The sequence below is a fragment of the Oncorhynchus clarkii genome, chromosome 24 (assembly GCF_045791955.1).
Source record: "Oncorhynchus clarkii lewisi isolate Uvic-CL-2024 chromosome 24, UVic_Ocla_1.0, whole genome shotgun sequence".
NCBI classification, from domain to species: domain Eukaryota; kingdom Metazoa; phylum Chordata; class Actinopteri; order Salmoniformes; family Salmonidae; genus Oncorhynchus; species Oncorhynchus clarkii.
Genome location: NC_092170.1, coordinates 15,576,149 through 15,836,638, shown reverse-complemented (window position 1 = coordinate 15,836,638; position 260,490 = coordinate 15,576,149). Strand labels below are relative to the sequence as shown.

The window sequence follows — 260,490 nt, the reverse complement described above, 5'->3', positions numbered from 1 at the left end:
GAAGAAGTTTGGAACCACCAAGACTCTTCCTAGAGCTGGCTGGCCAGCCAAACTGAGCCATCGGGGGAGAAGGGCCTTGGTCAGAGAGGTGACCAAGAACCAGATGGTCACTCTGGCAGAGCTCCTCTGTAGAGATGGGAGAGCTTTCCAGAAGGACAACAGTCTCTGCAGCACTCCACCAATCAGGCCTTTATAGTAGAGTAGTCAGCGGGAAGCCACTCCTCAGTAAAAGGCACATGACAGCCCACTTGGAGTATACCAAGAGGCACCTAAAGGACTCTGACCATGAGAAAATCCTTGACGAAAACCTGCTCAGGACCTCAGACTGGGGCGAAGGTTTACCTTCCAACAGGACAACGACCCTAAGCACACAGCCAAGACAACGTTGTAGTGGCTTCGGGACAAGTCTCTGAATGTCCTTGAGTGGCCCAGCCAGAGACTGGACTTGAAGCCGATCGAACATCTCTGGAGAGACCTCAAAATAGCTGTGCAGCGACGCTCCCCATCCAACCTGACAGAGCTTGAGAGGATCTGCAGAGAGGAATAGGAGAAACTCCCCAAATACAGGTGTGCCAAGCTTGTAGCGTCATACCCAAGACGGTTTAAGGCTGTAATCGCTGCCAAAGGTGCTTCAACAAAGTACTGAGTAAAGGGTCTGAGTACTTATGTAAAGGTGATATTTCAGTTTTTTTTGTAATATTTTTGCAAAAATGTCTAACTTGTTTTTGCTTTGTCATCATGGGTAGTGTGTACATTGAGGGGGGGAATAACAACGTGGAATAATCATAGGATGTCACCTTTCCAAAAAGTCAGTTCGCCAGTGCTGAAGATCATAAAAATGGTCTGTCCTCGGTTTCAACACTCACTACTGAGTTACAAACTGCCTGTGGAAGCAACAACGGCCCAAGAACTGTTCGTCAAGAGCTTCATGTAATGGGTTTCCATGGACGAGCAGCTACACTGAAGCTTAAGATCACCATGCCCAATGCCAAGCGTCGGTTGGAATGGTGTAAAGCTTGCAGCCATTGTACTCTGGAGCTGTGGAAACATGTTCACTGGAGTGATGAATCACGCTTCACCATCTGCCAGTCCGACAGATTAATTGGGGTTTGGTGGATGGCAGAAGAACGCTACCTTCCCTATTACATAGTGCCAAATGTAAAGTTTGGTGGAGGAGGAATAATGATCTGGGGCTGTTTTTCATGATTCGGGCTAGGCCCCTTAGTTCCAGTGAAGTGAAATCTTAACGCTACAGTATGCAATGACATTCTAGACAGTGGTGTAAAGTACTTAAGTAGATACTTTAAAGTATTTTTTACTTAAGTTGTTTTTTGGGGTGTCTGTACTTTACTATTTATATTTTTGACAACTTTTACTTTACTACATTTCTTAACAAAATAATGTACTTTTTACTCCACACATTTTCCCTGGCACCTAAAGTACTTTATATTTTGAATGCTTGGCAATACAGGAAAATGGTCCAAATCACAATTATCAAGATAACATCCCTGATCATCTCTATTGCCTCTGATCCTCTGGACTCATTAAACAGATGCTTAATTTGTAAATTATGTATGTATGTTGGAGTGTGCCCCTGGCTTTCTGTAAATTAAAACATGTTAAATGGTTTGCTTAGTATAAGGAATATGAGATTACTTATACTTTTAATTTTGATGCTTAAGTATATTTTAGCAAATACCAAATACTGACTTTTACTCAAGTAGTATTTTACTGGGTGTTTCACTTTTACCTGTCATTTTCTATTATGGAATCTTTACTTTTACTCAAGTATGACAATTGGATACATTTTCCACCACTGATTCTCAACGATTCTGTGCTTCCAGCTTTGTTACAACAGTTTGGGGAAGGACCTTTCCTGTTTCAGCATGACAAAGCGAGGTCAATACAGAAATGGTTTATGGAGATCAGTGTGGAAGAACTTGACTGGCCTGCACAGAGCCCTGACCTCAACCCCATTGAACACCTTTGGGCTCAATTGGAACGGAGACGGCAAGCCAGACCTAATTGCCCATCATCAGCGCCCAACCTCAATAATGTTCTTGTGGCTGAAAGGAAACAAGTCCCTGCAGCAATGTTCCAACATCTAGTAGAAAGCCTCCCCAGAACAGTGGAGGCTGTTATATAAGCAAATGGGAACCAACTCCATAGTAATGCCCATGATTTTGGAATTATATTTTCGACTAGCAGGTGTCCACATACCTTCGGTGTCCACAACATAAGTAGTTGTTGTTTTTAACTTTTCGCGCGGCTAGTAGGAAGAGGAAAATCATCACTTCCTCGTACACCCCCCGACCTGTAGTTGGCGGTAATGTTGTCTTGCCGTCGCTGTTCCTTCTTTTCTCCGTCACTAGTTTTCACAGCGTCATAACCCTCGCCTATTTCTACAATGTATCTATTTGAAACCCTAACTCTGAGCTATAAAGAACCCGAACCTAAAAAATAAGACCAATAAGCGCTTACATTTTTTATTACAAGCCATATTTACTTTGTCGCAACTTATTTTCTTGGCGGGGATGCGTAGTTGTTACCACTGAGGTATAATAAGAACGGTGACGTTGGCTACCTGCTAGCTAGCAGTGGGAGCTGGGTCGAGTAAATGCTACCGAGCAAGCTAATGGCACTAACGTTTCAGGGGAATGTCTACTAAATAAATATTCGGACTCGTTAACTCTTCAGGCTATCGATAGCTATATCGTCTTTTGTCTTGCCTGCACAGACATCTAGCTATCCGTGTCTGTTCAGATAGTTAAATAGGCAGTTTTGGGAAACGAAGTTAGCCAGCCAGGTCACAGAAGTGCAGTGTTGTGGACCGACCCAAAAGAGAGTTTTCTCTGCCGTCCTCCATCGGTTTCCGAGGATGGTTCTGCTAAGGAGTGTCCCCCCACCCACCGAGGGAGTCCGGCATGAACAAGGCGAGACGACGGCGGTGTTGGACGGGAAGGGTCTCGGCACAGGGACTCTCTACGTTGCTGAAACGTATGTGACGCTCGGTGTGGTGGCTAGTTAGCCAGTTGACATTTGTTAGTTAGCATGCTAGCTAATTTCTAAAGTCCTAAAATCAGGAAGTTTCAAGACTTACATGTTTCCTTAGTGTTTTTGCTTTGAAAATATACACTTAACATGTATTTTTTTATAAACTTCAACTTGAGCACCTTGAACTTGAATTTTGCATCATGTTAGCTAACTAGTCAATGACTTGACGTGGATCTCAGTTATATTTAATTGATTAATCACTTCTCCTTGCCTCACATCCTTCCTCCTTGTCTCCTTCTCAAAGCACATTGGCCGGGAAGATCTGAGGTTCCTCCGTTTTGAGGAGGCAAGGAGGGAGGACAAGATGAATCAAGGAAATACAATGAGTTTCCACCATATAATAGTCATCAAATGTTATTGGTCACATGCATGTGTTTAGAATATGTTATTTCGGGTGTAGTGAAATGCTTGTGTTTCTAGCACTGACAGTGCAGTAATATCTAACAATTTCACAACATATACCCAATACACACACATCTAAGTAAAATAATGATATTAAGAATGTATAAGTATATGGACGAGTAATGTCAGAGCAGCATTGACTAAGATTAAGTAGAATAGTATAGAGTATATCCATATGAGATGAGTTATGCAAGATATGTAACATTGTTTAAGTGATTAGTGTTCCATTGAAGTGGCCAGTGATTTCAAGTCTGTATATAGGCAACAGCCTCTGTGCTAGTGATGGCCATTTAACAGTCTGATGGCCTTGAGATAGACGCTGTTTTTCAGTCTCTCGGTCCCAGCTTTGATGCACCTGTACTGCCCTCACCTTCTGGAATGTAGTGGGGTGAACAGGCAGTGGCTCAGGTGGTTGTTGTCCTTGATAACCTTTTTTTTGGCCTTCCTGTGACATTGGGTGCTGTAGGTGTCCTGGAGGGCAGGTAGTTTGCAACCGGTGATGCGTTGGGCAGACCGCACCACCCTCTGGGCAGGTAGTTTGAGGGTTTTAGGTGCCAAGCCAAATTTCTTCAGCCTCCTGAGGTTGAAGAGGTGCTGTTGCGCTTTCTTCACCACACTATCTGTGTGGGTGGACCATTTCAGTTTGTCAGTGATGTGTATGCCGAGGAACTTGAAGCTTTCCACCTCCCCTGCGGTCCTGTTAATGTGGATAGGGGGGGGTGCTGTTTCCTGAAGTCCACGATAATCTCATTTTTGTTGACGCTGAGTGAGAATTTTGCTTTCCTGTGTTTTCCAGGCGGTTGTCGTGGTTTGACGGGTCAGGGATGGGCTTCTCTCTGGAGTACCCCACTATCAGCCTTCACGCCATCTCACGAGACCTCAGCGCCTACCCACAGGAACATCTATACGTCATGGTCAATGCAAAACTCAACGGTGAGAAACACACCTGTCCATCAGTGTCAATATCAAACTCGCAGTGAAATGCAAACTTGTGATCGAGTAAGAAGATCCTAAAGTGTGTGTCTGTGTTTTCCCCAGATGAGATGCAGGAAAATGCCCATGATGATGAGGAGGATGAGGAAGACGAGTGTGAGGGGATCACAGAGATCCGCTTCGTCCCTAGCGACAAGGCAGCATGTAAGTGTGAGGGGAGAGGGATGTCTAGTTGTGCAGGGCTAAATTTAAGTCAATGCATCTTTATTAAGCAGGTCACAGATAATAACATATTCTACATATAATGTAACCAGTGCTGTACAATAGCCAATAACAAGGATGTCTTAAGCTTTTGTCTCTCCAGTTTTTTGACATGCAGCTCTAGTTTGGAATCGCTATGCCAGCTAGGATTTCCCTAATGTGTGTGTGTGTGTGTCCAGTGGAGTCTATGTTTTCAGCGATGTGTGAGTGTCAGGCCCTGCACCCAGACCCAGATGACGAAGACTCCAACGGGGATTTTGACGGAGATGAGTACGATGTGGAGGAGGCAGGTGTGTAACTCACTCATTTATACAAGCATACAGACACACTTTAACAGTTCATGAACTCACATAGATGGAGTAATCAAGAAGATAATATTAACATTGTATCTCCACCTTCTTTCTCCCTTCAACGGAAAAGAGGCAGGTAAGAAGCCTAACAACTATGCACTCACCCTACCAGCTGCTACTACTACTACTACACACACAGGTACACACGCACTCACTGGTGGTATTCTCTCTCTGTCCCCCAGAGCATGGTCAGGGTGATATCCCGTCATTCTGTACATATGAGGAGGGTGTGTCGGGGCTGAGGGCTGAAGGCCAGGCCACTCTACAGAGACTGGAGGGCATGTTAGCTCAGTCTGTCGCAAACACCTTTCACATGGCTGGGGTCCGCACTGATGAGACCAATGGAGAGTTTGACGGTGGGTCACACACGTACAAGAATAGGTCACACACATAGTCAAACACAGGATACAAGGGTAGGTCACACACACACACTGAAATAGTATAACCCCACAGGCAAAGTTTCATGAACGGGATGTAAATAATACACAGCGGAGGTTCTTGAAACTGACTTTCTCAGCTCTGCTTGTTAGATGTGGTGTGTATTGTAATAACCACGAGATTTATTTAACTAGGCAAGTCCGTTAAGAACAAATTCTTATTTACAATGACGGCCTACACCGGCCAAACCCGGACGACGCTAGGCCAATTTAGTGCCGCCCTATGGAACTCCCAATCACGGCCAGTTGAGATACAGCCTGGATGGCAGTTGAGGACAGAGTGACAATGATCCTGCTCTACATAGTCACTACATAACAGCAAGTACATAACAAAGAGAACATAACATAATACAATAAAAGATGCATGCAAAAACATTGATATAGGTTATAAAAATATTACCAGGCTAGCTACTTGGTCTTAGAATATCCTGACTGGCTTGAATGGAACAAGCTTCTCTGTCATGAGGGAGCTTAGCCATGGAGCCTTCCAGAAGTTAAAATAAGAGCATTGAAGTCAGCCTGATACTGGCAACTAATAAGCCAGTACAGTTAGTCCTTCTCTGGAGCACCGGATGGTTCTCCAACTCCAGCCTGTCGCTGACTTATCACTACAAAAGAGTGAAAACACTCAATTTCTGTGGCTGTGTTTCTCTGAGAAGGATACATCTGCTAGAATCTCTTCCCTCTGTCACACACTCTTCTTACACTTCTATCTTTTCTCTCTTGTACCATCTCTCTCCCTCCATCTCTTCCCTATTTGGTACCTACTTTTTGATTTTCTGTGGTAGCTCTTTCTCCTTGTTGTTGACATGGTACCTGTTCCCACGTTTCTCTAAGAGCCATCTGAGCTCTGACCCGGCCGACTGAATGTGTTCTTCTATAGTGGTCCCCCTACCGGCTAGCCATTCTCCTCTGGAGAACAGAATCATGGTGCGACTCCACTCCTCCTCCCAGCACTCTAGGTGCTTCTCCCCAGCCACTTTGTGTCTCCTGGCGAAGGGCAACCCCAGAGGGTAGACCAATGGGAAGGCAAGCGGTCCAACCCCCCTCGGCCAGGGTCACACGCCCCTTCAGTTGACCTTTAACCTTGTCTGAGGTGTCCTCAGCAGGGACACGCATCCAGCTCTGCGTGCTGATCACATTCACCAGAGTACCGTATTAGTTAATTTCATGATACATGAACCCCCCCTAGTAGTGCTGTCTAGTCCCAGGAGGCTGTTGCCACTGGAGCTCTTCTCCCCTGATTGCTCAGTTTAACCAGGCGGCCAGCTCTAGGAAAAGTTTTGGCGGTTCCAAACTTCTTCAATGCTGCAGAAATGTTTTGGTACCCTTCCCCAGATCTGTGCCTCGGCACAATCCTGTCTCGGAGCTCTACAGACGATTGCTTTGACCTCGTGGCTTGGTTTTTGCCCTGACATGCACTGTCAACTGTGGGACCTCATATAGACAGGTGTGTGCCTTTCAAATCATGTCCAATCAGTTGAAGTTACAGGTGGACTCCCAAGTTGTAGAAACATCTCCATGATGATCAATGGAAACAGGATGCTATTTCGAGTCTCATAGCAAAGGGTCTGAATTCTTATGTAAATAAGTTATTTTTTTAATACATTTGCTAAAATGTCTTAACCTGTTTTTGTTTTGTGTATTGTGTGTAGATTGATTACTGGTATGTCAGTCAATTTTAGAACAAAAATTGTGCCGAATACAACAGGAGTAGACCTTATCGTGAAATGCTTACTTACAAGCCTTTAACCAACAATCCAGTTTTAAGAAAAAGAAGAGTTAAAAAATGGCTGGAGTCTGGCAATTTTTATGACCTTCCTCTGATTCAACCTGGTATAAAGGTTGTATCCCTTTTCCTGGGTGACAGGAAGCTTGTCCCCAGTGATGTACTGGTCCGTATGCACTACCCACTGTAGCGCCATGCGGTCAGAGGCCGAGCAGTTGCAATACCAGGCGGTGATGCAACCAGCAACCATGCTCTCGGTGGTGCAGCTGTAGGACCTTTTGACGATCTGAGGACCCATGCCAAAACTTTTCAGTCTCCTGAGGGGGAATGGGCATTTTCGTACCCTCTTCACGACTGTCTTGGTGTGTTTGGACCATGTTAGCTTGTTGGTGATGTGGACACCAAGGAACTTGAAGCGTTCAACCTGCTCCACTACAGCCCTGTTGGTGAGAATGGAGGTGTGCTCGGCCCTCTTTTTCCTGTAGTCCACAATCATCTCCTTTGTCTTGATCAAGTTAAGGGAGAGGTTGTCCTGGCACTACAGTTCCAGGTCTCTGACCTCCTCCCTATAGGCTGTCTCATCGTTGTCGGTGATCAAGCCTATCGCGTTGTGTTGTCGGCAAACTTAATAATGGTGTTGGAATCGTGCTTGGCCATGCAGTCATGGAGGGGACAAAGCACGCACCCCTGAGGGGCCCCTGTGTTGAGGATCAGCATGGCAGATATATTGTTGCCTACCCTTACCACTGGGAGCGGCCTGTCATGAAGTCAAGGATCCGGTTGCAGAGGGAGGTGTTTAGTCCCAGGGTCCTTAGCCTAATGATGACCTTTGAGGGCACTATGGTGCTGAATGCTGGGCTGTAGTCAATGAACAGCATTCTCACATGGACCTTTTGTCCATGTGGGAAAGGGCAGTGTTGAGTGCAATAGAGATTGCGTCATCTGTTGGGGCTGTATGCAAATTGGAGTGGATTTAGGGTTTCTGGGATAATGGTGTTGTGAGCCATTACCAGCCTTTCAAAGTACTTCATGGCTACTGATGTGAGTGCTACAGCTCTATCGTTTAGCTCAGTGCAGATGTTGCCTGTAATCCATGGCTTCTGGTTGGGGTATGTAGGGACGGTCACTGTGGGTTTTTGCTTATGAGTGGGAATCAGAAGAATATAATTAAGTCCATAGCATCAATGCCTTCCTCTTGCAGGAACTGCTGACACACTCCAGCCACATGAGGTCTTGCATTCGGAGGAACCCAGGGCCAACCGCACCAGCATATGGTCTCACAAGGGGTCTGAGAATCTTATCTCGGTACCTAATGGCAGTCAAGCTACCTCTGGCGAGCACATGGAGGGCTGTGCGGCCCCCCAAAGAAATGCCACCCCACACCATGACTGACCCACCGCCAAACCGGTCATGCTGGAGGATGTTGCAGGCAGCAGAACGTTCTCCACGGCGTCTCCAGACTGTCACGTGCTCAGTGTGAACCTGCTTTCATCTGTAAAGAGCACAGGGCGCCAGTGGCGAATTTGCCAATCTTGGTGTTCTCTGGCAAATGCCAAACGTCCTGCACGGTGTTGGGCTGTAAGCACAACCCCCACCTGTGGACGTCGGGCCCTCATACCACCCTCATGGAGTCTGTTTCTGACCGTTTGAGCAGACACATGCACATTTTTGCAGGGTTCTGGCAGTGCTCCTCCTGCTCCATGTTGTCGTTCAGCCATGACTCTGTGAAACATAAGATATTACAGTTTTTAATGTCCCGTTGGTAGGGTGGTCTTGAACGGAGCTCATCCAGTTTATTCTCCAATGATTGCACGTTGGCCAATAGGACGGATGGTAGAGGCGGGTTACCCACTCGCCGACGAATTATCACAAGAGACATGGACAATTTTTTCAGAATGGCATGAATTCCCCGTTATCAGGGTACTCATGTCAACATGTTTGCTTTCAGAGCATATTTGATCCCAAATTAAAAGGGGGAGAGATACCTCGGTGTCTTCTCTTCTTTGAGCCTGGTCGGGTATCTGGAGTAAATTCTTCGCGTCCGACTCATTAAAGAAAAAATCTTTGTCCAGTTCAAGGTGCGTAATCGCTGTTCTGATATCCAGAAGCTATTTTCAGTCATAAGAGGTGGCAGAAACATATGTACAGATTAAGTTACAAACAATGCAAAAAAACATTCAAAATAGCACAATTGGTTAGGAGCCCGTAAAACGGCAACCATCTCCTCTGGCGCTAAAGCTGTAACGTAACAAAATGTAGAAAAAGTCAAGGGGTCTGAATACTTTAGGAATGCGCTGTAACTTAACATAGTAAGTAAATATAACTCAGTATAGTAAATCAATCTGGCCAGGTTTGTTTGACACACACTGCTGGAATTTCCAGTATGAATGTCTTTTCCTGTGTGACTTTGTCACATGTACTTTGTCTTCCAAGGCATTCAGAGCCCCTATCTCTATCTTGAAAGGGAAAAAAAAAACACTTTCACTTTCTTTTTCTCACTCTGACCAGCGGGTATATAGTTCAGAGCATAGCCCACACCCGTTATGAACACATGAGCATGAAGAAAGCTGCATGTGTTTCATGATAATCAGTATATTGGCTGTTCTAGTCATTGTATTTCTATGTCTGTCTTTGCAGATGGGGTGGAGGTGGATGCAGGGTCGACGGTGGCTGGACAGTTTGAAGATGCAGACATAGACCACTAGTAAAAACATATCATAATACTACGTTATAATTATCAGTATGTTAGTGTGATGTTTTGTGTGATCACCTTTAAATCCACATCCTGCTGTCAACTTTATGGACCTGCTTTACCATACTGTAGCTAAGTCTCTCACTGTCTTTTTTGCTCCGTCTTCTTCTCTCAGATGGATCTCAGCCAGTCAAAGCACTTGTGGTACATTGTGGGATAGGAGAATACAACGTCTCCACTTCCTGTCCCCAAGGCATCATTTTCCACACACATATATATTCCTCTCGTGTTTTGTACCTGAAGACCAGTTGTACTGAGTTTTCCCCAACAGGGAGCAGTGTTGTCTTTGTATGAAATCTCTTCAATAAATAAATAGTTTTTGTATGAATAACAGTGTGTTTGTGTTATGTACACATAACATAACACGTAACATAGGCGCTACGCTGAGGTGTCAGCAAATGTTTTAATATTGAAGTCTGTTTTATTATGCTGAACAAAAATATAAACGCAACATGCAAAGTGTTGGTCCATGTTTCAGGAGCTGAAATAAAAGATCCCAGAAATGTTCCATATGCACAAATTTGTTAACATCCCTTTGTCAAGATAACCCATCTACCTGACAGGTGTGGCATATCAAGAAGCTGATTAAACAGCATGATCATTATACAGATGCACCTTGTGATGGGGACAAAGGCCACTCTAAAATGTGATGTTTTGTCACACAACTCCATGCTGAGGGAGTATGCAATTTGAGTGCTGACTGCAGGAACGTCCACCAGTGATTTTGTGTTCATTTCTCTATCAATTTGGCAGTATGTCCAACCGGCCTCACAACCGCAGACCACATGTAACCACACCAGCCCAAGACCTTCACCTGTGGGATAGTCTGGGGGGGGGGGGGGCTATGTCCTCCCAATCCCACCTATGGCTGCTCCCTTGCCCAGTTGTGAAATTCATAGATTAGGGCCTAATAAATGCATTTGAATTGACTGATTTCCTTATGAACTGTAACTCAGCAAATTATTTTAAATTGTTGCATGTTGTGTTTGTTTTTGTTCATTATAGATAGGAGAGTGTGCTGAAATTGCTTTGGGCCGGATTCGAAACGGTAAGCTGTAAATGAGCACCAGAGACAGTAGCCTAGACCGCTAGACCAGTGGTTCCCAAACTGCGGGGCGAGGGTCTCAGTCTGGCTTTAAACTTACTCTTGAAATGTATAATAGAATGCACAAGGAGCAGTTTCAAAAATGGGTAGTGTATCAGTTCAGGGGCTGCATATATGTGGGAAATGTTAGGACGATTCTATGGGCCTGTGAATGACAGGGGCCCTAAACAAGTATTATAACATTCGGTAAAAAATTTTTCAACATTAAATTATTAACCTATCATCATTAATATATTTTTTATTTACAATGTACTAATAAAACTAACGGTTTCTTTTCTTGTTTTTGGCAAAAAAGTAAAAATCCAGAGAGCCTCTACCCCCAAACCAGGCGCGAACGGTACTTGCTAGCAGTGAATTGCGAGTGAGGAGTGCCAGTGGAGCATAATGTTTCAGCTTCCTAAAGAAAAATCTGGTTTCCATAAACGAAAAAGACAGGAGAGAGAAAAGGAAGGGCGACAGTATGTCACCCAATTGTTCACAAAGGAAGGTGGGTGTAGTCTGTGAGTGGTGGAAATTAACCTGGTAGCGTAGTCCGTAGTGAAATAGGCTACTTTTGATCCCCTAACATTAGTGAGTTAATATTTTCAATGTGTTAATATCTTCAAAATGTTTACATTTCGAGACTCTTTCAGCCGAGATTTAATCAATGCAGGCAAACTTTTAGCAAGCTATTCATACTAAATCAGTTCTCCCTGCCCCTGCCTGGTGCCAGGCCCAACAGATGCAGCTTCAGGCTCAGTAGCCCTGTCACCCCATCCCCATACCCCTGAACCAGCCCTGTCTCCTCATCCCCATACCCCTGAACCAGCCCTACTCCCAACTGAAGGAGGTGAGCAGCATTGTGTTCAATGACATGTCAGTTAGCATAATTGCAGGTACTGCAATTCATTGAGGACAGGAATGTGATTCTCCAGTCAGGAAACATCTCACTTGACACAGAGGCAGCCAATATCAGAGCCTTAAAGGAAGAGATGTGGGCTCTTAGAGATGAATGGGAGTCTCTCCTGTCTGAGGCAACACTGATTGCTACGCAAATGGATGTTGCACCTCAATTGAGCAAGGAACACAGCCGCCAGAGGAGATTCCATGATGAGACCTCTCAAGAGGAGACGGCTCAGGACAGTGCAGCAGTTTTGGAACACTGTTTTTTACTGCTATTGACAACATAAGTGACTTGGACACTTGGTTCCACACCACTGCAAAAATTGTAGAATCATTTTCTGCTGTTCTGAAAGTTGGACAGATTCGTGAGGATAAAGTCCCTTCTGTGTGCCAACCACTGATCATGAAGTATTCCAGAGATCTTACACCTGAGTTTCAACATGAAGTAAGACACCTGAACACTGTATATGCTGCCACTTTCCCCTCTAACTTGTCTCCTCTTGGTCTCCCGAATGCAATTTGTAAGATGCAGCTGCAAAGCATTTTTGGAGAAGTGTGCATTGCTTTATGCATATTTTGCACACTGCCTATTACTATTGCTGGTGGCGAGAGAGCTTTCAGTAAGCTAAAAACTATTTGAGGTCCACTATGTCCCAGGACAGGCTTTGCAGTCTTGCCACTCTGTCCATTGAAAGTCAATTAGCTAGAAAGCTGGATATCAGAGACTTGATCAGTGACTTTGCCAGCAAAAAGGCTCGGCGCTGGGCTCTTGGTGAGTAACGCTGAGCAAGGCCCAGTGATAACTCTTAAATGGCATGGCTATGGATATTGGATCACTACACACATGATGCCCACAGGCTGAGAACAGACTGAAAACAGTTCAAAAATATGCTTCTGATTTTATTATTTTGTTTGTTATCATTCTATAGATGATCATGTTAATTCATTTTAATTGAAGAGATTAATGTATATTTAAGTTATATTTGAACTTTTATTATTTTGTTTGTTATCATTCTATAGATGATAATGTTAATTTATTTTTAATTGAAGAGGTTAATGTATATTTAAGTTATATTTATTTTAAGTTATTCATTAATGTTAAGAGAATTCTCCATTCAAGAATTGTACCATTAAAATTACATTTTGACTGTAAAAGATGATGGCCTTCAGCACATTTCTTATAGAGGGTATCAGTCTTGCATCAAATTGTGAATTCCACTGTATGCAGAATGTTGCATGCATATCTGCACAGTCTTATATTTTCACAGCTCACTGTCAGTAAATATCGGACTACAAGAGAGTTGTAAGCCTGCAAAGCTAGAGTTATTTAAAGCTTTGAATGGGTCGATTGGGTTCTGGAGGTGTGTGGTTACAGCAATTGCGCAGGGTTGGTGTGGCCTGTGGTGATGTGGCCCAATGTGATATCTTTTCATGGGGCCCAAAATCTCTGGCGGCACCTCTGCATCAGTTCCTTTTTTTAATGTAGATTTTTTTTAGCCCATAGATATTGTTGTAATTGTTGTGAAAAGTTTGGGACCACTGCACTAGACCACCCGTGGCCACAGAAACCAAGGTTTCTTATTTGCTATGCTCAAGCTATTAGGCAGCGCGAGCAGAGCGAGAGCCAATTAAAACTATTGGCCTTGGGAGCAAGCTGTGTCAATCATAAAAATTGAGCCAGAGCGTAATTTTACGCTGAGCAGCGCAAGCCTCTCACAGAGTGTTTACGTCCATGTTTCATTTAAATAAATAGGAGCAACTCTTGATCTGCAAAAGTTCTGTGTCTGGTGTAGCAGGCCACCGGAGCTACACTCACTCACAGCTTAAGGATTGGAAAAGCAACTCAACTCTGACCATTTTAACTGTTCATTTCACCAACTTAAATCATCAAAACTATTGTCAGAGCACCTTTTTTTATCATTCACCTAGGTCTGACCCAGTTTGCGAACATTTAAATTACATTTTTGTCATTTAGCAGACTCTTATCCAGAGTGACTTACAGTGCATTCATTTTAAGATGGCTAGGTGAGACAACCACATATCACAGTAATAGCAAGGATGTTTTTCCTCAAAGTAGCTTTCAGCCAAGACACAGCTACTAAGGGGAGAAAAGTAAAGTGCGAGTGTTAGTTCACAAAAGGCTTTTGTGTGTGTGTGTGTGTGTGGTGGTGGGGGGGGGGGGGGGGGCGAAGAGATGGATACTGTGGACTTTTTTAAGATACTCTTTGAAGAGGTAGGTTTTCAGATGTTTTTGGAGATGGGCAGGGACTCAGCTGTTCTAGCTGGTTCCACCATTGGGGTGCCAGGACAGAGGAGAGCTTGGACTGGGCTGAGGGGAGCTTCCCTCCCATAGGGGTCAAGAGACCAGAGGTGGCAGAACAGAGTGCTCGGGTTGGGGTGTAGGGTTTGTGCATAGCCTGAAGGTAGATTGGAGGGGCAGTTCCTCCTGCTATTCCGTAGGCAAGTACCATGGTCTTGTAGTAGATGTGAGCTTTGACTGGAAGCCAGTGGAGTGTGTGGACTGCGGAGGAGCGGGGTGACTTGGAAAGGTTGACAATACTCCTCAAGTTGGCCATAGGCATATCTATTGAAGAACTGTACATAAAATACTATCTCAAATAGTTTTAAATATGCTACTAACACTACTAACTACAGAATTTTTTTTTTTTTACATCAATCCAGAGGAAGACAGCTCATAAAAATGTCTGGATTAGAGTAAATGAAATGGTACCATTACGTTCCAGACCAATTTTTAAATGCCACCAGCCACCACTGCACAAATCATACTAGATTATAAAACATCTCAATATTTAGTTTTTTTTTTTGTTTGAATGTGCTTAGTTTTAAAGAGGTCACTATGCATCAGGGTTCTTCGGTTCGTAGGGATTGATGGTGGGTCCAGGGCCGTAGACACCAAACAGAAGAAAACTAACCAAAAAGGGGAGGAACTACCTGAACTTGACTAATAAAAAACGTGTTTTTGTAGTTAAATGTATTCTGTTACAAAACGGGTTTTGCTACATGTGCACTAATGAAAATGACCCAGGGTCATTTCCTCTTGTTAGCCAGAAGGGGGCGGTAGGGAGCAGCTCTACCAGACAACATCTGATCAAACAACAGGACCGAACACATCATACCTGCAGGGTGGGGGTGGGGTGGGGGGGGTTAGAAAAGAGGAGGGAAGAAGAGAGTGGGAGTAATGTCAGAAAAACAGAAAAGAAAGTGGACCACCTGTGTGTGTGTGTGTGTGTGTGTGCGTACCTAATAGAGGAGCCAGCCAGTAGACCAGGCAATAATCCAGAAAGGAGTGCCCACTGCAGGAGAACTGGGTGGAGAGGGCCAACGCAGGGTTAAACACAGCCCCCGTCATCTTGCCACCTGCAACACAAACACACAAAGGCTTAAACACTGCTCCTATCACTGACACCTGCAACAATAACACACACACAGGGTTAAACACCGTAACCCACCTGCATAGGTCAAGGTAGCGGTGAGTGCTGCTATGGCATGTACCCGGTACCTCTGGTCCATAGTGTGTGTGTGTGTGAAGGCGGTTTGCATGGCAAAGGCCCCTGCCAGCTCCACAGCTGCAGCGGTGACCAGAGGGCCGGGGAGCACCAGGCTGGTGTGTGTGTCTGTGTGGATGGGGCTAATGCATTGGAAGCCCTGGAGTGTGTGTCTCAGGTGCAGGTCAGAGAGACCGAGGGCCCACAGCCCCTGTAGCATGGTGCGAGCCACGCTTGCTGCCATGAACTGGCACACCATCCTCAGCACACCGCTCCTGAATACAATAGAGTAGAATAGAATATGTATCCATATAATACATATCCATTATAGAAAGACGGCAATAGAATGTAATTATGCATAGAATAGAATATGTACCCATAGAATTTAACAGAATATACACTACCGTTCAGCTAACACAACGTGCCATTGGAACACAGGAGTGATGGTTGCTGATAATGGGCCTCTGTTTCCTATTTAGATATTCCATTAAAAATCTGCTGTTTCCAGCTACAATAGTCATCTACAACATTAACAATGTTTACACTGTATTTCTGATCAAATTAGATGTTATTTTAATGGACAATTTATTTTATTTTCTTTCAAAAACAAGGACATTTTTAAGTAACACCAAACTTGTGAACGGTAGTGTACATTTTACTTAGTATTGGATGAAAAATCTATTATATTCTATCTATTATAAAGAATATACTAAAATAGGTATCCATTACATATTCAACAATATATATATATATATAATATATATATACAAATATATAATATATCATGTATCCATTACATATAATCAACAATAGTATCCTTTAGAAGGCCAGCATCCCGGAGTCGCCTCTTCACTGTTGACGTTGAGACTGGTGTTTTGCTGGTACTATTTAATGAAGCTGCCAGTTGAGGACTTGTGAGGCGTCTGTTTCTCAAACTAGACACTCTAATGTACTTGTCTCCTTGCTCAGTTGTGCACCGGGGCCTCCAACTCCTCTTTCTATTCTGGTTTGAGACAGTTTGCGCTGTTCTGTGAAGGGAGTAGTACACAGCGTTGTACGAGATCTTCAGTTTCTTGGCAATTTCTCGCCTGGAATAACCTTCATTTCTCAGAACAAGAATAGACTGACGAGTTTCAGAAGAAAGTCCTTTGTTTCTGGCCATTTTGAGCCTGTAATCGAACCCACAAATGCTGATTCTCCAGATACTCAACTAGTCTAAAGAAGGCCAGTTATATTGCTTCTTTAATCAGGACAACAGTTTTGAGCTGTGCTAACGTAATTGCAAAAGGGTTTTCTAATGATCAATTAGCCTTTTAAAATGCTAAACTTGGATTAGCTAACACAATGTGCCATTGGAACACAGGAGTGATGGTTGCTGATAATGGGCCTAGACAATGTCTACACTGTATTTCTGATCAATTTGATGTTATTTTAATGGACAAAAATATTGCTTTTCTTTAAAAAAACAAGGACATTTCTAAGTGACACCAAACTTTTGAACGGTAGTGTACATTTTACATAGAATATAATAATTTTTCATACAAAAATCTCTATTATAAGGAATAGACTAAAATAGGTATCCATTACATATAATTAACAATAGAATAGATCATGTATCCATTACATAGAGACAACAATATAATAGATAATGTGTCCATTACATAGAATCAACAATAGAGTAGATAATGTATCCATTACATGGAGACAATTATAGAATAGATAATGTATCCATTAGATAGAGACAACAATAGAATACAGTAGAATAGAATAGAATAGAACCTGGCAGTGAGGCGTCCCCGGTAGGTGTATTCCAGCGTGCTACAGGGGTTCCCCAGGGCTCCATGGAAGGTGAGGCCATGGACCACAGATACCAGATATGTGAGGCTGAGACAGAACTGAGGCTGCAGACGGCCCACCTCCCCCAATAGACGCAGCTCTAGGTTGCAGATACACAGCTGCAGCGTAGAGACCAGCTCCACTGCGTAAACAGCAGACAGACACAGCCCTCTGGGAGCTAGTAGCTTGGTTAAGATTCTCCTGCTCAGCTCACACAGCAGCACAAAGACCGCTAGCAGACACAGAGACACCACAACGCCTGACATCTCTATCTGCAGATATCTGCCTCTCTCCTCAGTCTCGGTCTCTCCGCCTCTCTCTCTTTATGTGTCTTCTCGCGTGCTCCTCTGGATCTGTTTTCTTACGGCTGCAGCAGGCTACCGTGTGCGCGCGCGTGTGTGTGATCAGAGATGCGCTCTGCTGTAGATGATGATGAGCTTGAGCTCATTTGGTGCGCAAGTGGCTAACTCCCTCCCTCCTCTTCGTCTCTCTGGCTCCCTGCTCTCCTCTATGTCTCTCCCTACACTGCGCTGCTACCTCCATGCCCATTGCTGCTATAACGTGGCCAGGCTGTGTGGTGTGATCCCCCCACCCACCACCAGAGAGAACAGTAGTTATACAGATTCAATGATGTCATACCATATACATGTAATGTATGGCCCAAATGGCCCCCTATTCCCTAGATCCCTATATAGTGCACTTATTTTGACCAGAGCCCTATGGGCCCTGGTTAAAAGTAGTGCACAACAAAGAGAATAGAATGCTTTTTGAGACAGGCCTATGTCTATGCCCATCACCCTCACTCAATTACACACACGTTTTCTCTCATCCTTTCCTTATATCCTCTCCTTCAGAAGATTCAGTGATTAGTCTGATGACAAATGATGCTGATAAATCTAAATAAGGCTAATGTAAAATCCAGCCCAGTGATTGACCTTTGCACCTGTCAAGTCTGTAGCCTACAGATGAATAAAGTGGGCACAAGGAGAGAAGGACACAAGGAGAGAACACAAGGATAGGAAGCGATATACATATACTGTTGAGATGCAGCCCCGAAAAGTAATCGGGAAACTCATGGTGAGACCCACCTCACCTCCCAGTGAAACAAACAGCCAGACAGACCAATAAGCACACGACTGAGCTTCAGCCTGACCGCTGGCATTCTATAAACGAGTATAGTGGGCGGGCGTTGCTATGTAGCAGGGTGGTGTGTATCTAACAATAGCCAGGGATTGGCAGAGCCTGGGCAGAGCGATAGAAGAAGGGTTTGGCAAATTGGGCAGAAAGAAAAAACTGAAGCGACTTGAGCGAATGCATGTGTGTGAGTGCTGGCAAAGAGATCGGATCGCCATCAGGAATTTTTCAAAAAGACACGACGAGAGGTGAGTTTCTCCTATTCCTTTATCCACAGACAGAATCGGGCATGACAGTCTTTTTAGTTTTACCTTCCTTTACCGGTACATTACAGGACTGTTACCACCAGGCAGACAGGAGGAGCGTGCTCACTGCGCTACAGTCTAACGGAAAGGGAACGTACATACAGTAGCTATATCAGTGGATGGACTTGGGGCCGCGACACAGATTTATCGTTACACTGATGTTGCCCCTGGGAGAAAGGAACGGGGTGCTTTATGTGTGTGGCGGTGGAGCTCCTGTGTATATGTGCGTGTATATGTGTGTGTGTGTGCGCGCGCGGACCAGTTGTCTGTCGCTTCAGGGCCGAACGGTATGAATGAAACATTTGGGAATATACAGTTATCATTTGAATGAAATAAACTCCGTGTGTTGATCGCCTGGATGAAAATTGGCAAAAAATGTCATGGTTAAACTGTTCTGATCTCATGTATAGTCTAGGCTAGATATTACAGAGTGTATCCATTTTAATGCAGACATTTTCATTTATTTAATGTCTTTAGGAGAAAGATGTGAAACGAATCATTATGCGTCATGGGGAAACCTTCCGATCCTTCCGGTGTCCCTACCCCATTGAAGTTGTCATTTCAAATGGTTAGGTTTGGGTATGGTAAAGCTAGGGGTTAAGATTAGGGTTTGGGGTAGGGACGTCCCAAGGATCCCGTATAGCACTTACGGGGGAGAGAGACAGACAGACAGACACACACATACACACAGACAGAGAATAGAGAGACAGAGAGGGGAGAAAAGAGCGAGGGAGGGAGAGACCGACAAGCTGAAAGAGAAAAATACTAGAAGAAACAGAAAGAGAGGGTAGGCTAGATAAGTGTAGCTGTAGCTGCCTGATTAGTGACAGTGCTCCACAGCTTTCACTCAGTTTGACTCGGCACTTTGAATAAATGACACATCAGGAATAACAGGCTAACCAAGAAGACTAGGCTAATCTGGGTTGGGGAAACAACACAGTTTGCATCCCAAATGGCACCCTTTTTCCTATATGGTGGTCAAAAGTAGTGCACAATATAGGGAATAGTGTTTTTATTTGGTATGTAGCCCCATCTTAGTGCCGTCTCTCTCATCATTGGTCTTGTCTTAATTCTGTTAATGTGCCTGAGTCAACATTGACCTTCGTGCCCCATAAAGGTTTAATGGCATCAATATGTAGAGGAATAAGTGAGATGTGATTGGCTGGCTGGAGGAAAGTGGGATGGGTGCATGTTATGTACAAGTGTAAAACAGTGTAATAATATTATTATTATTAGCCTCATCAATGTGATATGAAGAGATGTTGGAGGATGTGGGGGTGTAAAGGGGGTAAGAACATGGGTGTGGTCTCCTGGCTGCATTGTCTCTCACCTGTCAGGTATTTATACCCGACAGACTGTTTAGGGTTGGACACTTTAGCCAGGCCAAGGTTTAATTGTGTGTGTGTTTGTGTGTGTGTTCTCTCTCTGACACACACAGAGGGAGGGAGTATTTCCATCATTTGTTTCTACCCTGAGCTCTCTCCTTCTAGTGTAGTACTGTAGAGAACAGAATACTGGCATCAGAGCTAACCTGTCCACTGAAGCAAGAATAATACTATCAACCATAAATATCTCTCTCTCTCTCTCTCTCTCTCTCTCTCTCTCTCTCTCTCTCTCTCTCTCTCTCTCTCTCTCTCTCTCTCTCTCTCTCTCTCTCTCTCTCTCCTCTTCCCCTCTTCTGTTGTAAGTGTTATCCTTTTCTCTCACTTTACTCATCCTACACCTTCTTCCTTCTCTCTCTTTCCCTCTCCACACACACACACACACACACACACACACACACACACACACACACACACACACACACACACACACACACACACACACACACACACACAGTGACAGGTAGTGCTGCATTAGCATTTAAATAACCTTTAAATTCCCATCCTGCTGCTGACCTTATGGACCTGTAGTTAAGTCCTCTTTCTCTCTTTTTGTCTTGCTTAGAGTGTGACTGCGTGAACAGCTGCAGTAGGAATCTCACCTCCTCTCTATATTAATTTAGCTGTTTTCTCTACCTCAGATGACCTCCATTGATAACCATTATCATCTCAAATACACACACACACACACACACACACCCTGCTGTTTTGCCATCTGGTCGGCTGGCGGTGTGGTGAAATGTCTGAGGAGTCTGATAGTTTGGTGTTAAAGGGAAAGTTTGGGTGTTAAATAGATAGGTTGTGTTCCCCTGCTCAGACATTGCTGATGCATGCTAGATCTTACAAAACCTGGATAGGTATTTTACGTATCAGCTAACCATGTATGTTATAGTCTATGACATGGCATGCAACCATTGGTTGATGCATGCAATGTCTGAGCAGCGGAACACAAACTGTCTGGGGTAGGATAGTTTGGGTGTGAGTTTAGTGTTAAAGGAATAGTGTTTTGTTAAACCAAATCAAATGTTATTTGTCACATGCACCGAATACAACAGGTTTCCCCTTACAGTGAAATGCTTACTTACAAGCCCTTAACCCACAATGCAATTTTTAGAAAACTAGATAAGTAAAAAATAAAATTAACAAATAATTAAAGAGCAGCAGTAAAATAACAGTAGCGAGGCTATATACAGGGGGTACTGGTACAGAGCTAATGTGCGGGGGCACTGGGTCGGATAGAGTTAAAGTGACTATGTCCCCTACCCAATGGGATAGTTTGGGTGTTAGTTTAGTGTTAAAGGGATAGTGTTTTGTTCAATGGATAGTTTGGTGGCAAAAAGGTAGTTTGCTATAGTCAGAATATGGAAGAAGTCCTTATTTGATCTCTCTTTGGCTATCATGCTAGCTGGCTAACTGGTTAGCTGGCTACACCTATGTATTGAAAGACTAGCCAGCAGGTTAGTAGCAGGGTAAAGTGTCTCTGAGAGTTGCTTGCTATTTTACACCCCTCTCTCTCTTTCTCTCTCTCTCTCTCTCTCTCTCTCTCTCTCTCTCTCTCTCTCTCAGGAGATCTGCTAACAATCACAGACAGCTCTGCAGCTAGCAATACTCAATGTGCATACAATGCATTTATAAAACCATAACAGTGGTTGGAGTTTAAATATTTACCATTTGAATAGTTAAGGGCCTCCTGCTACCATGCTGAACTTTTGTTCTCTAGTTAGGCTAGATACGTTTTTACACACACACACACACACACACACACACACACACACACACACACACACACACACACACACACACACACACACACACACACACACACACACACACACACACACACACACACACACACACACACTTGTCTAGTTATATCATTCCTTTTCTTGGGGGTGGAGCAGCTCTGGGCTCCCAGCAGGCTTTGCAACATGCATTATTTATGGTGATTGGGTTGGTGGGCAGGGCCAGACAGCTGGTGGGCAGAGACCCTCATACCTGTATGGTTGTGTGTGTGTGTGTGTGTGTGTGTGTGTGTGTCTGTTCCAGTTCTGTGTTTAATAGTTATCATATGAGGAGTGAGTAGTTCAGTGGTGAGGTCACTGACCAGCCCTCTCCCTGTAGTTTACTCTGGACAGGCACAGAGAGGGGGAGAAGGAGAGAGAGATTATGTGTTGGGTACTTAGACTAGTCAGTGGCTCACAGCTCTCATTCAATTCTCTCTCTCTCACACACCCTTCCCTTTTTTCTCAGAGAAACAGGGTGAGAGAGGGCAAGGGGTAGAGGGGGTAAAATAGAGGGATCAGCTTCAAACACTTTTTAGTGAATAATGGAGCTCCTAGTATTCCTCAGGACTGGCATTGTTCTCTTTCTCTCTGCTTCGCTCCCTTGCTTTCTACTCCTCTATCCATCTCACCCCCTTCCCTCTTCAATGCGTGCACGTGCGCACACACACACACACACACACACACATCTTCAGAGGTAAAGGAGAACGCAGTCAGTGTGAGCGTCTCTCTAGGCACGGTTAAACGAACAGACAGCAGATGTAAAGAGAGCGATGCAAAGGGAGACAGAGAGAAAGAAGATGGATCTTTTTCTTCTTTGTGATTCAAAACAATCGCCTGGTGGAACTCATGATGATGTCATGGTGATGGAGTGTCAAGGAGGAGAGGAGAAGGGGGAGCCACAGTAGAATGTTGGGATGCACCCCACCCTAAGAATCTGCTGGCGACTAGATTCCTGTGATATCTCTAGGCACCCATGGAGAGCCGCGACACACACATACACACACAGTGCATTGATGAAAGGTGAGGAAGGCTAGTCATACATTTGAACACACACACACACACACTAGGATATGCCCTATGAGCACACTGGGAATCTTGACTGTTGTCATCATCAATTCCGAAACACACACACACAGCCAGAGTAGAGTGTATGTTAAAGTGTATTTGAAAGCCTTCTCAGGTCGACATTTTTAAGACGCCAACATACACTGATTTATCAACACTGGCTGCTGTGTGTGTGTTTTTCTCTTAAGCTGACATTAAGCTCACTTAGAGTTATTAGGAGGACAGACCTCTCACAGTGCCGGGCTGCAAAGCATCTTTGGATTGTAAGCACTTAATGTCCTCCAGTGAAAGAAAGAATGAAGGAAATATACACTACCGTTCAAAAGTTTGGGGTCACTTAGAAATGTCCTTGTTTTTGAACACACACTGGACAGACAAACTCTGCCTAGAAGGCCAGCATCCTGCAGTCGCCTCTTCACTGTTGACGTTGAGACTGGTGTTTTGCAGGTAATGTTTAATGAAGCTGCCCGGTTGAGGACTTGTGAGGCATCTGTTTCTCAAACTAGACACTCTAATGCACTTGTCCTCTTGCTCAGTTGTGCACCGGGGCCTCCCACTCCTCTTTCTATTCTGGTTAGAGCCAGTTTGTGCTGTTATGTGAAGGGAGTTGTACACAGCGTTGTACGAGATCTTCAGTTTCTTGGCAATTTCTCGCATGGAATAGCCTTCATTTCTCAGAATAAGAATATACTGACGAGTTTCAGAAGAAAGTTATTTTTTTCTGGACAGATGCATATCTTCATTCCCGGTTATGTGAAATCCGTAGATTAGGGCCTAATTAACTTTAATTTACTGATTTCCTCATATGAACTGTAACTCTGTAAAATCTTTTAAATTGTTGCATTTTTATTTTTGTTCAGTATAGTTTGTTGGTCATGGTGATGTAGTAGGTCGTCATGGTGATATTGGTGATGTCATCAGTCGGTCATGGATGAGAGAGTGTTGTTGATTTTCTCTGTTTGGCTTCATTTCCTGCTCTTAGGCGTGAGAGAACACTGCAGTATCATAGACCAGCTGGTACACACACACACACAGGGGGTATGTCTCTTGGAATCAATTATCATCCGTTCTGCATGGTGGAGTGCCTGTAGTGAGACGAGGTGATGTGTGTGTGTGTGTGTGTGTGTGTGTGTGTGTGTGTGTGTGTGTGTGTGTGTGAGAGAGAGAGGGGGATGGAAATAGAAGGAGCGAGAGCAGGAGCTCTCAGGTTTTGGTCTGTGTGAGTTTGGTCATTTGAATTGTGTGTGAATAGAGTGAGAGTCTTCCTGTCACTGTCCATCCATCAACACCGTAACCCCAGGCAACGAGAGGGGGAAGGACAGGGAGCCAGGGCAGTACCACAACCTCTTTTTTTCTCTTTACCTTCTCTCTCACTGTCTCTCTCTCAATATCTCGCTGTCTCTCACTGCATGTCCAGTTCAGGCTTGGCTTGTTCCTCACTCATGCAAAAATGTACCCCCCCCCTCTCCCCCTCCACAGCCAGCCAGCAGGCGCTATGCTATGCTGCTCTCTCTCTCTCTAATTGTGTGTTTGGCCATGTCCTCTCTGCCATCTGCTCGGGCCTGTTGTGGGACTCCTGGGAGTGGGACACACACACACCTTCAAGTTCTCTTTATGAACCCATCTATTTTCAAATAATAAGCACTCTGTCCTCATACATAATATTCATACAGTCATTATTATAATAATCATGTATTTGTATAGTGCTTTTCAATACAAGTAACAAAGTGCTTTACATCATAAAATTATCAAATGAAAGTACTAACAAATAAACAAAGACAAGAGGAAGGACAATAGAAGAAATGGCACATTTAAGCATATATTAAAGTCCTACATTAAGATCATCTTTATAAAAGTGTGTCTTCAGCAGGGATTAAAAAACAGGCAGTGAATCTGCAAGCCTGAAATCCTCTGGCAGACCATTCCAAAGTCTAGGGGCCCTAATGGCAAATGCTCAGTCTCCTTTAGTTTTCAACCTAGACTTTCAAATGGTCAACAGTGTCCTGCCAGAGGATCTCAGGCTGATATATAGGATGGGGGCTAAACCGAGTCTAGCCTTAAACATGATTAATAGTGTTAAAATCTATTCTAAAAGTGACTGGTAGCCAGAGAAGCTGACATGGTTACATTTTCTGGTGCCAGTTAAAAGCCGAGCGAGCATTTTGAAATAACTGTAGACAATGGAGTGATTGATTGACAAAGAGTGTATACAAAGAGTTACAATAAAAGCATGTATAACTTTCTCCAGATCAGTGACCTAGCTATATTTCCTAGATGATAAAAGCATGATTATGTTGTGATTACGTTGATATCTTTTCATGACAATGATTATAATTCTGATCTTTGTTTGGGAATTTAAATAAACCAAGAAGCTAATGTATCAGAGAGAACAGTCTGCTCTCATCTACTTGAAAGACTGAAACCTGGTGTGTGTGTGTTTAAAATATGGTAAAATATGCATTGGAAGTCTCTCTCTCTCTCTCTGCCCTAGGGGCTGGCTCATTAACATGGTGGGACAGGAATACTATTTGATCTTTTTCTCGCTTTCTTGCTTCCTTTCTTAATTTTTTTCTCTTGATATTGTTCTTTCTTTTGTTGAAAAAAATGTCATCTCACACAAACACACACAAAACGATGAGCGTAGGCTCGATCTGTCTAGTCATTAGCTCCACCATGGGGGGGGGGGTCTCTGTCTCCTCAACTCCCCAGGGATAGTGAGGTCTTCTGGGCTTGGTGTATTGAGGCCTCCCCTCTCTTCCCCTGCTGGCTGTGGAGGTTTAGCTAATTCAGCTGATCAGCAGGGAGGAACACCAACAGGCTAACCCACTGTCTCTGTCAGACAACAAAACAATATGTGTGTGTTTTGTACTTTTTAAAATTGGTCACAAAAAAAAAAAATTCAGACAGGGGTGAGACAGGGTTGTAATCTGAGTCCAACCCTGTTTGATATCTATAGCGTCAGCTCAGTCAGTGGAAAGCACCAGAGATGCATCTCAAATGGCACCCTATTCCCTACATAGCATACTACTTTTGACTAGAGCTCTATGGGTCCTGGTCAAAAGTTGTGCACTGTAAAGGGAATAGGGTGCCATTTGGGACGTAGCTCAAGATGTACCTTCTTATTAGTCTTCTGCTCAGTGTGTGTGGGTGTGTTAGTAGGGTGATGTGTGATGACAGGGTTGTGTGTATAAACTAAAATGTGAGACCTCCCTTGTGTCTGCTCGCCAGAGGAGGATTTGAATGGGGAGAAGGGGGAAGGTGAGACGGGGGAGGATGTGTTTGATGTCTGAAGGAGGGAGGGAAGATGGAAAGAAGGGAGGAGGTGACAAAGGTGCTCTAGAATTACAGAACCATATCAAGTACAGTATGTGTGTGTGATCCACCTTGTGGCCAGCTGCTCTCTTAGTCACCAGAGCTGTGAATGTGAAGAGGTGTGTGATTGTAGACTGTGTGCATTTTGTTTATACATCTGTTTAGTGTTTGTGTGACAAATATACTGTAGTTCCACACTTTCATGACGTGTGTGTGTGAGCCACAAACCCCACCTCCTACCCCATGACTCGTTCTGACATCACAGACTGTGACCTCATTATGACTGGAAGGCAGCAGAACAGAACTCAAGTCCAAACACACACACTCTCACATTCTTTCACACATACAACCCCCCCCCCCCTTGCAGTTAAAGGAGGACTGAGGAGACAGAAGCTGGAGCCAAGATCAGAGTTCCAGCCTGATAGACAGACATACCTGGGTAAGGCCAGACAGAACCTAGCCACTGCTAATGTAACACAGGCGTCACTGTGCCTGTATAGAAGTGTACTGTAGCTTCCTTCACTGTCCCAGTCCTCTTACTGAGCTCTAACAAGTGGTTCGCAAACGAGAGACCGCCCGCTTGACAACTGCTTAGCCAGCTACACCACGAAGAGCTAGCAATTCAGCGACAGGAAGGGAGCCATTTCAAGCTGTGGCATTGCGGTATACGATATTAACTCTGTTACACTAACCCTGAGGTATGATGAGGTCAGTGTACCAGATGATTACAAATCAGATGTAAATGTCACATTATTTACCATGTGGAAGTTGGTTCATTCCTGCATTGAGACGACATGAACTTTGTTATTCTCCTGTACAGTGGATTAAAGTGAGCTAAAATAAATCAATCTGCTTTTTTCGTTTAGTGCTCCAACTTTCTACCTCAAATTAGTCCTTTTGGACGTTTTTCTTGGTAAGCTCTTGTCTTGACATGAACTCTGTAAAACTGTCCTGTGTGTGTGTATCTGACCTAGATAGTTGTTCTCTTTGGTAGACTGTGTCCACCAGAGCATTCCCTATAGCAGGTTAGCTTACATCCCCCATGTGAATGACTTTGTGTGAGTGAGAATCTGTGTGTGTGTGCCATTTTTAGATGTTTGTGGTACAACCAGTCATTAGCTTGTTCCTTTCTCTCCTCAGTTCAATGGCTCTTAGAATTAGTTTGTGAGCAGAGGCAGCAGGGTTGTGTGTGTGTCTTTCTCTTCCTGGATTGTGACTCAGTGGTCAGTGTTTGCAGCGTGCACGCACACACTCTGTTTCCGGGAAACTGGCCTGTAAATGATATGTGTGTTTCCGGATCAAACAGAATACCAGCTTGTCAACTATGGACTAGTAGCTCTACTACCTGTGTCATGTTAGCTGATAGGCTAGTTGACTAATGCTCTCTCAGCTGATGGGCTAGTGGAATAATGTTCTGTCAGCTAATTGGCTAGAGTACTAATGTTCTGTCAGCTGACAGGCTAGTGGACTGGTGTTGTCAGCTGATTGGCTAAATATTTAGTCAGTTGATTGGCTAGTGGACTAATGTCATGTTAGTTGATAGGCTGGTAGACTGGTAATGTTCTGTGACCTAATGTTGATTGGTTGTTCCAGGAGCAGCCGGCGTGTAATTGGTGAAGATGTCTGATAATGGGGACATTGAGGACAAGCCCCCAGCCCCGCCCATGAGGAACACCAGCACTCTGATTGGCTCCTGCAGCAAAGATCCCGCCCCCCATGGCTCCAAGCCCCTCCCCCCCAACCCAGAGGATAGGAAGAAGAAAGATCGCTCCATCAGATCCATCCTGACAGGAGGAGGAGACAAGAGTGAGTCCTGTGTGTGCACTCGCACAACGAAGGGAGGTAACCAGGGGGAAGACAGACATCCAAATCCCCCAGGATCCCTTGCGGTAGCTTGCATGGTTAGCCTTCCCATGAGCCTCTCCTCTCTCCCTTTCTCTCCTAATTTTATCTCTCTCTTTATCTCTCTCATAGCCAACAAGAAGAAGGAGCGTCCAGAGATCTCTCTGCCTTCTGATTTTGAACACACCATCCATGTGGGCTTCGATGCGGTCACTGGAGAGTTCACAGTGAGTCCATGTGCTCTACATCTATGCTCTACTAGGGTCTGTCTACGTGCTTGAGATCTAGGGTCTGTATCTAGTAGGGTGTTTAACAATGATTCAGCTGATCAACTATGGCCTGTGTAGAATAGTGGAGGATCCTCAGAGGAGGATGGTGAGGACCATCCTCCTCCGTGAATGTCATACATTTTTTTTAATAAAAAACAAATTTAACACACCTGCTCCCCATTCACACCTGAGACCTTGTAACACTAACGAGTCACATGACACCGGGGAGGGAAAATGGCTAATTGGGCCCAATTTGGACATTTTCACTTAGGGGTGTACTCACTTTTGTTGTCAGCGGTTTATACATTAATGGCTGTGTTGAGTTATTTTGAGGGGACAGCAAATTTACACTGTTATACAAGCTGTACACTCACTACTTTACATTATAGCAAAGTGTCATTTCTTCAGTGTTGTCACATGAAAAGATATACTCAAATACAGTGCCTTGCGAAAGTATTCGGCCCCCTTGAACTTTGCGACCTTTTGCCACATTTCAGGCTTCAAACATAAAGATATAAAACTGTATTTTTTTGTGAAGAATCAACAACAAGTGGGACACAATCATGAAGTGGAACGACATTTATTGGATATTTCAAACTTTTTTAACAAATCAAAAACGTAAAAATTGGGCGTGCAAAATTATTCAGCCCCGTTAAGTTAATACTTTGTAGCGCCACCTTTTGCTGCGATTACAGCTGTAAGTCGCTTGGGGTATGTCTCTATCAGTTTTGCACATCGAGAGACTGAAAGAGACTTTTTCCCATTCCTCCTTGCAAAACAGCTCGAGCTCAGTGAGGTTGGATGGAGAGCATTTGTGAACAGCAGTTTTCAGTTCTTTCCACAGATTTTCGATTGGATTCAGGTCTGGACTTTGACTTGGCCATTCTAACACCTGGATATGTTTATTTTTGAACCATTCCATTGTAGATTTTGCTTTATGTTTTGGATCATTGTCTTGTTGGAAGACAAATCTCCGTCCCAGTCTCAGGTCTTTTGCAGACTCCATCAGGTTTTCTTCCAGAATGGTCCTGTATTTGGCTCCATCCATCTTCCCATCAATTTTAACCATCTTCCCTGTCCCTGCTGAAGAAAAGCAGGCCCAAACCATGATGCTGCCACCACCATGTTTGACAGTGGGGATGGTGTGTTCAGCTGTGTTGCTTTTACGCCAAACATAACGTTTTGCATTGTTGCCAAAAAGTTCAATTTTTGTTTCATCTGACCAGAGCACCTTCTTCCACATGTTTGGTGTGTCTCCCAGGTGGCTTGTGGCAAACTTTAAACAACACTTTTTATGGATATCTTTAAGAAATGGCTTTCTTCTTGCCACTCTTCCATAAAGGCCAGATTTGTGCAATATACGACTGATTGTTGTCCTATGGACAGAGTCTCCCACCTCAGCTGTAGATCTCTGCAGTTCATCCAGAGTGATCATGGGCCTCTTGGCTGCATCTCTGATCAGTCTTCTCCTTGTATGAGCTGAAAGTTTAGAGGGACGGCCAGGTCTTGGTAGATTTGCAGTGGTCTGATACTCCTTCCATTTCAATATTATCGTTTGCACAGTGCTCCTTGGGATGTTTACAGCTTGGGAAATCTTTTTGTATCCAAATCCGGCTTTAAACTTCTTCACAACAGTATATCGGACCTGCCTGGTGTGTTCCTTGTTCTTCATGATGCTCTCTGCGCTTTTGACGGACCTCTGAGACTATCACAGTGCAGGTGCATTTATACGGAGACTTGATTACACACAGGTGGATTGTATTTATCATCATTAGTCATTTAGGTCAACATTGGATCATTCAGAGATCCTCACTGAACTTCTGGAGAGAGTTTGCTGCATTGAAAGTAAAGGGGCTGAATAATTTTGCACGCCCAATTTTTCAGTTTTTGATTGGTTAAAAAAGTTTGAAATATCCAATAAATGTCGTTCCACTTCATGATTGTGTCCCACTTGTTGTTGATTCTTCACAAAAAAATACAGTTTTATATCTTTATGTTTGAAGCCTGAAATGTGGCAAAAGGTCGCAAAGTTCAAGGGGGCCGAATACTTTCGCAAGCCACTGTATTTACAAAAATGTGAGGGGTGTACTCACTTTTGTGATATACTATATACACTGCTCAAAAAAATAAAGGGAACACTAAAATAACACATCCTAGATCTGAATGAATTAAATATTCTTAATAAATACTTTTTTCTTTACATAGTTGAATGTGCTGACAACAAAATCACACAAAAATGATCAATGGAAATCAAATGTATCAACCCATGGAGGTCTGGATTTGGAGTCACACTCAAAATTAAAGTGGAAAACCACACTACAGGCTGATCCAACTTTGATGTAATGTCCTTAAAACAAGTCAAAATGAGCCTCAGTAGTGTGTGTGTGGCCTCCACGTGCCTGTATGACCTCCCTACAACGCCTGGGCATGCTCCTGATGAGGTGGCGGATGGTCTCCTGAGGGATCTCCTCCCAGACCTGGACTAAAGCATCCGCCAACTCCTGGACAGTCTGTGGTGCAACTGGATGGAGCGAGACATGATGTCCCAGATGTGCTCAATTGGATTCAGGTCTGGAGAACGGGCGGGCCAGTCCATAGCATCAATGCCTTCCTCTTGCAGGAACTGCTGACACACTCCAGTCACACTACTGAGCCTCATTTTGACTTGTTTTAAGGACAAAGTTGGATCAGCCTGTAGTGTGGTTTTCCACTTTAATTTTGAGTGTGACTCCAAATCCAGACCCCCATGGGTTGATAAATTTGATTTCCATTGATAATTTTTGTGTGATTTTGTTGTCAGCACATTCAACTATGTAAAGAAAAAAGTAATTAATAAGAATATTTCATTCATTCAGATCTAGGATGTGTTATTTTAGTGTTCCCTTTATTTTTTTGAGCAGTGTATATATACACAGTGAGGGAAAAAAGTATTTGATCCCCTGCTGATTTTGTACGTTTGCCCACTGACAAAGAAATGATCAGTCTAATTTTGCAGAGGGGTCAAATACTTATTTCCCTCATTAAAATGCAAATCAATTTATAACATTTTTGACATGTGTTTTTCTGGATTTTTGTTGTTGTTATTCTCTCTCACTGTTCAAATAAACCTTCCATTACAATTATAGACTCATCATTTCTTTGTCAGTGGGAAAACGTACAAAATCAGCAGGGGATCAAATACTTTTTTCCCTCACTGTGTACATATTAATATATTAATGCACTACTTTTGACTAGAGTCCTATGGGCCCTTGTCACAATGTGTGCACTTTATAGGGAATATGGAACCATTTCAGACGCATCCTCTCTATTTCATTATTACCCTCAATGCCTCTTGCTCCCTCTCTGTCTGTCATAGGGGGAGATCTTAGGAGGAATGGAGCGAGTGAGTAGAGGGAAGCAGAGTGGGGGATGATACTGTAGGATGGAGATATGACCCAGTTCTCTGACCACTGCAGACACGACATCTCTCTCTTGTTACTAACATTGTGTGTGTAGGGCATGCCGGAGCAATGGGCTCGGTTGCTCCAGACCTCTAACATCACCAAGCTGGAACAGAAGAAGAATCCTCAGGCTGTCCTTGATGTTCTCAAATTCTATGACTCCAAGGAGACCAACAACAGCCAGAAATACATGAGCTTTACAGGTACACACACTAGCATGTATACACACACACACATTCAGATGTTAACACACACTATTTGTCAGAACACACACACCATTTGTCTTGTTTTCTCCTCCTTTATCCTGTTTTCCTTCTCCTCTACAGACAAGAGTTCAGACAACTACAGCTGTTCCAACACTGTCGTAAGTCTCCTGACACACCCTATTTAATTATACATTTTTTATTTAACCTTTATTTAACTAGTCAAGTCAGTTAAGAACAAATTCTTATTTACAATGACGGCCTACCCCAGCCAAACCCGGACGACGCTGGGCCAATTCTGTGCTGCCCTATGGGACTCCCAATCATGGCCGGATGTGATACAGCCTGGATTCGAACCAGGGACTGTTGTGACAGCACTGAGATACAGTGCCTTAGACTGCTGCGCCACCTGGGAGCCCCTAATCATATATAGTGCACAACTTTTGATCAGGGCCCATCACCACAATTCTGTCTAGAGCCCTATGAGCCATGGTAGGGCACTATATAAGGAATAGGGTGCATTTTGATAGGAACATATCTCAACTATCAATGTGTGTTTAGAGCATCTGCCATAGATGAAGAATGGCAAAAAGGAGGGATAGAGAAAAATGGGATAAACAGAGAGAATGAGAGGTGGAGATAAGAGATGGTGGAAGAGAGAGCAGAGGACAAAATGGAGAGGTGTGCCAATCAACAGTCCTTGAGATGCATTCCCTGGCTCGACTTCTCCCTCTCTCTTTACCTCTCCATCCCTCATTCTCTCCCTTTGTCTGCACTGTCTGGGAATCAATATATTTTCCTCCATTCACCTTCTCTATCTGCCTGGCTGTCAGTCAGAAGGAGAAGAAAGGGGGAGATGGAGAAGGAGTGAGTATTAACAACAGGAAAAGAAAGTGAGCTAACTGAAAGTGATGTCACATCCTCTTCAGAGCTCCAAGGCTGTGTCAGAGACGCCTGCCATAGCAACCGTATCTGAGGACGAGGAAGATGAGGCCACGCCCCCTCCTGTTGTCGCTCCCCGACCAGAACACACCAAATCAGTAAGACACACGCCACACACATACACTCAGCCCCCTGGCTCCAGACAAGGTAAATAAAGTCACACTATCCTTGTGCTGCTCCTCACTAACAGACTCAGCATTGTGTGTGTGTGTGTGTGTGTGTGTGTGTGTGTGTGTGTGTGTGTGTGTGTGTGTGTGTGTGTGTGTGTGTGTGTGTGTGTGTGTGTGTGTGTGTGTGTGTGTGTGTGTGTGTGTGTGTGTGTGTGTGTGTGTGTGTGTGTGTGTGTGACGATCATGGGCGGCAGCAGGGGGCTGAATTTAGATACTAAACTCACACTGCCTCTCTGTTCACTCTGTTGTCACAGAAAACACACACACACACACACACACCAGAGAAATCCCCTAGAGAAGTCTGTTCTCTGATTGGCTGAGAGGGGTCTTTTCTTTCGGTCCGAACTGAAGTGGCGTCTCAGACAGGGCTACTGCCATGGCGCCACTGTTGCCACGGTGATTTAGCAGCTTAGCGCACCTGACTGGGACACACAGACACAGTAAAATAAGGAACAGTAACTGTAACTGAGTTGGTTTGGTGGACCACCAATTGCATAAGCTATAGCTCAGAAGGCTAACATTGTCCTTCTCTCCCTTCTTTCACACTCTCCCTTCTTTCACCCTCCCTCCCTCCCTCTCTCCTTCCCTCCTCCTCTCTTTCTCAGATATACACTCGTTCTGTGATAGATCCCCTCCCAGCTCCTCCCACCAGAGACGTTGCCACGTCGCCTATCTCCCCCCCACCTCCGGAGGGCGCCACCTCCGCCATCACACCCCCCACTAGCCCCACCCCTAGTCCTGCTCCTGGCCCCTCCCTGCCACGCCCCGCAGACAAAACACGCAAGAAGAAGATGTCTGATGAAGAGATACTGGAGAAACTGCGTAAGTAACGCATGCACAGACACACACAGCTAGTCTGAAAGTTGCAATAGAAGTAAACTGCACTGGCTGCTGGTTTCAGATCCCTTGTACTATCTCCTGTCATTGTTCCGTAAGATATTCTGTAGTGATGAATGGTGTGTGTACTCTGTAATCCATTGGGTGAGGTGTGTGTGTGTGTGTGTATAACTAGTTCAACTATATCATCCTATGATGCTCCATGCCTCAGATGTACTCAGGTCTCCCTCTACTGGTAAGAAACAATACTGTCACTCAGACATCCTCCTACCCTCCTACCCTCCCGTCCAACCCTGGCATCTGATTGGTCCTCTTCTCTCTCTACTGTCCAATCTCCTGGAGTTACTGAGTGATGCTGTTAAATTGAGCATCTGACAGTCTCACCTCCAACTGTGGACCTAACAAGATGTTCTGTCTGTTACTGTCTCTTTTTCTCTCTCTCCTCCTCTCCCTCTCTCACCATCTGTCTGAGTCCGACCAGCATGTCTTTGACCTGACCCTGACAGCCGTGGTCCTACAGTGTTTTTTTTTATTTTTTTTTTAACTCAGTTTATTAAGTTTTGAACATACACACATACAGACAAGACAAAGCAATATAAATAATATACTCAACTAGAAAAAAAATAAAATACAAATAAAAAAATAGCTTTAAAGATACCATACTTTAGACAAGTTAAACACACCGGGCAGAAGGCTACAGAGGTTAAAGGGCAATCTATAGTACAGGGACAGGGCTAACATCTCACCATTGTTCCTGTAAACAGTCAAGGGATAAGGGTGGAGAAATTCAACCACTCACAGAGAGTCATGGCCACAGACCGACCATCCACTGGACAAAAAAAAAGTTTACAATGCTTTAAAATAAAAAATAAAAAATTATTATTCATGTAGGCGTGAACAAAATGTAAAAATAACTGGGAAAAACAAGCTCACACTTCAGTCTCTGCCTGGGCAAGATGAACAAGGCATCTGCGGACCACAATCAATAAGCACATGGATCTTAGTCCCCCCCCAGCAAAAACACAGAGAGAGACTCCCCCAACCCTTAAGTCACAGACTTATTTTAGTATTAATTGGAATGCCATCAGAGGATGGACTGTTTAAAGTAAGACCGGAATGGAGACCAAGCCTCATCAAACAGTTTGGGGTTCCCACGTGAATTGAATTTAATTTTTTCTAGTTTCAGAGAGCACAACACATCCCTCACCCAATATTTATAAGATGGGGGAGCTGCCATCTTCCAGTTCTGTAGTATTAGCCGTCTAGCTAAAAGAGTTGTATAAGCAACAGTGTCCGACTGGATTCTTGATAGGGGGGTACCCATGGGCAGTACTCCAAAAAGGGCTGTAAGGGGAGACGGATCTATAACAGTGTCATATATATCAGAGAAACATTTAAATATTAATTCCCAGAAACCTGACAGTTTATGACAGCCCCAAAACATATGCAACAGTGTGGCTGGTTCCACCTTACATCTGACACAGGTAGGATCAAAATCAGAGAATATTCTTCCAAGTTTGGCCCCCGACCAGTGGATACGGTGAACCACCTTGAATTGAATGAGGCTGTGTCTAGTGCTAAAAGAGGACGAGTGCACCCCTACAGTGGTTTTAAAGTGAAATCTCTGAGAGTCTCTGTACTGTAATGGTCCCACTTCTGCCTCTATGCCTCTTCTCTGTTTCCCTGTCTGTCTGTCTCTCTCTGACTCTTCACTCTGTCTTTCTGTCTTTCTGTTTCATTTATCAAATCAAATCAAATGTATTTATATAGCCCATCGTACATCAGCTGATATCTCAAAGTGCTGTACAGAAACCCAGCCTAAAACCCCAAACAGCAAGCAATGCAGGTGTAGAAGCACGGTGGCTAGGAAAAACTCCCTAGAAAGGCCAAAACCTAGGAAGAAACCTGGAGAGGAACCAGGCTATTTATTAACCTCACTTCTTTCCCTTCCTCCCTCCTCTCAGGGAGTATAGTCAGTGTGGGAGACCCCAAGAAGAAATACACGCGCTTCGAGAAGATCGGACAGGGGTGAGTCTACACTACACACACACACACACACACACACACACACACACACACACACACACACACACACACACACACTTCACTTCTTCACTTCACTTCTTCATTTTGAAATGAAAGAAGTCTCTCTCCCCTCCTCTCTTTCCTTCTCCCTCCAGTGCGTCAGGTACGGTATATACAGCCATAGACATCGCTACAGGCCAGGAGGTGGCCATTAAACAGATGAACCTGCAGCAGCAGCCGAAGAAGGAGCTCATCATCAACGAGATCCTGGTCATGAGGGAAAACAAGAACCCCAACATTGTTAACTACCTGGACAGGTGAGACACACACACACATCGTTTACTAGACAGGTGAGACACGCTTACAAACACACACACTCCTAAACGCACACATTGACATGTAAACACACATATTAGTTGTGAGGACTAGATATCTTCATCTTGTCTTTCGGCTTCTTCTTTTCTTCTATCTTCCCCTTACCATTGACGAACTGGTACAGTGGTGATATTTGATGTTACCATGGTAACATGGGTGTGGTTGTTGTGTTTCTGTAGTTACCTGGTGGGGGAGGAACTATGGGTTGTGATGGAGTATCTGGCTGGAGGTTCTCTGACTGACGTTGTCACGGAAACATGTATGGACGAGGCTCAGATCGCTGCTGTGTGTCGGGAGGTCAGTGCTGCTGTGTGTGTGTGTGTACATGGCTTGTCGGCCTGCTTTCTAATTCAGAAAGTGATGCTTTAAGCACTTTTGTACATCTCTCTCTCCAGTGTCTGCAGGCCTTGGAGTTCCTCCATTCTAACCAGGTGATCCATCGCGACATCAAGAGTGACAACATCCTTCTGGGAATAGACGGATCAGTGAAACTCAGTATGTAACACACTTAGGGTTGGAGATGGGGGCATTAATGTGCAGTGTCTCCATTTGACCAGCAGAGGGAGCTCATAGTCTGTGTTCTAATGCAGCACTACCACTGTGCCATTGCATATTTAGTCTTATATAGTGCATTAGAGTGCAATGTCCTATTCTAACATGTGTGTTCTCTCTCTCCTCTCTAGCTGACTTTGGGTTCTGTGCCCAGATCACTCCAGAGCAGAGTAAGAGGAGCACCATGGTGGGGACTCCCTATTGGATGGCTCCAGAGGTGGTGACCAGGAAGGCTTACGGTCCTAAAGTTGACATCTGGTCTCTAGGCATCATGGCTATAGAGATGGTGGAGGGAGAACCCCCTTACCTCAATGAAAACCCACTCAGGGTAAGAGGTAGAGAGAGAGCGAATGTGTGTGTGTGTGTCTCTCTGTCTTTGTGTGTCTAAAACGGCCCCTGTCTGTCCTGTCCTATCTCCTAGGCGTTGTATCTGATTGCGACCAACGGGACTCCAGAGCTTCAGAACCCAGAGAAACTGTCCTCAGTCTTCAGAGACTTCCTCACCTGTTGCCTGGAAATGGATGTGGAGAAGCGAGGGAGCGCTAATGACCTACTACAGGTAGAGAGAGAGAGAGAGAGAGAGAGAGAGAGAGATAGAGAGAGAGAGAGAGAGAGAGAGAGAGAGGAGCATAAGGTTGGTTTCTGCATCAAACCACATGACTAGTTTTACCACTAAATAAACTAAACCTATCTTTCCTCTCCTCGTTTTCCTCTCTTCTCTCCTCTCCTCCTCCTCCACAGCACCAGTTCCTGAAGGTGGCCAAGCCTTTATCCAGTCTGACTCCTCTCATCCTGGCAGCCAAAGAAGCAGCCAAGGCTAACCGCTAACCTGCTAGATGCTAGCACAATGGATCCCCCCCCCCCCCCCCCCTCTCGCCTATGGACCCAGACAAGGGGTGTTTCAGGGTGTCCCATCCCCCTCAAACCCTTGACCTATCATGGTGACTGTGGGAAGGACGCTCTTACTGATGTCATTGCTGGTACAAATACACTGATCGGATTGGAGAAAAGTTCCAGGCCCAAAGACTCATGGGAATTGTAGTTTCAGCAGGAAAGTGTCTGAACTCTCAACAGACAGTGGCTCTGGACTGGATCTGATCTGACCTTTGAACTGTTTGTTTGTTTATGTCTGACTGTTATTTTCATGTGTTTAGGTGTTTTGTTTTGGGGATAAGTGATTGGTTGATTACAGTGTAATGAAGAGACGCAAAGTGGTACTGTTATTGTCTAAGTCCCAAACGGCACCATAGACCCTAAATAGTGCACTACTTTTGTCAAAAATAGGGTGCCATTTGGGACAGTCTTTCAGTCTGATCAAACGTTGGAATGTCAAACGTATCTCCTTATCTCTTCTCCTCTCTCGCTCTCCCTCTTTCTCTCTCTCTGTCTGGCTGACTGAGATGACACGCATGACACCTTTTTTATGGAATGTCTAAAATCATAATAATAATAATACAAATGGTGATGATGATGATGGTACATGAAGGATGCCTATGTATGATACAGTATAGAAGAACATATCTAAATCCTATTTTTCCAGTACAATCGGTATGGTACAATGTTGGACTGGTACTAGTCCCAAACTTCTGAAGAGAGTATGTACATTACATGTGAAAAAACGGCATAAAAACCCAACTAAAACAACCAGAAAAATATTGTCTGCTTTCTTTGTTTAGCAACGTGTTTTTCTTTATTCAGATGGAGTTGAAGAATACCAAGGTACCAATAAGAAGTATACTTTCTACCAGGAGGTTTGTTCTGTTTTTAAAACGTAGTGTTAACTACCCTCGGCCTTAAACTGTCTCACTTGTGGAAGAGTTCTAGCAGACAGTTGGACAGCCTCTAGTCTCTAGTGCTCTGCACGCTCCTCTAGTGCTCTGCACGCTCCTCTAGTGCTCTACACGCTCCTCTAGTGCTCTGCACGCTCCTCTGGTGCTCTGCACGCTCCTCTAGTGCTCTGCACGCTCCTCTGGTGCTCTGCACGCTCCTCTAGTGCTCTACACGCTCCTCTAGTGCTCTACACGCTCCTCTAGTGCTCTGCACGCTCCTCTGGTGCTCTGCACGCTCCTCTGGTGCTCTGCACGCTCCTCTGGTGCTCTGCACGCTCCTCTGGTGCTCTGCACGCTCCTCTAGTGCTCTGCACGCTCCTCTTGTGCTCTGCACGCTCCTCTAGTGCTCTGCACGCTCCTCTAGTGCTCTGCACGCTCCTCTAGTGCTCTGCACGCTCCTCTGGTGCTCTGCACGCTCCTCTGGTGCTCTACACGCTCCTCTGGTGCTCTACACGCTCCTCTAGTGCTCTGCACGCTCCTCTGGTGCTCTGCACGCTCCTCTAGTGCTCTGCACGCTCCTCTGGTGCTCTGCACGCTCCTCTGGTGCTCTGCACGCTCCTGCGGCTGTGAGAAGAGGCTAGACAACCTTCAAATCTTTTCAGTTCCCCAGAATAATATAGTCCACCTGAGGTTAGACCGGTTTAGAACTGGGATAGACTGTGTTGAACTGGTTCAGACCAGTTCAGATAAGGGTGCCGATAGTTATTGAAGTCTTCTCTTTCCTGTGTATTATAGACATAATTATGATGCTTAGGTCTGTTTATATAAAGTGTTATTGTAAGTGTTTCTCCTCCTCTGGGTGGGGTTCTTATCTGAATGGGAAATAAGACTCAAGACACTGATTCAACTGGTAATTACTGTTGCCACAGTCTTAATCTGCCTGGCTAGACAAAGGGTATGTGTGCGTGCGTCTGTGTCGCAACCCACCAGCTCTTTATTTCTAGCCCTTTTTTCCCTCTCGCTGCCTCGTTTATCTGTCTCTGTCTATTCCTCGATCTCTGGGAGAATCTCAATTGCATACTCCTTGCATCCTCACTCATTGCCTCCTACTCAAAATCCATTGGATGAAAAAGCCAGAGGTTTAACCCCTCTGGCCTTCTCCATCACCCATGTACTATTGTCATTACATGAATGTGTTACAGATTACAAAGAGCTTCACTGCCCAAGATTAGAGGTGCACCCACACACTTTAGCCTAGGCTACTAAATAATAATAAACTAGACTATAACACTTTAAAATCGGTGTGGTTAAATCCGTTATGTTGCATCCCTCTAGCCTGAGCTTCAAACAACAACCTTTTCATTCGCTGCCAAAGAACGAGCGTAATAGTTTCAGCCTATTTGGATCATTATTCCTTACTGTGTAATTATAGATGCATGTGCTGTTGGCAACAGGTGGGAGCGGCCGTCTCTCTCTCTCTCTCTCTCTCTCTCTCTCTCTCTCTCTCTCTCTCTCTCTCTCTCTCTCTCTCTCTCTCTCTCTCTCTCTCTCTCTCTCTCTCTCTCTCTCTCTCTCTCTCTCTCTCTCTCTCTCTCTAAGGTTCTTTCTCTGGAGCGAGACAGACGCGGCTGTTATTATACCACCAGGAGGCTGCGGCAACACAGATCGCGTGCTTTTTTTTCTAAACGGATAAACAGACAGATAAAATAATAACATAATAACAACGGACGAGTAGCTGTTATAATCACCGTCCGGTAAGTCTGGAATATATTGTTGCCTGGTGGTAATAGGATTATTGTTTTATTATTAGTTAACGAGTCCCATGTATAAAGGCAGATCATCCTCTCTTGCGCTATAGACAACCTACTGCAACACTGTCACGGTAAAACAGTAGTTTACTGGGCTATTCTACAAATAGATAAATAAAACGATGACTGACTATTCGTTAGTATTCATGAATAGGCTGTAGGTTGACCATTGAACACTCTGATCATAACAGTTGATTGAATGAAGATTGATAGATTGCGTTTGCTGCTGTGTAGAGCCGTCATTGTCTCCGGAGTGACCGACCGTTAAATTGACCGGGAGATTTCTAGATTTACCAGATCTAACGGTCTGTTTGTTTCAGGGTCCGCTCTTTTTTGATTCTGTTGGGTATGTGACAGCCCGAGAATATGTGGGTACATAGCATAGCCTACATATATCTCTCTCGCGCTCCCTCTCGTCCCTCCCTCTGTCCACGAATAGCCTGGTTGCTGTATTAGGTTAGATATTGCATTGGTGCTGTGATAGGTCAACTGCTTCTGGGATTGGTGCTGGTGTATTGGGTTGAAGATTTGTATCCGTGCCTGGTGTATTGGTGCTCAGCTTGGATGGGAGGCCTATTGGTGCTGGTGTATAGCTTGGTGATGATGATGGGGTGATGCTGGGAGAGAATGAATGAACAACGGAGACAACAGAGAGTCACTGTTAAGTTTAACACTGTTTATTTATAGACACACACATACTGTCTGTAGCCCTTGCCTAAGGTCATTGTTAAGCCTACTGTACAGGGCAGATGGTGTATAGTAGGCCATATAACAATAAGAATGGGTAGAACGGGAATCTCCTTTCAACGTCAGGCATTGTGAGTGTATGAGTTTACCAGTCATTGACAAGGTCAGGGGTTCCATGTCTGTTCTACTCAGTCTAATTCTACGGTTTAGGCTACTCTCCAAAGTACAGAATCATTCTACTTCTACTAGTCAACTGGCATTAATGATACATTAATACAAACATCGAAACATCATCCACTGTATCCATGCAGATGATGAGCAAAACATCACATCTTCCTTCATATCTCTTTTCTCACTCTCTCTGTCCTTTCTGGGTTAGTGGTTTTGTTGGTCCAGTTCTCTCAGGGTTTTATTGACCTTGCATCCTATAGCTGCTGGTACAACACCAGCCCATCCTACCATATACAGTATGTCTGACTGTTTGTTGCTGTTTGTTTCCTGCTGTGTTTCTACGGGGTTTGTGTGTGTAATGAGTGAGCTGTAAGAATTTCCTCTTGTAGGACAATAAACCTCAATCTAATCTTTACCTGGACCTCAGATCAGCTTAGTCACGGTCTCTTTCTCTCCTTTTTACATCAAATCATTTTTTTTTAATTTTACCATAGAGAGCATTAATCCATTGACCCGGTATGGCACCTTCACGATTTGCCTAAATGTACCTGTTTGGGTAGCCTACCTGATTGGTTGATTGTTTGTCTGATAGGTAGTAGGCCTTCAGCTCTCCTATATTTACCCTCATCTCTTTCCCTAGTCTTAATATCTTCTATCCTATCCACTCTAACCGGAAGACAAGTACTCCCTCTCTCCCTTCCTCCTTTCCCCACCCCTCTTTCTCTAACTACCTTCAGGTCTTAGGTCAGTGTACAGGATGGAGTGTTAGATCAGTGGAGACAGTGTATAGTGTTGTAGATGGGGTGTTAGATTAGTGGAGACAGTGCAGAGTGCTGTAGATGGGGTGTTAGGTCAGTGGAGACAGTGTAGAGTGCTGTAGATGGGGTGTTAGATCAGTGGAGACAGTGTAGAGTGCTGTAGATGGAATAGTAGATCAGTGGAGACAGTGTAGAGTGCTGTAGATGGGGTGTTAGGTCAGTGTAGACAGTGTAGAGTGCTGTAGATGGGGTGTTAGATCAGTGGAGACAGTGTAGAGTGCTGTAGATGGAATATTAGATCAGTGGAGACAGTGTAGAGTGCTGTAGATGGAATATTAGATCAGTGGAGACAGTATAGAGTGCTGTAGATGGAATATTAGATCAGTGGAGACAGTGTAGAGTGCTGTAGATAGAAGATTAGATCAGTGGAGACAGTGTAGAGTGCTGTAGATGGGGTGTTAGATCAGTGGAGACAGTGTAGAGTGCTGTAGATGGGGTGTTAGATCAGTGGAGACAGTGTAGAGTGCTGTAGATGGAATATTAGATCAGTGGAGACAGTGTAGAGTGCTGTAGATGGGGTGTTAGGTCAGTGTAGACAGTGTAGAGTGCTGTAGATGGAATATTAGATCAGTGGAGACAGTGTAGAGTGCTGCAGATGGGGTGTTAGATCAGTGGAGACAGTGTAGAGTGCTGTAGATGGGGTGTTAGATCAGTGGAGACAGTGTAGAGTGCTGTAGATGGGGTGTTAGATCAGTGGAGACAGTGTAGAGTGCTGTAGATGGAACATTAGATCAGTGGAGACAGTGTAGAGTGCTGTAGATGGGGTGTTAGATCAGTGGAGACAGTGTTGATTGCTGTAGATAGAACATTAGATCAGTGGAGACAGTGTAGAGTGCTGTAGATGGGGTGTTAGGTCAGTGGAGACAGTGTAGAGTGCTGTAGATGGGGTGTTAGATCAGTGGAGACAGTGTAGAGTGCTGTAGATGGAATATTAGATCAGTGGAGACAGTGTAGAGTGCTGTAGATGGAATATTAGATCAGTGGAGACAGTGTAGAGTGCTGTAGATGGAATAGTAGATCAGTGGAGACAGTGTAGAGTGCTGTAGATCGGGTGTTAGATCAGTGGAGACAGTGTAGAGTGCTGTAGATGGGGTGTTAGATCAGTGGAGACAGTGTAGAGTGCTGTAGATTGAATATTAGATCAGTGGAGACAGTGTAGAGTGCTGTAGATAGAACATTAGATCAGTGGAGACAGTGTAGAGTGCTGTAGATGGGGTGTTAGGTCAGTGGAGACAGTGTAGAGTGCTGTAGATGGGGTGTTAGATCAGTGGAGACAGTGTAGAGTGCTGTAGATGGAATATTAGATCATTGGAGACAGTGTAGAGTGCTGTATATGGAATATTAGATCAGTGGAGACAGTGTAGAGTGCTGTAGATGGAATATTAGATCAGTGGAGACAGTGTAGAGTGCTGTAGACGGGGTGTTAGATCAGTGGAGACAGTGTAGAGTGCTGTAGATGGAATATTAGATCAGTGGAAACAGTGTAGAGTGCTGTAGATGGAATATTAGATCAGTGGAGACAGTGTAGAGTGCTGTAGATGGGGTGTTAGATCAGTGGAGACAGTGTAGAGTGCTGTAGATGAGGTGTTAGATCAGTGGAGACAGTGTAGAGTGCTGTAGATGGAACATTAGATCAGTGGAGACAGTGTAGAGTGCTGTAGATGGAATATTAGATCAGTGGAGACAGTGTAGAGTGCTGTAGATAGAACATTAGATCAGTGGAGAAAGTGTAGAGTGCTGCAAATGGGGTGTTAGATCAGTGGAGACAGTATAGAGTGCTGTAGATGGAATATTAGATCAGTGGAGACAGTGTAGAGTGCTGTAGATGGAATATTAGATCAGTGGAGACAGTATAGAGTGCTGTAGATAAAATATTAGATCAGTGGAGACAGTGTAGAGTGCTGTAGATAGAACATTAGATCAGTGGAGACAGTGTAGAGTGCTGTAGATGGGGTGTTAGATCAGTGGAGACAGTGTAGAGTGCTGTAGATGTTTGCTCGGTGACCTGGTTTTAAGTAGACTAGATACAGTATGTTAGTGTTTAAAAAGGAGCTGGATGCAGCTCAGTGTTGATGGATGGAGCTCAGTGTTGATGGATGGAGCTCAGGGCTGGAGAAGGGAGGCCATTTTGGATGTGTCCAAAGATACAGTAGGGCCTAGATTCAAATCGGACCATGGGAGATCGTGATAGCTATTGACATTTAAAGGTAATTCATTTCCAGTTGAGCCAGCATATGCAGCTTGTACTGTGAATGCGGTTTTCCAAACGCGGATACGTAGCCTTTAAAAGGTTCATAGCTGAAAGGGGCAATTGGATTGAATCTAGCCCTAGGTCTACTAGCTTTCCTCTGGTAAATCCTGGTCTGTTGGTAAACTTATGAATTGCCTGCATCATCTACTAAAGTCTCTCTAAGCTTATGTTTTGGGTTGTGATGGGGTACAACAGTTGAATTAAACTCATAAGGCATTTATAAATTCTTCAAGAAATAAATGGTTAAATATCATACCTTTTCCAAAGATGTATGTAGAAATTACAGATTGCCCCTTTAAGCGCCCATCTCTCTCTCTCTCTCTCTCTCTCTCTCTCTCTCTCTCTCTCTCTCTCTCTCTCTCTCTCTCTCTCTCTCTCTCTCTCTCTCTCTCTCTCTCTCTCTCTCTCTCTCTCTCTCTCTCTCTCTCTCTCTCTCTCTCTCTCTCTCTCTCTCTCTCTCTCTCTCTCTCTCTCTCTCTCTCTCTCTCTCTCTCTCTCTCTCTCTCTCTCTCTCTCTCTCTCTCTCTCTCCACAGCTCTCCTCCAATACCGAATATACTACTGGGACTAAAGAAAGAAACATTCCATCTTTCCTGTTCCGTCTGTCTCTCTCTCCTTCCCTTCCTTTCTGTCTCTCTTCCCCTCTCTCCCCCTCCTTTCCTTCTCTCTCTGTGATGAGGGGCTGTGGCTGAGGCTGTGGGTGAGGGTCTGTGTCCAGTCTGAAGCTGGGGAAGCTAAAGGTGGTGCGGCGGCAGCTGCTGCAGAGGTAAACTACTAGTGTGTGTGTTGTCTTGTGTAGAAGATTCCATTCTAAATGATAGATGATACAGTACTATAGTATAACCTGTCGTTAACAGGTATAATAGTATTGTTATAGAATTCTAGTGTGTTGTTCTCAGGTGATATTATAGTATTATTGTAGTATATTCTTGTATATTGCGTTATATTTTAGTATTATTGTAGTATATTCTTGTATATTGCATTATATTGTAGTATTATTGTGCTTTTATCTAGGTATGAGCACCAGCCGTTTGTGTCATGTCTGGCTGGTCTATACGGCTGTCAATGGAGACGCTACCAGAGGGCCAAGTCACAGCCCGGGGAGAGCTGCTGCAGCAGGGTAGGGTACACACACACACACACACACACACACACACACACACACACAGACACGTGCACAGATAGGGCTCAACCAGTGTCCTCTCATGAAAAAGTGTCCTTGCAGCCTACATGTGGATGTAGCCTACTTTTTCGTTCTGTTGTCGAAATTTGAACTGTAACATCAAAATAGCTAATTTCATAAACTCTTGAATCTGAGAAAATACCCCCTTCCCTGCGCGCTCTTGTCTGACTTGCATGCAGTGACCACTGTGCGCCAGGTGGGAAATGGAGCAATTCGACTGCTTGTTAGTAAGAGGCAGATGTTAGCAGCAGAACAAACTCAAATCAAGTAACAACTGTTTTGTTTTGACAGCTTAGCTAACTAGCTAGCTAGCATATTTACATCATCATCATCATCTTTTCCCAATGTCAATCATTCTCTCTCTGCTGACATACTGCAGTGTGTTTGTCATTTTACTGAACTATGTCTTTACAGGAAAAAGTACACTCTTTCTCCAGGTGGAGTGTGGGAGAGTGGTTTTCCTGGTCCTGACCTTCCTCCTCTCTCCCCTCCAGGTGGAGTGTGGGAGTGTGGTTTTCCTGGTCCTGACCTTCCTCCTCTCTCTCCTCCAGGTGGAGTGTGGGAGCGTGGTTTTCCTGGTCCTGACCTTCCTTATCTCTCTCCTCCAGGTGGAGTGTGGGAGCGTGGTTTTCCTGGTCCTGACCTTCCTCCTCTCCTCTCTGTTCCTCTACTTCTGGAGCCAGGCTCACAACGATTACAATGACTTTGACTGGTGGGTCACACACACACATACATACACCAGCGCACGACACACAAACACACACACACACACACACACACACACACACACACACACACACACACACACACACACACACACACACACACACACACACACTGATTGTACTAAACTCAGCAAAAAAAGAAACGTCCCTTCTCACTGTCAACTGTGTTTATTTTCAGCAAACCTAACATATGTAAAAATGTATATGAACATAACAAGATTCAACAACTGAGACATAAACTGAACAAGTTCCACAGACATGTGACTAACCGAAATGGAATAATGTGTCCCTGAACAAAGGGGGGGCTCAAAATCAAAATAACAGTCAGTATCTGGTGTGGCCACCAGCTGCATTAAGTACTGCAGTGCATCTCCTCCTCATTGACTGCACCAGATTTGCCAGTTCTTGCTGTGGGATGTTACCTCACTCTTCCACCAAGGCTCCTGCAAGTTCCCGGACATTTCTGGGGGGAATGGCTCTAGCCCTCACCCTCCGATGCAACAGGTCACAGACGTGCTCAATGGGATTGAGATCCGAGCTCTTCGCTGGCCATAGCAGAACACTGACATTCCTGTCTTGCAGGAAATCACGCACAGAATGAGCAGTATGGCTGGTGGCATTGCCATGCTGGAGGGTCATGCCAGGATGGGCCTGCAGGAAGGGTACCACATGAGGGAGGAGGATGTCTTCCCTGTAACGCACAGTGTTGAGATTGCCTGCAACAACAAGATCAGTTTGATGATGCTGTGACACACCGCCCCAGACCATGACGGACCCTCCACCTCCAAATTGATCCCGCTCCAGAGTACAGTCCTCGGTGTAATGCTCATTCCTTCAACGATAAACGCAAATCCGACCATCACCCCTGGTGAGACAAAACCACGACTCGTCAGTGAAGAGCACTTTTTGCCAGTCCTGTCTGGTCCAGCGACAGTGTGTTTTTGCCCATAGGCGACGTTGTTGCCGGTGATGTCTGGTGAGGACCTGCCTTACAACAGGCCTACAAGCCCTCAGTCCAGCCTCTCTCAGCCTATTGTGGACTATTGTGGACAGTGTGAGCACTGATGGAGGGATTGTGTGTTCCTGGTGTAACTCTGGCAGTTGTTGCCATCCTGTACCTGTCCTACAGGTGTGATGTTCGGATGTACTGATCCTGTGCAGGTGTTGTTACACGTGGTCTGCCACTGCGAGGACGATAAGGCGTCTCACAGTACGGACATTGCAATTTATTGGCCATATCTGCAGTCCTCATGCCTCCTTGCAGCATGCCTACGTTCACGCAGATGAGCAGGGACCCTGGGAATATTTCTTTTAGTGTTTTTCAGAGTCAGTAGAAAGGCCTCTTTAGTGTCCTAAGTTTTCATAACTGTGACCTTAATTACCTAGCGCCTGTAAGCTGTTAGTGTCTTAATGGCCGTTCCACATGTTCGTTAATTATTTATCGTTCATTGAACAAGCATGGGAAATATCTGGGAAGTTATTTGGATTGAGTTTATATGTTTGCATTGCAGGTTTAAATTTGAGACTCTGGGATTCTGGTTCCCCTGGTCTCTGGTGCTGCTGGTTGTTGCTGCTGCTCTGTTCACCTACATCTCTCTCCTGCTGGTGAGAACTAGTACTACTACTATAAATACTGCTATACTTATACTACTGATATTACTGTACTATTACTACTACTATACTACTACTGCTGCTCATTTAACCTACATCTCTCTGCTACTGGTGAGAACTAGTAATACTACTATACTTATATTACTACTATTACTATAATATTATTACTACTATACTATTGCTGTTGCTAGTGACAACTATAGTACTATCACTATACTACTACTGCTGCTCTCTTCAGTGCTACTACATTACTATACAACTGTACTACTCCTGCTCTCTTCAGTGCTACTACATTACTATACAACAGTACTACTGCTGCTCTCTTCAATACTACAACATTACTATACAGCTGTGCTACTCCTGCTCTCTTCAGTACTACAACATTACTATACAACTGTACTACTCCTGCTCTCTTCAGTACTACTACATTACTATAAACCTGTACTACCCCTTCTCTCTTCAGTACTACTACATTACTATAAACCTGTACTACCCCAGTGCTACTACATTACTATACAACAGTACTACTACATTACTATAAACCTGTACTACCTATACAACTGTACTACTCTGCTCTCTTCAGTACTACTACATTACTATAAACCTGTACTACCCCTTCTCTCTTCAGTACTACTACATTACTATAAACCTGTACTACCCCTTCTCTCTTCAGTACTACTACATTACTATACAACAGTACTACTGCTGCTCTGTTAATCTAAGTCTCTCTGTTATTGTCTTGCAGGTACTAGCAGTGTGTTTATTGTCTGAGGGACAGAGGTTGTACCTTCACTGGAGTCACAAGGTATCTCCTATCATCCATGTAGTACAGCACACATTCAACATCTGTGAAGCAGCACAGACTGATCAGGATGACCCATGTTGATTAGTCCTTTGTTATTTTTCTGTGTTAGATGGGGATCGTGGTGACCATGGCGTTCTCTGTCAGTGCCACGGCCGTTCTCTCTGAGGTGTGGAGTAAAGAGTGGAAGACCCTTCTCCTCTCCCTGCAGGTTGGCCAGTCTAGCTGTCACAGACCAATCACATCAAGTGACCCAAAGCAACAATGTGAAATGTGTATGTTCAGTTGTCTGCATTGTGATATGAACCTTTCTCTCCCTCCCTTTCTCTATCCCCCTCCTGATTGGCTAGGTCACAGCCCCCTTTCTTCAGGTAGGCGGGGTTTTATTGATGACTCTCCTGTCCTGGCCAATTGCGCTGCACTTTTTTCGTATGAACAAGAGAGGTAAGTGCTCCGATTGGCTGCTGTAAAATAAGTCCAGGTTCTGGTCGTGTTTCAAAGCCTGGACAGGTATCAGCTAATCACATCTACATGTACAGTATGTTATAGCAACCTAGTGGCCAACTGCACGGTCAATGATGTTGCATGCAACCATTGATTGATGTATGCAACGTCTGAGCAGAGGAAGGCAACCTCTATTGACTGAGACTGAGTAGGAACTTTTCAGAGTTATAAAAGCCTGCATAGACACTGGCGTTACGCACACTGTCCTTCACCCTCTCTCTGTCTCTTTGTCTTTCCACCTCTCGCTCTCTCTTGTTCTTCTGTCATCTCCATGGTCACTGTTCTGAGTCGTCGTGGTGACGTTAAGCTGTAGGTGCACTAGCTGACTCATGTCTGGCCTCTCTGTGGAGGATAATGACACACACATACACCTAGAGCCCTGTCAGGTGTACAGTAGTCTGATTAAAGGGGCAATCTGCAGTTCACACAATAACAAAGCACCTACCCGCCACCTATTTTGGTAAACATCTAAAGGATGGGGCTGGAGAAATGTAACCACTCTCATTACATTCATAGACCAAGCGTTTATAAATTCATGAGGCATTTATAAATTCTTCAAGCAATCAATGGGTAAAAAATATATGGATCTAGAAATCACAGATTTCCCATTTAAGCTCTGATTTCATCATTAAGACTTGTATAACTCTAAAATTAGAACACTGGACCTGCTAGACTTGTTCCAGTATGAGGTTGTTTTGAAATATATTCTCTCTCTCTCTCTCTGTCAAGTGCATCAAGTGTGTCTGTTGGGTGTGTACATGAGTGCATTGTTCAGTCTGTACCTGGTTCCTCTGGCCATGTATTCTCCCTGCATCAGAGAAGCTGGAACCCTGGGGCCAAAACCAACACTCCTCGGACACAGAGGAGCTCCCATGGTAGGACCAACCTATCATACATCTATCATCACAGCTTCATACTACTCAATGATTCAGTAGCACCCAGAGCAGCATGGTATGACCAATCACACTATCATACACTGTCAAGATCAATATTATCCCTAGATATCAGTACTACCACTTGCAGTAAACAGTAAGATGACACAGAGAAGCTCCCACGGTACAACCATGGCACAACCAGTCACATTATCAACATGATCCCTATCTATCAATAACTTCATTATCAATATTATATCTATCAATTACATCATTATCACTATTATAACTATCAATAACTTCAATATCAATATTATCACGATCTTTCAATAACATCATTATCAATATTATAAATATATATCAATAACATCACTATCTATAAATACTACGACATACAATATACAGGAAAAATCCAGTCAAATAACTTTTAACTCAGAGGCTCTGGCCTCATGTTACGTTAGAGAGTCAGTTAGAGAGAGTTCCTGATTAAAATAAAGTCTGACACTGGAAAATGTACTTGGCACTGTGTTGTTGATGTGTGTGTGTGTGTGTGTGTGTGTGTGTGTGTGTGTGTGTGTGTGTGTGTGTGTGTGTGTGTGTGTGTGTGTGTGTGTGTGTATGTGTGTATGTGTTTGTTCTCGTGCATGTCTGACCTCTAACAGCTTGCCCCAGAGAATACTCTAATGTCTTTTGAGAGGGCAGTGGAGGCTGGAGTGGACGGGTTTGAGACTGACGTCACTATAAGGTACACACCACTCTATCAGTCTGTCTGTCTTGTCTGTCTTGGATTGTTTGTCCGTTTGTCTGTCTATCTTGTCTTGACTGTCTTGTCTGTCTGTCCCCTTCTGATCCGTGTAATAGCCCTGTGTCCTGGCTAGCCTTGACCCATATCCTGCCCTGTCCTGTCCTGGCTCGCCTTGTAATAATCCTAGAGATCAGACATTAGCGTTAGCATCCTTCCACTCCTCCCAGTTAATGTGATTGCATCCTAGCTAATCCAGTTAGCGGTTAATACTCCTGTCCAGGCCTGCTAGCCTATGTGTCTTTTAGCATTAGCATGTAGCATGCAGCCCTGGGTTCAAATACTATTTCTAATAATATCAGATACTTTAGCTGGGTTTGAGAGAAAGAGAAGGGGCCAGGGTGTAATGGAGTTTGCCTGGTGTAATGGAACCAATAGAATAGTTGAAAAACTGCAAACCTGGCCCATCAGGCACTCCAGGCAGGCTAAAGCAAACGCTCAAAGTATTTGAAAGATTTCAAATAGTATTTGAGCCCAGGCCTGGTAGTAGGACTATAGCTAGCAGACCTAGTGTAGCTTCACCTGAGACCTGCCACATGTTTGTCTTGACCATGTGAACGCCAGGACAATAATCTTCCCCCTCTCTCCCCTCCCCTCCCTCTCTCCTAGTGCTGATGGCGTTCCGTTTGTGATGCATGACCTCACCCTGCAGAGGACCACTAACGTAGAGGAGGTGTTTCCTAACAGAACACATACACCTGCTGCCCTATTCACCTGGTCTGATGTACAGCAGCTCAACGCTGGGGCCTGGTTCCTCTCTGTAAGGACACACACACACACAGTAGCTGACTTTAGCACCATGGGTTAGTTAGTAACTGTATTAAAGACCTCTTTTAACCATCACACTCTCTCTCTCCACCCCCTTCCCAGTGGGATCCGTTTGGCACGGTGTTCTCTCTGTCACCAGAGCAGCGAGAGCTAGCTGCCAATCAGATGGTTCCCTCCCTGGATGAAGTTCTGGACGTAGCTAATCGGACGGGCAGGACAGTGCTGTTTGACCTGAGACAACCTCCTCCTGGACACCCTTACAGAGACAACTACCTCAACATCACCCTGGACCTCATACACACACACATCAACTCCAGCCAGGCACGTGTGTGGATGGGGGGGTCACCGTGGTAGTTCCTACCTTTGACTCAAAGGACCATGTTAGAAAGGCCTGCTGCCATTCAATGGTGTCTCCCTGCTCTTATAAGGTGCAGTCTTTTTTAATACTGTGTGTGTGTGTGTGTGTGTGCGCGTGCGTGCGTGCGTGTGTGTGTGTGTGTGTGTGTAGGTGCTGTGGCTGCCATCAGATCAGAGAGGGGAGATACAGCAGGTGGATCCAGAGCTGCAACAGACAGCCGGACAGACTGCCTCTATTCAGGAACTACAGGACAACCACATCACTACCCTCAACCTGCATTACAGCACCATGTCTCTGCAACACGTCAGGTACACACCCACACACACATGATGTACTAGAAAATGTCTCTCTGCTCACACACTATGTATGTATGTGGGTTTTGTGTGTGTTTCAGTAAGTACAGGTCGGTGAACATCAGTGTGAACCTGTATGTAGTGAACCAGCCGTGGCTCTACTCTCTGGCCTGGTGCAATGGAGCATCCTCTGTTACCACCAACAACATGCTGCTGAGAGATATACACACACCTCTGCTCCTTGTGGTGAGACACACACACACCGCTGCTCCTTGTGGTGAGACACACACACCGCTGCTCCTTGTGGTGAGACACACACACACCGCTGCTCCTTGTGGTGAGACACACACACCACAGGAAGTGGAGGACAGGCTCATAGTAATGGCTGGAACGGAATAAATAGAATGGTATCCAACTCATTAAGCACACACACTGCTGCTCCTTGTGGTGAGACACACACACACACACCGCTGCTCCTTGTGGTGAGACACACACACCACAGGAAGTGGAGGACAGGCTCATAGTAATGGCTGGAACGGAATAAATAGAATGGTATCCAACTCATTATTATGAGCCGTCCTCCCCTCAGCAGCCTCCTGTGACACACACACACATTTACTCCTTATGGTGATACACACATATCGCTATTCGTCACACACACACACACACACACACACACACACACACACACACACACACACACACACACACACACACACACACACACACACACACACACACACACACACACACACACACACACACACACACACACACACACACATCGCTTCTCCATATGGTGATAAACACAAACACACACTAATGTCTTCACGTGTTTCCCTACAGACTCCAGAGCAGTATAGTGTGATATGGGTTCTGACTGACCTGCTCTCTGCTGTTCTTATCGTCTGTGTCTTCATATTCCACTGGTGAGTTCACACGTTTCTGCATACATGTCAAAAGTGTGTGACTGAGGCGATTACAAAATATAATGGGTTAGTTAGATAAAGGTATGTCTGTAAGGTGAAAGTGTGTGTGTGTGTGTGTGTCCTCCCTGTCCTACAGGTGGCGTGAGCGAGGCCTACACTTCTGGTCAGGCAGTCGACAGACACACGAGACCGGGCCTTATAGCAAGTTCAGGACTGGTAAGGACAACAACAATGTCATACTGTACATCACTATGGCCCTCTCCCACTGGACTAATCTTCTACTTGTGTGGAACACACAGGCGCACCAACATTTTAATCTCTTGCATAAACTGTACAGTCTATGAGCTGGAATAGCTGGTAGTTTCTTACATTCAATTCAAATTCTAAACCTCAAGTTTATTGGACTCATAATATTAAAAAGCCTGTTTCATCAGAGGCAGTATGTTAGTGCATTTTTAACGCAGTGTACATCCGTGCACCTCGGGGATGATTTGAGCTTTTACTCGGAATACCGGTGAACCATACATTATTCTGTGTTCCGTCTGTGCCTCAGATCCTGTGGAGTCAGGGTGGGGTCGATGGAATCCCTTCCACTCAGAGTCTCCTACTAGAGCCCTCATCTCTCTCCCTCTGGACCTCAACCCATGAACTCAACTCATGAACCAATGAACCTCCCATGAACCATTCCCAAACCCCAAATCTTTGGACTTCAACCCACACATGAACCCTGCACCAACCCCTCACCTGAACTTCAACTACCACACCCCTGACCTCTAACCCTTAACCTTTGCCCAGCAGAGCTCAGCGACGTCTGGTCCATCTCCAGTGGGAATGTCCGAACGGAACTACGGACCCCCAGTACCCTCCACACCATCACAGAGGAGTAACACACATGCACACAGACACTCACTCAGTCACGCACACACAAAGTGTGACCGCACAAGAATGAGCATAGGGAAATGGAAAGGAAAACAAGAGAAGAGGATGAACTGAATGTGTAAAAAGAGGAAGAGGGCTGATGTAATGTGAAAGATAAGCCAGTATTTTGATAATCCTGATTAAGACTGTTGTTCCTTTGTCCTCACTTGACCAGCTCATTCACACCCCCTCTGGTGACCACTGGAACTGCAGAACTGAATTGCTGAAATATGAAATATACACTGAACAACAAATATAAACGCAACATGTAAAGTGTTAGTCCCATATTTCATGAGCTGAAATAAAAAATCCCTGAAATTTTCTATATGCACAAAAAGCTTATTTCATCCCTGTTAGTGAGCATTTCCTCACTTACCAAGATAATCCATCCACCTGACAGGTGTGGCATATCAAGAAGCTGATTTAACAGCTTCTTGAGGTGCACCTTGTGCTGTGGACAATAAAAGGCCACTTTAAAATGTGCAGTTTTGTCACACAACACAATGCCACATATGTCTCAAGTTTTGAGGGAGCGTGCAATTGGCATGCTGACTGCAGGAATGTCCACCAGAAAATTGAATGTACATTTTTCTATCATAAACGCACGTGGTCTGCGGCCTCACAACCGCAGACCACGTGAAACCACATCAGCCCAGGACCTCCACAACCACAGACCACGTGAAACCACGTCAGCCCAGGATTTCCACATCTGGCTTCTTCACCGGCGAGATCATCTGAGATGGGTTTGGAGTGAGGGGTGGTGAGGAGTATTTGTCTGTAATAACAAATTCTGATTGACTGGGCCTGGCTACCAAGTGGGTGGGCCTATGCCATCCAAGGCCCACCCATGGTTGCACCCCTGCACAGTCATATGAAATCCATAGATTAGGCCCTAAATCATTTATTTCACTTGAATGATTTCCTTAAATTAACTGTAACTCAGTAAAATCTTTGAAATTGTTGCATGTTGCGTTTATATTTTGGTTCAGTATGTTGTTTTTTTATTCTCATAACTGTTAAGACATCAGCTGCATTAGAGGAATGTATTAAATAGGGTCTTATATTTCCTGTGTGACTGAGTGGATGCAGGTGAACACTGACTGTACTGTGGTTTTAGTTTGATAAGGTTTTTTGATAAGGAGTTGCTATGTATATTTGAATGTATGACCAAGCAATAGCCTAGGGTTTTAGCATGGCAGTGAATACAGCATCTGCTTCTGCTAACACACATATCTATGTATCATGAGATCTACTCCTAAATCTGAATGGTTTATTTTGAGGTTGTAGAAGCTGTGTATGACTTTCAGGTGTTGTGTGGAAAGTTGCTGGTTTCAGGTGTTAGTCTGTGGGTTGGTTGGTTGGTAATGGCTCTGTGGACAGTGTTGAGCAGGAGACAGGAGATCTACGTGCCATAGGAGACACAATGTCCACAGGCCAGGTTGGTTGGTAATGGCTCTGTGGACAGTGTTGAGCAGGAGACAGGAGATCTACGTGCCATAGGAGACACTATGTCCACAAGCCACTGGCCAGCCATACAGAGGAGAGGAGAGCGATTTTATGGGCTACTACAAAACTTTTGTTATTATCTGAAGCCTTCTAGAACTCTCCAAGAGATTCTGGAACTATCCCAGGGCAGTCTAGAACTGTCCCAATACATTCTCACAAGCCATTCTATAACTCTCCAAGACAGAAAATACATGTTGACAATCTGTATGTTCACAGTAAACCAACTAACAACAGAGCAGTTGATATCCTGATGACCAGAGAGTAAAATAATGATCTTCTGCCATTGGTGGAATTGCACTCCGCCTTGCTTGCATTAGAGACCGCTAGGCTATACAAATACCATGCTATCAGGAATTGAAACCTATATTTGTTCCCAACAATGATTCAAAGGTATCAAACACTCCGAATGTAATTGTTGTTAAATAGCAAAAGGGTACATAGTATTTCTGGTTGTTTTCTGTATAACAGGACGACCGTTTTGTTTTAATGTATATGAGCCTTCTCTATGTTATGTTACTATTTTCTGACTGTAAATGGTATTACCTGATATTAAAAATCTTTAAAGGATTGAGTTGGTTGTATTCATTGATTAACTAATTTGATTCCATGTCCACAGTATAACGCTACTTCTGTTACTCCAGTTGAAAAAGAGACATCGGCCACAGTCTGCATCCAATCATCTTTATTGTTTTTATAAAAACAGACACCTCAGCCAAGATTCAATCTGAGTCTGAGGGTTCTAATCTACAATGCAGTTTTTTTGGTACTTTTTACCCCTTTTTCGTGATATCCAATTGGTAGTTACAGTCTTGTCCCATTGCTGCAACTGCCGTAGACTCGGGAGAGGCGAAGGTCGAGAGCCATGCATCCTCCGAAACACAGTGTTGACACACTGCTCACTTAACCTGGAAGCCAGCCGCACCAATGTGTCGGAGGAAACACTGTACGGCTGGCGACCGAAGTCAACGTGCATGTGCCTGGCCCGCCACAAGGAGGCGCTAGAGTGCGATGGGACAAGGACATCCCGGGTGGCCAAACCCTACCCTAACCCGGACGATGCTGGGGCAAATGGGTCTCCTAGTCGCGGCCGGTTGCGACAGAGCCTGGGTTCGAACCTGGGTCTGTAGTGACGCCTCTAGCACTGCGATGCAATACCTTAGACCGCTGGCTGTGCCACTCTGGAGGCAACAATGCAGCTTTTAAAGGCAACGTTACCTCAGCATGGAGATCGTATTCAAGGTAACTACTGCAGGTGTCAGCTGCATTGGAAATTCCCTTTAAATGTCTAGCACACTACATTATGGTTTCCGATTTAATCCTGGCCCTCATTCGGGGTGCAAGAGGAGAGGCGAGGCAAAGAAAACTAGACTAATGGCATCTCTGACAGTAGCTCCACCGTCATCATGTCTTTTGTCCAGACAGTAGAGCAACACAGCTGCTTTAGTAATGCTGTAGTAATATCACCCAGACAGACTGGGAATACTGTGCATCCTAAATGGCACCTTATTTCCTAAACAGTGCATTACTTATGCCCAGAGCCTTGTTTTTTTTTTTACTAGAGCCCTATATATGGAATAGAATGCCATTTGGGACACACTGTTGTGAACCATACGGTGAGCTAAATAGTTACAATTTACCCAGAACTCTGTGTTGTTAATGTAAACTAGTACCTGCAGAATATAGACGGATTCCTCATACAAACCATATGTTCACTACATGGACAGATATCTTACACAATGTAAATATAAAATAAGTACCATAAATCTTAAACAAAACTTAACCTGTTGTGACTAGGGGGCAGTATTTTCATTTTTGGCAAAATAACGTTCCCAAAGTAAATGGGATATTTTGTCAGGACAAGATGCTAGAATATGCATATAATTGACATCTTAGGATAGAAAACACTCTAAAGTTTCCCCCAAAAAATATTGTCTGTGAGTATAACAGAACTGATATTGCAGGCGAAAGCCTGAGAAAAATCCAATCTGGAAGTGACTCATGTTTTGAAAGCTCTGCGTTCCAATGCGTCCCTATTGAGCAGTGAATGGGCTATCAACCAGATTACTTTTTCTACGTATTCCCCAAGGTGTCTACAGCATTGTGACGTAGTTTTAAGCCTTTATGTTGAAGAATACCCGTAAGCGGATACATTGCGCAAGTGGTCACCTGATGGCTCTCAGAGTGATTCTTGCGTAATACAGAGGTAGCCATTTTTCCTCTCGCTCCTACTGAAAAACCAATTGTCCCGGTGGATATATTATCGAATAGATATTTGAAAAACACCTTGAGGATTGATTATAAACAACGTTTGCCATGTTTCTGTCAATATTATGGAGCTAATTTGGAATATTTTTCGATGTTTTCGTGACCGCAATTTCCGGTCGATTTCTCAGCCAAACGGAGCTATTTCGCCTACAAAAATAATATTTTTGGAAAAAAGGAACATTTGCTATCTAACTGGGAGTCTCGTGAGTGAAAACATCCGAAGCTCATCAAAGGTAAACGATTTAATTTGATTGCTTTTCTGATTTTCGTGACCAAGTTGCCTACTGCTAGCTGGACATAATGCTATGGTAGGCTATCGATAAACTTACACAAATGCTTGTCTTGCTTTGGCTGTAAAGCATATTTTCAAAATCTGAGATGACAGGGTGATTAACAAAAGGCTATATCAATATATTTCACTTGTGATTTCATGAATAGGAATATTTTCTAGTAATATGTATGTCCGTTGCGTTATGCTAATTAGTGTCAGATAATGACAACGATCCCGGACACGGGATGGGAGTTACAACAAGTTCAACAGACAGGTTAGTTAGTGATGGCGAAAAGGAGGTGTTGGTAGTGATGTCAAGCTCCTCTGTGCAGAACAGGAGAAACAGACAGTAACATCAGCATCCTGTCTGAACAACTAACACAGGGTGTGTCCCAAATTACACCCTATTCCCTTTATAGTGCATTACTTTTGACAAGAGCACTACGTAGGAAATAGGGTACCATTGGGATGCAGGGTATAGAACTCTTCATGCAGAACTCAGAATCATCCATGGATCAGTTGTTTTCCAGCTGAGTCAGGTCTGGACCTGATTCTACAAAGGATTGTAGGGAGCTTTGCATCCCTGGTTCTAGTGAGTATGACAAAGGCCATTGGTGAGTTAAACACTAGTCTCATAGAGCTACAGTACATAATAGATCTGCCAAATACCAACAGATAATGATCCTTTCTGGTCAACACTAAATGTTAAAACTCCACAGCAGGCAAGTCCACCTGAGGGTTACAGCACAGACAGACCTCTCAGCTAAAACCTAATTATACCATGCGCAAGTAGGAAACGCAATAACATAATTAGCTGTGCAAAATGGCGATCTTGCGTTGTTGTGTTGAGTTACAACTTCCGAGGCTGCTGGTTTGCATATTTTTTCAACTCAAGTACGCAGAACAGTAGGTGTGATCTTACTTGACGTGGTTGTCTGTGAGTTGCTTGAGTATCTGACAGAATAACTCATCTTTTAGAGGTTCGGCCTTCAGGGCTCCTTCAAAGATCTGGTCCGTCAGCCCGTTGACCGAACGCGTTAGCTTAGGCGGGTAGTCCCCCATATACTTCATCATAGGTTGCACGGTCAAGGAGTTTACATATCACACAAATATCACAGGTGGGATCTGAACCTTCGTCTCCTGGGAAACCAACATCTTAACCATTAGACCAAGAGGAAATTCCATCTCTGGCCGAGGTGGATTTTAAGTTGCAGGCACGTTTACCTAATCACAAGATCGTGAGTCTGAATCACACACACTACAGATGGTGTGTGTTAGCTAGTAGCCAGTAAAGGATATCTATGAAGGCCATGCAAGCATCCTGTGACAGGTCTTCATGGCTGAGGACCTTCTTCAGTAGGGGCTGTTTGATAGACTCTCTGGTGCAGCTCCACATTGAGGCCTTCCCTCTGTTCTTAGTAGTCATCACCCTGCTCAGAGTGTGTTTGGGAGGAGGTGTGGAGAGAGAGAGAGAAAGAGAGAGAGAGGGGGGAGAAAGTGTGTGTGTGTGTGTGTGTGTGTGTGTGTGTGTGTGTGTGCGTGCGTGCGTGCGTGCGTGCGTGCGTGCGTGCGTGTGTGCCTGTTTCCACGGGGCGGCAGGAAGTCTAGTGGTTAACGCGCTGGGCCAGTAACCGAAAGGTTGGTGGATCGAATCCCCGAGCTGCCAAGGTCAAAATATGTCGTTCTGCCCCTAAACAAGGCAGTTAACCCACTTTTCCTAGGCTGTCATTGCAAATAAGAATTTGTTCTGAACTGACTTGCCTAGTTAAATAAAGGTTGAAAAAATAAATAAATGCATAGGTGCTTGCGTGTCTACCTGAAGTGGTCATAGCTGAACTCTTCCAGTGTGTAAGGTTTAACCCTCTCCTCTCCAGTTTCCTGGAGAACCAGCTGAGACAACCGCTTAATGACAGGCGCTTCACCACCTGTCAGAAAACACATCATCAACACTGGACATTCTATCTGATCTACATACTCTCTGGGTCCCAAATGGCACCCTATCCCTATATAGTGTACCACTTTTTACCATGGAGTAGGGTGTAGGGAATAGGGTGCCATTTGGGACGTTAACAAAGTGCCCAGACGCTAAGGGAAATGTCATCATTTCTAGAATGCTCAAATCTCCAAAACCTCCTCCTCTCTCTTACCTCCTCAGTGATCTTGGACTTCTTCTTCAGGGTGAGGGACACTAGTTTGTGTCGGACACTGTTCTTCTTGTTGCTGTCTGAATGATGGGTCTTAAGGAGAGGGGTTACAGCAGGATACAGTTTATAAATCAGCTAGGAAACATCTTTGAGGAAGCACGACTGTACTGTACTACCCAGAGCAACTCTACAGGTGTATCAGACCATGAGGGTGCAACTCAGTTATCATCTAACCTAATGAGATTATAGCTAAGTGTTATTATCAAATACTTCCCCCCTCTTCTTCTTTTAATGATTTAGCAGATGCTCTTATTCAGAGCGACTTACTGTTGGTGCATTCATCTTAAGATAGCTAGGTGAGACAACCACATATCACATTCTTAGTAAGTACTTTTTCCTCACAGCACAGTAAAACATTTCCTCTGACCTCCCCCTGCTCCTCTCACCTCCCCCTCCCCCTCCCCCTCCCCCTGCAAGGCTTGTAGTTATCTCTCTCTCCCCTCCCTCCTCTCACCTCTCCTTCCCCCTACAGGGCTTGTACTTCTCTCTCTCTCCCCTCCCTCCTCCCACCTCTCCTTCCCCCTGCAGGGCTTGTAGTTCCCTCCCTCCCTCCCTCTCCTCCTGCAGGGCCTGTAGTTCACTCTCTTTCCCCTCCCCCCTCTCACCTCTCCCTCCCCCTGCAGGGCCTGTAGTTCTCGCCCTCCCTCCCTCCCTCCCTCCCTCTCCTCCTGCAGGGCCTGTAGTTCTCGCTCTCCCCTCCCTCCCTCCCTCCCTCCCTCCCTCTCCTCCTGCAGGGCCTGTAGTTCTCGCTCTCCCTCCCTCCCTCCCTCTCCTCCTGCAGGGCCTGTAGTTCTCTATTGCCCCTCCCCCCTCCTCTCACCTCCCCCTGCAGAGCCTGTAGTTCTCTCTCTCTCCCATCCCTCCCTCCTCTCACCTCTTCTTCCCCCTGCAAGGCCTGTAGTTCACTTTCTTTCCCCTCCCCCTCCTCTCATCTCTCCCTCCCCATGCAGAGCCTGTAGTTCTCTATTTCTCTCCCCCTCCTCTCACCTCTCCCTCCCCATGCAGAGCCTGTAGTTCTCTATTTCTCTCCCCCTCCTCTCACCTCTCCCTCCCCCCGCAGAGCCTGTAGTTCTCTATTTCTCTCCCCCCTCCTCTCACCTCTCCCTCCACCTTCAGAGCCTATAGTTCTCTATTTCTCTCCCCCCTCCTCTCACCTCTCCCCCCACCTTCAGAGCCTGTAGTTCTCTATTTCTCTCCCCCCTCCTCTCACCTCTCCCTCCACCTTCAGAGCCTGTAGTTCTCTCTTTCCCCTCCCCCTCCTCTCACCTCTCCCTCCCCATGCAGAGCCTGTAGTTCTCTCTTTCCCCTCCCCCCTCCTCTTCCCTCTCCCTCCACCTTCAGAGCCTGTAGTTCTCTATTTCTCTCCTCCCTCCTCTCACCTCTCCCTCCACCTTCAGAGCCTGTAGTTCTCTCTTTCCCCTCCCCCTCCTCTCACCTCTCCCTCCCCATGCAGAGCCTGTAGTTCTCTCTTTCCCCTCCCCCCTCCTCTTCCCTCTCCCTCCCCCCTCAGAGCCTGTAGTTCTCTCTTTCCCCTCCCCCCTCCTCTCCCCTCTCCCTCCCCCTGCAGAGCCTGTAGTTCTCTCTTTCCCCTCCCCCCTCCTCTTCCCTCTCCCTCCCCCCTCAGAGCCTGTAGTTCTCTCTTTCCCCTCCCCCCTCCTCTCTTTGTTTGAGCGGCCGTCGGCCATAGGTGTGTGTGGTGGTGCCCTGGAATTAGTTGGCAGCGAATTTGGCAAACGTATACTCTGACAGGTCATCCTCCTCATCCTCAGGGAGAGGAAGAACAGCGTCTAAATCCTCCTCCTAAAGCTCCTTCTGGGCACGCTCCAAGTCCTACAAACAGATGCATGTACGCGCAAACACACACATTTAAGCACACACACAGACACACAGTGAACGTTTTGAATGTAGCCCAGAGCAGATTGTGTTAACTGTAGCAGTGTTTGTCTGTCTGTCCACCAGGTGGCGACCTTCTCACCTAGAACCCAGCTGGTGGTGCTCCCTCCTGGCCAGGGAAGGAGTTTGTTGTTCCCAGAAAGCCGAACATCTTATCCACCATGTCAGAGTCGTTCACCGGCTCATGTTTGGCATTCTCCATCTGCTCCACCATCTCCTTCTTCTTCCGCACCTCCTCCCTCTCTCTCTTCTCCCTCTCCGTGTCCTCCTTCGCTAGCTGAGCCAGTCTCAGCTTCTACCTACAGAAGACTGTGTGTGTGTGTGTGTGTGTGTCTGTGTGTGTGTCTGTGTGTGTCTGTGTGTGTCTGTGTGTGTGTGTGTGTGTGTGTGTGTGTGTGTGTGTGTGTGTGTGTGTGTGTGTGTGTATGCCCCCTCAGATTTGTCCTAAAAACAGTTGTTATTTTTCTGTAATACTACTAGCCAGCTAGTCATTTTATGATGGAGTCATTTCAGGCCATCAAGTTAGAGTAGCTATCTTATCTAAGTATCTTAGCTGGCATGCCTGCTGGCAAGGTTGGTAGACTTTAGAAAAGCTAGCAATAACTAAATGTACTCAATATTTTACCCAGATTTTAGCAGAGATGCAGATAATTAATTCATTTAATTCAGAACCACCAGTCAGGGGGATACAGACAGCTCAAGAGGTATGCTTAGATATGCAGAAAAATAGACATATTTCTTTACATAGAATTAAGCATAATGATTATGGCTCTAGATTGCAGGGCCTGGCCCCCCTACGGACCATCCCTAGCCATCCTCATGTACTTTGTGCCCCCTCTGATTTTTGGGGTGCATGACGCCTGTATGTGTGTGTGGTCCAGACCTTTGCCTTCTTAGCGCTCATCTGGTTCCTCAGTTTCTCCTCCTCAGCCAGACGCAGCTTCTCTGCCTCCAACCTCCTCCGATACTGAGAGAGAGAGAGAGAGAGAGAGGGAGGAAACAGAGGGAGAGAGAGAGGGAGGAAACAGAGGGAGAGAGAGAGGGCGGAAACAGAGGGAGAGAGAGAATGAGAAAAAAGAGTGCAAGAGAAAGTGAGAGAAAAGGTTAGGATGAGAGAGTGAGAGAGAGAAAGGTTTAGGATGAGAGTGAGAGAGAGAAAAGGTTAGGATGAGAGAGTGAGTGAGTGAGAGAGAGAAAGGGTTAGGATGAGAGAGTGAGTGAGTGAGTGAGTGAGTGAGAGAGAGAAAGGGTTAGGATGAGAGAGTGAGTGAGTGAGAGAGAGAAAGGGTTAGGATGAGAGAGTGAGAGAAAGGGTTAGGATGAGAGAGTGAGAGAAAGGGTTAGGATGAGAGAGTGAGCGGGACTGAGGCTTTCTTTCAGTCTGCACTGCGTGTGTCTGTCTCTTTCTCACCTCTCCCTTCAGTCTCTTGTAGAGGCGTCATGCAATCATGCCCCATGTGTGAGCCTGGATGGTGATGACGGCCCATAGGCAGTGTCTGAAGGCCCTTCTGACCAGACAGCCTCTACACCTGGCCTGCAGACCAATCACTCTCTGTCTGGCCACGTGGTACATTATGTACAGCCGCCTGGAGTGATACAACGACTGCAGTCTGGTGAACCCTGCCCGCATCTAGGAGGGGAGGGGAGAAGAAGGAGGGGAGGAGGGGGAGGAGGAGAGGACATGGAGGAGAAATTGTAATTTGATTAATGATACAAGGAACAGTTCAAGTGATCAAGTTTTTAAAACTCACAGCTCCATAGTTCTTGCGACAGTGGTATCCTCGCCACGTCTTCTGGATCATCATGGCTGACTTCCTCATCTTCAGGAAGTTGGACCTGTTGAGACCAAGTGACACCATTGTTAACTCAAAGCTCGTTGCTATGACTAGTCTCAACTAGTTGCTTTGCCAACAGTCTAAACTGGTTGTTAGGACTACAGTCTCACCAGGTTGCTATACTAACAGCCTCACCGGGTTGCTATGACTACGGCCTCACCTGTCCTTGTAGCCTCGATTATTCCTCCTCTTTTCTTCTTTTACCTTCAGAGGAGTGTCAGGTTGGCCCATATTATCACCCGGCAAGTAGCCAACCAGAGACCAAGGTAGACGTAAATATGTGTGCATGCACATATGATACGCAGACACACAGATACAAACACACACACAGATACAAACACACACACAGATACAAACACACACACAGATACAAACACACACACACAGATACAAACACACACACAGATACAAACACACACAGATACAAACACACACACACAGATACAAACACACACACAGATACAAACACACACAGACACACAGACACACACACAGTTCAACTTATTCAACATAGTAGTGTCTGTACCCTGAGACAGAGAGTGGGGGGGTGGGGGGGGGGGGGGGGGTGGATGAGAGGGATGGGTTAGGGAGATATGATCTAACTAAGTACCCTGGGAACTGACAGAGTAGGTCTACACAAATATATTTGTTCTCTCTCTATTATACTGTATCTGTGTTTCCCTCTCTCTTCTTCCTTCTACGTTAGGGAACAACAGATGTAGCATCTTAATTTGACCCAGTTTGCTACAGCAGGAAAATAGTCCTGCAGCAACAGGAAATGTGAATTATTATGTGGATTATAAATATTTTTAATTTTTTTTATATTTCTTTATTATTTTTCTTCTTCACAATTTTGTGGTGTCCAATTGGTAGTTACAGTCTTGTCTCATCGCTGCAACTCCCGTATGGACTCGGGAGAGGAAAAGGTTGAGAGCTGCGTGTACTCCCGAAACACAACCCAACCAAGCCGCACTGCTTCTTGACACAATGCCCACTTAACCCGGAAGCCAGCCGCTCCAATGTGTCGGAGGGAACACTGGCGACTGTGTCAGCATACACTGCACCCGGCCCGCAACAGGAGTCGCTAGTGTGCGATGAACGACACCCCATGGGTCTCCCGGTTGCGGCCGGCTGCAACACCAGCAGCGCCACTCGGGTGGCCATGTGCATTATAATTAATGGCCATTCTTGTAGCTGTTGATACATTTTTCGTAAGGGAAAATCAGGTCTGAAATTTCTATGTGGAAATTATAAACTTCAGAAGCCTTTTTAAAACTCAAATACAACACAAATTTGATATTTCCTACATTGCAGTTATGTTCCCTGCAACAGGGTGATCAAATGAAGATCCTACATCTGTATGTGTACCGTATCTATCTATAATGCAGTTACATTGGGGAAATTGCTCTCCGTGTCTATGAGGTTTATGATGATCAAGGGTTTGATAGCGATCATGTTTCTTGTCCCTCTCTCGCCCACCCCCTATCCTCCTCTACCTCAAGGTTATACTATCATCAATACCTTGGGGAACTTGCTCTCCTCGTCTATGAGGCTGATGATGTTCATGGATTTGATAGCGATCATGTCCAGGGCATCCTGGTTGTCTGTGAACTCGATGTGTTGCCAGTTGATGTGTTCCAGGTTGTACTTCTCCTGCTCCAGCTTGAACACATGCCTCACAAAGAACTGCTGCAGGTTCTCATTGGCAAAGTTAATGCACAGCTGCTCAAAACTGTTGATAGGGAGAGACACATACACACACATTTCTGGTATTTTATTAGGATCCCCATTAGCTGTTGCAAAAGCAGCAGCTACTCTTCCTGGGTTCCACACTAAACATGAAACATGACATAATACAGAACATTAATAGACAAGAACAGTTCAAGGACAGAACGACATACATTTTTTAAAAAGGCACACGTAGCCTACATATCAATACATACACAAACTATCAAATAGGTCAAATAGAGGAGAGGCGTTGTACAGTGAGGTGTTGCTTCATCTGTTTTTTGGAACCAGGTTTGCTGTTTATTTGAGCAATATAAGATGGAACAGAGTTCCATGCAATAATGGCTCTATATAATACTGTACGGTTTCTTGAATTTGTTCTGGATTTGGGGACTGTGAAAAGACCCCTGGTGGCATGTCTGGTGGGGTAAGTGTGTGTGTCAGAGCTGTGTGTAAATTGACTATGCAAACAATTTGGGATTTTTCAACACATGAATGTTTCTTATATGAACACAGGGCAGGAAACCGACACAAGTAGTCCTATGGAGTGTCTGAGGGCTTTGGGCTCGTGGGACGGAGGCTTGTAGATCGCTACATTGATCTTCTCTACAATCCACACAAACAGACGACCGTAGATCCCCTACACACACAATGCACGCACACACACAATATACATATGCTAGAGAGTGTTTGAAAAAGTGTGTCACACACCAGAGAGCATGTTAATGTGTGTGTGTGTGTGTGTGGGTTACCTTGACGAATGCGTCTCGTACGTCCAGTGCCTGCTCTATACTGAGGGGAGTGGAGACTGTTTCTCCTCTAGTGTTCAGAGTCCTACTGGTCAGACAGTTCATCAGGTCTTTACAGTCCACCTACACACACACACACACGCATGCGTGAACGCAAATAAGCTGGCAGGCGGTCGCATGCACACGTACACACAAGTACACACACACACACACACACACACAGCAACATTAAGTCAGAAAACACACTTCTTTCACACCATCAACCAATGTCAACAACAGTCCAAGTGTGTGTGTTTCACCAGTTTGCCACTAGGAGGTGCTCACTGCCGTGTTATTCACTAAGCACTGTTAGCTCTCTCTCCCCTCCCTCCCTCCTCCTCCGCTCTCCCTCCCTCCCACCCTCCTCCTCCGCTCTCCCTCCCTCCCTCCGTCTTTCCCTCCACCTCCCACTCTCCCTCCCTCCACCTCCCTCTCTCCCTCCTTCTCCGCTCTCCCTCCCTCCTCCTCCTCCGCTCTCCCTCCCTCCTCCTCCTCCGCTCTATCTCCCTCCCTCCTCCTCCTCCTCCCTCCCTCCACCTCCCTCCCTGTCTTTCCCCTCACCTCCCTCTCCCTCGCTCCCTCCTCCTCCGCTCTCCCTCCCTCCTTCTCCTCCGCTCTCTCTCCCTCCCTCCTCCTCCTCCTCCCTCCACCTCCCTCCCTGTCTTTCCCCTCACCTCCCTCTCCCTCCCTCCCGCAGTGGTCTAGGACTCACCTGTAGTTCTCCAGCAGCTGTGACATAACTAGTTCAGTTTACTTCTGTACAACCACTCAGTGGACAGGGTAGGTGTGTGTATGGACGGTAGGTTTATGGGTACAGTGTGTGTGTGTGTGTGTGTGTGTGTTACCTCCAGCAGATCACCTCACAGGCATCCAGGTTGTCATAAGTACGAGCTAGGGGTCAGAGGTAGGTGACAGTGAAGTCAGTATGATGTCATTCAAATATGTATGTCTGTGTGTGTATGTGTGTACCTATTACCTTCATAACGCAGGTTCCCCATATGTAGTATAGAGGCCAATAGTTTGGAGATCATCCAATTCTCAGTGTGAACATCAACACCTTCATGGCTGATTGGATGTTTGAATACTCCTTCATATCATCACGACCATCACACACAGTACACTTCCCCTGGAGGAGAGGAGAACTTTAGTTTAATTATATTTTCTCACTACTGTTAAAATAGCGTTGTTAAAGTGTGAGCTAAGGTAGCTGTAGTCTGTGGCTTTCCCTAGTCCCAGTTTCTTCTTCTGGTCTGAAGGCATGCCCTCCAACATACAGTAGAATATATGGTAGTTCCTCTCATCATGAACCTGCAGAGAGAGGGGGGGAAGAGATGACACGATAGTGACCAAAGTAACACAGCTAGTAGACTGTATCACAGGATATAGGACAGTTGCTTACTTCAGCTAGCTAACACTTCCTGTTCCAAAACGTTTTGCTTTGTTTTGCTATGGTGTGCACTAATGAATCCAACCCTGTCTGCAGACCCTATAACCCCGCCCCCTGAATCCATACCTGTCTGCAGACTCTATAACCCCGCCCCCTAAATCCAACCCTGTCTGCAGACTCGTGACTTCTCCAGCAGGTACTGTTCTATCTTGGCCCCCTCTATGGCTCCTCTCTTGTTGAAGTGGATGTCGATGTATTTCCCGAAGCGGCTAGAGTTATCATTACGGATCGTCTTAGCGTTACCAAACGCTGCGGACAGACAACACAAAGCCCTCAACACTCAGGACTAGAACTACTACAGGGTTTATTATTGTGATCGTGTGTGTGTGTGTGTGTCCTACCCTTGTCACGAACCGGCTCAAAGCTCGTAACAAAAGGGAGACAACATGGAGATAAGGAGTAACAAAACATATATTTATTAAATAAAGTAAACTATGTACAATACACAATGGTGTGTTGAATCAGTAGTGTAAGTGAGTGTTTTGCATGCATGAATGTGATAATGCAGGGTGTTGAAAGGTGCCAAAGCAAACAACCAAAAGCCCCCAAGATACACAACAAAATCTGTAAAGGTGTCTGCATGGAGAGAGTCTCCTCCATGAATGGGGAAGTGGTGTATTTATCCTGGGAGACACCGGGCCCAGGTGTTTTCCATGTAGCTGACGACCCTCCCAACTCCGCCCACCGGCATCCTAATAAGGAAACAAGAACAACGAGAATATGTCAGACAGAGTGGGAGGGTTGTCACACCCTCCAGTATAGGATTAGCCTCCAGGACCTGTTGTTCTATCCAGGAGTGTTGTCCACTGATGGCTGCTAGGACCTGGAGGATCAGCTTGGTGCTCTCGGTCTTCCCTGCTCCAAAACACACACATCAAATTAGATCCGACTTGGTGCTCTCACACGCTTCTAAGAACACACACACACCCAGACACACACACACCCCTCTCCCTCTCACACACCAGATGATGCAGCACTGGTCTCTGTTGTTCCTCTGCATGTTGAAGTAACAGTTATCTGCGATGGCAAAGATGTGTGGAGGCATCTCTCCTATCTTCTTATTGGTGTACAGGCGGATCTGGTCTGCTGTGTAGATGGGCAGCACCTGGTAGGGGTTTACTGCCACCAGGATAGAGCCTGTATACGTCTGGAGGGGACGGGGGTAGAGGGAAAAGGGCAAGGTAGGACACCAAATTAAAATTCCTAGAAATGAAAAGTGAAGAGGGGTCATGCTGTGCAGTGCAGTGCCGCAGTAGAGATGAGATGCACGTTAGTACATCAACTCTGCACTCTGTGATCAGTTTAAATGGACAGACACACGGGCACATTACAGCAGGACAGTAGTACTTTATAGTTGGCCGTTCTCATTCACCTGCCACATGAAAATGAGGGGCGGATGAAGTCTGTGTGTGTTGGGAGCAGAGGTGACGTGGGGTTCATCTCTCAGAGGGTGCAGTCAGTGACAACTGAGTATCAGTAACGGTCACTGGAGCCCGGACAGCCATGAGTAAAACTAGTAGCTCATACGTACACTAACACATGCACTCATACACCCACACATCCAGACAGACACACACACTGGGGGGGAGTTTCTCAGGCAGCCATGCATCATGCCCCTGTACTTACTCTCCCACCACAGTTAGTCTACAGAAAGGAAGGAGGAGAGAAAATGAGAAAGAGAGAGATGAGGAGGGACAAGGAGTGAGGGAGGAAGAAGGGAGAGAAACAGAGGAAATCAAGGCAAAAGCTCAGGTTGAGAGAGAGAGAGAGAGAGAGAGAGAGAGAGAGAGAGAGAGAGATATATATATAATCCTTTCCCTTCGTTCTCTGAACGACGCCGGTCATTGATCACCTGAGTGTGGGCTTCTGAGAAACAGTCTGTCTGTAGTTTGATTTTGAACACAGGTAAAACTGTTTTGAGGCGAATGTTTCATTTTGCAAGAGGAGTCAGAGGCTTTGTAAATAGTGCTTGCACAGAGAGAAAATGCATTGCTTCACATATAAAAGACACAGTGTATACTGTATACACACACTAACAGGGTGCATATTTCTCAGGCTGTTCTGAAAGACACATTGATCAGTGTTCCTCACACCACACACACAGTCACACTCTCTCTCACGCTACACAGCATGGTTGATAGTGGACACCAGACAGGTAGACACGCAGTGTTTCAGCTATATATTACAGTATACATTCAACTGAAACCAGTCAACAGGTTTAAGAGAAAGAAACAGATAAGTATAGAACTAGTAAAATCATCCCTTAAATAGTGAGAATGTTATGGATAACTGTGATATGATTTTAAACATGATCTACATGGCACTGTAGTCACTGGAGGTAATACAATATGATACAGTAATATGGGTTATACACAGTGTCTGTGAGAAAGAAAGGAATGAAGGAGTTGAGTGTAGAGTCCAATGTAAGAATGGCAGTATTGGTGTGAAACTGTATCTTAAATCACTCTTCTCCTCCAGTGAATCTAGTCTGTCTGTCCGTCTACTAGTATTGGCAGTAGCGATTTTAACATGTCAATCTTGGTGGGGCAAACAACAAAAATGTTCAGATGCCAGCGAAGCCACTACACAACATTACATGTATTTTATTTAACTAGGCAAGTCAGTTAAGAACAAATTATTATTTACAGTGACAGCCTACCCCGGCCCGGACGACTCTGGACCAATTGTGCGCTGCCCTATGGGACTCACCAATCCCGGCCGGATGTGATACAGCCTGGAATCGAACCAGGGTATGTACTGACGCCTTGAGCACTGAGATGCAGTGCCTTAAACCGCTGCGCCACCCGGGAGCCTCTATAACAGCGACAAATGGTGCCCACAAATTTTAGAGTCTACATAAAGAGTGGAGCTCTTTAAATGTGGTTCCTACTGATTCCTTGTGGATTTGTGTAACTGGATAAGAACAGCATTCTCCTTCAATAATAAGGAATGTCAACATGAGTTTTGAACCATACACAAACATTATTATATTTATGTTCAGTAAATGTATGGTGCTTGTTCTTATATAATTAACACTTAGCTCTAAGTATAAGCAAGTGCAAGCAAATGAGCTGTGATGAGGATGGCCAATTCGTTCAGCTATTTCAAAAAGGACAGCGACAGAAATTCAGACAGATGTTGAGGCCTTAACTTTACTCTTCTTTAAGTCACCAGAGAGAGAGAGAGAGAGAGAGAGAGAGAGAGAGAGAGAGAGAGAGAGAGAGAGAGAGAGAGAGAGAGAGAGAGAGAGAGAGAGAGAGAGAGAGAGAGAGAGAGAGAGAGAGAGAGAGAGAGAGAGTGAGAGAGAGACAGAGAGAGAGAGAGAGAGAGAGAGAGAGAGAGAGAGAGAGAAAGAGAGAGAGAGAGAGAGAGAGAGAGCGAGAGCGAGAGCGAGAGAGAGAGAGACTCAGCGGTTAGCCTACCATTTGAAGTATTTCATTAGGTCTATGTGGTCTAAAAAGGAAGGACAATACAATCACGAGGATCCACTTTTATAGACAATATACAGACGCACTGACAAGACAACCCTCCCACTATGAACTGGAATGGGTCTATTACTCAACTTTTTGTGGAACAAAAATATTAGAATGGAAGAGACTGTCACTGGAATACATGGTTATGATGAGGGGATACTAAAATATAATGATGTTGGGTCTGAAACTTACCACCCTCCTTGTGGAGAAAAGTTTTGACCCCCACATTTCTTTGCCTAAATAAATACAAATAAGTAAATAGGCAGCTCCAGCGTCATGATTGGTTCAGTGTTCTGTCACTCATGGAGACACTACGTCACAGCCAAGTCTAAGGGGAGAGCTAGAACATTCTAGCCTCTTGGGTGCTGCCATAGAGTTACATTAGTGCCCATCCAAGAAGGCTCAAGGTCATTGGTCACAGATAAAATGTTGTCAAATCGTGTTATATACAGTAGCTTAGATTGGACTGATCATGTCAACATCATACTTTTAAAATCTTAGCTAGAAAGCTAGACAAGCAGTCATCATCATGAATCAAGTCGACAATCTACTGGCAAATCCTTTTTAATCCTTGTCATATGAAAATAAATAATGAAGAGAAATTATAGATAAAACGTATCGGTGCTCATCGGCCATTGGACATAAACTTTACACAAGAAGTTGGAAATCGCTAATTCAACAATGAGTGGTTTGGAAGGAATCAGTGACAGTGGCTAACGTTAACTGCAAGCATTGCAAAGCAATCACTAGCCTGCTGTTCAGTGGAGTGGCTGTGTGGTCCCAAATCTGGAATTAAGGGGCTCTTTCCAAGTTTAAAATTATAAACATAAAAAATTGGCCATGTTGTCAATGAAGCAATTATTATTTTTTTATTTTTAATTTCACCTTTATTTAACCAGGTAGGCAAGTTGAGAACAAGTTCTCATTTACAATTGCGACCTGGCCAAGATAAAGCAAAGCAGTTCGACAGATACAACGACACAGAGTTACACATGGAGTAAAACAAACATACAGTCAATAATACAGTATAAACAAGTCTATATACGATGTGAGCAAATGAGGTGAGATAAGGGAGGTAAAGGCAAAAAAAGGCCATGGTGGCAAAGTAAATACAATATAGCAAGTAAAACACTGGAATGGTAGATTTGCAGTGGAAGAATGTGCAAAGTAGAAATAAAAATAATGGGGTGCAAAGGAGCAAAATAAATAAATAAATAAAATAAATACAGTAGGGAAAGAGGTAGTTGTTTGGGCGAAATTATAGGTGGGCTATGTACAGGTGCAGTAATCTGTGAGCTGCTCTGACAGTTGGTGCTTAAAGCTAGTGAGGGATATAAGTGTTTCCAGTTTCAGAGATGTTTGTAGTTCGTTCCAGTCATTGGCAGCAGAGAACTGGAAGGAGAGGCGGCCAAAGAAATAATTGGTTTTGGGGGTGACTAGAGAGATATACCTGCTGGAGCGTGTGCTACAGGTGGGAGATGCTATGGTGACCTATGCTAAGCATGACTTGTGCCGCGCTCAAAACAACTGTTAACTCGGAGCTGCGAAAACTTGACTTCAGTGAGTTCAAGACAACTGGGAAGTCGGGGATAAATGAGCTCCGGCTGGGGAAATACATTTTGAACGGTCATCAAACTCGGAATTGTAAATCTGGCCTCTTTCTAGAGCTACGACCTGAAGATCAATGACGTCACATTTCTCTAAAACAGGCTATAGGCTAGATGTGCACAACCAAGTCCGAACATCAGGCTAAATTAACAGGGGCACATAAGCAGACAATGAAAGCTGTTAAAATATTCAAAGATGAGATTTCTCTAGAACAGGCTACATGTACACCAAGTCAGAACAGTAGGCTACGTTCCCTAGGGGGAAAGGGACCACATTATTAGGGTGAGACACATGGGCTACTAACTGTTTACTACACAACACACACTTGGTATTACTTTCTTAGCTACAGTATACATATCTCCCTGGCATATTACATCACTTATGCAGCAGCATACTAGACATATTTATGGACTCACCATTGTTGTGCTGTGCTCACTTGAACAGGAAGTTGGCATGGCGGTCCTTGTCATCAAAGTCTGGCATTGTCTGGATGAAGTGATGCTGGATTGACAGCATGGCCAATGCTTTTAACATTTTCTGGCCCATGGAGTTGCATGTGATGGTTTTATCCTTTAAGGGTGGAAAAGTTTCTCTCTGACTCTGCGGTTGTCATTGGAGTGGTGATGATGATTTTGAGAAGAGAGACAAGGCCTCCTGCAGGTTGTTCTCGTAGAGTGATTTCAATAAAGAAAGTGCTGTCTTTCCAGTGTGCAGCTCAGGATGCCGGTAGACAGTGAACAGTTCCCTTTTCAACTTCTCCTGGTTACGGTTAGGCCATAGCTTGGTAGCACACTGGAGTTCTACAGTCGGAAAACAATCCTTCAGTAGTGTTCGGACACCACGTACATTACCACTCATCACAGCTGCCCTGTCGTAGGTTTGTGCAACCAGTTTCTCCTTGACATTCAGTGGTGCTAGGACTTGATGGAGAGGCCAACACCAGTTTTGTCCTTCACCTCTGTAAAAACCTCTCACACACTCTGTTGTCTGGTAACATGTAGCACAGCACTATTACCATCTGTGACTTACAGGAGTTGTCAGTGGTCTCATCTACCTGTACATATGCAAAAGCAGTCTCCTTAGTTATAGCTTCTCTGTACACTTCATACATACAATCCAAATGTTTGTTTAAAAATGGGTTGGTCGTCATAATGCCTTTGTAGCCTGTATTCTCCTTCACACATGGTCTCAAAAATACACCTGAAAACGCCTGGGTTCAAGGAGTCGGCCGACTCGTCATGGCCTCGCAGTGCTGTCCCACAATTGCCACAATTGAATACATGCTATAATTCTGTCAAGCACGTACCTATTCTCCTCCGTTTATTGGTTGTGAAGGTTGATGGCTCGTCTATATGTCTAGCTGAGCCACAACGTTTGATTTCCCCAGTAATCCCAGTTTAACAGCGTTATATGTGATGCACAATTCTCATGTATTAATCATGTATTAATCCCATCCCAGACCACACACCCTCTCCACTGAAAAGCAGGCAGGGGAAGCAAAATAATGCTTGCAGTTCGCCACTGCTTCCTTCCAAACCACTCATTGTTGAATTTGCGATTTCTGATTTGAGTAATTTTTATGTCCAAAGGCCAATGAGCACCGAGACATTTTATCTCTAATTTCTCTTCATATGACAAAGACTGAAAAGCATATGCCAGTAGATTGTCGACTTGATTCATGATGATGACTGCAGGCTTGCTGACTAAGAATTTTTAAATATGATGTTGACATGATCAGTCCAATAAACGCTACTGTACATATGTGATTTGATGTCATTTTATATGTGGCCAATGACCTTTAGCCTTCTTGGATGGGAACTTTTATTGTAACTCTATGGCAGCACCCAAGGGACTTGAGATTTTGAGCTCTCCCTGTAGATTTTGCAGTGATGTAGTGTTCCCATGAGTGACAGAACACTGAGCCAATCACAGCGCAACTAGAGAATATTACCAACCCCAACGCTTTGTGTTTCTGCTGGCTGCCCCACCACCACAGAAAGAACTGATCTCGACTAAAACACCTACATTTTGGGGCTGCCTTACTCAAGAAAGCAAAAAAGAGACCATGTTTGTTATACAGCTTTATTAACTCATTATTAGATGTATTTATTTTTTTGTTACATTGTTTGCAAACTAATATGTGACACGTATGAATGAATGACAAAATAACATGCTAAACAGGTGAGGCTCAAATGTCCTGAATGATGTGTCGCTACTGAGTATTTGGCCTCCCACTGGAAAATCAATGTGATACAAAGTAGAGCAAGACAGAAATCTCATTTTTTTTAAAGTTGAATTATGAAGTTAACAAAAATAAGTGTCTTATTGAAAGACTAGAAATGTCAGTAGCCGCTCTCAGCACCCAGATTCAACTCAGTTTCTTGAGAGAGACTAGTACAAAGCTGACTGAAATGTAAAACATGGGAATAAATGTAAACAGGACAACATATACTGCTGAAATACTGGACATGCATTTATATATCAGTAATGGCACAAGTTAAAGTGGTTATAAAATGAGAAAGAAGAACTAGGAGATTATCTGTCCTCTGTTGCCCCTATCTGGTTGGAGTTAGTACTACACCCAGTAAAAACAACACTATATCGTCTGGAAGGCTAACTTTGGTCCCTCAACAGATATGTTTTATGGCAAATTAATATATTTTTATGGCTTCTCTCTCCTATTGGACGGAGGGAGTAAGGCACTGATTGATAGATTGGTTGACGGTTAGTCAGATGTTAGTGAGAATGTTGCTGGTCACCATGGAGACGGTGAGCGTACCCGGGAGGTCATTGTCTTGGTGATTACCCTTGTCCCTCAGGTGGACGGTAACCTGCTGGGGGTCGCCGGGGTCAGAGGTCAAACTGACCTGACCCAGGAAGGAATCCATCAACACGTTGTTGTTATACACCTGGGGGATGAATAAAGTTGTATTGAATTTAATTGAGAGAACGGTTACATACAGAAACAACCCAAATTGTAATGGTCACCAACTCCTCTTTAAGCCACAGGAGCACACACACACACAGAACTCAACACCCAGCCCAGTCTCCTTACCTCTATCAGTATAGGCTGGTTAGTTTTCTTCCTGTAGAATAGAGCCTTGGTGTCAAAGGTTGGGCTGCGGGTGTCTTTATAGACCGGAGAACAAACCTTCTCCCCCTCACAACGAATGATGACATATGGATCTGATGCTGCAACACACACACACACACACACACACACACACACACACACACACACACACACACACACACACACACACACACACACACACACACACACACACACACACACACACACACACACAGTGAATAGGAGAAAAAGACCAGACCAGGAAAGAAAACGGACAGAGAAGTGAGAGAAGGTTTGTATACCTCCATCAGAGTCTTGTCCAGCCAGTCCATCTGCTCTGTGGACATGGATCTGAGTGACCAGGGAAGGGAAACCACACAGTCCTGACCAACACGTCTGGGCTGGCTCATCAAGGGTTAACTCTCTATGAGGGGGGGGGGGGGTGAGGAGAGTGAGTGATAGAATGTGTACGAGTGAGTGTGTACGCTTGTGTGTGTGTGTACCTGCAGTCGGCGGGGACGTCAGTGAAGATGCGTAACAGGAAGTCTCCTTCCAGAGCGGGGTCAAAGGTCGTGGGTATGACAACGTAACGACCCTCCATCAAGACACAGCGTAGGAACACACACCTGGAGTTGATGTACACACTCCCACACACCTTCTGCTGCCGAGTGTGCATACGGTACTGCCTGTTTAACTCCACCTACACATTAATACACACATTAATAACACTTACACACACACACACACACACACAATGAGGTGATGAACACACGCACACACACCTCTCACCCGGTGTATCTCGAAGCCTATAGCCAGGTTTTCTCCCTTCCCCTCTTTAGGTCTGGCCCTTCTGTCTGTCTGCTGTAGACATACCAGCACCTCATCCTCTGGCTTCTTCACGTTGAACACATACTGCAAGGAGAGACACACATACCCTATACATTAATACACACATAGATAAACACACACAAATGCCCCCCTCCATCCTCACCCCTACCTGTGGGTTCTGTAGGAAGGTGTGTTTGTTGTTGGTGCAGCCCCCGGCGCGGTTGCTGAGCGGGTCGTCATGGTTCCGCCAGGCGCCCTTTAGAGAGCCCTCCTCCCAGGTCTTGTGGAGAGACAGGTAGGAAGTGTTGATCAGACGACACATGATCAAATCACTGAAGTACTGACAGAAGTCATCAAATGTCATCCTGGAGGGGTGAGGAATGGGGGGAGAAAGGGAAGTCATCAAGCTTCATCATCCTATGGCCATCCATTTTCTCAGCCGTGTGGAGGAAAGGCTAGGGGTCATATGTCAAGGGTTAGAACTCACCAGAATTCTCCATCATCCTGCACCGTCATTCCGATCTTCTCTCTTTCACTCTTACTCACCTTCCCCCACTCCTCTGAGCTGAAAGAGAGAGAGAGAGAGAGAAGTTCTCTATCGCTCAGTGTTTGTCTGAAGGGTGTGCTGTGTAGAGTGAAAGAATGCTAACAGAACTGACAGAGTAGGAATTCAAGGTTCTGAGACATGGACAGCAAACATGCAGTTTTCCCCAGACCTTTTGGTGCTGAGATCCTCTATGGAATTTTCCTACAATACAGGATATAAATTAAACAAACATTCTAACAGGAATGAACCATCCATCTGTGCTACAGGTCTCTGTTTCCCTGTTGGCCTACGCTACCTCTCTCCACCAGCAGAGGGAGTGAGTCGTGAACAGGAATACACACACACACCCCGCCCGCCCAACCACGCAGGGGCGTTCCTCCAAGTATTTAAAAAAAATATTGTTGGGTTTTGAGAAAATGAAATATACTTATTAATGTCACTGAGGGAGTGCTGAGGTTTAGAGGATCTACACCAGAAGGGTTATAGGAGGAAGGTATATAGTGGGTGCAACAAAGCTTGGAATGTGTTGAGTGCAGGGAAGTGATTACATGTGGCAGGCATTGATAAGGGGAGAGAGCCATGGATTAGTGATGGGGGGGGGGTTGAGGTCAGGTCAGGTCACCTTAGGGGAGAAATAGAAGTTTATGGCCCGTATCACTAGTGTCCTGCCTAGCAGTAAAGAATGATGTTTGTACAGATGGGTTGGAGGAGACTCTGAGGAACGGTTAAATATCAGTGCTTGTGTGAAAATGTATTTTGTCTGAATCCAGCTGGATCGACCCTTTGGGAAGAATTAAACTTGGTTAAACTTCTCTAGTGTCCGTGAGTTATTTACTCTGTTAATTAGAAGATAGATGCTCATTTACTGCATTTCTACACAATTTAAAATCTAGAAAATGCTATTTGGAGACAAGAAAAAGCAAGCAAAATTTACTCTAGCATTAGCTGGGGCGGCAGGGTAGCCTAGTGGTTAGAGCGATGGACTAGTAACCGGAAGGTTCAAATCCCCAAGGTACAAATCTGTCGTTCTGCCCCTGAACAGGCAGTGTTCCTAGGCCGTCATTGAAAATAAGAAAATAAGAATTTGTTCTTAACTGACTTGCCTAGTTGAATAAAGGTCAAATATAAAAGCTGCTCGCTACGCACTAGCTCAGAACCGGTATTAAATCTCTTGTTAAGTTTAATGTCAAGTCAAAAACCAGTTACCTAGCAAAAGACATCTACTACAGCCATCTTTACCTCCACAAAGTGTTGAAAATAAGTCACGCTGTTCCCTGCAACTGCGTTGATGTGCTTTCCACAGAGAGGAAGAGGCGAAGCGAGAGGTTTCACTCTTGCAAAAATCTGTCCAATTTAAGCCCAATGTGTTTCAATGGGCTTATTTTGGACATCAGCTTGACGCCTGCTTTCCTGCCTTTGGGACAACGAATCCCATTGTTAAGTCTTAGACATGAGCATCTCGTCATTATATACAGATCTCTGCTCTTCATAAAGCCAGCCAGCCATAAAAACAGTGTTCCCTTCCGCTCCCAGGCATCTGCATGGTCCCAAAGCCAGACGACTAATGCCGCTAAACTGCATTTGCCTTTTAAAATCGGGATTTGGAAGATTTTCGTTGCCTATTTAAAAAATTGTTGGTGTTGAACTAGCTAGGGTATGGCGACTCCCATACCCTGCCATACCAAATTGATGCCCCTGCACACACTCTCCTCCACCCCCCTCCTACCAGGCCAGGTCTTCCTTGTGAAAGAGGTCTTCTTGTATAACTAAAAGGTAAATAACAATGACTTTAAAACCTACCTGTCGCTCCAGGCTCCTTTCCACTCGCTCTCTCCCCAGGGGTTTCGGAGTCGTATCATTGTGAGTTTGTCGGACTTGAAGTAAGCCATGAGGCCGTGGCCCAGCCGGACCTTTCTAACGTCTGTCACAGCGTAGGCATGACCCTTCACCAGACCACAGGCCAGACGAGCCTCCATCTCCGCTGAACTGGCCGCCTGGAGGGAGTGGTGAAGGGTCAGGACTATAGGTAGGTAGGTAGGTAGGTAGGGGTGTGTGTGTGTGTGTGTGTTATACCCGTATGGAGGCGCTGATGAGGCCTCCTCTGTTGTGAACCTTGAGGACTCTGTCGAACAGCACTGAGCGTTTCTCCTCGTCTGTACTCAACCCTTCCTCCAGCAGGTCCAAGGGCTCCGAGACGCCACCAGTGAAATCCACCAACGCATCCGCTGTGTTGCCCCCGTCCAATGCCTCGTAACAACCATACATCCTACACACACACACACACACACACACACACACACACACACACAGCAAAAGCAATACATCCTACACATTAACACAACAGTCTACTATAGTATTAACTTGGCGTAAGCCTTCCTCACCAAATCAGTGTGTGTTTGTGTGTACTAACTTGGCATAAGCCTTCTCCACCAGGGCGCTCCAGAACTCGTTGCTGTCACTGGAGTGACAATACACCAAGTTGCCGTTCGCAGTGGGCAACCGGTCGTCGATGACAACATCAATCCATTCTCCAAAGCGCCAGAAGCGGAAGTGGAAAATTCCGGCATAAGATTCCGGCTTGTCCTCATCCCATTCCTGGTCCTTATGGTCCGGGATCACCTGGGAGGGAGATAAGATGCTCAGAACACGTCACAGCTGTATGCCCTGGCTGGTGTAGCGGTAATGCTGCAGCCTCCGGGACACGTCACAGCTGTATGCCCTGGCTGGTGTAGCGCTAATGTTGCAGCCTCCGGGACACGTCACAGCCGTATGCCCTGGCTGGTGTAGCGGTAATGCTGCAGCCTCCGGGACACGTCACAGCTGTATGCCCTGGCTGGTGTAGCGGTAATGCTGCAGCCTCCGGGACACGTCACAGCTGTATGCCCTGGCTGGTGTAGCGGTAATGCTGCAGCCTCCGGGACTCGTCACAGCTGTATGCCCTGGCTGGTGTAGCGGTAATGCTGCAGCCTCCGAGACACGTCTTCAGTGTCGGCATGGGTTCGGATCCGGCCTACTATACAATCTCCCTCCAACTTTCCCCACTGCCAGTCTCTCTCACTATCTGCTCAATACACATCTGAACATACCTTAAAAACATCTATTTAAAAGAACACATCACAGCTAGGGCTGTGGCGGTCATAACATTTCTTCAGCCGGTGATTGTCAAGCAAATAACTGCCGGTTTCACAGTAATTGACCGTTAATTAACATAAACACATTTAGCATCTCCTGGCTTCCACACATAGCCTACAAGCCACCGATGTAGACCTTGGAACATCTACATTTTTAAAAGTATAGTAAATACATTTAAAAATATAGTCCACACCATCACAATAAATCACTTATTTATTTTAGACAGATCTAAAGAAACATGATATGAAGGAAATGTAGTCTATTTCAAAAGAACAGAATAGTATACTCTGAGTTGTCCTTATGTTAGGTCCTGATCTGGCTATGCCATATGGCTGTGGGCTACACTAGTTCATTTAGCAGACAAGATTTGCTTAGAATTCTTTGTTATTTTGTAGTATGAAGAATAGAATTGAACATAGCTGAATAAAATAGAAAGGATATTTTCTCCAAAAGGATTTGCGCACAGGAGGCTAATCTGTGTTGAGCGGTTAACAAAGAAACCGGTAGTCCTGTATGCTTCATTTAGAGTTATTAACTGTATGTAACTTTAGCTGTGATACAAACGTCGGGCTATTTGTTTTGATGTTTGATACTTTCTAGGGATGCATGATGCCACTAATGATGATTTGAGAAAAGTTGCATGAAAGGCATGAGCTCTGCTTTGTATTTTTGCGTAGGCTGCACACACTTCATCAGTCTCTCATTCACAATTTGACAAGAACTTCATAATGCCTCGAATATCTCGGCGGCAACAAAAGTGAGTACACCCCTAAGTGAAAATGTCCAAATTGGGCCCAATTAGCCATTTTCCCTCCCCAGTGTCATGTGACTCGTTAGTGTTACAAGGTCTCAGTTGTGAATGGGGAGTAGGTGTGTTAAATTTGGTGTCATCACTCTCACACTCCCTCATACTGACTGATCACTGGAAGTTCAACATGGCACCTCATGGCAGAGAACTCTGAGGATCTGAAGAATTGTTGCTCTACATAAAGATGGCCTGTGCTATAAGAAGATTGCCAAGACCCTGAATCTGAGCTGCAGCACTGCCAAGACCCTGAAACTGAGCTGCAGCACGGCCAAGACCATACAGCAGTTTAACTGGACAGGTTCCACTCAGAACAGGCCTCGCCATGGTCGACCAAAGAAGTTGAGAGCACGTGCTCAGCGTCATATCCAGAGGTTGTCTTTGGGAAATAGACGTATGAGTGCTGCCAGCATTGCTGCAGAGGTTGAAGGGGTGGGAGGGGGGGGGGGGTCAGCCTGTCAGTGCTCAGACCATACGCCGTACACTGCATCAAATTGGTCTGCATGGCTGTCGTCCCAGAAGGAAGCCTCTTCTACAGATGATGCACAAGAAAGCCGCAAACAGTTTGCTGAAGACAAGCAGACAAAGGACATGGATTACTGGAACCATGTCCTGTGGTCTGATGAGACCAAGATAAACTTATTTGGTTCAGATGGTGTCAAGCGTGTGTGGCGGCAACCAGGTGAGGAGTACAAAGACAAGTGTGTCTTGCCTACAGTCAAGCATGGTGGTGGGAGTGTCATGGTCTGGGGCTGCATGAGTGCTGCTGGCACTGGGGAGCTACAGTTCATTGAGGGAACCATGAATGCCAACATGTACTGTGACATACTGAAGCAGAGTATGATCCCCTCCCTTCGGAGACTGGGACGCAGGGCAGTATTCCAACATGATAACGACCCCAAACACACTTCCAAGACGACCACTGCCTTGCTAAAGAAGCTGAGGGTAAAGGTAATGGACTGGCCAGGCATCTGTGGGGCATCCTCAAACGGAAGGTGGAGGAGTGCAAGGTCTCTAACATCCACCAGCTCTGTGATGTCGTCATGGAGGAGTGGAAGAGGACTCCAGTGGCTACTTGTGAAGCTCTGGTGAACTCCATGCCCAAGAGGGTTAAGGCAGTGCTGGAAAATGATGGTGGCCACACAAAATATTGACACTGGGCCCATTTTGGACATTTTCACTTAGGGGTGTACTCACTTTTGTTGCCAGCGGTTTAGACATTAATGGCTGTGTGTTGAGTTATTTTGAGGGGACAGCAAATTTACACTGTTATACAAATTTACACTGTTATACAAATTTACACTGTTATTTACACTGTTTTACACTGTTATTCTTTACATTGTAGCAAAGTGTCATTTCTTCAGTGTTGTCACATGAAAAGATATACTCAAATATTTACAAAAATGTGAGGGGTGTACTCACTTTTGTAATGTATGTATGTATGTATGTATGTATGTATGCTAGTTAGGCTCTACACCTGCTGTAATGCAGATTAATGTGCTTCATTTTAAGAAGTTATTTGATCAATTTAGTTGTGAAACAAAGCTTTTCAAAACATATTAGGCCTATGGGCTAGGCTACATGAGGTGTGCGACTGATTTTAAAAAAGGCGCAGAAAAAAAGGCATGCATTTCTTGTCTTACTGCACAAGCTGCGCATCATTCACAAGTAATAATATATAACTCACAAGTGATAGGCTAATATTTCTTTATTTAGACTTTTCTACATTGTATAATAATAGTGAAGACTACTATCAAATAACATATGGAATCATGTCGTAATCAAAAATTGTTAAACCAAAATAGATTTTACATTTGAGATTCTTCAAATAGCCACCCTTTGCCTTGATGACAGCTGTCACGTTCGTAATAAGGACGGGACCAAGGCGCAGCGTGTGTTGAGTTCCACATCTTTACTTGCAGTGAAACTTATCATATAACAATAAACAAGCAACAAAACGTAACCTCAGTGGTGCTACAAGCACAAACACAAATAATATCCCATAAACACAGGTGGGAAAATGGCTACCTGAATATGATCCCCAATTAGAGGCAACGAATACCAGCTGCCTCTAACTGGGAACCATACAAAACACCAACATAGAAATATTGAACTAGAACACCCCCTAGTCACACCCTGACCTACTACACCATAGAGATCCAAGGGCTCTCTATGGTCAGGGCGTGACAACAGCTTTGCATTCTCAGTCTTGAAGGAGTTCCCACAAATGCTGAGCACTTGTTGGCTGCTTTTCCTTCACTCTGTGGTCCGACTCATCCCAAACCATCTCAATTTGGTTGAGATCGAGGGATTGTAGAGGCCAGGTCATCCGATGCCACACTCCATCACTCTCCTTCTTGGTAAATGATAGTCCCACTAAGCGCAAACCAGATGGGATGGCGTATAGCTGCAGAATGCTGTGGTAGCCATGCTGGTTAAGTGTGATACAGACAGTGTCACCAGCAAAGCACCCCCACACCATCACACCTCCTCCTCCATGCTTTACGGTGGGAAATACACATGTGGAGATTATCCATTCACCCACACCGCGTCTCACAAAGACACGGCGGTTGGAACCAAAAATCTCCAATTTGGACTCCAGACAAAAGGACAAATTTCCAACGGTTTAATGTCCATTGCGCGTGTTTCTTGGGCCAAGCAAGTCTTTTCTTCATATTGGTGTCCTTTAGTAGGGGTTTCTATGCAGCAATTCGACCATGAAGGCCTGATTCATGCAGTCTCCTCTGAACAGTTGATGTTGAGGTGTGTGTTACTTGAACTCTGTGAAGCATTTATTTGGGCTGCAATTTTGGAGGCTGGTAACTCTAATGAACTTATCCTCTGCAGCAGAGGTAACTGGGTCTTCCATTTCTGTCTTTTAAGAAAGTACACCTGCTAATTGAAAAGCATTCCAGGTGACTACATCATGAAGCTGGTTCAGAGAATGCCAAGAGTGTGCAACGCTGTCATCAAGGCAAAGGGTGGCTATTTGAAGAATCTCAAATATAAAATATATTTTGATTTGTTTAACACTTTTTTGGCTACTACATGATTCCATATGTGTCACTTCATAGTTCTGATGTCTTTATTCAATAAAACCCTTGACCGGTAGTGTATGTGTGAAAAATGTTTTGATTTAGAATGGACCATTCATCATGCATCTGTCTCTGAAAATAATACATGTCATCTATGCACTTAAATAGCGAATGGAGGACGCTTTTCCAGTGGTTCATTTTCATGCCAGCCTCCTGTTGTAAAGAGAAGCAATGTGCTTAATATTAGGAAAGTTGAGAAATAGTGTCTTCGGAAAGTATTCACACCCCTTGACGTTTTCCACATTTTGTTACGTTACAGCCTTATTCTAAAAGTAATTCAATAAATAAAGATCTTCAGTAATCTACACACAATACCCCATAATGACAGAGAAAAAACATGTCTTTAGAAATGTTGGTACATTTATTAAAAATAAAAAAAACGTATTTACAGAAGTATTCAGACCCTTTGCTATGAGACTCGAAATAGAGCTCAGGTGCATCCTGTTTCCATTGATCATCCTTGAGATGTTTCGACTGTCGTAAATTCAATTGATTTGACATGACTTGGAAAGGCACACCTATATAAGGTCCCACAGTTGACAGTGCATGTCAGAACAAAAAACAAGCCAAAGGAATGGCCTGCAGAGATCAGAGACAGGATTGTGTCGAGGCACAGATCTGGGAAAGGGTACCAAAAATGTTTGCAGCATAGTAGTTCCACAAGAACACAGTGGCCTCCATCATTTGTAAAGTGAAAGAAGTTTGGAACCACCAAGACTCTTCCTGGAGCTGGCCGCCCGGCCAAACCGAACGGAGCAAAGTACAAAGTGTTCTTGATGAACACCTGCTCCAGAGCGCTCAGGACCTCAGACTGGGGCGAAGGTTCACCTTCCACAGGACGATGACCCTAAGCACACAGCCAAGACAACGCAGGTGGCTTCGGGACAAGTCTCTGAATGTCCTTGAGTGATCCAGCCAGAGCCATCTCTGGAGAGACCTGAAAATAGCTGTGCAGCAACACTCCCCATCCAACCTGACAGAGCTTGATCTTTGTCATTATGGGGTATTGTGTGTAGATTGATGAGGGGGAAAAACAACTTTATCCGGTTTAGAATAAGGCTGTGTCCTAAGAAGTCAAGGGGTCTGAATACTTTCCGAATGCACTGTAAATATAGTAGGCCTAGTCTATAGAAAGCATATGGGACATCCTCTTTTTAATAGAGGCCGCAATTGCATACCCTATAGAAATACTGCGCAACATGGGCTCTCATGAAGTGTTTGATTAGATTTTCGATCACATTTGCATTGATGTCAGAGTGATTTAGAGGGACAATAGTGTGCTGAGTACCAGGCAGTTAGCAAGTTTGGTAGGCTACTAATGACCAGCAGCAGCATCAGCGCTTGCAGAAGCCTAATTACCGTGACTAAACGGTCACATGGAATTTGCAATAATGCGGTCACTGTAACAGCCCGAATCACAGCTAATTAAAACAGGAGAAAAAACAAGCAACCATCTAGTGAATCAGAACAACCAAACTCCAACAACACACACATACACACCACAGACAGACATAGGTGCATACCCACACATAAAAACACACTTCCACACAGCCAGCCATCCCAGTGTGTGTATTAATAACCAGCCCATCCAGCTATGATCAACCAGCTCCCAGAAGCCTTCAGGAAAATCCCTGGTTCCTCTTCTGATGTCATCACTTCCTGTTGCCTAGCGCCACCACACACCCCATCCTCACTTCTGTTCGCCATCCCTCCCTCACTGTACATGCCACACAATCAATAGTTCCAACCAGAGAACCAACTCAACCATACTACCCTCTGGGAAAGGGAGGGGAAAGAGATGGCATAAGAGACAGAGGGAGTGGGAGAGGACCACAGCGAAACTATCTGCAGGCACAGACAGACACAGATATCCATCCAGACAGACAGGCAGGCCTCGCTCCCCAGCACAGAAAGATGAGCTCTCAGATGTACACAGAGCTGTCTGCGGCTCCCTCGTCTGGCTCAGCCCTGGAGCTACGCTTTACAGAGGACACCTCTCTCACTGAGGTAAAACTGTTAACGTGATTGAGATGAGGTTGAGGTGGTTGATATGTGGTTGAAATAGCACAATCGATGGTTCAGTTGGTTGTGAGGTTGATTCTTGCATGGGTCAGATAAACTGAGTAATGCATTTACTGTAAGTCACTTTGCCTAAAGTATTTTCTAGTAGATATACAAAATTCAAAATCGGCTTCTGCCATGTGTAGTAGTTTGGTCCTGTCTTAAATATGTGCTCATCTGGAACAAAGTAGCCTATATAAATTCGGACCGACAAATTAATGGACAGTTTCCAGGAGTTGACTTGTACTGACTGGTACCTGCGTCTGAGTGTCCAGCATATTATAGTTTTACTATTATAAAAGTATTATTGTTCTATAATGTGATTTGTCTGGGTGTCCAGCATTTTATAGTTTTACTATTATAAAAGTATTATTATTCTATAATGTGATTTGTCTGGGTGTCCAGTCTCTGCAGTGGAGCGGTGGAGTAGCCAAAAGGCAAGTTCTATTATAGTTTTATTATTATTAGTATTAATATTAATAATATAGTTATTATTGTTGCTAGGTGATGCGGCTACGTGTCCAGTCCCTGCAGCGGAGCGGTCAGAAGCGACAGGAGGGGGAGCGGTTGCTCCTCCCCCACGAGGCTGTCTACCGTCTGGACTTCGCCAATCAGGAGCTGACGTTCGTCCACTGGTCGGTGTCTCTGATTGGCAATGGCAGAGTGACCGTCACGGGGATCTCCCAGCTCTGGACCCCTGACCTCACACACCTGATGACCCGGCAGCTTCTAGAACCCGTCGGAACATTCTGGCGGAACGTTGGCGACCCGGAGGACACACCCCTCAAGTGTCTGGAGGCGGACATCCAGGAGTTTGGGGAGCGAATCGCGGAGCTGGCCAAGGTCCGCAAGGTCATGTACTTCCTGTTTGCCTTTAAGGAGGGGGCAGAGGCTGACAAGGTCAGCATCTCCGTGGAGTTTAATCAGGCCTGACCTATAAACCTTAAAGGGATACTTTTGGATTTTGGCAATGAGGCCCTCTGGACACAGAAGTGTGTGCTTCTCTGTGTCCAGTATGAAGGTAGATAGAAGTAGTTTTGCGTACCAATGCTAATGATACCATTATGATACCAACACTAGTTAGCATTGGCTCACAAAACTATGTGAAACTACATCTAACTTCCTTCATACTGGACATAGACATACAAATGGTATCCACGAGTTCATCTGACTCTGGGGAAGTAGATAAAGGGCCTCATTGCCAAAATCCCGAAGTATCCCTTTAACTGCTTCCTCTTCCCTCTACTCCTCTAGTCTCCCTCTACTCCTCTAGTCTCCCTCTACTCCTCTAGTCTCCCTCTACTCCTCTAGTCTCCCTCTACTCCTCTAGTCTCCCTCTCTCCATTCTAAGGGGATGCCTTCTATTACAGCCATTCTAGGTTGGGCCAGTCTACACACCTCTCTCTGTCTCTCTACGCCCCCTGCCCACACAAACCCACGAGTCCCATCTCTCATCTGAGTGTGTGCGCACTTCCTTCCTGAACATCTACCTATCTATGCATGTCAGTCAACAATCTGCTAGAAACCATCTTCTGGAGGTACAGTAGTTACACAGTAGTAACAGTAGGCTGCAGAATCACTAACTTTAGGTTAGAATCCTATAGATACGGGTACCTGCCAAAATAAAGGAATCACCAACATAAAGTGTCTTAATAGGGTGTTTGGTTCACCACGAGCCAGAACAGCTTCAATGCACCTTGACATAGATTCTACATGTTTCTGAAACTCTATTGGAGTTTCATAGTTTGGTGTTTTGTTGATGGTGGTGGAAAACGCTGTCTCAGCCGCTCCAGAATTTATATATTTAAGTATGATGGGATATTAATTGCTTAATTAACTCAGGAACCATACCTATGTGGAAGCAGCTGCTTTCAATATACTTTGTATCCCTCATTTACTCAAGTGTTTCCTTTATTTTGGCAGTTACCTGTACATTTATATTGAAAACCTGAATGATATGAATGAATAGGTCTTTCTGATCCTTCTTTATAGGAAATATTAGAGAACCAACGCTGCAGTGTAACTCCAACTACCTGCGGTACTATTACTCTAATCTACACTGTATTACTCTCCTATTACCCTGCACTGATATACTAGTTACCATATTCACTTTGCATGAAATATCACAACAATATACTGTAAACTGGCCATGTCCTCTACTGCTGTCCAATAAAGAGATGTAGGTACTCTGTCCTGCTGTGTTTGTGTTAATGGTCAGGGCAGGGGACAGGATAGAGATGGCTTAGCCCCAGGCTACAGTAGCTTTGGTTGCTTTTCATTCATAGGGCAATCAATACACTCTCTCTCACACACACACACAAACACACTGGACAAGTGGTAGACTACATGCCAGAAGGGAAATGTAACACTTTCGATAGAGAGAGCGAGAGAGAAAGAAAGTGTGTTAATGAGAGTGATCCTGAGCAGATATAACATCACCCTCCCACAGGATTAATAACAGGGTGTGTATGTGTGTGTGTGGTTGGGGTAGAGGGGACAGTAGAAAGGTACAGTCTGGTCCAATTCATTCTACTGTGTCTGTGTTAACGAACTGCTTCTAGAACACATCGTTGCAGACTTGTGATATAGCATAAACACCGGAACTAAAGAACAGGAAATTATGTCCACACACACACACACACACACGTAACAGTTTAGCTTTCATCCGTCCCCTCGCCCCTACCCGGGCTCGAACCAGGGATCCTCTGCACACAGACAACAGTCACCCACGAAGCATCATTACCCATCGCGCCACAAAAGCCCCGGCCCTTGCAGAGCAAGGGGAACAACTACTTCAGGTCTCAGAGCGAGTGACGTCACCGATTGAAATGCTATTAGCGCGCTCCACCGCTAACTAGCTAGCCATTTCACATCGGTTACACACACACACACACACACACAACTACTCATAACAACAAGATATTCCCTGGGAGCTAATAATATCAGTCAATATGGTGCAGGTGTAACAGAGGTAATTTATTGAAGACAAGTGACCTTGCCTGAGGCTTTAGCTCAGCGGACTAACACAGTCTTGTACCGGACACTCAGTTGGTCAACAGTCCCAGCTTAAGGAACAGAGCTTTCTCCAGAGAGCCTGTGTTAAGAGGAAGACACACCATAATGAACATCGATAGTGTGTGGTTGATCACGTTCTGGGTGTCGACTAACAGTGGCGATTCAATGTGTAGAATCATCCGGGAAATGAACAGAAAAAGCTTAGAACTCTTCATCGACCCGGTCTATTTAGCTCTCCTGCCAGCTCTGTCTCTGGGGTGAAATTAGCTCTCCAAACCAACAGCAGCTGTTTCCTCAGTGACAGACCCTCTGTTGTCCAGGAAATGAAGGAACATAATAAACCTTGTTTCAGAGGACAGATCAGAGCCCTCTCTGTAATGTGATAATTCAGTGAGATAGGGGTATGGAGTTAGATCACGTCAGTAAGATCCCTCCACAGCTTGAAGTATCACCAATGGTGCTGCCCACTTGGTAACTTTTCGGCAGTGCAGTAATCGTCAAGCAAGGCAGTCGTGGCTTGCAAAGCAAAGGACTACTATTTTGAGCCATTGTACGGACAGGGACAGTAGAGGATGTGAACCCGTTAGCAACACAGTGACGTCCTCACACTAGTAGCTAGGGGTTAGGAGCTAGGCAGAGCCAGTCTGAAGTGGTGGAAAGTTGAACACAGAAAGTTAAGAGCAGTGGGACTAATGCTAATGATTCCCTATGAACTCAGTGGAAAGAAATACACACTGCCATCTCAGAAGGGCCACACCAACACACACACTCACACACAAACACACACTCACACACGCCACTCCTCCAAATAGGAGTCGGAAACAATAATAAACTCCAAATCATTCCGGTTTGTGTTTGTGGTGGGGGAAAATTGTAAATCCTTCTCGATCAGGTCTCTAATAACATCCTCCTACTGCACGTCACACACCCAAGGCAAACACACGCACAGCATGCACACAGCATGCACACAGCCAGGGAGTCTTACCTTTTGCCACAGAGTTTCTCTGGATGCCAGGGAGGAGCATGCAGCTACGAACCAACAGTTCCCCAGCTGGCCCTGGAGGAGGTCATGAGCACTGATACCATTCACAAACAACGTGGGGTTATCACACAGCTCCTATAGAGAAGAAGACAACATGGGGTTATCACACAGCTCCTATAGAGAAGAAGACAACATGGGGTTATCACACAGCTCCTATAGAGAAGAAGACAACATGGGGTTATCACACAGCTCCTATAGAGAAGAAGACAACATGGGGTTATCACACAGCTCCTATAGAGAAGAAGACAACATGGGGTTATCACACAGCTCCCTACAGAGAAGAAGACAACTTGGGGTTATCACACAGCTCCTATAAAGAAGAAGACAACTTGGGGTTATCACACAGCTCCTACTTGAGTTCAGAGCAGTCGGACTGTGTGCCCTTGTATCAGATTGTAAATGAAATGAACACACAGCTCCTATAGAGGGGGGAAAGATAACATGGGGTTAACACACAGAGGGGGAGGGTGGGAGAGAGAGACAGAGAGGAAGATGAAGACGAGATCCGGTATTGATCTGAGATGCTTATAAGAAGAAGCCAAGAAACCCATTAGGTCTCTCTCTTCCTCTCCTCCCTCGATCCATCAATCCTTAATTAATTGCACTCAGACTGTTTTGTGGCTGTGCTGCGCTCTCTGAGCTGACCACTAATGGCAGAGGGAGGGTTTCCCAACTGTCTGGATGCGTCCCAACTTGCACCCCATTCCCTATTGTGCACTACTTATGACCAGGGCCCAAAGCACTCAAAAGTAGTAGTCAAAGTAGTCAAAAGTAGTGCACTGTGCAGGGAATATATGTTCCATTTGGGACCTGAAGAACCACAGATCATTAACTCCCTTCTCCAGCCCTTCCTGCTCCACCCCTCAGCCCCAGCAGAAAGTAGGCTCTCTGGGCAGGGTGCAGTAGGACAGTACTAGGCTGTGGTGGTGCTATAGGCCCCAGAGCAGGAACAGGAGAGGATGAGGCAGAGGAAGAGGAGAAGCAGGTCTGACCACACTAAGCTACTCTTTGGGACTCTACTGTGCCAGACACTACTGTAACTAGAGGTTAACAGGGAGATCAGAGGTCTTGTGAAAGACAAAAACTTCTGGTACACTCCCAAAGAAGATCAGTAAGTCTAACACACTGTAGGGTGGATATTTTCTCAACCTGTTCTATGGTTCGCTGCTGTAACCACACACCACTAGCTGCTCTTTCTCTGAACCAGGAGGCCCTCCTAAGGAATTTCACTGGGTGAGAAGTAACATTTTGCCTTGGGCTGGTTCCAACCAGTACACCAGTACTTTATTCACTGTTCCAACCAGTACACCAGTACTCTATTCACTGTTCCAACCAGTACACCAGTGCTTTATTCACTGTTCCAACCAGTACACCAGTGCTTTTTTTACTGGTCCAACCAGTACACCAGTGCTTTATTTACTGGTCCAACCAGTACACCAGTGCTTTATTTACTGGTCCAACCAGTACACCAGTACTTTATTTACTGGTCCAACCAGTACTTTATTTACTGGTCCAACCAGTACACCAGTGCTTTATTTACTGTTCAAACCAGTACACCAGTACTTTATTCACTGTTCCAACCAGTACACCAGTACTTTATTCACTGTTCCAACCAGTACACCAGTACTTTATTCACTGTTCCAACCAGTACACCAGTACTTTATTCACTGTTCCAACCAGTACACCAGTGCTTTATTCACTGTTCCAACCACTACACCAGTGCTTTTTTTACTGTTCCAACCAGTACACCAGTGCTTTATTTACTGGTCCAACCAGTACACCAGTGCTTTATTTACTGGTCCAACCAGTACTTTATTTACTGGTCCAACCAGTACACCAGTGCTTTATTTACTGTTCCAACCAGTGCTTTATTTACTGGTCCAACCAGTACACCAGTACTTTATTTACTGGTCCAACCAGTACTTTATTTACTGGACCAACCAATACACCAGTGCTTTATTTACTGGTCCAACCAGTACACCAGTACTTTATTTACTGGTCCAACCAGTACTTTATTTACTGGTCCAACCAGTACACCAGTGCTTTATTTACTGGTCCAACCAGTACACCGGTACTTTATTTACTGTTCCAACCAGTACACCGGTGCTTTATTTACTGTTCCAACCAGTACACCAGTACTTTATTCACTGTTCCAACCAGTACACCAGTACTTTATTCACTGTTCCAACCAGTACACCAGTGCTTTTTTTACTGGTCCAACCAGTACACCAGTGCTTTATTCACTGTTCCAACCAGTACACCAGTGCTTTATTCACTGGTCCAACCAGTACACCAGTGCTTTTTTTACTGGTCCAACCAGTACACCACTGCTTTATTTACTGGTCCAACCAGTACTTTATTTACTGGTCCAACCAGTACTTTATTTACTGGTCCAACCAGTACTTTATTTACTGGTCCAACCAGTACTTTATTTACTGGTCCAACCAGTACTTTATTTACTGGTCCAACCAGTACTTTATTTACTGGTCCAACCAGTACTTTATTTACTGGTCCAACCAGTACACCAGTGCTTTATTTACTGGTCCAACCAGTACACCAGTACTTTATTTACTGGTCCAACCAGTACACCAGTACTTGATTTACTGGTCCAACCAGTCTGCTGTTACAACCTCTCTTACCTGGACAATCATACTGTAACCATAGCTGTAGAATAATAGCAGATTATAAAAAACCTAGAACAACTTATATCATGGGAGCGGCATGTACTGTAACTAACAGATTCATAACTGAACATACCTAGACACACACACTCACAGCTGTGAATCAGAACAGACAGACAGTCAGAGACGGTAGGTAGGTAGTCACCAGAGTGTTGCTGTTTGTTTTACCTGACTGTCATGATGACTCTCCCCCAGGACGGACTGTCTAATCTACACCTCAAATGCTCTCTCTACACTTCTCAATTTCTACCCATACCTCTCTCTACCTATCGCTCTCTATTTCTCAATTTCTACCCATATCTCTCTCTATTTCTCAATTTCTACCCATACCGCTCTCTCTCTACATATCGCTCTCTATTTCTCCCCATACCGCTCTCTCTCTACATATCGCTCTCTAGCTACATATCGCTCTCTAGCTACATATCGCTCTCTATTTCTACCCATACCGCTCTCTCTACATATCGCTCTCCATTTCTACCCATACCGCTCTCTCTCTACATATCGCTCTCTATTTCTCCATTTCTACCCATACCGCTCTCTCTCTACATATCGCTTTCTATTTCTACCCATACCGCTCTCTCTCTACATATCGCTCTCCATTTCTACCCATACCGCTCTCTCTCTACATATCGCTCTCTATTTCTCCATTTCTACCCATACCGCTCTCTCTCTACATATCGCTCTCCATTTTTACCCATACCGCTCTCTCTCTACATATCGCTCTCCATTTTTACCCATACCGCTCTCTCTCTACATATCACTCTCTATTTCTACCCATACCGCTCTCGCTCTACATATCGCTCTCTATTTCTCCATTTCTACCCATACCTCTCTACCCTGCTCTCTCTCACTACCTCTAATGCCCTCCAACTCATTTGTTTCTTCTTGCCTAACTCTGGCGTTAACATGCCTATTTACTCTGTTGCATCTTACTGCGCAATCCACTGTCTCACCAGCCCAGCAACTTCAAAACTTGATCTCCACTATAAAAAGCATTTAGACATGATCTCACATTTCTTTTAGACTAACATTTCGTTTAACAGTGGAGATTTGTATAAACCTTGCTGTCTGTCTTTCCAACATTTGCAAAAAAAAATCAATATTCAAATTCGACCTCCTGTCGTCCCATAGTAATGAACGTGTCAGAAGTCGGGACTAGACAGACAGGCAGCGTTTCTCAGCCAGATTAAATCATGATTCAGCTGGTATCATTTTTATGAATATATACAAAAAAAATTCAATAGAAAAAAGGTCAAACAAAATGAAGTGCATCTAGTTGGCAGTCTTCCCAGTCTGAATTGATTGTGTTAGCTGTGTTGTTGGCTAGCTCCTCTGAACAACAGTGTCCTGACAAGTGAGCACATTTACTATGCCAGGCGAAATTGCGCCTCATTAGCTTATTGTTATGGATGTATCCAAATAAATGTCACTAGAAAACAGCTTAAACTAATGCAAATGCAACTACTGTTGTTATTCTGGCTGCACTTTGACATGTAAGTTAGCCGTAGTTGGCTAGATAGCAAGCAAGGGATAAGAACGTTGGTAGCCAGTATGGCAGATAAATACAGAACGTCTCTAGCAACCCTACATTTGTGTTGGGACTATATCTTGTGGAAGGATGAAATAGTATGAATAAATTAATCAAAATAAACGTTCATGAAAATGTCAATAATTGTTTTTAATATGTTGGTAACCCGTTGTATAAAAGTGATAATGCCCGAGAAGCCGGTGTTTGGCACAGGCCTAACAACACCCATGCCAATATATCCTCCAAACACCGGCTTCTCGGGAATTATCACTTAATTATTCCCTGCCCCACACTCTTTCACCTTCTCTCACCACCCACCTCTCTTTCTCTGAAAAGCAGTGAGATGACATACCTCAGTCAGATGCTTACTCAAACACCTTAACTCCAGGGCTGGCACAATTACCGTGTAACTGACGGTTCTGGATGAAGACCGTCATGACAATAAAATAACAAACAGCTGACTGAAGACGGGTTGGTCGGGTATTCGTGCGGTTGAGTCCGTTGCTGCGATAACATGGACTCTTAAAAACAGTGATTTCCAGATTCGCGGTGACGTGGTGAGCAAGAAAATACTCTGTCTAGACACTCATTACAAGTTTTGAAAATCTGTTTTTTGTATTAATTTTAATCCTACCCTGTGATGTCAGAGATCATTTTTGGGGGACCTTTCATATATTTTTAACCACAGATCATAGAAACAAACTGTTTTCACATATGTAGACACTGGTTTGGTGCTGGAGATGATGCATATGAAGTTGAAAAGTTAACTCTCCTATTTCCCCCGGACAAACACACCCACCCCTCCCGTCAGTGTGTGGTACCTTAGGTCTCTTCCAGGTGATGGTTCCTATGCGGTTGGTCTTGTAGAACAGAGACTGGTCCGTAGCCGGAAACACAGAGTCTTCAAACAGGACTCTACGCTGCTGGCACTCCCTACGCAGGGAGGAATAGCCCTGGCTTTCATATGGCACCACCATCACCCTGCTGGAACACACACACAGTTACACACACACAGTTACACACACACAGTTACACACACACAGACACACACACACACAGGGCAGCGAAACACTGATTCTCATACGACACAATCATTCTCCTGGAACACACAGTTACACAAACATGTCCAAACAGTGTAAAAAAATAAATAATGGCATACATTTTCAGGATGGAAAAACACTTCTGGCGGAAACTTGAACAACTAAAACCAGAAAAGTACGTAGAAATTATAATGCACCTATAACGTAGGTTTTTAAAATATGAGACAACTAACAATCACCTAAAGAAAAGCTTGACAACCAGGGAGAATTAAAAATCCCAAAATAATGATTTTAGAGGTATTGACTTCGTTATTGTTTGAACAGGAGAACACTGCATTAGTCATAGAAAATGCATAGAATTGCAGGAAATTAGCTTTAAAACTGCAACATTTTCTCTCAGTTCCATGGAGAAATGTGTAGAATGATAGCCAATTTCCTATCTCACCCGCACGGGGGGGGGGGGGGGGGATTACCAACTCAAGTCCTGTTGTAAATCAAGTTGAGAAGATTCAGATCTCCCTCTCCAATATTCACCAAAGGAATGTCCTTTGTTTCAAGATACTTTTTCCCACCGAAACTCTGACACGTTCAAAAGCAAATACTGGAATAATATTTCTAACATAGAACGTAGGGAATGGTCAGAGGCGATCTATAGAACACTAATGTCATTTTGTTTGTTATTTTGTGATGTCATTAAAAATGTTATAAAGGAAATACTGTAACTTGGAAAGAATACCCACTATATGTGTGGTGTCCATCCTATGCGTTGTCCATGTAATATTTTGTTAAGAATGCGGGGGGATTTTAGGAGCCATAAGAGATAGTTGTTTTACATAAACTTTGCACAGTGACAAGTCACGCACCTGAGTGAGGTCAGAGAGCGTGTCAGCCTGACGGAACCGCCCTTTCTTACCAACTGTATAAAATTATGGGTTAACTTCTTGGTGACAGGGGGCAGTATTTTCACGTCCGGATGAAATGCATGCCCAAATTCAACTGCCTGCTACTCATCCCCAGAAGATAATATATGCATATTATTAATAGATTTGGATAGAAAACACTCTGAAGTTTCTAAAACTGTTTGAATCATGTCTGTGAGTATAACAGAACTTATGTAGCAGGCGAAACCCAGAGGAAAAACCATTCAGATATATTGTTTTTGAGTTCACTCTCTTTTCAATGAGTTTTCATTGGGAATCCAGATTTCTAAGGGACCTTCTTGCAGTTCCTACCGCTTCCAGTGGATGTCACCAGTCTTTAGAAATTGGTTGAGGTTTTTCCCTTTGTGTAATGAAGAAGTAGCCCTGTTCAAAACGAGGGTCACTTCAAGTGTACTGTTTGTTAGAGGCGCATGACCAGAAAGGTAGCGTCAGTTTGTTTTCTTCCTGTCTTCAATTGTATAGATTATTTACTTCAAAAAAAAGGGGGAAAAAAATAAGTTGTATTACAAAAGTTGTTTGAAATGTTTTGGCAAAGTTTACAGGTAACTTTTTTGAGATATTTTGTAGTCACGTTGCGCAATTTGGAATCAGTGTTTTTCTGGATCATACGCGCCAAATAAATGGACATTTTGGATATGTATCGACGGAATTAATCGAACAAAAGGACCATTTGTGATGTTTATGGACATATTGGAGTGCCAACAGAAGAAGCTCGTCAAAGGTAAGGCATGATTTATATTTTAATTTCTGCGTTTTGTGTCGCGCCTGCAGGGTTGAAATATGTTCTCTCTTTTGTTTACGGAGGAGCTATCCTCAGATAATAGCATTGTTTGCTTTTGCCGAAAAGCCTTTTTGAAATCTGACATGTTGGCTGGATTCACAACACGTGTAGCTTTAATTTGGTATCTTCCATGTGTGATTTCATGAAAGTTTGATTTTTAGAGTAATTTATTTGAATTTGGCGCTCTGCATTTTCTCTGGCTTTTGGCTAGCGTCCAACATATCCCAGAGAGGTTAAGAATTAACATACCAGAAAAGCGTGAAGCTGCTACTACACGTTTAAAGTGGTTTGAACTTTGAATCTCAACACCAGGTAGAGCCGATAAACTCACCTCCCGGACAATCACTGGTATGGCTAATTAGCTGTCCTAAGGAAAGTACCTTCAAAAGAGAATTTAAGTAGGACCATCCTACTACTCTGCTCAAACCATAGTATTATGCTACTCTCCATTGACCTGGCTGGCTAGCCTATCTTCAAAGTAGCATCTTCAGGAGCGAATGGAAGGAAAATAAACTCTGTAGCTCTGTTCAGGACTCCAAAACAAGTCACCATATATCGGACAACTACAAAGAAAGACAACAGTATGAGACTTGTCGGAACCATTTTGGACAATCAGAGCCTTACAAGAGTGCCGCGATAAGGCCCAACTCCCTTTACAAGGCAGCCCTGTCCACCGAGAGAGATCCGGCGAACCAAGACATTTCACGTGAATACATTCATCATTTCTTACTCAATGAGGGTGGCGGTTGGTGTGCAAAGTGTTACACATCGGCTTAAAGATTAACTTCTTGTTAATCCAGCCACTTTGTCAGATTTCAAAAAGGATTTACAGCAAAAGCATATCATGCGATTATCTGAGGACAGCGTCCCACTTACAAAAGCATACAAACATTTTACAACCAAGTAAAGCAATTACAAAAGTCAGAAATAGCGATAAAATTAATAACTTACCTTTGAAGATCTTCATATGGTTGCAGTCACAAGAGTCACAGCTTCAAAATAAATGGTAGTTTTGTCCGATAAAGTCCCTCTTTATATCCCAAAAACTCAGTTTTGTTGGCGCGTTTTGTTCAGTAAACCACTGGCTCAAAGGCAGTCAAAACATGCAGACAAATACATCCTAATAGTACCGGTAAAGTTTGTCGAAACATGTAAAACGATGTTTATAATTAATCCTCAGGTTGTCAATTGTCTAAATAATCAATAATATTTCAACCGGACAATAGAGTATGCAATAGAAAGGAAAAACAACGAAGGGCGCGCACTTGGTCACGTGCGCAAACCAGCACTGCATGATTCTACAGTCTACTGAGAGAAAGGGTCTCATTCTTCTTCATTTTTCAGAAAACAAGCCTGAAACAATGTCTAAAGACAGTTGACGTCTAGTGGAAGCCAAACCTTCTTGCCACAGCTCGCATTGATGTGCCATCCTGGATGAGCTGCACTACCTGAGCCACTTGTGTGGGTTGTAGACTCCGTCTCATGCTACCACTAGAGTGAAAGCACCGCCAGCATTCAAAAGTGACCAAAACATCATCCAAGAAGCATAGGAACTGAGAAGTGGTCTGTAGTCACCACCTGCAGAACCACTCCTTTATTGGGGGTGTCTTGCTAATTGCCTATAATTTCCACCTGTTGTCTATTCCATTTGCACAACAGCATGTGACATTTATTGTCAATCAGTGTTGCTTCCTAAGTGGACAGTGTGATTTCACAGAAGTGTGATTGACTTGGAGTTACATTGTGTTGTTTAAGTGTTCCCTTTATTTTTTTGAGCAGTGTATTTACTTTGGGCACGCTTTTCATCCAGACGTCGAAATACTGCCCCCAAGCCATAAGAAGTTAAAGAACCGCTCTCGCGGTGCCCCAGATCCTAATGAGTTAATTGTTACATTATTAATTTGGTAACAATTAAACAGTTAGGTAATTAGATAAATAACAGGATAGTCCCTTTTTGATCGAGAAGAAACCCTGGTATCGGTAGCACAGGAGGTTGGTGGACGGCTCATGGTAATGGCTGGAGCAGAATAGTATCAAACACATGTTTTTGATGGTTTTGCTCCGGCAATTATTATGAGCCGTTCTCCCCTCCGCAGCCACCAGTGAGGAGGGGAAAGGAGAAGGGAGTGGTCGGTTCGCAACAGCTAGAAGTACTAACTACACTGAACAAAAATACCTTAGCTTTAAGGCTACATTTTTGTGGTGGGGAGTCTATGAGATTTATGCCAAGAAGAAGGCAAACAAGAGAAGGGGGTTTGTGTGTGCGTGTGTGTGTGTGTGAGACAGAGTCCTATTATCTACATTGTACACTGACTCCTCCCATTGAAAGTAGAGCAAAATAAGCACGGTTGTTAAAGGATATCCTCTTATTCAACACACACAGCACACACCATATGAGTCACACCATAACAACATAATTCTCCAATCATGTGACACATCCAGACAAGAGACACTCCTAGTCTACCCATGGATCACTGGGAGTAACCCGATCCACCTCTAATGTTTGATCAGAGGTTCCCAAACCTTTTAGCAGTGTGCTTAGCATAGAGTATGTCTGCTAAACACACACAAACTGCTACAGTTCACTGGTCTGACAGTCCACAGGACTCTCTGGTAGTCATGGAGATGCTTATTGGACAAAGTCAGGCAGTCTGTAATCATGTTAGTGTTTGACAAGCCTGTTAGAGACAGAACACACACTACACAATGCAGACAAACACTATGCACACTAGTACACACACAGCGTTTACCATAGACCTCTCCTGGAGAAGAGAGGAGGGGAAAGAAGAGGGATGAAGGGAGTGGTCAGTTCACAACAGCTAGCAGTACTAACTACACTGAACAAAAATAAAACAGAACATGTAAAGTGTTAGTCCCATGTTTCATGAGCTAAAATAAAAAATCCCAGAAATGTTCCACAAGCACAAAAACCTTTTTCTCTCAAATTTGGGTCACAAATTTGTTTACATCCCTGTTAGTGAGCATTTCTCCTTTGCCAAGATAATCCATCCACCTGATAGGTGTAGCATATCAAGAAGCTGATTAAACAGCATGATCATTACACAAGGTGCACCTTGTGCAGGGGACAATAAAAGGCCACTCTAAAATGTGCAGTTTTGTCACACAACACAATGCCACAGGCGTCTCAAGTTGAGGGAGAGTACAATTGGCATGCTGACTGCAAGAATGTCCACCAGAGCTGTTGCCAGATAATTGAATGTTAACTTCTCTACCATAAGCTGCCTCCAACATTGTTTTAGAAAATGTGGCTTTTTTTAAAACATTTTTTTTTATTTCACCTTTATTTAACCAGGTAGGTTAGTTGAGAACAAGTTCTCATTTACAACTGCGTCCTGGCCAAGATAAAGCAAAGCAGTGTGACACAAACAACAACAAAGAGTTACACATGGAATAAACAAACATACAGTCAATAACACAACAGAAAAAAAGTATATATATACAGTGTGTGCAAATGAGGTAGGATAAGGGAGGTAAGGCAATACATAGGCCATGGTGGTGAAATAATTACAATATAGCAATTAAACACTGGAATGGTAGATGTGCAGAAGATGAATGTGCAAGTCGAGATACTGGGGTGCAAAGGAGCAAAATAAATACGGGTGGGTGCTGCTATGGTGACCCGTGAGCTGAGATAAGTCTTTGCTAGGTAAAGCCCCGCCTTATAGATGATCTGGAGCCAGTGGGTTTGGCAACGAATATGAAGCGAGGGCCAGCCAACGAGAGCATATAGGTCGCAGTGGTCGGTAGAATATGGTGTTTTGGTGGTAAAATGGATGGCACTGTGATAGACTGCATCCAATTTGCTGAGTAGAGTGTTGGAGGCTATTTTGTAAATGACATCGCCAAAGTCAAGGATCGGTAGGATAGTCAGTTTTACGAGGGTATGTTTGGCAGCATGAGTGAAGGGTGCTTTGTTTGCGAAATAGGAAGCCGATTCTAGATTTAATTTTGGATTGAATATGCTTAAATGCGAGTCTGGAAGGAGAGTTTACAGTCTAACCAGACACCTAGGTATTTGTAGTTGTCCACATATTCTAAGTCAGAACCGTCCAGAGCAGTGATGCTGGATGGGTGGGCAGGTGTGGGCAGCGATCGGTTAAAGAGCATGCATTTAATTTTACTTGCATTTAAGAGCAGTTGGAGGCCACGGAAGGAGAGTTGTATGGCATTGAAGCGCGTCTGGAGGTTATCTAACACAGTGTCCAAAGAAGGGCCAGAAATATACAGAATGGTGTCGTCTGTGTATAGGTGGATCAGAGAATCACCAGCAGAAAGAGCGACATCATTGATGTATATAGAGTGTATACAGAGGCAGTACGTCCAACTGGCATCACAACTGCAGACCACGTGTAACCATGCCAGACCAGGACTTCCACACCCGGCTTTATCATCTGTGGGATCGTCTGAGGAGGGTTGGGGGTGCTGAGGAGTATTTCTGTCTGTCTTTTGCTTTTGTGGAGAAAAACTCATTCTGATTGGCTGGGCCTGGCTCCCCAGTGGGTGCACCTCTGCCCTGTCATGTGAAATCCATAGATTAGGGCCTCATGAATGTATTTCAATTGACTGATTTCCTCATATGAACTGTAACTCAGTAAAATCTTTGAAATTGTTGCATGTTGCATTTATATTTTGTTCCGTGTATACTACTACAGGAATACTGTATGCAGTTCAGTCAAGCACTGCTACTGGTTGGACTTAGTCTACTGGAGGTCTAGATGGAGCTGTCACGGTACTACCTATACCCATTTCTTCCTTACAAATCTGAGGGAGTAGGAACTAGGGAAGGGGACTACGGGTATGAATGGAACATGGCCAGCCTAGCTGTGGGTTCTGTCTGGGAAGGGAACTATTGGGTACTGTCAAAATCACTACTACTCTCTGTCCCCTCCAAATCCATCTCTATCGCGCTCATTCTCTTCGTCCTTTTACGTACATTCTTCTTCCCGTTTGTTGTCATTCTGTCTCACTGTCAGTCTCTTTCCTTTCTTTCTCCATACTACCATTCGTTCTATCCCAAACTCATCATGTATCATTCTTTGTATCTATCTTTACCACTAGAAAGACCAACAGTAGCCTAATCATGATCCACCTGTCTCAATCAATGAGATAAGATTTGAAATAGACAAGATGGCAGCATACACATAGTTGGATTACATCACGGAGCAAAACATGTATTTAATAACGGAGCATTTTCTAAAATTCAAAACGAACCACCTGCAACTGGACTTAAACATTTTAGAAGATACATGTTTAGCTGAACCGAGAACGAAGATAGTATCACCAAGTTAAGTCTAAAATGCTCTGTGCTACGCCAAACAGTAGAGGCTAATGGAGCATCACATTAGCCCTTTACAAGCTGCTAGCTACTCTAACCACAACACCAACCCAATGTTAGCCGAGGCTGTGACTGGCACGATGTGTGGGTGTTCTTCAGGCATAACACCGTAACAGACATGGCAGACTGAACTGGCAGAGACAAACTATACTACAACCGTGGCTTTGTTCACAGTTCAGTCCCATTGAACAGTGAAGTCCTACATGACTCATCAGGCTTTAGAACTTCTGAGGAGAAGTGAGGTGGAGAGAGAAAGAATGTCAGGATTCATAACAGACCTCCACAGCCTGGGCCAAAGGTAGTAGCTCTGCTCAGTAAGTCTAAACACTACTGGAATTGTAAACACATTGTACAGATGCTGCAGCTGCTGGGAGGAAACTCTTACTAAAAAAGGATTGCGGTTTTGAACCTGCATTAAACGTGCCGTACCTGCAGTCCACTATGGTATTTTGGAAGCAGTAATTGCAGAACAACTGCAGTTATACTTCAAAATTACTGAGGAAAAAAATAATTAATTTTGGATGCAGTTACACTGCACTCTGACTGCAATCATTTTTTGTATTCTACTCTCCAGCCACACACACACACGGGGATAGTAGGCAATTTAACTGAAATGACGCGCGAAAACACGTGTTTTATACTTGCTGAACACAGTTGGTGGCCAAGTAAAAGTCCATGATGTACTGTACTTCACAATAACGGAGTTGCACAACGACTTGTATGGGCGGACTAAAGTTCTGACATCACATAAAATCACGTTTATTTTTTAAAAAGTCCTGTTTTTGATTTTAGGTTACGCCCGAGCTCCAGTCCACGCTCAACTCCGTTGATGTGAAGTAGGCCTACATCATGGAATATCATTTTACTTGGCTGACGGTTGGTAAAATCGTATGCTCTAGAAAAGTTCAGATACGTTTACACACATTCAAAAGTATCCATATTTGCTGTAGGCTATGCTCGAGAAAAGTTGAAGTATGTTCATCCATCGTCAAACCGACTGTCTGCTTTAATTAGCCTAGTTTACCTTGGAAGAGTTGACTCCCTCGATGACGTATTCGTTTCTGTCCTACTGGGGCTTCAGTCGGAGTGATCCCTTGTTCCCTCCCGGTGGCTGCTCTTCTGGTGCATGAGCTCCTCGGGACTCACTTGCTGTCTCTTTATCTCTCTCTCTCACACACACACACACACACACACACACAGGGGAGGGTGTCTTAACGGCTGGAGCTGAGCTCAAGCTACTCTGGTTCCCTGACTATGTTGATCCGAAACATGTGGTGTTTTATTTTAGTGCCGACTGGACCTACTGCTCCAGTGACATGATGAAGTTGAAATCAAAGCTCTTAAATATTAACTGGAGCCAAATGTTTTTCATATAAAACATTTGAGAATAAATCTAGTCTATTTTTGCCTAGTCATTTAAAAAAAATGTGTGACGTTTATCTTACTTGGACCCCATTTCCGTTAGATTGTGGGCAAAACGCCTCACCTCACTCTTCATAAAGAATTTCCACTCCTAAAACAACTTCGCAAACCAATATATATATTTTTCAGAATTAGGTCTAATTCGTTTCAAAACGCACAAATAAATATATAATGTTGGTGTACAATGTTTTCGAAGATGTATGCCTGCACTGTAGCATGCGTTTAGGCTGCGTTTACACAAGCAGCCCAATTCTGATCTTTTAACACCAACTGTCTGTTTGAACAAATCTAATTGCAGCCAGTATACAGCAGATCGGCCAATTTGCCATTCTGGAAACAATGTAAAACTTTCATCTAACCAGTACAGTTTGTTTGGAAACAACATGTTTTTCACGTCTGTGGTATTTACAGTACTGCAGCGCCCTCCGGTGGCCATCGGGTGAAACGACAGCAGCGTAATGTACTGTGGAGTAGAGCCAGTGACCGAGGTGACGCTGTGTCATTAATGTTTAACCCCAAGGTACCGGAGTCACCGGACATATGAAAAGTCATGTGAGAAACTGCACTTTACACTATACTGAACTGAAGAAAGACAACATTCACATCCGACAACGGGGGAGATGGACATGAAACGTCTAACTTGTTAATTTAATTTAAGACGGTTTGTTGTATAAGGAGATATACAGAACAAACTACACAGTAAGTCATAATGATATTGTGATGAGGATCATTGTATTGTAATATTATTTTTCCCAGAAGACTATTACTTATTCACACAATGTGTTTCAATGAAGGACTATGCCAAGAGAAACTATATCAAATACTTGTTTGATTGGTTAATTGATTTATTGATTGATTGCTTTATTATTTGTTGAATATAAAAACATGTTACTTGTCATGGGTCCATATATGATGAGGTATTTGTGGCATTCTGAGAAACATTGTCCTTATTGTGTGTGTAGAGTTGTGGGAATGGGAAGAATTCTGGGGTCTCTGCTGCCAGCAGCTCTGCTGATTGGCTCAGCCCTCTGTATGGGTGTGGTCAGTCTAACCCTAAGCCACACCTCTAGGGTCAGAATTCACAAAGGGAGGAGCCTCACACTGACCTGCATGAACACAACACATGCAGGTGAGATAAAACACACACACAAAAGACTACCTTTGTGGAATGCCAAGTACCCCTGTTATACTGGTGTGTGTGTGTGTGTGTGTGTAGGAGTGGTCCAGTACTGGCACACCCCTTTCGGTCGGGTCCAGAACAGCAGTCTTCATGCCAACCAGAAGGATGTGATTTCTATGCAACGAGATGGTAGCCTGCGGATCCACATTGCTTCTCCTCACCACAGCGGGCTGTACTACTGCCTCCTACTGGCCGGAGGACAAACTACACTCACACCCTACCTGCTGTAAGCACTGTTGTAAGGCAGTCATGTTGTGTTAATACAGTAGTGCACTATATAATAGGGTGCCATTTGGGACTCATACATTCATTCACTCTTTACCTCCCTCAGGACTCCCAGCAGTTCACAGGACCATGCTGTCGAACACAGGCGGGCGGTCAGGAGTATTCTGGGTGGTCATGCAGAGGAGAGGAATGTTACCGTGGTTTCTGACGGTGTGTTTGCGGCGGCGGTGGCAGCATCAGTAGTGGTGACGTTCCTGGTGGGGTTCAGCTCTGGAGCTTTGAGCAGGACATTACTGGACAGGTGCATTGCTTTGTCTACCTATATTAAACATTTATTCAACTGTTAGTCAACATCTATTCCCCTTTATTTTACATTCGATGAAGATGAAGTTCAGTATCTTCTTCATGTTAGATGGGTCCTTACCCTGAAAGTAGAATATGGGCCAGGAGAAACTAAATCATGGTTAGTTTAAACTTGTAGTGGTTGTTTAAAGAAAACCGAACCATGGATTCGTTTCTCTTGGCCCATAGACTGCTTTCCGTGACAGTAGTATAGCTGTAAAACACTGAACTCCCCATTTAAACAGCATCAGTATTAAATACAGATATATTTTACCACAACTCCTCTCTAAGGTGTGTGAATTGGGTGCGTTCGCTAGGACAGGAACGTCGTAACCATGGTGAAACAGTCAGCGTGGCATTCCGGAAGGATGTGGAACAAGAGGATGAGGATTACCCTGCCTCGACGACAAGCGTTACCATGGAGAATGTAAGCCCATCTCCACCAGCCAAACCTCAGAGAAGCTTCAGGGGCAAACATCATGAAGAGACTGCTTACCTGGAGGGCTGCTACCAGGGGAGAGGAGAGGAAGGGAGGGAGAGGGGAGGAGAAGAGGGGAGGGAGAGGGGCGGAGAGGAAGGGAGGGTGAGGGGAGGAGAGGAAGGGAGGGAGAGGGGAGGAGAGGAAGGGAGGGAGAGGGGAGGAAAGGAAGGGAGGGAGAGGGGAGGAGAGGAAGGGAGGGAGAGGGGAGGAGAGGAAGGGAGGGAGGTGGGAGGCAGCACAGATGGAAAAGAGAAGAGCAGGAGAGTGGGGGAGGAAGAAAGGAGTGACAGTGAGGAAGGGAGAGAGGGAAAGGAGGGGAGGAATGAAAGTGACAGGGAGGAAGGAAGAAGAGAGAGTGAGGAAGGGAGAGAGGGAAAGGAGGGGAGGACAGAGTGTAAGGAGACAGAGAGTGATGGAAAGATTGAAGAGGGAGGATTTAGAGGTGATAGTAGCAGTGATTCAGAAGAAGGGTCTGTTGAGGTGAGAGAGGGGGGAGTGGAGAGGCAGGGGGAGGGATCAGCGGGAGAAGAGAGGTGTTCTCCTCCCCGGCCCGCCAGACAGAGCCGTGTGATTCGTCTGTACCAGTACGATGAGGAGGGGCATCGCTATAGTCACCTGCCAAACCCCGTCCCCATGGAACGTACTTCCCCTGCTCCCCAGGCCAAGCAACGCTCGCTGTCCCTCACCAGGCTCAACACCATCATGGCTGCTGCCACCGCCAGCCCCATGGACCTACAGAACCCCCTGGGCCGAGACTCAGACCCCCAGGACTCAGACCCTGAGGAGAGGGATACAGCCAGTCCAGCCAGCCCATCCCAGGGCCAGGAGAGACCAGTCTTTCAACTGGAGATATGACATACAAGATCTAGGCCTGTATTCATAAAGTGTCTCAGAGTAGAGCTGCTGATAAATGATCCAGTCCTAACCTGTCCATATAATCTTAATCATTATGATATAAAATGCAAAACTGGTTCAAGATCAGCCCTCCTAAACTTGATAGATGCAGCCCGAGCAGAAATATCTGGGTCATGTTCAGTCAGGCATACAGAGACAATGTACCAAAATGGTTTGAAACAGAAAACAAAAATGTGTGTTTCCTACTGGATAACTTTAACAGTTAGTGCCTCGCCATTTCACTCCATTGTGAAACATTTTCTCAATCACAAATTCTCACACACAAATTCCTAGACACACTTAAGATTTTGACTTGTCATCACATCCAGCAGATTCCATTATTGTTTTGTAAAAGCAATTGGAAATAAAACATTACAAGTCAATGTTAAATTTGGATGATTGTGTTGACCTGTTGCACCCTCTACAACCACTGTGATTATTATTATTTGGATGATTGTGTTGCTGACCTGTTGCAGCCTCTACAACCACTGTGATTATTATTATTTGGATGATTGTGTTGCTGACCTGTTGCACCCTCTACAACCACTGTGATTATTATTATTTGGATGATTGTGTTGCTGACCTGTTGCACCCTCTACAACCACTGTGATTATTATTATTTGGATGATTGTGTTGACCTGTTGCAGCCTCTACAACCACTGTGATTATTATTATTTGGATGATTGTGTTGCTGACCTGTTGCACCCTCTACAACCACTGTGATTATTATTATTTGGATGATTGTGTTGACCTGTTGCAGCCTCTACAACCACTGTGATTATTATTATTTGGATGATTGTGTTGACCTGTTGCACCCTCTACAACCACTGTGATTATTATTATCTGACCCTGCTGTTCATCTATGAACATTTGAACATCTTGGCCATGCACTGTTATAATCTTAACCTGGCACAGCCAGAATAGGACTGGCCACCCCTCAGAGCCTGGTTCCTCTCTAGGTTTCTTCCTAGGTTCCTGCCTTTCATGGGAGTTTTTCCTAGCCACCGTGCTCCTACGTCTGCATTGTTTGCTGTTTGGGGTTTTAGGCTGGGTTTCTGTATAGCACTTTGTGACATCGGCTCATGTAAAAAGGGATTTATATATACATTTGATTGATTGTTAATTTAAAGTTAGTCCCTGTGTATTTGGTTCTAACCTTGTCCCCAGGTTATGATTGCACATAGCACTAATACGCCTGGAATAACAACTATAGTCTGGCCTATGTTAGAGTGAACAAAAATATAATTATTTGGCTGAATCACACAACTGCAAGACAGGGGTACACAAATTAGAGGTAGACAATACAGGAGGAAGTGTTCGGAGGCGATTGATTAAATATTAAGCTGATGGCTAATGATTTGGGACTCGTTCGTGTTCTTTCTATTGGGTTCATTTCCCTCTATTTTATATACACCGAGTGTACAAAACATTGGGAACACCTGCTCTTTCCATAGACTGACCAGGCGAATGCTGGTGAAAGCTATGACCCCTTATTGATGTCACTTGTTAAATCCACTTCAGTGCAGATGAAGGAGAGGAGACAGGTTAAAGAAGGATTAATAAGCTTTGAGACATAGATTGTGTATGTGTGCCATTCAGAGGGTGAATGGGCAAGACAAAAGATGGTAGTAGTTGCTAGGCTCACCGGCTTGAGTGTCAAGAATTGTAACGCTGCTGGGTTTTTCATGCTCAACAGTTTCCGTGTGCATCAATAGTCCACCACCCAAAGGACATCCAGCCAACTTGACAACTGTGGGAATCATTGGAGTCAACATGAGTCAGCATCCCTGTGGAACGCTTTCAACCCCTTATAGTCAATTTGTCGGGGCATGGAGGCTGTTCTGAGGGCAAAACAGGGTGCAGCTCAATATTAGGAAGGTGTTCCTAATGCTTTTTACACTCCGTGTATATTTCCATACTGAGGTTGGAATAATACTGTGAAATTGTGAAAATGATGATGCCCTTTTAGTGTAAGAGCTGTTTGCAAAGACTGCCTGAAATTTCAGCCAGTTTAGGTGGGATGGGGTTTTGGCCTGTCTGGTGACATCATCAGGCAGTACATTTGTTAATAGACCAATAAGATATAGTTCCAAATCTCTCTGCCAATAACATTTGGTTTTCCCCTCCCCACTCCCAGACAGTCCTAGCAGAAATCTTGCTTGAATAATCGCTATTTGCTAAGTTATGTTTCTTTTTTATCATCTTAATTTAAAACAATCACTGTAAGATACTTAATGGTTACCCTGAATTAGTTTGATATCGACATAAAAACGGCTGCGTTGGACCTTTAACGAAGGCCATGTTTGACATTTTGATCCACCAGACCATAAGACAAAAGTATCTGGTAAATTCATTTGGTAGAACCAATCACAGCCCAGTATATATGGTTGTAGCGAGGAGGTTAGAAGCAGGTTTGGTACAATTCCATTCTTTATTCTTGTTCTGAAGACATACTATAAACAAGGTAAGACTCAAATGGATGGAAAAAATGTTAAATGAAACAGAAAAATTCCCCAGTGGATCTTAACAACACTGGCTAGAGAACTGTGGCCACAGATGCAATACATATGAAAAATAGTTCATCTTCAGTTATTTTCTTCTTGTTGAACTTGTTTAAATTAACACTGAAAAAGTCTCTTCAGAGAGAAATTCACTGTTTGTCCCACGAAGCACAGAGGCCATCACTGGAAGTGTGTGTGCGCTCCGTGACACTGTACGCGTGTGTGTGTGCACAGTCCATGAAAGGTGTGTGTGCCGTTTCTGTATATTTCAAATGGAGGCAGAACATCCTCATGTGTGCTTCTCTCTCGCTTTCCTGCTCCCCCTTTCTCCTCTTCTGCGGTTTGGCGAGTGTCCTCCCCTATAGTGCTGCCAGCCGAGCTTTCTGGCACTCCACAAACTCATCCAATAACACTGGCCCTGCAGAGAGAGAGTAGTGTTAGCGTGAGGGACTGTGTATGTATGGGTTTTAGTGTGTGTAATGTTTTTTCGTGTGTGTTTTAGTGTGTGTACTCACAGGCTCCATCCTCGTCATAGTTACTGAGGTCTGTGCTGACTGTACGACTAAACTCTAAGACGTTATACCACTGGTCCTTATTCATCACCTTGTACTTGGACTGCTGCAGGGGACGAGAGATAAGCGAGGGGGGAATGAAGGAAGAGTGTAGAAAAGCGGGGAGGGAGGAGGACAGAGAGAGAAGAGAAGGAGATTGATATTTGGAGCGAGTCAATGCAGGAACCACACAGCTGTGTTCAACATAGGGTGTGTTACCTCCAGAAACTGGTTGAAGACGGGGAACAGTGGCCATGTTCTCCCCAGTAGCAACGCTAGCATGGACTTAGCTGTGTCCATGTCCAGACTCCTCTGGTCCTTATCCTGGGGGAGAGAAGGGGAAGAAGAGCAGAAGGAGAGGCGGAGAGGCAGATGGAGAGATAAGAGAGATGTTAAAGAGGGAGAGATAATGTAAGTACATCTGCCATCCAGACCCTCTCCTTAGGAAGTCAAACCATTTCCTGACTATGAACCAGTGATAGAGGACTCACTCTGGCAAAGTCGAAGGCGTATCTGTAGATGTTTTTAAAGATGATTGTGTCGTTGAGCTGATTGCGCAGGTAGTCCAGTTTCCCCTGTAACCTCTCTATGCAGTCACACCTATAGAGGAGGGGGGGTCACAAACAAACACGGTTTCCCAGTCACACCTATAGAATCAGAAGCGTCAGAAACAGACATGCGATGTGGTTAATCAAGGTTACTCACTGTAGTAAAGTCATTCCCTTAAGCCACTCCTCCTTAGTGAAAAATCCCATATTTGGTGCTTCTAGTTTCCAGGCTAAAACTAACATGATTATCTGAAAAAGAGAGAGGGACAGAGAGAGGGGAGAAAGAGAGGGGGGGAAGAGAGAGAGAATATGCATCATAATTATCAATGATGGATGATAAGTGGGTGAAGAGAAAAGAGGAAGACTAACGTTTTCTGGTTCCACACCAATGTCTTCACAGAACTTCTCCATCCCCTCTGGACCCAACACCTCATCTGGACCTGGCACACACACACGGGAAGCATGCACAAAACACACATAGAATGGTATAAATGACTCAATACTTAGTGACCAATAATCAACTTGAGCTTTCCATGTGACTTAAAGAGTTCTAATCAGAGTTTGTATCAAAAGTTAATACAGCAACCTATGACCATCATGATATGACATAGTGCCTTCAGAAAGTATTCACACCCCCTTGACTTTTTCCAATTTTGTTGTGATACAGCCTAGTTTTAAAATTGATGAAACAGATTGCGTCATCGGCTTACACACAATATCAAAGTGGAATTACATTTTTTGAAATGTTTACAAATGAATGAAAAATGAAAAACGAAAATCTGAAATATCTTGAGTCATTAAGTATTCAATCCCTTTGTTATGGCAAGCCTAACGTTCAGGACTAAACATGTGCTTAAGGCAATAATAGTTTTTAACATGATTTTTTAATGACTACCTCATCTCTGTACCTCACGCATACAATTATCTGTAAGGTCTCTCAGTCGAGCAGTGAATTTGAAACAGATTCAACCACAAAGACCAAGGACGTTTTTCAATGCCTCACAAAGAAGGACACCTATTGGTAGATGGTTAAAAATGAACAAACACAGACATTTAATATCCCCTTGAGAATGGTGAAGTTATTAATTACACTTTGGATGGTGTATCAATACACCCAGTCACTCAAAGCTACAAGCATCCTTCCCAACTCAGTTGCCGGAGAGGAAGGAAGCCGCTCAGGGATTTCACCATGGTGACTTTAAAACTGTTACAGAGTTTAATGACTGTGATAGGAGAAATGGATCAACAACATTGTAGTTACTCCACAATACTAACAAATGGCAGAGTAAAAAGAAGGAAGTCAGAACAGAATAAAAAATATTCCAAAACATGCCCCCTGTTTGCAATAAGATACTAAAATAAAATTGAAAAGAATTTGGCAAAGAAATAAACTTTATGTCCTAAATACAAAGCATGATGTGCATGATGTTTGGGGGCAAATCCAACAACACATCACTGAGTACCACTCTTCATATTTTCAAGCATGGTGGTGGCTGCATCATGTTATGAGTATGCTTGTCATCGGCAAGGATTAGGGAGTTATTTTTAGGATAAAATAAAACGGAATAGAGCTAAGCACAGGCAAAATCCTACTGGAAAATCTGGTTCAGTCTGCTTTCCAACAAACACAGAGACAAATTCACCTTTCAGCAGGACAATAACCTAAAACACAAGACCAAATATACTCCGGACTTGCTTACCAAGATGCTATTGAATGTCAGTGGCCTAGTTACAGTTTTGACTTAAATTGGCTTAATCTATGGCAAGACTTGAAAATGCTGTCTAGGCATGATCAACAACAAACTTGACAAGAGTTTGAAGAATTTCAAAAATAATCATGTCAAAATACTGTACAATCCAGGTGTGCAAAGCTCTTAGAGACTTACCAGAAAGACTTATAGCCAATTTTCCTCTACTGTAAGAATTATCATCAAATCAACGCAATATTATCCCCTTTCAATGCAACATACTGAAACAAACTACAGATTCTATTGCATTGACAGTCATGACTCTACACAGACCGGTGCAGCATAACCAATCAGAGCTTCAGTTTTCCTATATGCAAATAGTCCATTGCCATAAATGGATCTGTGCCATTCACTTTGAACTGGACTGTGTTCAGAGCATGAGTGGTCACAAGTAGATGTGCTTGTTTTGAGATCAAAGCAAAAGCTGCATGTTGCCAGTTATGTACATTTGTTCATATTCTTTGCTAGTAAGTCAGTTATTAGCTCAGTTATAGCTCATTTCTAGTCAGTAATGGGGGAGTGGTTTCATCCTACAAGAGCACAAAACGGGTGCATTTCTAGCCATCTTTGAAATGCCAGTCAGGTAAATAGCTTTTTTCTGTCTTTAAGGGGCAATTTGAGAGTCTTGAATAAGCTAAGTAACCAATAGGCAGAGGGTAGCATCATTTGTCTCAATTCTCTGTAATATTGGTAAGGGAATAACAATGCATTTTATTTTGTAAAGTGATTTCTTGCATCAAACACCACAACATGTTCAGCCACCTTGTCTGAAGGACAAGTGGATAAACAGGTTAGTGTCAATCCCTAAATGTTTTTTTCAAAAGTCTCAGAATGTAGGCCTACATTGAACACCACACATTGGCTGCTACTGTAGGCTGAATACATTTTGGGATACATTTTCTCCATTGTTTGTTATGGTAGGCCACTCTTCTAGACTTACATTATGATCAAATAGCCACAGTAGCCTACTAGGCCACTGTTATAACCTTAAAGCGGGTACAGCCTCAGTGTTCACAGTAAACGCGCCGCCCGCCACAAGTTGCACAGAATTTTCACAATATTCAAGTTTGTGCTCAGCAGACCAGAAATTTGCTCAGTGCCGAAAAATAATTGTGGGAACATTGCCCAGAGCTGTAATCACTACCAAAGGTGTACATGTACTGATTCAGGGGTATGAATACTTATGTAAATGAGATATTTCTGTGTTTTATTTTCAGTAAATTTGCTAATATTTAAAAAAATATGTATTCACTTTGTCATTATGGGATATTGTGTGTAGATGGGTGAGAAATAAGTCAAGGGGTATGAATACTTTCTGAAGGCACTGTACCTGTGTACTCGTAGAACCAGGCCAGACATTTCTTATTGGAGAACTGGTCCTCTGGGCTGATCAACCGGCCTGGAGCCTGGGGTCTGCAGAAACTACAACATACAGGATAGAACACAGTCAGAAACTACAACATACAGGATAGAACACAGTCAGAAACTACAACATACAGGATAGAACAGTCAGAAACTACAATGCGGGATAGAACAGTCAGAAACTACAACGCGGGATAGAACACAGTCAGAAACTACAACACAGGATAGGACACAGTCAAAAACTACAACGCGGGATAGAACATGGTCACTCAACAGACTCAGACAAATGCATTAGAGGAGTTCTCAGGATATTCAGTGTCACACACACTCCTCCCCCTCTACTTTCCTGTGGACTGACTGAGGTCTGTGTTGCATAAGGGGACAAATATGTGCTGAGTGTTGAGTTCTTTTAGTCAAGCAGCCAGGCTCACTGCACAGAGCAAAGCCAGCAAGCAGCAGCTGCAACACACGGTGGAATGGGTGAAGAGGAGGGTTGGGTGAGGCAGAGTTCCACTACAGCTCTAAATACAGCAGTATCTGTGGGGGGGGGGGGGGGGGGGGGGGGGGATAAACATCCAATAGTGGAGGATGGTGGGAAAAGTGGTGAGGTGAGGAGCAGAAGAGGTGGTTGAGGAGAAGGAGGGTAGAATTGGTGGGTGAGGGGTGGTGAGGAGAAGGAGGACAGGGGTGGTGGATGAGGAGCAGGGGTGACGGGTAGTGGGTAGTGTTCCTCACCAGGTGATTTTACACTTCCTGAGTCCCGGGTCATCTGACCCTGAAGACTTCCTCTTCTTCTTCACAGGCATCGCGGAGTCACCACACGGGTTAACTAGCTGGGCTGGGTCCACACACACACTGAATGTCATCTCACCCAGCCGAAAGCCATACCATAAACAGTATACTATTTACAGATAGTATATAGGAGAAGTACCTATGTATTTCTGGTCTCCTTGTCCATTCAAATCTATAAGATTCTATAATAAAAACACAGTTTACAGTGAGACTTGATGTGATGAACTACATAGTACAATAACATTATAAAGCATACATAAAGACAAGACGGTATGGTCACATCACATAGCTAATCAACTCTTAGAATGCCCCCACTCTGGCAGTGGCTCAACTAGCTATAGTACTGGGCCATCCCAATAGTTCACTCATGAGTCTGTTAACTTACAAATCTGTCCAGCGTATGTGATATTGTCTGTAGATCTGCCTCCTCAGCCAGTCCGAACACTGTGTACTATCCTACAGCAACAGATAGAGAGAGTGAGGGAGAGGGGAGATGACATATTAGCTAATATACTGGCAAGCTATCTTTGTCTTGTGTAAGTGGTTTTCGCGGTTGTGTGCCAGACAAGGCGTAAACCACAGATCAGATAACTCCAATGTTTAATGTTAACCAATTGGCTGTATATTGAAGCAGCTAGCTAGCCTAAACAAACAGATCTCATCCAATGTGGACCTTAGCCCATTCAATAGACAGTAGCTGCAGTGATGTAGTGCTGCCTGGAGAAGTGGTTATACTCTCATTTTCTGTGTTTCTGTACAATGTAGGCTTACAGTACAGTACATGTGATGTCAGTTTGAAAACCAAATGGATAAAGATCCGATATATTTCTGCCAGGTAGGATTACTTTGCAGTCAACATTAAATTGGGAAGGCCTTAGGAAATGTTAATTCAAACAGCGCATGATGACTGAATTGCACATCGCAAAGATTCAAACAAGACTAGACAAAACTTTTTCAATACCTGGTTTGCATACCCATTGTTTCCTTAGTTAGCATTTACTGTTAGTAACGTCTTTCCTACATTCCCTACCGGCTACCGTTATTTTGTGAGCTGTTCCATGTAACAACCAATTGAGAGGCACGCTCTTGCTGAAACTAGGCTGTGTGTGGCGTGCATGTGAATACACTGAGTGTACAAAACATTAAGAATTCTTTCCATGACCGACCAAGTGAATCCAGGTGAAGGATATGAATTCTTACTGATGTCACTTGTTAAATCCACTTCAATCCGTGTAGATGAAGGGGAAATGAGAGGTTAAATAATTATTTTTAAGCCTTGAGGCAATTCAGACATAGATTGTGTATGTGCGCCATTCAGAGGATGAATTGGCAAGACAAAATATTTAAGTGCCTTTGAATGGGGTATTTATTATAGTGGGTTCCAGGCTCACAGGTTTGTTGTCAGGAACTGCCTCCACTGCTGTTTTTTTCCCCCTCACACTCAACGCTTTCAACAGTTTGTTTCGTCAACATGGGCCAGCATCCATGTGGAATGCTTTCGACACCTTGTAGGGTCCATGCCCCGACGAATTGAGGTTGTTCTGACAGGGGGGTGACATCAATGATCGCTACTCTACTAGCTAGCTAACCAGTTAACGTACATAGAACTATAACAAATAACGATATTCATCGACACACATGCAGGAGTTTCTCGCAATTGTTGTCGTAGGTGCTAGCTAACGTTAAACACTGGTCCGAATAACTGCGTCACCGTAATGCAGAACGGAGAGAAACATTCATAAACCCACTGTACCTGGTAACTAGCTAGATAGCTTGTCTAAATATTAAACTATAGTACAATGCCAAAGTACGGAAGAACGGTTGTTATCAAAACCAATTAAAAAATATACAAGATTTCGTATGACAGGTCTAGCATGAGTACTAAGGTTAACTAGCAATGTTACCTGCGATTGCGAAGCCAAAGCAAAGGCTAACCATATGCATTGATGTTCCAAATCAAATTATATTCATCCCATGACCCGAATACAACTGGTGTAGACTTTACAGCGAAATGCTTGCTTACAAACCATCCCAACGATGCAGGTTTTAAAATGTCACATTAACTTACCGGATGAACGTTATTTGGCAATCAATTAACGTTAACTAACTAGCTAACGTTAAGTGAAACAAGCAATATAATCTTGATCTGGCTAAATCTATACATGTAATTAATCATCAACCACAAAAGTGACTAACGTTACGTGTATAAAGAGCACAACAATACACACGACTGGGGCTTTGATTCTTTGTAGTTATCAACAAGATTAAGACATAGCTAGCCAGAGTTAGCTAAAAATGTAAGCTAATTAGCTCGCTAACTAGCCAACTAACGCGGGTAGCTAACATCCAGCTAAACAGTTCGCAGGTTATTTCTGTCATGATGTTCAAAAGCCAACAGAGTCGAATACGTCGGACCATCTAGCTAGAATACATGGGGTACAGAGATCAGTTGAATTCGACCAAAACAATGGAAACGATTAGCTGGAATGTTAACTAGCAACGTTAGCGAAGTTAGTTTCTCAACAGAACTTGAAGTCAGAAAACTAGCCGTTGTTGGCTAGCTAAATATTTGCCACAGGTTTAGGTCAGTTCATCCACCTGTTACAACACCGTTTTGGATACTATAATTATGTGAATATTTTATGCAAACCTTGAATTCCAAGAGTTGTATTTCTTTTTATGCGAGTAGATCATGTACTTTCACGGTTGATCACTTCCCAAGTGGTAAAAGCAAACGGCTTTCTTCCGGGGAAACAGAGAGCAATGGAACGTACCACCTGATTTCAAGGGGTGCGCGATTGAGTCGTACTAGCTATGAAAATAAATCACATTACAGGTCGAATTATTCGAATATACATTTGACCGTGTTTGATTTAAAATATCGAAAGAAATATAGCTACGGATTATTACTCAGGCTCCCGAGTCGCGCGGTGGTCTAAGACACTGCATCTCAGTGCAAGAGGCGTCACTGCAGTACCTGGTTCGAATCCAGGCAGCATCACACCCGGCCGTGATTGGGAGTCCCATAGGGTGGCGCACAATTGGCCCAGCGTCGTCCAGGTTTGGCGTCATTGTAAATAAGAATTTGTTCTTAACTGACTTGCCTAGTTAAAAAATATATACTATGAATAAATAAAATGCCAATAACAGATGATCTTCTGTGCCATAACGTGTCAGACCTCTTGGAAGAGGCCATGACATGTTAACATACAGGAAGGCTACTATCAAAGTACACTGACAGGAAGAAGCATATGTTCATCTGTCTATAGAAATCATCAGAAGACAAAGGGAACCAAGAACAGCGGAGATGACTCTCTTTACAGTACAGTTTTTATTAGCCAGGAAATAAATTATATTTTTAAAAAGCAGAGTCATGAACAAAACAAAAAAATAATAATGCAGCATATCAAAGAAGTTGAGCCCAAAGCCAGAATACTCCCATTCAAACAATGTACAGCATTATATATTTTTGTTCTCAAAGTAGGGACACACATTCATCTGGTAATGTTATGATCAATAAAACCTCGTTTTTACTCAAGGCTCCAGATATGCAAGTAGGGAAGGAGAGGAAGAGATAGATGGGTAATCAATCATAAGACATGCATCTACCATCATCACAACCACACTTAAAACTGAAGCAAGATGTCAGTCTAGTCTCTTGACACAATAAGACCTGCTCTACCTGACATTTCTGTGCAGAGAGAAAAACATGAATTATTACAACAAAAGTTGAGTTTATGTCCTAGTTTAATACTGTTCATTTGTTTTTACTCATAAAGTGGCACAAATTGTCATCTTAAAACATTGTTGAACATGGCTAAAATCCAGAGAAGCGCTAAGTGTATCAGAATGAGTTACATTAAGTACATTACATTACTCTGATAACATATCTTAAGAATGCACTAATTGTAAGTCACTCTGGATAAGAGTGTCTGCTAAATTACTAAAATGTAATAACACTTTGCCAACGTTCCAAATGACACCTTATATAGTGCAGTACTTTTGACCAGAGCCATATTGGCCCTGGTCAAACAGTGGTACACTAAATAGGAAATAGGGTGGCAATTGAGACACACTCTTCTTCTCCAGGTTGTTTTGATGCAACAACTACAGCAGTGATGCATAACCATTAACGTCAGATACCAGGGAAGGAAGACATGAAAAACAACAATGGTACTAAAACCAGTCTACCTGCTGGACACAATGTCATTCAGTGGACGATATAACTGCATAAACTGTCAATTATGATATTAACACACACTTTTTATTCACAAAGCGCTGATATCCTTCAGAGTAACTGTTCAAAAGTTGAACTAGTCAGTCTGTTGAGAAATGTAACTAGCTCATGTGGAGAGCCTCTTATTGCCAACAGATTACAGGTAGTAGAAGAGTTATCCACACATTACATCACCTGATAGAATAAACAATTAACTATTTTGGCAATAATCAGTATGTGTGTACATGTGTTTCTCATAGGTGTCCTCCACTGTAGAACAGTGGACTATACAGTACTGGGTAGATATGTAGTGTGTATGAATGAAACATGGTAGGATGAAGTAAAGCCATGGCATCATGCCCAAACAATTCATAACTGCTAAATCCCAAGTAATGTTTCCCCTCATCTGACAATAACTTTGTCTTGAGGTGTCTAAATTGATTCCAATGTGGTTGCATTCAATTCAGTGAGAGAAAAGAGGAAATTGCTACCTAGCCTGCATCCCAAATAGCACCATATTCCCTACAAAACTAGTGCACTATATAGGGAATAGGGGGCACAATTTAATTTCCCACACTATAACATTATCCCAATGCCAATAGTAAAACTCAAACAAAAAAAAGAGTCAAAGAGGGATAGTGTTATTAAGTCATCTCATACATTTCATCATGTAACATTAATAAGTGGCTATGTACACCTAGTATCCCGCTACAGACCGGACCTATTTATCAAACACTCGCATACAATCTCATACAAACAAACCACATTGATACAAATTAAATAAATAAACAAGTCAACAACACACGGCCCCAACACTTTTCTAGTTCTTCCATCCTCACCCCACTCATATACTGCAACACACAATCTTCTGTAAAAGGTGGTGGGTAGGGTACATTAATAGCAACGCCATTGCTTTAGCAACATGACCTCTCACCACAGGAAGTGCTCCAGCAGTTGGGGCTCTCTAGATATTGCACTGGAGGGATTCTACTATTCTATATATAAAAGGAGAATATAAACTACTTTTTCCTATATAGGAAACAAATGACTTTTCCCTTTATAGGAAATTTAAAACTACTTTTTGCCCCCAAAAGTATTAATTTATATTTTTTAAATGTAACCTTTATTTAACTAGGCAAGTCAGTTAAGAACAAATTCTTATTTACAATGACGGCCTAGGAACAGTTGGTTAACTGCCTTGTTCAGGGGCAGAACGACAGATTTTTACCTTGTCAGCTCGGGGATTTGATCCAGCAACCTTTTGGTTACTGGCCCAGCTTGCTATCCACTAGGCTACCTGCCACCCTAATACAGTACCTAGGGAATATGGTGGCATTTGGGAAGAAACCTGGGTCATGAACAGTCATGACACCTACTCTGGTCTGACAGCAATACACCTGTCATATCATGCACTGGCTATGGATGGGGGAGAAAGAAGAGGAGAGGTACAGGAGACTCAAAGATCGCTAGAGAGCTTTGTGACTTCAATCGATCGATTGGACGACGCTGTGCAGCATTTACAAATGATACACACAACACACAAATGTTCACAAAAATAAAAATGATAATTGAGAAGGAGAATGAAAGTGATATATAAAACCATTCAGACACACTGACCTACAAGGTAGGAAACAGAAAAGTGATGGTCTCGTTTGTTCTCACCCTGCGACTGGCTGATACGTGAGGAGCCATGACCTCTGAGGGATGTGGCAGTTGGGGGGGGTGGAGCTGGATGGAAAAGTGACACACACACACACACACACACACACACGTGTGATGGGACCTCAGATGATTGCAAGACTTCTAAGGAGCAGCAAGCTGTCAAGGTGCAGACACACACACACACACAGTACATTTGGCAAAATACACTCCTCTCAATGTCCACTCCATAATGATAGACTACTAGTCCATTAGTCCTCCTGTCTGTCTGTCTCTGTGCGGACTGCGTAAGGAGGGTAAGGCAGGGAGTTTGTTTATTTAATAATGTCTCTACTGTGATACTGAGACTGTCAGTCAGCCCCACTGTTCTCCTCCTCCTGGCCCCCGGGTGGCGCCACAGTCTGAAGACTACACCATCTATCTCATACAACTAACTGGCCTGCCCCTCCCCCTTCCAGCCGCAGAGAGACTTTGTCTTCTGAAACAACCACTGCTCCCTCCCTCCTCTTCCTGTGTTTCCTCTTCCTCCTGCAGCAGTGAGGATCCAGCCAGGTCAAGCAGTAGGTAGATAGGTGGTTCCATTCCAGGTAAGTGGGTTCTATGCCATGTAGATAAAGGTGTTGATGTCAGTCTCGTCCCGTTTGATGTATTTGTGTTCGATGAGCCACTCGATCTGTTCCTTGATCATCTTCTTCTGGGGCAGGAACATGTTCTTAAGGATCTCTACCAGCTCTGTCTGTAGCTGGGCGTTACTGATCCTCTTCCTCATCTTCATAATCTGGATGATGGCCTCCTGGAGAGAGGTGGGTGGGTCAAACAACGTACAGCATTATATCTTTACTCAATGTTGCACTACACATTCAACTGGTATGGTTATGATTTTCAGTCTAGGCTTGCAGGGTGGAAGGTAGTAGTGCGCCATTTAAGTCTTTGGGGGGGGGGGGGGGGTGCTGAAACTACAGGTTCCTCAAGTTGTACCTGTAAACTTGTAACATTACCTGGGTTCTTAATATTCTCAGCTGGACAATGCCCTCGTTCTCCTCCTCTCTCATTCGCTCCGTGGTCAGCTGCAATCGACCAATCAGATTAATCTTGCCTCTTTTCTGGACCTTGGAGTTTTTACTAAGAAACAGAGACTAAAGAACTCAATATCCCATCAGAAATCACACCTGAAACTGCTCCGCAACAGTCCATCCAGGTCTTCAGTAGGAAACCATGACAATATAGCTTTCATCAACATTCAAACTTCTCCAAAATGAATGATGAGTTAGAATACATACAGTTAGTTACATTAACTAAATAGAACATGAATCAACATGGTAAACCAACAGCGGTTGCAGTGAGGTGCAATTAAGGTAGCAAAACTCTCCCATCTTTCCCAAAATCCCAGGTTTTCCAGAAATTCCAGAGATTCCAGAGATTCCTGGAATCAGGTTGGAAAAAGCAGGAAAATCTGGAATGCTTCAATAAGTAATTTTTTGAAAACGTGGGAATTTGTGGCAAGTTACCAGAATGTTGTAATGCTAGGTACATTCAATGCCTTTATTTAGCTCTGGGGGCTAACACATTTTTGTGGGTTCAAAGTTAGTGTTGTCGCTACGTACATGAGAGAAAAGTCCTGGTTGATGAAGAACAGGGTGCTGTCAGTGAAGTCTTTAGGGGAGGAGACTGAAGGCTCATAGGACAAAACTTGTCTTTTCAGCTTAGGGAACGCTACCAGAGACTAGAGACAGAGAAGAGACAGCAGAGAGGGAAAGAAAGAGGTCATTTGTTTGTTCTCTCAGGCTCTTCTTTGTGTATGAACTGCGTTTATATTGGCATGTGTGCTTTCATTTTTCAACCCCAGAGAGTGTGTGTGTGTTACCCAGAGTGTGCGTCGTAGCTCAGCATCAGGCAGCTCGGTAGCCAATTTAAGGTTCTCAAAGCTGATTCGCTCCCGCGGCCGCTGGTTCCAGGCGAATAGGACAGCTAGCTGAAAGGTCGTGACCTCAAGGTCATAATGACCCATTTCATTCTTGAAGGTGATCTAAACATACATGCACGCACACAGGCATACACCCCCCACACACACACAGGGAGAGGAGGGAGATTACTATTCCGTTGGACATGAGGTGATAGTAGTTTTCCCACGGGTTATATTTCTGAGTGTGTGTGCACTTTGTCTGTATCTCCCACTCACAATGCCATTGGACATGAGGTGGTGCCAGTGTAATTTCCTCCCGCTGTGGTTCCTCTTGTAGAAGTCTTCTACCTCTGGGATCAGATCCTCCAGCTCAGTAGGCAGAGATACAAACACCTTCTCACTGCTCCTCGACCACGCCCCCGCATTCAGGATCTTTATATTCACACTGTCAGCTGGAGAGAGACAGACAGAGAGAAGGGGGGGAGACAGAGAGAGGAAGGAGAGAGAGAAACAGAGAGACAGAGAGTATTAGTGCATTACTATGGTACACCAGCAGGAAGAGTATGGAGGCCGTGGTTAATAATCACACAAGCTCAAGCCATAGGTCTGTGTGTTTGTTACCTCGTAGAGCAAGTGTGCGTTACCTGGTAGAGCCAGCTTGTTGTGTTTGTGCATCTCCTTGAAGACCTGGTTGAGATCGTCCGATACTTTAATGTCCTGGAACATCCTGGCCAGCTTATTCACATAGTCTGCAGGCATCCCCACCTCCTACAAACACACACAACCCAGGGGGAAAAAACACAATCAAAAGGGGGTATAGAGAGAGAGAGAGAGAGAGAGAGAAAAAGAGTGTGTGTGTGTGTGTTTTTACCCTGAGCCACTCCACCATGTTCTCTTCTATCTCACTGTCAGCTGAGATGTCCAGGATCAGTCTTCTGGTCAGGTGGGCTTTATGGTACCTCATAAACACATCCTTATTCTGAACATACTTCAACACCAGCAACTAGAGAGAGAGGGGAGGGAGGGAGAGAGAGAAAACACAACATAATTCAACACCAACAGCTAGAAGAGTTCGGGATGAACAGGATAGAAGACTACGGCTGCATCCTAATTCTACACCCTTCTCGTCATGGATTTTACAACAGCCAATGTTTACACCAATCCAATGCTTTAAAATCCATGACTAAGTGTTTGAGAATGGGGGCTCATTCTACAGTACTATGGTAGAGTCTTCACCACTTCTTTGAGTTTGAGTTCTATCTCCTCTGAGGTGAGTTTCTTGCTCAGGGTGGTTTTCCTCAGCAGCATGTCACAGTAGTTAGCTAGCAGCTCTGGACACTTCGACTCTGGCTGGGTTTTCAGACCTACCCTGTAGAGAGACACACATATGAATAGTACACATAGAAATCTAATTACTAAAACAGGCATCTACATTCAAGTCTATGGATGCATCCCGATTCTTCACCCTTTCTCCGAAGTCTACACGTGCACACTTTCTTGCGTGAATTTGACAATAATGGAAACTACCTCCAGCCAATTGTTACACAAATCATATGCTTTTAAATCCATGATGGGGAGTGTGAAAATGCACCCTAAAGAAAAGGGTAAAGAATCAGGATGCAGCTAAAGTTCCCGTGATGGGTGGACCAGCAGCCATACTAACCCATAACCAAGGAATAAATATAAACATAAAACCCAGGTTTGTCTTACCCTTTCTGTTTGAGGGGCAGCTCCAGTTTAAAGATGGTGGCATCGTTCACTACAGCTTTGTAGGCCTGGAGAGAAACACAGAACTGTCAAACCTCCCGCTCTCCTCTTTTTTTCTCCTCCTCCGCTCACCCCCACCCCCCTTTTCTCTACAGCTGCTCCATTCACCCCTTTTCTCTCGCTGCATCTCTCATCTCCCTTTTTTTCTCCTCCGTCCATCCCTTCTCCTCCCCATCCCCCCTTTCTCTCTGCTCCTCCATTCAGTCTTCTCCCTTCACCCCCTTTTCTCTCACTGTGTGTGTGTGTGTGTGTGTGTGTGTGTGTGTGTGTGTGTTACCTTGTCTCTGGCAGTGAGGAATCGAGGGTCGTCCTGAAAAGCCTCCTTCGCCAGTTTACTGAAACGGTTAAACAACATCAGCAGCTGCTCCACGTACTTCTCAGAGTCCTACACACACAGGAATAAGAAGAAAAACATACAGATATACTAGCTGATTTTGAGTGTGTACATGTTTTACTATACTATATTTTACTAGTACCAGAAATCCTCACAAGAATAGTAACCAACTCAAATTCAGAGAAGTGAGGACATTTTAGGCATATCAGTTAGGGTTAGGATTAGAATTAGGGTTAAGGAAAATAGGATTTTGAATGGGAATCAATTGTTGGTCTGCAAAAAGTCCTCACAAGTATAGTAAGACAGATCTGTGTGTGTGTACATACAGAAGTGATAGTCTCTGCAGCAGCCACCATATCAGCCAGCCCAGCGTTCATGATGTGATCCTCCAGATCTTTCAGCATGGGCTCTATCCCACTAGGAACCTTATCCATCAGGGAAAACATCAGGTGGAGCTCTGCAGGGTGAAGGACATTAACGTCACACAAAGAAGGACCCTCCTCTACAACCGGTCCCAAGGCTGGTGGGTAAAAGTAGTACTGTAACGTGTTACTCACTGTCTGTCTCGTTGCGTTTGATCATGCCGGGACATTCGGCCAGGATGGTTTCTTTAAACGACGTCACCAGAGCGTTCACACAACATTCCATCAGCTGGAAAGAGACATTAGAGACTGACATTGATCTACCTCATCTGTTGACTGTGAATATGAGTTTAAACCAGTCTATACAGACTCATGGGTAAACAGTCTGTCTACTCACTGCTTGGACAGAGTTACATTCACGACGAGTCTCGAGGTATCGAACTGCCCTCTTCTCCTCTTCCCTTAGCTTTGTGTCTGCCTGCAAGACACACACGATCAGTGAATGTATACACACCCACTAAGAAATGGTCACAACAACAACATACGGACACGCACTCTCTCCAACACACACAGAGAGAGAGAGAGCAGTCCTTACATATTTCATGTAGTTCTGGACTCCATTCTGCTGTAGGTATGATGGGGCCTGTGTTCTGTAAAACCTCTCAGTTGAGTCCAGGTAGGCCTTCTCAAAGTTATCTCTGTAGATCTGGAGCTTGTCTTCAGGATTAGAGCACAGGTTGACTACACACACACACACACACACACACACACACACACACACACACAGTCAACATACCATACTTCACAAAAACTTGCCATATAAAATATGTGGATGGTTTGCCACTCAGTGTGTATATGTCCTACCGTATGATTCTCGTACTCCTATAACCAGCTGGGAGTCAAAAGCCTCTCCCAGCCTCTCAGCGTGAACCAGCTTCATAGCACTGTCCTGAAGACGGCTTTTTATGTTGGAGAAGATCGACTCGTTCCATGTGTCCAACATCAACTAGAAGAGAAGCCGATGGGTATAGAGAGAGGAAAAGAGAGAGTGTAAGTAAGCAGGATGAGACAATTGACACATGCTATCAAAAAGAAGAGCATTGTCCATCTCTCCCCTCTCTCTTCCTCCTCTCCCCACTCTCATCACCTTGCGTACGATGCTGTCCTCAACGTTAGACTTCTTGTTGCTGCCCTGCTTCCCCATCAGTGTAATCTCCAGCTGACAGAACGGTTTGGGCAGGATGTCACACTGTGTGAAGAACTTTCGCCACTCCACAATGTAGGCCTTCAGTAACGCTGTGTCATCCTGATGACTCAACACACGCTGCCATGGAAACACAGGTCAGAGGTATGTTGCATAGGTAGAGGTCAGGAGTTTAAGGGTAGCCTCTTGCCTGCAACTGTCATTACTGTACTGGAAAGGGGTGTGTGTGTGTGTACGCATGCATGTGTGTGTGAACAGCACATTCCAAACTCAAATGTGATTTCACCCCTTACCAAAATCCTTCCCCTGTAACCCACATTCCTACTTACATTCTGAGCTTGTTTGATGAAGTCTAGGATGTCTTCTTTGAGCGCCTGGTGGATCTTAGCTGGGCCCTTATCATCCCACAGACACACAGCATGGACATCTCTGCAACACACAATAATAAGCATAAGGTTTTTGTGTGTCTCTGCTTTGCAGTTTGGTGTGGTGTGATGCAGTGTGTGTGTCTTACGAGAAGAGGTCAAACCACTGCTGCTTGGTGACAGCCTCCTGTCTCAGTAGCTTGAGAACGATGGGCCTCATCAGGTCCCACTTGTCCTCAAACTGCAAGGAGCCTTTATTCTGAAGAGAGATGATACTACTGTTACTACTCAGGGTCGTATTCATTAGTGCACACTGTCAAATGTTTTGCAACAGAAAATGAAAACAAGTGTTTATTTTTGGACAATTTCAAGTAGACACACCTGTTTGCTTCTGTCTCGTGCCATATGAATATGACCATGTACTCACTATTCTCCACCACACTACCCAGTACCTAAAACCATTCATTTTGGATAGCGCCAGAGAACGAACACAGTTCATACTTACTAACCCATTACTCAGTAACTTGCTACTGCCTGACGCTGTTCAGAATGAACGCATGTTTAATAGTAATTTTTATCATTCTATTATTTTAAAACATAACGTTACAATGATCCAGTTCGCTAAAATAAAACCTGCTTCAACTAAAACATTAGCTACAGACTACATTGTCAACAGTGTAGTTGCACCCAACTCTGATAAATCTGTAACAGTCAAGACTGTAATATGTAGTTAGTTAGCTAACTAGTAACACTAACGTTATTGTGCTGGAGAGCTGTCACTCGGAACTAATGTTAGCTTGCCAATTCAGCTGATTGTTCCACTACCTGGACAAGCCTGCTGCATATTCTCTTACAGTTTGACGTGGACAGTTACTACAATGAACTGTGTATGATATTACTGATGAACTGTCAATTTAAAATACGAAATGTTATGCCGGTGACAACTCAATTGCACGTTAGCCAGATGGCTGGCTAGCTAGTCTTAGCATCCCTTGCTAGCTAACTAGCAAGAAATACATATCTGTTTCCTTCAGTTGAAAAATAAAAGCTGACAAACAGTGTCCGTTGTCTTTTTAAAAAAAAAACTGCTTCATTAACTTATTTACATCCAGACTATGGGCATCGGGCGCATAATTAAATCTTCAAATCCGGGAGAGGCTCTTACCTTTAACAAATTCGACGTCGCCATGTTTCCTCCAACTTGTGCCCTCCTCGCACAATCTCGCGAGTGTGTGGTTGGAGGGGATTGGGTCATGGAGCTTCCTATTTAGCGCAATAAAAATGTAGATAAAAAGGGCTAGATATTTGGCCAGTTTACAGTATTGTGTCATGACATGTTATCTGCATGTTTATGTGCTGCTCTTTGCACTTAAGACATTGCACCAAATAGGATTTTGCAGGTGTTGGAAAATGCATACAGTAGGCCACAGTTGCCGTGTCTGGACCAGTGCTAAATTTAGCTTTTGACTGCCATGGAACCACTGAGTTTTATTACAGGTCAGTACATGGTATGTACAGTAGCTATGTGACTTGGAGACAAGTGAGTAACATAGAGAAGGGATATGGACCCTGATTGAATCCACACAGCCTTCCTCTCCATTCCTTCATTCAAGCCTTTCCTTCCTTGGAGTAATTACCTGGCTGAAATTAAGTAATCACTGATCCAAATACCCCCCACCCAACTCCCACAGTTTCACACACCCCACTTTCACCCACTTTGTACCACCCACTTTCATTCATATGTTTAAATCCACAGCCTTCCTCTCCTATCCATCATTCATTGTACCAGCCACTTTCATCACTACTATAACACCTATCATCTGAAAGCACTAAGTGATCTTTGCACTTTGATTAGAGAACACTGTTAATCATTCAGCCCAGGTAGCACAGTAGAAAGGAAAAAGCCTCAGTCCAGGCAGCACACAGCAGTGTATTCCCCATCCCAGTACCCCACTGTTACAGTGAGACAACATGGCTGAGAAAGACCCAGAGGGGATTATAGCTACAGACCCCAGCAACAATGATGATAGAAAATGCCTTATTATCCGGAAGCTTCTGAAGTTCAACCCTAAAGAAGTGTTTACGTGGTGAGTCTATGGGGAGAGAAAACTCAATTAGAAAGAGAGAGAGATGTTATAATAGTGACAATCTGGATCCCATATGGCACCCTATCCATTATATAGTGCACTACTTTTAACCAGCTCCCTATGGGCTCTGGTCAAAAGTAGAGCACTATATAGGGAATGAGGTGCCATTTGGGACATATAGTGATGTAGTGGAGGTCTTTCAATGTCCAAGAATGTGTCCACTGTCCAGTAGCCTAGTCCGAGTTGTGTATGTCCCTGGCAGCTAGCATACAGTAGCCAGGACGGAGTTGTGTATGTCCCTGGCAGCTAGCATACAGTAGCCAGGACGGAGTTGTGTATGTCCCTGGCAGCTAGCATACAGTAGCCAGGACGGAGTTGTGTTGAAACCCTAATGAAGGCTATAGGGCCAAAACATGTTGCTTTTACCAATAAAGACACAGCTTAATCAATGTCCACTGTCTTCCAAGAGTTGCTGAATTTCCTCTTCACGTATACCTTTGTCCTAACAGGCAGCTGGTGAAGACAGTTGCTATGGGTCAGGGTTTGGCTGCTCTCATCTGCGGCACAGCAGTTACATCCCAGTACCTGGCTTCAGACTACCACGTGGACGCGCCCATGCTTCAGAGCTTTATGAGCTACACACTGCTCTGCCTCACCTACACCACCGCTCTGCTGTTCAGAACAGGTACACACACATACTCTCAGGCACACCAACGTGCTGTTCTGAAGAACAGGTAGTCTCTCTCACACACACACACTCACGCACACCAATGTTCTGCTTTGAAGAACAGGTAGTCTCTCTCACACACACACACCACCCCAGGGTGTTCCTCGTCAGAATATTTGTCAACTCTATAAAATGTCATAATTGTGTAGCAGTGCAATAACCTCCAGGCTACCCTCTCCTAACGTGCTGTAGGGGATGAAAATATGTTTCCAATTTTAAAGAAGAGGTGGTGGAAGTATCTCCTACTAGGCTTGGTGGACGTCGAGGCTAACTACACTGTGGTTAAGGCTTACCAGTACACAACACTCACCAGTATACAGGTCAGAACTACGAGAGTGTGTGTGTGTGTATGTCTGTATGTTTTTGTTTTGTGTGTGTGCGAGCTTGCGTGCCTGCTTGCCTGCCTGTGGGAATGGGTGTATGTGTGCATGTGTGTGTGTGCACTGAGTTACATTGGGGCAAAAAAGTATTTAGTCAGCCACCAATTGTGCAAGTTCTCCCAATGAAAAAGATGAGAGAGGCCTGTAATTTTCATCATCGGTACACTTCAACTATGACAGACAAAATGAGGAAAAGAAATCCAGAAAATCACATTGTAGGATTTTTTATGAATTTATTTGCATATTATGGTGGAAAATAAGTATTTGGTCACCTACAAACAAGCAAGATTTCTGGCTCTCACAGACCTAATACACACAACCTCTTTAAGAGGCTCCTCTGTCCTCCACTCGTTACCTGTATTAATGGCACCTGTTTGAACTTGTTATCAGTATAAAAGACACCTGTCCACAACCTCAAACAGTCACACTCCAAACTCCACTATGGCCAAGACCAAAGAGCTGTCAAAGGACACCAGAAACAAAATTGTAGACCTGCACCAGGCTGGGAAGACTGAATCTGCAATAGGTAAGCAGCTTGGTTTGAAAAAATCAACTGTGGGAGCAATTATTAGGAAATGGAAGACATACAAGACCACTGATAATCTCCCTCGATCTGGGGCTCCACGCAAGATCTCACCCTGTGGGGTCAAAATGATCACAAGAAGGGTGAGCAAAAATCCCAGAACCACACAGGGGGACCTAGTGAATGACCTGCAGAGAGCTGGGACCAAAGTAACAAAGCCTACCATCAGTAACGCACTACGCCGCCAGGGACTCAAATCCTGCAGTGCCAGTACATGTCCAGGCCCGTCTGAAGTTTGCTAGAGAGCATTTGGATGATCCAGAAGAAGATTGGGAGAATGTCATATGGTCAGATGAAACCAAAATATAACTTTTTGGTAAAAACTAAACTCGTAGTGTTTGGAGGACATAGAATGCTGAGTTGCATCCAAAGAACACCATACCTACTGTGAAGCATGGGGTTGGAAACATCATGCTTTGGGGCTGTTTTTCTGCAAAGGGACCAGGACGACTGATCCGTGTAAAGGAAAGAATGAATGGGGCCATGTATCGTGAGATTTTGAGTGAAAACCTCCTTCCATCAGCAAGGGCATTGAAGATGAAACGTGGCTGGGTCTTTCAGCATGACAATGATCCCAAACACACCGCCAGGGCAACGAAGGAGTGGCTTCGTAAGAAGCATTTCAAGGTCCTGGAGTGGCCTAGCCAGTCTCCAGATCTCAACCCCATAGAAAATCTTTGGAGGGAGTTGAAAGTCCGTGTTGCCCAGCAACAGCCCCAAAACATCACTGCTCTAGAGGAGATCTGCATGGAGGAATGGGCCAAAATACCAGCAACAGTGTGTGAAAACCTTGTGAAGACTTACAGAAAACGTTTGACCTCTGTCATTGCCAACAAAGGGTATATAACAAAGTATTGAGATAAACCTTTGTTATTGACCAAATACTTATTTTCCACCATAATTTGCAAATAAATTCATTAAAAATCCTACAATGTGATTTTCTGGATTTTTTTTTCTCATTTTGTCTGTCATAGTTGAAGTGTACCTATGATGAAAATTACAGCCCTCTCTCATCTTTTTAAGTGGGAGAACTTGCACAATTGGTGGCTGACTAAATACTTTTTTGCCCCACTGTATGTCCGTGGCAAATAAAATAACATTTTATTGGTCACATACACATGGTTAGCAGATGTTATTGCGAGTGTAGCGAAATGCTTGTGCTTCTAGTTCCGATAATGCAGTAATATCTAACATGTAATCTAACAATTCCACAACAACTACCTAATACACACAAATCTAAGTAAAGGAATGGAATAAGAATATATACATTTAAATATATGGATGAGCAATGACAGAGCGGCATAGGCAAGATGCAATAGATGGTATAAAATACAGTATATACATATGAGGTGAGTAATGCAAGATGTGTAAACATTATTAAAGTGGCATTATTAAAGTGACTAGTGATCCATTTATTAAAGTGGCCAATGATTTCAAGGCTGTATGTAGGCAGCAGCTTCTCTGTTTTAGTGATGGCTGTTTAACAGTCTGATGGCATTGAGATAGAAGCTGTTTTTCAGTCTCTCGTTCCCAGCTTTGATGCACCTGTACTGACCTCGCCTTCTGGATGTATGTGACTATTCTGGTGTGTCTCTCTGTCTTCCAGCTGCTGGACTGTTTTGTGATCCCTGTGTTGATGATACTCTCCTGCTGGTTCCTGAAGACGTGCTACAGACCTGTCCACTACGTCTCTGTGTGTGTCTGTCTGCTGGGGGTGGGGGCCATGGTGGGAGCTGACCTACTGGCTGGACGAGACCTGGGATCCAGTAAGAACCCACTCCATTCATTAATTCATTACTTTAATCTCTCAGTTCATATAATAAATAGTAACATATTGACCTCATCTCTTTCCTCATCCTCCTCTTCTATCTATCTCCTCTCCTGCCTCTATCCTTTTCTCCCTCTCTCTCCTAGCCTCAGATATTCTGCTAGGTGATGGCTTGGTCCTGCTCAGTGCCAGTCTATATGCTGTGTCTAACGTGTGTCAGGAGTACACCGTCAAACACCTCAGCAGAGTGGAGTTCCTAGGCATGGTCGGCCTGTTTGGCACACTCATCAGTGGCATACAACTGTAAGTGTGTGTGTGCACATGTATCTGCATGTATCGGATATGTGTGCATGTTCGGGGAGAAGGTAGTAGAATGGGAATGTGGTTGATTTGAGTGATCTGCTGTGTTGCTACAGGGGCGTTCTGGAGCATAACAATGTGGCAAACATCCAATGGGACTGGAGAATCGGTTAGTACCACATAAAATAAAATATACAAGGAACTGCCAAAATTAAGGAAACACTTTAGTAAATTAGGGATTCAAAGTATATTGAAAGCAGGTTCTTCCACCCAGGTGTGGCTCCTATGTTAATTAAGCAATTAACGTCCCATCATGCTTAAGGTCATGTATAAAAATGCAGAGTTTCCCATTATTTTACCTACCATGTCTAGAAGAAGAGATCTCAGTGACTGAAAGAGGGGTCTGAAAGGAGCATAGGGGGTTTAAAGGCTGTGTGTCTCAGTCACCAAATCTCAATCCAATTGAACACTTATGGGAGATTCTGGAGCGGCACCCAACACAGCATTTTCCATCAACAAAACAACAAATTATGTAATTTCTCATGGAAGAATGGTGTCGTATCCCTCCTATATAGTTCCAGATGTTTGTAGAATATATTATAATGCGCACTGAAGCTGTTGTGGCAGCTCGTGGTGGCCCAACGCCCTATTAAGACACTTTATGTTAGTGTTTCCTTTATTTTGGCAGTTACCTGTACATTTGTTGATATTTTGTATGCATTTTTTTATTGAACAGATAGGACAGCGCAAAAGAAGGAAAGTAAGGAGAGGGTTTGTTACAAAGTAGCTGTGGGTCTGGGATTCGGTAGTGTTAACCACTAGACCACCTCAGGCCACCGGTTATTACCTCTCTCTTAGGATTACAGAAGTGGTGGTGGCAAGGTTACAGAGAGTACAGAATGTCTGCTGTGTCAGCTTGCAGAAGAACAGTTTCCACAGCTCTTTGCTGCTCTTTATCTTGTGCAAAAGTTGATCTTCCTTGTTTATAATAATTTTTGCCCTGTATAATGTTTGTGTTTTTCTGTTCAGGCCTATTGTTCTCTGACTATGCCCAGTGTATAAGTAGAAGATATTAGTACTTTGTTGATTCCAACTTGGGAAATTGTTTTATCACCACAAGCATCATCAACGACAAGGATCAATAATATTCAGATATGAACACATAATAAAATATTAAAAGGACAGATGCACATTAGGAGCGATAAGAAACAAATATTAGAAATGCTGTTGTCTGCCATACTCTGGGAAAACAATGTTCATTTTATCATGTATAATTCTTCTCTCCCCAGGCCTGCTGTTTGCTGGCTATGCCCTGTGTATGTACACCCTGTACAGCTGTATGCCCATAGTGGTCAAGAAGACCAGTGCTACAGCAGTCAACCTCTCCCTGCTCACTGCAGACCTCCTCAGCCTCTTCTGTGGCCTGTTTCTCTTTCAATACACGGTTAGTACACACACACACTGGGGATAGTAGGTACAGTAGGTTGAGCCATTTGACAGTTCAGTTGCTGATTGTGTTTCTCAATAGATAAAGAGACTAGTTAATCAATGATTTGATGACTCCAATGATGGATGATAGATTGATTGATTGCTGCAGTACTATGTCTGTACTCACTGTAATCTCTTTCAAACTAGTCTAATCTAATCCCTGTGCGATCAAGGAGGCAGTTGTGATAAGAACAGAAACAGAGATAGCAGGATCCATCCCCTAGAGCTGTCCTGTCACAGGACACCGCTGTCCTTATTTTAAAACATCTTAGTCCTGAAGAGAAATGGTCACCGTGACCCTGTTCAGTGTGTTGATGACTGTTAATGTGTAATCTCATATAGCACATCTGGTGTGTGTGTGTAGTTCTCAGGTTTGTACATGGTGTCTCTGGTGATCATCCTAGTGGGCTTCATCGCATTCAACACCGTGGCAACGACCCCTGACCCTGCAGACCCCATCGCCCCCTCCGTGGGCTGGGAGGAGGCCGGCTACGACAACCCTGATGACATCATCGAAGAAGTGGTGGTGGCGGTTTTGGAAGAGGAAGAGGGTGAACACACAGGGGTGTCATGGAATCAGAGAACACAGAATAAGGAAGTACCGGCAGAGGGACGGAGTACCAAGATGTGATCTGATCTACTAGACGAGCACTTCCCGACTGTCTATAGCTGTTAAACTCCTTGTCTCCTTTCTTTAATTTGTGCCATTCCAATACATCTACAGATTGTGTATATATGTACAGTATAGGTATGTTGTAATATTTGTCCACTAGTTGACTTGGCAGGAAGAATAATAAATGTTTTATTCCACATTCATTGTGGGGTGTGTCAAGTTAATGAGTGAGTCTTCATTGATATCAAACCTGGTTGGAGCATAAACCCAATTAAGAAATATTTTATATGCAGGGCTCAATGCGTGCAACACTACCTAATTAAATTATTATTATTTGAGACAACAAAACAAAAAACACAATCGAAGAATGGGACCCTCGTTTTTTTAATGAAGAAATACTTGATACTTGAAATCTTTGGAATGAGGTCGCACGTTGAGTATTTACACGTCATGTCCTCGCGTTGCTTCGCTCTTCCGGTAGGTAGAGAGCTGTCCGTAGTGCTGAAACAGTTATTAGCACGCGCACAACATTGTTTACAAACATCGGATCTGATCAGCTCAGCTCATCAAATCTATGGACAGAACGTTTGTTTTTCCCGAGCTAGTGCTAGTCAAATACTTTATTATAAACAGTTAGCGAACTAATAGTCTGCTTTGTGATTCACTCTATATATGATACTAAACAAGGCACGGAAGCAATGCTACTGAACTACTTTGGGACAAATAATAATTTACATGTAGACACCTCCTCCGTGCGTTTACAGACAGTTGAGATATAATAAGGTAGACTGCATGCAAATGTTTTTCTTAACCCTCTCCCTCTGTCAATCATCCATCTTTTTCCCTGACTCCTAAACTGTCTAACCAGCAATGACCGATAGACAGACTACCAGGCTATAGAGCTTGCACAGGCCCCATATGGAAAATAATCATGAAAATGAAATAAGAATATTGTAAAGCAGAAGAAGATTATTTGTACAAACATCTAAGAAGTAATCTAACAAGGATCTGGTAAAATGTATGTTTTTCCTTATATGTCAGTGCTGTATTGTATATGTGTATATGTATTGTATATGTGTTAATTTATATGCCTTATATGACATACACAATTGAATACATTACTGTGGTGCATTTCCTAAAAAGATATTGTAAGACATATTTGAGACAAAATATATGAATTATGTTCTGAGAATGTAACCTCTACAAAATAAATGTTTTCTTATAGGTTTCACATTGTTTTTTACAAGTCAACATATAAAAACATGACAATTACTATGAGAAAAATAAAGTATTTGCATATAAATGTTCAAGTATGAGTTTCCATGGTTAAGGCTGGGCAGAACCTCTTACTGAACTGTTGATTTATCTACAGCTATGCCTTGGTCTCCCATCCAGGGTTTTAACCAAACCCTGGCCTATTTAGCTTTGATATTTTTCACTGACTACTACCAATGTGCCATCATGAGAATGATTGTTGCGAGATCTCCACTTAATAACTAAATAGAGTCACTGCTGCTATCAGTCATTCCTCCTCCCTCCCTCCTCTTCTCTCACTCAGTTGATGCCCCTAGTTTGCATAATAGACAACCTTAGAATATAAAACTGATAAAGTTTTCCTGATTCTGTCCCAGACTCTGGAGTGATCATGGACCCACGGTCTGAGGGATCCGACCCCCGGTCCGAGGGAACTGACTACGTTCCCAACAGTATTCCCTATGTTCCGGAGCACAGGTCTGAGCTGTGTGTGTCAGAGGCTCACAGCCAGCAGCTACTGGGCATGCTCAGATCGTTCAGAGAGCGAGGCCTACTGTTTGACTTCACTATAACAGTCCAGGACCAGACCTTCCCCTGTCACCGCTGTGTCCTGGCAGCCTGCAGCGACTTCTTCAGGTTGGCGTGTGTGTGTGGGTTTGTGTGTGCGTGCATCTGTACGTGTGTGTGTGTGTGCTCTAAAGGTTCTCTGTCTGCAGGGCCATGTTTGAGTTGGACATGCGTGAGTGTGGTGATAGGATGGTAACCCTGGGTAACCAGTCCCCAGAAGCCGTGCGCTGCTTCCTGGACTTCTGTTACTGTGGAGAGATGGTCGTCACCCACGAAAACGTAGACATGCTGTTCCAGCTCGCCTCTTTCCTACAGGTACACTACATCAGGGGTAACCCTTACCCTAACGGCACCCTACCCAACGCCCTACATAGTGCACTATTTTTGACCAAAGCCCTATGGAGCATGGTCAAAAGTAATGCACTATCAATGGAAGAGGGTGCCATTTGGAACAAATACTAGATCTGGGTCAGATGCATACTGTATGTCAAATCCATTCAGAAACTTGAGAGGTGATATTGATATATTGACCGGTGTTCCATTTCCCAGGTGTCTGTGCTCTTCAGAGCATGCAGTGACTTCCTGACAGGAACCCTGGAGCTCTCCAACTGCCTGATGCTATTGGCCCTCGCCGAGGGATATGGCTCTGCCTCCCTCCTCCAGCAGGCCAATGAGTTTGTAGTTCAGAACTTCCACGACCTCTCAATGACTACAGACTTCCTGGATATGCCGGTGAGGAGCCACTCTGATAAGTTTCCATTGTCATTCATTGAGACTCATAAAAAGACGTTTGTGCATTGAAATAAAAGGGCCCTAGTACACCTGATTCAACATATCAGCTCATCATCAAGTTGAATTAGGTGTGTTAGTGCTAAGGTAAATACATCCCTCTGTGTCTCACTTTAGCTTTTGAGAAAGTCACTATCCACTCTGTCACTCCCCCAAACCCTTTTCTTCCTGAAGTGTGCAAGGGTCCACTCCCCCTGAAGGATTTAAAAGCATTGGATTGCTTTTAAATACTAACGTTGTATATAGACTCTTTTTTTCTTTTTTTCTACTCTGTTATTGACTTGTTTATTGTTTACTCCATGTGTAACTCAGTGTTGTTGTCTGTTCACACTGCTATGCTTTATCTTGGCCAGGTTGCAGTTGTAAATGAGAACTTGTTTTCAACTAGCCTACCTGGTTAAATAAAGGTGAAATATTTGTTTTAAATAAATAAAAACGTTGGGAAGCACTGATTTACTTCCTGTCCTCCCAGTTGGGCGTGCTCGAGTTATGTCTGGGTTCGGACAGTCTGAGCGTGCCCAGTGAGGAGGTGGCGGTGAGGTCATCCCTGAGGTGGACAAGTCACAACCTCCAGACCAGACAGAGGCTGTTGCCACGCCTCCTAGCACTGCTACGGCTACATCACGTACCCACACACACCCTGCAGGTACACACATGCATGCAGGACCCCCCCCCCCCCCCCCCCACACACACACATACACATATGCATGGTTCTTTTTACCAGTCAAAATGTATTGTGTATGTGTGTTCAGGCCCTGGCCCGGACTGAGAATCTCCTCTCAGGGGACCAACTCTGTGTTAGTCTGGTCAGTGATGCAGTGAGTAGACAGACACAGCTCAGTGGTCTACTGCCAGACGCCAGACCAGCCACCACACAGTCTTACATCTACATCCACAAGACAGAGGAGAACGGAGATATACACCACAGCTTCTGTTACTGCCTGGACACAGACCAATGGAGAGAGCTACCTCAGGGCCAGGGGGTGGGTTTTAGTATGACCCCTGACCCCTCAGGCTCTTCCCTCACCAGCTACGCCGAGAAGGTATACAAACACAAACACACATGCACACACACACAGGCAGTAACACATAGTGGAGTGGTACAACTGAATTTACGCTTTGATCAACTGTCATTATTTTATATCTCCTCTCCTCTCTTTAAGTTGTTTGTGACAGGTGGTTGTCGGGGCAACTGTTGTCGCACGGTGCGTCTTCACGTGGCAGAGCCGTTCCATGATGCGACAGCAGAGGTTTGGTGCTACTGCCCAGTTACACACACCTGCACCCCTGCCCCAGACATGGGGAAACCCCGTACCATGCACACAGCCATCACCACCCTGGACAGACTGTATGTGCTAGGAGGGAGGACCAGAGGAGAAAGGGAGGGGACTCCTAGCCTAATGGAGGTGAGAATGAAGATGATGATGAGGATGATGATTATGATGGTTCTGATGATGATGATGATCGTCTGTAGGTGGAGTACTACGACCCCCTGGCCAAAACCTGGACTTCCGTCAGCCCTCTGCCCACTGCTATCTACTACCCAGGTACGGAACACACACAGAAACATACATACACAAATGCACACAGACACACAGACACCCACACACAAATATAGAAACCCCAACACACATACACACACATACCTCTAACCCTCCCTGTGTCCTCGTATTACCCAGAAGCCAGTGCGTGCGGCAGCATCATCTACACACTGGGTTCGTCAGTGGAGATATCGGACTCCTTCAACCCTTCGCTGGACTGTTTCCTGCGCTACGATGCTGTTTCTGACCAGTGGAGCCACCTGGTGGCAGAGTTTGGTCAGTTTTTCCACGCCACCCTGGTCAAGGCTGTGTCCGTCAACAACATTTTACACCTCTGTGACTTGTCGACGTATAAGGTGACTGACTTGTTGATTGACTGGTTGATTGATTGATTATTTGATTGATTGAAGTCTCCATCTATAAGTCTTTATATTTATTCCTCCTTCATTTAATCAGGCAGGTCCTATTGACATAGATACAGTACATGGGGACTTTGTCATTAAAACAAACTTGACAACTATTCTACAAAACACCAACTCACCACACCTGACCAGTCTGAGTCCTGTGTTCTGTGTTCTGTCCAGGTGTACAGTTTCTGTCCAGAGACGTGTGTGTGGCAAGGGGAGGGGTCGTTCGAGTGTGCCGGGTTCAACGCAGGCTCCGTGGGCGTGGCCAACCGAATCTACATCCTGGGAGGAGACTACTCACCTGATGAGATCACTGACGAAGTCCAAGTGTACCACAGTGGGCGGGGCCAGTGGGAGGAAGTGACACCAATGCCACGCCCCCTGACAGAGTTTCACTGTCAGGTCATCAGCTTCAACAGATACAGAGACCCCTGGGGAGGAAGGGACATGTAACACACACACACTACCTGGGGACTAAAAGCTGCACTCCGCATCAATAAAATAAATTATGTTTTGTCATACCTCGAGTATTTATTAGTTTTATTACATTTTATGTTATATATTTATTTATAAACTGGGTGGTCGAGCCCTGAATGCTGATTGTCTGACAGCCATGGTATATCAGACCTTATACCATGGGTATGACAAAACATGTATTTTTTACTGTTCTAATTACGTTGGTAACCAGTTTATAATAGTGATAAGGCACCTCAGGGGTTTGTGGTATATGGCCAATATACCATGGCTAAGGGCTGTATCTCCACGTTGCGTCATGCCTAAGAACAGCCCTTAGCCATGGTATATTGGCCATATACCACAACCCCTCGTGCCTTATCAAATAAAATAAAATGTTTTTGGTTACATACACATATTTAGCAGATGTTATTGTGGGTGTAGCGAAATACTTGTGCTCCTAGCTCCAACAGTGCAGTATTATCTAACAATTCACAACAATACATACAAGTCTAAAAGTAAAAGAATGGAAGTAAGAAATATTTAATTTGGACAAGCAATGTCTTTGTGGCATTGACTAAAATACAGTAGAATAGAATACAGTATATACATATGAAATGAGTAAAGCAGTATGTAAACATTATTAAAGTGACTAGTGTTAAATTATTAAAGTGACCAGTGATTCCATGTCTATGTATATAGGGCAGCAGCCTCTGAGGTGCAGGGTTGAGTAACTGGGTGTTAGACGGCTAGTGATGGCTATTTAACAGTCTGATGGCCTTGAGATAGAAGCTGTTTTTCAGTCTCTCGGTCCCAGCTTTTATGTACCTGTACTGACCTTGCCTTCTGGATGGTAGCGGGGTGAACAGGCAATGGCTCGGGTAATTGATGTCCTTGTTGATCTTTTTGGCCTTCCTGTGACATTGGGTTGGGTGCTGTAGGTGTCCTGGAGGGCAGGCAGTGTGCCCCCGATGATGTGTTGGGCAGACCGCACCACCCTCTGGAGAGCCTTGCGGTTGCGCGCAGTGCAGTTGCCATGCCAGGCGGTGATACAGCCCGACAGGATGCTCTCAATTGTGCATCTGTAGAAGTTTGTGAGGGTCTTAGGGACCAAACCAAATTGCTTCAGCCTCCTGAGGTTGAAGAGGCGCTGTTGCGCCTTCTTCACTACACTGTCTGTGTGGGTGGACCATTTCAGATTGTCAGTGATGTGTACGCAGAGGAACTTGAAGCTTTTCACTGTCGTCCACTGCGGTCCCGTCGAAGTGAAACGGGGCGTGCTCCCTCTGCTGTTTCCTGCTTAATTGAAACATTTTCTATTTCCAATAATGCTATTTGGGTTCAAAGCTACAGTAGAGGTTTCTGAGTCTACTGGCCCACAGACTTATCTTTGTTGTTTCTGGACATGTCTGATTACCCGACTAAGGCTGTTGCAGCTGACATGTCATCTATTGTGGTGCAGGATCTATTAAAGAACTTTGTAATTGCATTTTTCTGTGTGCAGGTTTTCAGTGTAACTGGACTGGGCCTGCCTTTACTATTTTAAAGTGAGACAGTGAGAGGCCACTGTCCCAGGTAACAAGTGTTACAACACCCTCTACTGGTAGACTATGGAATGTTTTTGTGCCAGAGTAGGCTTGTCTCGCCAAACACCACGTTGTGATGTTGAAATATTTGTAAACACTTGAGCAGAGGGCTAACCATTTGACATAAACATAATTTAATTATGATTCTAGATAGCTCACATTGTTGACTTTCTCAAAGCCAAAAACAAGGAGTTTCAAAACAGTTCAAATTGAATGAAGGCACCTGTGCGCCATGATCTATTGCCGAGTTTTCGCGGGAGATATTATAAGGTATTCTACTGTTCCGTGTCGTAGGCTACTAGATGACGGACGGATTCAACCATCTGACTGGATAGGGGTGTTCCACAATAGGATACGCTGTATGTTGTACGTTTTGTTTTTAGTTGTGTCATGCAAATGTTTTATAGTATTATAATATTGTGCTACAATTAGGCATATTTCGTATACTCCAATTGTTAATTTAGATAGTATTCCTTCACCCCATCAACGAAACGGGGGTTGCTGTCCTCTTTTGAGTTAAGCGTTCCTGTCCTGCTCCGGGGAGTGATGTCACTGATGGAATGTGATCGTTTCGCGAGTCTCCCACCCTCACGAGTCAGTGTACTTTTCATTGCTTTTTTAATCATAAAACAGCTTGTTCCGCATGGACAAAGACGATTGTTCGTAGAGAGACTATCAAAGAAAAGTACATTTTCGCTGTTAGTCTGCATTCTAGGACAGTTGCTCAATGGTTTATCATTAAACATTTTGTGGATCGAACAACATAGTTGGCTATATTTCAACTGGGTGACAATGATATAATGTCTAGTAGCTAAATGTTGACCTTTGTGACGCACGCTTTGCTGTAAACTAGAACGTCGACATTTATTTTCCTAAAATACCCCATTTTGTCGATTGAAGATAATCAGGACAGGGCTGCAGTCGAGCAAGGACAAGACATTTTGTTTGCATTTGATCTACAGCGACATACAACAATGTTAACCCAGGTATGTATGGTTTATTACATTCTTATTAGCATGCATTCTTGGTACATTCTTTCCAACGTGGTAAGAACAAACCAGGTTCCGTGTAAACTGCTAGCCGCTTGCTGTGTGTGGTTTGTCCAGGGCGCGCGACTTGGACACGGCAATGTTCTTTCCGCGTAGCATAAAGAATCAAACCCCTCAAATGATGGTCAGCGAAGAAAGCATCAGCGATGGACTTCGTGTGAAACATATCCAGTAGTTTATTGTGTGTCCAAAAATCGTTGACACAACTTATTTTATTACTGCGCAGCATCGAGTGTGTAGTCTAGGCTAGACTACAGAAGCCATGTCAGGAGGAATTCTATTGTGTCACCGAAATATTTGGTTCTCTGCTCATTGATTTACATTCCCAACTAAGTGAATGACAAATTAGATCAGTGAGTAGACTAGGATGCCATTTGATCAAGCTCTCTAGTTTAGAGAAACTATTTGAAGAAGCGAAGGCTACATTTTATTAGCCTACTTCAACAGTCTAACCCACTGTCATTAATCTTTGGTGACCGCCCATCAGTCAGGTTACGATTAAGCATCATCTTCGTCGCCATCTTTAGATAAATGATCCTCTCCTGTCTTTAAAAGTAATTTTAAGTGATTTTGGGCACCGTGTTTGTCTCGTTATGCGTTGATCAGTTCCTATGCAGACGACCCCTGTGTAGAGTACAGACATGAAATCGATATTTTCCTGACTGTCAAGTCTCGGATGGGATGGTAATGACAATAAGACTAGCCAGCCTATAACGTTACACGAAAAGTTATGTCTTGTTGAAATTACGCCTAGGCTACCTTTGCCGCTTGGAGAAACCATCGAAACCGGCTTCGTTGTCTGTGTTTCTGTCATACGTTCGCCTACAGTCTGTTTCAGCCCTCGTTTCCACCCCTCCCCCATTAGCCCTTCCGCTCCGGCTTTAAACACTCCGATACAATGTTGCCATTAAGTGATACATAATGTCCAATCGAGTTGCAAGTTGCAAAAGTGTTGCAATAGCCTCTGTATATCAACACAGGTATATGCAATATTCACGAATCGTGCTTGGACTATAGGGTACTGCTCCTGCTTTGTAGGCTATTGGGCTACACGTTTTTGAAATGGCTGTCCATTTTGTGTCATTCCCGTGTGAGGCCTTCTGAAAGTTTATTTCGATAATCTTAGCCTAAAGTTGTGTGTTCTTTCAAAGCACAACTCTAGATGTATTGCATACTCTTATTATTATTATTTTTTTCCCACTTGCTCTATTGCTAAAACTGATTAAGCTATTAACACTCAGCACACCGGAAATCTATAACAACTAGAATGACCATGAGGGTCAGCAGTTATTTCAATTGTGTAACTATTCTATAATAAGTGGCGATAGTCATTGAGAAGCAATGTAAAAAATATTGAGTTAATAATGCGGCATACAAACACGGTCTCTTGTTTTGCTTTCTTGAGTAAGACAACTCCAAAATGCAGGTGTTTCAGCTTAGCTCAGTGCTCTCTGTGGTGGTGGAGCGCCCAGTGGAAAATAGAGAGCGGAATGGTTGGTAATGTTTTCTAGTTGCGCCGTTATTGGCTCAGTGTTCTGTCACTCATGGGGACATTACGTCACCGCAAATTCTACGGGGAGAGCTTGAAAATTCAAGCCCCTTGGTTGCTGCCATAGAGTTATATTAGAAGTGCCCATCGAAGAAGGCTCAGGGTCATTGGCCACAGATAAAATGGGGTCAAATCCCATTTGATCTACCCTAGCTTTGATTGGACTGATCATGTCAACATCATACTTTCAAAATCTTAGCTAGAAAGCTAGACAAGCAGTCATCATCATGAATCACGTTGACAATCTACTGGCAAATCCTTTTCAATCCTTGTCATATGAAGGGAAATTAGAAAACATCTGTATGAAAAGGGTCTGAATACATGAGAATTGTGCATCACATGACACTGTTAAACTGGGATTACTGGGGAAATCAAATGTTGTGGCTCAGCTAGACATATAGACGAGCCATCAACCTTCACAACCAATAAACGGAGGAGAATAGGTACGTGCCTGACAGAATTATAGCATGTATTAAATTGTGGCAATTGTGGGACAGCACTGCGAGGCCATGACGAGTCGGCCGACTCCTTGAACCCAGGCGTTTTCAGGTGTATTTTTGAGACCATGTGTGAAGGAGATTACAGGCTACAAAGGCATTATGACGACCAACCCATTTTTAAGGGTACATCAAGCACAATCCAAAACAAACTTTTGGATTGTATGTATGAAATGTACAGAGAAGCTATAGCTAAGGAGATGTCTGAGACTCCTTTTGCATCTGTACAGGTAGATGAGACCACCAACGTCTCCTGTAAATCACATATGGTAATAGTGCTGCGCTACATGTTAGGGAAAGGAGGATACCTAGTCAGTTGTCCAACTGAATGTATTCAACTGAAATGTGTCTTCCGCATTTAACCCAACCCCTGAATCAGAGAGGTGCGGGGGGGCTGCCTTAATTCGACATCCACGTCTTCAGCGCCAGACAACAGTGTGTGTGAGAGTCCTAGCGCCACTGAATGTCAAGGAGAAGCTGTTTGCACAAACCTACGATGGTGCAGCAGTGATGAGTGGTAATGTACGTGGTGTCCAAACGCTACTGAAGGAGACTTACCCAAATGTGCAATTTGTGCACTGTTATGCACACCAACTGAATCTAACACTTCAGCAACTTTGTGCTGGGAGAGTGAGCGTGCTTAGTGTTTTCTGCAGACCTATCCTCCTTTTTCACTGGCTCACCCAAAAGACTCTCCGCTCTAACGGAATCAACAAACAGACAGGTCCCCAGGCCACCGGGTACACGATGGAATTTCACAAGCAGAACCGTCAATGCTGTGTGGGAGGACCGTGAGACACTGGCCCAGTGCATGGAGGACATCCGCACGCAGCCTGGATGGGATGAGATCACCATCAGCAAGGCTAATGGTTATTTTCCTTGGTCATGCCAGAGGTGGATGTTTTGTACACAATAATGCCGAAACGAACCATTGATGCAGCAGGAATTGCTGGAGCAATCAACAATTTCAAGGTGAACATTCAAAACATTGGCGAGTAATCTTATACACTGGTCAAAGGACATGTTGATGCCACTGAACCAAGGCGGAGAAACCTTAACACTGCATCTATGTTGAATGAAGCATGCAACACAATCACTGCTCATGTGCAAGAAAGGATTTGTGAAAGTGACCACTTAATTGCAGCAAAGTTGGTGGACAGCTCATTTTCCCCCCCAGTATGTACATTCCTTTCAGCACCGCAGCACTCCAGTGTGCTACCAAGCTGGGGCCTGTGGGCAAACAGGAGAAGTTGAAAAGGGAACTGTTCACTGTCTACCGGCATCCTGAGCTGCACACTGGAAAGACAGCACTTTGTCTATTGAAATCACTCTACGAGAACAACCTGCAGTAGGCCTTGTCTCTCTTCTCAAAATCATAATCACCACTCCAATGACAACCGCAGAGTCAGAGAGAAACTTTTCCCCACTTAAAGGATAAAACCATCACATGCAACTCCATGGGCCAGAAAATGTTAAAAGCATTGGCCATGCTGTCAATCCAGCATCACTTCATCCAGACAATGCCAGACTTTGATGACAAGGACCGCCATGCCAACTTCCTGTTCAAGTGAGCACAGCACAACAATGGTGAGTCCATAAATATGTCTAGTATGCTGCTGCATAAGTGATGTAATATGCCAGGGAGATATGTATACTGTAGCTAAGAAAGTAATACCAAGTGTATGTTGTGTAGTAAACAGTTAGTAGCCCATGTGTCTCACCCTAATAATGTGGTCCCTTTCCCCCTAGGGAACGTAGCCTACTGTTCTGACTTGGTGGTGTACATGTAGCCTGTTCTAGAGAAATCTCATCTTTGAATATTTTAACAGCTTTCATTGTCTGCTTATGTGCCCCTGTTAATTTAGCCTAATGTTCTGACTTGGTGTACAGAGAGAATACTGTAAGAAAGGCCCATGTTCTGAATTATGTCGCTGTCCATTTCAAAGTGCTGAACGAATAGGCGGCATATAGGCTACATCCGTTTCAGCTCGCTCATGTCTTAATCAAAATGACGGCTTGCCTCTTAACCGCTTATCATTATCTATGCCATAGTTTGTACATCTACATTGTTATATTGCATATATAGGTCTATCTCATTACTATCTTATTAATAATTGTAGGCAATGTTAGAATGATGCATTTAATTGTTTTTCTTACATTGTGTGTTATAATTATCTCTGGTGCTTTTCTCCACAAGGAGGGTGATAAGTTACAGACCCAACATCATTATATTTTAGTATCCCCTCATCATAACCATGTTTGCCAGTGACAGTCTCTTCCATTCTAATTCCTTTCACAAAAAGTTGAGTAATAGACCCATTCCAGTTCATAGTGGGAGGGTTGTCTTGTCAGTGCGTCTGTATATTGTCTATTAAAGTGGATCCTCGTGATTGTATTGTCCTTCCTTTTTAGACCACATAGACCTAATGAAATACTTCAAATGGTAGGCTAACCGCTGAGTCTCTCTCTCTCTCTTTTTCTCTCTCTCTCTCTCTTTTTCTCTCTCTCTCTCTCTCTCTCTCTCTCTCTCTCTCTCTCTCTCTCTCTCTCTCTCTCTCTCTCTCTCTCTCTCTCTCCTTCTCTTTCTCTCTCCTTCTCTCTCTCTCTCTCTCTCTCTCTCTCTCTCTCTTTCTCTCTCTCTCTCTCTCTCTCTCCTTCTCTCTCCTTCTCTTTCTCTCTCTCTCTCTCTCTTTTTCTCTCTCTCCTTCTCTCTCTCTCTCTCTCTCTCTCTCTCTCTCTCTCGACTTAAAGAAGAGTAAAGTTAAGGCCTCAACATCTGTCTGAATTTCTGTCGCTGTCCTTTTTGAAATAGCTGAACGAATTGGCCTACCTCATCACAGCTCATTTGCTTGCACTTGCTTATACTTAGAGCTAAGTGTTAATTATATAAGATCAAGCATCATAAATTTACTGAACATAAATATAATAATGTTTGTTTATGGTTCAAAAGTCAAAACTGTCACGTTGTATAAAGCAGTGGTTCTCTAACTTTTTATAATCCCTTACCCCTTCAAACATTCAACCTCCGTACCCCCTCTAGCACCAGGGTCAGCGCACTCCCAAATGTTGTTTTTTTGTCATCATTGTAAGCCTGCCACACACAGAATATACAATACATTTATTAAACATAAGAAGGAGTGTGAGTTTTTTGTCACAACCCGGCTCGTGGGAAGCTCATATAGGACCAGGGCACAAATAATAATATAATAATAATCAATAATTTTGCTCTTTATTTAGCCATCTTACATATAAAACCTTATTTGTTCATCAAAAATGGTGACTAACTCACCACAGGTTAATGAGAAGGCTGTGCTTCTAAGGATGTACATAACTCTGCAATGTTGGGTTGTATTGGAGAGAGTCTCAGTCTTAAATCATTTTCCACACACAGTCTGTGCCTGTCTTTAGTTTTCATGCTAGTGAGGGCTTGAGAATCCACTCTCACATAGGTACGTGGTTGCAAAGGGCATCAGTGTCTTAACAGCGCGATTTGCGAAGGCAAGAAATTCGGAGCCCAGTCCTATCCAGAAATCTGTCAGTGGCTTCTGATTAAATTACATTTTCACAGAACCGCTTGTTGCAATTTCGATGAGGATCTCTTGTTCAGATTTCGATCAGTAAGTGAACTGGAGGCAGGGCATGAAAGGGTTATATAATGAATCCAGTTGTTGTCCGTTTCGGGGAAAGTACCTGCGTAATTGTGCACCCAGCTCACTCAGGTGCATCACTATATCACATTTGACATTGTCCGTAACCTTGAGTTCATTTGCACACAAAAAATCATACAATGATGGAAAGACCTGTGTGTTGTCCTTGTTAATGCAGACAGAAAAGAGCTCCAACTTCTTAATCATAGCCTCAGTTTTGTCCCACACATTGAATATAGTTGCAGAGAGTCCCTGTAATCCTAGATTCAGATCATTCAGACAAGAAAAAACATCACCCAATCATGTGAGAAACTCGTCATCATGCAAGCGGTCAGACAAGTGAAAATTATGGTCAGTAAAGAACTTTAAGCTCGTCTCTCAATTAAAAAAAACATGTCAGTACTTTGCCCCTTGATAACCAGCTCACTTCTGTATGTGGTAAAAGCATTACATGGTCGCTGCCCATATCATTGCATAATGTAGTAAGTACACGGGAGTTCAGGGGCCTTCCTTTAACAAAGTTAACCATTTTCATTGTAGTGTCCAAAACATCTTTCAAGCTGTCAGGCATTCCCTTGGCAGCAAGAGCCTCTTGGTGGATGCTGTAGTGTACCCAAGTGGCGTCGGGAGCAACTGCTGGCACGCGTTACCACTCCACTATGTCTCCCTGTCATGGCTTTTGCGCCATCAGTACAGATACCAACACATCTTGACCACCGAAGTCCATTTGATGTCACAAAGCTGTCCAGTACTTTAAAAATATCCTGTCCTGTTTTCCAGTGGTTTCCTTAATTGACCCCCCCCATAAACGTAACAGACATATACCAGGAGCTGTGCCAGGCCCGCCACATCTGTTGACTCATCTATCTGTAATGCATAGAATTCACTGGCTTGTATGCGAAGCAGTAATTGTTTCAAAACATCTCCTGCCATGTCACTGATGTGTCATGAAACAGTGTTGTTTGATGAAGACATTGTCTGTATAGTTTTTTGGGCCTTTTCCCCCAGCATTGTCCCAGCCATATCCGCGCCAGCAGGACAAATTATGTATGGGTCTTGCCTGTCCTAGCCACTCGGTAGCTCACCATATAAGACTCTTCTAGCCCCTTCTTATTAATGGTATCTGTTGCTTTTATACATGTCTTATTACTCGAAAGTCGTCGGCATGTTTAGTTTCTAAATGTCTGCGCATGAGTGAAGGTTTCATCGAGTTGTGAGATATTACTTTTGCCCATATAACACACTGTGTCTGAGGAAAGGCACTACTCCCAATATAAGTGAACCCCAAATCAATGTAGTTCTCATCATTTTTGTGCCTCTTTGATGGTCCAGCGTCCCTGTCTGTTGTTCAGTGCTTCCTGGGTAAAGGGGGCAGTAGCTCTTCAGCTGCATCAGATTCACATCTGTCAGTGTCCATGTTAGTTGGGCTAACAACAAATGTAGAATTACTGATGCTAGCATTGGATGTGCTTGTTGAAGCAGAACAACTTGTGTCGTGCTGCTGGTAGTAGCAGTACTACCAGTAGAGCTGGTATGTGTCTCTATGGACGCAGGCCTTACTTTTTTTGAACCATTTATCCATTTTCGAGCAAACGGAATGAGCAGCAGCTACGTTTGGCTACATACTGACTACATACCGTTAGTGGAATTCCTGCGAGAGAGTAACGGTCAATGCGATTGGATGTTAACTATTTGACAAGGCTACCTGTATTTGACATTGTGTTGTTATTTCGCTGAACACTAGATGGTTTAATGTTATTTTTTTCAGTGAAACGAGGCTACTCAGGCGAGAAAAAGACCTCACTCAAATGTATAGACCCATTGGAAAATATAAATGGAATTTGAATATCTTTATTTTATTTTTTGAATGTGAATCTCATTTTTATTTGGCGTACCCCCGACGGCATTGTGTGTACCCCAGTTTGGGAATACCTGGTATAAAGGATTGGAGAAAGGTGCAGGAATATGTAATATTGGGTTTTAATTCTTCACCCAATAATGTATGCCATGAAAGGCACGGGGACGAAGCCCAAAACAAACACGTATCCAAAAACACAGGGATGTAACCCAAACAAAAGAGCGAGGTTAAACCTCTAATAAATACACGGGACGAGACCCATAACAACTAGTACACCATACACCAGCACGAATGCTGAAACAACAAAGCACAGGAACTCACAAGACCAACGGACATGGGAACAATAACCAACCAAAACAATGGTGAACAGAGGGCACATACAGTGCCTTGCGAAAGTATTCGGCCCCCTTGAACTTTGCGACCTTTTGCCACATTTCAGGCTTCAAACATAAAGATATAAAACTGTATTTTTTTGTGAAGAATCAACAACAAGTGGGACACAATCATGAAGTGGAACGACATTTATTGGATATTTCAAACTTTTTTAACAAATCAAAAACGGAAAAATTGGGCGTGCAAAATTATTCAGCCCCCTTAAGTTAATACTTTGTAGCGCCACCTTTTGCTGCGATTACAGCTGTAAGTCGCTTGGGGTATGTCTCTGTCAGTTTTGCACATCGAGAGACTGACATTTTTTCCCATTCCTCCTTGCAAAACAGCTCGAGCTCAGTGAGGTTGGATGGAGAGCATTTGTGAACAGCAGTTTTCAGTTCTTTCCAAAGATTCTCGATTGGATTCAGGTCTGGACTTTGACTTGGCCATTCTAACCTGGATATGGATATGGATATGGATACCTGGATATGTTTATTTTTGAACCATTCCATTGTAGATTTTGCTTTATGTTTTGGATCATTGTCTTGTTGGAAGACAAATCTCCGTCCCAGTCTCAGGTCTTTTGCAGACTCCATCAGGTTTTCTTCCAGAATGGTCCTGTATTTGGCTCCATCCATCTTCCCATCAATTTTAACCATCTTCCCTGTCCCTGCTGAAGAAAAGCAGGCCCAAACCATGATGCTGCCACCACCATGTTTGACAGTGGGGATGGTGTGTTCAGGGTGATGGGCTGTGTTGCTTTTACGCCAAACATAACGTTTTGCATTGTTGCCAAAAAGTTACATTTTGGTTTCATCTGACCAGAGCACCTTCTTCCACATATTTGGTGTGTCTCCCAGGTGGCTTGTGGCAAACTTTAAACAACACTTTTTATGGATATCTTTAAGAAATGGCTTTCTTCTTGCCACTCTTCCATAAAGGCCAGATTTGTGCAATATACGACTGATTGTTGTCCTATGGACAGAGTCTCCCACCTCAGCTGTAGATCTCTGCAGTTCATCCAGAGTGACCTCTTGGCTGCATCTCTGATCAGTCTTCTCCTTGTATGAGCTGAAAGTTTAGAGGGACGGCCAGGTCTTGGTAGATTTGCAGTGGTCTGATACTCCTTCCATTTCAATATTATCGCTTGCAGTGCTCCTTGGGATGTTTAAAGCTTGGGAAATATTTTTGTATCCAAATCCGGCTTTAAACTTCTTCACAACAGTATCTCGGACCTGCCTGGTGTGTTCCTTGTTCTTCATGATGCTCTCTGCGCTTTTAACGGACCTCTGAGACTCACAGTGCAGGTGCATTTATACGGAGACTTGATTACACACAGGTGGATTGTATTTATCATCATTAGTCATTTAGGTCAACATTGGATCATTCAGAGATCCTCACTGAACTTCTGGAGAGAGTTTGCTGCACTGAAAGTAAAGGGGCTGAATAATTTTGCACGCCCAATTTTTCAGTTTTTGATTTGTTAAAAAAGTTTGAAATATCCAATAAATGTCGTTCCACTTCATGATTGTGTCCCACTTGTTGTTGATTCTTCACAAAAAAATACAGTTTTATATCTTTATGTTTGAAGCCTGAAATGTGGCAAAAGGTCGCAAAGTTCAAGGGGGCCGAATACTTTTGCAAGGCACTGTATACCCTATCTGAAAGAGCAGATTCTAAGGTTCCTATTGGAACTATTTTTGCCAAACAACTCTGCAAATTTTGCCGATGGTCTCTGTTTCAAAGTATTTATTTTTCCTAGAACAACCGAGGCTCCATACACATGCCTCCCGCGCTTTGCTCACGGCAGTTTACTATTGCACTTAGGTGCGTTTTGTTTCAGCTCGCCGGGTGCACCGAGTAGGCGGAGTTTGCTTTCAAGGCCAATAGAATGGTCTCAAATGCACACACTCTGCCTACTCGGCGCTACGGGCCAGCTGCATGGACAGGAGGGACTCAGCACGTTATCATTTGGTTATTAATGTTCTAAAATAACGAGGTGTTTGTTTGTTTCCACAGAGAAAGAGAAAACGCACTGTGGAGGACTTCAACCAGTTTTGCACCTTTGTGTTGGCCTATGCTGGATACATCCCCTATCAAACAGAGGTAGGTTGATAAAACAGTTTTCTCCTGTTCAAGTAAAACTGAGATGTAGCTTATTAACACTCTTATAATTAATTGATGTCTTATTGCTTCTACACTGAACAAAAATATAAACGCAACATGTAAAGTGTTGGTCCCATTTTTCATGAGCTGAAATAAAAGATCCCAGAAATGTTCCATACAAAAAAGCTATTTTCTCTCAAATTTTGTGCACAAATTTGTTTAAATCCCTGTTAGTGATCATTTCTCATTTGCCAAGATAATCCATCCACCTGACAGGTGTGGCATATCAAGAAGCTGATTAAACAGCATGATTATTACACAGGTGCACCTTGTGCAGGGGACAATGAAAGGCCACTCTAAAATGAGCAGTTTTATCGCAAAACACAATGCCACAGGTCTCAAGTTTTGAGGGAGCTTGCAATTGGCATGCTGACTGCAGGAATGTCCACCAGAGCTGTTGCCAGAGAATTCAATGTTAATTTCTCTGCCATAAGCCATCTCCAACGTTGTTTTAGAGAATTTGGCAGTACGTCCAACCGGCCTCACAACCACAGACCACTTGTATGGCGTCATGTGAGCAGGTGGTTTGCTGATGTGAACAGAGTGCCCCATGGTGCCGGTTAGGGTTATGGTATGGGCAGGCATAAGCTGGCAATTTGAATGCACAGAGATACCATGACGAGATCCTGAGGCCCATGGTTGTGCCACTCATCCACCGCCATCACCTCATGTTTCAGCATGATAATACATGGCCCCATGTCGCAAAGATCTGTACACAATACCTGGAAGCGGAAAATGTGTCAGTTCTTACATGGCCTGGATACTCACCCATTGATCAAGTTTGGGATGCTCTGGGTCGACGTGTACAACAGTGTGTTCCCGCCAATATCCAGCAACTTCTCACAACCATTGAAGAACCATTGAAGAGGAGTGGGACAACATTCCACAGGCCACAATCAACAGTCATCAACTCTATGTGAATTAGATATGTTGCGCTGCATGAGGCAAATGCTGGTCACACCAGATACTGACTGGTTTTCTGATCTACGCCCCTACTATTTTAAACGGTATTTGTGACCAACAGATGCATATCTGTATTCCCAGTCATGTGAAATCAATAGATTAGGGCCTAATGAATTTCAATTGACTGATTTCCTTATGTGAACTGTAACTCAGTAAAGTCTTTGGAATTGTTGCATGTTGTGTTTTAATATTTTTGTTCAGTTGAATGAGGTCTCCAGTTCTGCTGTTGTTTCCATGGTGATATATCCCCCTGTAGGATTGGTGGTGTAGTGACAGCAAGCCCAGTGACAGCAACCCCTGCAGCAGCAGTCACAGTACCAGTCCATGGGCCTACCAGTCCTCTCCTAACTCAGACTGTGGCTCCTCCACTCAGAGCCAGAAGGAGAAAGGGAAGGAGTTGAAGAGGAGGAGGTCAGACAAGAAGCCAGCCGGGCCTGGCCAGGGAGAGAAGAAGCTTAGAGGAGGAAGTGCCAAAAAGTCTCCTAATAACAAACAGGCTGCCCCTACATCAACAGTCAGCAGAATGCCAGAGCTCCATGAGCAGCACCAGCCCCAGTCTGAACGGACCAACCTCAACAGCTGTCCTACTGACAACAAAACACATCCTCTGATAGCTCCGAAATGTGACCATGACTGTAAACTTTCCCAATCTTGTCTGACTCAACTCTTCCCTGAAGCCACCTCCAGCAGCTCTCTGTCTGTCCACAGGGACAAGATCAACACCGGTCAGACACACACGCCAGACCCCAACAGGTCAGCTGGGAAAATGAATGACACTACAACCCCTCAGAAGACAGGAAGTGAAGAACTGGAACAGGAAGTGACCGAACAGCCTGTTGACATGACAACGACAAGCTGTGAGACGGGGAAGAGCTGTCCTCATAGGCCGGGAGACGGAGAAAAGAAGAGAAGAAAGGAAGAGAATGTGACGAGGGAGAGCTGGGAGGGGTCTGGGAGTGAAGGAAGGATAGACAGTGGTCAGAGGTCAGATATCCTGAGGATGGTGATGGACAGGAGGTTGAGAGGTCAGCTAACTGAAGACCAGGAGACAGGCTACCACACAGAGGAGGGAAGCAGCCCCGACCGGGACCATGGAGGTAGCAACTACCAGACAGACCAGGGAGGGAGCGATGGAGAGGACACATCTGCAGACAACAGCAAGATAGAGGGTGAGTAGAGAGGAACCCCACTTGAGACTTAAGATGCATCCCAAATGGCACGCTCTGCTCTGTAGCACTAATTTTGACCAGGGCCCATATTCCCTATATAGTGAACTACTTTTGATCAGGACCGTAGTAGGGCTCTAGTTAAAAGTAATAGGGAACAGGGTGCCGTTTTGGATGCAGCTCGCTCAATACCTCATCACTCTCTACAACCATCATTGCTAGTATAAAACAGAGGCTGTGTTTAATATAATGTCTCCTATTTTCTCTCTTCTCAGATCAGGACGACTCGTGGGACCTGATCACCTGTTTCTGCCTGAAACCGTTCGCGGGTCGGCCCATGATAGAGTGTAGTGAGTGTGGCACCTGGGTGCACCTGTCCTGCGCTAAGATCCGCCGCACCCACGTTCCTGAAGTCTTCACCTGCCAGCCCTGCCGAGATGCCAAGACCAACATCAGACGGTCCAACCGGGCGCGGATCGCCTCCCGCAAACGCTTCAGCGACTAGAGGGCACTAGCTGGTTCATTGGCTGCGTCCAAATTGGTGTCAGGTAGCCTAGCGGTTAAGAGCATTGGGCCAGTACCCGAAACATTGCTGGTTCGAATCCCCAAGGTGGAAAAATCTGCTGTTCTGCCCTTGAGCAAGGCAGTTAATTCCCAACAACAACTGCTCCCCCCGGGCACTGATGTCATTAAGGCAGCCCCCCGCACTTCTGATTCAGAGGGGTTGGGTTAAATGCACATTTCAGTTAAATACATTCAGTTGTGTAACTGACTAGGTACCACCCTTTCCTATTCCCTTTATAGTGAACTACTTTTGACCAGAGCCCTATGTAGGGAATAGGGTGCCATTTGGGATGTTGACCACTAGTGAGCATCAAGTTCTTTGCTGGTCCATTCTGACACTCTGCACAAACCACCTCCAGCCACCAGGGTTGTGTTCAGTAAGACGCACAGAACATGTCAATTATTGAACAAGTCCAGGTAGTCCTCCCTGTTTCAGTCCTTTTTCTTCCGTTTTGTGCCTAACGAACACGACCCGGGACACTGCCATCAGCAACCAAGCCATGAGTCTACGGTCATGTTCCTCTGCTCAGACGTTGTGATCATCAACCAATGGTTGCGTACCACATCAACTGTGTCGTTGGGCACCAGATTATAACATATGTGGCCGGTTTCACAGACAAGGCTTAAACTTAGTCCCAGACTAAAATGCCTGTTTGAGCTGTCTTAACTCAAAGCGACTTGCACATACTTATCTTAAAATATTCGTAGATTTAGCCTGTTCTGGATAAAACAAAGCCGATTGCAAGAGGGATTAGAGCTACTCTAGGACTAAATGGAAGCTTAAAGGAATCCTTCAAAGAGGCAGGTTTAACTTCTGCTTAGTACTGTTTGAGGGAGCAGGGACTATTTGGAATGTCTAAATGAAGACCAACCTGCACTACAGAGGCCAGCCAGACGAGTACTGGTGGATAGGAGTAATCCATTAAATTACTTAGATGAAATAGCTTTTTGAGACCGCTTTTCCTATATACAAAGAAAATGCATTGGAGGTAATATCTTTGCTTGAGCCTAGACTTTCCTCTCCATCTCAAAGAGGAAGGCCTTTACCCAATTATCTCCAAGTTCTGATCACTTTGAGGTTTTTGGCATCTGGAATCTTTCATCATGAAACTAGTGATTTGTGTGGTGTCAGTGAAGAAACTGTAGAATAGTTCAAAGTCTTCACATCAAGTTTCCTGATTCTGCTAGCCAAGCCAACTATAAAGAACAATTCTATGAATATGGGCACTTCCCAGGAGTGATTGGCTGTATAGATGGATGTCATGTTCACATCAAGTGTCCATCAACTCCTGATGCTGAGGAGTACAGGAATAGTAAGAACTGGTTTTCCATCAATGTTCAGGGTAATTTAGAGTTTTCAAACATTGTTGCACATTGGAAAAGTGCAACTCACAATTAAGGATTTTTCGCAACTCTTCATTGTGTGCTGTTTCAGAAAGGACAACATAGTGGACTACTTGGTGACAGTGGATATGGTCAGTGTAACTTTTTATTCACTCCATACATAAATCCCACAACAGCTGAGCAGCAAAGATACAACAGAGCTCATATCCGCATGAGAGGGATGGTCAAGCGTATGTTTGGAGTGTGGAAAAATCAAATCCGGTGTTTACGCAATACACTTCGTTTCAAGCCAAGAAGATGCTGCAAGGTGGTCATTGCTACAGCTGTGCTGCCTAACTACCTGAAGTAGCATTGCTGTCCTTATCCTCCACTGATCAAGCAGATGTGCCCATGGTTGAGGCAGGCAATGACCAACGAGGACTTGCACACAGAGTTGCTTTCACATTGCAGCACTTCAACTAGATGAGATGCGTTTAAATATGGAATGTATTCATTGTGGCTTATTTTTGCTTTGATAATGTTTGTTCTGTACAAAATTCAAATAGTGTGCAGCAAAATTAAATGAGTGACTAAACCAAGGCTGGTTTAAAATGTAGTTTGTGGTGATTAAAATACACGCACTCATGAATATCCAAATGACAAAACATTTATTTTTTACATATCGTTCACCATGGCTGGTAAGTCACAATTGTCTCGTTACTGTATCTATTTTGAATCATACCTCTCTCGTCCAACTTCATATCCAATTCAACCTGTAGAATTCTCAGTTTCATTTCATGTTATTCCTTCAGACTTTTCATGTTATACTCATGAAATTCTCTGGTTAACTTTTCATGCATGGTCATCTTCTTTGTTCTTTGCTGAAAGGTGGTGGCAGCATCTTCTCTCAGGGATGTTATAGCAGATGTGGAGGGTACACACTCACTGTGCACTAGCTCTTCCGACCTGTTCACATTCCTTTCCTCTAGAAAAATAACACTGTTTAGAAGCACAAATAAACTCACATGGTCCTTAGAATGAAAGGAGACTAAAGATTGACACAGACAGTGGAATATATTTACCAAAGGAAGTAACCAATTTACTTTCTTGGTATCTGTACCATTTGTGCTGTTTTTCATCTGAACTGTCCAAATGGTCATCTGGTATACCATCCAGAGGTTGGTCATTGTCTGGTATACCATCCAGAGGTTGGTCATCGTCTGGTATACCATCCAGAGGTTGGTCATCGTCTGGTATACCATCCAGAAGTTGGTCATCGTCTGGTATACCATCCAGAGGTTGGTCATCATCTGGTATACCATCCAGAGGTTGCTGGTGCTCTATTATTCCAGACAGCAAGTCACTAAATTCATCAGTCTTGTCTTTTTTTTGGTGGTCCACCACCAGTAGTAAATCACTCTCTTCTGATCTCTACATTCTAAAGCCAGTTTAAGGTTCTTCCACAGTGTCGATAAAGGCAGATGTCATTCCATATAAGTGATGTCACAAAAATATGAATATGAGAAATGTGAAATACTGATAATAATGGCGATATCTCACCTGAAGTTGTACTCTTCTTGTGGTTACATTTGACTTTGCATTGAATTCACTGAAAATTGCTACCCAACCATACTTTATTTTGCTCAGTAGCAGTAATATGGTTTTTACTTTCAATAACTGGATGGTTTGACAAAATTTGTTTTAGTAGTATTTTTTCATACTCACTAAAGTTTTTTGAACAAATTATTTCTGCCTCTGCCATTGTTTTTCTGAAGATTCACACCAGTAATGGTGTTTTCTATTGCATTCTGGGGGTTTTATGGGTACCATTAGACCAACAGCATGAGCTCATACTTAACCTAATCAGGCTTAACCCAGGTGTTCTCATTTAGGCTTACTTACCTTACTCCAGGACTCTGACTTACTAAGCCAAATTTAAGCTACGTTCAAGAAAGCTACTTAAATGGCCTAGTTTAACTAGTACACATTAAGGCCTACTCCCAGCTTAATCTAAGGCCCGTCTGTGAAACCGGCCCATGATGTCGCTAGCTGATACTAAAAATACCTATCCAGGCATTGTAAGATCCTACCACTGTCTCCAGAACTGTACAATGTCCATCCATTCACAGACAATCATGTCTTCTCAGGAAGGAATGAGGGGCTACAGGAGAGGGAATGGGGGGGATGGAGTGAGGGCAGGGGTGAAAGATGGATGTGGTTGGTAACCATCTGCTGAACATAACTTCTTCTCACATGCTAATCTCATTTACCCCCACCTGTCCCTTCATCTCTCCATCCACCCTTTCCTTCATTGCTCCCTCCCTCCACCCATCTCTTCATTGGTACATCACTGAACCTAAAGGGCTTGCGTTGGCTCATCTACACTATTATGTTCACTACTTAGTGTTGTACTATGTAAGGAATAGGGTGCCATTTGAGACACATGGATAGGTTTCTGAAGACTGCTTTCTCAAAATAGGCTGTCATGCCAGCGACTTTGACTGTCAGTTGTATAATTATACAGTTCCCAGTGGATGCCTGGCACTCTTCCAAACACGTTATGTACACAGTGCACATAGCATTAAGAACACCTTCCTAATATTGAGTTGCTGTTGAGCATGAAAAACCCAGCAGCGTTGCAGTTCTTGACACAAACCGGTGTGCCTGGCACCTACTGCCATAGCCCAGTTAAAGGCACTTACATCTATTGCAGGTGTTCATAATGTTTTGTACACTGTATAACAGATGGTAAACCTTTAGTAAGATGTTTATTATATGTGACACATGCAGTAATAAAGGTCAAGGACTAACTCGCTAGTCTCATTGTTATTCTGTTTACATTTCACAAGTACCTTGTACACAACATCAGTCACCAGACCAGATAATGTGGTTTGGTCTTGTTTTAATGGAGCAAAGCATCACGATCATTAAGCATGTAATCTTCTAGTGTTCATTTAAGCAGCCGATCTCCAGCACAACTACTCTATGTTCCGGTCAGCTGCCACACTACTGATGATCATATAGGTTGATCTCTGCACACATGAAATCAGCTCCAGGTATCTGAGATGTCTTAAGGCAGGCATGGTTTATTACATTCAAATATTTGACAGTAAAGTGATAGGTTCAAATCTTCAAGCCTACCTGACAAAAGCAGAAGGTTCCTCCACCACTTATCTATGCAGTCTCAATTGCCCTTTACCACTTACCCTACCCAGACCAGTCCTTCACCACAAACTACAGTTTGTCTCAGGACTTCTATATCTGACATCCCGAACCAGCTAGCTGTGTTAAGTGCTAGCTACTCCTCTGGCCTCATGGCTGGTACGTCCAGTCCGTTGTCTCTGACGTAGGGCAGGACAGCGTCGGTGTAGAACATCTCCAGCTTGACCAGCGTGTCGTCCCAGAACGTAGGGTCAAAGGTCACAGGGATGATGGCTGTTTCCTTCAGGGTGAACACCACTAGGTCAGCCTGGGTTAACCCTGTCACCGCCAGCTGGCACTGGATCTGGGTGTAGTAGGTGTGGTCTGGTTTCAGATGGTACCTCACCTGTAGAGAACAGAAGAATTGGGAAGCACTGCTAGAATACACTAGTAGGTAGATCTTTATAGATTGAAGGTGCTCTTTGGTTAAGGGGTTAACTGGTCACAAGGCAGGGCACTCATCATTTAATTAAAATGTCTTTATTATGATAGTATGTTAGAACAAAAAAAATCAATCTTGGCATAACCTACGTCGGGGCGTACAATGATACAACAAACATGTCCTAACCAACCTGTCCCACGCCCAGGTCCTGTATCGTCAGGCAGAAGGCTGGGTCCTCTCTACAGGCCTGGGCTACAGTGTTCAGACGATGCTTGTAGGGACACTTGACCTCCAGGCAGAGCAGCCGTTGGCCGGTCCTCTGGTCCTCTACAATGCCGTCAGGGCTGCCTGCTAGCCAGGGGCGCTTGGGGTCGATAAATAGGCCACACTCCTGCACCCTCACCGCCCGGCCCAGGGCCTTGCTCTTCAGGCTCTGATATCTGAAAAGAGATGAGATTGTAATGTATTCATCTCAGAGGGGAAATTAGTTTGTCATCCTTACAGCCATAGAAAACCCAGGTGGTCGGTGGACCTTAATTGGGAAGGACGGGCTTGTGGTAATGACTGGAGTGGAATGGGTGGATTGATAAAATACATCAAACACATGGCTTTATGCCATTCCATTTGCGCCGTTCCAGCAATTATTATGAGCCGCCCTTCCCATTTAAAATAATCGCAGGACATTTACAGTAAATACATAAATTGATACCTCCGCACGGCCTCGGCCTCCCGCTCAATGCCCCAGTTCATGGCGCGGGTTTTGACGTTGGTGCCACGGCCGGTGATGGCGGCCAGATAGGAAGCAGGCGGGGTCTGGCTCTGGCCAGTGACGAAGCGGCTGTGGGCGAGGCTGTGAGCGATGGACGCTGTAATGCGGTTCCAACGCCAGGCGAACCAACTGGGGTTCTCTCTCTGGCCCCGGGTCTGGAGCTCCACCGCCTCCACAACGCCACCCTCCATCTTCTGACCTAACCCCAGAGGCATGGCTTCGGGCCTGGGGGGAGAGACCACGGAGCTACCCCCAACCTGGTTGGTCCTGGGGGGAGAGACCACGGAGCTCCCCCCAACCTGGTTGGTCCTGGGGGGAGAGACCACGGAGCTCCCCCCAACCTGGTTGGTCCTGGGGGGAGAGACCACGGAGCTCCCCCCAACCTGGGTGGTCCTGGGGGGAGAGACCACGGAGCTCCCCCCAACCTGGGTGGTCCTGGGGGGAGAGACCACGGAGCTCCCCCCAACCTGGGTGGTCCTGGGGGGAGAGACCACGGAGCTCCCCCCAACCTGGTTGGTCCTGGGGGGAGAGACCACGGAGCTCTCCCCAACCTGGTTGGTCCTGGGGGGAGAGACCACGGAGCTCCCCCCAACCTGGTTGGTCCTGGGGGGTGAGACCAAAGGCTTACCCCTGACCTGGCTGCTCTTGACAGGGCTATGACTATGCTGATGGGCCTCAGGGTTCTTCTCTGGGATGATATCTGGATGATATCTGACAGTAGGGATGTTCTTTTTGGCGTAACGTGTATCTGTGGTCTTTGCTCCTGCTCCCCTGGCCTGGCTGGCTGTGGCTCTGGTGGTCCCGGAGGCTGGGGTCTTCACAGTGGCTGACCACCCTTCTGAGTCCCCTGAGCCATCAGAGGGGGTTAGGGTGGAACCTTTGTTGATATGCATCTGTGTTGGGGGGCTATTTGAGACAGATGCAACCACTGATCTGTCACGGTGAGAGCCGTTCTGGCTTGTCTTGGTGGGAGTCATTGTTCGGCGAGTTTCAACAAGTTAGAAGGATTCTGTAAATTCTAAATAAAATAGAGCAGTAAGATACTTTTACATATAAAAATATGATATGTCCCATTCCTAAAGTTGTGTGTGTGTGTGTGTGTGTGGACCTGAAATCCCCAAAAGTCCCCACAAGGATAGTAAAACAAGGATAGTTCTCCCTTGTGGGGACATTTCCCACATCCCCATGAGGACAAAGGCTATTTTAATCTTAGGGGTTAGGTTTACGATTAGGGTTAGAATTAGGGTTTGGTTAAGTTACAGGTTAGGGTAAAGGTTTAGGGAAAATAGGACTTTGAATGGGAATTAATTTTAGATCCCTACGGGCTATCAAGTGTGTTAGTGGTTTACAGTCTGTCTGTAACTAATGATACCCATTTAATCTCCCTCCCTCCCTCCCTCCCTCCCTCCGAGTCTGTATGTGGTGATTGAGTAATCCATTTACAACGTAAAGAGCTTGTGAACCTGTACATCACCGAGGCCAAACTTCCTGCCATCCAGGACCTCTATACCAGGCGGTGTCAGAGGCAGTCCCTAAACATTGTCAAAGACTCCAGTCACACTAGTCATAGACTTATCTCTGCTACTGCACGGGAAGCGGTACCGGAGCGCCAAATCTAGGTTCAAGAGGCTTCTAAAAGCCATGAGAGCCCCCCCCCCCCCCCCCCCCCTCCACGCTGCTGCTACTCTGTTATTATCTACGCATAGCCACTTTAATAACCCAACCTGCATGTACAAAATTACCTCGAAACCGGTGACCCGCACATTGGCACATTTACTCTGAACTTGTACCCCCTGTTTATAGCCCCGCTATTGTTATTTACTGCTGCTCCTTAATTATTTTTTTTCTTAGCTCTTACTTTTTTAGGTATTTTCTGAAAACTGCATTGTTGGTTAAGGGCTTGTAAGTAAGCATTTCACTGTAAGGTCTACCTACACCTGTTGTATTTGGCACATGTGACAAATACAATTTGATTTGATCTGATCCTCTTTTACAGTGCCCCTCCACTGCCCAGTTCACAGATCAGTAAATATCCTGTAGCAGGTGGTGTACAGTGGGGGTTAAACTAGGGCTATGTAATGGGGAATGCATTCCCTGAACTGAACAGTTCTGCAGGTGAGGGATCAGGGTTCACATCACCGCCGGCACGTGAGGAGACTACTTGTAGACTGTGTCCCAACTGGCACCCTTTATAGTGCACTACTTTTGATCAGGGCCTATAGGGCTCATTATAGGGTGCCACTTGGGACGCAAAGATGAATTTCTGCGGTTGAGGGGCTGACTCTCGAGTCCTGATGGCTTGAATTTAAACTGAAATGACCAAACAAGCAACAAACCTACTTCTATGCAAGGTAGGTAATGGACATGAGACTCACCCTATAGCAAGCTGGCCAGACATGAGGCATGCACAGAGGTACAGAGAGAGTCAATCTACATACTGAGTAACTCTGAGTTGAGAGAACATGGAAGTCACAACGGAGGTATTTAAACCCCTTATTGTGTGACTTCAACTGTTCTCAGAACAACAGTGTATTAGGGGGCCAGCCCCAACAGAGGCTGTTTCTCAAATTGCACCCTATTCCCAATATAGAGGGCCCTGGTCAAAAGTAGTGCACTACATAAAGAATAGAGTGCCATTTGGAACTAATTTAGACACTGGGAGGATCTGCTCCATCCTGACAGAGAACAAGATTATGGGAGGGGTTTGGGAGAGTCTTAGTTGACATACTCCAAATGTCTTTGTTTGATCATTACGAGCCTCATTGACTCATTAGCTTCTGTTCAACTGTCTGTTTGCTGCTCTAATGGTCTTCTGTTTTTGCTTAGCTCCTCCCCGCCCACGAAACAGAATTTACTGGATTGTATTTCTGAAGTGTTGGAGAGAAGGGTGAGGGTTCAGAGTCAGACGGAGAGAAGGGTGAGGGTTCAGAGTCAGACGTACAAACGAGCCCTACTAAAAGCTTGACCATAATCTAGAATTAAGACAGGGACTAATAGGGAGTAAGGACATTGATGGGTAGCAGGTTGCGAGTATAGTACAGACTAAGTAGTAGTAGACTTAGTTCATTTCCTGGGAGAGATCTTTCAGATTTCATCTGAAATGGCACCCTATTCCCTTTTTAACACTGTACTTTATGACTAGAGCCCTTTGTAGGTAATAGGATGCCATTTTGGATGTAACCATACTCGATCCCTCCCCCAGGCAGGCCTGTGTAGTTGCCCAGACCAGGCAGGAGAGCCTGTGAGGCAAAATCATGTGTGGAGCTAGACTAATAATAATAACTTAGATTTTTACGGCAATGCACAGCTCCACACACTCACCGGGTAGTACAGAGGCTTAGGCCACATTCACGTCATGGAGGAACGACTTGTCTACTTCGGAGGAATGACTTGGAGCGTTCACATGCTTAGAGCTCCGAAGGAACGCAATAACTATTCTCACCATTGACAGCCGAAATCGCGGCCATGTTTGTTGCCACTTTCAGTGGTGGATGACATCAGAGCTCAACGGGGAAAGATCGGGGACCAGAGGTCATCCAAGTTTTCAAGTCGTAATTACAAGTTGGAGGGGCGTATTGTCACTGCCGTGTATATTCACTGCCCATTGGCAAATCAGATCACACCTCCATCCTGCTCCTCCCCGCCTATAGGCAGAAACTTAAGCAGGAAGCACCCGTGGTAAGGACTGTTCAATGTTGGTCTGGCCAATCGCATCTATGCTTGAAGACTATTTTGATCACGCGGACAAGACGTTCTGTTCCTACTGTGACGATTAGAACTTATCCAAACCAGAACCGTGGATAGATGGTAGCATTCACACAACTGAAAGCACAAACCTCTGCATTTAACTACATCAAGGTGACTGGGAACATGGACGTGTACAAACAGACCAGCTATGACCTCCATAAGGCAATCAATGAGGCAAAACTACAGTACAAGGACAAACTTGAGTCGCAATTCAGCTCAGACACAAGACGCATGTAGTAGGGAAAGCCGGCCATATCATGGACACGGACACCTCGCTCCCGGACAAGCTAAACACCTTCTTTGCCCGCTTCAAAGAAGGTGGGACCCATGCTGTCCATGTCGCCCAAAAAGGGATGACCTTCCATCATCCGCAGGTTAATCCAAGGAGACAGGACTGGAGACAAGGACCAGAGTCAAAGCGGGCATAATTGTAGCAGAGAGGAAAACAGCATCAGGCAAGGAAAACAGGCATAACAGGATCTGAATAATAACAAACGGCTAGAAACGTAGACTGACTGAGCAGAGATTACGATCTGGCAGTGTGGAAGTGGCAGGGCTGAGTATTTGTAAAGGTCTTGATTATGGAACAGGTTGCAGTTGGTGGGGATCTGCTCTGACTCGAGCACACCTGTCTCTGCCCACACAATCACAGATCACACAGACAGAGAGAGAGAGAGAGAGAGGGAGAGAGAGAGAGAGTGTGTGTGTGTGTGTACTGGGGGAGTGGCAAAATACATTTTGATGATGTTCATAACATTTTATTTTATTTTTTTAAAACTTTTGTACACCTGTGGTGTACCCGGTCCGGTCATTAGAAATGAATGGGTGAGACTACAATTAGTGTATAAAATTTAGTTCAGGCCCATGCCCATTCATCAGATGGACACACTTCCTCTCCCACACACACACACACACCTAACTTCCCTTTTTGGCTCCCATGTCAACCCCCACGGGAACCTTTCCCCAATAGAATCTTCCCCCACGGGAATCCATGGATTTTTTAAAACTCAAAAACAAGTTGTATGAGCTCAGGTCAATGAGGCCTATAGGCCATAAATAGCTAATAGAAGTTCAAAACGTGTCATGTTCACAAGAACTTAAGTTGATACAAAGATCTAACACAACATTAGGTGATAATATATGTATTATTATGGATTTATAATCCGCTATAATGGGGCGGTCATTTTGGACCGGGAACACAGAATTAATTAACATGAAACGACCACAACAGGGGGGTTAAATCTACTTGAAAATCTACGGCAAGACCTGAAAATGTTTTTCTAGCAATGATCAACAACCTGTCAAATTCAGAGTTTAAATATTTTGGGTGGGAATAATGGCTAAATGTTGCACAATCCAGGTGTGGAAAGCGCTTAGATTTACCCAGAAAGACTCCCAAAGGTGCTTCTACAAAGTATTGACTCACGAGTATGATATTTCTCTATTTAATTTTCAATACATTTGAAAAAATGTCAAATATATATATATTTAATCAATTCTGAATTCTAGCTGTAACACAACTAAATGTGGAATAAATCAAGTGGTATGAATACTTTCTGAAGGCACTGTAGAACCCTCTGTAGAAAGGGTTTTACATGGAACCCAAGAGTTCTACCTGGAACCAAAAAGTTTATTCAAAGGGTTCTCCTATGGGGACAGCCGAAGAACCTTTAGGTTCTAGATAGTACCCTTTTTCTAAGAGTGTAAGAGTCGAGGAACAGAAACTATACACACATGACATTCTGTTCCTTTTTCGACCGCCAGGTGAGCTAAATGGTCTTGATTAATCTGGAGTGGTGTGATAATTGTGTGTTTAAAGGGTTGTTTGGCCGTTTCAAACTAATAGTTTTAGATAGAATACAGCAGACCTGTGTTATCATTGTCCTACTCTACTTTTCTACTAAATTACTGGGCAGAATAGTATTTCACAAAATGAAATTGTTGCTTACCCGATGAAGTTCTGTCTAGTCGAGAGTTCAAAAGCGGAATTGAATATCTACTGCATGAGTCACTATCTCATGACAAACACGTCAGATTCATCCTATTGGCTTGCTGCTGCTGCTGCTGCTCTGTGTGTGTGTGTGTGTGCGTGTGTGAGTCGGGCATGCCCTGAACATGTCTAGTGTCAGAGTCGCGTTAAAACAACTCGAAACTCGGAAATTTCGGGCATCTTTCTAGAGCTCCGACTTTCCGAAGTAATGATTTGACGTCGTTATTTTTCCGAGTTCCAAGTTGTCTTGAAAGCAGCAAGTGAGACAAAATACATAGTCCTGTGTAAATCTGTATTACGCTATACATCTTTATGTATGTAATATTACTGCATCTCTTAACCATCTTATGAATAACAGGATTTTAAAAAACAATTAATGTTCCTGAATAAATTATTACAAAAATACGTTTTTCAGGGCTGCCAACTTTTGAAGAAAGCTTGGATAGAGATTAGCTTTGTGAATTTCATTGCCCCTTGGAACAATCCCTAGACTGGGGGTCCTCCCCCAGGAAGATTTTACTGTTTTAAAGCCAATTTCCTGCAAATCAATGTATTTTGAGGCCTATAACCATAGTACTATTAGGTGTATTCAGGATGCTTTGAACATTAAATGAGCACTCAAAATTATGCTCATATTTTTTTCCACATATTTTTTAGGTGGTTTGACACATTATTCAGACAGTAATGAAATGGGATAGGGAGACAAGCAAATGCTAGAAACAGTGGGAAGGTTGGAAGCAGGGACTGATCTCTGTTCTCAGGTGGAAAGTTGTATGAGACACATACCTGGGAGTGTTACCTCTACAACAAGGCTCTGCACAGGAACTGTAAATATTAATGGTTGATGGCAGTGGGGAACCAAATCATAGATTGCAGTCTGCTTGTCCATAGACTGCTTTCAAGGTCAGGACACAAACATGTTATACTTTGTCATTGGGTAAACTCTCTCTTTAAAATAGGAGTGGAAGAAAATCCTGCTTGCTCTCCAGGAGGGTTGGCCACCCCAGATCTATGTTTGCCAAGTGCTGGGTGTTTGAAAATGTTCTTGTTATAACAATTCATTTCTCAAGATCACACAGCCTTCAAGAAAAGTCTAATGAATATCAATATTCAGGTGGTTTATGTCTACTAGTTGAAGATCCTTGCCATCATCTTACTCAACATAGACAAAATATTATGCGTTTATGAGTTGTGAGTCCCCTACCATCTCTGTCTAGCATGTACACAATACTAAAATGTAAAAAATTACATTTGATACCTGGAGCATTTAATATACTGTGCTTATTTGTATGATTTATTCAAAACTGTCCATAAATGGCTGCAAAAATGCTTAGCCTCATATAATTAATATTCAAAGACACAAGTATGCATCAGATTTCAAATATGAAATTACTCTGGCAAAATTGTGAAGAAGTGGAATAATAAAATAATTGTAGGGAATAACAGTAGTGTTCTTGCTGAGAATCACAGTAATTACTCTATATTTTAGCCCATTGTTAAGAATTAGAATTGTTCCACTGATCAGATTAAATAAAGTAAATAGCTAATAAAATCTACTGAGTCAAATATTACATAAATCTGCCCCTACACTCTACCCAAATTGTTTTATATGTATTGTACCCCATCTAGAATCAAATTTACACTTTTGGGTTCACAATCTATTTGACAAAATTATTTTCATAGTGACACATAGGTCTCCCTACCCAATTCCCCTACTAAAACATATTGTAGGTCTGTCTGCTGCCTTTTCGTTGTCACAGTATAAATGCCAATCACCAAACGAGGGGACTAATGGAAGTGAGGATTATATCGATTTTAGTACATGCTGTCAAAAGGCTGCATTATGTCTGCAATAGGGACGGGAGTAACCGCAACCGAATATTGTTAACAACATTGTACATATAACAACGCTACCGTACTGCTCTTTTTACAGTTTTATAAACTCCGTGGAGAACGATCTCTCCATTCAGCTCCACTCTAATCCTGAGGGGCGTTTCTTTAAACGCGCATCCAAGCCCCTTGATCCTTTACATAAACTAGAACAATCATATGCTTAAATGTGCCGCGGCTCACAGTGCTGTGGCAACACAATGATAGAGATTCCTGATCGTGATGTTAAATTGCAGGCGCAGATGCTCCGATTTCAAAACGATTTGGAGCACAGTTGAACAGTTAACGCGCGGACTACACACAGACTAATAAATGCAGTATTTTTAAATGCGTGAGATATAAAACGTGTGCCATGAGAGCGCGGAAAGAGGGTCAAATGCGTGTCTCACGGCCAATGCGTGGGATTTGGCAGCTCTGGTTTTTAGTTTTCGGTTTAAGGCTGCGTTCCAAATACGTAAAATACATCCTCCTCCACTACCCTCACCCTTGGGGGAATCCCAGCGGCCACCTTTGCCGTCGTTGGTCCAAACAATTACCCAAGCAAGGGAAGTTGGCAAGTAAGCCCCTCAGCCCTCGTTTGTGATCGAGTGTACAATTCTGTTCACTCTGGGGTCTGAAAGCCCCATAATTCAATTTGCAATGATTGTACATTGGCTAAGAAAAGTCAGCCAAAACTTAAAACCAAAATCAATATGGAGAGAAGTCAACATACAAGTGTAAGTAAAAACCAATGTAGACAAGTTAGAAATTGTGCAACTACCATAGTTCCATGATGACTAATAACAGGCAAGGGCGTTCCATTTAATTTAATTAATTCCACCCTTGCTCTGCAAGTGTCATCTCATGATATGTCATTGTTACGTTTCCCAGTTTCTGTGTTGTGGTTTGTTAGGTGTGTGTTTCAGGATGGCTTCCTAATATCCCCCCAAGCAGGTCGACTCCATGGCTAATCATTGCTGGGAGAGGATTGCTGAGAGAGGAGGTTGATGGCTGGGGGTCTTTATGTTGGTTGTTGCTAACAGAGATGGTTATGTTCTGTGGTATTTTTGTAGCTGCTGATTTGAGGTATGTGTGTGCTAATAGAACTGTGTTTTTGATTTTTGAAATTGTTTAATTGCTTTTGGATAATTCTGTTTCATTTGTTCCCAGGGGGGAAGGGGGAACCTAGGGAGTGCTTAGGCAAGAGGCCTGCGGGCATACATATACCCGTGGTATATTCACTGTCTAGGCACACTAGGTAAGACCTGGGCGGACCACCCCCTGTATTTTGGTTAGGGCACCAGGTGGTGCTAAATTAGGTAAGTAGTGGGTATGCAGGTAAGGTAGGAGAGGGGTCTTTGAGATTTACTTTCTTTGCTTTGGTTCCGTCCAGCCCCTTTTCCCCATATTACCGTGTGACGGAATAAATTCCTTGTAAACGGTACCACTTTCTCTGCCTTTGTCATCCTTACTCGCACCTACAGTCCCTCTTTCACTTCATGGAGGGTTGAGTTGTAGCAGGGTGTTGTGTTCCCTCTTCCTAGAGGTGTGCATGACAGTCATTATAAGTTTCCACTTAATATGAGGGCTGAGGGTGTATTTTACATGTTATGAATCCAGCCCAAGAAACAATCAAAATGGGTCTGTGTTCAGTATGTTTTTATGTTCTGGAACGTTCAATTGAACAGAAACTGCTGTACAGAACAACCAGTTGAAAACCGGGGAGGTGTTGTGGGCATGTATACATTGGGCGTCATCCATTTTGTCAAGTCGATGGTCACCGGCTGCATTTCAAACACTTAAAAGGCACACCCTCAGCCCTCAAATTAAGTGGACACTTCTGATGACGTTGGACAAGTTTACACTTGCAGGGCGAGGGAGGAGGGAATGAATTTTAAATGGACCGCCCTTGCCCGGAAATTCATCATTCGACGATTGTGTTTTCAGCTACCGGTAACTGGGTGGGTTCTTTATATGCGCTAGTCAATTATGATTGCATGTCTACTTATATGAACTATATCATTATTAATATCACACAGCTAACCAAACAAAAACATTACTTTTACGAGACATGTTTTTGCATTAGTAGCATAATTTCTAACTTATTTACATGTTGCAAACTTCCCTGCTTGGCTAATAATTTGGACCGACGACAAATATGGCCGCGGGATTCCCCCCAAGGGCGTAAGGCGAGGGTAAGTGAACAAAGGTGTGTCTTCTATGAGTTTGAAACGCAGCCAACACCGTGTTTTGCATTCTGGGGATAAAAATTGTCCAACTTGCACCTAAATGTCTACTGCATAAACTTTATAACAATTGTGATCAAAGGTCAAAGTTTTGACTGCTAGTTTCAGCGGTTGCTCTTCACCAACATTGGTTAAGAACTTTTATTCAGCGTTTTGACACTTTTGTTGATTTTGATCATCCTGCAGCCATCTCCTGCATTGTGAGAGGTTCTATTGTCAACCAATCATTAGGGTGTTTTGTTTGACCCACACGAACATGACCAAAGACATGACTGAAACATTTATAACTGATTTATGTGTACAGTGGGTATACAGTACACACAAAAGTGATGAGGCTCTCTCACTAATTGATTGTACACTGTGTACACACATATTATGATTTCAGTTTGTGAGTGTGTGATATGGGGGTTAGATACATATTTCTACATTATAAAAACCTATTATAATAAAACGTTAACCCAGCCATGTTGATCTGAGCCTTGCTGTTGGAAAACCACATTGTCTGACTTTTTGGCTGTCACAGATGCAACTCCCCTCGACTTTCGTCTACAGTCGGTTGCCTTGGCCTTACCACTCAAACGCGACCATAGGTTGTGGAGTGCTGTCAGCGTGTCCGCTGCCCCTTTAAATACGTCATTCATTGCTTCAAGCCACACGGGAGGAAACGTACATCAAAGTCTGCTCAAGAACGTAGAAGAACATTTTCGGATAACGTGTCGTTCAGTATAAACCGTTCCGCAAACGTTCAAGCTAATTAAATGTACCTCTATGACAATCCAGTCACGTGACGGAACGTGGATCATACGTCAAATCTATGCGTCAGGAAAAACGGCCGCCGTAAAACAGAAAATAAAAATACACAGTAAGTTTAAGGTTAATCGATATTGGTTTCGGCTCTTCTTTTCTGGTAAGTCTCTAAGGCAAATCGCAATTAAGTAAAGATATTCACATGTTTGTGCTGACTTACAGACTGCATATTTTTACAATTTAATCGTGTTTCTCTGTTGTAGTGACAGTCGGGCAGCTGTCAATGTCCATTCCCCATGTCATTCTCCCAGATCACCCAGTCTTTGTATCTGGGTGGTGTGGACACAGTCTTCAAGCCCACCGGTCTCTACAGTAGGAACATAACTCTGATTGTCAACGCCACTGCAGAGCACCCCTGTCCTCAGTATGAGGGGGTGGAGTGTTTCCAGGTACCCGTACTGGACCAGCCTCACGCCCCCCTGGCCTGCTACTTCGATGCTGTTGCAGAACGTATCCATAACAACCACTCAGGGAGTACGCTGGTCCACTGCACTGCAGGCCGGAGCCGTTCTCCTACCCTGATCATGGCTTACCTGATGCGGTATGAGGCGGTATCACTGCGCCAGGCCCATGAGTGGGTCCTGAAGTACAGACCTCATATCCGACCCAATGCTGGTTTCTGGAGGCAGCTGATGGAGTATGAGAGGAGGCTCTATGGGAAGAATACTGTGAGGATGGCTGCTACCTCCTGTGGTGTGCTGCCTGAGGCTCTGGATGGACAGGAGGCTATTTACTGTGTGAATGGCTGATGGTATGTGTCCCAAATGGCACCCTATTCCTTATGTAGTGCATTACTTTTGATTAGCCTAAACTGAAAAGAGTGCTATTTGGGATTTGTCATAGATGTATATGAGAAAATAAAACCAATTGCTATAAAAAATATTTAAAAATCTGTTTATTTATAAAGTATTTACATTTAGTAATGTATGTATTCATCCTAGCTTGGTATGGTCTTCTAAACTGAGCTGTATCATCTCTGCAATGAATGTACAGCTCTGCGGTGCCTGACGCACCCCTCGGCTGTCGATACACCCCCCAAGTCCAATTTGAAGGTTCCCATCCTGGGGAGAATGGTCAGAGTCCGGTTGCATCCCAAACTGCATGCATCCCAAACTGCACCCTATTCACTATATAGGGTGTCATTTAGGATGCACAGTGTCCTTCTGAGTGGGTAGCAGAGCCCAGTATTTTCTGACATAACAATGGGTTTAGGTTAGAACAGGCCAGAGGAGGAACTGTCTTCAGTATTGGAAATTTCTCTTGGTCTGGATGTCATCAAGGATCTGCTGCAGCTCCTCATCCTCAAACTGCCCCTCCAGACTTTAGACAGAACAAACAGACAACTACTGTCACTAAATGTGTATATATAATAAATATTTACGCCTGATTTCATGGTCATGAGCCGACTGCTATCCAAATAGATACAAGGTTTAGAGTCTGGGTTAGAGGACTGAGTATGGTGATATGTGAGGAGGCAGTAACAACAGGTCCTACCTAGGGATGAGGAGCTACCTAGCTACTTCTGGACACATGTTGGCCAAACTGGCCAGCTCAAATTTATGCAGCTTCTTCCGTAAGAGCAAGCTATACGATACAGGGCAATCATTTCAGTCATCACGAAAAGTTACCACAATATTGTATTTTATACGGTATTGACATTGGTTTTTGGTTGTGATAGTGACAACCGCTACACTGACCTGCGGACACTGGCTATAGTTTCTCTGTTTTTGAACCGGCTGAAACGTGCAGTATAATTCAGACTTTTCATGAAGACCTCCGATAGCTCTTGTTCGTCCTCTGCACTCTCGTTCTGCTGCTTGCGATGCTCCAGAAGCATATGTACCTCGGAGTTTAGAAGTGTCTCCGCGTTCTCGAACTCTATGAAGAACACCGGTGTGTTTTAACGTGGTTAATATAATTAGCTAGCTAAATACCTCCAGTGAGTCGTTATATTCAATCTAGTTATCATAAATAAGCGGGATACGAACCTTTGGGGAAAAGTAACTGAGAAGCGTCCTCCTCCTCTGGACGCCATGCTGCTTGTCACAATGAATTAATTAAACTTCCTAGCTAACGTTACAGTAAAATAAAAAGCCACAAAGCTGATATCCAGTTGCTTGCTCTGAACCAAATGGTGCTTATATCGGCGCCTAATAATTGTTTTGGCGTTATAAAAACATTAGCAAGGCGAAACTCCAAATTATTAAAGGAAAGAAGCTGCTATCTAACAAAAATAAAAAATCAGCGTCTCATAGCAACACAAAGTACTTCCGGGTCACGGTATTTCGAATTTTAAAAGTCCCCCACGTAATAGTAGAAAAGTGTCAATAACCAGTATTTATTCGATATATGAAAAATAATTGTCTAAACGTTAAGCATTAAATGTGGGTTTAAAAAAATGTCCAATGTAAAAAAAAAAACAAGCCATGAGGTTGAAGTGTCAATTTATATAGTCTTAATTACATTACTTTACTTAGATTAGTGTGTGTTGTGAAATTGTTAGATGTTACTGCACTGTCGGAGCTAGAAGCACAAACATTTAGCTACACCCTTAATAACATCTGCTAAACACAGGACAGGATTGTGGATTGTGTACCAAAAAATGTCTTCAGCATTGAAGGTCCGTCCCCAAGAACACAGTGGCCTCCAATATTCTTAAATTGAAGAAGTTTGGAATCACCAAGACTCTTCCTAGAGCTGGCCGCCTTGCCAAACTGAGCAATCGGGGGAGAAGGGCCTTGGTCAGGGAGGTGACCAAGAACCCAATGGTCACTCTGACAGAGCTCCAGAGTTCCTCTGTTGAGATGAGATGGTTATCCTTCTGGAAGGTTCTCCCATCATCAGATCCTTGATGAAAACCTGCTCCAGAGCGCTCAGGACCTCAGACTGGGGGTGAAGGTTGACCTTCCAACAGGACAAAGACCCTAAGCACACAGCCAAGACAACACAGGAGTGGCTTTGGGAAAAGTTTATGAATGTCATTGAGTGGCCCAGCCAGAGCCTGGACTTGAACCAGATCGAACATCTCTGGAGAGACCTGAAAATAGCTCAAAGTTAAGCCTACTCTATCATTAGGGCTACTTAACAGGGACCAACTCTGTTTTATCTACTCTCATACCGTTTGTTGATCACACATTCCCTACTGACGCTCTCATATGGTCAGCAATACCAGACAGCGCAAAGAAGCTGGGAAAATGTTATAGCTGTATTTTGACATGCATATACCAGATTTGCATTGACAATGCAACCTATGGATTATCGAATAAAGTTAGGAATTTTCATGCGAGACAGGAGTAAGGATTTTGGGTTTCATTTAGATTGGGACGATAGGAAAATAGCCTAGGATATATAAAAGGCTACGTGAGTCAATAGATCGCAAGGCCGGTTCGCTCATTAAGCGGCATATTGAAGAGTGCGGCATTTTCTGTGCTAAACTGACCAGACGCACCTCCAACAACAAATAAAAACAAATAATTCTCCCCAAAAACCATGACAATTTCTCTCAACCAGTGGCATTGAGCTTTTTAGGTGAGCGCTGATGCCGCACTGTGATAAGCAATGCCCACTTTGTCAAATGCATGGGCGTCAAATATTTCGCTTCTACATCTCTCCAGGGTGCTGTTGGAGAGACGCATCGTTGCCGAGCTCCACCAATTCCGTTTAAAAAAATCGTCTAACATAAATCACGTAGCAGACATAGTATATGGTAGAAAGTGTTCGTGGGCTTCTCTGTAGCCTACAGGTTGGATATAAAATGTATGACAATGTCATGAAGACACGTTTTACATCAAGCAGGTTTCTCCGATTAAATACCCTAACTTTTTAATAGCGCCCAATCAAATAAAACATTCGCTGGTATGTTAACAAACAACATATCCTAAAAACAGGACAGATCCATGTAAAATACAAAATATTTGTCATGGTCAGTGGTTTCAAGTTTGTATCCGTCGATCATAGCGAAAAATAAAATAATTTTGCATTTCCCTCTGTGTAAACACATTTGAAATAGATTCAGGATAACTCCTGATAAAAGTTAGGTAGCTGATATTCAGAAGTTTAAATAGCCAAATGATTGATTAGTCACAGGAATCTGGACAATTAAAGGCAATGCAACAGCCTGTTTTACAAACGGTGGGCTTAATACATGGATGGACATTCATACAATTCCATTGTAGGCGGACACTGTAGGCTGCACCCCAGTCATCAAGGGTCGAAGTCTTTTGGACGTATTTTTTTGTCGGGTCAGGACCGGCCGTCTTTTTTTGGTAAAAAAAAATGTAGTTATATTTTTTAACATAATGCACTTCATAATGCACTATGCAACGCTGCGAGAAAGTCGTCGGGTGTCGCCAGCATGGTTGACGATTAAATTACAACGCCATTTTTATTCAGTGCTGCATTGCGGTTCATTGTTTGGAGAAAAAAACACGTAGAAAATTGCAAAATGCTTTTTCAAAAATGCAGGCTCAGACAGTACAAAAGTATTTGCGTTGGCCGGGAATCGAACCCGGGTCAACTGCTTGGAAGGCAGCTATGCTCACCACTATACCACCAACGCTGACATGACTTAAAATAAACACAACTAACTTTAAAGTAACAATTTGAATGTTTTCTGTAATTACCTGATAAAAGTGTAGTTTCGTTTTTTTTATTTGGCCAGACATATATAATTATACATATAATTAGCTAAAAATAGGTCACGGTTAAATAATACAGATGTGCTAATGTTGCTTGTTTTAAAGTGTCGTAATCAAATTACATTATTTTGCTAATCCAGCTAACTGTATTTTGCTAATCCAGCTAACTGAGCTAGTCCCTGCTAAACCAGTTATGTAACGGTTTGGTTTTGGTTCGCAATAACTTCCAATTGAGGTCGATAGCTTGCAAAGAGACGGAGAGAGCTTCCATATCTAACTAGCTAGTTTACATTACCTGAACAAATATTATCTAACAGTTTTGTTTCTCATTTCTAGTGGTATTACAGTGCATTCGTAAAGTATTCAGACCCCTTGAGTTTTCCACATTTTGTTACGTTACAGCCTTATTCTAAAATGGATTACACACAATACCACGAAGCGAAAAAATAACAGAAATACCTTATTTACATAAGTATTCAGACACTTCGCAACTAGACTCGAAATTGAGCCCAGGTGCATCCTGTTTCCATTGGTCCATGAGATGTTTCTACAATTTGGAGTCCACCTGTAGTAAATTAAATTGATTGGACATGATTTGGAAAGGCACACACCTGTCTATATAAGGTCCTACAGTTGACAGTGCATGTCAGAGGAAAAGCCAAGCCATAAAGTTGAAGCAAGATGCAAGATGAACCACCAAGATGCTTCCAAACTGAGCAATCGGGGGAGAAGGGCCTTGGTCAGAGAGGTGAACAAAAATCAGATGGTCACTGACAGACCTCCAGTTCCTCTGTGGAGATGGGAGAAACTTCCAGAAGAACAATTATCTCTGCAGCACTCCACCAATCAGGCCTTTATGGTAGAGTGGCCAGACGGAAACCATTCAGTTAAAGGCACATGACAGCCCACTTGGAGTTTTCCAAAAAGCACCTAAAGGACTCTCAGAACATGAGAAACATTATTCTCTGGTCTGATGAAACCAAGATTGAACTCTATGGCCTGAATGCCAAGCGTCACCATAGGAGGAAACCCTATGGTGAGGCATGGTGGTGGTGGCAGCATGCTGTGGGGATGTTTTTCGGTGGAAGGGACAGGGAGAGGGAAAGATGAACGGAGCAAAGTACAGAGAGGTTGTTGATAAAAATCTGATCCAGAGCGCTCAGGACCTCAGACTGGGGTGAAGGTTCACAACAACCCTAAGCACACAGCCAAGACAACGCAGGAGTGGCTTTGGGACACGTCTCTGAATGTCCTTGAGTGACCCAGCCAGAGCCTGGACTTGAATCCGATCAAACATCTCTGGAGAGACCTGAAAATAGTTGTCCAGCAACATTCCCCATCTAACCTGACTGAGCTTGAGAGGATCTGCAGAGAAGAATGGGAGAAACTCCCCAAATACAGGTGTGCCAAGCTTGTTGTGTCATACACAAGAAGACTCGAGGCTGCTTCAACAAAGTACTGAGTAAAGGGTCTGAATACTTATGTGAATGTGATATTTCCATTTTTTTTTAATACATCTGCAGAAACATTTCTAAAAACCTGTTTTTGCTTTGTCGTTATGGGGTAGTGCATGCAGATTGATGAAGGAAAAATACTCTTTGATTCGTACTAGTGATATCCTTGACCTGCTCTGTGTTGGTGTATTGATGGGCTCTCTTTTTTTTCTCTCTCTCTCTCTATAATTTCAGAATGGGAGTGTTGAGAAGCGAGGATGTGCTGACAACGTTTCCGTGGTGTCTGTTAGCTTCTGAACAACAGACACCCAATCTGGCCCGTCATTGCTTGCCTCTGAGTGATATGTCCACCGTGGCTCCAGAACTTAAAACATGACCAGATCCCACCACTCCCAGCAACACTGCCCACAACAGATGAACATCAGACATGTTGGTCAACCGTTCATTTTAAACAAGATGTTGTAATCTCTAACTCCATGCGTAGGGTATACTGTTCACAGCAATGCAATTGCTAATTGCTTGTATTGCATACTTGCATAGTGTGTAAATAAGGCCTAATGCTCTGTAGTGCCCTGTACTGCTTATCCCGATGACTCCTGATTTAAATGGGCTTTGTTTTCTATCTAATACATTGTCTTTTCTAATTCGTGCACATGTTTTTTTTTGCCTTAAATGTGTATTTTTCTTTGGGGTACTTTTAATAAAGTAGTTCAGAACAGAATTTCAGAGATTGTCCCAAAAATTCAACACATGTATAATCCAATCGGAAGCTGGTCTACATTTAATGGACTCCTAACTTCCTCCCTGTTCCCGCCACCATGGATAATAAAGGGTCCCTTCCCTCTGTCCCAAGTCTCCTACAAGTTCATATCATAAACATACATTAGGATTTGCTTTATTGTATCTGATTAGGAATTTAAGAAGGATTCCTGTTTGACACATTGCATGATGCCCCTCTTTATCCCAGACAAAATTCCCCTCATGGACAAAGTAAATTATATCAACTTGTAGGACACCTGGGATACACTTGGGAACCGCATCTCTAGCAATAGCCTTTTTTTCTCCCATGTAATGAAAGAGTTTGGCCATTAGATGGTGCTATCAAACCGTTTCTCAACCTCACTCATGATGACGGCCTGCAACGGGCAAGACAGATTTATGCTATCAAAAAGAGCTACACATCTTCAGCTTGTCTTTTTATGTATGCCTCAGCAGATTTACGCTATACAAACATATAAATGCAACATGTAAAGTGTTGGTCCAATGTTTCATGAGCTGAAATAAATGATCCCAGACATTTTCTATATGCACAAAATGCTTATTTCTTTCAAATTTTGTGCACAAATTTGTTTACAGCCCTGTTAGTGAGCATTTCTCCTTTGCCAAGATAATCCATCCACCATATCAAGAAGTTGATTAAACAGCATGATCATTACACAAGTGAACCTTGTGCTGGGAACAATAAAAGGCCACTCTAAAATGTTTACTTTTGTCACACAACACAATGCCACAGATGAGGGAGTGTGCAATTGGCATGCTGACTGCAGGAATGCCCACCAGAGAATTGAATGTTCATTTCTCTACCATAAGCCGCCTCCAATGTTGGTTGGACATATTTGGCGGTGTGTCCAAACGACCTCACAACCGCGGACCACGTGTATGGCATTGTGTGGGTGAGCGGTTTGCTGATGTCAACGTGAACAAAGTGCCCCATGGTTGCGGTGGGGTTATGTTATGGACAGCCATAAGCTACGGATAATGAACACAATTGCATTTTAGCGATGGCAATTTGAATGCACAGAGGTACGGTGACGAGATCCTGAGGCACATTGTCATAACATTCATCCGCCTCTGTCACGTCGTGTTTCAGCATGGCAATGCACGGCTCCATGCCGCAAGGATCTGTACACAATTCCTGGAAGCTGAAAATGTCCCAGTTCTTCTGGCCTGCATACTCACCAGACATGCCAACTATTGAGCATGTTTGGGAGGCTCTGGATTGACGTGTATGACAGCGTGTCCAATCCACTCTCCATGTGCACCTTCCTCACCCTTGCCGTCCACGTCTCTTCTAACGGAGGCCCAAATAAAGGGTTAAGGGACAGGGAAACAATGTTCAGATCCAGGGGGTAAACAAGTCAGCAGTCAGGTAACCTCTTGCCATTTCCCAGTTGCATTATAGGCCTATAGCCTGTTCATAAATGGCATGTCATATTGATATAGAAAACGGCTGAGTATTTCGGGAACATGTGTAGGTATGTAGACAGTCTATGGTGCGTACCCTGACATAACGGTCATTGCTATCTGGGATCCTTGGGACATCCCTACTCTAACCTTAACTAATACCATAACCCTTAGCTTAACCATTTTACATGTCAACTTCAATGAGGTACTGTAGGGACGTCCCAAGATAGCACAGACCCCAACAGAACAGTTGTTTTTCCCGTTGTCTGTGTTCCTCCTGAAGCCGTGATGTGTTTATGGAAGAGTCTGAATGTTCCAATAGCTTGCCTCAGGCTGTTGATTTAAATCACCATATCATTCTTCAGATAACTCTGCTCTTAAATCACCACCAGCCAGCCAGCCTGACTGAGAGCTGCATCTGTTAGAGCAGGCTGTAGTCTCTCTGTGTGTCTGTCTGTCTCTCTATATATATATATCTCTCTCTCTCTATATATATATATACTATATACTGTACATCTGTGTTTCTCTCTGTCTTCTCTTGAGAGCCAGATCTGCCTACGGCGGCTTTTCTCAATAGCAAAGCTATACTCACTGAGTCTGTACATAGTCAAAGCTTTCCTTAAGTTTGAGTCAGTCACAGTGGTCAGGTATTCTGCCTGGTAGTAATAGTATGCTGGTACATAGTTTGGTAGTAATAGTATGCTGGTACATAGTCTGGTAGTAATAGTATGCTGGTACATCGCCTGGTAGTAATAGTATGCTGGTACATAGCCTGGTAGTAATAGTATGCTTGTACATAGTCTGGTAGTAATAGTATGCTGGTGCATAGCCTGGTAGTAATAGTATGCTTGTACATAGCCTGGTAGTACTAGTATGCTTGTACATAGCCTGGTAGTAATAGTATGCTGGTGCATAGCCTGGTAGTAATAGTATGCTTGTACATAGCCTGGTAGTAATAGAACGATGCTCCTGTAGAGGAGAACGATGGGAGGATGAGTGGAGGGCAGGAGGGAGGTAGGGAGGGAGATGAGGAGATGATCGAGGGAGGGAGTGGAGGGCTGGAGGAAAGGAGTGGAGAGAGGGAGAGAGTATTTATTTCCTTCCCTATTCCCCCCTCCGTCTTTATCACCTTCTTTCCAGATCCTTCTGTACATTTTAAATTAGTTGGTACTTGGAATGGTTAATTTAATGTATTAGCTCACTACCGTCCTCCCCTACACCCGGAAGACACATTTCAGTTGAATGCATTCAGTTTACAACTGACTAGGTATCCCCTTTTCCCTTTCCCTCTCATTAAGCTGGTGTTTGTAAGTGGGTGTGTGTTTGTGTTCATGCGTGTTTATGCATGCATCTTATTGAAGGGGGATGGTTGCTTTTTTCACCAGCTGACAGGACAGTGGCAGTGTTTCATACATATTTCACACTGCAGTCCTACCAACAGGACAGGCCATTCACTGCCTACTGTCCTCCAATCACACACACTGCCCACTGTCCTCCAACCACACACACTGCCCACTGTGCTCTAAACACACACACACTGCCCACTGTCCTCCAAACACACACTGTTCTCCAAACACACACACTGCCCACTGTTCTCCAAACACACACTGTTCTCCAAACACACACTGTCCTCCAAACACACACACTGCCCACTGTCCTCCAAACACACACACTGCCCACTGTCCTCCAAACACACACTGTTCTCCAAACACACACTGTCCTCCAACCACACACACTGCCCACTGTCCTCCAACCACACACACTGCCCACTGTCCTCCAAACACACACACTGCCCACTGTCCTCCAAACACACACACTGCCCACTGTCCTCCAAACACACACACTGCCCTCCAAACACACACACTGCCCACTGTCCTCCAAACACACACACTGCCCACCGTCCTCCAAACACACACACTGCCCACTGTCCTCCAAACACACACACTGCAAACTGTCCTCCAAACACACACACTGCCCACTGTCCTCCAAACACACACTGCCCACTGTCCTCCAAACACACACACTGCCCTCCAAACACACCCACTGCCCACTGTCCTCCAAACACACACACTGCCCACCGTCCTCCAAACACACACACTGCCCACTGTCCTCCAAACACACACACTGCAAACTGTCCTCCAAACACACACACTGCCCACTGTCCTCCAAACACACACTGCCCACTGTCCTCCAAACACACACACTGCCCACTGTCCTCCAAACACACACACTGCAAACTGTCCTCCAAACACACACACTGCCCACTGTCCTCCAAACACATACACTGCCCACTGTCCTCCAAACACATACACTGCCCACTGTCCTCCAAACACACACACTGCTCACTGTCCTCCAAACACACACACTGCAAACTGTCCTCCAAACACACACACTGCCCACAGTCCTCCAAACACACACACTGCAAACTGTCCTCCAAACACACACACTGCCCACTGTCCTCCAAACACACACACTGCCCACTGTCCTCCAAACACACACACTGCAAACTGTCCTCCAAACACACACACTGCCCACTGTCCTCCAAACACACACACTGCCCACTGTCCTCCAAACACACACACTGCCCACTGTCCTCCAAACACACACACTGCCCACTGTCCTCCAAACACACACACTGCCCACTGTCCTCCAAACACACACACTGCCCACTGTCCTCCAAACACATACACTGCACACTGACGGAGGAGATTGAGAGACGTACAGTGCCTTGCGAAAGTATTCGGCCCCCTTGAACTTTGCGACCTTTTGCCACATTTCAGGCTTCAAACATAAAGATATAAAACTGTATTTTTTTGTGAAGAATCAACAACATGTGGGACACAATCGTGAAGTGGAACGACATTTATTGTATATTTCAAACTTTTTTAACAAATCAAAAACTGAAAAATTGGCCGTGCAAAATTATTCAGCCCCTTTACTTTCAGTGCAGCAAACTCTCTCCAGAAGTTCAGTGAGGATCTCTGAATGATCCAATGTTGACCTAAATGACTAATGATGATAAATACAATCCACCTGTGTGTAATCAAGTCTCCGTATAAATGCACCTGCACTGTGATAGTCTCAGAGGTCCGTTAAAAGCGCAGAGAGCATCATGAAGAACAAGGAACACACCAGGCAGGTCCGAGATACTGTTGTGAAGAAGTTTAAAGCCGGATTTGGATACAAAAAGATTTCCCAAGCTTTAAACATCCCAAGGAGCACTGTGCAAGCGATAATATTGAAATGGAAGGAGTATCAGACCACTGCAAATCTACCAAGACCTGGCCGTCCCTCTAAACTTTCAGCTCATACAAGGAGAAGACTGATCAGAGATGCAGCCAAGAGGCCCATGATCACTCTGGATGAACTGCAGAGATCTACAGCTGAGGTGGGAGACTCTGTCCATAGGACAACAATCAGTCGTATATTGCACAAATCTGGCCTTTATGGATGAGTGGCAAGAAGAAAGCCATTTCTTAAAGATATCCATAAAAAGTGTCGTTTAAAGTTAGCGACAAGCCACCTGGGAGACACACCAAACATGTGGAAGAAGGTGCTCTGGTCAGATGAAACCAAAATTGAACTTTTTGGCAACAATGCAAAACGTTATGTTTGGCGTAAAAGCAACACAGCTGAACACACCATCCCTACTGTCAAACATGGTGGTGGCAGCATCATGGTTTGGGCCTGCTTTTCTTCAGCAGGGACAGGGAAGATGGTTAAAATTGATGGGAAGATGGATGGAGCCAAATACAGGACCATTCTGGAAGAACCTGATGGAGTCTGCAAAAGACCTGAGACTGGGACGGAGATTTGTCTTCCAACAAGACAATGATCCAAAACATAAAGCAAAATCTACAATGGAATGGTTCAAAAATAAACATATCCAGGTGTTAGAATGGCCAAGTCAAAGTCCAGACCTGAATCCAATCGAGAATCTGTGGAAAGAACTGAAAACTGCTGTTCACAAATGCTCTCCATCCAACCTCACTGAGATCGAGCTGTTTTGCAAGGAGGAATGGGAAAAAATTACAGTCTCTCGATGTGCAAAACTAATAGAGACATACCCCAAGCGACTTACAGCTGTAATCACAGCAAAAGGTGGCGCTACAAAGTATTAACTTAAGGGGGCTGAATAATTTTGCACGCCCAATTTTTCCGTTTTTGATTTGTTAAAAAAGTGTGAAATATCCAATAAATGTCGTTCCACTTCATGATTGTGTCCCACTTGTTGTTGATTCTTCACAAAAAAAGACAGTTTTATATCTTTATGTTTGAAGCCTGAAATGTGGCAAAAGGTCGCAAAGTTCAAGGGGGCCGAATACTTTCGCAAGGCACTGTAAGTAATCATGGTGAGTTATTATATTTGGCACATTTTACAGCTCTTATTTGAATAATTATTTGAATAAATGTATGTGATGATTTCAACCAAATGACTTGTTCAGTCTACTGTTGTCACAGTGAGTACTTTATGTAACACATTCTCTCCACCTATCTGCTTGCATGTCTGTCTTTGGGTTGTTGGCAGGTGACTGCTAGGCCAAGGTCACTGGCTGTCTGGTTTACTGTGGGCCACAGGGCTATACTTAAAGCTTGGTACTAGGGGGTTAAATACAGTGTGTGTGTGTGTGTGTGTGTGAGTGCGTGTGTGTGTGTGTGTGTGTGTGTGTGTGTAGGTGTGTGTGTGTGTGTGTGAGTGTGTGTGTGTGTGCGTGTGTGTGTGTGTGTAGGTGTGTGCATATCAGACATATTATTATGCCTACCCCTGCTGTGAGAGTGCTCTGGGGAGAGGAGGAGAAAGTAGGGGAGGAGAGAGGAGGAGAAAGGAGTAAGGAGGAAAGAGAGCTGCATTGGTCTCAGGTGCAGCAGTGACAGTCTCATTATACAGAGAGCTGATTAGACCGAATCAATGGCAGAGTTCAGTTCAGGGCTTCATTAAGCAATTCAATTACTGCAAGGCTGAAGGACACAGGGCTATTAACCTGATCAAGATAACCTCACTACAGGTTCACCACATCAGCTTGTTGACACAACCCAATCCCAAATTGCACACTAGAGCAGTGGTTCCCAACCAGGGATACTAGGTCTATCCACATGGGGTACTTGAGAAGATTCATGAGACCATAGGCATACTGGTAAAATGCACGTGAGGGGGTACTTCAGTTGTACTCCAGGCAGAGAAAAATTCAGTTGGTGGTACAGTAACCGAAAAAGGTTGGGAACCACTGCCCTACACATCCAACGACTGTGTTGACTGGAGTGGCTGTGGGCAGGAGGATGGAAATGGCTGACGATTATAAATAATTCTGCTGTGTTGTTTTGTCTTGACACTGACTTACTCTAGTGTAACACCACAACAACAATAGAAGTGGAACAAATACCTAGTGGATGTGGACAGTTATCATATACAGTACACATGAACTATGGTGTCACAGTGAAACAGGAAGTTCTATTGGCACCAACATGTATGGTAGGATGAGCAGCTGTCCTCTCTGTGGTGCTGATATTCCACCCTGACTGCTCCCTGCACTGTGTGTGTGTATGTGTGTGTGTGTGTGTGTGTGTGTGTGTGTGTGTGTGTGTGTGTGCACGTATGCGTGCATATCTTGTGTGGTCTGTGTTGTAGCAGAGACAATGGGAGAGACAGGTGTTGAGACAGATGATCAGCAGTTTGGCATGGTCTCCTTAATCCCATATAAGACACACACATACACTGTGTCTGTTTCACCTGTCCTTGTTAATGTCTCCACCCCCTCCAGGTGTCGCTTATTTTCCCCAGTGTATTTATCCCTGTTTCCTGTCTCTCTGTGCCATTTCGTCTTGTATGTTTAGTTAAGTCAACCAGCGTGTTTTTCCCATACTCCCTTTGCTATTCTCCTTTTTCTAGTCCTCACGGTTTTGACTCTTGCCCTTTTCTGGACTCTGTACCCGCCTGACAGACCATTCTGCCTGCCTTGACCACGAGCCGGTCTGCCACTCGGTACCTCCTGGACTCTGATCTGGTTTTGACCTTTTTGCCTGTCCACGACCATTCTCTTGCCTACAACTTTGGATTATTAAACGTTGTAAGACTCCAACCATCTGCCTCCTGTGTCTGCATCTGGGTCTCACCTTGTGCCTTGATAGAACAACAATGTTTCTTCCATTGTGAGGCTACAGAGCTGTCTGGCAAGCCCACACTACAGCATGTCAGCGTCCCAAATGGAACCCTTTTTCCTATACAGTGCACTATTATTGACGAGGGGCTCTGGTCAAAAGTAGTGCACTATGTAGGGAATAGGGTACCATTTGGATGGAACCTATGATTCACCATACTGTTCTGCAAAACCCTCTGGTCTAGTGGTGTGTGCGGGTCAGCTGTTTATTTAACTGCATCCACCTACAATTGCTATTATAAACTGGGTGGTTCGAGCCCTGAATGCTGATTGGCTGAAAGTAGTGGTATATCTGAGTGTCTCACCCGACCCTAACCAGCAAATATAGACAATGTGCTTATATGTGCTTACTATAGCTTACAGCCAAAGACGGCGCAATGTTTTTTTTTGTCAGAGGGTGCAGGATTTAGTTTTGGGGATTTATATATCTTCCTACTTATAATTTCCAACATTTCTGTAGGGTATTTTATAGTCAACTTGTCTATATTAGATACATGAAGCTTCTCTTCTGTCATTATGTGTTGCCCTAGAAGACTAAATAAACCCTTGTTCAACAGAATAATGTCATAAATTGATAGAATGAATGCTTCAATCCAGTTGACATTGGTAAAGTTTTCTCTGTCATCCTCTTTAGTGGAGCAAAGACGTTTAGGGATCCTGGAACAATATGCAATAACTAAAACAACACGGGAAATATTTTACAAAATGTCGAAATGACATCAGTTTGACCGGTTGTAAGGAAATAGAAAGCTGTGAAAATGACCCAACACAGTATGTTTCTGAAAAGATTTTAATTTGGCTTGGATGCATATTTTATATGGTTGAAATACTATCAGCGTTTATGAGGCTGATAAACACCTATATACAGATGGTATCTAACGGAGCATTTGCATTCTCTGAAGATGCTGAAAAAAAATCATAGTCTATTTCTCCACCTCTGTTCCTTAGTCAGATTTTGCCTACATTTTGTGTGTAATTGTACTGCAAGAAACTCTGCAGGAGTGAATATTAAGGTTATTGACCTACAGTCAGTGTCCGGATTTCAGCTTCTATTTAACCCATCTGAACAGTAGGCTACAGTTCCCTTGACTTGTCATAGACCTATTTGAAGTCCCTGTCTTGTGACTGTTGAATTTATATAGTGCCTCACAATCAATGCACATGACATAACTGCTATCATCCTCTTTCACCATTTCACCAAATCTTTCGCTGCTAGCATCTAGTCTATGAGACCAGGCTGTTCCCAAACATGACTTTTCTGGCCCTCCCTTCTCTTTATTTTCAACTCTCCTTCAGCAGCTTTTGTCTTATTGAATTAGACTCTGACATTGTCCTTTTGGATTGACATTAGCTTTTTCTGCCTGTTTCCAAAAACATTTTGCCATTGGTGTGTAGGATATTTGGCACCATACATTTAGGGCCTAAAGACTAGGCTTATGCACTAATGCCAGATAGCCTAAAATAATGACTTCTTAAGGTATTGTTTTATCTTTATTCAACTCACCCACCTCTCTCTCTCTCTCTCTCTCTCTCTCTCTCTCTCTCTCTCTCTCTCTCTCTCTCTCTCTCTCTCTCTCTCTCTCTCTCTCTCTCTCTTTCTCTCTCTCTCTCTCTCTCTCTCAATTCAATTCAAGGGCTTTATTGCCAAGGGAAACATGTGTTAACATTGCCAAAGCAAGTGAAGTAGATAATAAACAGAAGTGAAATAAACAATAAAAATGTACAGTAAACATTACACTCACCGAGGTTCCAAAAGAATAAAGACATTTCAAATGTCATATTATGTCTATATACAGTGTTGTAACGATGTACACATGGTTAAAGTACAAAAGGGAAAATAAATAAGCATAAATATGGATTGTATTTACAATGGTGTTTGTTCTTCACTGGTTGCCCTTTTCTTGTGGCAACAGGTCACAAATCTTGCAGCTGTGATGTCACACTGTGGTATTTTACCCAGTAGATATGGGAGTTTATCAAAATTGGATTTGTTTTTGAATTCTTTGTGGATCTGTGTAATCTGAGGGAAATATGTGTCTCTAATATGGTCATACATTTGGCAGGAGGTTAGGAAGTGCATCTCTGTTTCCACCTCATTTTGTGGGCAGTGTGCACATAGCCTGTCTTCTCTTGAGAGCCAGGTCTGCCTACAACGCCCTTTCTCAATAGCAAGGCTATGTTCACTTGTCACGTTGGTATGAACGAGACGGGAGACAAGCGCAGGAATGCATAATAGGGTTTTTTATTAAGCCCAAATTACGGAGTGCCGTAAAGGGTAGAAACCCAAAACAAAAGAGTGAGGTGCACCTCAAATAAATACACTAACGCACAGTGATTATCACACAGGACAAGACCCATAATCATCTGCACAATCCTCAATGGCACGAACAGACAGCACAGGTACTCACACGCACCAATGGGCATTGTAACAATAATGGACAGCCTAATAGAAACCAAAGGGCACACTTATGCATGTACTAATCAGTGGGAATAAGGGACAGGTGTGCGTAATGAAAGTTCTGAGGGATCCGTGACATCACTGAGTCTATGCATAGTCAACGCTTTCCTTAAATTTGGGTCAGTCACAATGGTCAGGTATTCTGCCACTGTGTACTCTCTGTTCAGGGCCAAGTAGCATTCTAGTTTGCTCTGTTTTTTTGTTAATTCTTTCCAATGTGTCAAGTAATTATATTTTTATTTTCTCATGATTTGGTTGGGTCTAATTGTGTTGCTGTCCTGGGGCTCTGTGGGGTGGGTTTGTGATCAGAGCCCCAGGACCAGCTTGCTTAGCTTGCTCTTCTCCAGGTTCATCTCTCTGTAGGTGATGGCTTTGTCATGGAAGGTTTGGGAATCGCTTCCTTTCAGGTAGTTGTAGATTGTAACGTCTCTTTTCTGGATTTAGATCATTAGGGTATCGGCCTAATTCTGCTCTACATGCATTATGTGGTATTTTACGTTGTACACAAAGGATATTTGAGCAGAATTCTGCATGCAGTCTTAATTTGGTGTTTGTCCCATTTTGTGGATTCTTGGTTGGTGAGCAGACCCCAGACCTCACAACCATAAAGGGCAATGGGTTCTATAACTAATTCAAATATTTTTAGCTAGATCCTAATTGACATGTCGAATTTGATGTTCCTTTTGATGGCATAGAAGGCCCTCCTTTCCTTGTCTCTCAGCTCGTTCACAGCTTTGTGGACGTTACCTGTGGCGCTGATGTTTAGGCCGAGGTATGTATTGTTTTTTGTTTTCTCTTGGACAATGGTGTCTAGATGGAATTCGTATTTGTGGTCCTGGGAACTGGACCTTTTTTGGAACACCCTTATTTTTTGTCTAACTGAGATTTACTGTCAGGGCCCAGGTCTGGCAGAATCTGTGCAGAAGATCTAGGTGCTGTAGGCCCTCTTTAGTTGGGGACAGAAGCACCAGATCATCAGTAAACAGTAGACATTTGACTACAGATTCTAGTAGGGTTCTAGTAGGGTGAGGCCGGGGGCTGCAGACTGTTCTAGTGCCCTTTGCCGGTTTGTTGATATATAGGGTGGGGCTTAAACTGCATCACTGTCTCACCCCACAGCCCTGTGGAAAGAAATGCTTGTGTTTTTTTGCCAATTTTAACCGCACACTTGTTGTTTGTGTACATGGATTTTATAATGTTGTATGTTTTTCCCACAACACCACTTTCCATAAATTTGTATTGCAGACCCTCATGCCAAATTGAGTCAAAAGTTTTTTAAATCAACAAAGCATGAGTAGACTTTGCCTTTGTTTTGTTTTGTTTGTTTGTCAATTAGGGTGTGCAGGGTGAATATGTGGTCTGTACGGTAATATGGTAAAAAGCCAATTTGAAATTTTCTCAGTACATTGTTTTCACTGAGGAAATGTACGAGTCTCTCTCTCTCTCTTGAGCTCTCTCTCTCTCTTGCCCTCTCTCTCTTGCGCTCTCTCTCTCTCTCTCTCTCTCTCTCTCTCTGACTCACTGTGATTACATCTACTACTATTGTTCTTCAAAACCTCAGGTCGTCTTCTGTCCTCACCTGACAGAGAAGCATGACAAAGGGGAGTTGTGTTTGTTCCTGTGGTGGTGAATTGACTTGTGGTTCCTTGTGGTGAACTGTCATACATTGTAAGGTTTTTCTTTTGTTGTTTGTCGGTGTTTTTCCTGCTATAAACTGCTGTGTGGTGTGACATATTTACCTAATACAGGAACTAGGCCTATTCTCTGGAAGGGCATGAAAGTCCCCCTGTGTGTGTTGTGTGTCAGTGTGTGTCTGTGCGTGCTTGTGTGCCTGTTTGTGTGCCTGTCCACAGACAGACTATTCAGCCAGTGTTTGAGTTCGATAATTCCAGTCTCCACACTGAGAGATCAAATAACTGCAAAATGAATGTTATCATGATTTACAGTATGATTGCTACACTGTGTAGATGGGAGAAACGGTTGTCTGGGTGAATAGGGAGTGCATACAAAATAGCACCCTATTGCCTATAGTGCCCTACTTTTGACTAGAAATGGAGTGCCATTTGGGAGGCAAGCTCACATGTTGACCTGTACTGTTGAGGGGTGGGAGGGTGGGATCTGACATCACGCTGAGCATTCAAACATACCTGTGACCATACCATACCCCCCCCCCCCCCCCCCCACTCTCCTCCCACCTCTTCCTACTCCCTCCTCTCCACCTCTCCTCCTCTCCTCATGTCCCACCTCTCCCTCCTCTCACCTCGGAAGGAAGGAATTTTTACATCTGATTGCGAAGCTGGCAGAGCATGTTACAGCAGGTGGGACGGAGCTTGTTGTTCAGGTGAATACAGTGCCTTCAGAAAATATTCACACCCCTTGACTTTTTCCACATTTTGTTGTGTTACAGCCTGAATGTCATTGGTCTACACACAATACCCCATAATGTCAAAGTAGAATTATGTTTTTAGAAATTTTCACAAATTAATAAAGAAATTGAAAGATTAAATGTCTGGAGTCAATAAGTATTCAACCCTTTGTTGTGGCAAGCCTAAATAAGTTCAGGAGTAAGAATTTACTTAACAAGTCGCATAATTATTCGCGTTGACTCACTCTGTGTGCAATAATAGTGTTTAACATAATTTTTGAATGACTACCTCATCTCTGTACCCCACACATACAAGTATCTGTAATTTCAAACACAGATCCAACAACAAAGACCAGGGAGGTTTTCCAATGCCTTGTTAAGAAGGGCACCTATTGGTAGATGGGTAAAATAAAGAAAAAGCAGATGTTGAATATCCCTTTGAGCATGGTGAAGTGATTAATTACACTTTGGATGGTGTATAAATACACCCAGTCACTACAAAGATACAGTCATCCTTTCCAACTCAGTTTCCGGAGAGGAAGGAAACCGCTCAGGGATTTCACCATGAGGACAATGGTGACTTTAAAACAGTTAGACTTTAAAGGCTGTGCTACGAGAAAACTGACGATGGATAAACAAAATCGTAGTTACTCCACAAATACTAACCTAAATGACAGAGTGAAAAGAAGGCCTATGCAGAATATCAATATCCTGTTGGAAATAAGGCACTGAAGTAAAACTGAAAAAATAATTGTAAAAAAAAAAAAAACTTTAAGTCCTGAATAGAACGCGTTATGTTTGGGGCAAATCCAACACATTAATAAGTACCACTCTTCATATTTTAAATCATGGTGGTGGCTGCATCATGTTATGGCCATCAGCAAGAACTAAGAATTGTTTTAGGCCTAAGCACAGGCAAAATCCTAGAGGAAAACCTGGTTCAGTCTGCTTTCCAACCGACACTGGGAGACAAATTCACCTTTCAGCAGGACAATAACCTAAAACGCAAGGTCATATATACACTGGAGTTTCATAACAAGATGACATTGAATGTTCCTGAGTGGCCTAGTTTTGACTTAAATCGTCTTGAAAATCTATGGCAAGATTTGAAAATGTCTGTTTAGCAATGATCAACAATCAATTTGACAGAGCTTGAAGAATTTTAAAAGAATAATGTGCAAATATTGTACAATCCAGCTGTGCAAAGTTCTTACAGATTTACCAAGAAAGACTCACAGCTGTAATTGCTGCCAAAGGTGATTCTAACATGTATTGACTTAGGGGTGTGAATACTTATGTCAATGAGATATTTCTGTATTTCATTTTTAATAGATTTGCAAAAAAATGTAACATCATATTTTCACTTTGTCGTTATTGGTGATTGTGTGTAGATGGGTGAGTTATTATTTTTTTTTAAACCATTTTGAATTCTAGCTGTAACACAACAAAATGTGGAATAAATCAAGTGGTATGAATACTTTCTGAAAGCTCTGTACATTTCCATTGTATATAGTGCCTGTGCATGTGTGTGTGTGTGTGCCTGTGCGTGTGCACGTCTCTGTGCCAGTGCATGTGTGTGTGTGCCTGTGCGTGTGCACGTCTCTGTGCCAGTGCATGTGTGTGCACGTGTATAACATAGGCAGCCAGCTGCTCACCCACACGCCTGACTCTACCTCACCGTAATCACAGAGCAGCAGCATGGAAATGACAGGCTTGATGATGGGACAGTGCAGTATTTCAGGTCATGTTTACCCCCTCTCTTCCCATTGTCATTTCAACCAGCGCCTTGATCATCTCCACTCACACATGGATGTTTGAGAAATTGTTTTGTGACATCAGGGATGGAGGTGTCCTGTGGTTATGGTGTATTACCTATTTATGCCTGCGCCCCAAAGGGTACCATATTCCCTATATAGTGCACTACTTTTGACCAGAGCCCATGTAGTGCACTATATAGGGAATTGGGTGCTACTTGGGATGCAAACTATGTGTAATCTCTGTTCTTCCTTCTCTCCTGACCAGGATAAAGAGGATGACATGACTTCATGTGTTAATGTCAGCTCTTGCTTACGTACCAGTTTATCTGCAAAGCAACTCTGATCGCAGTGTAATATCTAATACAACACTAGGCTAGAACATGTGTGAGTTTGTTCAAGGTCTAGCCTGTTCTCAAAGATAAGGGTGACACATTGCAATAAAGCATAATGAGATTCAAGTCTATTTTTCCATCTAAATATTGAAAACTAGTCTTCAGTAGTAATCTCTGTTTAGGTCTGATGCTACCTGCTGTTGGCCACAGATAAACCAAATGAGATGCAGATCCAGTCTCCTGGGTGTTCTAAGGCTAACAGCTAATTGCGCTCTGAAGATTAGAACAATTAATTCACTCTGGCTCCATTCCAATATGGCCTGGTCAAAAGTAGTGCACTAAATAGGGAATACAGTGCCATTTAGGACACAGTATGTGTTGATAATCTGGGGTCCCTGGGGGAGGAGGAGGAGGGTCTAGACCCGGCAGCAGCACCCGTCTCGCCACTATTGTCTTCGGGGGCCTTCCCAAATGGTACCCTATTCCCTATATAGACTTTTGACTATAGTCCTATAGGTTGGTTAAAAGTAGTGCATTATATATGGAGAAGGGTGCCATTTGAGACAGCCCTGGTCCTTTTGTATCACATTCACATCCTTCAAAGTCTTTGAAACCCCCCCCCCCTCTCTCTCTCTCTCTCTCTCTCTCTCTCTCTCTCTCTCTCTCTCTCTCTCTCTCTCTCTCTCTCTCTCTCTCTCTCTCTCTCTCTCTCTCTCTCTCTCTCTCCCTCTCCCTCTCCCTCTCCCTCTCCCTGGGGCTCTGTGGGGTCTGTTTGTGTTTGTGAACAGAGCCCCAGGACCAGCTTGCTTAGAGGACTCTTCTACAGGTTCATCTCTCTGTAGGTGATGGCTCTTTCCTGGTGGTTGTAGAATTTAACGTCTCTTTTCTGGATTTAGATTATTAGCGGGTATCGGCCTAACTCTGCTCTACATGCATTATGTGGTATTTTACGTTGTACACAGAGGATATTTTGCAGAATTCTGCATGCATAGTCTTCATTTGGTGTTTGTCTAATTTTGTGAATTCTTGGTTGGTGAGTGGATCCCAGACCTCACAACCATAAAGGGCAATGGGATCTAAGACTGATTCAAGCATTTTTTTAGCCAGATCCTAATTGATATGTCGAATTTGATGTTCCTTTTGATGGCATAGAAGGCCCTTCTTGCCTTGCCTCTCAGATTGTTTACAGCTTTGTGGAAGTTACCTCTGGCGTTGATGTTTAGGCCGAGGTATGTATCGTTTTTTTGTGTGCTCTAGGTTAATGCTGTCTAGATGGAATTCGTATTAGTGGTCCTGGCAACTGGACCTTTTTTGGAACACCTTTATTTTTGTATTCCTGAGATTTACTGTCAGGGCCCACTCACACTGTCTATCTCTTTCTCTCTCTCAGAGGTAAATCAATTGTTTCAGTAAACCATCTTAAACACTGTAGGCTACAGTGTAAAGGTGTTGCCGAGAATTTGATAGTAATTTACAGGACGCTAATTGGCAAGTACATTTCTGTATTTCATATTGCAGTATGCCTAATGTAATCTAAATACAGTATCAATCAAATTCAATTAAATGTATTTATAAAGCCCTTACATCAGCTGATGTCACAAAGTGCTGTACAGAAACCCAGCATAAAACCCCAAACAGCAGGCAATGCAGGTGTAGAAGCACAGTGGCTAGGAAAAACTCCCTAGAAAGGCTGGAACCTAGGAAGAAACCTATAGAGGAACCAGGCTATGAGGGGTGGCCAGTCCTCTTCTGGCTGTGCCGGCTGGCCATGTTAAAATGTTCATAGATGACCAGCAGGGTCAGATAATAATAATCACAGTGGTTGTAGAGGGTGCAACAGGTCAGAACCTCAGGAGTAAATGTCAGTTGGCTTTTCATAGCCGATCATTCAGAGTATCTCTACCGCACCTGCTGTCTCTAGAGAGTTGAAGACAGCAGGTCTGAGACAGGTAGCACGTCCGGTGAACCGGTCAGGGTTCCATAGCCGCAGGCAGAACAGTTGAAACTGGAGCTGCAGCACGACCAGGTGGACTGGGGACAGCAAGGAGTCATCAGGCCAGGATGTCCTGAGGCATGGCCCTAGGGCTCAGGTCCTCCGAGAGAAAGAGAGAGAGAGAAAGAGAGAGAGAGAGATTGCAGGGAGGAAGGATAACACAGAACCCCCACCCCCCCTAACTAAGAGAGAGAGAGAGAGAGAGAGAGAGACTGCAGGGAAGTGGGATAACACAGAACCCCCCCCCCCCTGCCCCCCTAACTAAGAGAGAGAGAGAGAGAGAGAGAAAGAGAGATTGCAGGGAGGAAGGATAACACAGAACATCTGTCTATGCTCTCTGGAATGCTGGAAATGCAGGAGAATGTAAAAGGAATGGGAATGGAATGGGAATATTGAGTCAAGGACAGAGGTATTGCTGCAATGTTCTACAAAAGAGTGTTATCTCATTGTGGTATTTTATTCATTGTCCTTGGGTGGTGTAAATATTGTGACTGTTGCGTAAGAGTACCATTTGAAATGTAATGTCTGACATTCAGCCTGCGCCCCAAATGGCACCCTATTCCGTATATAGTGCACTAATTTTAACCAGGGCCCTATGGATGCAGCCCCCGATGTGCCTATTGTCTTGTTTGGGAAGGTGATCTTAGGGGTTTTACATACATTTGAAGTTAAGTGAAGAGCAGTCTCTCAGACTTGGCTGAGCACAACAACATGATTTGTTGCTGGCAGGCAGCAGGCCTTCAACCATACAGCCACATGTTGCAGCTGGCTTCTCTCTCTCTCTCTCTCTCTCTCTCTCTCTCTTTCTCTCTCGCCAACTCTCTCTCTCTGTCCTCCCTCTTTCCGTCTCTGTTCTATAGGAACCACAATCTCTTGACATTCCTCTTCTGTCCTGACAGTCCGTCTGATTCATTCCACTGAATAGAGACAATATAGAGGAAAGGCAAGAGGGATGACAGTGCACTGTGTTTTTGTCATACCAGAGAGATGTGTGCACTGCTCTTGACAGATGACAATATGTTGTGCAGCCTTGTGTCCCAGTTTACTGAGAGGTTTATTACTGAATGAGCCCTCATTTCATCTGGTGTCCTGGGGACCCTAAAGGGGTCTGCATGATGCCCATCCGAAACAGTTTACAACAGTTTGTGCATATATCATGACAACATTTTGTAACGTTTTTGTTAGTTTTGGTCTTCTGCAAGGTTTTCTGGGCTGTTCGTGCACACAACATTTTTTCTCAAGGCAAGCTGTAGCCGAAGTCTACGCCCCTTCGTCGGTGAATGGTCAACAGGAGAGATTCTTCAATGTTTGTTGTCATTCAGCTAGAGACTAATAGTTTTCATGCAAGTTTTTTCACTTTCCGAAATACTGCACCAAACATCTTAGTTAGATGTAAAATTGTGCAACTAAGATCTCGGTAAAAACATCAGAAGGAAAAACATCAGAAGGAAAATCATCAGAAGGAAAAACATCAAAAGGAATGACAGATGTCTTGAGTGATAGAATAATTCTGAGATTATTTTCTGGCCACAGTGTCTCAAAATGGACAAACAGTACCATATCTGATATTTTCTAGTTTTTTCAAGTGAAGGTCTTTTTATTAAGGAAGCATGTGAGAACACTCATTCGGAAGTCGGCTAGGCACCAGCCTATGATTGCGTCATGACCCCTGTCAATCACAACTTTGTCCAATGGGCTCTCTGTTAGAGGGAGGGAATTGTATATACTATACATCAGCAGAAGATGAAGAGGTGTGTCATAATGGAAAATAAAATAGAAATACCCAGTAGAAACATTGTAATCAACTCTAGAGGAACAACAGTATCCTGTTTCTGGCCCTGGCATGCTTGCATCTCTAGCTGTTGGTTGTCTTGGCAGACTCACCTAGGCCCTCCGGCCATGTCTTCACATAGCTGTCATAGCAGCCTGCGGGTTGGGGAAACAGCTCTATATTGCTCACCGCTCACCAGCAGAGCAATATCCCATCAACCCTGCCTCCTGTCAATCTACCACCTGAATCACACATAGAGACGTGCACGTGCGCTCACCCACACGCATGCACGCAAGCATGTACGCACACATATACACACACACATACACACTGTTGTTGTAAGATTTTAGTTCACGGCTAGATACTAGGTACTGTGTCATTACATTAGCCAGTTAGGATTGAGACAATTAAGTAAGCTCTGCACAGCACAGCTCAACTCAACTGCTTTTCAGACCAGGTGCTCTCTTTTCCCTAATTTAGTCGTTCCTCCTTCCTCCTCTCTCTCTCTCTCTCTCTCTCTCACTCTCTCTCTCTCTCTCTCTCTCTCTCTCTCTCTCTCTCTCGCTCTCTCTCTCGCTCTCGCTCTCTCTCGCTCTCTCTTTCTCCATGGACACAAACAAGTCTGTTCTCCAGCGGGGCAGCAAGGCCTGCCTTTCGAAACATTGAGCTGTGTTTGACTAGAGCTGTTCCCAGCCCTAACCCTCACCCCTGGTCACACAGAACCTGGAACAGACAGACCCTGTCTGTGTCCCAAATGGCACTTTATTCCATATGTAGTTTACTGCTTTTGACCAGGGCATCTGCACTTTATTGGGGATAGGGTGCCATTTGGGAGGCAGGCAGGACCTCTTAACCTCAGCAGCTGAGCCAGATGAGACCAGAGGAAGACAAAGGCAGCCTTTCACTAAAACAGCAATTTTTTCAACATGTTCCTCCAACTGTTGCCCCAATGTTGTTCATAAGAGCTGGCAAAGGGAATAATTAGTCCTCTCCTCTCCTCTCCTCTGCCTCTCCTCTCCTCTCCTCTCCTCTCCTCTCCTCTCCTCTCCTCTCCTCTCCTCTCCTCTCCTCTCCTCTCCTCTCCTCTCCTCTCCTCTCCTCTCCTCTGCCTCTCCTCTCCTCTCCTCTCCTCTCCTCTCCTCTCCTCTACCTCTTCTACACTGAAAAAAATATAAACGTAAAGTGTTGTTCCCATGTTTCATGAGCTGAAATAAAAGATCCCAGAAATGTTCCATAAGCTTATATCTCTCAAATGTTGTGGACAGATTTGTTTACATCCCTGTAAGTGAGTAATTCTCCTTTGGCAAGATAATCCATCCACCTGACAGGTGTGGCATATCAAGAAACTGATTGAACAACATTATCATTAAACAGTTTTACCTTGTGCTGGGGGCAATAAAAGGCCACAAATGCGCAGTTTTGTCACACAGCACAATGCTACAGATGTCCCAAGTTTTGAGGAATTGTGCAATTGGCATGCTGACTGCAGGAATGTCCACATGAGCTGTTGCCAAATAATGTAATGTTAATTTCTCCACCGTAATCCTCCTCCAACCTTGTTTTGTTTTGGCAGAATGTCCCACTGGCCTCACAACCGCGTTGTTTGGACGAGCGGTTGGCTGATGTCAACGTTGTGAACAGAGTGCCCCATGGTGGTTCAGGGGTTATGGTATGGGCAGACATAAGCTATGGACAACAAACACAATTGCATTTTATCGATGGCAATTTTAATGCACAGAGATACCGTGGCGAGATCCTGAGGCCCATTGTGGTGCCATTCATCCACCGCCATCACCTCATATTTCAGCATGATAATGCACGTGACACGTCACAAGGATCTGTACACAATTCCTGGAAGCTGAAAGTGTCCCAGTTTTTCCATGGCCTGCATACTCACCAGACATATCACCCATTGAGCATGTTTGGGATGCTCTGGATCGACGTGCACGACAGTATATTTCAGTTCCCGCCAATATCCAGCAACTTCGCACAGCCATTGAAGAGGAGTGGGACAACATTTCACAGGCCACAATCAACAGTCATCAACTCTATGCGAAGGAGATGTGTCGCGCTGCATGAGGCAAATGGTGGTCACACCTGATACTGACTGGTTTTCTGATCTACGCCCCTACTTTTTTTTATGGTATCTGTGACCAACAGATGCATATCTGTATTCCCAGTCATGTGAAATCCATAGATCAAGGCCCACTGAATCTATTTCAATTGACTGATTTCCTTATATGAACTGTAACTCAGTAAAGTCTTTGAAATTGCTGCATTTTGCGTTTATATTTTTGTTCAGTATAGTTCTGGGAGAGTATCTCCATTTATTCAGGAGCAGGCTACTGAACAGGTTGGAGTTTTCCTGCTTTGTGTCTCGTTCCAAAGTCGTGTCATTTTGCACACAGAGGTCAGAGATCATAACAGACCGTATAAGACACTGTAGTAAAGATGATTTTTATCTGCTCCTTCAGACAACAACAAAACCAAATAGGACCACCAAGGACACTAAAGGAATGTCATTCAACCTAGCAGCATGCAACAGAACCAAAAGGGTTTTCTCTCTAGTTACACTGTAGACTTCTGACTCTTTCCAGATTCTGTCGCCATTGAACACTACTGTGTGTGAAACACCACAGGAAAATCACTATATTAACTGTTTTACCTAAAGAAAACATCTAAACCTCTTTCCTTACAACTATGGCACATTTAATTTAGATATGACAATACTGTACAAGCATAACAGTACTATTTCTTGTGTGTATGATTGTTCTCTGATGTTTGGATGTACTGGTATGTTAGGGCGAGGTTGGTTGATCATAAACCTCTTAAACTAGATGTATAGAGTGCCGTGACAACGGCAGGACATAGAACAGCTTTCCAAGGAGATGGCAGAAGATATTGTTGACAGAGAAAGATATCCATGACTGTATAGCAGAGTATTATATGATTGAGAGTAAGACAGAGGAGGTCAGAGTGCAGCAGGGGCTGATTTGTGATTATGGCTTCAAGAGGGAGGAGGAAAGAGGATGGGAGGAAGATGGGTTAGGAAGATCAGGGAGAGGGGGTGAGGAGAGGGTATAGATGAATGCAGCTGCTCTCTCTCTCTCTCTCTCTCTCTCTCTCTCTCTCTCTATCTCTCTGGAGTGGAGTGGATTTCAGGGTGATTTACAGAGAGTGAGCTCCTTTGGCATTCTTCATTAGCTACTTTAGCCAATCAGGTGGCCGCTAATTAATGTAAATAACACACACTCAGCCAATCAGCAGACAGCAGCTGTAGTGCACCCCCTCATGTGTGTGTGTGTGTGTTACTCTTCATATCACCCTCTGATGAGCTCTATATGACAGGCTTGTAGTTAGTTCTAAGAGTGACTCTATCTCCTACTGAGTGCAGACAGAGTTCTATATGACAGGCTTCTAGTTAGTTCTAAGAGTGACTCTCTCCTACTGAGTGCAGACAGAGCTCTATATGACAGGCTTCTAGTTAGTTCTAAGAGTGACTCTATCTCCTACTGAGTGCAGACAGAGCTCTGTTCCCCCTGGACTTCTCTGGATCAGAGGTCAGGTTAGTTCAGACTCCTTCCTTTACTAGTCTAATGTTGTGCAGAGCTGCCATCAATGACTCCTGTCTGTCATTCAGTAATGGACAGCACATGGTTGAACTAAAGTAGATTAGTTATGACTAACTTCACATTTTAACTGTATTATTTTGGACAAACAAGGCACTATCACTATGGCAAATACTTCACATACCTTATTATGTCTCTGTTTGACACATTTCCCTATAACATAGCAGCATATCATTGACCCTGAGAAGATCCTTTGGAACTCCTTATCTCTGCTATCTGTGTCTTTATATTTTAACCAGCTACAGCAGGATATCAAGGCATGTTGCCACTCCTCCTCAGTAGGAATCCACTCTGCTGTGCCTGACTGCCATTGCATCCAGATAGGATGATACACGCACGCATGCACACACACACACACACACACATTCTGAGTCCAGTGACAATAGAGTCATTAGCTCACTCTGTCTTCACAGCCAAACTTGTTGTGTTAGCTGGAACCACATATTACCTTGTTCTCTTACTGTGCCAAATACTACTCCTCTCCCTCACTTCATCTCTATCTCCCCCCTCCCTCTCTCTCCTATCTCTTCTCTCCTCCCCGTTCCACCTCCCACACAAATGCACACACTCACTCTCACACTCCTTGCCCTTACTTACACATATTCTGAATGGCTTAGTCAGAGCGCTAGCAACATGCATAGAGGTATCCAGCGTTAACCTCCACTAAGCCCTGAGGGAGGACAGATAGGTATAGTTGAGGAATAATTGAGGAAGTGTTGAACTGCAGAGGAAGACCTGCTTGAGTGCCTTCACTTCTGACAGGAGACTCTTCTACTCTCTCTCTTTTCACTCTCTCTTCTACTGTTGTCTCTTCTGACAGACTCTCTTAGTCCCTCTCTCCCTCACTCTCTATCCTGCTCTCTCTTTTGTCTTAAGAGAACTGTGGCTTCACTATGGGACTCTGTCTCTCTCCAGTGTTTTGTTGCTGTGGTCTCAGTTTGTCTGTTTAGACAACAAACAGGACTATTCTCCATCTAACAGGTAAGACTCTACTTGTGTCTCAAATGGCACCCTATTCCCTATATAGTGCATAACTTTAGACCAAAGCCCTATCCATATCGGTCCGGGTCAAAAGTAGTGCACTATAAAGGGAATAGGGTTCCATTTTCTGTCGGTTTGTTTTTTGTTTTCATTGCCCTATTAGACACTTTCCATCTCTGACATGTCAGTCCTGGTGTCCTCACCGTGGGTTAGTGTGAGCTGTAGAGGTTAAAACTGCTGTTACAACTCTCTGCTTTAATCAAGTTGTATTACTTTGTACTTTGTTTGTCTATGTTCACATCCAACTCTATATCTATGTTCACATCTAACTCTATATCTATATTCACATCCAACTCTATATCTATATTCACATCCAACTCTATATCTATGTTCACATCTAACTCTATATCTATATTCACATCCAACTCTATATCTATATTCACATCCAACTCTATATCTATATTCACATCCAACTCTATATCTATGTTCACATCCAACTCTATATCTATATTCACATCCAACTCTATATTCACATCCAACTCTATATCTATGTTCACATCCAACTCTATATCTATATTCACATCCAACTCTATATCTATATTCACATCCAACTCTATATCTATGTTCACATCCAACTCTATATCTATGTTCACATCTAACTCTATATCATCTCTATATCTATATTCACATCCAACTCTATATCTATGTTCACATCCAACTCTATATCTATATTCACATCCAACTCTATATCTATATTCACATCCAACTCTATATCTATGTTCACATCCAACTCTATATCTATATTCACATCCAACTCTATATCTATATTCACATCCAACTCTATATCTATATTCACATCCAACTCTATATCTATATTCACATCCAACTCTATATCTATATTCACATCCAACTCTATATCTATATTCACATCCAACTCTATATCTATGTTCACATCTAACTCTATATCTATCACATTCACATCTAACTCTATATCTATGTTCACATCCAACTCTATATCTATGTTCACATCCAACTCTATATCTATATTCACATCCAACTCTATATCTATGTTCACATCCAACTCTATATCTATATTCACATCCAACTCTATATCTATGTTCACATCTAACTCTATATCTATATTCACATCTAACTCTATATCTATGTTCACATCCAACTCTATATCTATATTCACATCCAACTCTATATCTATATATCTATTCACATCCAACTCTATATCTATATTCACATCCAACTCTATATCTATATTCACATCCAACTCTATATCTATATTCACATCCAACTCTATATCTATGTTCACATCTAACTCTATATATATGTTCACATCCAACTCTATATCTATATTCACATCTAACTCTATATCATCCAACTCTATATCTATATTCACATCCAACTCTATATCTATGTTCACATCTAACTCTATATATATGTTCACATCCAACTCTATATCTATATTCACATCTAACTCTATATCTATGTTCACATCCAACTCTATATCTATATTCACATCCAACTCTATATCTATATTCACATCCAACTCTATATCTATATTCACATCCAACTCTATATCTATATTCACATCCAACTCTATATCTATATTCACATCCAACTCTATATCTATATTCACATCTAACTCTATATCTATGTTCACATCCAACTCTATATCTATATTCACATCCAACTCTATATCTATATTCACATCCAACTCTATATCTATATTCACATCCAACTCTATATCTATATTCACATCCAACTCTATATCTATATTCACATCCAACTCTATATCTATGTTCACATCCAACTCTATATCTATGTTCACATCCAACTCTATATCTATATTCACATCCAACTCTATATCTATATTCACATCCAACTCTATATCTATATTCACATCCAACTCTATATCTATATTCACATCCAACTCTATATCTATATTCACATCCAACTCTATATCTATGTTCACATCCAACTCTATATCTATATTCACATCCAACTCTATATCTGTGTTCACATCCAACTCTATATCTATATTCACATCCAACTCTATGTTATATCTATGTTCACATCCAACTCTATATCTATGTTCACATCTATATTCACATCCAACTCTATATCTATATTCACATCCAACTCTATATCTATGTTCACATCCAACTCTATATCTATATTCACATCCAACTCTATATCTATTCACATCCAACTCTATATTCACATCCAACTCTATATCTATGTTCACATCCAACTCTATATCTATATCTATATTCACATCCAACTCTATATCTATGTTCACATCCAACTCTATATCTATATTCACATCCAACTCTATATCTATATTCACATCCAACTCTATATTCACATACTCTATATTCACATCCAACTCTATATCTATATTCACATCCAACTCTATATTCACATCCAACTCTATATTCACATCCAACTCTATATCTATATTCACATCCAACTCTATATCTATGTTCACATCCAACTCTATATCTATATTCACATCCAACTCTATATCTATATTCACATCCAACTCTATATCTATATTCACATCCAACTCTATATCTATGTTCACATCCAACTATATCTATATTCACGTCCAACTCTATATCTATATTCACATCCAACTCTATATCTATATTCACATCCAACTCTATATATATATTCACATCCAACTCTATATCTATATTCACATCCAACTCTATATCTATATTCACATCCAACTCTATATCTATATTATCCAACTCTATATCATCACAACTCTATATCTATATTCACATCCAACTCTATATATATATTCACATTCAACTCTATATCTATATTCACATCCAACTCTATATCTATATTCACATCCAACTCTATATCTATGTTCACATCCAACTCTATATCTATATTCACATTCAACTCTATATCTATATTCACATCCAACTCTATATCTATATTCACATCCAACTCTATATCTATGTTCACATCCAACGCTATATCTATGTTCACGTCCAACTCTATATCTATATTCACATCCAACTCTATATCTATATTCACATCCAACTCTATATCTATATTCACATCCAACTCTATATCTATATTCACATCCAACTCTTTGATTGTGTTTGTAGATCAATTTTATAGAAGACTAAAACATATCTAAAACATTTGTATGTTTCTTAAATTGAAGAATATAGTTCAGATAAAATTTAACAAGAGATTGAATTCCTCAGTTGTGGGATCTGTTTCACAGAATAAAAACATGTAGAGACTTGGGTTTAATATTTTATTGAGAATCAACCAATTTTCCATCCCGAGAAAATTGAAAGAAATTACTGGGCTTGCCGGTATTCTCGAAGTGCTATTTAAAAGCGTGAAATACAATCCCCCCAAAAATCAGACATGATTATACCGCTAGAAATGGCTAAATATACACATGCACTAATGATTTCTTGTTGTATTATTTGCAATTTAATCAACTCAAAGTTCTCTGAAAGTCTCCACACTATTTTGTTGATGTAGCCTAGTTTTTATGAAGGCCTATGAAGCACTATTGGCCGACTGGTCAAATATTATGAGGTTATTACAGTGTTGTTATAATTAGGCAACATAAATGTTAGCCTACATTTGACTGAAAGATGCATCATGGTACTTTTCTCTCCCCTTGCACCTGGCTATCGGGGGAATTTGGGAAAGTTGTGGCTGTTTTTACTTTATGATATCCGCCTATTGTGCTAATCAAACAGATAAACGTAGCGGAGATTCAGCACCATGGATAGCGCCGTGGTTGATCATTGCCCGTGAATCTAAACCGCTGTGCATCATGTGCTATTCTAAGGTAGGCTATATTTTACATAAAAGCTAACATTTTCTTTCTGCATTCATTATCATTCATTAGCCCAAAAAAATCTATGACATTTCTAGCAAATTCTAGTCAATGATCATCTCTCAGGGTCTTGTTTTAAAATGTTTGTCACAGCATAAAATACATGAATCGCAAGCCTTCTGGCTACACCAACTTGGACTATAAAATGAAATACAGAGATGATTATTTTCCATTATCTGGAACTGAACACCCTCCTCTGCAACTGGATCCTGGACTTCCTGACGGGCCGCCCCAGGTGGTGAGGGTAGGCAACAACACATCTTCCTGGCCATGCACAACTCCCAACGTCATCATTAATACGTTTGTTGAAGACACAACTGGGGTAGGCCTGATCACTGACAACGTTGAGACAGCCTATAAGGAGGAGGTCAGTGACCTGGTAGTGTGGTGCCAGAACAACAACCTCTTCCTCAATGTCAGCAAAACGAAGGAGCTGATCCTGGGTTACAGAAAACAGGAGGGCTGAGCACACCCCCATCCACATCGACTGGGCTGAGGAGCTGGTTGAGAGCTTCAAGTTCCTCTGTGTCCACATGATTAAGTAATTAACATGGTCCACAAACACCAACACAGTCATGAAGAAGGCACAACAATGCCTCTTCCCCCAAGATTTGGCTTGGGCCCTCAGATCCTCAAAAAGTTATACAGCTGCACCATTGTGGCTGGATCATCGCTTGGTATGTCAACTGCTTGGCATCCAACCAAAAGGCACTACAGAGGGTAGTGCGTACGGCCGAGTACATCACTGGGGTTGAGCCCCTTGCAATCCAGGACCTCTATACAAGGAGGTGTCAGAGTAAGGCCCTAAGAATTGTCAAAGACTCCAGCCCCCCAAGTCATAGATTGTTCCCTCTGATACCGCAAGGCTGGACCCTGAACAGGACCCTGAACAGCTTCTACTCCCTAACCATAAGACTGCTAAATAGTTAATTAAATAGTTAACCAAATAGCTACTCGGACTATCTGCATTGACCCCTTTTACACTCATTCTTTTGACTCATTACGTACGCTGCTGCTACTGCTTATTTTCTTATTATTATACTGGTACTATGTGTATAGCCAAGTTATTGTTACTCATTGTGTATTTATTCCTTGTGTTATTATTATATAAGGCGGAGTGATTTCTGCATAGTGCCACTTTAAATATGCACTATGCAGAAATTGCTCCTCCCTTTCCTGGTTCTTAAAATTTGAATAGTTCGCCTAATTTCAGTTTATGTGACAAAAAAAGCAAGTATTGTGTAAAGAATCATTGTACCATTTAAATATCTGTGAAATATGTATTCCATAATCAAAAATGTTGTATTTTCAGCTGTTTGAAGCCGGTGTACAAAACCAAAAGTAAAAGATGCAAAACTTAACTTAAAACATAGAAAAACAAATAGCGCACATAGAACAGATCTACAGATCTACAGCATTTGTGTATTTGAGCAGTTGTTATAAGAGCTAGAGTCAGGGCCATGGTCCAAGATGCAGCAGCTGCTTGGCTCTCAGGGCAGCAGGGTATGGTGTGTGTGTGTGTGTGTGTGTGTGTGTGTGTGTGTGTGTGTGTGTGTGTGTGTGTGTGTGTGTGTGTGTGTGTGTGTGTGTGTGTGTGTGTGTGTGTGTGTGTGTGTGTGTGTGTGTGTCAACAGAGCAGCAGGCTATACTGTAGCTACATGGGCACCAGATCTCTGATTCTCCATAGCTGTTTCATGGATAGCTGTGTGTCAGCTTAGGAGTCATCCATTACACCGTACACACTTACAAAAAGGTGCTATCTAGAACCTAAAAGGGTTATTTTACTGTCCCAATAGGAGAACCCTTTGAAGAACCCTTTTTTGTTCCAGGGTAGAACCCTTTGTTTCCCGGTAAAACCCTATTAGGTTCCATGTAGAACTCTTTCCACACAAACCAAAAAGGTTTCTACCTTGAATCAAACAGGGTTCTCATATGGGATAGCCGAAGAACCCATTTTTGCAACCCTTTTTTCTAAGTGTGTACAGATCAACCATACTAATAAATAACCATCCATTACAGCATACAGATCATCCATACTAATCAATAATCATCCATTTGTCACGCCCTGACCATAGAGAGCCCTCGGTGTTCTCTATGGTGTTTTAGGTCAGGGCGTGACTAGGGTGTTTTCTAGTTTTCATTTTCTATGTTGGTGTGAGTATGGTTCCCATTTGGAGGCAGCTGAAGATCGTTGCCTCTAATTGGGGATCATACTTAGTGTGGTCCTTTTCCCACCTGCGTTGTGGGATAGTGTTTGTGCTTAGTGCTATGTGCACTACGAACTTTGGCGGGAGTCGCCAAGGAGTATAGGAGGACAGCGACGACGCCGGGGTCCGCGGCCACAGAAACCCCAACATTTTGGTCGAGGCAAGGAGAGAGCCAGAGACCGTCGGGGAGTCGATGGAGCAGTGTGAGGAGGGAGATCGGAGAGAGATGATGGTTAGGTGTATTCTGCAGCGCATTCGCCCTGAAGAGCGCCTTCCCCAGCCCGGTATGTCCTGTGCCGGCTTTCCCGCACTCGCCCTGAAGAGCGTGTCATCAGTCCGGTGAAACCTGTGCCGGCTCCACGCACCAGGCCTCCAGTGCGCCTCCCCAGCCCGGTACATCCTGTGCCGTCTCCCCACAATCGCCCTGAAGAGCGTGTCATCAGTTTGGTGAAACCTGTGCCGGCTCCACGCACCAGGCCTCCAGTGTGCCTTCCCAGCCCGGTACATCCTGTGCTGGCTCACAGTCCAGACCTTCCAGCGACGGTTCACAGTCCAGACCTTCCAGCGACGGTTCACAGTCCAGACCTTCCAGCGACGGTTCACAGTCCAGACCTTCCAGCGACGGTTCACAGTCCAGATCTTCCAGCGACGGTTCACAGTCCAGACCTTCCAGCGACAGTTCACAGTCCAGATCTTCCAGCGACGGTTCACAGTCCAGATCTTCCAGCGACGGTTCACAGTCCAGACCTTCCAGCGACGGTTCACAGTCCAGACCTTCCAGCGATGGTTCACAGTCCGGTGCCATGGCCGGCGCCTTCCTCTGCTCCGGTGCCCAGTCCAGGCACAGCGTCCAGTCCCGCTCCATAGCCGGAGTCTTCCTCTGCTCCGGTGCCCATCTCTGGCACGACGTCCAGTCCCGCTACATGGCCGGAGCCTTCCTCTGCGCCGGTGCACAGTCCAGTCCAGGCACGGCGTCCAGTCCTGCTCCATGGCCGGAGCCTTCCTCTGCTCCGGTGCCCAGTCCGGGCACGGTGTTCAGGCTGGCTTCATGGCCGGATCAGCAGTCTGAGCGTGTGCCCAGTCCAGGCACGGCACGGCGTCCAGTCCCGCTCCATGGTCGGAGCCTTCCTCTGCTCCGGTGCCCAGTCCAGGCACGGCATTCAGCCTGGCTTCATGGCCGGATCCGCGGTCTGCGTAGCGGGTGCGGTCTGCGTACGTCCCGCACCGGAGCCACCACTGACGCTAGTTGCCCACCCTAACGCGCCCCATCTAGGTTCAGGATTTGCGGTCGGAGTCCGCACCTTTGGGGGGGACTCCAAGGGCTCTCTGACCATAGAGAGCCCTCGGGGTTCTAATCAATAATCATTAATTTCACCATACAGATTAACCATACTAATAAATCATAATTCATTACACCATGCAGATCAACCATACTAATCAATGGACTTCTAGCTCTCCATACATACAGAAGGCAAAGTTCTTGTACAGAGAATATGAGGACAGTTGCAAAGGCATTCATGACTGAGTTTAAGCTGTAGCATGACCTCACAGTTGGGGTTAGTGTATCTATCTGTGAAATGTAGGGAATGCAGTTACTGATGTAACTTTGTTATCAGCTTGTTTGGAAAGAGCTATCTGAGAAAAGCCTCCCTTTGTACCCTGAGACAGATGGGGATCCCTACACAGAGTGGAGTGCTAATGGAATGTGTGTGTGTACAGCTGCTGCTGTCAAGAGTAGCTATATTCCTGTGTGCAGAGATGTCACTGCCATAGTGTCAGAAACGGATCCAGACTTGAACGTTGCGACTGCAGCCAGATGTTCAGATTCATTGCTAGCAGCTCCTCTCTGGGGCTGTGTTCCAAATGGCACCATATTCCCTCCATAATGCAAAACTTTTGACCAAAGCCCTGTGGACCCTGGTCAAAGTAGTGTAATGCATAGGAAATAGGGTGCCATTTGGAATGCAGCCTGAATATGAGCTCCGCTGGACGCTGGCTTCACCCTGCTGTACTTAGTTCACTGCTAGTAGGAGAGTCAGAAGGGGAGAGACGAAACACACTTACAAAATACTAGCTTAGTAAATCTGTGCTTAAAGGTAAAGTTATTACTATTCTTTTAGTTGAGATGGATGTGTGTGATGGATCTGAACCCGAGGACAGCAGTCGGTCTTTGAGAAATGTCGCTGTGAGGTGTTTATGACTTGGAACTAATGTTTTTTTTAGTCCGTTTGTATTAATGCAGTATCTTCTCTAATGCAGTTTCTTCTATGTATCTTCTCTAATGCATTATCTTCTTTGTATCTTCTCTAATGCAGTGTCTTCTCTAATGCAGTATCTTTTAAGTATATTCTCTAATGCAATGTCTTATCTAATGCAGTGTCTTTTCTAATGCAGTATCTTCTCTAATGCATTATCTTCTTTGTATCTTCTCTAATGCAGTGTCTTCTCTAATGCAGTATCTTTTAAGTATATTCTCTGATGCAATGTCTTCTCTAATGCAGTATATTTTAAGTATATTCTCTAATGCAATGTCTTATCTAATGCAGTGTCTTTTCTAATGCAGTATCTTCTCTAATGCAGTATATTCTCTAATGCAGTGTCTTTTCTAATGCAGTATCTTCTATATTGCTGTATCTTCTCTGTATCCTCTCTAATGCAGTACCTTATCCGTATCCTCTCCAATGCTGTATCTTATCTGTATCCTCTCTAATGCAGTACCTTATCCGTATCCTCTCTAATGCAGTGTCTTATCCGTATCCTCTCCAATGCTGTATCTTCTCTGTATCCTCTCGAATGCAGTACCTTATCCGTATCCTCTCTAATGCAGTGTCTTATCCGTATCCTCTCTAATGCAGTACCTTATCCGTATCCTCTCCAATGCTGTATCTTCTATATTACTGTATCTTCTCTGTATCCTCTCTAATGCAGTACCTTATCTGTATCCTCTCCAATGCTGTATCTTCTATATTGCTGTATCTTCTCTGTTTGTTTAATGTTGTAACGTTATCTTCTATCTTTGTTTTGCTGTATCTCTCTGTATCCTCTCTAATGCAGTACCTTATCTGTATCCTCTCCAATGCTGTATCTTCTATATTACTGTATCTTCTCTGTATCATCTCTAATGCAGTACTTTATCTGTATCCTCTCCAATGCTGTATCTTCTATATTACTGTATCTTCTCTGTATCCTCTCTAATGCAGTACCTTATCTGTATCCTCTCCAATGCTGTATCTTCTATATTGCTGTATCTTGTCTGTTTGTTTAATGTTGTAACATTATCTTCTATCTTTGTTTTGCTGTATCTTGTCTGTTTTTAATGCTGTATCTTGTCTGTTTTTAATGCTGTATCTTGTCTGTTTTTAATGCTGTATCTTGTCTGTTTTTAATGCTGTATCTTGTCTGTTTTTAATGCTGTATCTTGTCTGTTTTTAATGCTGTATCTTGTCTGTTTTTAATGCTGTATCTTCTCTGTTTTTAATGCTGATTCTTGTCTGTTTTTAATGCTGTATCTGGTCTGTTTTTAATGCTGTATCTTGTCTGTTTTTAATGCTGTATCTTGTCTGTTTTAATGCTGATTCTTGTCTGTTTTTAATGCTGTATCTTGTATGTTAGTAATGCTGTATCTTGTCTGTGTTTAATGCTGTATCTTGTCTGTTAGTAATGCTGTATCGTGTCTGTTTTTAATGCTGTATCTTGTCTGTTTTTAATGCTGTATCTTGTCTGTTTTTAATGCTGTATCTTGTCTGTTAGTAATGCTGTATCTTGTCTGTTTTTAATGCTGTATCTTGTCTGTTAGTAATGCTGTATCTTGTCTGTTTTAATGCTGTATCTTGTCTGTTAGTAATGCTGTATCTTGTCTGTTTTTAATGCTGTATCTTGTCTGTTTTTAATGCTGTATCTTGTCTGTTTTTAATGCTGTATCTTGTCTGTTTTTAATGCTGTATCTTGTCAGTTAGTAATGCTGTACTTTGTCTGTTTTTAATGCTGTATCTTGTCTGTTTTTAATGCTGTATCTTCTCTGTTTTTAATGCTGATTCTTGTCTGTTTTTAATGCTGTATCTTGTCTGTTTTTAATGCTGTATCTTGTCTGTTTTTAATGCTGTATCTTGTCTGTTTTAATGCTGTTCTTGTCTGTTTTTAATGCTGTATCTGAATTTTGTCTGTAATGTATCTTGTCTGTTTTTAATGCTGTATCTTGTCTGTTTTTAATGCTGTATCTTGTCTGTTAGTAATGCTGTATCTTGTCTGTTTTTAATGCTGTATCTTGTCTGTTTTTAATGCTGATTCTTGTCTGTTTTTAATGCTGTATCTTGTCAGTTAGTAATGCTGTATCTTGTCTGTTTTTAATGCTGTATCTTGTCTGTTTTTAATGCTGTATCTTGTCTGTTTTTAATGCTGTATCTTGTCTGTTTTTAATGCTGTATCTTGTCTGTTAGTAATGCTGTATCTTGTCTGTTTTTAATGCTGTATCTTGTCTGTTTTTAATGCTGTATCTTGTCTGTTTTTAATGCTGTATCTTGTCTGTTTTTAATGCTGTATCTTGTCAGTTAGTAATGCTGTACTTTGTCTGTTTTTAATGCTGTATCTTGTCTGTTTTTAATGCTGTATCTTCTCTGTTTTTAATGCTGTATCTTCTCTGTTTTTAATGCTGTATCTTGTCTGTTTTTAATGCTGTATCTTGTCTGTTTTTAATGCTGTATCTTGTCTGTTTTTAATAATGCTGTATCTTGTCTTGTCTGTTTTTAATGCTGTATCTTGTCTGTTTTTAATGCTGTATCTTGTCTGTGTTTAATGCTGTATCTTGTCTGTTATTAATGCTGTATCTTGTCTGTTTTTAATGCTGAATTTTGTCTGTTTTTAATGCTGTATCTTGTCTGTTTTTAATGCTGTATCTTGTCTGTTTTTAATGCTGTATCTTGTCTGTTTTTAATGCTGTATCTTGTCAGTTAGTAATGCTGTATCTTGTCTGTTTTTAATGCTGTATCTTGTCTGTTAGTAATGCTGTATCTTGTCTGTTTTTAATGCTGTATCTTGTCTGTTTTTAATGCTGTATCTTGTCTGTTTTTAATGCTGTATCTTGTCTGTTTTTAATGCTGTATCTTGTCTGTTTTTAATGCTGTATCTTGTCTGTTTTTAATGCTGTATCTTGTCTGTTTTTAATGCTGTATCTTGTCTGTTTTTAATGCTGTATCTTGTCTGTTTTTAATGCTGTATCTTGTCTGTTTTTAATGCTGTATCTTGTCTGTTTTTAATGCTGTATCTTGTCTGTCAGTAATGCTGAATCTTGTCTGTTTTTAATGCTGTATCTTGTCTGTGTTTAATGCTGTATCTTGTCTGTTAGTAATGCTGTATCTTGTCTGTTTTTAATGCTGAATTTTGTCTGTTTTTAATGCTGTATCTTGTCTGTTTTTAATGCTGTATCTTGTCTGTTTTTAATGCTGTATCTTGTCTGTTTTTAATGCTGTATCTTGTCTGTTAGTAATGCTGTATCTTGTCTGTTTTTAATGCTGTATCTTGTCTGTTTTTAATGCTGATTCTTGTCTGTTTTTAATGCTGTATCTTGTCAGTTAGTAATGCTGTATCTTGTCTGTTAGTAATGCTGTATCTTGTCTGTTAGTAATGCTGTATCTTGTCTGTTTTTAATGCTGTATCTTGTCTGTTTTTAATGCTGTATCTTGTCTGTTAGTAATGCTGTATCTTGTCTGTTTTTAATGCTGTATCTTGTCTGTTTTTAATGCTGTATCTTGTCTGTTTTTAATGCTGTATCTTGTCTGTTAGTAATTCTGTATCTTGTCTGTTTTTAATGCTGTATCTTGTCTGTTAGTAATGCTGTATCTTGTCTGTTTTTAATGCTGTATCTGGTCTGTTTTTAATGCTGTATCTTGTCTGTTATTAATGCTGTATCTTGTCTGTTTTTAATGCTGTATCTTGTCTGTTAGTAATGCTGTAACTTGTCTGTTTTTAATGCTGTATCTTGTCTGTTTTTAATGCTGTATCTTGTCTGTGTTTAATGCTGTATCTTCTCTGTTTTTAATGCTGTATCTTGTCTGTTTTTAATGCTGTATCTTGTCTGTTTTTAATGCTGTATCTAGTCTGTTTTTAATGCTGTATCTTGTCTGTTTTTAATGCTGTATCTTGTCTGTCAGTAATGCTGAATCTTGTCTGTTTTTAATGCTGTATCTTGTCTGTTAGTAATGCTGTATCTTGTCTGTTTTTAATGCTGTATCTTGTCTGTTTTTAATGCTGATTCTTGTCTGTTTTTAATGCTGTATCTTGTCAGTTAGTAATGCTGTATCTTGTCTGTTAGTAATGCTGTATCTTGTCTGTTAGTAATGCTGTATCTTGTCTGTTTTTAATGCTGTATCTTGTCTGTTTTTAATGCTGTATCTTGTCTGTTAGTAATTCTGTATCTTGTCTGTTTTTAATGCTGTATCTTGTCTGTTAGTAATGCTGTATCTTGTCTGTTAGTAATGCTGTATCTGGTCTGTTTTTAATGCTGTATCTTGTCTGTTAGTAATGCTGTATCTTGTCTGTTTTTAATGCTGTATCTTGTCTGTTAGTAATGCTGTAACTTGTCTGTTTTTAATGCTGTATCTTGTCTGTTTTTAATGCTGTATCTTGTCTGTGTTTAATGCTGTATCTTCTCTGTTTTTAATGCTGTATCTTGTCTGTTTTTAATGCTGTATCTTGTCTGTTTTTAATGCTGTATCTTGTCTGTTTTTAATGCTGTATCTTTTCTGTTTTTAATGCTGTATCTTGTCTGTCAGTAATGCTGAATCTTGTCTGTTTTTAATGCTGTATCTTGTCTGTGTTTAATGCTGTATCTTGTCTGTTTTTAATGCTGTATCTTGTCTGTTTTTAATGCTGTCTGTTTTTAATGCTGTATCTTGTCTGTTTTTAATGCTGTTTGTTAATGCTGTATCTGTTTTTAATGCTGTATCTTGTTTTTAATGCTGTATCTTGTCTGTCAGTAATGCTGAATCTTGTCTGTTTTTAATGCTGTATCTTGTCTGTGTTTAATGCTGTATCTTGTCTGTTAGTAATAATGCTGTATCTTGTCTGTTTTTAATGCTGTATGCTGTATCTTGTCTGTTAGTAATGCTGTATCTTGTCTGTTAGTAATGCTGTATCTTGTCTGTTAGTAATGCTGTATCTTGTCTGTGTTTAATGCTGTATCTTCTCTGTTTTTAATGCTGTATCTTGTCTGTTTTTAATGTGTAGTAATGCTGTATCTTGTCTATCTTGTCTGTTTTTAATGCTGTATCTGTGCTGTATCTTGTCTGTTTTTAATGCTGTATCTTGTCTGTCAGTAATGCTGAATCTTGTCTGTTTTTAATGCTGTATCTTGTCTGTTTTTAATGCTGTATCTTGTCTGTTTTTAATGCTGTATCTTGTCTGTTAGTAATGCTGTATCTTGTCTGTTAGTAATGCTGTATCTTGTCTGTTAGTAATGCTGTATCTTGTCTGTTAGTAATGCTGTATCTTGTCTGTTAGTAATGCTGTATCTTGTCTGTTTTTAATGCTGCATCTTCTTTATTTGTTTCAAGTGATCTGCTATTTGATCTATGTGAAGGTTGGTGTTGCTAAGCCAGGTGATGTGGATGTCTGAGAGGAACATGGCAAATCCATACAGCTCTTTCATCAGTCAGCAGTCCCTCTGGATCTACCTGACCACCAGCCACACCACCAGACTACCTGTTCCCTAGTAACACACTGTAACAGACTGTAGAGACAACATGAACACAGCTCTGATGTTTACTCTTAAGGTGCGACAGTCTCTGGCCATGTCAGCATCACCAGGCAGGACCTTCTCACCACAGACACAGCCAACGGCACAGACACAGATACAGATACAGACACAACCACAGACACTAACACACCAGTCCTCCTCAGACTGTGCTCCAGAGTCTTCTCATGATGACGACAGCTCCACAGAGAGCAGTGAGGATGTCTGTCTGCCAGGACCTCTAAGCCTGGAGCTGTCGAAACTGGAACTAGACAACCAGGACGCACCCCAGCAGGACAGGGAGGCTGGTTGTGAATATAACAGTACTGGAGCCCCTGGGATAGAGGGAGATCTAGCTGTTAGTACTGGAGGTCCAGGAGGGCCAGCAGAGTCTGGTTTTGATGTCTCCCCCCCTGACCCTCTAGACCTAGACCAGATTGTCTGTCCCGCGGGTCTAATCAGTGAGCCAGGCAGTGTCACATCACCATCGCCTGATGATGCCAATAACAATGGATTGGATTTACACAGCAGTTCTTCAGGAGCAGCTGAGGACCACTGCCTAGCCTCCAATGTTCCTTCTCCTAGGATAGAGGGAGATGTGGATGTTCTTGCTCCTAGGATAGAGGAAAACCTGGAAGTTGAGGACAGTAACAGACGTGTAGAATCAGGACATACCCTGGATGCTAACCTCTCTGGTCAGCTAGAGGACATGGAGCTGGGGCATACCTCACCCAGGCAGACAGAGACAGACATGGAACTGGGCAATACCTCACCCAGGCAGACAGAGACAGACATGGAGCTGGGGCATACCTCACCCAGGCAGACGGAGACAGACAGGGAGCTAGAGGAGGAGTCACCCAGGTGGACAGAGGCAGACAGCCAGCCTGAGGACTACTCAGAGGGACCTGTGGAGAACAGACAAGTCCCTACTGATCTGGAACACACAGAAGACAACCATGTCTCCGTCCCTCTAGTCCCAACAGAGAATGGACATATCCCTACCCTTCTGGTCCAATCAGAGACAGAGGTCTGCCACGTCACTATCTCTGTGGTCCAATCAGAGGCTTTTAGCTCCATCCCTTCTCTAGTGGTCAGTGTAGACAACAACATGGATCCCTTCACACATCCCTCCCTTACCCTGGCCCTATTTGAGGGCCCCTTGGCAGGGCTAGGCCTCTGCGATCACCCCTGCATCATCAAACACAAACCTAGCTCCATCACCTTCTCAGACTTCACCTGTAGTCCCTCCACCTGCCACTCTAGCACCGGCCACAGCGTCTTCATCAAAAACAGCTCTGACTGCAGGGAGCCTTCCTCAGAGAAGGATGATGAAGGTGATGATGAAGATGGGGATGATGAGGACACATTCCCAGAGCTGCTTCAGAGCAGGGAGTTCCTGGTCAGTCGGAGGAGAAGGAGCAGCAGCAGAGACAAAGTAGTTAAGGAGAGAGGATCTATGAGTCCCCAGGCGGAGGCACCAGTCAGCTCTACAACCAACTCTACAGCCAGCTCCCACCTCTCCTCCTCCTCCAAAAACCAGAACCACAGCGGCTGCGAGGCAGAGACTGAGACCAGCAGCACAGAGGTAGGCTACTGTTTATTGTCATTACAGACACATTTTAGAGACACAACTGTAAAGATAGTCCCACCTGTATTCCTCACATATTGCTGTAATATTCATGTCCACCTAAGGTCAGCTGGTTCAGTAGAGATGTGTTTGAAAGTTTATGTCAGGGTTAGGGACTGTGTACTAACTGTAGTTCAACACCATTAGATACAGTATATTAATGTATATGAATCCATCGTATGTTAATATAATCCAGCCTGTTCTCTCAGTGAGGAAATGTGACTGTTTCTCCCCCAGGCCGTGTCTTTCCTGGGGCCATAAGTATCAAGGGTCTCAGAGTAGGAGTGTTGATCTAGTTCTGCCTTATAGATAGATGATAATGAATATGATTACATGGACAGATAGGACCTGATCCTAGATGATAATGAATATGATTACATGGACAGAGGGGACCTGATCCTAGATGATAATGAATAAGATTACATTGACAGAGGGGACCTGATCCTAGATGATAATGAATACGATTACATGGACAGAGAGGACCTGATCCTAGATCACCACTCATACTCTGAGATGCTTGATACAAAAAAAGTATTATATTATTTAATTCCACTAAGGTTCAGTACAAACACAGTGCTTTGCTATACAAACACCTTCAGTAGTATGTTCCCCACTGTTTGTTGTTATTACATTCTGAGATATTACTCTGCTGGAATGAGTGTGTAGGAGTACATTGATCTAGTATTTTCCCCAGCGTTTAAAAACACAAAACCCAGCAGGTCTTGCAGGAATGCATACATAAATGCACACATGCATCCTTAAACAGTTTTTGCTTTCCCTCCGGTTTTGACAGAGCTCCTATGCAGGCATCGTTGGGTATATTACAGTAGCAGTGAACATATTACCAACAGCTAGATTCTCTTCTTCAATCTCTATAGTGCACTCCTCGGCTCTGGTCAAAAGTAGTGCATTATAGGAAATAGGGATCCATACTGCCACAGCTCTGTTGTGTTTTCTTCCAGCCGTCCCCCTGACCTTGGTAGTTACCAGGCTGTGAATCCATCCCTCCAGGTTTAATAGTTACCAGGCTGTGAGTCCATCCCTCCAGGTTTACTAGTTACCAGGCTGTGACTCCATCCCTCCAGGTTAACTAGTTACCAGGCTGTGACTCCATCCCTCCAGGTTTACTAGTTACCAGGCTGTGAGCCCATCCCTCCAGGTTGACTAGTTACCAGGCTGTGACCCCATCCCTCCAGGTTGACTAGTTACCAGGCTGTGACTCCATCCCTCTAGGTTTAATGGTAGTTAGCAGGCTGTAACCCCTTCCCTCTGGGGTTAATGGTATTTACCAGGCTGTAACCCCATCCCTCTAGGTTTAATGGTAGTTACCAGGCTGTAACCCCTTCCCTCTAGGTTTAATGGTAGTTACCAGGCTGTAACCCCATCCCTCTAGGTTTAATGGTAGTTACCAGGCTTTGACTCCATCCCTCTAGGTTTACTAGTTACAAGGCTGTAACTCCATTGCTCTAGGTTTACTAGTTACCAGGCTGTAAAACCATCCCTCTAGGTTTAATGGTAGTTACCAGGCTGTGACTCCATCCCTCTAGGTTTACTAGTTACTAGGCTGTGACTCCATCCCTCTAGGTTTAATAGTAGTTACCAGGCTGTAACCCCATCCCTCTAGGTTTAATGGTAGTTACCAGGCTGTAACCCCATCCCTCTAGGTTTAATGGTAGTTACCAGGCTGTAACCCCATCCCTCTAGGTTTAATGGTAGTTACCAGGCTGTAACCCCATCCCTCTAGGTTTAATGGTAGTTACCAGGCTGTAACCCCTCCCCTCTAGGTTTAATGGTAGTTACCAGGCTGTAACCCCATCCCTCTAGGATTAATGGTAGTTACCAGGCTGTAACCCCATCCCTCTAGGTTTACTAGTTACCAGGCTGTAACCGCTTCCTCTAGATTTAATGGTAGTTACCAGGCTGTAACCCCATCCCTCTAGGTTTACTAGTTACCAGGCTGTAACTCCATCCATCTAGGTTTAATGGTAGTTACCAGGCTGTAACCCCTTCCTCTAGGTTTAATGGTAGTTACCAGGATGTAACCCCATCCCTCTAGGTTTACTAGTTACCAGGCTGTAACTCCATCCATCTAGGTTTAATGGTAGTTACCAGGCTGTAACCCGTTCCTCTAGGTTTAATGGTAGTTACCAGGCTGTAACCCCATCCCTCTAGGTTTAATGGTAGTTACCAGGCTGTAACCCCATCCCTCTAGGTTTACTAGTTACCAGGCTGTAACCCCATCCCTCTAGGTTTAATGGTAGTTACCAGGCTGTAACCCCATCCCTCTAGGTTTAATGGTAGTTACCAGGCTGTAACCCCATCCCTCTAGGTTTAATGGTAGTTACCAGGCTGTAACCCCATCCCTCTAGGTTTAATGGTAGTTACCAGGCTGTGACTCCATCCCTCTAGGTTTACTAGTTACCAGGTTGAAACTCCATCCCTCTAGGTTTAATGGTAGTTACCAGGCTGTGACTCCATCCCTCTAGGTTTACTAGTTACCAGGCTGTAACTCCATCCCTCTAGGTTTAATGGTAGTTACCAGGCTGTGACCCCTTCCCTCTAGGTTTAATGGTAGTTACCAGGCTGTAACCCCTTCCCTCTAGGTTTACTAGTTGCCAGGCTGTAACTCCATCCCTCTAGGTTTAATGGTAGTTACCAGGCTGTGACCCCTTCCCTCTAGGTTTAATGGTAGTTACCAGGCTGTAACCCCATCCCTCTAGGTTTAATGGTAGTTACCAGGCTGTGACCCCTTCCCTCTAGGTTTAATGGTAGTTACCAGGCTGTAACCCCTTCCCTCTAGGTTTAATGGTAGTTACCAGGCTGTGACTCCATCCCTCTAGGTTTACTAGTTACCAGGCTGTAACTCCATCCCTCTAGGTTTAATGGTAGTTACCAGGCTATGACTCCATCCCTCTAGGTTTACTAGTTACCAGGCTGTAACTCCATCCCTCTAGGTTTAATGGTAGTTACCAGGCTGTAACCCCTTCCCTCTAGGTTTAATGGTAGTTACCAGGCTGTAACCCCTTCCCTCTAGGTTTAATGGTAGTTACCAGGCTGTAACCCCATCCCTCTAGGTTTAATGGTAGTTACCAGGCTGTGACTCCATCCCTCTAGGTTTACTAGTTACCAGGCTGTAACTCCATCCCTCTAGGTTTAATGGTAGTTACCAGGCTGTAACCCCTTCCCTCTAAGTTTAATGGTAGTTACCAGGCTGTAACCCCTTCCCTCTAGGTTTAATGGTAGTTACCAGGCTGTAACCCCATCCCTCTAGGTTTAATGGTAGTTACCAGGCTGTAACTCCATCCCTCTAGGTTTAATGGTAGTTACCAGGCTGTAACCCCTTCCCTCTAGGTTTAATGGTAGTTACCAGGCTGTAACCCCTTCCCTCTAGGTTTAATGGTAGTTACCAGGCTTTGACTGCATCCCTCTAGGTTTACTAGTTACCAGGCTGTAACTCCATCCCTCTAGGTTTAATGGTAGTTACCAGGCTGTAACCCCTTCCCTCTAGGTTTAATGGTAGTTACCAGGCTGTAACCCCATCCCTCTAGGTTTAATGGTAGTTACCAGGCTGTAACCCCATCCCTCTAGGTTTAATGGTAGTTACCAGGCTGTAACCCCATCCCTCTAGGTTTAATGGTAGTTACCAGGCTGTAACCCCTTCCCTCTAAGTTTAATGGTAGTTACCAGGCTGTAACCCCTTCCCTCTAGGTTTAATGGTAGTTACCAGGCTGTAACCCCATCCCTCTAGGTTTAATGGTAGTTACCAGGCTGTGACTCCATCCCTCTAGGTTTACTAGTTACCAAGCTGTAACTCCATCCCTCTAGGTTTAATGGTAGTTACCAGGCTGTGACTCCATCCCTATAGGTTTACTAGTTACCAGGCTGTAACTCCATCCCTCTAGGTTTAATGGTAGTTACCAGGCTGTAACCCCTTCCCTCTAGGTTTAATGGTAGTTACCAGGCTGTAACCCCTTCCCTCTAGGTTTAATGGTAGTTACCAGGCTTTGACTCCATCCCTCTAGGTTTACTAGTTACCAGGCTGTAACTCCATCCCTCTAGGTTTAATGGTAGTTACCAGGCTGTAACCCCTTCCCTCTAGGTTTAATGGTAGTTACCAGGCTGTAACCCCATCCCTCTAGGTTTAATGGTAGTTACCAGGCTGTAACCCCATCCCTCTAGGTTTAATGGTAGTTACCAGGCTGTAACCCCATCCCTCTAGGTTTAATGGTAGTTACCAGGCTGTAACCCCTTCCATCTAGGTTTAATGGTAGTTACCAGACTATGAGTGACCCCATTCCTCTAGGTTTAATGGTAGTTACCAGACTATGAGTGATCCCATCCCTCTAGGTTTAATGGTAGTTACCAGGCTTTAACCACTTCCCTCTAGGTTTAATGGTAGTTCCCAGACTATGAGTGACCATCTTCCAAGGTTTACTGACGTCTAAAAGTATCTTCTGGATGTTTATGAATCATGTTTACATCTACGGTTTAACTTTACAAGTGTCAGAGACACCAGATCTCTGACAGTGCATAGCTGTCATTCCTCAGCTAAACCGTTTTGTAGATAACAACATATAATAGCATCCCTAACCCTGGAGATAAGAACATACAGTAAAACAGAGAGGTTAGGTAGGGAACACTCCCACTGTCTCTGCTGATAGCCCTGGCAGGCTGTTTGTGAGCATAAATGTTGTTTGGGGAAAGGGAGGAGGAATGCTTTAAATACCTGGAATTGGTTTAAACTGTGACCTTGTCAAAAGTTGCACATTAGATAGGAACCAAGGTGCCATTTGGGACGCGACCAAGACATCTGACAGGCAGCACTCATGTTTGTTCTTCAGGCAGTCCATTTTAACTGCAGCTTTTCATACTAGCCATCTGAGGGCACCATTGCTACATCGTAATCCTGCAAGTAAACCTATTCTCTCTCTCTCTCGCTCGCTCTCTCTCTCTCTCTCTCTCTCTCTCTCTCTCTCTCTCTCTCTCTCTCTCTCTCTCTCTCTCTCTCTCTCTCTCTCTCTCTCTCTCTCTCTCTCTCTCTCTCTCTCTCTCTCTCTCTCGCTCTGTGCATCAATCAGTTGGTTATGGTATGTTTGTGTATACTGTAAAAAGACACATGTTGCTGTGATGTTGTTTATCTTTCTATAGTTTATAAGTGAAAGGATTCTACTGGTGTGACTGTTCTCACCATGCGATAGACCTGGGAACATAGCGGGTAACTCCTAGAAAGTTAGGAGAGACGGGGTTTTAAGTTAGGAGACACTGGGTTTTAAGTTAGGAGACACTGGGTTTTAAGTTAGGAGAGAATGGGTTTTAAGTTAAGAGAGAATGGGTTTTAAGTTAGGAGACACTGGGTTTTAAGTTAGGAGAGAATGTGTTTTAAGTTAGGAGAGAATGGGTTTTAAGTTAGGAGAGAATGGGTTTTAAGTTAGGAGAGACTGGGTTTTAAGTTAGGAGAGACTGGGTTTTAAGTTAGGAGAGAATGGGTTTTAAGTTAGGAGAGACTGGGTTTTAAGTTAGGAGAGAATGGGTTTTAAGTTAGGAGAGAATGGGTTTTAAGTTAGGAGAGAATGGGTTTGAACTCTTTTTCAGTGCAGTAACCCATTAGCCTAGCTGTTGTGCCCTTTCACATGCCTCCCTGCTCAAACTCTAACCCAGTCATCTCCAGTCCTCTCTGGTGATCTGTACCTCTCTCAGTGGGTGGTACGGTCCAGGCACGGTGCCCAGAGCTCACGCACTTAACTCCTCATTACCATGTCAAAGACCCAGCCTTGGGGTTTACAATGTGGCCAATTTGCCCTGATGAAGTTATCGTCCCTCTCACATTTAGCTATCTTCCTGAAGATAACACTACTCATACCGGCAGCATTGCCATGGTATCAGTGTTTCTCACTATTGATGGGGCCAGAGAATGGAGGAGAAAGGAATCATGGGTAGTGTCTCTCTCAGCTTCAAGACTGGAATTCCACTCATTCTGAAGAAAAGTGTTCGCATTCCGAGGCAGGCAGGCAGCACTGTGTGTGGCTGTCAGAGAGAATGGAGACAGTGGGAGACAGTGTGTTGTAGTGTGCTCCAGATATAGCACAGAGAGACAGACTGAAAGATTGAGGAGTTTCCCCTGTCAGAGATCAACCAGCTGACCTTAGGTGGACTGACTTCTGCTCTGATCACTAGCACCCTACTGGTAACATCTTTATGTGGTCGGAACTCTCTAGAGGCATTAACACCTCTAGTTCCCTGTCACTACATTGATTGTTGTTTCCCACCAATTGTATTTCCTATATTTTCTTGTCTATTCCCATTTTGTTTTCATTCTGATGAAGGCCATTGACGGCCAAAACATCATGGCTTTAACTTTAAAAGGATCACGATTTTAATTGAGAGGGAAAGTCGTTCCTATATACTGTATGTTGTGAGTGTGACTCTGCCTTTACATTGAAGAAGGAAGAACAGGATGCCAATGGGAGGGTCACACCCATCTCCACCCAAGGCCCTGCTAGAGAACACAACCCTCAATAGGATGATTGTTAGGAGGAAAGGGGTTTTAATGCAGCATGGAGAAAGAACTGGGGGCACAGGGACTCCTGGGGGCCCTAACAGACAGAACACAGAGCCGGGGGCCAGGGGCTTCCAGGGGCCAGGGGCTCCAACAGACAGACAGACACACTCAGAACACAGATGACAGTTCCACAGTTTAATTCCAGGAAATGAATGAATGGCTTTGTGTCGGCTGCTTGTCTTCTGAGTCACACCGTTGCGCAACAAGGGTCTTAAAGAGAGAGAGAGAGATCGTAACCTCCAGATCCTCTAACACAGCTCATGTTTGTCTCTGGATATATCCCAAATGACACCCTATTGCATATGGGCCCGGGTCAAAAGTAGTGCACTATAAATGGACCAGGGTGCCCTTTTCCACACATCCAGAGACAAACATGAGCTGTGTTAGAGGATCTGGACTGGAGGTTAAGGTCTGTGTTATGACGTGATGGCTGCTGAGAACTAGGTGGTGAAGCAATCACATTTCCCTCTATGGTGGTCTGTACTGTTTACTGCTGTTAACTTTCACTCTGACATTTATACAATTATTTTATTGCTCCTCTAATAATCTCTTAAATGTATTTAGAGTTTTTAGTTTTAGTTTTGGTGCTCATAACCTTCTCCTACTGTTTGAACTGTTTCAATGTTATTATCCAGAGAATTCAATGGTAACTCTCTGAATGATCTTATTTAGTTCCTGTCCAACTACGGAGTAGTGATTGTTGTGGTCCTCACTCATTTACCTTTGTTTCTGATAACTGCATGCTCCAGTTTAGTACATGGTTTCACAATAGTCTGTTTCTGCAGGCTCTATAGGTTTCTCCAGTTTTGTCTAATCACACACTCTTCCCCCTGCCTTTCTCTTCCCCCAGGAGTCTCCCCTGGTCCAGCCTCAGACCCCATGGTGTGAGTCTATGAGCCAGCTGATGAGGAAACTGGACCAGCTCAACCTGGACATAGAGGAGGCTCTGAGTGCATCATCCTCCCCCTCGGACACACCCTGCACCGCACGCAGACAACAGGTCAGTCACACACACACCCTGCACCGCACGCAGACAACAGGTCAGTCACACACACACTCTGCACTGCACGCAGACAACAGGTCAGTCACACACACACCCTGCACCGCACGCAGACAACAGGCCAGTCACACACACACCATGCACCGCACGCAGACAACAGGTCAGTCACACACACACCATGCACCGCACGCAGACAACAGGTCCGTCACACACACACCCTGCACCGCACGCAGACAACAGGTCAGTTACACACACCCCGCACTGCACACAGACAGACAGCAGGTGACATGACCATGTTAATTGAAATGCGAGCCATGTACTGACCAGTGGCACATATGGGAAATGTATACATTCTTCTGCAGCCTATCATGATGCCACATGCTTTTTCATGCTCTCTGCTGTCTATAATCAATTTACTGAGCTTTGTGAAGAGGAAATCCCGATGGATTATTGTTATAGTCATTCAACAGGTGTCTAACAAGACTATAAGTCCTTGCTGCTATATCATGTACTGTCCATTACACATACATTCACCTAGCTCAGCCCCTGACCCAGACAGAGAGAACACTAGACTCAGGATCAGTCCCAAATGGCACCCTATTCCCTTTATAGTGCACTACTGTTGACCAGAGCCCTATGGGTACCATTTGGGACGCATGCCTCAGAAGACTGTAGGTCTGGGAAGGACTGTTCCGTCATAAGCCTTAGGATAACTGTGATATGTTGATATACATACACTTTGTTGTCAGACAGTGGAAGCTGTCTGTCTGGAACACTATGACCATTGTCAGGCTGTCTATGATTTCGCTTCTCTGACTGCTGCTGGCATCCATTTTATGATGTGAGAGGAGGGAGCTGGCTGTTAGAAAAGCTGTTATAGTATGTAGTGTGTCTAGCAGTAGTCTGGCCAGGGTGGTGGGCCAGGCGGGGCGGAGACAGACAGACAGCCATTGTGTAGAGATGTTGTTACCGGGACCTTGTAGCTCTGGTCCTCCATAAGACTCCTCTCATGGAGGCTTGCATCATGACATACCCCAGCAGTCAGTTAGCAGAGGGCAACAACAGACTGTATGGTTCTGTATGTGATCAGCACAGAGGTCTTGTTGTGTGGGTAGAGGAGGTTGTTTGTATGATTGAGCACGTTAGGAATGGTTACAGAGTGGATTGCAGAGGGGCACATGCCTGCAGGCATCAAATCAACAGCCATAACACACATTCACTGAGACAGCTTTAACTAACAGCCAGCCGCTGGTGGAGGAGATCACACAACGTCTTTACTAGGGGGAGTTGACAAGGTCCTTTGTCCTTTCAAAGGACGATTAACACATGATACAGGCTGCCTTGTCACTATCTGTTACTGTCTGTCCAATAGAACTGGAACTGAAGACTGCGTTCCCTGCCGCTGACCATCCCAGAGACAGACAGACAGACAGACAGACAGACAGACAGACAGACTGACTGACTGACTGACTGACTGACTGACTGACTGACTGACTGACTGACTGACTGACTGACTGAGATCCAGTGTTGACGGATGTTGTTGTGCTGTTATTGCAGTATGGAGCTGTGTCTGGGACGGCAGTAAACCAATCTCTTAACGAGGAGGACAGTACACTGCTGCAGCGAGGGGAACCAGATACAGAAGAATGTCTCAGACAGAACCAACACAAGACCTTGGCCTCTAGTAGCTCAGCCGAAGGAACCAGAGCCAGGACCAAGAAGACAGTCGTAAGTTCCTATCAGAGTCTCCCTCCTCCTCTCGACTCCTGCATGCTCTGTGCCTGTCTGTCTAGGTCTGGGTGAAACCATGTGGTATAGATATCATCAGATAGCTCTCACTTTACATACAGTGCCTTCAGAAAGTATTCATACTCCTTGACTTATTTCACATTTTGTTGTGTCACAGCCTGAATTCAAAATAGATAACATAGATGTTTTTCATACACACAATAGCCGATAATGACAAAGTCAAAATATGTTTAAAAAAATGTTTTGCAAATCTATTTAAAAAAGTATTCACATAAGTATTTGATTAGCTGTTCAGGAGTCTTACAAGTCAATACATGTTAGAATCACCTTTGGCAGTGATTACAGCTGTGAGTCTTTCTGGGTAAGTCTCTAAGAGCTTTGCACATCTGGATTGTACAATATTTGCATATTATACTTTTTTAAATTAAATTTTTTAAATTCTTCAAGCTTTGTTAAGTTGGTTGTTGATCGTTGATGGAAAACCCTTTCCAAGTCTTGCCATAGATTTTCAAGCCGATTTAAGTCAAAACTGTAACTAGGCCACTCGGGAATATTCAATGTCATCTTGGTAAGCAACTCCAGTGTATATTTGGCCTTGTCTTTTAGGTTTTGTCCTGCTGAAAGGTGAATTTGTCTCCCAGTGTCTGTTGGAAAGCAGGTTGAACCAGGTTTTCCTCAAAGATTTTGCCTGTGCTTATCTCTATTTTGTTTATTTTTGTCCTAAAAAAACTCCCTCGCCGATGACAAGCATACCCATAACACGATGCAGCCACCACCATGCTTGCAAATATAAAGAGTGGTACTCAGTGATGTGTTGTGTTGGTTTTGCCCCAAACATAACACTTTGTATTCAGGACATAAAGTGAATTTCTTTGCCACATTTTTTGCAGTTTTACTTTAGTGTCTTACTGTGTAAAAGTTAAATAAGATAAAACTATTACAAACAGGATGCATGTGGCCTTCTTTGCGAGGCATTGGAAAACCTCCCTGGTCTTTGTGGTTGAATCTGTGTTTGAAATTCAACTGCGGGACCTTACAGATAATTGTATGTGTGGGGTACAGAGATGGGGTAGTCATTCAAATATCATGCTAAACACCATTATTGCACACAGAGTGAGTCCATGCAAGTTACTATGTGACTTGTTAAGCACATTTTTAGTCTTGAACTTATTTAGGCTTGCAATAACAAAGGGGATGAATACTTATTCACTCAAGACATTTCAGCTTTACTTTTTTATATGAATTTGTAAAAAGTTCTACAAAAATAATTCTACTTTGACATTATGGGGTATTGTGTGTCGGCCAGTGACACAACATCTCAATTGAATACATTGTATATTCAGGCTGCCTTCAGCTAGCTACAGAAAGATAGACTTTCTCTACTAATGTAAACAACAGTCCTCTTATAAGCTGGGAAATGTAATTCATGGACTAAGGATGGCAGCAAGCATTAACGTTTTAAGTGACATATTGTACATTTTATTTTTGTCCAGATGGGATAAGGCAGTATTCAGTGTGATGGCGATTGCGTCATATGTGGCCATGTTGGGGCGGTATGCAAACTGAAGTGAGTCTAGGGTGGCTGGTAAGGTGGCGGTGATATGATCCTTGACTAGCCTCTCAAAGCACATCATGATGACAGAAGTGAGTGCTACGGGGCGGTAGTCATTTAGTTCAGTTATCTTTGCCTTCTTGGGTACAGGAACAATGGTAGCCAACTTGAAGCATGTGTGGACAACAGAATGTGATAGGGAGTGATTGAATATGTCTGTAAACACACCAGCCAGCTGATCTGCGCATTCACAGAGTTCAAGTAACAGACACATCTCAACATCAACTGTTCAGAGGAGACTGCGTGAATCAGGCCTTCATGGTCAAATTGCTGCAAACAAACTACTACTAAAGGACACCAATAGAAGAAGAGACTTGCTTGGGCCAAGAAACACGAGCAATGGACATTAGACTGGTGGAAATCTGTCCTTTGGTCTTATGAGTCCAAATTTGAGATTTTGGGTTCCAACCGCCGTGTCTTTGTGAGATGCAGAGTAGGTGAACGGATGATCTCTGCATGTGTGGTTCCCACAGTGAAGCATGGAGGAGGAGGTGTGATGGTGTGGGGGTGCTTTGCTGGTGACACTGTAGATGATTTATTTAGAATTCACACTTATCATGGCTACCACAGCATTCTGCAGCGATACACCATCCCATCTGGTTTGCTCTAAGTCGGACTATCATTTGTTTTTCAACAAGACAATGACCCAACACACCTCCAGACTGTGTAATGCTAATTTGACCAAGAAGGAGAGTGATGGAGTGCTGCATCAGATGACCTAGCCTCCACAATCATCCGACCTCAACCCAATTGAGATGGTTTGGGATGAGTTGGACCGCAGAGTGAAGGAAAATCAGCCAACAAGTTCTCAACATATGTGGGAACTCTTTCAAGACTGTTGGAAAAGCAGTCCTGGTGAAGCTGGTTGAGATGCGTAGCACTCACATTCTTAGCCATGAAGTGCTTTGAAAGGCTAGTCATGGCTCACATCAACACTATTATCCCAGAAACCCTAGACCCACTCCAATTTGTATACCGCCCCAACAGATCCACAGATGATGCAATCTCTATTGCACTCCACGCTGCCCTTTCCCACCTGGACACAAGGAACACCTACGTAAGAATGCTATTCATTGACTACAGCTCAGCGTTCAATACCATAGTACCCTCTAAGCTCATCACTAAGCTATGGACCCCGGGACTAAACACCTCCCTCTGCAACTGGTTCCTGGACATCCTGACGGGCCGCCCCAGGTGGTCAGGGTAGGAAACAACACATCCGCCACGCTGATCCTCAACACAGGGGCCCCTCAGGGGTGCATGCTCAGTCCCCTCTGTACTCCCTGTTCACCCATGACTGCATGGCCAGGCACGACTCCAACACCATCATCAAATTTGCCAACGACACAACAGTGGTAGGGATGATCACCAACAACGATGAGACAGCCTGTAGGGAGGAGGTCAGAGACTTGGCCGTGTAGTGCAAGGACAACATCCTCTCCCTCAACGTGATCAAGACAAAGGAGATGATTGTGGACTACAGCAAAAAGGAGGACCGAGCACGCCCCTATTCTCATCGACGGGGCTGTAGTGGATCAGGTTGAGAGCTTCAAGTTGCTTGGAGTCTGCATCAACAACAAACTATCATGGTCCAAACACACCAAGACAGTCGTGAAGATGGCACGACAAAACCTATTACCCCTCAGGAGACTGAAAAGATTTGTCATTGGTCCTCAGATCCTCAAAAAGTTATACAGCTGCATCAGCAAGAGCTTATACAGGTTGCATCACTGCCTGGTATGGCAACTGCTCGGCCTCCGACCGCAAGGCACTAGAGAGGGTAGTGCGTACGGCCCAGTACATCACTGGGGCTAAGCTTCCTGCCATCCAGGACCTCTATATTTCAGGCAGTGTCAACATTTTTAAAGACTCCAGTCACCCTAGTTATAGACTGTTCTCTCTGCTACCACACGACAAGCTGTACCGGAGCGCCAAGTCTAGGTCCAAGAGACTTCTTAACAGCTACACCAAAGCCATAAGACTCCTGAACAGCTAATCAAATGGCTACCCAGACTATTTGCACCCCCCACACACCCTGCCTTTACACTGCTGCTACTCTATGGTTATTATCTATGCATAGTCAATCAAATTTCAATCAAATTTATTCATAAAGCCCTTTTTACATCAGCCAGTGTGTGTGTTTGTGTGTGTGTTGTGTGTGTGTGTGCGCGTGTGCGCGTGCCAGTGCCAGGCTCTATAACACTGACCTCGGGTCAGGGTTAATGATAAGCCCAGGATTACTTCCCTACAAGCCCCAGGCTGACTCCAGGATCTAGACCACCCCTAACACATGCATACACCCCTCAGCCTCTTACATGAGGGTTTTGGAGTGGGTGTGAAAGCAGCGGAGAGAGAGAATGTGATGTTAGAGTCTGAGCTGCTGCTGTCATGATGAGGGGCTCAGAATAACCTGACCACGGTAACTAATTACTGTCATGTGACTGGAAGGTTATGAGTTGATAGAGAGGCTGCGAGGCTGCGACCCAAATTACACCCTATTCTCTATATTGTGCACTACTTTTAACCAAAAGGTTTTATGACCAAAAAAAGTGCACTATATAGGGAATAGGGTGCCATTAGGAACACATACAGAATGTTTGGAGTCATTGTTTATCATGATGTTGTTATGGAAGTTCCCCCTGACCCTGCCTGTCTCTAGGTTAGGGTCACCATTTTTCAATTGGTTTCAACATGATGTAATGGGTCCTATGTGTAGCTGGTCTAGAGAGTCAGGCGCAGGACAGCAGATATGAGTAATCAACATACTTTTACTCAAAATGTGAAATATACAAAGTAACAAATACACGCACACCATGACAGACTGAAAATACAATAAACAATCACTCACAAAAAAACATGGGGGAACAGAGGGTTAAATACTGAACAAGTCATTGTAGTATTGAAATCAGGTGTGTAAAACAAAGACAAAACAAATGGAAAATGGAAAGTGGATCGGTGGTGGCTAGAAGGCCGGTGACGTCGACTGCCGAACAACGCCCGAACCATGAGAGGGACCGACTTCGGCGGAGGTCGTGACACATGACCCCTGTTGTATTGACATGCAGATTCCTGTCCACAATGGTTTGCTAAATGGAAAGGGTAATTCATTCCTAACATTCTGGTTCCACCTCCACCTGCACCCACTGCGTAGTGACTGTGAGGTAGGTATCTGTTCTGTGTTTGATGCTTGAGGGTGAGACCATCAGGTATGTGTCCGGTGTTTAAATGTTCTGCAGCACATGTGTTCCTGTGTGTCTCAACATGACTGCAGCCATTGCATTCCTGAGACCTTACACTTCAAATAGAGAAAGAAAAGTTCCTCCTCAGAACCTGGCAGGACAGAGCTGGTCTGATGGTCCTGGCAGACATAGGGTCAAAGCATCAAAAGACCCACAGACAGACACACATCCAGAAAGGCAGCAGTGACGGATAAATGATAAATGATCCTCTGACATGATAGAAGGTCTTCCTATTGGTTGTGACCCATTGAGACAGTGTTCTAAATATAGCCAGATGTTATAGTGTCTGTCCAGGGGTTGGATAGAGGAGGCAAAGGATGAGGCTGGTCTACTGGTTTACTGGACTACTGATCTACTAGTATACTGGCTAGTCTACTGGCCTACTGGCTGGTCTACTGGTCTACTGGCTGGTCTACTGGTCTACTGGCTGGTCTACTGGTCTACTGGCTGGTCTACTGGTCTACTGGTTGGCCCACTGGCTGGTCTACTGGCCTACTGGCTGATCTATTGAGACCACATCTGACGAGGAGCAGAGCAGACGCCCAATGATCTCTTTCTATCCCTTATTTTTTCTTAGACTGAGTAAAACTAGGGTTATTTTCCCAGGGACATAGATTGTAGGTCTGAGGTTTTATTTTATAACCGAGACAACTATCTGAATGTTGTGGAGAGAGATGGATTCAGTCCTGTGAGTTCAGCCCATAGTTACGTGTTATGAGTTAGGGGTTGTGGATCATGGCTATGCCTTGGCGTAGAGGCCTAGAGGAAGTCTCTGGAGATATGCTGTTAGAAGTCACAGAAGAGTAATGGCCGTGGAGAGACCTCATCCATCCTACCCTGCCCTGAGCTATGATGAGAGGCCTGGATCGTTACATATAGCTGCGTCCCACATGACAACTCATTCCCAATATAGTGCGTTAAATTTGACTTGGGCCCATTGGGCTCTGACCAAAGTAGTGCACTATGTAAGGAATAGGGTGCCATTTTGGAGGCAACCATATACAACTATAGGTCTGGTTATATAATATCAGTCATGGGTTTGGGGTTCTCTGTCTTTCTCTGTGAACAAATGTGATTCAGGTTAGTCGCGCATGCCAATGAAACACAAGGAATGATTGGTGGGGTAACCTCAGACTTCACTCTGTGGGGTTGGGTGTGTTCAGGACTATTAAATCCATCCCAAATGCAACCCTATTCCCTGTATAGTGCACTACTTCTGCCATTTTGGATGCATCCTAAACAGACAACAGGGCTCTGTGTTGGGTTGAGAGTGTACTCTACATAGACCACAGGGTTCTGTGTTGGGTTGAGAGTGTACTCTACATAGACCACAGGGGGGAAGGGGGGGAGTTGAGAAACGCAGGGAAAAGTCAAACACAAACGTCAACGTTGTTCATTGGGGATGTAAAGAAATGCATGATGGGGATTATGTAATTCCTTACAGATCTCGTGTGAGCTTTGTACGGCATCCCATTGCCAGCTACAATGTATAACAGCATCTCAGAGAGTACTATTAGAAAGCATGGACATGTCCCATAGTCTGTTAGGAATGTTTTCCACTTGTTTTGTCTGAACTAGTTGATTTATTTAGTCACTGCAGTAGACAGGTAGACCAGACCAGTTATCAATCACTAAAGACCAGACATGTCAGTCCATATAAAAATCTTGGTTGTTGTAGCAGAGGTAGCTTCCTGATAGGGCTGTCTTCTTTCTGTGTCTTGTCACCTGACCCCTGACCTCTAACCCATAACCCGACGTGGTGATTGCTCAGAACTGAAGCGGCGTGGCATAACCTTAGAGATAGACGACTCTAGAGCCCAAAGGCCTGTTTTAGCTTGAGCAGTGCTATTGAGGACTTTCAACATTTTGAAGGTGTTAGCTGGGAGAGACTTCCTAGGGGTTAAGGAAGGATCACATAATTCCATACAGGTTACCTGGAGGGATCAGCCAATGCATTAGAGTCATGAGGAAACATTCCATAACTGCAGGTGTCAGTAAATAGCCAACCATGGCTTCATACCTGTTCAAACAACACTCTCCAGGTGGCAGTGTACACCCTTTGTTTGTTTGACAACTCATAGTAGAAGAAAATCTACTACTTCAAAATGGAGATGGCCTCAATGGTGCGATGCCCATGCTCTCACAGATGCCACAATGGGACATATCCAATGATGCAATATCTTTCTAGGTCCATGGGTATAACTAAACCAGTGAAGAGGGAAATGGAAGGACACTAACAGGACTTTATCCGGGCTGTCGAGTGACATAAATAAGTCTAGGACAGTCTTTGAAGCCCTTTGAGTAAAGGACAAACTGGTATCTCCATTGGGGCCATTCAGTCAGTTCTAGTAGGCTAATTTTCATCACAGCTTTATTTGTAGTTGTGGGTCAGAGCCTGTTATTAGATCTATTATGTTAACACACGTCAGTTTAGAGTTCAGACAGTGAACACCGTCCCACAAAGAAACTGTCTTCCTATTCTATCCTCCTGATACTTACAACCAAAAATGAAAGCAGGAAGCACCAGTGACTCAGTCAATAAAAAAGTGGTCAGATGAAGAAGATGCTAAGCTACAGGACTGTTTTGCTAGCACAAACTGGAAAATGTTCCGGGATTCTTCCTATGGCATTGAGTAGTACACCACATCAGCTATTGGCTTCATGAATAAGTGCATCGATGACGTCGTCCCCACAGTGACCGTACATACATACCCCAACCAGAAGCCATGGATTACAGGCAACATCTGCACTGAGCTAAAGGCTAGAGCTACCACTTTCAAGGAGCGGGATTCTAACCTGGTGAACCATCAAACAGGCAAAGTGTCAGTACAGGACTAAGATCGAATCATACTACATCGGCTCCGATGCACGTCGGATGTGGCAGGGCTTGCAAACCATTACAGACTACAAAGGGAATCACAGCCGAGATCTGACCAGTGACACGAGCCTACGAAACTAGCTAAACTACTTCTATGCTCGCTTCGAGGCAAATAACACTGAAAAATGCATGAGAGCACCAGCTGTTCTGGACGGCTGTGAGATCACGCTCTCCGCAGCCGATGTGAGTAAGACCTTTAAACAGGTCAACATTCACAAGGCCACAGGGCCAGACGGATTACCAGGACGTGTACTGCGAGCATGCGCTGACCAACTGGCAAGTGTCTCCACTGACATTTTCAACATGTTTCAAGCAGACCACCATAGTCCCTGTGCCCAAGAACACTCACTCATAGTACCCTCCAAACTCGTCATCAAGCTCGAGACCCTGGGTCTCGACCCCGCCCTGTGCAACTGGGTACTGGACTTCCTGACGGGCCGCCCCCAGGTGGTGAAGGTAGGTAACAACATCTCCACCCCGCTGATCCTCAACACTGGGGCCCCACAAGGGTGCGTTCTGAGCCCTCTCCTGTACTCCCTGTTCACCCATGACTGCGTGGTCACGCACGCCTCCAACTCAATCATCAAGTTTGCGGACGACACAACAGTGGTAGGCTTGATTACCAACAACGACGAGACGGCCTACAGGGAGGAGGTGAGGGCCCTCGGAGTGTGGTGTCAGGAAAATAACCTCACACTCAACGTCAACAAAACTAAGGAGATGATTGTGGACTTCAGGAAACAGCAGAGGGAACACCCCCCTATCCACATTGATGGATCAGCAGTGGAGAGGGTAGTAAGTTTTAAGTTCCTCGGCGTACACATCACAGACAAACTGAATTGGTCCACCCGCAGCAGCGCCTGTTCAACCTCCGGAGGCTGAAGAAATTTGGCTCGTCACCAAAAGCACTCACAAACTTCTACAGATGCACAATCGAGAGCATCCTCTCGGGCTGTATCACCGCCTGGTACGGCAACTGCTCCTCCCACAACCGTAAGGCTCTCCAGAGGGTAGTGAGGTCCGCACAACGCATCACCGGGGGCAAACTACCTGCCCTCCAGGACACCTACACCACCCGATGTCACAGGAAGGCCATAAAGATCATCAAGGACAACAACCACCCGAGCCACTGCCTGTTCACCCCGCTATCATCCAGAAGGCGAGGTCAGTACAGGTGCATCAAAGCTGGGACCGAGAGACTGAAAAACAGCTTCTATCGCAAGGCCATCAGACTGTTAAACAGCCACCACTAACATTGAGTGGCTGCTGCCAACACACTGACTCAACTCCAGCCACTTTAATAATGGGAATTGGTGTAAAATATATCACTAGCCACTTTAAACAATGCTACTTAATATAATGTTTACACACCCTACATTATTCATCTCATATGTCTACGTATATACTGTACTCTATATCATCTACTGCATCTTTATGTAATACATGTATCACTAGCCACTTTAAACTATGCCACTTTGTTTACATACTCATCTCATATGTATATACTGTACTCGATACCATCTACTGCATCTTGCCTATGCCGTTCTGTACCATCACTCATTCACATATCTTTATGTACATATTCTTTATCCCTTTACACTTGTGTGTATAAGGTAGTAGTTTTGGAATTGTTAGTTAGATTACTCGTTGGTTATTACTGCATTGTCGGAACTAGAAGCACAAGCATTTCGCTACACTCGCATTAACATCTGCTAACCATGTGTATGTGACAAATAACATTTGATTTGATTTGATAGCAGTCACATCTGTAGCCATGAGGTGCTTTGAAAGGCTGGTCATGGCTCACATCAACACCATTATCCAACCCTATGACTGAAGAGGACAGAAATGTAATAATACAATTCAACCCTCTTATGCTGAATCTCACAGTCAATAAGCAGGAATACTTTGGTAACAACATCAGTCCCTTCACCTCATAGTGTTCTGCCTGAGACCGAATATTGTTCCAACACTCTACTCAGCAAACTGGATGCAGTTTATCACAGTGCCATCCGTTTTGTCACTAAAGCACCTTATACCACCCACCACTGCGACTTGTATGCTCTAGTCGGCTGGCCCTCGCTACATATTCGTCGCCAGACCCACTGGCTCCTGGTCATCTACAAGTCCATGCTAGGTAAAGCTCCGCCTTATCTCAGTTCACTGGTTACGATGGCAACACCCATCCGTAGCACGCGCTCCAGCAGGTGTATCTCACTGATCATCCCTAAAGCCAACACCTCATTTGGCCGCCTTTCGTTCCAGTTCTCTGCTGCCTGTGACTGGAACGAATTGCAAAAATCGCTGAAGTTGGAGACTTTTATCTCCCTCACCAACTTCAAACATCTGCTATCTGAGCAGCTAACCGATCGCTGCAGCTGTACATAGTCTATTGGTAAATAGCCCACCCATTTTCACCTACCTCATCCCCATACTGTTTTTATTTATTTATTTTTCTGCTCTTTTGCACACCAATATCTCTACCTGTACATAACCATCTGATCATTTATCACTCCAGTGTTAATCTGCATAATTGTAATTATTTGCCTACCTTCTCATGCCTTTTGCACACAATGTATATATAGACTCCCCTTTTTTCTACTGTGTTATTGACTTGTTAATTGTTTACTCCATGTGTAACTCTTGTGTTGTCTGTTCACACTGCTATGCCTTATCTTGGCCAGGTCGCAGTTGCAAACGAGAACTTGTTCTCAACTAGCCTACCTGGTTAAATAAAGGTGAAAAAAAAAAAAAAAAGTCTGTATGTCTCCACCTGTTAACCACCTCACTCCTCTGCTGTTGGACAGAGGATAATATTTGTAATATGTGTTTCCTCATACTGTAGGCTGCTCTACCATGGATACATCCCAAATAGCACCCTATTCTCTATATAGTGCACTATTCCGGCTGTGGGAAAAATCCTATTCAGCCACCCATGGCGCTGCACAACCAACAGCTGACCTCTAATATCACAATATATTTTCTCTGGAGACAAAGTATAAACACCATGGGACCACACAGCCGTCATACCGCTCAGGAAGGAATCTGACTCCTGGAGATGAATGTACTTTGGTGAGAAATTCCAGAACAACAGCAAAGGACCTTGTGAAGATGCTGGAGGAAACAGATACAAAAGTATCTATATCCACAGTAAAACGAGTCCTATATCGACATAACCTGAAAGGCTGCTCAGCAAGGAAGAAGCCACCACTCTGCAACTGGATCCTGGACTTCCTGACTGGCCATCCCCAGGTGGTCAGGGTAGGTAACAACATTTCCACCACGCTGATCCTCAACACAGGGGCCCCTCAGGGGTGCGTGCTCAGTCCCCTCCTTTACTCCCTGTTCACTCATGACTGCACAGCCAGTCACGATTCCAACACCATCATTACATTTGCCAATGACACAACTGTGGTAGGCCTGATCACCGACAACGACGAGACAGCCTATAGGGAGGAGGTTAGAGACCTGGCCGTGTGGTGCGTAATAAAGACAAAGGAGATGATTGTGTTCTACAGGGTAAGGAGGACTGAGCACACCCCCATTCTCATCGACGGGGCTGTAGTGGAGCAGGTTGAGAGCTTCAAGTTCCTTGATGTCCACATCACCAACAAACTATCACGGTCCAAACACACCAAGACAGTCGAGAAGATGGCACGACAAAACCTATCCCCCTCAGGAAACTGAAAAGATTTGGCATGGGTCCTCAGATCGTCAAAAGGTTATACAGTTGCACCATCGAGAGCATCCTGACTGGGCACGTCACTGTCTGGTATGGCAACTGCTCGGCCTCCGACCGCAAGGCACTACAGAGGGTAGTGCGTACGGACCAGTACATCACCGGGGCCAAGCTTCCTGCCATCCAGGAACTCTAAACCAGGCAGTGTCAGAGGAAGGCCCTAAAAATTGTAAAGACTCCAGCCACCCTAGTCATAGAATGTTCTCTCTGCTACCGCATGGCAAGCGGTGCCGGTGGGCCAAGTCTAGGTCCAAGAGGCTTCTAAACAACTTCTACCCCCAAGCCATAAGACTCCTGAACATCTAATCAAATGGCTACCCAGACCATTTGCAGTGCCCCCCCCTCTTTTACGCCGCTGCTACTCTCTGTTATTATCAATGCATAGTCACTTTAATAACTCTACCTACATGTACATATTACCTCAATTACCCAGACTCACCGGTGCCCCTGCACATTGACTCTGTACTGGTACCCCCTGTATATAGTCTCGCTATTGTTATTTTACTGCTGCTCTTTAACTACTTGTTACTTTTATTTCATAATCTTAATCTTATTTTTAAACTGCATTGTTGGTTAGGGGCTTGTAAGTAAGCATTTCACCTGTTGTATTCGGCGCATGTGACTAATACGATTTGATTTGATTGGATTTTAATGATGCAGAGGCTGAAGATAAAGCTCACCACAAGTCATTAGTGACACACTCCTGATGGAAACACAATAACATGCGAGTTTACATTAACATAAAACACTGGCGACTCACTGGTGTGGTGGTAAGCCTCAATGGAAAAGCATCATGTTGTATTGCACCCTGGTCAACAGTATTTCCCCTTTATAGAGAATAGGATGCCATTTGGGATTAAAACCATGTGGTTTGTCTAAATTGGTCTAATAACACTAGACAGTGGATGTTATAAATACTTAAGCGATACACAAACATGAGCCAGCTGTCCATATTGAACCAGCCATCAGGTCTCTATGGCAACACAGTAAAGCAGTCAGCAGCCATATAGATCAGTCATTAACCCTTAACTTTTATGGCTGTCATTACCAGGATACAATTCAGTTCAATACTCCTCACCTCTCTGAATATATCCTCTGTGGCATTACTAGGATACAATTCAGTTCAATATTCCTCACCTCTCTGAATATATCCTCTGTGGCATTACTAGGATACAATTCAGTTCAATACTCCTCACCTCTCTGAATATATACTCTGTGGCATTACTAGGATACAATTCAGTTCAATATTCCTCACCTCTCTGAATATATCCTCTGTGGCATTACTAGGATACAATTCAGCTCAATATTCCTCACCTCTCTGAATATATCCTCTGTGGCATTACTAGGATACAATTCAGTTCAATACTCCTCTCATCCCTGAAGATATACTCTGTGGCATTATTAGGATGCCACAGACACCTGAGTTGTATAACACTGTAGTATTTATAACATTTTGAAAAGCTGTGTATTCTTCAACCAATCTGTTTTTTTGTTGTTTGTGACAGCCATGCAGTTAGAGTGGTATTGAGGGCTGCAGTAAACTCTGTTGTTGTCTGACTCACCATTGTCTGTTTCTCTTCTTTGCAGATGTGCAGTAAGATGACCAATGCAGGTGCAGGTAAGGCTTTTTCATGTGTACATGTTTTACCAGGCTGTGTTGGATTTGGCATGTGCCCTAACTAGAACCCCATTCCCTACATATTGCTCTGTTCAAAAGTAGCGCACTATATGAGGGAATACTATATGAGGGAAAATTATTTTTAAAATACAGTGCCATTTGGGACATAGCCACTGTTATTAGATTGTCTTCAGATGGTTCTCGCTGCAGGACAGTTTTAATTCTCAGCACTGTTGGCCTGACACTCTTCTCTGTTAGCCCAGGGTCTGCTCTGTTAGTCCAGAGTATTCTCTGTTAGCCAGGGTCTGCTCTGTTAGTCCAGGGTATGCTCTGTTAGTCCAGGGTATGCTCTGTTAGTCCAGAGTCTGCTCTGTTAGTCCAGGGTATGCTTTGTCAGTCCAGGGTATGCTCTGTTAGTCCAGGGTATGCTCTGTTAGCCAGGGTCTGCTCTGTTAGTCCAGGGTATGCTCTGTTAGTCCAGGGTCTGCTCTGTTAGTCCAGGGTATGCTCTGTTAGTCCAGGGTCTGCTCTGTTAGTCCAGGGTCTGCTCTGTTAGTCCAGGGACTGCTCTGTTAGTCCAGGGACTTCTCTGTTTCCAGGGTATGCTCTGTTAGTCCAGGGTATGCTCCAGGGTAGGGTCTGCTCTGTTAGTCCAGGGTCTGCTGCTCTGTTAGTCCAGGGTCTGCTCTGTTAGTCCAGGGTTAGTCCAGGATCTGCTCTGCTCTGTTAGTCCAGGGTATGCTCTGTTAGTCCAGGGTCTGCTCTGTTAGTCCAGGGTCTGCTCTGTTAGTCCAGGGACTGCTCTGTTAGTCCAGGGACTTCTCTGTTAGTCCAGGGTATGCTCTGTTAGTCCAGGGTATGCTCTGTTAGTCCAGGGTCTTCTCTTTTAGTCCAGGGTCTGCTCTGTTAGTCCAGGGTATGCTCTGTTAGTCCAGGGTTTTCTCTGTTAGTCTAGGGTATGCTCTGTTAGTCCAGGGTCTGCTCTGTTAGTCCAGGGTATGCTCTGTTAGTCTTGGGTATGCTCTGTTAGGCCAGGGTATGCTCTGTTAGGCCAGGGTATGCTCTGTTAGTCCAGGGTCTGCTCTGTTAGTCCAGGGTCTGCTCTGTTAGTCCAGGGTCTTCTCTGTTTGTCCAGGGTCTTCTCTGTTAGTCCAGGGTCTGTTGTCATTCTGGGAGCATTCCAAGTGTAACAGAGGTGGTTGAGTGAACCTTTCTCGGGTGACCAGTAACCTTGCATGAGACCTGAAGTCTTGCATTAGCCAATGCCTGGACTTTAGCTCAGTGGGCTTAAACATAAGACCTGCATGGTTTCAAAACCAGTACGTCACATAAGGCTTGCCTGCTAGTGCTGTGGTCTTGTTCTGTAGGATGGTACGGCTGTTGCTGTGAGACAATGGGGTTGTGAGTGACGGATGGGGACAGGTGTGCCAGCCAGGGTCCAGGTTTCACTCCCCAGCTGTGTCTAGAGAATGTCCAGAGAATGTCCCTCCCGACACACAGCCTGTCAGGCTCTTCTTTTAAAGGCCTATTTATACTGACTGCCTGGCTTGGTGGGACACATATAAAATTAGGAGGCATGCCAGATCATTGTTACTAGTACTACATAGTTACTGCTGAGGGAACTATTTGTCGTGTTTTGGCCCTGGGGGCAGCTGGGGGATTATGGGGCGATGACATTTTAGTCTCAGGTTCCACTCTCACATGAACTCCATGATCAGGAGGGGTAATGGGGAGTACCAGGGGGTATGTCAGTAATGTACAGGAGACCCTGTTCACATTCCATCACTCTCACCTATAGGTAGGAATGTCTGCTGTGTGGTCTGGCTGTGATTTATGAAGTGCTCTGTGACTGATCACCACTCATACCAGGGTAATCTAGAGTGACGTATCACTGCTAATGGTTGTAAATCTATGGGCTTTGTGTGGTATTTACCTTGTTGATGACTTCAGTAATTATTTGTCAACACAACCAAGACATTTCCTTCCCTATGGTCCTGTTGATGTCGTATTTGAGTACAGTGTGTTTCTACCATCTCTGCTTTAATAGAGTACAATATATTTAGCCACAAGACTCTCGACATGCCGTCTCCCTTTCACAACCATATGCTGGCTGAAATAAGACAGACAAAAGTCTGTGTCAAAGTCAATCTGATGTGGTCAGAATCACCTACAATAAGAGAAGCGTAGTCAACGGAACATCTGTCTTCAATAGAAACACAGCTTATGTCCCAAATGGCACCCTACTCCCTATATAGTGCACTACTTTTGACCATAGCACATATGGGACACTGGTGAACAGTAGTGCACAATACAGGGAATGGGGTGCGATTTGAGACGCTGCCACAGTCAGGGTAATAACTGTGAGTAGGATGATGATGATGACGTAAAGAGATGAAGCTAACTCTGAGCGCTGATATTCTCTGCCTATATTTGACAGCCGTACCGTAGAGACTGTATAGACTGCATGATGTCATGTTACTGGATCAGATGGTCTTCAGAATCTATGGATATGTCCCAAATGGCACCCTTTCCCCTATATAGTCCACTAATGTTGACCAGAGCCATATGGACCTTGGTCAAAAATAGTGCACTATAAAGGGAAAATGGTGCCATTTGGAACACAGACTATAACATAGCACCAGTCATCATAAGCACCAGTTCACCTCACTATAGTGACATAGTTCAGCCGAGAAAACCTCTCTGGGCCCATATCCCAAAAAGCCCCGCGTGTGACTAAACACACCACGTACATATATACCCAAACCACATTTGAGCACTGCCTAGGGTAGAGGTTAGGGTGGTCAGATCTCTGGGTAGAGGTGAGGAGAAACATAAGTCAGACGGAGTCAGAGGCTTAAATTCTCGTCTCTCTGAACCATGGGCTGTGTGACCTGAATGTATTATATGTGTAGTCTCCTGACCATAGCTTATGACCTTTAAAATCTATACTGATGTATATCTGTTGCTATGTTCTCATGTTGAGCGGAAACTCCAAGCATATATGGGAAAACGCCATACCTTTCTGTCCAACAATAATGTTTTTAAACCCCAGACCTTTCTGCCCAACAATAATGTTTTTAAACCCCAGACCTTTCTGCCCAACAATAATGTTTTTAAACCCCAGACTTTTCTGCCCAACAATAATGTTTTTAAACCCCAGACCTTTCTGCCCAACTAAAAGGTTTTTAAACCCCAGACCTTTCTGCCCAACAAGAATGTTTTTAAACCCCAGACCTTTCTGCCCAACAATAATGTTTTTAAACCCCAGACCTTTCTGCCCAACAAGAATGTTTTTAAACCCCAGACCTTTCTGCCCAACTAAAAGGTTTTTAAACCCCAGACCTTTCTGCCCAACTAAAAGGTTTTTAAACCCCAGATCTTTCTGCCCAACTAAAAGGTTTTTAAACCCCAGACCTTTCTGCCCAACTAAAAGGTTTTCAAACCCCAGACCTTTCTGCCCAACAAGAATGTTTTTAAACCCCAGACCTTTCTGCCCAACAAGAATGTTTTTAAACCCCAGACCTTTCTGCCCAACTAAAAGGTTTTTAAACCCCAGACCTTTCTGCCCAACAAGAATGTTTTTAAACCCCAGACCTTTCTGCCCAACAAGAATGTTTTTAAACCCCAGACCTTTCTGCCCAACAATAATGTTTTTAAACCCCAGACCTTTCTGCCCAACTAAAAGGTTTTTAAACCCCAGACCTTTCTGCCCAACAATAATGTTTTTAAACCCCAGACCTTTCTGCCCAACAAGAATGTTTTTAAACCCCAGACCTTTCTGCCCAACTAAAAGGTTTTTAAACCCCAGACAATTCTGCCCCACTAAATTTGAAAAACAATCCAGAATATTTTTGTTTGCTTGTTTTCCCTCAACTCCCAGAAGGACAGGTTCAGGGACAGTTTGGTTAGTTTTAACAAAAATCAACAGCTTATATTTTAGAACATTTTACCAACACTTCACGAGAGAGCGATGGAGATGGAGAGAGGGAGACAGGGAGATGGAGACAGGGAGATGGAGAGAGGGAGCTGGAGAGAGGGAGCTGGAGAGAGGGAGACAGGGAGATGGAAAGATGGAGCTGGAGAGAGGGAGCTGGAGAGAGGGAGACAGGGAGATGGAAAGATGGAGCTGGAGAGAGGGAGCTGGAGAGAGGGAGACAGGGAGATGGAGACAGGGAGATTGAGAGAGGGAGACGGGGAGATGGAGACAGGGAGATGGAGAGAGGGAGCTGGAGAGAGGGAGATGGAGAGAGGGAGACAGGGAGATGGAAAGATGGAGCTGGAGAGAGGGAGCTGGAGAGAGGGAGACGGAAAGATGGAGCTGGAGAGAGGGAGATGGAGAGAGGGAGATGGAGAGAGAAAGCTAGAGAGAGGGAGATTGAGAGAGGGAGATGGAGAGAGAGAGCTAGAGAGAGGGAACTGGAGAGAGGGAGAGAAGGAGAGAGGGAGATGGAGAGAGGGAGTGGAGAGAGGGAGATGGAGAGAGGAAGCTAGAGAGAGGGAGATTGAGAGAGGGAGATGGAGAGAGAGAGCTAGAGAGAGGGAACTGGAGAGAGGGAGACAGGGAGATGGAGACAGGGAGATGGAGACAGGGAGATGGAGAGATGGAGCTGGAGAGAGGGAGATGGAGAGAGGGAGACAGGGAGATGGAAAGATGGAGCTGGAGAGAGGGAGATGGAGAGAGGGAGACAGGGAGATGGAAAGATGGAGCTGGAGAGAGGGAGATGGAGAGAGGGAGACAGGGAGATGGAAAGATGGAGCTGGAGAGAGGGAGATGGAGAGAGGGAGATGGAGAGAGGAAGCTAGAGAGAGGGAGATTGAGAGAGGGAGATGGAGAGAGGAAGCTAGAGAGAGGGAGATTGAGAGAGGGAGATGGAGAGAGAGAGCTAGAGAGAGGGAACTGGAGAGAGGGAGAGAGGGAGAGAGGGAGATGGAGAGAGGGAGATGGAGAGAGGGAGATGGAGAGAGGGAGATGGAGAGAGGAAGCTAGAGAGAGGGAGATTGAGACAGGGAGATGGAGAGAGAGAGCTAGAGAGAGGGAACTGGAGAGAGGGAGACAGGGAGATGGAGACAGGGAGATGGAGAGATGGAGCTGGAGAGAGGGAGCTGGAGAGAGGGAGATGGAGAGAGGAAAATAGAGAGAGGGAGATTGAAAGATGGGGCTGGAGAGAGGGAGACAGGGAGATGGAAAGATGGAGCTGGAGAGAGGGAGCTGGAGAGAGGGAGATGGAGAGAGGAAGCTAGAGAGAGGGAGATTGAGAGAGGGAGATGGAGAGAGAGAGCTAGAGAGAGGGAACTGGAGAGAGGGAGAGAGGGAGAGAGGGAGATGGAGAGAGGGAGATGGAGACAGGGAGATGGAGAGAGAGAGCTAGAGAGAGGGAACTAGAGAGAGGGAGAGTGGGAGATGGAGAGAGAGAGCTAGAGAGAGGGAACTATAGAGAGATGGAGAGAGAGCTAGAGAGAGGGAACTATAGAGAGATGGAGAGAGAGCTAGAGAGAGGGAACTAGAGAGATGGAGAGATGGAGATGGAGAGAAGGAGATGGAGAGAGTGAGATGGAGATGTGACACAGTGCAAGAAAATAGCAGTTGCACTTAGCCGCTGTGTTGTTCAGACGTGGCCTATAACCTGCAGCTTTAATAACCGTCTGGGTGTTTTGTTATGGTAAACATCACCTTGGCTGACCTGCCCTCTCACAGTGATGGGACAGGACACTGCAGTGCCCTAGAACTGTCTATCACTGTCCTAGACCACATGCACACACATACGCACACACATACACACACACACACACACACACACACACACACACACACACACACACACACACACACACACACACACACACACACACACACACACACACACACACACACACACACACACACACACACACACACACACAGATCTCCTCTCTGAATACATCCTCTAATCTGTGTTGACTGGTACAATCTGAAGCCAGTTATTCTGTGGTTCTGTGAAAACAAAGGAAGAGCTGTGTGGAAAGGGTTCATTCTCTTAATAAGACTCTCCGTGTCTGAAGGCTCCATTGGGTTAGTAAGACACTGCGTTCCTCACACCTCTCTGTGAATGACTCCAGGGCAAAGCATTCAACAACCTGGCTGACTTCCCTCACCAGGAAAAAGGACGCGTCTTTAAGACTGTCTTTCTTCTTTTGTTTATTTCCTCTTCACGCTTCAATTTCACCTTGTTATAATAAGGACTTGAGCCATGCTGCTGGTCCTATTGACTCTACTGTCAGGCTGCTGCTTTGATCAACTCTACAGAGTACTGACTGACTGACTGGTTAACCATGGAGGAGTCCTCTTCCTCATGATTACACCCCAACATGTCATCCTCACATCAGATCAGGCTAGTATATTAATACTAGTATATTAATTTAGTATATTAATATATATCTAGTATATTAATTTGCAGCGAATAGTTGTGAGTAGAAATTCTAATGGATGCTAACTGTTTTGTTTATATGTGATTTACAATAGAGTCCTACACCATTAATATGAACTTGGCTGAAGCTGAGTGTAGTCAATTGATGTTGCCACAGGGACCATTCCTAGAACAGTAGGGAACACTAGATCAGGAACATTAGAAAACTTGGGAACACTATTAGAGATAATGTGGAATAATACCTCTGTGAGGTTCTGCATTCTGCCAAGCTGTTTCTTCCCCTCAGACTCCCATAACATTGCTGTGGTCAGTGTGATCATTCATCTTGGTGTAAAACAAGGTAAGAGGCCCAGTCGGTATATACAGGGAAGAGGACTATTCTGGGTCCTGGGTCCAGATGACTCCAGTGCCTGTTATATAACTCCAGGCCAGGCTGGTGAAAGGACAGAAGATGTGGGAAGATAACCAGAGGCACATCACATTGTTCCCAGCTGAAGAGGACAGAGGGGGAAGAGGACTAGACCCTCTTTTCCCTCTGCTAGGATGGAAGAACACTCCCAGGCTCTCACATGCACACACACGCACACGCACATGCACACGCACACGTACAGGCACACAACGCACATGGCACACACACACACACACACACACACACACACACACACACACACACACACACACACACACACACAGGATTGATGATGAGGGAGAATGGGGTATCACCTGTAGAACCGTAGCCAGAACACATGCAGAAGAGGACAACGAGGGGGAAGAGGACCGAGTCCCTATCTTACTGATGCGTTTAAGAGGACCGTCATAGGGGGAAGAGGACAGAGGGGGAAGAGGACCGAGGGGGAAGAGGACCGAGGGGGAAGAGGACGGGGGGGAAGAGGACCGGGGGGGAAGAGGACAGAGGGGGAAGATAACCGAGGGGGAAGAGGACAGAGGGGGAAGAGGACCGAGGAGGAAGAGGACCGAGGGGAAGAGGACAGAGGGGGAAGAGGACCGAGGAGGAAGAGGACCGAGGGGGAAGAGGACAGAGGGGGAAGAGGACAGAGGGGGAAGAGGACCGAGGGGGAAGAGGACCGAGGGGGAAGAGGACAGAGGGGGAAGAGGACCGAGGAGGAAGAGGACAGAGGGGGAAGAGGACAGAGGGGGAAGAGGACCGAGGGGGAAGAGGACCGAGGGGGAAGAGGACGAGGGGGAAGAGGACCGAGGGGGAAGAGGACAGAGGGGGAAGATAACCGAGGGGGAAGAGGACAGAGGGGGAAGAGGACCGAGGAGGAAGAGGACCGAGGGGAAGAGGACAGAGGGGGAAGAGGACCGAGGAGGAAGAGGACCGAGGGGGAAGAGGTTAGAGTGGGAAAAGGACCGAGGGGGAAGAGGACCGAGGGAGAGTCTAGCAGAAGGTGTGTGTGAGGGGGGGGGGGGCACTCACTAGGCCCGGTTGGAGAAGATGACCAGCGACAGAACTGGAACAGAGATGTCAGGACAGATCTATAGATTCTATACAGAAATACATGACGTATTCCCTACATAGTGCACTACTTTGACATGAGACATATGGCCCCTGGTTAAAAGTAGTGCACTACATAGGAAAATAGGGGTTAATTTGGGAAGTAACCACAGTGTTATGGAGAAGTGGCTGAAGGATCACCGGCTGGATGAAGCATGTCGTTGCTGTGGCCTCAATAGAAAACAGGTGTTCTCTCCAAGGTGGCCTATATATTTAGTGAAGGCGCTGTGTGCGTTCGTTTGTGTTTTCCAGTGGCCAGGACATTCAGTGTTTTTATCCATTTTGCGACCTTAAAATACTATAATAGACAGCAGGTCTGGACAGTGTTGATGTGTCAATAGTGACTACGCTCAGAACTTGGAACTCCTGGAAAACCTGTTTCCATGTCATTAGACTGTTACTCACTCCCCCTCCTCTCATTGGCCAGCATGGTCTGATCTATGACATCATGTGTTATATTTACTAGCCAGTCATCATGTGTAGCCTTATAAAGAGCTCCTGGCCTGGCCAGAGAATGAAACATTACACACGGGGAAAGATGGATAGTAACTTGTGGTTTCGTGAGGCCACATACCAGCCAGATGAAAAAACAGTCCTAGGTTTAAAAAAGACTCTTTCCTATATATACAGTCATTAGACTCTTCTTCATTAGGCTTCGCAGAAGATGTGAGAAACTACTTCAACTACTTCAAACTACTACTAGAAACCATTAGTAATGTTGTATTAAAGCTCTTGTCATTTGAAATGCCACGTTACTTCTGATGCCTTGTATCCTGGATAAAACCATGAGCGTGGCCACGAAATCCCCATCATTACCAGAATGAATGACCCAATATAAATCCATCCTGTAGTTTGATTGTGCCATTGTGAACAGTTAGTCCATGCTGCCTGCACTGTGTCACAAATGCACCCGCTTCCCTATATAGTGCACTACTTTTGATAAGCGCTCTGAAATAGGGACATGCTGCTCTGGGACATGACTACAGAGCCAGCATGACCACCTCCATTTCTGTTGAATGGCAGTCAGTCTGTCTGTCCTCTCCTGGCTGTGTGTTTGTCCAGTGGAGCTTGGTTGTGAGGAAGCATGCAGCAGGAGCAGCAGCAGGAGCAGCAGGAGCTTTACATAGCTCTGTGCTTTCACCTGTACACTGCTGTAACATTGGTACAGCAACACCCTCTAATAACAAAAGGCTACTTTATGCCTCTTTACAGAGAGGCATACAGAGCAATAAGAGAGAGACAGAGATAGAGAGAGAGAGAGAGAGAGAGAGAGACAGAGAGAGTGATTGAATTAAGAGTGAGAAAGATTGCATTGAGAGAGAGAGAGAGAGAGACAGAGAGCGAGAGAGAGAGAGGCACAGAGAGAGAGAGAGAGAGAGGCACAGAGAGAGAGAGAGAGAGAGAGAGAGAGAGAGAGAGAGAGAGAGAGAGAGAGAGAGAGAGAGAGAGAGAGAGACTACGGTGGGACTCTTTGGGGAGATTCACCTATTGCTCACCTCTTGGTTACAGCACAGTGGACTATATGATTACAGACATGGACCCTTTCTCTCTGAGCTCATTCACTGTCAAGCCACTAACACCTCTATCTGATCACAGCCAAATTACGTTGTTCCTCAAAAGAACAGACATGGAAACAACCACACATTCACAGCCCAGTAAGCTGTACAACATCAGAAATTCATGCAGATGGGCCCAAAACAGCACAGAAGAATACCAGAAAGCAACCAGTAACCAAAATAGAGATGGATACCACATTCACTCACAGTAAAGATGGCATCAATCTACAACATCAAACGGCAAAAGAAGCACAACTTAAATTGCTAAAAAACAAAACAAAGAAGACCACAGATGACAACTGGTTTGATTCAGATTGTAAAATCCAACCAAAAGCACAGAGACCCAAATAATGGTGAATTACGCCTTCATCAAAACTTTATAAACGTACACTCAGAACAAAAAAAGAACATTACAACAGCAGGCAGCTGACACTAATTGAGGAGTCCAGAAACACAAACAACTTCTGCCAAAATTTGAAATAACTAAAAAAATCTAAACAAGAGGAATTAGTGATACAAAATGGTGACATATGGACAACCCATTTAAAAACACTCTACAACACCGTTCAAATTGACACAAATGCAGAACAATGCAAAATTCATGAGAAGTTTAATGGATTAGAGAAAGCCATAAAGGACAATAGAAATCCATTGGACTCCCCAATTACTGACCAGGAGCTCTATAAGAAACTTCAGGCTCTCAAATTTAAAAAAGCATGCAGACCTGATGGCATCCTAAATGAGATGCTCAAACTCACTAGTGCAAAATGTCAATTGGCTATATTAAAACTGCTTAATTTGATCCTGAGTGTAGGTTATTGTCCTGACATCTGGAATCAAGGACTCCTAACCCCAATTTTTAAGAACAGAGACAGTAACCTGGGAAAGATGTTCTGTAGTATTATACATTTAAACTTCCTTTATAGCACAATGTTTTGAGTACAAGCCAAATTGGATTTATACCAAAACATTGCATGGCTGATCATATTTACACCCTACATACCCTGATAGATAAACATGTTCACCAAAATAATACCAACATGTATGCTTATGACATGACGTTGGCCTTTTGGGGGAGGTTTATAACCCCCATAAATACCTTTCCCCTTTTTCCTCTCTCTACTCTACCGATGTGACTATTGAAAATCCCTTTGTTAACATAGAGAGTCCGGTAACATCAAAAGGTGGGAAACTGAACCATATTTCGGTAATCCAACCAGTTGAAAATATGCGTTGGTACTTAATTAATATGTTGTCACATCAGTTGGCATCTGAGACATTATTACTGATGATAGGATGACATAAACTGTATCTTGGAAAGTCTACACATTCCAGTTATCAGATTCACATGGAATTGTTGTGCAATTTAAACGTTTAAATATGAAACTATTTGTGAAAAGATTAAATATAATTTTAGCTTCTTAATGAGAGTTTACTCGGAAAATAACAGCTCTATAAACAGTATTTTGTGGTGCCCCGACTTTCAGGTTAATTACAATTACCTGATTAGCTTAAACAGGTAAAATTAATTACAGAGAAATTATTTTATAGAATAGCATGTCATATCACTTAATCCGGCATAGCCAAAGACACAACGCTTGCTTTATTGACTTCCAAAAAGCATTTGATTCTATTTGGCATACAGGACTGTTCTACAAAGTTATTGAAAGTGGTGTAGGGGGTAAAACATATGACATAATAAAATGAATGTATACTGGCAATACATGCAGCATCAAAATTGGCAAGAAAGGAAGAGAATTCTTTAACCAGGGACGGGGCCTTCACCAGGGTTGCAATCTGAGCCCTGCACTCTTCAATATTTACATTAGATTTGGCCACTATTCTAGAAAAATACTCAGCCCCTGGTGTTAGTCTCCAGGTGTCGTTAGTTGTCTCTGATTGAGAATCATACTTAGGTAGCCTGGGTTTCACTTTTGGTTTGTGGGTGTTTGTTTCCGTGTGAGTGTTTGTTGCCACACGGTACTGTTTTGGTTTTCGTTCATGTTCACGTTTATTGTTTTGTATTTCATAGTGTTCAGTTTATGTCTTAAAATAAACGTTATGGACACTTACCACGCTGCGCATTGGTCCTCCGATCCTTCTCGCTACGCCTCCTCAGAAGAGAAGGAGGAATGCCGTTACAGAAAGACCCACCAAGAAAGGACCAAGCAGTGTGGTAACAGGCAGCAGCAGCAGGAGAGGCAGCGATACCTGGAGAGATGGACTTGGGAGGAGATATTAGACGGCAAGGGACCCTGGGCACAGCCGGGTGAATATACCCGCCCCAAGGCAGAGCTGGAGGCAGCGAAAGCCGAGAGGCGGCATTATGAGGAGCTAGCTCGGCAGCGTGGCTGGAAGCCCCAAGAGGCAGCCCAAAAAATGTCTTGGGGGTGGCACACGGGGAGAGTGGCGAGTTCAGGTGGGAGACCTGCGCCAACTTCCGTGCTTACCCGGAGAGCGAGAGGGACCGGGCAGGCACCGTGTTATGCGGTGGAGCGCACAGTGTCCCCGGGGCGGGTGCATAGCCCGGTGCGGTACATTCCAGCTCCTCGTATTGGCCGGGCTAGATTGGGCATCGAGCCAGTTGCCTTGAAGCCGGCTCTACATATCTGGTCTCCAGTGCATCTCCTCGGGCCGGCGTACATGGCACCAGCCTTACGCATGGTGTCCCCGGTTTGCCAGCACAGCCCAGTGCGGGCTATTCCACCTTGCCGCACTGGCCTGGCTACGGGGAGAATTCAACCAGGTAAGGTTGGGCATGCTCGGTGCTCAAGAGCTCCAGTGCGCCTGCACCAGCCCTCCGGTGGCAGCCCCCCGCACCAGGTTGTCTCCGTCTTCTCCCTACAGGTGCTCCCGCCTGTCCAGCCAGAGTCTCCCGTTTGTCCTGAGCCGCCAGAGTCTCCCGTCTGTCCTGAGCCGCCAGAGTCTCCAGTCTGTCCTGAGCCGCCAGAGCCGTCAGCCAGCCAGGAGCTTCCAGAGCCGTCAGCCAGCCAGGAGCTTCCAGAGCCGTCAATCAGCCAGGAGCTGCCAGAGCCGTCAGCCAGCCAGGAGCCGCCAGAGCCGCCAGCCAGCCAGGAGCTTCCAGAGCCGTCAATCAGCCAGGAGCTGCCAGAGCCGTCAGCCAGCCAGGAGCTGACAGAGCCGTCAGCCAGCCAGGAGCCGCCAGAGCCGCCAGCCAGCCAGGAGCTTCCAGAGCCGTCAATCAGCCAGGAGCTGCCAGAGCCGTCAGACAGCCAGGAGCTGACAGAGCCGTCAGTCAGCCAGGCGATGCCAGAATCGCCCTTCACTCTTGGAGCTGCCGGAGTCTTCCGCCTGTCCGGCGCTGCCGTAGACTCCCGCCTGTCCGGCGCTGCCGGAATCTCCCGTCCATTCGGGACCCATGACTAGGGTCCCCAGTCGGAGGTCGGCGGCGAGGGTCACCGCTCGTAAGAGGCCACGGTGGCGGTTGAGGAGGCGGACAAAAACTGTGGTGAAGTGTCCTGCGCCAGAGCCGCCACCGCGGACAGACGACCACCCAGACCCTTCCTTATAGGTTCAGGTTTTGCGGCCGGAGTCCGCACCTTTGGGGGGGGGGTACTGTCACGTGACCATAGTTCTGCTATTTTATAATTTTTTTAGTATGGTCAAGGCGTGAGTTGGGGTGGGCAGTCTATGTTTGTTTTTCTATGTTGGTTTTTGTGTTCGGCCGGTGTCGTTAGTTGTCTCTGATTGAGAATCATACTTAGGTAGCCTGGGTTTCACTTTTGGTTTGTGGGTGTTTGTTTCCGTGTGAGTGTTTGTTGCCACACGGTACTGTTGCGGTTTCGTTCATGTTCACGTTTATTGTTTTGTATTTCATAGTGTTCAGTTTATGTCTTAAAATAAACGTTATGGACACTTACCAAGCTGCGCATTGGTCCTCCGATCCTTATCGCTTCTCCTCCTCAGAAGAGGAGGAGGAATGCCGTTACATGACCCTTGGTTATTGTTGTTACTGTTGTCCCGTTGACAATTTTGATTCTCATTATTTTCATATTGTAAATATCCAAAGTAAGCTTTGGAAATATGTACTGTACGTTGTCACGTCATGCCAATAAAGCAAATTTAATTTAATTGAGAGAGAGAGAGAATTCAGAGAGAGAGAGAGAATTCAGAGAGAGAGAGAGAGAATTCAGAGAGAGAGAGAGATAATTCAGAGAGAGAGAGAGAATTCAGAGATAGAGAGGGAATTCAGAGATAGAGAGAGATTACACAGATACACAAAGAATTCGAAAATAAATCAAATTTTGATAAACTCCCATATCTACTGGGTGAAATTCCACAGTGTGCCATCACAGCAGCAAGATTTGTGACCTGTTGCCACGAGAAAAGGGCAACCAGTGAAGAACAAACACCATTGTAAATACAACCCATATTTATGCTTATTTATTTTATCTTTGTCCTTTAACCATTTGTACATTGTTAAAACACTGTATATATATATAATATGACATTTGTAATGTCTTTATTGTTTTGAAACTTCTGTATGTGTAATGTTTACTGTAAATTTTTATTGTTTATTTCACTTTTGTATATTATCTACCTCACTTGCTTTGGCAATATTAACACGTTTCCCATGCCAATAAATCCCTTGAATTGAATTGAATTGAATTGAGAGATAGAGAGAATTCAGAGATAGAGAGAGATAGAGATTGAATTCAGAAAGAGATTGAATTCAGAGACAGAGACAGAGAGAGAGATTGAATTGAGAGAGAGAGAGAGGGGGAGAGAGAGAGAATTGATAGAGAGAGAGAGAGAGAGAATTCAGACATCGAGAGAGAATTCAGAGATAGAGAGATAATTCAGAGATAGAGAGAGATAGAGAGAATTCAGAGATAAAGAGAGAATTCAGAGATAGAGAGAGAATTCAGAGATAGAGAGAGATAGAAAGAATTCAGAGATAGAAAGAATTCAGAGATAGAGAGAGATATAGATTGAATTCAGAAAGAGATTGAATTCAGAAAGAGATTGAATTGAGAGAGACAGAGATAAATATTGAATTGAGAGAGACAGAGAGAGAGAGGGGGAGAGAGAGAGAATTGAGAGAGAGAGACAGAGAGAATTGAGAGAGAGAGAGACAAAGAGAGCGATTGAATTGAAAGAGAGAGAGAGAGGGGGAGAGAGAGATGGGGAGAGAGAGAATGGGGGGAGAGGGAGAGAGAGAGAGAGAGGGGGAGATGGAAAGGAGAGAGAGATGGAGACAAAGAGAGAGAGAGAGAAACAAAGAGAAAAGAGAACAAGGGGAGAGATAAAGACATGAAAGAGAGAGAGAGACACAGACAGGAAAATACAGACATTTGTATGTTCTGTGATTCATGTTTAATACTCTGGCTCCCACACTTTATCTTGCTAGACAAAAATATGAAATCTATCCTTCACAAAACATTATCAATCCACCCCCTTTCCTCCTCTTCTCTTCCGTCTCTTTCTCTTAGTGTGTGTGCGTGTCCGTGCATAAGCGTGTGTGTATGCATATGTGCGTGTGCGTGTGTGGGGAGGGGGCGGGTTGGTTTCAGTGCTAATAGAAGCCAGGTGGTGCAGACAGTAAATGGGTTCCCATGGATTATAGTGGCTAACAGAGCCATTACATGCCATGTCATTCTCGTCTTGTTAAACAGTGAAGATAGCCATGTTAGCTTGGCTTGCCAGTTACACTCTCTCTCTTCATTTCACTTTGTAGACCTTTGAGTGGTCACTCCTGTTATTACAACCCTGACACTAACAGTTTATTACAGTCTAGTATGATATGAAATGTACATACTTTAGCAGCAGGCATCGTCATGGTGTGTGTGTGTGTGTGTGTGTGTGTGTGTGTGTGTGTGTGTGTGTGTGTGTGTGTGTGTGTGTGTGTTTCTGGAGAACCCTACTCGTACTCTCTAACCCCTAACCCGTCATCTAAACCCACATACACACCACATGTTGCTCCTCTGGAAAAATTGAAAAGCATCTTGGGAATATATGGCCGGGAAATGTATAGTGCTTGAGTGAGATGGGCCTGTAAGAGTGGGGCGAGGGAGAGACCGGGCCGTGAGAGTTCCCTGGTGCGTCTTGTTTCCATTAGGTTGGGAATGTTATCCCCTGACTGTTGAGGGGGCGTGGCCTGAGATCTCATCATCCAATCACAGAGCAGAATCAGCTTCTCCACATCTGGGATTTTCTCACTGCGCCGATCGGACAACATTCCACACATACACATGCACCCACGCACACACCCACGCACACACACACACACACACACACACACACACACACACACACACACACACACACACACACACACACACACACACACACACATACACACATGCACCCACGCATACACACACACATAATGTAAACATGCGAGAGGGAGAGAGAGAGGGGAGAGAGAGAGAGAGATGGAGAAAGAGAGAGAGAGAGAGATAGAGATAGATGGAGAAAGAGAGAGAGAGAGAGATGGAGATGGAGAAAGAGAGAGAGCAAAGAAGTAAACTAGCTCTCTGAGAAGTTGCATGTTTCTCAACGAGATGAGGAGTGGTTTGAGTGGCTTGTCCAAAACAAACATTCAGAGAGTCAGAGAGGAGATTATTGATATTTCCTCTCTCTGCACCTCCCTCCCCCTTATCTCTCTCTCTGGCATGGGAAACATGTGTTAAATATTGCCAAAGCAAGTGAAGCAGATAATAAACAAAAGTGAAATAAACAATAAAAATGAACAGTAAACATTACACTCATAGAAGTTCCAAAAGTGTAATACATGTTATGTATATATACAGTGTTGTAACGATGTACAAATGGTTAAAGTACAAAAGGGAAAATCAATAAACATAATAATGAGCTGTATTTACAATGGTATTTGTTCTTCACTGGTTGCCCTTTTCTTGCGGCAACAGGTCACAAATCTTGCTGCTGTGATGGCACACTGTGGTATTTCACCCAGTAGATTTGGGAGTTTATCAAAATCGGGTTTGTTTTCAAATTCTTTGTGTATCTGTGTAATCTGAGGGAAATATGTGTCTCTAATATTGCCATACATTTGGCAGGAGGTTAGGAAGTGCAGCTCAGTTTCCACCTTGTTTTGTGGGCAGTGTGCACATAGCCTGTCTTCTCTTGAGAGCTAGGTCTGCCTACAGTGGCCTTTCTCAATAGCAAGGCTATGCTCACTGAGTCTGTACATAGTCAAAGCTTTCCTTAGGTTTGGGTCAGTAACTGTCAGGTATTCTGCCACTGTGTACTCTCTGTTCAGGGCCAAATAGCATTGTAGTTTGCTCTGTTTTTTTGTTAATTCTTTCCAATGTGTCAAGTAATAATATTTTTGTTTTCTCATGATTTGGTTGGGTCTAATTGTGTTGCTGTCCTGGGGCTCTGTGGGGTGTGTTTGTGTTTGTGAACAGAGCCCCAGGACCAGCTTGCTTAGGGAACTCTTCTCCAGGTTCATCTCTCTGTAGGTGATGGCTTTGTTATGGAAGGTTTGGGAATCGCTTCGTTTTAGGTGGTTGTAGAATTGAACGGCTCTTCTGGATTATGATAATTAGTGGGTATCGGCCTAATTCTGCTCTGCGTGCATTATTTTGTGTTTTACGTTGTACACGGAGGATAGTTTTGCAGAATTCTGCATGTAGAGTCTTCATTTGGTGTTTGTCCCATTTTGTGAATTCTTGGTTGGTGAGCAGACCCCAGACCTCACAACCATAAAGGGCAATGGGTTCTATAACTGATTCAAGTATTTTTAGCCAGATCCTAATTGGTATGACAAATGTTATGTTCCTTTTGATGGCATAGAATGCCCTTCTTGCCTTGTCTCAGATCATTCACAGCTTTGTGGAAGTTACCTGTGGCGCTGATGTTTAGGCCAAGGTATGTATAGTTTTTAGTGTGCTCTAGGGCAACGTTGTCTAGATGGAATTTGTATTGGTGGTCCTGGCTACTGGACCTTTTTTTGGAACATCATTATTTTGGTCTTACTGAGATTTACTGTCAGGGCCCAGGTCTGGCAGAATCTGTGCAGAAGATCTAGGTGCTGCTGTAGGCCCTTCCTTGGTTGGTGACAGAAGCACCAGATCATCAGCAAACAGTAGACATTTGACTACAGATTCTAGTAAGGTCTGTCTGTCTGTCTGTCTGTCTGTCTGTCTGTCTGTCTGTCTGTCTGTCTCAGTCTAGCCATAATCTTCTACAGAGATAACAACAGCCTTTGTTCTGGCTGGTAGAGGGTTTCATAATCAGGGTCGGGGTCAATTCAGTGTGTGTGCTCGTGTGCGTGTGTGTTCCTTCAGGCATTCTGCCCAATGGGGCATGGACAAGTGGAGCTGAAAATAGCAACAAGCAGGTCACCGCTGAGGAGTTCCATGCATAGCATAGTTATTAGCCTTTATAGAGAGAGCAGCAGTGTGTTGTTCTCCAGTAAGATATAGCCTGGTGCTGACCCTCCAGTGTGTTGTTCTCCTGTAAGATATAGCCTGGTGCTGACCCTCCAGTGTGTTGTTCTCCTGTAAGATATAGCCTGGTGCTGACCCTCCAGTGTGTTGTTCTCCAGTAAGATATAGCCTGGTGCTGACCCTCCAGTGTGTTGTTCTCCAGTAAGATATAGCCTGGTGCTGACCCTCCAGTGTGTTGTTCTCCAGTAAGATATAGCCTGGTGCTGACCCTCCAGTGTGTTGTTCTCCAGTAAGATATAGCCTGGTGCTGACCCTGCGGTGTAAATCACCAGCCTAAACCCTATACCAGGGAAGAGCAATGAGCGGTGAATGTCCTGGTGGAAATTAAGTAATGTTATCCCAGCTGGACGCGGAGAGGGAGAGAGTGAGGGAGAGAGTGAGGGAGAGAGTGAGGGGGAGAGAGAGGGGGAGATGAGGAGAGAGAGGGAGAGAGAGGGGGAGACAGAGAGGGAGAGAGAGGGGGAAAGAGAGGGAGAGAGAGAGGGAGAGAGAGAGGGAAATAGAGGGAAGAGTTAGGGAAAGAGTGGGGGTGTGGGGGGGTTACAGCAGAGTTCAGGTCAGGAGGCAGGACTATCTATTATAGAAGCTGTCTGTCAGTGTCCAGCTGGTCCTTGTGTATTATAGATCTGAGAGAATTATATTACTGCATAACTGTCTGCTGAAGTTCAGCTAGGTTGACATTATAAGGCTCAGGTCAAACATGGGCTGAACAGGGAATAAGACAGATATTGCACTTCTTCTACACTGTCTACTTCTACTCATGGCACCCCGATTATCTCGATAAAGCATTTTTTACTTTTATATATGAAAAACGTTGAGTAAGCTACTGCAGACTGAACCGGTTGTTGTCACGATAATATCTGGAGTTGAACTTATTATGATATTGACACAGCAAAGTCACTATGATGTCTGGTGTGATATTGACACAGCAAAGTCACTATGATGTCTGGTGTGATATTGACACAGCAAAGTCACTATGATGTCTGGTGTGATATTGACACAGCAAAGTCACTATGATGCCTGGTGTGATATTGACACAGCAAAGTCACTATGATGTCTGGTGTGATATTGACACAGCAAAGTCACTATGATGTCTGGTGTGATATTGACACAGCAAAGTCACTATGATGTCTGGTGTGATATTGACACAGCAAAGTCACTATGATGTCTGGTGTGATATTGACACAGCAAAGTCACTATGATGTCTGGTGTGATATTGACACAGCAAAGTCACTATGATGTCTGGTGTGATATTGACACAGCAAAGTCACTATGAGGTCTGGTGTGATATTGACACAGCAAAGTCACTATGATGTCTGGTGTGATATTGACACAGCAAAGTCACTATGATGTCTGGTGTGATAGTGACACAGCAAAGTCACAAGGCTTAACTTTCCTCTCCTTCAGGGGGGTTTGACCTCTGATAAGTTTGTGTATCAGAAAGAAAAACACACTTCATTTTAACGCACTTTTCTTTTTAACATAAAACCCAACATCTCTATAAATCCATTTTGATGTAGCCCTAATTTCACATTTTCTGAAACATTCCATGTGTATTACTTCTTATTCACAAGAGTGAAAGCTCTGTATAGTGTAGTGAAAGTGAGTGTAGCCTGGTGAGTGAGAGGGAAGAAGGGAGGGAGGGAAGTGGAGGGGTGAAAGATAAAGGGAGAGAGAGAGAGCAGCTGGAGTAGTCTATCTGTGAGTATAGACTGACCGTCACCGTGGTGGAAACTTCAAACACCACACATCTGGTCCTAGCTTTGTCCGGCACGGGGCTGCCGAATCAAATATCGTTTAATTGAAGGACTTGGCAAAGATGGATACTTTATACAGAACAGGTATCTGTTCTTCGGTCAAATGTATGGCTGGTTAATGAATGGTTACACTCTACTCTGCGACTGTAACTCAGTCCTAATCAGATGAAGACGCATCAGCGCGAGCGCAGCGGTGGCGCATTCAGAGGAAAGACGCAATAACGGGTTCATGAGGATCGGGATTTGTTTTATTATGATGGACACCCGGATTTACTATGACAACTAAGCGCAAATCGATGAAACTGAAGCTGCGGCGGTGTTTCAGTGAGACGCTGCGCGATTCCACGTCGAAAGCCTGGGATCTACTATGGAAAAATGTCAGGGAGCGAAGACTCGCAGGTCAGTCTTCAAAAAGTATCGGTGTAGTATTGAATACACACTATATTTATTTGATATGTATTTATTCTGTTAGAAAATAGCCATTCTTAACTTTATTAGATTAAAACTTTTTTTTTACACAGATAGAGTCCAGCATATAACTGTTTTCCAACATGATTTTATTAAACAAGTAGCTTAAATAAGCCCACTAAGTTACAAACTTGGCTGTAGTTAATGTTCTAATCAATCAAGTGAATGTTGAAGGGGCAATCAGCAGTTGCTAGATCCATTTTTGGACGTATACATTAATGATATGTAACCCTACCCATTGATTCTTGAAGAGTATATCTTATAAATGCCTCATATGAGTTTAGTTCAACTGTCATACCCCATCAGAACCCAAAATATAAACTTGTTTTACTGCAATGTCTGTAAACACAGTTAATGTAAACAAAAGCGATGTAGCCTCAAAACATGGTTACAACTATAATTGTGATATCATGGATGCTCAGTCCTTGAATCCATAACTCTGTCTATGAATTTGAATGGTTGTCCAGCCCCATCAGTCAGCTTTTTAACGAAACAGGTACGCGGAAAACGCTTTGTTATTGTTCCTACTGCTGATTGCTGCTTTAAACTATACATCGTACCGCTGATTGGTGGATTGACCTAAGGCAGCCCAAATCTGATATTTTACCCAAGAATTGGTCTTTTGACTTTTCACATCAGATCTTTTTCAGAGCTGATCTGATTAGTCAAAAGACCAATTAGTGGGGAAAAAAAATCAGAATTGAGCTGTCTGTGTAAACGCAGCCTATATGCACAGAATACATTCTGCACAGTTGTCCTCATAATTCTTCTTCTACAGTAATCATATCCATTAACACGTGTTCACCAGGTGTACTTACCTTAGTTTTACATGTGACTTACCTTGCTCTTGTTTAGTTTTTTTTTAAAGATCTTCTAATTTACAATAATAATTATAAATTACCAAACCAATTTGCAATACAATTTTACTTTTTATTCACTGCTGGTTGGTTATAATGATTGATTTGGATTGAAAGCAAAACAATATCACAATATATGTGAATAATGTTCTCACATGTAGCACCAAAGCAAGACCCATTATTATCCCAATGTGAGTTTGTGCTAAGCCTGTAGTAGAAGATGTATGAAACGGTGGGTTAGAGACCAGACCCCCTACTGCCACTGCTGCTGAGGCT

The 260,490-nt window shown here is 44.0% G+C and overlaps 15 protein-coding genes, 2 long non-coding RNA genes, 1 other non-coding gene and 1 pseudogene across 28 annotated transcripts in view; 11 read left to right on the top strand and 8 right to left on the bottom strand.

Annotated features, from left to right (window-relative positions):
- The first annotated feature begins 2,383 nt into the window (after positions 1-2,383).
- Positions 2,384-10,246, top strand: LOC139382889 (methylosome subunit pICln-like). 2 transcript variants are annotated; one of them, XM_071127144.1, is made up of 7 exons: positions 2,384-2,997; positions 4,253-4,389; positions 4,495-4,593; positions 4,830-4,940; positions 5,183-5,356; positions 9,804-9,870; positions 10,034-10,246. In XM_071127144.1, coding segments are annotated over exons 1-7 (708 nt in total). In that variant the 5' UTR covers positions 2,384-2,878; the 3' UTR covers positions 10,035-10,246. The 2 variants fall into 2 exon arrangements, with proteins under 2 accessions (XP_070983245.1, XP_070983246.1); XM_071127145.1 differs by lacking the exons at positions 5,183-5,356; positions 10,034-10,246 and having other exon boundaries at positions 2,634-2,997; positions 9,804-9,871.
- A 4,707-nt stretch (positions 10,247-14,953) lies between these two features.
- On the bottom strand, positions 14,954-17,674 carry LOC139382861 (aquaporin-11-like). The gene is made up of 4 exons (XM_071127102.1): positions 17,191-17,674; positions 15,376-15,686; positions 15,167-15,283; positions 14,954-15,042 (listed from the first exon to the last, which is right to left on the bottom strand). The coding sequence occupies exons 1-4, from the start codon at positions 17,511-17,513 to the stop codon at positions 14,954-14,956; spliced, it is 840 nt and encodes a 279-aa protein (XP_070983203.1). The 5' UTR covers positions 17,514-17,674.
- Positions 17,675-18,477: 803 nt separating this feature from the next.
- LOC139382956 (p21 protein (Cdc42/Rac)-activated kinase 1) lies at positions 18,478-38,537 on the top strand. Of its 2 annotated transcripts, XM_071127231.1 has the most exons (16): positions 18,478-18,629; positions 27,823-28,035; positions 28,204-28,298; positions 31,696-31,722; positions 31,836-31,983; positions 32,107-32,144; positions 32,913-33,023; positions 33,701-33,917; positions 35,897-35,960; positions 36,113-36,274; positions 36,512-36,629; positions 36,728-36,827; positions 37,016-37,212; positions 37,306-37,443; positions 37,626-37,742; positions 37,805-38,520. In XM_071127231.1, exons 2-15 carry the CDS (start codon positions 27,849-27,851, stop codon positions 37,710-37,712), a joined length of 1,689 nt encoding a protein of 562 aa, XP_070983332.1. In that variant the 5' UTR covers positions 18,478-18,629; positions 27,823-27,848; the 3' UTR covers positions 37,713-37,742; positions 37,805-38,520. The 2 variants fall into 2 exon arrangements, with proteins under 2 accessions (XP_070983332.1, XP_070983333.1); XM_071127232.1 differs by lacking the exon at positions 31,696-31,722 and having other exon boundaries at positions 37,626-38,537.
- A 1,748-nt stretch (positions 38,538-40,285) lies between these two features.
- On the top strand, positions 40,286-46,168 carry LOC139382986 (uncharacterized). Its single transcript, XR_011628678.1, has 4 exons — positions 40,286-40,407; positions 44,924-45,153; positions 45,402-45,507; positions 46,122-46,168. It is a non-coding gene; the product is annotated as an uncharacterized lncRNA (long non-coding RNA).
- Positions 46,169-47,850: 1,682 nt separating this feature from the next.
- On the top strand, positions 47,851-56,225 carry LOC139382985 (glycerophosphodiester phosphodiesterase domain-containing protein 5-like). Of its 3 annotated transcripts, none has more exons than XM_071127269.1 (13): positions 47,851-47,900; positions 48,652-48,711; positions 48,821-48,919; positions 49,059-49,152; positions 49,942-50,087; positions 50,747-50,829; positions 51,496-51,646; positions 51,757-51,975; positions 52,163-52,320; positions 52,407-52,551; positions 53,152-53,234; positions 53,371-53,450; positions 54,033-56,225. In XM_071127269.1, the coding sequence occupies exons 3-13, from the start codon at positions 48,821-48,823 to the stop codon at positions 54,119-54,121; spliced, it is 1,347 nt and encodes a 448-aa protein (XP_070983370.1). In that variant the 5' UTR covers positions 47,851-47,900; positions 48,652-48,711; the 3' UTR covers positions 54,122-56,225. The 3 variants fall into 3 exon arrangements, with proteins under 3 accessions (XP_070983370.1, XP_070983369.1, XP_070983371.1); XM_071127268.1 differs by having other exon boundaries at positions 53,788-56,225; XM_071127270.1 differs by lacking the exons at positions 47,851-47,900; positions 48,652-48,711; positions 48,821-48,919; positions 49,059-49,152 and having other exon boundaries at positions 49,225-50,087; positions 53,788-56,225.
- A 5,793-nt stretch (positions 56,226-62,018) lies between these two features.
- On the bottom strand, positions 62,019-73,704 carry LOC139382590 (unconventional myosin-VIIa-like; annotated as a pseudogene).
- A 1,534-nt stretch (positions 73,705-75,238) lies between these two features.
- On the bottom strand, positions 75,239-104,553 carry LOC139383203 (calpain-5-like). Of its 2 annotated transcripts, none has more exons than XM_071127668.1 (13): positions 104,120-104,553; positions 95,799-95,961; positions 90,712-90,843; positions 80,029-80,237; positions 79,692-79,884; positions 79,419-79,612; positions 77,559-77,636; positions 77,241-77,436; positions 77,033-77,155; positions 76,747-76,943; positions 76,546-76,667; positions 76,226-76,362; positions 75,239-76,079 (listed from the first exon to the last, which is right to left on the bottom strand). In XM_071127668.1, the coding sequence occupies exons 2-13, from the start codon at positions 95,952-95,954 to the stop codon at positions 75,900-75,902; spliced, it is 1,917 nt and encodes a 638-aa protein (XP_070983769.1). In that variant the 5' UTR covers positions 95,955-95,961; positions 104,120-104,553; the 3' UTR covers positions 75,239-75,899. The 2 variants fall into 2 exon arrangements, with proteins under 2 accessions (XP_070983769.1, XP_070983770.1); XM_071127669.1 differs by having other exon boundaries at positions 95,799-95,958; positions 104,120-104,275.
- Positions 86,510-88,904, top strand: LOC139383093 (olfactory marker protein a). Its single transcript, XM_071127403.1, has 2 exons — positions 86,510-86,657; positions 87,216-88,904. Exons 1-2 carry the CDS (start codon positions 86,565-86,567, stop codon positions 87,642-87,644), a joined length of 522 nt encoding a protein of 173 aa, XP_070983504.1. The 5' UTR covers positions 86,510-86,564; the 3' UTR covers positions 87,645-88,904.
- Positions 104,554-105,094: 541 nt separating the features above from the next.
- On the top strand, positions 105,095-107,600 carry LOC139382589 (uncharacterized). The gene is made up of 6 exons (XM_071126709.1): positions 105,095-105,216; positions 105,480-105,646; positions 105,734-105,923; positions 106,029-106,223; positions 106,556-106,847; positions 107,406-107,600. The coding sequence occupies exons 2-6, from the start codon at positions 105,490-105,492 to the stop codon at positions 107,598-107,600; spliced, it is 1,029 nt and encodes a 342-aa protein (XP_070982810.1). The 5' UTR covers positions 105,095-105,216; positions 105,480-105,489.
- A 2,451-nt stretch (positions 107,601-110,051) lies between these two features.
- Positions 110,052-118,096, bottom strand: LOC139382457 (DCN1-like protein 5). Of its 4 annotated transcripts, XM_071126519.1 has the most exons (12): positions 117,792-117,862; positions 116,308-116,362; positions 115,527-115,597; positions 115,281-115,323; positions 115,085-115,187; positions 114,318-114,409; positions 111,609-111,679; positions 111,397-111,488; positions 111,183-111,291; positions 110,911-111,015; positions 110,656-110,758; positions 110,052-110,558 (listed from the first exon to the last, which is right to left on the bottom strand). In XM_071126519.1, exons 5-12 carry the CDS (start codon positions 115,153-115,155, stop codon positions 110,500-110,502), a joined length of 702 nt encoding a protein of 233 aa, XP_070982620.1. In that variant the 5' UTR covers positions 115,156-115,187; positions 115,281-115,323; positions 115,527-115,597; positions 116,308-116,362; positions 117,792-117,862; the 3' UTR covers positions 110,052-110,499. The 4 variants fall into 4 exon arrangements, with proteins under 4 accessions (XP_070982620.1, XP_070982619.1, XP_070982622.1 ...); XM_071126518.1 differs by lacking the exon at positions 116,308-116,362 and having other exon boundaries at positions 117,792-117,903; XM_071126521.1 differs by lacking the exon at positions 115,281-115,323 and having other exon boundaries at positions 117,792-117,859.
- Positions 118,097-118,453: 357 nt separating this feature from the next.
- On the bottom strand, positions 118,454-128,175 carry LOC139382386 (cullin-5-like). The gene is made up of 19 exons (XM_071126395.1): positions 128,117-128,175; positions 127,101-127,210; positions 126,916-127,015; positions 126,530-126,706; positions 126,247-126,388; positions 125,978-126,123; positions 125,780-125,860; positions 125,578-125,671; positions 125,347-125,477; positions 124,964-125,071; positions 124,630-124,694; positions 124,156-124,288; positions 123,791-123,922; positions 123,564-123,687; positions 123,196-123,371; positions 122,881-123,042; positions 122,621-122,739; positions 122,015-122,138; positions 118,454-121,809 (listed from the first exon to the last, which is right to left on the bottom strand). The coding sequence occupies exons 1-19, from the start codon at positions 128,138-128,140 to the stop codon at positions 121,615-121,617; spliced, it is 2,343 nt and encodes a 780-aa protein (XP_070982496.1). The 5' UTR covers positions 128,141-128,175; the 3' UTR covers positions 118,454-121,614.
- Positions 128,176-128,922: 747 nt separating this feature from the next.
- LOC139382974 (solute carrier family 35 member F2-like) lies at positions 128,923-134,915 on the top strand. Its single transcript, XM_071127256.1, has 8 exons — positions 128,923-129,038; positions 129,548-129,723; positions 129,958-130,085; positions 132,335-132,494; positions 132,643-132,799; positions 132,913-132,965; positions 134,086-134,240; positions 134,649-134,915. The coding sequence occupies exons 1-8, from the start codon at positions 128,923-128,925 to the stop codon at positions 134,913-134,915; spliced, it is 1,212 nt and encodes a 403-aa protein (XP_070983357.1).
- Positions 134,916-135,768: 853 nt separating this feature from the next.
- LOC139382844 (kelch repeat and BTB (POZ) domain containing 3) lies at positions 135,769-140,227 on the top strand. Its single transcript, XM_071127081.1, has 10 exons — positions 135,769-135,915; positions 136,529-136,787; positions 136,868-137,033; positions 137,268-137,450; positions 137,980-138,153; positions 138,260-138,550; positions 138,671-138,913; positions 138,982-139,054; positions 139,187-139,404; positions 139,633-140,227. The coding sequence occupies exons 2-10, from the start codon at positions 136,543-136,545 to the stop codon at positions 139,906-139,908; spliced, it is 1,869 nt and encodes a 622-aa protein (XP_070983182.1). The 5' UTR covers positions 135,769-135,915; positions 136,529-136,542; the 3' UTR covers positions 139,909-140,227.
- A 1,574-nt stretch (positions 140,228-141,801) lies between these two features.
- LOC139382934 (PHD finger protein 13-like) lies at positions 141,802-157,248 on the top strand. The gene is made up of 4 exons (XM_071127210.1): positions 141,802-142,480; positions 152,486-152,572; positions 153,852-154,764; positions 155,037-157,248. The coding sequence occupies exons 1-4, from the start codon at positions 142,469-142,471 to the stop codon at positions 155,264-155,266; spliced, it is 1,242 nt and encodes a 413-aa protein (XP_070983311.1). The 5' UTR covers positions 141,802-142,468; the 3' UTR covers positions 155,267-157,248.
- A 2,285-nt stretch (positions 157,249-159,533) lies between these two features.
- On the bottom strand, positions 159,534-166,743 carry LOC139383108 (uncharacterized). Its single transcript, XM_071127423.1, has 4 exons — positions 166,697-166,743; positions 160,941-162,018; positions 160,422-160,671; positions 159,534-160,195 (listed from the first exon to the last, which is right to left on the bottom strand). The coding sequence occupies exons 2-4, from the start codon at positions 161,975-161,977 to the stop codon at positions 159,947-159,949; spliced, it is 1,536 nt and encodes a 511-aa protein (XP_070983524.1). The 5' UTR covers positions 161,978-162,018; positions 166,697-166,743; the 3' UTR covers positions 159,534-159,946.
- A 5,073-nt stretch (positions 166,744-171,816) lies between these two features.
- Positions 171,817-172,517, top strand: LOC139382496 (dual specificity protein phosphatase 14). Its single transcript, XM_071126581.1, has one exon. The coding sequence runs from the start codon at positions 171,896-171,898 to the stop codon at positions 172,406-172,408; it is 513 nt and encodes a 170-aa protein (XP_070982682.1). The 5' UTR covers positions 171,817-171,895; the 3' UTR covers positions 172,409-172,517.
- A 22-nt stretch (positions 172,518-172,539) lies between these two features.
- LOC139382497 (uncharacterized) lies at positions 172,540-173,900 on the bottom strand. Of its 2 annotated transcripts, XR_011628648.1 has the most exons (3): positions 173,648-173,894; positions 173,357-173,537; positions 172,768-172,979 (listed from the first exon to the last, which is right to left on the bottom strand). It is a non-coding gene; the product is annotated as an uncharacterized lncRNA (long non-coding RNA). The 2 variants fall into 2 exon arrangements; XR_011628647.1 differs by having other exon boundaries at positions 172,540-173,537; positions 173,648-173,900.
- A 2,245-nt stretch (positions 173,901-176,145) lies between these two features.
- On the bottom strand, positions 176,146-176,217 carry trnag-ucc (transfer RNA glycine (anticodon UCC)). The gene has a single exon. It is a non-coding gene; the product is annotated as a tRNA-Gly (tRNA).
- Positions 176,218-201,283: 25,066 nt separating this feature from the next.
- Positions 201,284-260,490, top strand: part of LOC139382321 (stAR-related lipid transfer protein 13-like) — a 123,132-nt gene continuing 63,925 nt past the window's right edge. The window contains exons 1-5 of one of the 2 annotated variants that reach the window (XM_071126239.1): positions 201,284-201,375; positions 215,022-216,785; positions 224,237-224,386; positions 225,944-226,114; positions 239,191-239,221. In XM_071126239.1, coding sequence (XP_070982340.1) covers positions 215,211-216,785; positions 224,237-224,386; positions 225,944-226,114; positions 239,191-239,221 — 1,927 coding nt within the window. In that variant the 5' untranslated portion in view covers positions 201,284-201,375; positions 215,022-215,210. Of the gene's footprint in view, positions 201,376-215,021; positions 216,786-224,236; positions 224,387-225,943; positions 226,115-239,190; positions 239,222-258,824; positions 259,289-260,490 lie in introns of those variants that run through there. The other variant, XM_071126241.1, reaches the window with a different exon arrangement.

Coding starts and splice junctions, on each gene's coding strand:
- LOC139382889 (XM_071127144.1), top strand. CDS start 2,879: ATGGTTCTGCTAAGGAGTGTCCCCCCACCCACCGAGGGAGTCCGGCAT. Junction 2,998..4,252: donor ACTCTCTACGTTGCTGAAAC/GTATGTGACGCT, acceptor TGTGTTTTCCAG/GCGGTTGTCGTGGTTTGACG. Junction 4,941..5,182: donor GTACGATGTGGAGGAGGCAG/GTGTGTAACTCA, acceptor TCTGTCCCCCAG/AGCATGGTCAGGGTGATATC.
- LOC139382861 (XM_071127102.1), bottom strand. CDS start 17,513: ATGTCAGGCGTTGTGGTGTCTCTGTGTCTGCTAGCGGTCTTTGTGCTG. Junction 15,687..17,190: donor CGGGGACGCCTCACTGCCAG/GTTCTATTCTAT, acceptor TATTGTATTCAG/GAGCGGTGTGCTGAGGATGG. Junction 15,284..15,375: donor CGCTACCTTGACCTATGCAG/GTGGGTTACGGT, acceptor TTTGTGTTGCAG/GTGGCAAGATGACGGGGGCT.
- LOC139382956 (XM_071127231.1), top strand. CDS start 27,849: ATGTCTGATAATGGGGACATTGAGGACAAGCCCCCAGCCCCGCCCATG. Junction 28,036..28,203: donor GACAGGAGGAGGAGACAAGA/GTGAGTCCTGTG, acceptor TCTCTCTCATAG/CCAACAAGAAGAAGGAGCGT. Junction 36,275..36,511: donor ATTGTTAACTACCTGGACAG/GTGAGACACACA, acceptor GTGTTTCTGTAG/TTACCTGGTGGGGGAGGAAC.
- LOC139382985 (XM_071127268.1), top strand. CDS start 48,821: ATGGGGATCGTGGTGACCATGGCGTTCTCTGTCAGTGCCACGGCCGTT. Junction 48,920..49,058: donor CCCTTCTCCTCTCCCTGCAG/GTTGGCCAGTCT, acceptor CTGATTGGCTAG/GTCACAGCCCCCTTTCTTCA. Junction 53,451..53,787: donor TTATAGCAAGTTCAGGACTG/GTAAGGACAACA, acceptor TCTGTGCCTCAG/ATCCTGTGGAGTCAGGGTGG.
- LOC139383093 (XM_071127403.1), top strand. CDS start 86,565: ATGAGCTCTCAGATGTACACAGAGCTGTCTGCGGCTCCCTCGTCTGGC. Junction 86,658..87,215: donor AGGACACCTCTCTCACTGAG/GTAAAACTGTTA, acceptor TATTGTTGCTAG/GTGATGCGGCTACGTGTCCA.
- LOC139383203 (XM_071127668.1), bottom strand. CDS start 95,954: ATGGTGGTGCCATATGAAAGCCAGGGCTATTCCTCCCTGCGTAGGGAG. Junction 90,844..95,798: donor TCACCTGGAAGAGACCTAAG/GTACCACACACT, acceptor TCTTCTCTATAG/GAGCTGTGTGATAACCCCAC. Junction 77,637..79,418: donor AAAGGAGCCTGGAGCGACAG/GTAGGTTTTAAA, acceptor TCTCTCTTTCAG/CTCAGAGGAGTGGGGGAAGG.
- LOC139382589 (XM_071126709.1), top strand. CDS start 105,490: ATGGGAAGAATTCTGGGGTCTCTGCTGCCAGCAGCTCTGCTGATTGGC. Junction 105,924..106,028: donor ACACTCACACCCTACCTGCT/GTAAGCACTGTT, acceptor TACCTCCCTCAG/GACTCCCAGCAGTTCACAGG. Junction 106,224..106,555: donor AGCAGGACATTACTGGACAG/GTGCATTGCTTT, acceptor CTCCTCTCTAAG/GTGTGTGAATTGGGTGCGTT.
- LOC139382457 (XM_071126520.1), bottom strand. CDS start 115,155: ATGCCTGTGAAGAAGAAGAGGAAGTCTTCAGGGTCAGATGACCCGGGA. Junction 111,489..111,608: donor TTGGTGTGGAACCAGAAAAC/GTTAGTCTTCCT, acceptor TCTCTTTTTCAG/ATAATCATGTTAGTTTTAGC. Junction 110,559..110,655: donor CTATGACGAGGATGGAGCCT/GTGAGTACACAC, acceptor CTCTCTCTGCAG/GGCCAGTGTTATTGGATGAG.
- LOC139382386 (XM_071126395.1), bottom strand. CDS start 128,140: ATGGCGACGTCGAATTTGTTAAAG. Junction 125,672..125,779: donor AATGTAACTCTGTCCAAGCA/GTGAGTAGACAG, acceptor GTCTCTTTCCAG/CTGATGGAATGTTGTGTGAA. Junction 123,043..123,195: donor ACCTCATGTCCAATGGCATT/GTGAGTGGGAGA, acceptor ATGTATGTTTAG/ATCACCTTCAAGAATGAAAT.
- LOC139382974 (XM_071127256.1), top strand. CDS start 128,923: ATGGCTGAGAAAGACCCAGAGGGGATTATAGCTACAGACCCCAGCAAC. Junction 129,039..129,547: donor CCTAAAGAAGTGTTTACGTG/GTGAGTCTATGG, acceptor TTGTCCTAACAG/GCAGCTGGTGAAGACAGTTG. Junction 132,495..132,642: donor TGGACGAGACCTGGGATCCA/GTAAGAACCCAC, acceptor TCTCTCTCCTAG/CCTCAGATATTCTGCTAGGT.
- LOC139382844 (XM_071127081.1), top strand. CDS start 136,543: ATGGACCCACGGTCTGAGGGATCCGACCCCCGGTCCGAGGGAACTGAC. Junction 137,034..137,267: donor AGCTCGCCTCTTTCCTACAG/GTACACTACATC, acceptor TCCATTTCCCAG/GTGTCTGTGCTCTTCAGAGC. Junction 137,451..137,979: donor CAGACTTCCTGGATATGCCG/GTGAGGAGCCAC, acceptor CTGTCCTCCCAG/TTGGGCGTGCTCGAGTTATG.
- LOC139382934 (XM_071127210.1), top strand. Junction 152,573..153,851: donor ACATCCCCTATCAAACAGAG/GTAGGTTGATAA, acceptor ATCCCCCTGTAG/GATTGGTGGTGTAGTGACAG. Junction 154,765..155,036: donor AGACAACAGCAAGATAGAGG/GTGAGTAGAGAG, acceptor CTCTCTTCTCAG/ATCAGGACGACTCGTGGGAC.
- LOC139383108 (XM_071127423.1), bottom strand. CDS start 161,977: ATGACTCCCACCAAGACAAGCCAGAACGGCTCTCACCGTGACAGATCA. Junction 160,672..160,940: donor GAGGCCGAGGCCGTGCGGAG/GTATCAATTTAT, acceptor ATCTCTTTTCAG/ATATCAGAGCCTGAAGAGCA. Junction 160,196..160,421: donor AGGACCTGGGCGTGGGACAG/GTTGGTTAGGAC, acceptor TGTTCTCTACAG/GTGAGGTACCATCTGAAACC.
- LOC139382496 (XM_071126581.1), top strand. CDS start 171,896: ATGTCATTCTCCCAGATCACCCAGTCTTTGTATCTGGGTGGTGTGGAC.